The sequence below is a fragment of the Conger conger genome, chromosome 13 (assembly GCF_963514075.1).
Source record: "Conger conger chromosome 13, fConCon1.1, whole genome shotgun sequence".
Taxonomy (NCBI): domain Eukaryota; kingdom Metazoa; phylum Chordata; class Actinopteri; order Anguilliformes; family Congridae; genus Conger; species Conger conger.
The window spans coordinates 25711591-25999948 of record NC_083772.1 but is presented as its reverse complement, the minus strand read 5'-3'; the positions used below and the strand labels follow the sequence as shown (position 1 = coordinate 25999948).

At 44.7% G+C, this 288358-nt stretch overlaps 6 protein-coding genes and 1 long non-coding RNA gene across 23 annotated transcripts; 6 read left to right on the top strand and 1 right to left on the bottom strand.

The window, feature by feature from the left end:
* Window positions 1-9561: 9561 nt before the first annotated feature.
* On the top strand, window positions 9562-14837 carry LOC133108604 (uncharacterized). 2 transcript variants are annotated; one of them, XR_009704680.1, is made up of 4 exons: window positions 9562-9649; window positions 12596-12665; window positions 13038-14361; window positions 14472-14837. It is a non-coding gene; the product is annotated as an uncharacterized LOC133108604 (long non-coding RNA). The 2 variants fall into 2 exon arrangements; XR_009704679.1 differs by having other exon boundaries at window positions 13038-14837.
* Window positions 14838-24788: 9951 nt separating this feature from the next.
* Window positions 24789-71829, top strand: fam168a (family with sequence similarity 168 member A). 5 transcript variants are annotated; one of them, XM_061217622.1, is made up of 9 exons: window positions 24789-24988; window positions 41473-41581; window positions 47003-47094; window positions 60671-60751; window positions 64504-64626; window positions 67911-68053; window positions 68266-68440; window positions 68755-68884; window positions 69214-71829. In XM_061217622.1, the coding sequence occupies exons 2-8, from the start codon at window positions 41511-41513 to the stop codon at window positions 68865-68867; spliced, it is 798 nt and encodes a 265-aa protein (XP_061073606.1). In that variant the 5' UTR covers window positions 24789-24988; window positions 41473-41510; the 3' UTR covers window positions 68868-68884; window positions 69214-71829. The 5 variants fall into 5 exon arrangements, with proteins under 5 accessions (XP_061073606.1, XP_061073610.1, XP_061073611.1 ...); XM_061217623.1 differs by lacking the exon at window positions 24789-24988 and adding an exon at window positions 25211-25283; XM_061217625.1 differs by lacking the exon at window positions 24789-24988 and adding an exon at window positions 37429-37524.
* Window positions 71830-80928: 9099 nt separating this feature from the next.
* On the top strand, window positions 80929-94426 carry LOC133108697 (P2Y purinoceptor 3). Of its 6 annotated transcripts, none has more exons than XM_061218372.1 (2): window positions 80929-81123; window positions 90146-94426. In XM_061218372.1, the coding sequence occupies exon 2, from the start codon at window positions 90169-90171 to the stop codon at window positions 91156-91158; it is 990 nt and encodes a 329-aa protein (XP_061074356.1). In that variant the 5' UTR covers window positions 80929-81123; window positions 90146-90168; the 3' UTR covers window positions 91159-94426. The 6 variants fall into 6 exon arrangements, with proteins under 6 accessions (XP_061074356.1, XP_061074354.1, XP_061074353.1 ...); XM_061218370.1 differs by lacking the exon at window positions 80929-81123 and adding an exon at window positions 81132-81342; XM_061218369.1 differs by lacking the exon at window positions 80929-81123 and adding an exon at window positions 81132-81342 and having other exon boundaries at window positions 89407-94426.
* Window positions 94427-95799: 1373 nt separating this feature from the next.
* On the top strand, window positions 95800-175163 carry LOC133107479 (rho guanine nucleotide exchange factor 17-like). Its single transcript, XM_061216467.1, has 22 exons — window positions 95800-95993; window positions 97005-100167; window positions 151222-151299; window positions 154071-154253; window positions 158180-158296; window positions 159194-159286; window positions 160163-160339; window positions 160449-160499; window positions 160862-160971; window positions 161787-161872; window positions 162249-162367; window positions 162874-163081; window positions 163794-163867; window positions 164068-164255; window positions 164494-164735; window positions 165246-165486; window positions 166216-166302; window positions 166405-166472; window positions 167886-168034; window positions 169977-170151; window positions 170689-170961; window positions 171706-175163. The coding sequence occupies exons 1-22, from the start codon at window positions 95800-95802 to the stop codon at window positions 171912-171914; spliced, it is 6285 nt and encodes a 2094-aa protein (XP_061072451.1). The 3' UTR covers window positions 171915-175163.
* A 2028-nt stretch (window positions 175164-177191) lies between these two features.
* Window positions 177192-208672, top strand: relt (RELT TNF receptor). 4 transcript variants are annotated; one of them, XM_061218193.1, is made up of 13 exons: window positions 177192-177340; window positions 179408-179482; window positions 192131-192205; window positions 193447-193554; window positions 193984-194168; window positions 195052-195104; window positions 195490-195753; window positions 200203-200283; window positions 200633-200711; window positions 202976-203227; window positions 203629-203797; window positions 204129-204179; window positions 206384-208672. In XM_061218193.1, the coding sequence occupies exons 3-12, from the start codon at window positions 192161-192163 to the stop codon at window positions 204174-204176; spliced, it is 1284 nt and encodes a 427-aa protein (XP_061074177.1). In that variant the 5' UTR covers window positions 177192-177340; window positions 179408-179482; window positions 192131-192160; the 3' UTR covers window positions 204177-204179; window positions 206384-208672. The 4 variants fall into 4 exon arrangements, with proteins under 4 accessions (XP_061074177.1, XP_061074176.1, XP_061074179.1 ...); XM_061218192.1 differs by lacking the exon at window positions 179408-179482; XM_061218194.1 differs by lacking the exons at window positions 177192-177340; window positions 179408-179482 and adding an exon at window positions 179531-179558.
* A 2841-nt stretch (window positions 208673-211513) lies between these two features.
* Window positions 211514-212515, bottom strand: LOC133107478 (P2Y purinoceptor 2-like). The gene has a single exon (XM_061216466.1). The coding sequence runs from the start codon at window positions 212513-212515 to the stop codon at window positions 211514-211516; it is 1002 nt and encodes a 333-aa protein (XP_061072450.1).
* Window positions 212516-216586: 4071 nt separating this feature from the next.
* LOC133107831 (F-BAR and double SH3 domains protein 2-like) lies at window positions 216587-285164 on the top strand. 4 transcript variants are annotated; one of them, XM_061217044.1, is made up of 21 exons: window positions 216587-216795; window positions 219563-219660; window positions 232021-232066; window positions 254324-254400; window positions 255293-255437; window positions 255995-256128; window positions 257542-257596; window positions 258129-258257; window positions 264564-264686; window positions 266055-266150; window positions 267381-267455; window positions 271020-271136; window positions 272539-272643; window positions 275448-275609; window positions 279783-279917; window positions 280568-280651; window positions 282405-282582; window positions 283270-283490; window positions 283925-284099; window positions 284532-284623; window positions 284952-285164. In XM_061217044.1, the coding sequence occupies exons 1-21, from the start codon at window positions 216775-216777 to the stop codon at window positions 285033-285035; spliced, it is 2352 nt and encodes a 783-aa protein (XP_061073028.1). In that variant the 5' UTR covers window positions 216587-216774; the 3' UTR covers window positions 285036-285164. The 4 variants fall into 4 exon arrangements, with proteins under 4 accessions (XP_061073028.1, XP_061073027.1, XP_061073031.1 ...); XM_061217043.1 differs by having other exon boundaries at window positions 283922-284099; XM_061217047.1 differs by lacking the exon at window positions 267381-267455.
* Window positions 285165-288358: the final 3194 nt, after the last annotated feature.

The following is a 288358-nucleotide window of genomic DNA, read 5'->3' as shown; positions in this document are numbered from 1 at the left end:
GTCAGGAGTAGAATAATAACCAGACCATTTTCATTTTTCACCAACAATTACATGAAACATTTACTATTTAAGTACGCATTATGCATTTTGACTCCATTATTACCTGAGATTAATTTATTTTTAAAAGTTAATGTGAAAACTGAAAATACAGAGAGCAGTTTGAAAATGAATCAGAATTTTTTAAGCTGTAATGTTGCTCGTCCCTTCACCCTTTGAACCCTGTCTTCTAACTTCCTGTGTTTATAAGAGGAGCTAGATACTTGCATTACTTTCCAAAGTTACTTTGTAAGCCCTCAAGCTCAAGGTAATGCTATGATGTCACACACAATCCTTTCAGGACCTGGGGGATTGAGGGACTGAGGGATGGTAAAAAAGGACCATTCTAGAATGCTCATGAAACTCAGTCGGGGCTGCTGCCCTCACCTTGACTATAGAACATTGCAGCTACAGTAAGATTCTCACATTACCTCTGTGAATTGAAGTTTATGAGTTGGTAATCTGAATTATGACACCATTACCATTATGATTTGGTAGCCTAATAAATATGCAATGCATACTGTATGAATGCTGTGCTAAAATACATTAAAATTAGGCATTTGTGCAGCAAATTGTTACATTTTATTATCCTTTGTCCCAGCATATCTGATGTTCCTACCAGTTATATTGAAGTAATCCTAATTCAAAGATGAGGCTGAACATTTTAATTCACATTTCTGATATTTTGTTGGGTGATCTGAGCTGCTTAAGTTGTCTCGGGTGTCAAGAAATCTCTTCTCAGGAAATATGTATTTTAAAAGATATAAGTATGGATCAAATACTTTGGAAGCTGGTGGACATTGTTTTTCTGTCTTTACTACAGTATATCTCAAAATACATGTTGTGGGCCTGATAGTGATTGAATTTTTATAGGCTACCAGCACCCACCCGTCAAATCATTATCTAACCTGCTTATTCCTGGTCAGGGACACAGGGTGTTCTGGTCAGGAGCCTATCCCTGCATGCATTAGGTGAGATGCGGTCAGCAATCCATTGCAGGACACACACACCATTGAATCACACTCATACCTCGAGGCATACTAGAGGCTCACCATTAAACCTAACCTGCATGTCTTTGGACTGTGGGAGGAAACCTGAGTACCCGCAGGAACCCGTGCAGAAACGTGGAGAACACCCCTGATCTCATGGATCTCTCTGCAGTTCTCAACATGGCTGACTGCCAGCTCATGTTGTCTTCCATACATTAGAAATCATCAGCACAGGTCTTCACTAGTTTTCACTGTAGTTTGCATTGGGGGGTTGCAACTTCGTGGCTAAAGGATTCCTTTCCTTCCTTCTGTGCAGACAGTACACGGGATTCAGCTTTTTAGGTTTCTAATTCATGCAGTATTGTATTACCATGAAAACGTACCGTCAATATACGTATACGTAATGCGGTACTGCACATATGGCTGGGCATTTGAAATGGTGCAAGGCACTCAAGTTACAAAATCTATCAATCAATCTGCTAGTGCAACAATTGTCAACAGTATAACAAATGTTCTTCACAAAAAGCTGCACAAAAAGCTTTGTTGTACACAATAATACTAGACAAATCTGTTCAGCAAAAAAATGTTCATGCCACTATCTGAATAATGAGCAGATCATTAGTCACTACTGTCAGAATCTGGTTAGGAGCTTGAACATAGTGAGATTCAGAGAATGATCCGGAACGTGATCCAGCTGTGAAATGGATGGTGTGGGAAAATGTTTGCAGTTGACATCTGGCTGAATAAAGCTATGATTTAATATAATGAATGTGCTTTGGACATGGGAATTGCATGAAGGCATGGCTGTGCAGAGAGATAATGTAACTGGGCGTAATGGAGCACATTGTATGGGAATGGGCCCACATTGGTGGGGATCCTGGTTATTTGGCTTGGGGGACTATAACATTGCATGTTGGTTGTGGGCTTGCTCCCTTGTTTAAGCAACACTAATTCCTTTTTGAATGTAATTTTGTCTTCATGTGCATGTGTGCCTGAAGATTCAGGTGTTATGAAAGCATTATATCGTAGTAAACTTCACAGATAAATTGGAAAAGAGAAAAATTAGGAATTGGATGGAAGCTAAGCATTGGTTGAGGTGTCAATGTTTAAGCAGGATCCTCTGCCAAAATGCAAACACACTCAGGAGCACTAACATGCTCTCTTCCTCTCAATCTCTCACTTTCTCCCTTTTCTTTCGGTACATATTCTCTCTCTTTCTCTCACACACACATGCTCCCTCTCATTCACACACACAGGCATAATTTAATTTATCATTGTTTGTTTTCTTATATTTGCTGGCAGTACACTTTTTTAAATCCATGACTGTGTACAGACAGACATAAGGTAGGTGAGGGAATGTGTATATTGGACATTTCACATGCTCAGTCACAAATCCCTCTCTTGAAACTCAGCCATCATCACTCCCAGTCTGCCCCCAACATGAATGCGCGACCAACAAAAGCGCCCTGATTCACGAGTGATTGAACCCTTCCCTTCTCGCTGATGTGCGTCTGCCGCACACTTTCTCCTTCATCCCACCTGCCTGTCCCCTCCATGCGTTTCAGCTTGGGCTGCTATACCGTTTCACCATTCAGACATTTTTTTAATGTCTGCAACCACCGAGATTGAAGCTGACAAGCGAGGGAACAACTCAAGTGTGAAATTTGTTTGAAGCGTGCTGTGGGCATACATTTCCATCACTGTCCATTTGCAGGAGTGTGTATTTAAGAGGTGCTCAGTGTTGGCAGACTTAAGACTCTTGGCCTCTGTGGTTGTTTTGACTGTAGGCCAGATTAAATGGTACACCTGAATTATTTCATACACTGGCTTTTCATAAACTTTTCATAAAATTTCATAAACTTAATATGGAAAATGTGTCTTCTTCTTATATATTGAATGAATACTGTTAATTTACGCACAGGAAGAAAATATTTTCTTCTTCTTAATAGCCTTCTAACATACTGGAATTGTAGAGCAATGCATGTTTGATCAATAGATTAATACATGGTTATGATTGCTTTGTATTTCAAGGTGGTTGGGCCTGTTTCCTTTTATTACTGCACATGGATATCCTCTTTCATGGTGAGTGGTTAATTTTTGTTTTGCTTGCACACGTACACTCAGTGAGCACTTTATTGGGTATTTAGTAGACTTATTTTTACTTCTACTGTAGCCTATCCACTTAGAGGTTTGGCATGTTGTGTGTGCAGAGATGCTCTTCTGCGGAGATGCTCTTTAGTGCAAATGCAACAGTGGTTGTAATGTGTGGTTATTTGCGTTACTGTCACCTTCCTGTCAGCTTTGACGAGTCTGGCAATTCTCCTCTGACCTCTCTCCTTACCAACACATTTTTGCCTGTAGAACTGCTGCTCACTGGAGGTTTTTTGTTTTTCACACCATTCTCTGCAGGTTCTGAGATACTCAAACCACCCTGTCTGGCACCAACAATCATTCCACGGTCAAAGTCACTTCGATCACATTTCTTCCCTATCCTGACATTCGGTCTGAAAAACAGCTGAACCTCTTGAACATGTCTGAATGTTTGTACGCATTTAGTTGCTGCCACATGATTGGCTGATTAAATATTTGTTTGTTTGGTATATGGAATATCCATTTCCAGCTCTCCAGGTTGCAGTTAAGGCAACATGTTCACAGTACATAACACACACCCATGCACACGCGCACACACACACACACACCCACACACACACACACACACAGTGAAGCATATCTGCTTTGTGTCTCTTTCAACACTTTGATTTGTTTTTTTTCTCTCCCAATCTGTTCATCTGCTCCTTCTCCTTCTACCATTGCTGCGGACCATGGTCTTACTACAGGTTAAAATGAGTTGCTTTCTACAGAGGCTTGCATCACCATGTGAAATTCTCAATTCACAATTTTCACCATGTTGCCAGGACATGTCCTTGGTACTCTCCCACACAAGAACTCTCTCCCCCTCTGGACCACCGATCCATCAAACATGGCCAACAGCCTGATTTTTCCTTCTTTCAACTGGGGAAGGTTTACATCTCAGCTATCTCTCTGGAGAAGAAATTATATTACATATGTTAAAAAATGTAGGTGTGATTGATGTACGTTGAACGAGGACTGAATTATTCTCACCTGGAGTGACTGTCTGCTTTTTCATACTAGAAACCAGAGATTTTGTGGATAAATTTCCAGGGAGCGCCCTGCTAGAGTATGTTTGAACAAGGTATTTAACATGAATTGCTTCACTGAATATCCAGCTGTATAAATGAATAATGTGTTAGCAATTTATGTGCCAAGCAAACAAATGGAAATGAAATGATAATGTTTTTTGTGCCAGTTCTCTGTTGGATTTGCCAGTCTCCAATCAGGTGTACCGCGACAGAGCTCAAGAGCCTTTGAGCCAAAAGCCCGAAACAGACTGGGGTTTCAGCACTCTCAATTCACTGTCATAGGAATAGAACTAAACACGGTCCTAATTCCCCAAATCTCAACTTTGCTTATTTATTTCCAAGTTCCAAGTTCAGAATTCATTATTCTTGATCAGAAAGAATGTTTTATGAAGCCCACAGTCTATGTTCTGAAACGGTGATGCATGAGAATTCAAGCATTTAGGAGGAGACTGAAAATGAATATTCAAAGGGGATTTTGTGCACTTTGATATCAAACATGCCGCTCTCTATGCCACAGAGGACGTTCGTGAGAGTCATGTTCATAAATTTTGAGTGAGTTCAATACTCTGTAAGTTGACTATTTATTATTGAACAGGTAACCAAACAGCATTAGCTGACCGCAATATTGACCTTAAACTCTCTACCACCAAGTGTCATATAACTCTGACATGACTCTGACATGACACACGATCATAGTTTACACCACATTGAGGATATTTTCCTTCATCTCATCCATTTAACTAATAATACTAATTATTATTATTATTATACTGGAAATAAATAATACAAATATGCATTATAGAATGAAGAAACACATATATGTACATTAGCTGATGGTAGTTAGGTGGGTCACTGCTGGCCCTCAGCTTGCCAAATTTGCAATGCACCTCTCCTCTCCAAGGAGGATTTATAATGGTTTGGCATCAGATGGGGTTGGAATGCCTCGGTGTATAGATTTTCTGAAAGTGTAGCTCTGTTTCTGCTGGTTTTGGACTGCAGTACACTGGCAGGGCAACCTAGCTTACCTGTGGTCTCACACTAGGCTGTGGTCACCTGAGTCTTTTTTCATAATTTTTGTGTCAACTAGACTCTCCTCTCAGTTGAAATTGAGATTTTCCCAGCCTCCTGTTGGTTGTGCATATGTGAAGGGGGGAGGTACCATAGCTTGTGTTGTGTGACTTTAGGTGAAGAAGTTAGCTTTGATACAATCTTGCTATGTTTCTAAAAAGTCTTTTAAAGTTCATCAAAAGATTTGGCGTGTGTGAAACTGGCCTCCTTAAAAAACATTTGAATTCAGGTGGTTGAAACGGTGCAGAGGCTGAAAGAAACCTTTCAGAACTGCTTAGGAAATGAGAGGCTCTGAGGCAGGTTTTCTTGAGACTGAGATGTAAAGAGAAACCACGCTGCTTTGAATCTGAGGCATAAACATAACAGTCTTTACTTCAATGACTTTTCACATGTTCTGTCGAAACTTTCAGAAGTTCATATTTTTATTGTCCTTCCATTCAGGCACTACTGATCTGTGTTCTATGCATCTCTATGGTCACAAAGCTAATAGCATCAGTCTCTCAATTTAACCAGATATCACTAAATAAGCTGAATGTGAAAAATACATATTTACATCTGTATGATAATTATTATTTTAGCACATTTTCAGCACAGTAAATAGTACCCGTCTGCAGGTTGACATAAAAACACATTGCGATTGTGATGGGAGGCTGAAAGACAGTTTGCAGTCGATCTTAGCATCATCTGTCAGCAGCTGATTCCTTTTTACTTTATAGCACTTAATATAGTAGCTTTATCTTTGTAACCTTTGTGCATTTCATATAAAAACTCACCATTAAAAACTTGGGATAAACTTAGGACATATTCCCCTTTTATCAAACTTTTGTACTCTAACCCAATCTTCATTACTAAAGTAAACAGGAAGCACTCCAGGAACATTCACAATACAAATATGTATTCATAATATCACCAGATTAGATGTAATTAAAAGGGTAATCAGGTACAGATGGGAGATGCTTATTAGAATGATTAGTTATCCAAAATAAATAAAAGCAGGCTCAGGACAATTAGAATATTGAATTCCAAAATGGGTGGCTCCATCTTGTTTTGTCAACATCTGAATGAATCATCGGTTTTTGCCGTAGTTTTTGTTTTTTTGTTCATTTTAATTATTAACAGCTTTAGTGTTAGCCATTAAAGGAAGTCTCACACTCACACTCGGTGTTGACCATTTTTTACATACTGAATCTATACCACACACTGCAATCCATACAGCAGCTTTTAGTGTAAAATTGTAGTCTTAGCATAATTCCAGGCCCATGCCTATAAAGATATACCTGCAGCTATGTAGTTCATCCTGCTCGGACATTTGGCTCCAGAGTTTTGATGCCCTCTGTGGCCTCATATCAAATGCAGGCCATACCTGTGCTAAATATGCAGGCATCCCTGTCCTGTGGGTTTTCATTTCCTAATATCAATTATTTTAAAGTCTTCATATACCAATATTTGCCTACAGTACTATGAATATGAATTCATATTCAGTTACCCCGGACCACTCAGAATAATATTTGAGAAGCATTATTCAAATAACCTACCAATCTCAAGGGTTGGCAGAGAGAATTAGGAAGGGGTTGTGTGGACAATATGTACAACTTGAAAATTAAATTAATGGTCATGCTTTTGCATTAGATGTCCTGTTTATAAAGTGTGTGTGTTTACCTTTAAATATTTCAAAGATACGCCCTCCTTTCGAAAATTTGTCCTCTTAACAAGTGAGATTTTCACAATGATAATGCCATGAATTCTCCATGCTTCTGCTTCAGTCATTTTCAGAGTGACCTGTGTTCTGTGATCTGACTTTTCTTTGCATCCTTTCCTTTTTATTAAGATCTATTAATGAACAACTGCTTAATTGTTCAGGTGAAACTAATGAGCAGAAAAATGTGTGTCTCTGTAACAGACTTGTTCAAAATATGCATAGCGAACACCACTCACAATGATAACAACTGCCTGCATTTCTAAAGTGATTTCTTTACAAAGAGACTTCTTCTAAAAAAGGTGTCTGCCATGGCCCACACCACCCACTGCAAGTGTACACTGCCATCTCCAGGGGAAGAAAAGACTTGCATCTTTCTGGAGCAGCTGGCCCCAGGCCTCTCAGTCATCCCATCCCATGAGTCACACCTCATTCTGCAAAAGCTGGATCATTGGCTGGAACCAAACAGATACCAATATTGATGGATGTGCTAAAATAATGAACAGATGACGCATGGAATCACAATTTCTTGATACATTTCCATTGGTGTCTATTACGTGAGTTAGCCTTTTATTTTTTCAATATTTTTCTCTGTTTAGTCTCAGGTGTATTGAGTCCAGGCTTTGAACAGAAACTATAGAATAATGCTTACGGCAAGGGTAAAAAGAAGGGTTGGTACTCGATACACTACCTATTGATCATTGAATAAAAATACTTTTATCTTCATATCTTTATATCTTCAAAAATAGTTTCCTTCTAAACTCATGTGCTGGTCACAGTGAAACATGTTTTGGAGTCATTGTATGTGTATAATATTGCATGTTCTTCATGTGGCACATCATGCCTAGATCCAACTGAATAATTTCATAACCTGGTCAATTATCATGAATTGGTAGGAAAATCTTCTTTGGTGAGCTGAAAAGTGGTTAGTGTGTGCAAGGTGGTCCAAAAGATCATGAGAAGGACACCTTGAAGAACTTTATGAAGAGCTTTGGCATTTACCTTAGAAGCTGGGAAACCTTTGCCCAGAATCGACCCCCTTGGAGAAACAATGTCCAGGAGGGTGCAATTCCGTATGTAAGTTTCCAGTTCCATGAAGAAGAGACAGCAGCTCAAAGAAATATGCACACCAGATGTCCAGTCCTCCCATAACCTGTATAGAGTTCAAGGCCCAGACCAGTCTCTTCAGCCATCTGCACACCCACCAATACCCTCATCAAACATGATGGACGAACAAGAAGAACAACTTTATTTTTGTTCTATTTTTTACTATATTGCAATGCAAAATGTCACCTAGAGGAGTTGCATGCCAGAATTAACTGCAACAGAGGCACACCAATGCAAAGGCTTGCCAGGTTTCAGAAGCTTTTTCTTGTTTTAGTTCTGAAATGGTTGAGCGTGACTGTGTTCTCAAAGCCTGTGTCATCGGTTTGGTTTCTCTAATGCAAGTCATTGCACCGGTTTCTGAGCGGCTTTGGTTCAGAGTTTCTGCCATAATAAGCCCAGAGAAGAGATCCCCACAGTTCACTGATTTAAGGTGCTTTTCGGCACCGCATCGTAAAACTGCTGGCCCCAAAATAGAGAGGACGTTTACACCTCAAAGAGCAAATTACTTTTTTATTATTATTATTATCGCATCGCCAGTGCATTCCCTTCTACCCAGGTTCTTTTCTCCTGCTAATCTCAAAATAAAGCAAAGTTTCAGCCTTTTTAATACTCTACTTTTAAATCCTAAATAAATAAACATCGTGCAAAGAGAAGCAAATCCGTGTGCACTCTGCTTCATGCTGTCTCCTTCCCTGAATTCAGATCCATCTGTAAATCTCCTGGTAAAAAATCCTTTCTTTTAAGATTTAAAATCATTTTGGTCTCCAGACGTTTTATCTGGATACACAATTTTTCAAAAAGAAGTCCAGCAGAGCATTTTGTTGTTTTTAACAGGCTTTTAAATATTGAATATTAAATATTAAATAACCTTGATGTAACACGATACACCAAATTAGACTTACTAGAATCTCCATAATAGGATCATGTATCCAGTTTTGTATTGACAATACAGTGTAAGTGTGCCTTTCTCTCCATAGAATGTAAAAGTGAGTTTTACCCCTCAGAAAGAAAGAAGGCAATTAGATTTTTTAAACTGATGTCAGGCGTAGAGGGATCTGAAAGGATTTACTTTCACATGCTTTCCCAGCTTTTGTCCCAGCTCGCCCAAAAAGAAGGAAAGAGAAGGAAAGAGAGAGAGAAAGAAAAACAGAGGAACTCCACAGAAGTCCAGGATCTGCTGTAGTTATCGCCGGAAACTCCCTGAATACAAATGCAATGTCTCTGTGCATCAGGGAGCCCGGGGGACTGGTCCTCCATGGAGACTGTTTCAAAGCCAGATCAAACCGCACGCTCTGCCTCTCATTATCCCTTCTCCCTTTTGTGGACCGGAGAGGCAGGAGATGAGAGGCATAGGCAAATATTTCAGGATTTTAAAAAATCAACTGCTTACACATGTCCCGCACTTTGTTCTTCATCATCAGCTTCTTCTCCATAATTGTGAAACAGGAAGGACATGCTGTTGTGACAAGAACATCTACAGGAAATGGTGTGAGAAATGTGTACAGTTTCATTTTGGGCAAATGATTTTGCCCTTTATCGCTTTGTGCCGTCAGTGCTAAATATTGGAACTATAATGAAAGGCCATTTAAAATGTAAGTGTACCTCTTTATTAATTATTGAATGGCATTTATCATCAACAGGGTATTCATATAAGCTTCATATTTTACCAGGAGCGCATTGGTATTGGTGATATTGTGAACTGGGTCTACAGCTATCTGTGTCAACCTTTTCTTTATCACTGAAGTTCACCGGGAGGAATGTGGACAGCAGTACATCCTGTCATTACTGTGTTCACTTCGAAATTTGTTTGGAAATTCACCTCCTGGAGTGGACCAGAATTTCAATGCCTCCAATTTGCTTGTCTTTGAAATAAGTCTCAGTATTCATATTCTAAGTGCGAATAACATTTCAATGCTTATGGTATACGTGAAAGTGCTCCAAATGTACAATTTATTTTCCAGGGATAGGCTTGCTTTAACCTCCCAGCAAAATATATATATATCAAATGCATTTTATGTGTATAGAATCTATCACACAGGGAAATGTCACTCTTTTGGCTTCATTATTTATCTGGTCCTTGCACTTATGAATGTTAAACAAAACCAGTGCCCTTATCAAGTACCAAGTAGTAGTTGTAGTAGTAGTAGTTGAGCTGTAGTGCTAACTTGGCAGTATGTTCCGATGTTCCCCCATGACTCAGGTCTCAATGACCTTCTAGATGGTCATTGGGAGAGTGGGTACCCCTGCTTAATAAAGATGTATTCTTAACTCACTTCTGGTCCTAGAGAACCATAGACTCTGCTGGTTTTTTCTTTTCCTTAGGATCAGTGACCTATTCAGACCTAAGAATCCAGGTGACCTGAGTTAGCTGTGTAATCAACTGCTTTAATGACCAATTGCTGTGCTATTTGAGTTCTAAGTAGCAACAACAGCCAGCAGATTGGAGATCTTTGGGGATCCCTAGAGGATAACCATTGAAATACAAGTTTAAACCCTTGCAGGTCACATGGTAGAGACAAAGTAGTGATCCTACCCATAGCTCCTGACCCATGTGGTTTGGAATGGATCTTTTTTCCCAAAATTAATTTGCTCATGCCGAACAAAATTAATATTTCTGATTTAATTTATACCATTTTGAACTTTTTTTGCAAAACCTACTTTTATGAGCAAGTCTGGGCCCATTTGGCCGATCATCACCAAATTAGGCTTGAGGGAATCTCTGGAGCCCGAACCCAATTAGCGAAAAATGAACTTTCAAAAGAATATTGCCAATGACCTCTACTGACACACAACTATAGCACATGAATACTGAGTCCAATCCTCACCAAACTTGGTACTCAAGTGTACCATTCATCCAATATGTGTACTCACAGCTTCAAAATTCATAATTGGCAAATTCTACTTAGGCCCTGTTAATTCATAATAATAATAATAATAATAATAATAATAATAATTATTATTATTATTATTATTATTATTATTATACTAATACTACTACTAATAATAATAATAATTATTATTATTATTATTATTATTATTATTACTGTTATTATTAACGTTATTATTATTATTATTATTGTTGATATTATTTCTCATCAACTGTATGCATAAAAAACATCAAACTTGTTTTCTGCACCTTCCAATCAATTATAAAAATGGAGTGTTAAAAGGACAGAGGCATACCGGGAGCCAAAAGAACAAACAGTTGACTGAGCATCTTTCTCGCTCTCAATCTGTAGGATAATGTGATGCTAATGGGCTTTCAGACTGACTTCAGAAATTAGCTTATAACATGACCATGGTCCACTTGTTACTAAACTGCTGCTGTGCCAATCAGTGTCATTCTGAGAAGGGAAAGAAAAATGAAGAAGTGAAGAAAGATCATCACCTCACTTTCTGGTTTGGGCTCACTTCTTTATGCAGGCTGTTCACTCTGCCATGTAATATAAAATCATCCCAATTAAAAGACAGGAGCTGAATCACCAACAAAATGCATTTCATTTCTGTGAATCATCTTTCTAATTAGCCGAAGCTGAGAGCTGCAAAAGAGTTGCTACCCTGGCAACTGCCATCCTCAGCACTCCACCCCCAAAATGGCACGGAGCCCCCTTAAGGAGCTGCATGAAGTGAAGTAATGAGTAAGCGGCAGCCCTGAGTAACCTTAACTTTGATGTTGGCACACCTCATTGCACGACAACTCACAGAGGGAAACTGATTCACAGCGCCCCTCTTGACTCTGCCCTGCACCTCCAACAGGCCCTCCTCCGCTACTCCGATCTCCGCATCTCACGTTCAAAACCAGTCCCGTCAGGGCCACTGAGAGAGTGGGGTGTATGCTGGCCAAGCAAACACTTTACCTGGGGTTTATTTATTAACACAGAGCCTCAGATTCAGTTGCCCTCATCTTTCATTCCTAATTCAAAGTGAATCTTGACAAATCCGATCTGGTCATTTCAGCAATGACAAAAATGAACCTATTTTTGGCAAATTGTGTTTGTGTAGAAGCAGCACACGCCTTTTCACTTGTAAGTTAGATTTAAGAACAAATGTTGATTGAATCCAGGCCAGTATTGTCTTTTTCTCCAAAAGCTGCCAATTATCTTCAAAATCCAATTGGATATAGCCCACTTGAAATAAAAGTGGCTGGCTTTGTCACCTGAGCAGTCTTGAGTTTGTTCAGATTAGCATGTTTGTGTTAAGGACTTTCACACAACCACTTACAGTTAACACTTCAGAGTAGCATTCTAGTGAGTTGCCTAGAGACAGGAGTGGCAAAAAATAATCTTGTGGGTTCATTATGTTGCCTAGCAAATTGGTAAAGTTGTTTGGCTTTATTGTAATGCTAAGTGTCAGTTTGCTAATTGTGTGATTTTGAGGGTGATCTGCAATGTGAGATTGTGGACCAGTGCTAATATACATAACTATCTAGATAATGTTTAAGTCATATTTAGTATTTTTCACACATTGCTTTTTATCACCCTTGTTCTTTTGCTTGTTATATTGTTTGATTTGATATAACTGAAAGAACATTTTTGTAGGACTGTACTGCAGAAGTGCTGGTTTCAGAAACACGTCTAGTGCCCAGAGGAAAGAATGTTTGAATCTCAGGTATTTTCCCTTTTTCTAAAAATGTACAGTTGTGTCAATTAACAATGTGTTGAAAATGTAATCGCATGAAATAGTACTTGGCACTGATCACATTGCCATCATCCTTGTGCTTCCCTGGGTGCTAGTTTCCTTTCATTCCTTTTTTGTATTGGTGGAAATGTCTTACAAATAGCTAAATGGCTGTGTCATACAGTGCAGGGGACTTTGAGAAGTCAATGTGAGACCACCAGGCCTCTGGAGTCCACAAACGGCAGTGCTAAACCTCCAGTATTCCTCCTCAAAGTGCTCCCCTATCATCTCAAGAGGGGGCCAGAAGGTGAGAAAGAAGAAACAAAGGGAGAATCCAACCCATCCTTTTTCTTATCTCTACAGGATAGTATAAACAACAAAAAATGGATCAAAGGAAGCGGTGTGTCAAAAGAGAGGGCCAAGGAGGGTGCTCCTGGAGAAAATGATGAGATGGAAGGATGTGTCTTCTTTTAAAAATCTCTTTAATTCCTTTGCTTTTCTTTTTAAATGCAATGCTTCAGCTCCTGGGGAATGCTTCAAAAGTGTCACCACTGAGGAATTCAATAGTACATCTTCGTCAGATATGTAAAACCACTTTTATTTTTTTTATCTTCCTGACATTTGAGTCTTGTTTGACATCATTAATGTAGCGTTTACAAATTTGATATACAAGCGATTCACCTTGTTTCACCGCATTTATGTTGGGTGAGTACTGTCTGCTGTGGATACTCACATAAAATAGAGCAATAATGCACTTTCAGTGAAAACATTTTTAAGTTTAGACCAAAAACAAAGATGAGGAAAAAACAGCACTTTGTCTTATACACACATACACACATGTATGCATATAAACTCAGTGAGCACCTTATTAGGTATTTATTAGACTTATTTTTATTTATTAGACTTATTGGTCTTCTGCTGCTGTAGCCTATCCAAAGAGGTTTGACGTGTCATGTGTTCAGAGATGTTCTTCTGTATACCACTGTTGTAATGTGTGGTTATTTGCGTTACTGTCACCTTCCTGTCAGCTTTGACCAGTCTGGCTATTCTCCTCTGACCTCTCTCATTAATAAGGTGCTTCTGTCTGCAGAACAGCTGCTGACTAAATGTTTTTTGTTTCTCTGCAAACTCTAGAGACTGTTGTGTGTGAAAATCTCAGGAGATCAGTGGTTTCTGAGATATTCAAATCACTGTGACCAACAATCATCCAACATTGACACAGTCAAAGTCACTAAGACCACATTTCTTCCCCATTCTGACCTTTGGTCTGAAAAACAGCTGAACCTCTTGACCATGTCGGCATGTTTTTATGCATTTAGTTGCTGCCACATGATTGGCATATTTGCATTAACACGCTGGTGGACAGATCTACCTAATAAAGTGCTCAGTGAGTGTATCAACATTCAATCACATGCCGAGTCCATTTATAAATTACATATTAGGTGTATACTTGTTGTAATTTATTTTGAATTCATAAGCCTCAATATTTCATGTGAACCTCTGAACCATTGTTTTTGATTGTTCCTTCTTCAGGCCAATGCCATTCTAACAGTTTCCTCTCCAAGAAAGGGCTACAAATTTCAGCTTCTGGTCCTAGATAATATATGAAAAAAGTGAGAGTGTGTGAGAGAGAGAAGAACAAGAAGGAGACAAAGAGGAAGAGGAGTATGAGGAGACTGAGTGGGAGGTAGGGGGTGAAGACCCTACACTTTTCTGTACGCGACACAACAGTAATGAGGAGGACTCAACTTTCTACAACAGAATCTATTTTCTTCTTCTCTCTCCTGTCTTTCCCAGAGCTGTTTGCTGTTTGCGATGTTGGTGTGGCTAACCCCTGTGGTCCAGTCCAAGAAAATGTTTCATTACAACAAATTATCATGCAATTCAAATTGATTAGTTCTGTGTGTGTGTGTGTGTGTGTGTGTGTGTATGTGTGTGTGTGTGTGTGTGCTTGTGACATTCTGGAGGGTGAGTACAGCCGGGAGTAGTCGTAGAGATCACATTTCCCTTAACAAAAAGCTATTAAATCAAGCCTTGTACTTGTTCTTTGCTTAGCAAGCTATGTACTGTGGAAAAAGTGGACACATGAGTGGCACAGCACTGCACAGCACCCAGGTGCACTGGTTTATAAAATGATGTCCCTCTGGGAGTACAGTCTCATCACTCAGAGCTCACCTCAGTTTTCATTTCTGTAAATGGTCTACTGTAAGACAGGCACAACAACAGCAGTGATCTGTTGCTATAATTCAACAACAATGATTCCTTACTTTATCCTCCCCGCGAACAAAGTGCAAAGTAAAATTTATTCCAGTATTACAGAGGTACATCACCATCTAGTGGCTATTTTAGTGCAATAACATTCTCCTGCCTATAGTGTACCACAAGGATATGCTAAGACTTACAGAGGTGTACAAAAATGTGGGTGCCCCTGGTCAAAAAGCATTTTACAATTAATATCTAAGTGAACAGAAGCAAGCCTGACTTCTAAATGGTACAAAATTAAACATAACACATTTCTTCTTAATCATATTTTTAAAAAGCGAACAAGGAATAATCCAAAAGGGTTCCCAAACTTTTCCACAGGGCCCTTTTCCTTTTCTTATATCATTTATCAACAATAACTCCATTTAGAGTTCAGCTTTGCTTTCGATCACATACAGATTCATTATAACTGACATTTAAACCAACGGGTGCCAAAGTTTTGGCACCCCGCTGTATGTATCTACAGCACCAATTGCTTGTGTGCTTGCTTAAGGAAAGGGGTGATATATTGACAGAAACCTAGGCAAATAATATAAATGGTGTTTAATGCTTGGAGTGAGCACTGCTAAAGTTAGTATTGATTTTCATCCCAGCTCCTTTTGGTATAAATATAAACTCCAACATGCAGTGGGTAGTACCATATGTTGTACTCAGTGGAAAATTCCTGTAACTCCAAAAGTAAAAAAAAAGAACCAATCCATCTCTTAGTCACTGCTCTGGCTCCCACTAGAATCTGGATGATGATAGAAAATATGAACAGATCAGTGGGCACTTTAAATGTCAGTGCAATGCATCTGAGACAAAGAAGGGCAGAGGGTGTCCTGCATACACAAGATGCAACAATGATTACAAGATGTGATATTGTCCATTTCGTGTTATTCATTTATATAACTGGGTCATATTATTCACTGAAGTAATTCCATTTATTCTGTTGTCTTGTATCTTAAGTACCTTCAGATGCACCACAGCAGTGTTCTGTATTGAGCTACGGAAATGCAGCCCTCAGAATATAGCTCTATTTCCCACAACTAGAGAAAGCATGATAATATGTTTGGCAATATCACTGGACCATGTTTCAGTGATTGCATTTGGTTTAGCACTGTGCAGAGGATAGTGGGTATTGTCTCTATTCAGTCACTAATTGAAATATATTCAGTGAGCACTTTATTAGGTAGACCTGTACACCAGCTTGTTAATGCAAATATTTAATCAGCCATGTAGCAGCAACTATCCATCCATCCATCCATTATCTGAACCCGCTTATCCTGATCAGGGTCGCAGGGGGGCTGGAGCCTATCCCAGCATACATTGGGCGAAAGGCAGGAATACACCCTGGACAGGTCGCCAGTCCATCGCAGGGCACACGCACCATTCACTCACACACTCATGCCTACAGGCAATTTAGACTCTCCAATCGGCCTAACCTGCATGTCTTTGGACTGTGGGAGGAAACCGGAGTACCCGGAGGAAACCCACGCAGACACGGGGAGAACATGCAAACTCCACACAGAGAGGCCCTGGCCAACGGGGATTCGAACCCAGGACCTCCTTGCTGTGAGGCGGCAGTGCTACCCACTGCACCATCCATGCCGCCCTGTAGCAGCAACTAAATACATAAAATCATGCAGCCATGGTCAAGAGGTTCCGCTGTTTTTCAGACCAAATGTCAGAATGGGGAAGAAACTGTTTGCTTACCTTCTAATATATCATAGACCTTGACTTTTGCCATTGTTATGAGATAATCAACATTATATGATTCATCTGTGAGTGGTCATAATTCTTTGGCTCATTGACGTATGTATCAGAGAAAAAGCATCAAAGAAGTATTATCCATTCTTAAATATAACATATATTTGTTGCGGTGTCATAAACCTTCATATTTTGTCTCAGAGCAAAGGTGTTGTTTTGAACACCTGTGCTTGATGCATATTGAGAGTACTTGATTTCCATACTGTGTGCACACAAATTATACACTGAAGTGCCTAGAAAGGCTCACCAGGTGATGATCGCTAGTTTAGAAATGCAGCACAAGGATTTTTCTCAGTAATGTTGTCCTGTAGGCTGAAACCTTAAACCTGAAACCCCCTACAACAAGGGTGGTTAAAGAAATTTCAGCTTAACATTTCTGTATTTTTTCATAAAGGACAATTGATCATAATCAGAACATTTCATTGCTTCATAAAAATAGTTAACTGGAAAACAAACCAAATCCATGTATGAAATGACACTCAATGTTTCAATGTAGGGTGTCTTTCTGAAAGAGCAATGTTTGGTTTTAGCATATGTTGTCACCATGCACAAACCAGAACTTGAGAAACAGTACATTCTTTCCTTGATTTTTTTATCTCAAAGTGATCAAAGGCCTATGCACAAAAAGTTGATTTTTGACAGGCTTTGTTCTTCTCTGTTCATTGTGATGACAAAGCTCTAGCTGGTGGTGAGGCCAAAGTTCTTTCTGAACTTTTGGGAAAGTTTGAAAACATTCTCTAGTGCCTCTATTATCTCTGAACAGCGTCCAGATGACAGACAGACAAGAGAAACTTTTTTTTAGATGTCCACAAGGTATATCTAAGGATAATATGAAATTTTGGAAACAAAAAATCATAGCACTGGATTGCCACCTTTTTTTTCTTCTGGTTTGCAGGAAGCTTGGGAGGCTCACTGCCATTTCACAATAACTTGCGAGGGAGAGTGTGTCTGCACCCAACAGTATATCCAAAATTACCTCAAGTGCCTCATGATGCATCATGTCAGAAAAAAAACAATGATCCTCATAGATCAAAACAGAAGAAACAGGTAAAGGTTCTTAATCAACACATCTTTTATATTATGCTTCTTCTTCGACATTTAATCAATAAACTGATTAAAAATCCATTTTTAGAACTTCCGTAATAGGCTGGACCACAGCCAAAACAATAAAATAAAATGTAAGCACATTCTTTTCATATGTTACTGCACAACAGGGGCATCATTTTAGGAAAACACTTGATTTAATAAACAAAAAATGATTTTATGAATTTATGGTTGCACAAAAGACATATCTATAGCAATGTAAGATTTCCAAACTGCAAATACTTCGAAGGCATGACACTGACAAGGGGTGATTGTATGAAAATATCAACTCTAAACATCAATACCAATATATCCAGCAATAGGCTACTCGCTAAACAGCAGATATTGTAGCTATAGGAGACTACCTGAGGAATGGCATGGAACAACTTGGGCAGCCTGAAGATAGAGTTGCCTGCTAATATGTAACTTGGCACTTTTTCCAAAGTGAAGAAAAGTTGCGGGTTTGAGGTTTTCAGCTGGTTTTAAGAAATCGTCTTTATGGAACACTAACAAGCAACCCGTTTTTCCACATTTATGTCTAGTCTACTATTTTCTGCATTCAAATTTTACAATTGATTTAGGTATTCAACTCCTAGCCACGGTCCACAATGCTAAAATCATATCCAGTTGTTTGGGCTTGTTTTGATGGCAAGGTCCCTTATTTGTCTCGATAAAGCAATACCACTTGTCAAACTGAACTTGTCAAACACTTGAAGTATAATTTCTCATTGTAATTTTTCCTTTAAAATTCATCTCATGCTGTTTTTCATTTCATTTTGTAACAAATGTAATAAAAAATACCGTTTGTGGAAAAAGTAATGTTACCAAAAAGTCTAACAAATACCTAATAAAGCAGTCACTGAGTGTAGATTACTCATACAAGAGATGTGTGTAAACTGTTGCTGATATTTGGTTAATTGATAGGCCTTACTTTTTACATCATGAAAACACTGAGTAGACTCTATGGTGCAGAGCAACTTATATAATGTATGCAGTTAGATAGATACTTAAGCAATTTTGGTTATGTACTGTGTCCTGCACAAAGATACAACCACAACACTTGTTCAGGGAATTGAATTTACAAGACCACTTTCCTATCCATTAAACCGCACTGCTAACTATATTCATTAAGGACTTCTGAGCCAATGCATAATGTGACTTCATGTTGTATGGACAATTTAAATCAATCAACCAATCAATCAAATGTATTTATATAGCCTGTTATACAGAATGCTAAAAAAAAAGTTTCAGTTTTTTGCAAACTCTAGAGACTAGTGCGCGTGAAAATCCGAGGACATCAGCAGCTTCTGAGATACTCAAACCACCCTGTCTGCCACCAACAATCATTCCACAGTCAAAGTCACTTTGATCACATTTTGGTTGATGTGAACATTAACTGAAGCTCCTGACCTGGATGAATAAGTAGGTGTAATAAAGTACAAAATGTTCCTAATAAAGTGTACTGTATGTTCATTGCATTTACTCAAAATGACTTATCTTATCATATGTGTGGTTATTATAGTCACTTCCATCACTTATAGATAATTGTAATACTGGCTGTTGAATAATAATTAATTGTTCATAACTGGCTTTTTGTTGTTGTTTTTATTTTTCTTCCTCCCAAATAGCATATTTTATTGTTGCATTGCAACTGTATGTTTTTGCCACTAGGTGGCTACATGCTATCCTTGCTATCAGCAGTTTCCACACCTCCCAGTTTCAAGGGAGCAAATCATTAAAGGTGCATAGGCCCCCTCAAGGTTTTTCTTCATATATTTAAAAAAATATATAAGAAAAAATATTCAAGAAGACAATAATATCCATGCATCATTTAAACATTTTATCAGATCAAAGACAAGTCCCTCTGTGGAGACTGCAATTAGAGTCAGAGGCAACCCCCATCATGAAGAACAGAGGAGTAACTAAGATTAAAAAATAACTCATCTGGAAGCTAAGAAGGATAGCACATACATGGGTACATGAAATACAGCAGTTTGGAAAGTGTTGGAAGAAAATAAACCACTGGTTGACACTGTACCAGTTGGACAAGAAAGACAACTGCAGTTGATGACAGAAAGATCCTAAGAGCTGTGAGCCTAAAAGCTTAGAACAAGAGTGACTGATATCAACAGCAGGCTCCCAAAGGCAGGGGTGAAAATATCACAACCCACTATACACAGAAGACTTCAAGAGCAGAATAATACAGACTACAATGCAAGATGTAAACCTCTCATCTTCAGCAAGAATCAAAACCAAAATAAGAATTAGACGAATAAATACAAGTGACAAGGCAGAAGAGTTCTAAGTGCAATAACTGTTCTGGAACAAAGTTTTGTGGACAGACGAGACAAAAATAATCATTTTAACGGAAAGCTTTTAAGTGAAGAAAGGAAGGAACAGCCCATGATCCGATGCGATCCCTCCTCATGTGTGAAATATGGAAAAGGTAGTGTCATTGCTTGGGCATGTACGGCTGTTTCTGGAACAGACTCATTCATCTTGATTGATGATGTAATGGAGGACGGCAGCAGTAGGATGAATTGTGTACAAAGAAATTCCCCCAACCTCCCCCAAGGCCGGCGCTTCATCTTGCAGCAAGACAATGACTGCAAGTACACAACCTTGCACAACCAAATCATTCATCAGTGGAAAAAAGAACAACGTTTTGGACTGGCTGGTGGTACCCATGGGTCATATACAGTTATTGCACTTAGGGGCCATGCAACCAAATATTAGACTCTATTGCTTCAGACTTGTATTAGTTCATCCATTAACTTACTTTTGAAATATAGGCAGACTCACCACAGAAACAGCAGTTTCGCTCTCCGAAAAAAAGGTATGAAAAGTACATATAAAGTTACAAATACTTGTCACTGGATTGTGCAAGTACCCACAAGGTCCATTTTTACCATGGTGTGCTGCAGCAAATATTTACAAAATTTCACTGAAATGTGACAGGTTATCTGGATGGACAGATACTACTCTGATTAAGTGGAAACATAACTTAATTGCATTTTTGGGTGATCTGCCTACTATCCTACTATTCCCCTACTTTTGGAGGGCACTGTTAGAAAACCCATAACAGTGGCCACTGTGCAAACATATTTTGCTCAATATAACACTTATTTACACTGTTATAACCATTGCTTAATTTATCATCAAGTGGAATGTTTCCAGTGGACAAGTCAACAAAAAACAAAGCATGTATACATTTTCAGCTCAGAATGACTGAGAGATTGAAACGTCTCGGCAAGATTTTTTTTGCAACCATGATTTACGTAATATCAATGTGAAATCATGAATTGAAAAAAAACCTTGTTCAACCTTTTCCCACTTTGTTTTGGTCACTTGTTGCTGATGCTATATTGGCTAGATGTTCTTACAAAAGCACGATTGAAATTTAAATCATGACTCCTATCTGCTCTTAATTTACATTTCATTTATGACACCAGTTATGATTGTTGGTGGATATTTGGTGCAGGGGCCCCAAGTCGTTCATGTGTGTACTTATGTTTCATATTGTATTGAGTATATGAGATTGGATATGAGCCTGCACATTTTACAATTAATAATGGAAAAGATAAAATGTAAAATCAATTTTATTATTCCACCAAGTTGATGTAAATTTGATCACATAAACAGAAGTAATCATCCCCATTTTGTTCATTTTTTATTTATTTTTTGGACCACCATGCCATTAACATCCAACGTGAAAGCACACAAGCAATTACTAGTGTAATAGTGCCCTGAGGAAACAGCAATTACACCAGGCAAACAGTAACAATGAACTGCTGTGCCACAATTAAACTGAATGGACTATAAAAATGAATGCATACTCCAGGATCTGATTTATGCTGAATCTTTTTCAATTTAACCATTCAATAAATAATTCCAACAAAAAAAAAAACAATAGCACTTTCAGCATAAAACATTTCAACAGTATCACAATAAAGGACAATATTATAATCACATATGAAATTAGCCTCTAAAGTATGTTGGCTGGACATTTTATTATACACTTATTTAGCAAATGCCCCAATTCCCAGTGATTTGCAGAACTACTGTATCAAGGTTACATCAGAGAATACAAATAGCAAACAACTGTAAGCTGTATGCTATAAAGTATAACCAGTAGCATACAGCCACAAAGGAGACAACACAAAATCATATGCTCTCCACATACAGTCAGCTAATGCAAACCATGAACATTAAGCAATTATTGGATATAAGTATTACTGTGAAAGCACAAAGTGTTGCAGGTCATAGTTCAGCCAGCATATTAGGGAAGATATACATTTTGGGATCTGCTCTGTAGTCTGAAGGTGGTTCCCCAGGCAGTAGTGACATATAATGAGTAACTACCGTAAGCCTAAATCAGGTACCTCACACCTCTGGAGAGCTGTTACCAAATAATATTGTTGAGGTTGAGAACATAACCACAGAGGCGCAGGAATGCAGAGCAGAACTATGCCTACAGGGGGCAACAGTAGGCTGTTCATTCGGCAACGGGCTTTTTAAAATTAAATATAATTACAGTGCATCCGGAAAGTATTCACAGCGCTTCACTTTTCCCACATTTTGTTATGTTACAGCCTTATTCCAAAAAAAATAAATTCATTTTTTTCCTCAAAATTCTGCACACAACACCCCATAATGACAACATGAAATAAGTTTTTTTTGAAATTTTAGCAAATTTATTAAAAATAAAAAACTAAGAAATCACATGTACATAAGTATTCACAGCCTTTGCCATGAAGCTCAAAATTGAGCTCAGGTGCATCCTGTTTCCACTGATCAACCTTGAGATGTTTCTACAGCTTAATTGGAGTCCACCTGTGGTAAATTCAGTTGATTGGACATGATTTGGAAAGGCACACACCTGTCTGTATAAGGTCCCACAGTTGACAGTGCATGTCGGAGCACAAACCAAGCATGAAGTCAAAGGAATTGTCTGTAGACCGCCGACACAGGATTGTCTCGAAGCACAAATCTTGGGGAAGGGTACAGAAAAATTTCTGTGGACTCCATCATCCGTAAATGGAAGAAGTTCGGAACTACCAGGACTGCAGCAATCCACCAATCAGGCCTGTATGGTAGAGTGGCCAGACGGAAGCCACTCCTTAGTAAAAGGCACATGGCAGCCTGCCTGGAGTTTGCCAAAAGGCACCTGAAGGACTCTCAGACCATGAGAAACAAAATTCTCTGGTCTGATGAGACAAAGATTGAACTCTTTGGCGTGAATGCCAGGCGTCATGTTTGGAGGAAACCAAGCACCGCTCATCACCTGGCCAATACCATCCCTACAGTGAAGCATGGTGGTGGCAGCATCATGCTGTGGAGACTTGTCAGGATTGAGGGAAAGATGAATGCAGCAATGTACAGAGACATCCTGGATGAAAACCTGCTCCAGAGTGCTCTTGACCTCAGACTGGGGCGACGGTTCATCTTTCAGCAGGACAACGACCCTAAGCACACAGCCAAGATATCAAAGGAGTGGCTTCAGGACAACTCTGTGAATGTCCTTGAGTGGCCCAGCCAGAGCCCAGACTTGAATCCGATTGAACATCTCTGGAGAGATCTGAAAATGGCTGTGCACCGACGCTCCCCATCCAACCTGATGGAGCTTGAGAGGTGCTGCAAAGAGGAATGGGCGAAACTGCCCAAAGATAGGTGTGCCAAGCTTGTGGCATCATATTCAAAAAGACTTGAGGCTATAATTGCTGCCAAAGGTGCATCAACAAAGTATTGAGCAAAGGCTGTGAATACTTATGTACATGTGATTTCTTCGTTTTTTATTTTTAATAAATTTGCAAAAAAAAAAAAAAAACTTCTTTCATGTTGTCATTATGGGGTGTTGTGTGTAGAATTTTGAGGGAAAAAATGAATTTATTCCATTTTTGAATAAGGCTGTAGCATAACAAAATGTGGGAAAAGTGAAGCGCTGTGAATACTTTCCGGATGCACTGTATATTGGTTGACAGAATGGAGAATATGGGAGTGTGAGGAAAGACACATTCATACATTTGTGGAAAGGAGCCCCACCCCTCTCCCATGTTTCTAAGACCCAACCTGTTACTAGACTACTTTGTGTGTTACTCTTAGTCGTATTAGCTATAGTAAGAGCTAAAATAGTGGAATCCATATATTGGCTATATTGATGTAGCTTGTCGATAATATCCATAGAAACAAATAACACAGTGATTTGCATTACATAAAGTATTCTTTTAGGATCACTCATGACATTGCAACAGTTGACAGAATGAAGTTAAAATGGACACGATCAACTGTTAAAGAGTTGTGTAGAAATGCAAGGTTATAATGATGATGATGATGATGATTATTATTATTATTATTATTATTATTATTATTTTATTATTATTATTATTATTATTATTATTATTATTATTATTGTTGTTGTTATGTTATTACTATGTTCCACGTAACATGTTTAAGCCTTTATGGAACAGTTACAGTAGGAGCATATCATTTTGTACTGTCATAGTTATTTTGCTGTTCAGCCTGTTCTGTTGGCCAACCTTTCGTTACAGAAACATTCCTGGCTAAGTGGAAGCTAAAGTCATTTTGTTTCGTTATGCAGAAGACCTGAGAGTCAAAAATGATAGTATTGATTACGTGTTTTTAATCTGAAAGTAAACCAACAGTCGGCACAAAACCTAACTGATCAAGAACGTATGCCATTGTCATTGTCTGTCGATGTTTTCAACTGCACTACGTAAATCATTAAAGAGGGCAGTTGGAGAAGTGAGTAATGAGATGTATGAGACTTGGAGTTGCAAGTGGGCACGATCCCTTTTTTTAATGTCGATAGCTTAGTACAACAATAAAGGTATATATACTTATTGTTGGCTTTTCAGTGGACCTCTCCTGTCCGGTCCTGTTGCAGTCATGCTCGCCGAAAAGAGCGTAATTTCGCGTCAGAGAGAGAAGGTCCTCCCCCTGTGTATGCTAGCTGTGGCCCCTCTCTGTCCCCCCTCTCCCTCCCTCTCTGCCATCCCCATCCCCCACTCTGTATGTGTGTGCCTGTGTTACCAACGCCGCTTGCAAGCCTGAAATTGCTGGAGCAAAGCAAGCCGGAGGAGGAAACCGCCAGCGTTTACACAGAGAAAAGGACAATTCACTGAACGCAAGGAGAAGAGAGTGAGAGAAAGAGAGTCAGGGAAAATTAGGAATAATTAAAATAATTCAACTGGATAACACTGGTAAGTCTAACTACAAATTAGATCGCGTTTGTATGCTTCTGGTGCGTGCGTTTTTTGTGTTGTTTTTTTCATGCAATTGTCCGAACTGAAATTCCATTTTGTAGGCTGGAAAATATTACAGATGGTGAATATTAAAATGAAGGCAGTTCGCAGACTGAAACCAAAATAAGTACCGTGGTTGTTCTGCCCTCCTTCATCATCATGTTTGGATAAGCGGTAGCGAGTCAATTGCCAGCTAACTATCCTAATATACACCGACTGATTCGCAGGGATGGCAGTTGTTAAACGTGACAGGGTCTGTAACATTTGGTAGCTTACATGCTAAGGCCATGGAAATGTTTCTCATGCCTAGACCAATGTGAACGACAACTAGTACTTGTAGTTAGCTAATGTTAGCGAGCTATAACTTAAAATGTTTCATTCCAATAGAACATGCAGCGTTGTAGCTAAGAAGAGGTTTCTCAAAATGGTGTCGGTAGCTAGTTCGTATGCGACTGTGACCATTTTAAAACCAGTGAATTTTCAGTGTGCAGTTATTTGTAAATATGAACGTGCTTAGCTACGTTGGATAATAATACTAGTGACAAAACGTAATTTAGCTTGGATGTCCGTTAATATTATCCATGAATAGTAGCTAGCAAGTTATAGCTCTAACTTAGCTAGCTAGGTGGTAATAGATTGCGACAACGTTACATCTAGACTAAATTACTTCTGCTGCTAGTGAAATTTATTTCCCCATCTACAAAACTAGCTTAACACAATGTAGCTACATTATCCGCTAACTGATACATAGTTAGCCCAGCTAGCTATATGCAATTAACAGACTCACTCTAGCGACCCATTATTAACTACTCTGTTGGTGATTTAGAGCTGGCGACGAACATAACCGGGTAAACTAGCAAGATCGTATCTCAACAAGCTAACAGCTAGCTAATTTAGCCATAACGAGCTAACCGTTAAACCCATGGCTCTGCAGCAAACATGCTAGACTAACTTAGCTCTAGCTAACCTTGCCTGGCTGTTCCGTATGGGGCACTGTGGCTAGAATAGCTAGCTATATATCTCAAGCTAGCAAGCTTGACAATGTTGTGTAGCATTACTTTACCTCTAGGCTAATATAAACCCAAGATAAAATACCGTAGGTTATAATAATAATTACATGTATAACATTCAGTGACGCGTTAGCTAGATAAGTTTTCTTTGCTGACACTTAACCTAATGACTGTCCTATAACGTTAGTTAGCTATTTATTAGCACGCTTACGTTATAACTGAGTTATTCATTATAATTAATAACGAAATAATAAATTATTGTATCCAACTTGTTTTATTCGCATCAGCATTTGGCAATCTAAATAAAAGTAAAGTTAACGTTGCACAAGCTATAACTTAACTAACTTGTCGTGGTAACTTTAGCTAGCTAGCTACATAATTGACACGGAACGTTAACGATTTCTGTTGAAGCAATTAGCTAACCTTCTAGCCAGCAATAGCTACAGTCCGGTTTTATTGTCAACATAAAGTGAACATTTCAATGTTGCAATGCCGAATATGTGCTGAACGTGCTTTGTTTGAGCTGAATGTAACTGGCCGTTCTGATGTAACCATCACTTCGGTTAACTTACCGTTAGTTTTTTCTTATTGGTATTGTAGCTCACATTAGCTAGCTAAACCTTAAATGTGTTTAGCAGCACGAGCTTTAACCCTTGTGTGGTGTTTCGTATGTTTGTGGTTCTGGTGGACCCGCAACATTATTTATTTTTTTTTAAATCCAACCATAACCATTTATCTAAAAACACTAAACAGATGTTGACTCTCAATTACAAGAAATATTAACCATATATCCTGTCTGTATTTCTCATTTACCTCTGCTAGACCATTCGTTTTTTGTGATAACATTTTATTTTTGAAACTCAATTATAATAGTCATGGGTGGAATAAATCATGTTTATCCTGAACAAATTTAAATGAAATACGGTTTTCACCACTATTGATGTTTATTGCACTGACCTGAACAAATTGGAAAGACTAATTTTATGTACAATATTTAATGGCAATGATAAACAAGCCCTATTGGACACAATTTTACGCTGGTGTACACATCACATGAGGTACACAGAGTTTTACTGTGTGTGTGTTGCGAATGTATTTCCTGCACTTGGCACACACGTGTTCTGTGTTTTTCTGTCCTTCTTGGGTCAACACACATTGCAACGCTTGTTGTTGTTGCTACTGGCTGCAACCTAAAATGATGAAAACAATTTTACAAACACCTCTTTCTTTCCCACTATCTGACTGATGCTCCCATCCCCATGCAGCATAATCATGAGTACCACATTTTTGCCTTTCTTTGGCATGTAGGACACCAGGGAGGTGCCGACCATGAACACAAACTTAGATGTTCTGTGTACTCAACAGCTGAGGTGGGCGCTCTGGCCTGTTTTTTCATAGTGTTCCTGCTATCATCAGCTTCCTCTTGATTAGCTCCTGTCCCAGCTTGTGCAAAATTTAAAAGTTATCGCGTGTTATAGCCCCAGAGTACCTGCTGACGGGTTGGTCCGGGGGCAGGCTGAGGGTCAGTCTCATCCTGTTTATCAAACTCACTGTCAGACTCTTGAATTCAGAGAAATGATCCTCATGTTCAGAAAATTTGACAGTGGAAGGTGTTCCTTCACACTAGCTTCTCATTCTTCTAAAGTTATTTATGTGCTGGGTCCCTCTCCCAATTTGCAGCTGGGGTAGAGTGTGAGAAAATATTGTATGCTTAGAATGTTTTGAAATAACTGTGCAGGTTCTCACAAGACATTGTGAAGTTTCACACACTACAGAGGGTAAAGAGTGTGGGAGCAGACGGGTTCCTGGTGCTAACCTCACACACTCACACACACACAGGTAGGAGGAAGACAGAGTGAAAGAATGCAGCAAACGTTTCTGTTTCATTTTTACCATGTTTGTTTTCACCAACAATTTCCACACTTTTATTACTCTCAGGTCCAGTGGACCTAAACACTACATACAATGAGCACCAAAATTAATTGGACAGTGACACATCTGTATTCTAGTAATTGAGTTTGAAAGGATGCAATGAGGTTGAAGTGCACCTTTTGTACATGATCCCTCCATTTTAAGGTACTCCATGTATTTGTTGAATTGGCTTCACAGATGTGTTTTGTTTGGCCGGTGTATTAATTTGTGTTGTTTGATAACTGTTGATGTCTAGTCTTGATTCTAGACATTGCAGTTGTCTTTAGAGATTGTTGTTGGGGTGTGACAACATGAGGAAGACAGCAACATGTCGATGCAAATTAAGTTGACCATCATAGTGCTCAGAAACAAAATCAAACAATCAGGAACATTGCAGAAACGATGGGCATGCCCAAGTCAACAGTTTGGTTCATTATTAACAAGAAAAAAAATGACTGGTGAACTCAATTATGTGAAAAGGCCTGGTAGACTGAGGAAGACCACTGTAGTAGATGACCAAACAATAGCACCTCATCTGTGAAATATGGTGGAGAAGCTTGTATGGCTTGGGCCTGTATGGCTGCCACTGGAACGGGCTCACTTGTCTTCATTGATGTGACTGCTGACAGAAGTAGAACAATTCATTCTGTAGTCAACAGAAATATTTTATCTGCTCAGACAAAACCAATTGCCTCCAAACTTAGTGGATGGCACTTCATCATGCAACAAGACAATGACCCGAAACATACTGCAAGAGCAACAAATGGGTTTTTGACAAGAATAAATCCTTGACTTGAATAAATTGAATAAATCCTTGAGTCAGTCAATGGATCGGAATCCAATTGAACATGCATCTTCCACGCTGAAGAGGAGATTGAAGGCATAAAGTCCCCAAAACATTTCTGAAGATGGCTGCCGTACAGGCCAAGCCAAAAAAGGTCACAGTCTGTATATTTAAAAAACATATATATATATTAGTAGACATTGAAAATGGGTCCCACAGACTGGAACACCACACAAGGGTTAAAGAGAGCACACGAATGAGACCAAAGTGTAAAACAACGTGTTAGTTTAGTTATCTGGCCAGTTTCTTTACTGTTCTCTCAACATGGTTGGTCAAACAATGGGCTTTTAAGACTGATAGCAAGGGGAAAGACCAAGCTATTTCAAACAATGGCCCTTTCTGATAGCTTTCATTTTTTTATTGTGTATTAAATGATTGACTTGTAGGTGTAAAGTTAATCTATTACTGTAGTAATTTTGGCAATAATAAACACAGGAAAGAAGTGATGTGATCTGAGCGAGGCCAGGGCTTTTGGCTGTCTTTTTATACCTGTGATGTTCACATTGTACTCATGATTTGTTTGAGTTATACTAATTCAGTTGTAAGATTCTGCTAATCCATGTTATTTTTCTGAACCAAGATGACTAGGACAGTTAACACTTTTGGATATTAATTTATACAGCTTGAACTTGAAACCTTCTGTTTGACCATACTTGTGAATCAAGGGCAGATTGAATCTTGGGCTTTCTTGTCAGCTTCATTATTTTCACTATTCAGTGCCAGAGATTACAGCACACACATGCACAAGGTCCTCTAAGGTTTTCATTTTATTTATTTTATTAATGTTTTATTTTAGTTTATTCCATCTTTTCCAGTCGTGCCATTTATTTATTGGATATGTATTGGATGTGCTGTATTTTAGCATTAGGTAATTTGTTTTTCATTGTGTGTATGTGTGCTGCATGCATGCGTGTGTTGGTCATATTGTAGCTGTTGTATCCATAAAACAGCTTTGTAGATGTGGCCAGTTATCAGAGTAATGGAACAGAATAAAATAATACTACTGGCATTCTTTTCTGAATTTGTGCTAATTTCTAGCCCTATTCTTTTTAAACCACATTTTGTAACAGCAGACTTACTTTTGTCACAGAGCTAGCCCACATGACAGCGGTCTTTGATAAGATACAGCTTGTTCTGCACCATTACCAGGTACAGCTCTAGCCTTTTCTTTGTAACTGTCCTGGGCAGTAACTTTGCAGGTGTAGGTAGAGTAACAAACTGATCTGGTCCCAGAATCCATCCCTCAGTATCCTGGGCTGACAGAAACCTGTAGTAGGGAGGACAGTAATCTACAATTCTGTGACACTGAAATTGAAAGCATCCTTTAAGTTTCAATAATATTCTGCACTCCCTTTTTTCAGATGTATTTTTAGAAACTTAATTTTGAAGGTTACAGATCTAGTACATGCCTGGGAAAGCTCTCTGAATGCTAAGACTGACTGAAGCATATTACTGAAGAGTATTGTGGAAAGATGCGTATACCTCCAGGGAAGTCAGATGTTTTTATAGGACATCAAAATGGTATCAGTGCTTTATGTAGAATGTAGTAGCCTAATATGTAGTATCCTATCATTCTAAAGCTGCTTGATGGGATTGGGATTTTGGTTGATTCTTGAAATAAAATTCAGCATCACCGAATTTACAGTGAAGCTGTCCTCAGTTATGACAGGGTTGTTGCTGTGACATCACATGCAGAACCACAATGAACCCATTTGCGAAAGGAAAAAAACGGCAAGGAAACGGCAAGCTTTATTTTTTAAAAGAAACTACTTTGTCTGTGATTATTTTGCATGTTTATTTCCCCTGGCAGCCATTGTTTGTATTTTGGTGTAGATAGTGCTTTAGTTTATGGATCGCTGCAAGCCTTCCAGTCTCAGATGTAATTTTGCCCAAACTTGGGAGCTTGGATGCATGGAATTACAGGTACATTGCAATTTAGCTGAGCTACTGTGACAGAATTTTGGAATTTTTTCAGTTCAATTTTCCAAATTTGAACTTCAAACACAGATGGGGATGTTCTATAAAAGTATTACAGTGGACGGAGCCAGACGGAGTGACCGGTTGCCTGCATTTGTGGTCTGTTACTGTATAGCTAGTTACTGATTGTGACAAGAAGTGCTGTCAGTGAAGTACTGCGTTTGTTCAATCCAACTGGCTAACATTTTGAGGCTACAGAGAGATTTCAGTGTTCAAATTAGGCTGAGCCCATTGCTGTAGAATGAGCAGGAACATGCTGACCCTTCTGCCAATTTCCCACTTTATTTACAGCCCCAAAGAGTTCTCAAAAGAGGCAGTTGCATGCTGGGATTTGGAAGGCAGATGTGAATGGCTTAGATTCATTATTGATGAGCGTGTTATGCTGACATTTCTGTAGCCCACGGGTATTTCTCAGCAGATTGGAGACCTTCATCTTTGGCTAAAAATGGTAACATTTCAGGCCATTCACTAGTGAGATGCTTGACGTTGAGGATTGAGGATTGACATCTGAAGAATAAGGTGTGTTGTTAACCATAGAGGTAGCAGATCTGCTGATGTGCTGTTGTAATTTTATAGCCCTGTATGGGAAATATCACAAGAAATAGCGCAAACAAAAGATCTGTTGGCTCATATTTTATACTGTATTTCTAAAGCTTGATGTATTTTGGTAGCATCAACGAGAGGGGCTCAGTTTTTAGTATTTCTTTTTTTCATACATAAGCCAATTTCTTATTTATATTTGTATTGGCATGTTTGTTTTCCAAAGAGGCAGGAGAGGAACATGTTAAAGGGATTATTTTTAAGGAATGTTTGGACACGTTATTCTGTAAGATATTTCTTCATGGCAGAGTGGTGTAGAGAAGCTTGCGGTTTTCCACTCACTGGCTGGACCCTGGGCAAGGCTCTGGTACATGAATGAACAGGCCATATGTAAAGTCTGAGAGACATGCAGTGTCCCTGAAGAAGTCCATCTGCAGTAAATAACGGTTCGCATTAGAGCCATGTATCACCATAACGTGCAGCTTGGGGTCATGTGGGAACACAGGTGCAGATGAAGGATAAAGAGGTTGTGTTGTGTATTAATCTCCTGTTGAGGCAGTTCATCCTTCGCCTCGGGCAATTTCTCCCACTGCCCCTCCCCCGCCCTTCCTGTGTGCTCAGACTTGGCCTCTGGGCCTAATTCGATGATCACACGCCGCGAGCCATCGTGAAAGCGATATCAGAAAGACAATAAGGCAATAATGGACTGTCGGTAAAGATATGCTTTATCAACAGAAAGCAGAGTTGTTTAGCTCCACTGTTTGAGGCATGGGGGACGGAAGCTTGTGATCCACAGTGTGTCGTTTGTGGTGTGTGGGATCTGTGGGTTCAGCGGTTGCCTATTTTTGTCCTGTCCGGGCAGGTGGAAAGGCCTGCTCCTATGTAGGTCTGAATTTTGACCGTTACCTTTCCCTTTTCGGAAGTAGCCATATATACAGACGTGGAAGCACATACACGCACGGACACATACACACACACACACACACAAATGGGGTCCTACTGGGATGTTTTCGGCTGAACGTTGTCACAGAGGGCAGGTGTTACACACCCAAGCCCCTTGCCTGTATTGACACATGGGGAATAACGCGGGTGTCCTGGAAGCGAGGGATGCAGTAAGGCCTTAAAGAGCGAGCCCGTCGCACAGTGGGAACGGAGACTTGAGGGTTGGGCTCCAGTGGTGTGAAAGCCACACCATCCCCTTTTAAAGAAAGGTGGCACTCTGAAAGCAGAGAGCAGTGACACAAAAGGGCTAGCCCATGCCAGAGAATGTCTACTCATGGCGTTCTCAGGAATGCGAGGACCGGAGGCTGAATGCCATGTGAGGATTCGGGCTACGCACCGAAAGTTGGTTTTGCTCAATTGTTCGGGAGATAATGGCCTTTGCAAAACAGATGTAATGGTTGTCTGAATGCCAGCCATTTAATTAGAATAGGCTTTTTATAACTGTGGAAAAAGCACTCATTGCCTGGTTAATGCAATGACTTTTCTTTTTCAAGAGATAAGGACCCCCCCCCCCCCCCCCCCCCCACCCCACTATTAAACTCCTGTTGTGATACTGCATGTGTGGTTGATTAATTTCTGGTAGCATGCTAATGCATTTTTATTCTCTGGATATTTTGTGGGCTGAGTGTGTTTCCTTTGTTTTTGAATAGTGACCAGTTTACTCTTGCAGCTCTTAAGATGATTTTCGCCACAATTATAACCTTATGAGCACTCTCTTGTGCTTTCTCTCACTCTCTCCCTTCCTCATATCCCTGTGATTTGCGGTGTTATCTAATTCTGAATCTAATTGACTCATTTCATTTTTGTACATCAGAAGGGTATTAACTGAACAGTCTAGCTTTGTGTTGCGGTGCTAAAGAAACGCGCGTGCACGCAGCATATGCACTTTGCGTGCGCGCTCATCCACTTCATCGCTGGAATAGACTGATTTGATTTGAGGCAGCTGCGAAAGTTCACCAAGTGGCCACGGTTGTGGATACTCCCGTTGCCAACGGCACCCAGGCTAGGCAATCTCCTCATTTCCCCGGGCACTACTCTCACATCATTGCTGGCACTTTTGCTTTGCACCCTTTAAATTTGAGTTTTCCTCTACATCCTCCCCTGCTTTAGTGTACTCTTACTTGCTATTGCTGATGGTTTCTCCAGAGCTTTTAGGACCATGCAGACCACTGTCTCTCTCTCTCTCTCAGGTATCCAGTAGTGCTCAAACCCACCCCTACTGAGAATGTGTAATCTATTCATATATATATATGCATATATATTGGAACAAATCATTTTGCTTGCTTTGCTATAATGACGCAATTCAGAGGCAGTGTTATCTTAATTTTGTTTTGAAGCACTTCAGCTGCTGACTGCAGACTCACTGACATGGTTACTAGAGAAGGCAAACAAAGTAGTCCATGCTTACTTGCTAGCTAGCTTGCTAGCTGACACACAAATTTTCTTTTTTAGCCAAATGTTTTTGTTAACCCTACCCAAACATGCCCTAAACTCAACATGAAAAATCTTGCTGCCTACATTTAATAAATGAAGTGGGCCTGTGACTGATGAGAAAGACGTTGAAGGCAACGTTGATGATGAGGATAGTAATTACAATGACCAGTTGGTTCTTTCTTGCCCCAGGGCCTGGATTTGTGTGGCCTTTGTCTGGCTTTAGTGCTTTTGACACTAGAAGGGTCAGAGGTCATTAAGGGTCAGCACACGCACGAACAGAAGCAGGCTTCAGTTTCGCCTGCAGGTGCTCAGAGGTGGGAGAGCCTTGGGTAAAATGCTACCTTTGTGCTGCCACCATGACAGCTTACAATTGGCTACTCGGATTTGGCAAGTGGGTTTGTCCTGGGTGGTGAACTGGTAGGAATCACAGAAACACAACGGAACCGTAAGACCGCCTCAAAGTACATTGGGATTGTTCCATCTCATCTCCCGGAAGCTACTGGCTTCCCCCGAACCTGACATGCCTCTAACCACCCCTGGCTTTCCCTTGCGTTTCACACTTCAGCTGCTCCCTGTTCAGATCCCCGTAATACGATACCTGACACAGGGAAGGATTCCCGCTCGTGCCCGTGGGTGCTTCTACGACTCGGCCTGCCAGAGGTGATTTGATTAAAGGTGCATTTACTTGTCGGTTTTATTGAATTAGCGTTCAAACAATTAGGTTTTGCACGGGGCTCCATTTGTCAGGTGTGATTTTACCCGTCATCCCAGACACCTTTGAGGTGGAGGTGCTGTGTTTTGATTAAAAGAAGTAGCAAGAGGCGAGGCACTGACTGGATTTTTTTTTTTTTTTATATGAGTGAGAGCTCATTAGCATACTAAGTTGCAGTACAGTTGGAGTTTGGGAGGTTTGTTTGAGTCCAAACCCTTTAGAGTGACTTATGTACAGCGTATGCTAGATGCTTTCACTGGCTTATTTTTGTTCACTGTATGTCCTGCTCAGTGAGCTGTGATATATGGGACTGTAGCATAACTAATACCATTACAATCAGAATGTTCAGTATTGTTGATATTGGTCTTTCAGCTGAGCTGTACGTGGTATTGCATGTTAATGGTCGCCCTGTTGTGTTTATCGTTATTGGCCCCAGCCCCAGTGGACAGGTTGTATAGCAGTGTTGTGTGGTTGTCAGTTGTTGCACCCACAGTGCTCACTCAATGTCTCTGGCTCTCTGCAGCGTTCATCTATCTCTCTAACACACACACACACACAGCAAGACCCCTGTCTGGCTTTGATTCCATCTCCAGCAGACATCTACCACCCACCAACTTCTTCACACCTGAATAATTCAAAGGCCATGTCTCCATAGCAGGGCCCGGGTACAGGGGGAGTAACCAAAGAGACTGTGCTCCGTCAGAATGCCTTTCCCTGACACTGCTTTCCTATAACTCACCAAACGGACATCCTTGTTAGCATACATTGCAGACATTCGAAAGTAATATCAGCCACCTGAAAAGCATAATAAGCCTGATATATTTATAAGGAGAATAAACAAGAAAGGAACAATGGAGGTGCAATAGTTTCCATCATTGCCACCCTGTTCTGTCCATTTTGTCACCCCCATAATGCAGTGCACCATGCCCGCCCAGTCATAATGCTCTGCTCTTGCCACAGCCGTAGAGTGAGAAGAGGCCAGTAGGGGCTAGAGGCAGATCTGTTCAAAAAAGGCATCCCCTTCAAATCAGTCCTCACCTGAGGCATGACATCCTTCTCACTTGGTTAGGGATGGCATCATACATAGAGAGCTTTGATGATTCACACAGAGGATAATTCTAATCTTAGTTCATGTGGGTTCAAAAACTGATGCATGAAATGTGACATTTGCCGTGTATACATTTTTAAAGTTGTCCAAATTTTGTAAATAGACTTTTCCCTTTAAAAAGAAAAACGGAGAAGTAGGATGTACGGACAGATTGAGGGCAGTGTCCCCAACGGTGTGAAACTACAAGCAAAGGTCATAGACACTGACAATGGAAGGCCATTGCAAACAAGATTGCTGTGCTTCTGCAAATCACAGTGATGCCTGGTCCTGTCTCGCATTGTGGGGGATGTAAATCTTTGGCTTCTCTCTCCATTTTCTGTTGATATACTGTGCTGTGGGGTTACCGTATCTCACCTCAACCCTAATTGTATTTGTGGAGATCAGCTAGAAGGGACATCGCAGCCACGCATGAGACCCATTGAGTCTCTCCCTCATCTGCTCTTTATATCCGATCTCACAGCTGAAGCCTTCAAGACTACTGGCTCGTTCTCCTACCATCGTGCTCTTTGTCAGAATATCAGAATGAGTTTTTATTTTATTTTTATTCACAGTCCTGGGGCGCAGGCCTACACACAGGCGTGTGAGAGACGCGGATACGGTGTTCAGCAGCTGCGCATTCGTCTCTTTAACACAATAGGACGTTGTCTCTGAGGTTCCGACTCCTTGGCTGATCTTTATTCTGAAAGCAGGACCTGATTCATTGCACATTTAAGGTCATCATTTTACTTGGCATTGCCTCGACACCTTCTGTTAAGGGTGAATGCATGAGATTTATTTGTGTTGCTGCAGCTGTGGAGCCTCCGGGAGCTCTGTGTGGTGGATCGTGCCTGAGGACGTTTAGCTCACAGGGGAACGGAGTTTGTGTACCGTCCTCAGACCGTGTGGCGCATCTAAGCGGGAACATTACACCTGTTCACAGGAGCCCCGTGGCTCAAAGGAGACGGGAGAGCTCTGGTTTTGTCAGGAGCAAGACGTTTTGTTATGTTTGCTTTAGATATTGGCTGTTTTTGGACTCATCAGTGCAACACCAGATTGTTCCACAGTATTCTGTGTGCAGGCATTCATATTTGAGTTCATGCAGATGGGTTTCCCGTGGAAACCAAAGCATGTACAGGTCAGATTGGTATTGGCGAAGGATATTTGCACAACAGCTCCATGCTACTGTCTCTTCCCGCACCAGTAGGCGAGGCTCACAGGAGTCTGCTCAGCTGGTAGTTGAGGCCCTGCTCCAGTGGTTAGAGGATGTTGATTTTGAGTTCAGAGTTAGGACAAGCCTTACAGTAGCACATTTATTCTGCATTCTTAGTTTGGTTGAGACATTCAGACCTTGAGAATGGAGTGTGATATCATTAGGTAACTGAAGGTTGCTGGTTCAAATCCTGAGCTTGAGACTCAGAAAAAGCACTTCTTCAAATGTTTAATTTTAGGGGTTTTTTTCTTACATATTTTATTCATGACATGTGACTAAACCTTGTTAATGGAATACAGTAAGCCAGGCTTGGAGTATCAAACCCTTTTCCCATTTGTCGAGCTGGGCATTTGCAGAATCTGCTAGACTTCAGTACCACGGCAGCAGTGCCTCATCTGGAACCAAACACCTGCTCCATTGCCAACATAAGCCCACCTCCTAACCTTAAGGCCAGCCACCCGCAGCCAACGACAGCAGCGTCCACCTCTCGGTGGCATGTGGCGAGTTTCCTGGCTCAGGCTTTGGCCTGTACTGGTCCCCTGGAGGTGAACCCTCAATCAGCCAACCGGATGCCTCACTGAAGCGACTCGGCCAATCTGCGCGTGCTTCGAGTGGGCTTGGGTTCACCGGTGGGCCACCGCCATGCCAGGCGTGAGGACAGGGCCATGCCCCTGACCGCCAGCAACTCTGCCGTCTCATCAGCCATCTGCTCAGGACCAGCCAGGGACAGTAATGTGAGCCAGAGACACCCCAAGCGCAGTGTGAGTGTGTCTGTGTCTTTGTGTATTTAGAAAATAATTTAGCAGTATGTTTTTGTGTGGGTGTGCTTACATTGGATGTGTGTCCATGCGTGTGTTTGTGTGGGTAGAAACACGAATGGGGTGAGTGTGTGAGTGTGTGCGTGTGCGTGTATGGTAGTGCATCCCAGCCTGCTGTAGGCTCTCTGACCGTGCCCATTTAAACTGCGCTGTATAAACGGAGCGCGTTGCGTAACCACAGCGTAACCGCAGCGTGGCTGCTCTGTGGAGCCCAGCTCAAGGGCACTGCAGCATTGTTCTCCCCCGTGCTGCAGTACCGCACAAACAGAGGGAGGGAGGGAGGGAGGGAGGGAGGGAGGGAGGGATGGAGGGTGGGAGGGAGGGAGGGCAGCACGCAGGAGGAAAAGCTGTTCTTCTGTTCATCTGGGAGCCATGGCAATCAAACCCCCTTCTCCTCACATGCATGCACACGCACACCCATTGCACACTCGCATGCATGTTACAAAGATAAAATCGGCTCTTTCCAAAACCAGGCAAATTGTCTGTGGCATCTACAGCTATAGTTTTAGCATATCATTTAGGTATTAAATCTAATGAGCTATATTCACAGATAGCATGTTTTTGCAGAATCAATGCAAATATTTTCTTTTAGTTTTCTTTTTGTGGGAAGCAACCTCTAAAAGGCATCGATTGTGCCATCTTCATAAATCTAAACTGTTGGGCTAATTTTTTTTTTTTGTATTTTAGAATGCCATTGCATTCTAATTTGAATTGCATTACCGGTGAATTGAAACATTTTGCATGAACATTATGTCTGAAAATAGGCCTCATTCAAATTGACTAATCGTGCCCTGTTCACTTGACCTCATTCTCTGGGAGGAATCCCCATTGAGGGCTGCATGTGAGACCACTGCAACCTTGATTGTCCTTCCATTTCAAACAGAGGAAATCACGGCACTGCTGCTTCTGGTGGTGCCTACACTGAACGGCTCTCACAGGTCTTAGCCTCAGGATAGGTTATGTGAAAACAAGCTGTAGGTTACATTATGTGGTGGAGAAGGAAGCCTAGAAAAGCATGGTAAATATGGTTTCATGAAATGCATGTAGTATATTCCGTATTTATTTGGGAAATGTATTGTCATTATATAAATATATAATGTATTATCAGGAAAATACAGTACATTAGTTTAATATGTGGATAGGAAAAATGTAGATGAGTGGGAAGTTATAGGAGTCTTTACTTGCTCTAGTGTTATAACACTAGTAGGTAAAGTGCTGGTGTGTGAAAGGACCATTTGGAAATTGTTTGTGTTTCTGTGTTCAGTTCTATAGTAACAAACCTCTGTACACGTGCATAGTTACTTCTTGTGTGATGGCCTACAATGACATTACAATCAGAGTGTTCCATTTGCAGTCCCTTGCAGTATGCATACATATATATGTGCATGTTTTCTTTTGTTTAGGCTTCTAATGCCCAAAGAGAAGCCCCAGAATCGACTTGGTTCCTGCTTGTTCTTGCCATGGGAGCCATTTCACATCAAAGGAAACATTTAAGTGCTCCACTAAAGAATGTACAAGAGTTGACACAACCTCCTCTCTTGCTAAAACAGAGTGAAGTGTAGCCCTCAGTGTGAAACCGTAATTAATAGTACGCCTGCCAGGCTCTTGAACGTTACACAGGAGATATTCTTTGTCTGTGAGAACTCACATTTAGAACGGTTTGATATGTGAACGTTCTGTTGTTCCCAAGATCAGATATTCCGATGATCAAATCCTGCCTTTGTCCCCCCCCAAGCACAGTATGAAAATCTGTGTTCTCTTTCACTCTGTGGGAGGAAAACGAATGCTTCTGTATTGCGTACCTTCTGTTCCGTGTCATGCATTATCGGTTTAAAGTTCTCCTTCAAATAATATTGAGTATTGATGAGAGGGAACAGAGCTCCGTTTTTTATTCATTAGCCCTTACTAGAATTGTCAAATAAGCCAAATGAGTGACTAGTGACCTCATGTTTGAATAGCGTGTGGACGTTTCTTCCTTTGTCTTGCTTCTGTTTCTGTGCTCCACGTGATTTTCGGTGAGGGCTGGAGATTAGCGGTAGCGGAGTGTAAATTCCTGCTACCAGAGCAGCGTGGCTCTGTGTTGGGGGGCGACGGCCAATGAAGTCTATTTCCACGGCTTCTCAGAGGGTTTCCTGACCTCATTAAGTCCACTGATGTTTCTGCTTTCATTAGCGCTGAAGAAGCTACCAGTAACGGGAGCACTGATACGCAGCCATTTTCTTTTCAAAGCCAGTTGCATTCTGAGCCAAAGGAAAGCCTCGCACCGTGTGGCCATCTTGTCAAGATTGTATTTATTTTATTATTTATTTAATGTTAAAAGGGTAAAGGCTAAGATGAGAGCAAATACCAGCATTCATTTGAATGGATGTGACATTACTAATTGGCTGCTTCGCTTCTGAAAAATAAAGAAACAACTCATTATTTTCCTTTTATCTACTGATATTTTTCATCTTAATCTTATTCATCTTATTCATGAAAGAGCCTAGGAACCCCTGTATATCATATCTGGTCATTTGTTCATCTGATTTATGTTTTTTTTACTGTGGATCTCAATTACAATTACAATAGATATTGTTTATGAGAAAGATTATATTTTCATACTATGCTTGGGGGAGGCTTTTTCAATCGAAAAGCCGCATGAAAATAAAGAACAAAAGCTAGTGATGCTGGGGAAAAAGGGGAAAGCAAGTCTCAATGAGTCTTCAAAGGAATACATGTTTAATCTGGATGGAGGAGGGAGGGTATTCTGGGAGAGAATATGAGTCGAGCTAGCTGCTGTAGGCGTTGGTGTTGTGTGCTTTTTGAGACAGGTGGTTCATTTCCCATTAGACTGAACCTCATTGATCCTGGGTTGATGAACAGATACAGCAGTGCAGGGAAAACTGAATGTTTACATCCAACCTTTCCGTCCTGATGCGTTTGGCCTCCTCTCCTCCCTCACACCAATGCTGCTTTATAGTGTAGCAGATGCGTTCATGTTTACGTACTGATTCCATGGACATGTGAGGTGTTGTGACTTAAATACAGTTCACTGTGATTTTGACTAATAAAATTCAGCATAAACAAAAGGGCTGGAGAATGAAAAGGTGAGTATGAGGTTAAATTGAAGAGATTTTGCGGGTGTATATTTTGGAGAGGGGTACACACACACTGCATTGCCCAGACAAACAAAAACACTACAAAACATCAAATCTTCTGTTTTCCAGCAAAAATGTAATGCCCTTGAAAATTCACACTTTTATGCTCATTTTACCTCCTTGGGTGGGCAGAGCTTCTCTCTCTAATCATTTACTGCATGGAGCCTCAACCATTTCGTCCAGGTGTAGCTCTCTCTGGATGACTAGAGCCATTTGTTTCCATTGAATGAACAAGAAAATAGTGAGAATCCTGGAAATGCCATGTCCATGCTAAAGGGGCACAATGAATGAGAGAGAGAGGGGAGGACAGAGTGGGGGTGGGGGGTGAAGGGAAAGCGAGAGGGGGGGGGAGGGATTGGGCGAGAAAAAGCGAGGAAGTGAGGGAGGACAGACAGGTTTGTCCGCTAGCGAGAGCACAAGGTGATCCTGTCAGGTCTTGATTAATTGCCGTGAGACCACAGCACAGACCAAGCTTCAGAAGGCAGCCATTAAATTGCACACTCCTGCTTTCCCTTTCTCTCTCTCTCTCTCTCACACAGACGCATGCACGCCTGCGCACGCACACAGAAATTGGATGTTTTAAATCGTAAAACCATGGGGGAGTTCAGTACCTTATAATGTCACAATGTTAATGTATCCATCCACAGTGGCTGACGGTGGCTCTCTGCTATGCACTGCTTTTGTTAAGCTCAGCTTGTCTGCCTGCTTGCACTGCTCCCTGATGCCTGTTATAACAATGACCTCTTGCTGTATTTTTCAGATTGCATATCCATTCCCCTACATTAGCTTTTCCCAAGAATGGCAAGCGGGCATCCCACTGACAAATTCAGTTTCTTGTACCAACCCGAAAGCTGTCAAAACTTGAAGAGGTCAGTGTAGAAACTACTTGAATGTTTTTTTTTTTGTCCAGCCTTGTTTGTGAGGGGCCTGGGTTGATCTGAAGTTCAGGTGAGGCAGTACCGGGTTCCTCACCTGTGCACTCCACTCCCAGCCCCGAGCAACTGTGTTTACCAGGACACCCAAAATTTCAAGCTGAAATTCTTTTTTGTGTCTTGATTTGAACTGAACATGCCATTTTTGTCAATGTGAATTTGTCAATTTACTCCAAAAAAACGTGTTGGTACAGAATAAACTGAATCTTTTATCATTATTATTTTTTGATTATTCCTTTCTTTGTGGTTAGATTTTTCGCTGTCAATTTCTCTGTCCTGTGTTTATTTGTGCTGATTAAATGAGACCACTGCTTGGACATTTCTAACCTGCCATTCTTCCTTTCAGTTATCATGGATTATTCACTCTTGATAAATATTTTGTGTGTGTGTGTGCGTGTGTGCGTGCGTGCGTGCGTGCGTGCGTGCGTGCGTGCGTGTGTCTGTGTTAAAGTCTCTTTTTGTGTTTTATATGTAGTTTGTGCATGAGTAATTTTCTGTGTTTCTGTGAATGAATGAGGCATTGTATGGCTCAGATCTGTACATAGAAATGATTGGGAGAAAAAAGCCGTGTATTACATCTTGGCAAATTTTCTTTTAACTTGTTGGGGAAATGACATGCTGTGCATTTTAATAATCCAGGTCCTATATTTTACAATGTACTGATGGTAATGCCCGCTAAATGTCCTTCACAGACAATGTTGAAATGCTGTTCCGGTTTCTGATAAAGAAAACTCACAATGGGTGAACTTGTGAAGTGCTTCATCAGCCCTTACACTTCACTGTGTTTGTTTTGGCTTAGGGGAGTAGGTACAGAGTGTTCAAAAGCCAGACAAACTCCAACTGTGTTAGTCTCAGAAATCCTGACGCATAACTTTGTCAAAGCAGACATTTGACTTTTGTTTCCCAGTTTTATGATTTCCAGTCAGTGCAGAATAACAATTTCCCTTTTTATCTGCACTTTTACACTTCCAGTGGTTCTTAATAAAGGAAGCAAAAGAAAATTCAGACAAGAGCTGAGTCCTGAATTTCTCTAGGATTTTCTACAAGCCCACACTCTGGGGGACTTCTTCAGTGCTGTATCTCAGCTGATCGTCTGTGCTGAGAGGGGTTTGTTATTGATAAAGGCTTTGATGAGCTGAAAAGTGGAAGAAAGAAATGTTTGTGAGGCCCATCATTTATGGAATCATGTTTGCTCTTATGATAAGATGCGTGTTCTTGCAAAGCTCTTGTTATTACACTGCTAATATACAGGGAAGCACGTATGATGAAGTATAAGTATATGCAGTCTGCTTGGCGCTTGGCTTAACCATCCTGTCCTTAAGGGGGAAGCCGATTGGTTTAGGAGCTGATTGACAGGGCAGGCCTTTCTCTAGTCCTGGCACGGCTGTTGCCAAGTACGCCTCCTCAGGTGGGTCTTGGTAAAGACTCGCTAAAGACTACAGAACTCCAGTTGATCTGGAAAAGATTTCCTGAAATGTTTAACAGACCAAAAACTTTGGTTAGAATCATATGAAGTGTAGATCTGGGTAATGGACCGTGGTCACTCTCTGTTTGAATCCAGGGATAGTCTCTGCGTGGTTCTCCTCTCACCTGTACATGCATTATAGCTTACTCATCATACATTTGTATTATCTGGCCTGGTGTTTTAGGGCACCGTCTTCAATCTGTATCTGCTAACTTTACTCCGAGTTACTGTAATTGTCACCACCTGCTAATATCCGCCCAGATGCTCCACAACATCCACTGCTTCTCATTTCCCTGAGCTCCATTCCGAAGCCCGCTTACAGTCACCGTTTCTACATTTAATCCATGAATGAGCACGAGTCTGTCATCTTACACACGGTCTCCTCTTTCATCCGTGTGTATGCGTGTGTGTTCATGTGTACCACCATCTCATCTGCATGTTTCTGTGAAGCCCAGTAGGTTCTTCAGTGTTCACTGCCTCAAGAGAGCGGAATCCCTGTCCGCTGCAGTCAGGCAAGACATCTCTGCTGACCTTTAGTCGTATTTACACAGCAGTTGATGTTTTTTTCCTTTTTCTTTTTATTTATTATCTAGCACATCCCCAAAAGCTTTCCCAGCTGGAACATAGCCGCACAAGGCAGAGTTAGGGCACCCGTTACCATGGTAGCCCATTTAGACCATTCTAGGAGCACTGGCTGCTTCTGGAGAGGTCATTGCTCTTAAAGAAAAAAAAATTGTGTGTTGTACTCTGAATTGATAAATTCAGTTATTTTTTTCTCTGCAGCAAAGGAAATACTTTTGGCTTTAATGACAAAAGGTGAAAGGCAGGTTTAAGAGAGTTGGCACATTCATTCTTACTGTGGGGCTCCACATTTATAGGGTACTGCCTTGAACCATTTCAGCCATTTTAATTTTTTATGAAATATTGACAGTTCAAACTCCACCCTGTAAAATATTTTATACAAAAAAAGATTAAACTGTATTCTCAAACTGATTAAGTGATCCAGAACATTTCTCCAAGTCACGACGGTGCTGTTCATGGCGTCAAGGAGAGATGGAGCCCTCTTCTGTTTGAGGGTTATATAACTTGAAGTAGGTTAGGAAACCGCAGAAGTATTTTAAATTAACATGTGCTCATGAAATGTATAACGTGCTACATGGGCACTGTATCGGTTCTCACTAAGGATTGGAATGACGTATTATTAATTGTTTGATTTTATTTTAAATTGGGTTACATTGTACGTGTTTAATGGGGGAGAACCAGAAGGAAGACAGATGTGCTATAATAGCTCAGGACCGAGCATTGAAAATAGGACATGGGGCCATAGTGTAGGAACTCACAGCTGCCACAAGGCGGTCCTCAGACAGGAGAAGGTAGCGGGGTAGGGGGAAGAGGCATTTGCCATTTTTGTGATGTGCTTTTGGCGACGTTGTGTAAGACCAGCATTAAAGCGACAGACCAATCTATGGCTTATTTTATTGACAAACATTGCCCCTCATCATTTTGTGCCAGGAACATGGTCAGCCTCTGTAATTTAGTAAGCAGTAGTGAGTAAGTGGTTTCATATCTGTCCATTTCATGTTAATATTTGGCTGTTTTAAGTTAATATTTGGCAGGAGGGAAAGGAATGGGATCCAGGAAAAATGCTCCTAGGCGGCCTAATGATGGCTTTTTTGGTAGAAAAGACAAACCCAATTGCACTGTGTTCACATCTTCACAGGCCTGAGATGTGTGGCACTAGCTGTAGAGATGCGCTGTACATATGTCACAGTTTGATTTAGGCGTCTTGTTGACCTCCTGACCATAAATCATAGAGAGGCTCTCTGCATATCTGCATCTCTTAATTCGTAATATGACTCATTTCCTCATTACCTGGGCTGTGCGCCTTCATTCTACCATCCCATCTCCCTGTTAGACTGCAGAGCCTCACAGAGCGTTATTCTCAACTGTCACATTCTGCCATCACAGCAGGGTGCTGTGAGCTCTCCGCAGCTCTGTTAAGAGGGTCTGTCCCCATCTGCGATTATCTGTCTGTCGTACGTGTTTCTCCAAGAGCTTTTATGTGTGTGAATGTGTGCTGCTCTTAGCCATATCATTTTATTTATTTATTTTTCTCTCATAACCAATCTAGTTACATACTGGAATGGAGTCTGGAAACATCAGTGATATCAGGGAAAAATAAGTGACCAAACAACTGAGCCAGCACAAAATAGATTTAAAATGGATTTCAAGTCGGAAATTAACCAATTGAATCGTATAAAGAGGATTTATGTCTTTCAGAGAACTCTAAACTATTGTGAGGAGTCTATAATGCATTAAAAATGTTTTTTTATTTGATTACTATTTAAAGGGGTGAAAATGCGGCTACTTGTGTTTTCAAAAAAAAAAAAAAAAGGGTTTATAGAGGGTTTTGACAGTTTCATAAAAGTAATGTATAGCACAGGGATTTGTAACCCACAAAGAAGATCCATTTTGGTCACATCTTTGTGGCTGTTGCTTGTGTTCTCTATAGCTGTCTGACCCACTTTGGCTATATTTTCCAGCGCTGTGGCAGTCGGTGATGGAACATCACCTGTAATTGAAGTGACACTGCCTGTAGATCATCTTTAGAGTTAGCTTTTTTTTCTTAGCTACTGAATGCATCTACCTATATAACATTGGTTTGTAATTGTATGAGTCGGGTTGTTTGTGTGTTTGTGCAAAAGTTATAAATCATTATAGTGGGGCTGGTTTCAGGTAGACCACCACAGAAAATGTAAGTTCAGGACTTAAATTAAATGTGGATTTGTTTGTCTGGGTTTGGCGTTCCACGTGACACATTGCAGGCTTTAAATACTGATGATACAGCACCATGACCCCCCCCCCTCCCCCAATGAAGCAAAGCGGGCATTGGTAAAGACTGTTTCAAACATGTATATTACTGCTAACTCATAGCACACGATGAGGGTGCTGCCATGCCTGAATTAGAGGCAATTTTCCTTAAGAACAGCTGAAGGCAGCTTCACAGACAGGCTGCTGCAATGGGTTGCCTGTGGTCCCATGCTGTGACCTGAACAGGGCAAACAAAGAAGCAGGAGTGACGTTTCACAAAGTGTTTACCGACGCAAGTGACCACCCCCTTCCCTTCTTTCAACTTGCCACAAGCAACAAGCTTAAATAAATAAAACCACTCAAGTCACTGTTTGTACCTCAAGTTAATGTGGTGCCGTCTGCCCCCTGCACAGAGAACTACAGCTGGAACACATTTTTTAACTCCGTCACAAGCAGAGGCACTGTTTTCCACACTGCTGTGGCAAGAGATGTGTTCTCCCAAAGAAAGGCGTAACTCTCACTGATGACAGCTGGTATCCAGTGGGCGTCTGGCAGGGGGCTTGGTGGAACTAATGCACCATTAACCCCAGGAAGCCTGGCTGGCTAAAACCAACTGTCCCCCTGGCAGGATGGAGCAGGTCTGGTCCCACCATTAGTGACATAAGTTAATGACATATCCCAGGCTAAATTCTTTGACCAGGTGGAAGCTACTGTACCACCACCACCCTGGACCCAAGTTTTTTTAAATGATATGAAATGCATCATTATATTTTCCTGGGCACCTGCACGGTGGTGAGTGCAAAATGTTTACTGTGGATAATTGCTTGTTATGTCTTGTCTTTTTTAGATGTTTTGTCTGGTTGGTCATAGCAGAACTGTGTGTCCCTGTACAAATGTGTTTGTTTACAGATGAACTGTGGGTTCATTTCATGACCTTTGGTTGTATTGAACCTTCCATGACTTCAAGAAGTTGCTTTGTTTTTGGTGTAGACAGCATTTTAAATATGTTTTTGTTTCTCTCTCTCTGTTTTTCTCTTGCTTTCTCTCTCCCTCTCGGTTTTCCATTTCTCTCTCTCTTTCAGCAAGAGTAGACTGTCTTCCACCATGAACCCGGTTTATAGTCCCGTGCAGCCCGGGACTCCATACGGAAACCCCAAGAGCATGGCATACACAGGTGAGCCATCCACATACCTTCTGCACAGGACTGGGCGTGTGCACCTTCACACGCGTGAGGGGAGCTTAAACTTAAACAGTTCCCACTGATCCCATTGTTACCATACCAACCAGTCTCGGTGGTTGCCCAGTGGCAGATTCCGATATTCCAACACAAAACAAGATTCTGAGTATTGTATTGGTGTCCGTTTGTTTAGTGAAAAAAAGGATGGATAAAAGCAGTAGTTGGTGATTCAGTGGAATGTTTTATTGAAGTAAATATTTTTTTACCAATTTCACTGTTTTGGGAGCGAGACTAAAATTTGATTTTGGGTCAATATCAAGGGCGATGCCTTGTTTGTGTTCCATTTTATAATTTTATTAGTGTTTGTGCTTTTGTTGGTCTACCTTGTATTTCTTTTTCTTTTTACTGTGTTTCCTTTTTGAGATTTTCATTTTGTGTCTATGATCCTCTGTGTTATATGAATTCATCCAGACTTATTCTTGTCTTGTTTGTTCATGTGTTTTTATTATTTGAAGTCCCCTTTTTTGGTTGTTCCTTTTTCACTGCATTCTCTTCATCCCCCATGACTGTGCCGATAATTCTGATTAACAGTTGACTCTGCAAGTGTAGTGTCACTTTAGCGGTGCTCCCCCGCTGATACATGTACCAGAGTTCCAGGGTTCAGTTCTTTGTGTCCATCTGTTGTCCTGCAGAGAACTGAGCATGGCATGTGCTAGTCAGCCATTGTATTGACAGGGAGCCACTTTAGCTGCAGTATCCTCACTGTGGCAAAAACTGACTGTAGCTAAACAATCTAAAGATTATAAACCTAGAAAAACAGAATGTCTGTATACAGTATATTGCTGATGGAGTCAGGGCTGCTCTGGATGAGTAGGGTCATGTCTGCAGGCGCCTGTATGTAAAACAACCATTTCCCTTACAAGGGAAGCAAGGGAGCTTCATTCACGGAATTGCGCATGCATTTGGCATGTCTTTAGTGGCAGACTTCTGATTTTCCAAATTCGGTTTAGCATCGCCGTTGCGTGACTCCCACTGGATGTCACAGCATGACATGACTCAGAGTGACACCCCGCCTGTCAGAAATCAGCATGCATGAATATCCACACTGAGATTAGTGGCATTCTGGCTTATCGCTTTCCATCAAAGTCCAGACACCAACTTGTCAGCACAGGAAGGAGCTGAGCAGGTGTGTGTACGAGCGCGCACCTGCAGTGTCATTTGCAGCTGATTACACATTCTGATTTTGAGAGCTAGTGAATAAGTGAGTGAGATTACTACTGTAAACTATTTGTTTTTCTAGTGCAGTGCGTTCTTATGAATTGGGGCGAATCTTTCCTGCAGATGACAGGATTGCATTGTTCTGAAGCAGTCCTGATAGTGTGTCTGCACAGTCAGGATACATACTAGCATGCGGCTAAGCGCCTGGCCATTCAAATAGGGAATGCAGAAGCAGTGGCTAACAGGTGCTGCTGCTCTATGAGGCCTTGGGGGTACTACAGAGTACCCCCAAGCCCAAGCCTGCCCACGTCTCATCACAGAGCAGAGCCCAGGGCGACAGGGGAGTGGATGTGGAGCCAGTCGGAAATGGAGTGGAAGCACATTCCTGAAGCGTGTAGTCAAACACAATCGGGCCATGGACACGGGTCAGTGTGAACCCAGCCCCGCCTCCCCATTGGCTGTCCACTCGGCCATCCTCGTTCAGCTTTGAGCCACACGGGCGCGGCAGAGCCAGTTCTGGAACCAGACAGCTTCAGCTTTCATCATCATGGGATTTTATTGATTTGTCAGCAAGGAAGAGTAATTGATCTGCCTTTGGTCTAATTAGAGAATAATTAAATATTTAGTATCTTATACATTCCAGAACCTGAAGTTTGTATTACACTTTTTTTTTTCTATTACAAAAATAATGAAAATCATAAATTCTGAATTCATATGGAAATGTGTAAGCTCCCCCCAAAAAAAAGTATTTTTAGTTGAAAATATAGGCAAGCAAAAGGGCTCATCCTCGATTCCCCTGACAAAGGCCATGGTGTGAAAACAGTGTTTTTCAGTTCATGAAGTGAAATGTTCCTTTCACAACACAGTCCATAGCATTTATGTGAATCTGCTGAGAATGGGTGCTACATCATTCCCTGTGACATTTTCTCTTTTACCCAATACCTCAATACTGATGAGTGTGAGAGTGAAGCCTGGTGCCCATTCATCCAAAACCCTTTATTGGAAGCCCTCACATGCTAGTCACCTTAAGTGGATTACTGCGCTCGTGAAAATGTCATTACACTAACTTAATGCAGGTAAATTAATGGCTGGGTGGTCGGTTGAGGGTTTGGGTCAGCTGTGGGATAATGGAGTTGATGGAATATGTGCACTGCCAATCACAGCCATGGTGACCTTTTCTCTCTCGGCAGCTATCCCAGAATGCTCCAGCTCTGACCTCTGCCGCATACTCCTCAAAGATGTGAAATCCATCGCTCACAGTGAAGCGTATAAACATAAACCCATAAAAACATGGGCTTAATGTTGATGTAATGTTCTGCATCAGCATGGAGAGCTGGTTGCAGTAACAAATTGTCAAAAAGTCACTGAAACCGGTTGCCACCCAGTTCTCTCCCGATAAAACAAATAATTTTGATGAAGGCTTTTAAGGGCGTCTTGTCCTGCAGTCTGTACTTGGTCATTTTAACAATACATTGTCCAATTAAATGATAAGAGATTTGCCATCAGAATAATGCCATACTGTGTCCTCGGCAGAAATATGCCAGTCCATTATTCTTTACACTGACTTGTCATTGGCTTGGCTTTGCCTGGTTTATTTACAGCATTCGGCCAGTGTGGTGTGATTCTCATTAGCAGTCGAGTAGGAGGAGGCAGCAGTGCATTGGATAGTGATTTTTCAGTTGAACATTCGTTTTGTTCAGGTGAATTGGTTTCCTGCAGTTCCTCCCTATTGTGAGATATGAAGCAAAAGCATTAGATCTTCCAAGAGTAGAGTCATTGTCGTTTGCTGTGGGACCTTCACTTAATTCTCCTAGCACTTTAAAAAGAAAAGCTGGTCCTCCCTGGTGGTTCCTGCTGCTCCTGGACTTTTCGTCTGTAAGACACCTGAGGGGGGGTGGTTTATAACTCGCCGCCGATGGGAAGGGCATTTCTCACACACCCACCTGTGTATAAGCACAGCGACAGCCAGACGTTGTTAAGCAAACTAGAACTGGTGTCTCAGGGCACCTAATGTTTCGACAACATTCCTTTTTTTACTGCTGCTCTTGTCAGTGCTCATGGACGATTTAGGTGTGTTTTAATCGGTCTCCGGTTGCAGGTCCTTCAAGTGCCGTATATAGCCTTAGTAGTTTTGTTGGGTAAAGTCAAGTTAGGCGTCTTGTATATTTTGGTGAAGGTTGAGATGATAAAAATTATGATTTTGTGGCTCTCCGCTGTCACGGTGACAGTCTTAAGTGGATTTTGGGTTGGTTGCCATGACAGCAGAGGAGAGGACATATGGTCTACCTTCGTACAGACCGGTCTGTCTGTTTTGTCTGTCCACTCTCATCCACAACGACACAGTTTCTTCAGTGGAGTGACCTTGATGCCAGGCTCTCTGCTCTCATTCGCACCTTCTCTTTCTCTCTTATTCTCTCGTCCTTCTCTCTCTGCTTTTCCTCTGCGCACTCATTTTTATCTGATTTATCATTCTCTCCTTTCGTCATCTACTCGTCTTCTTTTCACTGCGTTCCCGCATATCGCTCGCTCGCTCTCTTTCTCCGTGCCGTTTTTCCTCGCTCTCCCTCTCCTTATTGTCTGTAGTTTTTCTGTCTGCGTCACCATTTCACCCCCCTCCCCTGCTCACACGGGTCTCAGACAGCAGCCCATGGAGGTAGAAACAGAGGCTGGGCTGGAATGTTAATGTACTGGAGGCCGTCAATGATTAATGAGCTCTGGGACTTCGAGAGAGGGAGAGAGCGAGGGAGGGGGGCGGAGGAGGGGAGTGAAAGGGAGCAAGACTTTCCCCTCCCTGCTCTTTTAGCACATACTTGTTCATTGATTTGCTCCACTCTTATGTAAAGCTTCTGGAAACATGTTGTCATTTCTCATTATTTTTCTAACTATTTGATATTGTTGTTTTGGACATGGGCTGCGCTGTTAGTCGGAACTGCTTTTTTATCGAGGCATTATGGTGAAGTCTGCGCTTATTTTCAGATCATTTATGTTAGTATTCATATATGGGAATGCTGCTTTTGGTTCAATACTTAATGAAAGTATTGAACCATATTGATTTTGTCTAATATTTGGCTGTGTAAATTCATAATGCGGGACAAATCAGATGATATCTTAAGTCAAGCTGTTAGGCATCTGCCAAGCTGATAAGCAAGCCTATTAATAAGTACAGTGAACACATTTTCAGCTTAGATTCAACCAAGAAACTTCTATCCGATTCCCAGATTCTGTCTACTGCTGCTCTAGTGCGTGTCCTGAGTACTTATGTACAGTGGTTTGGTCCACACCAGACTGAGCCGTGCTGATTTAGGGTTCCACCTGATTCCTTGCAGCCCCAGGGGTGTCTGGGTAATGATTTCTTCCTCACTCTTCCTGGCCCATTGTTCACATTGATCTCTCTCTCTCCTCTTACTCTGTCTTCCTGCGTTCACCTTTTGTTTCCCCGTGTGTCACACGGTTGAGTTGAGGAACCTGCTGCGTTTCCCTCTCTGTTGCTGAGTGACTGCAGCACAGCTCTAGCAGTGGTGGAGTAATTCGTTTTTCACATTTCCCTGGGCCCTGCGCAAGATAGTAATCTGATGAGCATGGCAGCCAATCAGCAGCTACCCAGCGAGCTGTCCGGCCAATCGGCATTCGCGCTGCTTCTCTATTGCCGGCCTCGTTGATGGTTCGTTAGGGTTCCGGTAGATTTTGTCACACGCCACTAGCGTGGCTCTCTGGCAGGCAGTCCTTCATCCACCCCTTTGTTAGAGCAGTCTGCGTCTGGCGTACATCGTGTTCGCCTGCTCCCATAAGGGCCTCTGTTAACCCATTCACACATTCAAGGTGCTGCTCATGAAAATCATTCATTGATATGGGTAAAAAGTCGCAATAGAAATGTGCGACGGCCCTCTACATTTCTGTTTTTCACTCTCTGTTGTTGCTGTGCTGTCAGAAAGCATATTTCATGTGACGAGCTTTGATGAGTTATATGGAGTCGGTAAAGGCAGTGTCACCATGGAAAAAACCTATTGTGTTGCAGGGTCTTAATGTGCCAGAAATGCTAGGCTGTTTGGTTTGTATGTATGCCAGTATGTACAGTTGGGTATTTAGTGTAGTCTTGTCTAATGTGTGCGTATGTGTGTTTGTAGCTGTGGATCACAGGCATGTCATGATATTCAGAGCCCCCTTACAATAGAACTAGAACCAAGATGGATGGGGTGATTTGCATTAGTGTTTTGACACAGGTTATATCAGCCTGCTAGCATTCTGCTATTGCTCAACTTGCAAGCCAGTGGGGGGAGATGGGGGACGCAAGCCTGCTGGCCAGGGCCCCCCCTGTTAAAAACCCAGGACATAAATGATAAGCCAAGGCATACTTGGCCATTATTTAGGCCTATTATTAATAAATGGCAGTTGTTTTTAAAAAGACATTAAGAGCAGAATGCAGGGCATCCACAGTGTTGAGTGGGATATTGTGCATACTGCAGATGGTAATCCCATAGGACAGCAGTCATGCTGCCTCAGGTCACACTGCTCTGCTTGCAGTTTGGGGCAGGGGAACACCCATGGGGACGGGGCACGTAATATCATAGAGATTCCCCCCCAAACATGTGACGCAGTCTAACTGAGGTGTTGTTCCTTCAGTTGAGTTTCAGTGCAATCTGTGATGCCTCCCCTGTGTCCGGCCTCCCCTTGTTTTGTACATTCTGTTTTGCTCAGTGCGATGTGCGTGTGTGTTGCAGTAAGCCTTGGCTTGTGCACCGATTGGGACAGTCTTGTTAGACTCGCAGGTATTCTGCTGGTATGGCTCCCCCTAGTGTCGAGCAGTACATCTGCAGGCGTGTCACAGCATTGTGCCTGCACATCCAGTCCCCAGAGCCCCTCTCCCAAGGCATTCTGGGAACAAGTGTATACCGATTTCGCCTTTGGTTCCCAGCAGGCCTTCATAAAGAGGGTCAAATGTGCGAGAACTTGTCATCTCGCGCCTGCTTCAGAAACACACACACTACTGGCCTGCATGAAAACCCAGCAGTGTACAAACACTAAAGGAATTTCTGAAAAGCCGTATTAATAATTCATATGCTTCTGTCGTTCGCTTTACGTTTCATGTTCGCCGCTCACAGTGAAGGCAGGGGGGGAATGTTTCCGCAGGCGAAACGACGCATAGAAGCCCTCCTGCTGATTAAGCGCCCTCTAAAAATGTACACAGTCCAGAAAATAGTCTCAGCTTGACTGAGAATCTCAGCCTTCTCGTGGGCTAAACTGAAGCAGTATGGTCATTTGTGAGCCTGCTGTCAAAGGATTTTATCCTCAAGCTCTTTTTACCTCTGCCATGATAATAAGTAATACATGTTGACACTGCTCCACTGAAGGGGAGGAATGGGGAAGATATAAGTCGAATCACGTTGTCTGATGCGCTTGCAGAAAAGCTGAAGGAGAACCCCTGTGATTAAGCTCTATTAAACTGCCTGATGCTGAGGCGTTATTTGTGTTTGCTGAGCAGATTTCTATGGTGTCTGCTTTGTAAATATGTACAAAGCCTGGATTGTCAACTCCGCTCTCCTTTGATGTAGTGCCAAATTTGTGTTTCTCTCCTGCAACATGCAAGCGGCAAATATACCCACGGGGACATGTAGTGTTCATGAAACACCTCACCGTTGCATTCTCTTAAATAATAAAGCAAACAACTGACGTTTGTCACAGTCTAAGCCTCTCCGTCCGTGGCCCGCACACCACCTAGCGGGTTGGGGGTTGGATGCGGCGGGGGAGCACAGGCAGAAGAGGGCCAGAGGAGAGCGGGGAAGAAAGGAGGAGAGGGAGAGGAGGGATTTCTCCCGCTCTGATTGTCGCGTTGCTGGAGGCGGTGGTGGTGATTAGCATTCCAGCGTGGAGCCATTGTTGCTGGCTCTCTGGCGCTGCGTATTGACGGAGCGCAGCGGATGCTACAGAATTAATTTGAAGGCGCTCCGGGCGACATTTTTCCATATTCTGGACTGAAGGGAAAAGGAGGGGAGATAAAGGGAGGGAGAGAGGTGGGAGGGGGAAGGAGCAATTGACAGAAATGTGAAATCTTGAATATGAGTGGATCCTGTGCAGTCTGACCGAGTGAAAAAGCTCTGTAATTTAGACCCAAGGGAAAATAATTTGGGTGGCTGGCAGGGAAGGTGACATGCCTTCTCTAAGGATATGTGAGACCATAAATCTCTGATAACGGGAGGTGCTGTTTCACTCTCTTCTCTTCTCCTATTGCTCTGTCTTTCTCTCAGTATAAATTCAGCTTTTCCCCTCAAGTGGTTTGTCACTCCGTTCTCTGAAGGAGATGAGAGCACTAGAACACAAATTGATGGCCATTTGTGTTGGGAAATGTTTTTTGTCTTGAGTGTTTTTGGTTTCATGCTGTTGTGTTTCAATCGACTCATCTTATATTCAAATAGAAGAGAAACACCTGGAAAGATGGTTATGACCGCTTTCAAAGCATTAAGAAAATGCCACAGTCCTAAATAATAATAAGTTATGTTGATGGCAGTGGAAGACTGTAAGCAGCGTGCAATGTCGTCTAAGAATACATTTAAATAAACCTCATTAAGAAATTTTAATCAAATTTTAATCAATGCCTGTATGTCATTTTCAGTGTCAGATGAAAAATTACACATTGTTATGTATTAGAGTAATACATCTTAAAATGATAGGGGTCTCCGTTCCGTGGCGAGGGCTGCATTGACCACAGGCCTACCGTTTGTGGAAGAGATTGGCGAGGAGTAATTGTAGATGACTGTAGATGAATTAAAAACATTTGCTCTCATTCGCCGCCTTTGTGTCACTTGCGCCCACTCTGCAGCACGACTCGTAGTGACAAGCGCTCGGAGACACGGGCGCTAATTAGCGGGGCGTGGGAGGCCAGATTGGTGTGGGCACGCTGTAATCCCCCTTAAGGAGGTCTCCACACGACCGCGGGAGAGGACACCGAGGGGTTGTTCCTCTTCAGGGGCTTATGAAGAGTGGCAGGAGTGCTTATCACAGACTTCCGCTCTCTAATATCTCACATGCAGCTGCTGTTGTGGTCATAAAGTACTTTCCCACTAGGTGGCGCTAACATTTGAAACCATAATGGTTTCTGTAAGCATTCGTAAGGTAATTCTCAGTCGAGAAGGCCGCACTAAGTACGATATTTGCCAAGAAAAGAATTGGCATGCTTGTGCGGGTACTATATGTCTGGAAATTACAAGGAAACGTCTCACAGGTTGCCTTCACTTTCCACTGAAGAAACGCACCCGAGCCCAGGTGAAGGTCAGCCTAAGCTGCCTGACTGTTTTTCATTCTCGTTTTCCTGCCTTTTTGGAAGCCCATCAGCCCTGCCCATAGCTCAATATCCCTGCTCCCTCATGACCCTGACCGGGAATGGCTTCTGGCTATGGAGGACACGGAGATGACCGCATATAGTTCATGACCTCTGACACAATTACTACCAGGCTGCAGGAAATACTGTAACAGAGCGGGGGACTAGAATCTTAAATAAAGGTGCACCACATCCCACCCCCCACTCAAAGAAGCACACCCCCACCAATTAATACAATCATTGCCTCGTGCACCGATAAATTTGTTTGTACTGCCAAAATTCGTAATGCAGTGAGAACGGATTGCTATGAAAGACAATACGACCTGTATTAGGATGTTGGCTCCGATCAGTCTCCATGGCAGCGTGTGTGTGGCGCGGTGTTCACCGCTCCCCTGTGTCTGCAGTGGAGATAATTCCATGTAACTGAGAGGCGGGTTATTACATCGCACTCTCAATTGCGTCTCACACAAGCTAATTAACAAGAAAAACCTGCCACTTTATCTTGGTTGCAGACGCCACTGTAATTCTCGACTAATTACTGTGGCAATCACGTTAAAAAGGCAGGCAAAGTTATACATGTATACGCATATGCATCCCATATGGGTAATTTGTGTTAAACACTTTTTAATGAAGATCGATTAAGTGCGGAAATGGAAATGAAACGTCTTGCCCCCCCCCTCCTCCCTCCCCACAGAAACTCCTTGAGTAAGGCTCTTAAATGTAATCATTTTCTTGTTCTTTAATTAAAAATCATGACAAATACACGCTACATATTGTTTTTTTCATGTAATTAATCTGTAAAATTAACTGTCCAAAATACATACCGAGACTCCTTTTAAGTGCCTTATTTTTGCCCTGGCGGCTCATACAGAATTGTAGAATAGAAAGGTCAACTATAGAGTGCAGTAGCTGTTGTTTGTTCTCAGTTCCATACACCACAATCTAGTAGGAGACAGCAGTTACCCCATAGTGCTTCTGCTCTGAAATGAGCTTCGGTCACTTCCTGTGTGTTGGAGGAAAACAATGTTTCCTCCACTTCTGTGAGTGGAATTTCCCCTTGGTCTGACATGTTAGGCTGGAGTGGCAGGAACCTGAATCAGTCGATGGTTTTATTAACAGTGAAACGATGCAAAGCATGCATAAGGGATGCAGGTCTATGTTTGCCTCTCTGTATTGAGTCGTGGGAGTTGGAGGCAGGACAGGTTGTCTCTGGGGGCAGACATTACCCACATTTCCTTGGGGTATTGAGGCCAGCTGACCGCAGATGGAGGACTCTATTCTGTGTCTGAGTGGCTTGGTCGCAGTGCTCCTTGTCGGTCATCGTAGTGCTACACAGAGAGCCAAGGCAGCTCCACTCATTCACAGAAAAGCCCCGCACGCGCTCAGTTCACACCTCCGCATCCTGGTCTGTTCAAGTTGCCCCCTACCACCTGTCACGAGTTTAACAGCACGTCAGCAACCAGCACTTCCTGGTGAAGGTCCTATTTAGTGTAACATCTACTGGTTTTGTGTATCTTCCTCAGTGGAATAACTTTCTAACTGTTTTTAGAGCCAAATCGGAACTTTACGCAAGAAGCCCTTCCTCTATTGACTGGAAACGGATCATATTGCCTCATCGTATCTGTTTTCTTCTTGTTTACAGAAGTGAATGTTTGATTGGGTATGCTTTCCGAAGAGAGACACTGTATGAATATTTAACCTGATGGGAAGGGAGTTGCAAGTCTCCGTGATGTATTCTGGTTGTGGCGATGTAGCCACCGTTACTGTTTATTAACAGTGAGAGACCGAAGGTACACTATTAACATATCAATCACCATTTTACACAGTTTCTTCACAATGACCTGAATTTCATCACCACTTCACAGAGGAAAAAATAATAACTGCCAGTGAGGAAAACATTCTGTGTTTGCTGCCGAGCAGTCTTGAGAGTAAGGTGGTCTGTCAGCTTAGGTCTGCTGAATATTGACCTGTGTTGCTGATTCACTCATGCCGTGTATGTGAGCCTTGGAAATAGTAGCCTGTTTTTTAAAGCTTGGTTCAAATCCTATACTTCCACTGAAGTTATGGGGACCCACAGTAGCTGACTGTGCTGAACACTCATCAGCCCAGCTCTTATTGTTCCCCTTACATTCCTTCTGAAAGCTTGCTGCACAAGACTCTCCCAAGCATATCTTTCTGCCACGGCTGGCCTCTGCTTCTCTCACACCTAGGTGCACTTGCCCCAGGCTCTACCTGTGCCCTGGCTTTAGAGCGCGCTCGCTCTTAAAGAACCAACTGTGTCTGAAACGGTTGGTTTGCTCTCCCCCTCTCCCTCTCCTGCAGCGCCACAGGCGTGCCGCGGGTTTACTGAAGTGTGTCTTACAGAGACAGACTATTTGTAATGAACACCATCTGTCCCTCCCTGATGCTGCTCTGTAATAAACCTCTATCCACCTGCTCTCTTTCCCCCTAATACATGTGCGTGTGAGCGTGCGTACGAGCGTGCGTAAAGACATGAATAACTAATGATCCTGCTCCATTATGGTTTGGAATCCATAATGTTACTGCTTACTTATTTCCAGCCTACCAATTCACCATAATGCAGAAATTCTTTAGGCTGTGTACCGTGTTGGTAGCTTGGTAGGATTTGACTAGAGCACTGGGTAAAGTGCAGTGCCATACCTGAGGGCTTTGCTGCTGGAGCTCTAACAGTAACCAGGCTGCTTCAGGCTCTTCTCAGGAGAAATGCCCTCAGTGACATGAGCCCTACACAAGCTGTCCTTTTGTTGTTTTCTCGGCCAGGGCTGCATCTGTGCGCCTTTGTGAGTGTTCTTTGTAAAGTTTCTTACCTCAAGAACAGGTGCATCTCTTCTCTCAGCTGAATCGCGAGCAGGTAATATTTGATTTCTGTTTTTATTTTCCCTAGTACTCAAGGCCGGGGCTCTACTGGAGTTGGTTTAAATGCGAATGTGTTACAGTGGCCCTTTTTGCAGCGTAATTAAACACGCTCCCCGTGGGCTCCATATTTTAATAAACCCGTTTCCCTCGCTCCCTTCTCTGTTCCGCCTCTCGTCACCTCTGGGAACACACTTAAATATTTTATGATGCTTGTAAGCAGGAGTGTCATCATTGTGTGGAAAATACTCTAGTTCTGGAATGGGAGTACACCGTGCCACAGGGGTAAGCAGGTGAAATGGGGAATACACCATGGTATTCCCCATGGTGATTTCAGTCATCTTCCTTATATTAACTGCCTGGCTGACACCATCACCGTTAAGGGTCAAGAGAGTGTTTCTAACGCTTACTTTTATTGCCTGTTACCCCTGGATTGTGACTACATCGCGAGGGTATTTCAGAGTACAGTTCAGAATTCAGATTAGCAGAGTTAAGAATGAAGGAATGAAGGGGAAAAAGATTCAAACGACTCAAAAGGCTGGTTCCCAGGATGAGACCTGTCCCCACTGCGCAGCTTCAGTTGATTGATTAACATGTCTGAAGGTCACCTGCTGGAGGACAGATCTCCTGTGGGGAAATCTCATTCAGGACGTGAGATCACAAATCCCCTCATGAATATCAATATTCTGTGGCTCCCAACATGTAATATTCAAAGTAAATGGCGATGTTTTTTTTCCTCTTTTTCCTCTTTTTTCCTCTAGTAGTCCTGCTAATCCCACTGTTTATCCCGCTTCTGTTACTAATGTCATGATAAAATTATTAATGACAGCCTACATTTATTGTGTCATTATTGTGAGTTAGCATATTATGCCAGAAGTAGTTATTTGTATTAGAATGCAGATTTTGAAGTGTGCTGCTTTCCATTGGCTGGCGCTACACTGGTGTGCGTGTGTATGCACATACACATTTCTGTAAGGATAATGCTGTTTTCAGAGATGAGGTCTGTTGACAGACTGCATATCCTGTCTCCAATCCTGTGACAGCAAAAAAACCCAGCATTGTGTAACCCTGTGCCAGCAGTGTGGAGCAGTGGTTAGGGAACCACTGGGCTCACAATAATGGTTAACAATAACTTTAGGTTAATACGTTCATAAAGAATACATTTTAGTCATAACATGCATTTACTCATGAGTATTTTCATTGGAATTTCACTGGACAGTCTTGAGCAGTGGGCATTGCAGTTGTCTTTTACAGGGATTCATACTTGCAGAGGTCTGGTCTGCAGATTTAGCCACATTTGTGCTGTCTAAGAAAAGAGAGTGGGGGAAGGGGAGCTGTCGTGAAGGACCAAAGCTCTCTGCAGATTAATAAGATTACCTTCCATTCAGTTTAGACAAAACTAAATCTAAATCATGACTTTTTATTATTTTTAAGCCTCTTAGAAGGCTCTTTTCTCCATAGAATTATCTTCTGTTTGAGGGCTCTGTCACAGAGATAGTTGATGAGTTACAGGGAACTCGGTGGTCAGGACCAGACCCACCTCTGTTACAGTTTTGTCAAATCAGGCACAGTTTAGGGCAGGCCGTTGAACTCGAATGTTGAGTAGGCATATTCAGGCCTGGCTCAGGCTACTAGAATCTGGAAGCTGGATGATGCCAGAAAAGGCAACATGAGAAATACTAGAACAAGATCTATTGTAGCCTATCAGATCTCACTATTGAGAGGATTAATTTCATGGGTTTTGAACTCCATTGCAGTAGTGATTTTTACCTCGGCATTGGAATTTCCGGTTATGAATATTGTAATCACATATTTGTGATCTTACAAGGTGTAAGAGTTACAGGAGTCCTGAGCTTCATGCTTTGTCTGTGGCCTGCCAATGGCATTCGTGGAGAAGTTAACCCTGACTGTGCAATTTACTCTGATACCCTATAGGCCAAATTCATTTCGCCAAATTCTTTCAGTTCTGATTCAGTTTGAAGGTCAGAAGGGTGAAGTGTAGAGAAATGGCACCTTTGGCGATATGACACTAATGTCTGATGGGTAGTTCCCCCTCCAGATCAATATGGGGATGACCATTGCGCCACATAGCTTCTAAACACAGCCCCTGGCTCCAAGGGTTCTCCAGGGCCCCTTTTTCTTAAAGTCTGTCTTCTCTTTTTCACTCAGGCTACCCCGGAGGTTATCCCACCACAGCACCTACCTACACACCCAACCTCTATCAGACCGGCAACCCAGCCTACCCACCAGGTAAGAGCCTCCTGTACCAAGCCCCGTCAGCACTGCACCTCCCTCTGTCCTCCATCTGCAGCTCTGACCATCTGCAGCTCTGACCATCTGCAGCTCTGACCATCTGCAGCTCTGTCCATCTGCAGTCCTGTCCATCTATGGTCCTGTTCGTCTACTTCTCCTGGACAGAGAGAACAGGGAGTACAGGCCAGCGGCAGGAGGAGCTTTAACAGGGAGATCTCTCTTGCTCTTTCTCGCTCTCTCTCTCCCTTTTTCTTTCTCTCCCAATTTTTCTCTCTCTCCTGTGTCGGCCGTCTTTATTCATTGATTTGTTTGGAGGAGAGCAGCAATGGAACGGTCCTCAATTCCCAAATTGGTCTCAGAAGACACTTCATTAGGTCAGCTCTGACAGAGAGTAATTGCAGGGGCTGCAAATGAGGGGTGTGTTCCTCTGGCAAGCCAACGAAGACCCAAACTCCCAATTTTGAGACAGTGTGTGGGGCAGAGGGCGGCACGTGAGTGTTCCAGCGTTGAAATTTCCCTCAGGGCCTGCATTTTGGCTGAAAACAGGGAAGGGTGGGGCGGGAAGTCATTACGATAACCATTAGTCACTGTCAGTGAAGCTCTGCCAGTAACACCACTCCTTGGTTCCATTCGCATAAACTACACCTGTATAGTTAACACTTACAACAGGAAAATATGCTGTTGTCTCTGATTGTTGTAGCAAGAAAAGGTGCACTAAATTTGGCTATTTTCAGTTTGCAAGTGCCAGAAAATGTAATATTCCATCTGCTTTTGGTTATGTAGAAATAAATAAATGAAATAAACTAATGCAACCCTGCTCTACTAAAAAACATATCTATCCAGAAAAACTGAGTGCAGTAGGTTGGACATGCTTGGTGTTTTTGTGTGTTTTTTCCTGGGCTGGTTTAGCTGGCAGTCTGCCTGGCTTCCCAGCAGCATTCACCGGCCTGCTAAATTCTTAGCTCCTCCCCCAGGTCTGCTGCTGAAGACACAATGGTGTCTTTTCCTCACAATTCTCCATTCCTCCTTTTCTAATACCGAGTCATGGATGTTTCTGTGGCTGTGAGCAGTCAGGAAAAGGTTACCATGTTTCTGTTCCTCGTCATTAAACTATTCATCCTCATCTTCACATAATGACTATGTTTGTACAGACTATAATCCAACCATTAAAGCAGATAAGGACCTTGCTGACCTACTCTGTCCAGTGGTTTGAAAATAGCCGAGTGGTCAGTTAGCGGTATGGCTGCCAGTCATTCCGGTTTCAAAGGCTCAAATGCAGGTGGTTGCAGTATAATTTGTGATCTGCGGTTAACTTAATTGTCAATAGATCATCTCATCAGGGCACCACACACCGTCCACGGTAGGGGTTTGGTTGTGTCCCTGGCATGATCTGTGTTCTGTGATATGTTTTGTGTGTTTGCAATTGAAGTCATTTCTGTTTTTCTTCATGTCCTCCCTGTTCATTTTTTATCACACTACAGTATGTCACAGCCAGCAGTTATGTAGGGGGTGCCCTCTTGTGGTGTGAATTGTGTATTGCTTAAGTGGAGGATTAGACGCATTGATGCTTGAAAACACAAAGGATAGAGATGGAGAAAAGAGTAAAATGCTGTCGGGGGCAAGAAAGTATGCATCATTTCTGCATGTTTGAAGATATGCAGTATATTGAATATTAGCTGCAAATGTATATTACAACTTAATATGTGAGATGTAAAAATAATGGTTTTGATCCTCAGTTGTGTCTGTTACATAGTTGTCAGTATAAATTAAAGTCACTTAAACTGTGGGATATTTACACTGCATGTAAGGAACAATAAAAACTGTTTTGGCGCATGCAGTATTTCAGTTTGAACAGGTCAGTTCTTGCATGGTAATGCATGCTGTAATGGTCTTGTGAATTTCCACTGACAGCTACATCCCAGTTGGTATTTATGCACATACAGTGTTTGTTGTGTATCAGTGGATGATAGGCAGTTTATCACAGTGTGAATTCAGCAGTGTCAATGTTGGCATGTTCTGATTCAGTTTGCCTGTGCCATGAATTCCGTCACACACTTATGAAGGAGCAGTCTGTGCATGAGTCTGGTGCCTCCACCGACAGTTTTCCACCCTACTGTCCTGTGTTATTATTTGGAGACAGCACGGTCTCTGCTTTTGATGACGCATCACAAATCACCAATGTTCAGCACTCGAGGTCTGTCTCAGGCTCTTTCCTCGAACACTGACCAGAAGTGTGGTCTTCAACCACCAAAGGAAAAGGGCCTCCTTCCTCAAGACCTGACATTACCCTGTGAAGTCACAATCCCCTTACCTATCATAAAGAAACTGTTCATGTGGAAAACCGAACCATTCGGTTGGCTCTATCCACGGTTCAATTCTCACACGCACGGTTTGTTTCGCTTGCTTCAAAAACCCTCTTTTGTCTTGCCATAAATAGGCACTCAGCTTTGTGCTTTTTATTCATTTTTTTTCATGTAAAGATTATATTTGCCATTTCTAACACAGAAAAACAATAGCCTATCGGCTAACTCATAAGTCAAAGTCGAATCAAGTCTGGTGCTGCTAATAGCTGCTTTTGTTCAGTTTGCAAAATGTCGTGAGATAAATCGCAGTCAGTGGATCACCGAACATTGTTTAAATCTGCTGTTAGGAAGCATTATGGATTTACCGTTAACATCAGTTGGGATGGGAAAATGGTGGTGGATAAAATGGCGCCTGTGTGCAAACACTATGTGCAGTGTATGCTAATGGAACCCGAGTCCCAACCTTATGTGTCGCACAAGAAACTCACATTTAAAAATTGCTGCTTTTCCTTTTGAAAGAGAACTGAAATTTCAAATGTGATTTATTTACTTAGATGTATACAATACTGCTTTTAAATTTTATGTGAAAAAACATATTCTTATAATAATTTACTCATTTTAATCTCAGATACAATTTGAAGCGTACTCTTTCTTGTTTTCTACCTAATCTAGTCCAGGTTGAGTTTATTCTGCATTGTATGTTGATGCTCTTGGCTTAGCTTATAATGTGGTTTTTGTTTTCTATTTGAAAATATTCTTGTTTTCAAGCTTGTGTTTTCATTACATTTTAATAACCATATTTTTTGTCAAATAAATGTACATTAGATTGGCACAGGCAGTCTTTCTCTGCTTTAAAAAACCGAGCCAAAACTGTGATCCAAACTGAAAATCGGGACTGTATAAAAAGGGTTGTAATTCCTACGTGTTTCACTGGATATGGATGTAAATACGCACAAATTAAAGCTGATGTATATATTAAGAATGCGCATGCATAATAAGTGTGTAGAGCTGGAACTTAGGCCAGTGGGAAAAGTGTTGACATGTTGGAAATGTGCAGGAGGCTTAAGGCTCGGAGGTACGGTACTGTTTGATGGTGACAGTAGTGTCTGACTGTGGAAGCATGCACTGTTACTGCTGGTCTGCTCGCTGTGTTTGGCTGTCAGGATATGGGAGCTAATGAGAACAGTGTCTGAAGTGGGGAGATGCTAGTGAGAGGATGAGCAAATCAGTAAGAACAATGTCAGGCTATTGAGAGTATCATCATCTTGTGGAAAGTTGTAAAAAGTGAAGGGCTAAGGACTTTAAAAATGTAGGTATGCCATAGCCAGTGGAGGAGTGTACTGTCCTGTGGTGTGTGTGTGTGCGTGCGTGCGTGCGTGCGTGCGTGCGTGGGTGTGGGTGTGTGTGTGTGTAACCCTCCCCTTCTTCTGTTGTGTGTTGGCACAGTGCTGCTGGTGAAGCAGGGCTGGGCACAGACCTCCACCTCAGGGCCCACTGAGGGTTCCTATGACCTGGCGGTGGACGCGGGCTCAGAGAGCAGATCTTACCAGGCCTCGTCTGCAGCATTCAGTAAATATGCCTCCTTTTCTCTGGATATTCACCCCATCACTGACCGAGGGGAGGGGGGCCAGGGGCACGCTTCTGTTTAGGATGTGGCGGCATTCGGCGAGGGACAGGGAGAACTCCTGGTGCCGGGAGGATTAGGGCAAAGCCGGGATAGGACAGGGCAACTGTAGAACAGGGTGACTGCTGGGAGTTGTAGGAAAGAAGGAATGTGGGGGATGATGGACAGAACTGTGCTTTTGTCCGCAGACGCCCACAGATTCTTTGACATGCATTTCAGTTTAATAATGGTACTTTTGTCACCTTGAAAAGCTATCCATTGTCTGAGGCAGGGCAAAAGTGTGATCTTCTGTAATATTTGTGGTGGTCAGTATGCACTTTACAGAGCTGTGTGTGTGTGAAGCTTTATGTGTGTGTTCTTTGGTAGTGAATGACATTTTGTTCTCTGGGTGGCCTTTGTCTGTGACTTATTTTTCTCTCCCTTGTAAAGCTGCCTAGTAGCTGGAGCTAGTTGCTCTCACCCCCAAAAAAACTGCCTACAAGGGAAGCTCTTGATGGACTTTCACTCAAATTGTTTTTTGTTTTTTCATTTTTGATGTCACTTTTGAAGCTGTGTGTATTGACACATTTAACCGCAGTTCATAAAGCAGAATTTGAATTACTATTTTGGTTAACAGTGTTGTTTCTGTGTATTCAAAGACAAGGTTGTGTCTGTGAAATACATTGCTTAGTAGTAACTGCAAAAAGTCAGTAGCTGATATATGAGAGCAGATATTATCATGTGGTAAATGGATAGGAAACTTCATCTGCTCTACTCCACCTCCTGTGTGACAAAGGGAGCTCTGAAAACTGAGGTAATGTGTGTATTCAGAACAATCCACAGTGGATGCGTTTCACCTGCCCAGTGCTCAGTTGGGTGTTTCTCTTCCTACTCAGTTTTTTAGCAGAATTAGTATGCTGACCTCAATTACTGTAGGCATACAGTCATCATCTGTCCGGTGACTGGTCCGAGAGGCCCTACCCCTGATTGCCGGCAGCGGTATGTAAAAACACGGGAATTAGTGTTGAGTAAGCCCTTTGAAGTGGTTTGTCTCCTCACGCTTCAGCAGGTTAGCGGGAGAGGCCGTTCTCTCTCAGCACGAACCAGCTCCTCTCCATACTGTATGTCTTGTTAAACAGTGTGATTTCTCACCGCAGAGCGCCGCAGTAATTCACTGGAAAGAAAACAAAATGACAGTGTGCCTCATAACGCAATCGATCTTATCCGCTCAGTAAGTCTGAACATAACAACAGTGGCCACATATCTGCACTGCATGTAATTTAGCTGGCAACAGATCGGTAAGAGGCAGTATAAAGGATAAAGCCACATGATGACTGATGAATCGACTTCATTGGAAAGGTGAAAGATGACACCGGGTATGATAGCTCACAACATGACGGTAAATTCGTCAAACCGCTAAGCTCCTCAAAACGTGTTCCAACCATAGGGTATAAATCGTTTCAAAGTATCTCCGAGCCAAACCTGTATTTGGAACGAAAAAAATACAACTTTTAGGCAACATCCTCGGATCGAAATTCTAGCAAGACCACCAAACTCCGGCGAAGCAAATGATGACTCATAACGACACAATACTTATTTCAGTAGCTGCACGTTATCTGACAGTGTCCCGATAAACAAAAACAAATTACTTGTGTGTCACTGTCGTCTGGTGTAACGTAAACTAGCAAGCTAGCTAACGTTAATGTAGTGTGGATACATTATTGCAATAGCGTTGCTTGGCTAAGGTTAGTGCAGTGCGGATACATTATTCTTACTACGTTAGCTAACGTTAGTTTGTTTTTATTCTTACATTTTATCAGCAAAATTGTTTAAGTTTAAAGGTGTGGTCGACCTTTCATCCCATTACGTTGTTCCCAGTGTCGTTTTCTCTCAGGCTCGCAACATTCTTCTGCTCTCTCATTTTTGTCCAACGCACAGCTTTTCAGGTAGCACACGGACTTGGTGTTCTTGCCGGAGGCCTATCCTATCAGACAAAACTTGATATTCTGGTACGTAGATGTACCCTCAACACGTCGGGGCAGGTGAAGACTTGTTGACCTTATTATCTAAACTTTTTTGATCAGCCAGGATATGAATAGGCCACATGGAGCACACACCGGTACTATCCAAAACTCCCTGCCCACACAAAAAGTAAAAAAACTTGTCAAGTACCAGCTTACTCATCCACAATCTTAACCCTTTAAGGTGGCTATAGATCCTGCATCACAGTTTGATATCAGAATATGTCTGTACTGAAACGAGCTAATTCTGGAAGGTGTGCTTATAACCTTAAAACGATGAACCGCAGAAGCCTAGGTTTTTCTCCGCCGTGATTAACTCATTGTTCTTGTTCACTTGTTTTTTGATTTGTAAATCTAATCCATTTGTCTGGATTTTATGCCAGTATAGTCATTTTATTCATAAAATTAAATTCTCTAAAGTGGTGTCGGGTAAAGAGATTTTGTTTCTGATGGAACATAAAGCTGTGGTGTGCACAGACTGCCACTAGAGGGAGTTGTATCACTTGCTGTATCCAAGCTACTGAATCATGGATTGCCATTTTTTCACAAAATACATCCGCATGTTGGCTGTACATAGCTCTTGAATAAATAATGACAAAATCAAGTAATCTTGTTATACTTTATTTGTCACTTCAGGTTAGATTTATGTGCTGTTATTACTTGTTGAGGATTACTTATGTCCTGCACTGCTGGAATGAATGAAATGTGAAAAATAACTGCAGTTAAATCAGACCATTGCTGTCGGAGCCAGGCCCGGTCATATGGGCTATGCAGACACGCTCACTTTGAGCTAGTTTTCACAATAGATATCTAACATTGTCATTTTTTCAAAACAAGTGGCAAAACCAAATACATTCTGGATGATAGCTTTGATATTTGTCCAAAGTAGCAAGGATGCATTGGACATTATGTAAAGTGTGTTGTGCTTTACTCAGTGCATTGGACATTATGTAAAGTGTGTTGTGCTTTACTCAGTGCATTGGACATTATGTGTAGTGTGTTGTGCTTTACTCAGACAGAAAGACCTGCATGTGCATTCTTACTGTTGGAGCTAGATGCAGTTGAAGCAGCAGCCCCCTTCAGTAGACAGGGGGCGCTAGAGAGTTCACAGACACGCTTTGATGACCCAATTCACTGCCTCCATGTCCAAACCCAGCGTCCTTTCCATCCTGTCTGAGAGAGAAACGTGCTCATGCCTCACACCCCAACTGTCTCTGCTCTCTCACCAGGATACACCGCTGGGACCCCTTACAAGGTGCCCCCCACTCAGACCAATGGAGCCCCCCCACCCTACTCCCCGTCCCCCAACCCCTACCAGACGGCCATGTACCCAATCAGAAGTGCCTACCCCCAGCAGAATCTCTATCCTCAGGTAAGTGCCTACCTCCCATCAGCTCCAAACACCTGAAATTCCCTCAAGACTAGTGACCCTACTGGCTCAGTAAAACTGGCTGTGTCGGTAAGTAGTAGTAGTGTGTGTATGATTTCATAAATAATCTCTCTCTAACTCTTATTCGTTCTCTCTCTCTCTCTCTCTCTCTCTCTCTCTCTCTCTCTCTCTCTCTCTCTCTCTCTCTCTCTCAGGGTGCGTATTACACACAGCCGGTGTATGCCGCGCAGCCTCATGTGATCCACCACACCACGGTGGTGCAGCCCAACAGCCTCCCCTCTGCCATATACCCAGCCCCGGTGCAGGCCCCGCGCTCCAACGGCGTGGCCATGGGCATGGTGGCAGGGACCACTATGGCCATGTCAGCAGGTACCTCCTCTTGTGTTTATGGCAGTCTATCTCCCCCTGTGTCACTCTATTGCTCCGGAAGTACGTGTCACACAAACTACATGTCTCACAAGCTGCGCAACAGTCGTTTCTCAATATTTTTCTGTGGCTTTTGTGCATACATTCGCATACAGGGCGGGAGTGGAGTGCCTTTCATTATATTGAAAGCAAATGGTCTCAATGGCCAGTGGGAATATGTCTGAAGTATGGTGTTTGTTAGTTTGGTAGATTGCCACCTTAAAGAATGAAGAAAAAATCTCTGATATTTTTAAATACGGATCTGCCTCTGCCCACAGGAACCTTGCTGACCACCCCACAGCACACTCCCATTGGAGCTCACCCCGTTACCGTGCCAACGTACAGGCCTCAAGGGACGCCTGGGTACAGCTATGTGCCTCCTCACTGGTAAACCATCAGCCAATTCATGTAAGTCACTCTGCTAACACCTTCCCCAGTTAGCTCTCTGCCCTAATAAGGGCCATGTTAACGTAGGCCCCAGCATGTGTGATGGCGAGTTTCAGTCAGTAATTATCTCTCCAAGTTTCCAGCTTGTCTTTGCCTCATTTCTTATTGTAATGTGAGTGATTGAACTATAGTTCCCCATGTTGTTCTTGTTTTGGTTGTGAGGCTTCACATTGAGATTGTCATTTCTGAAAATGAAGTGGAGTCTGTCAGCCTCTCTCACCAGCCAGGGCATACATTTAGGTCTGCTTTGTGTGTTTTGAGTAACAAAACCCTCTCTTTTCACTTTTCAGATCTGGAGTCAAACATTGTATGCAACTACTCAAGTCTTACATCGGTGCACTGTGGTCAACATCAGAGCACTGCGTCTGTTTGCAAGAACAAAAAAAAGTGCAAAGGTCACTTTATGCATTCTTTCGTGTTTTTGTAAAAGCTGCTTTTAAAACCTTTTTTTTTTTTTTTTTGTAAGTTTTTATTTTATTTTTTGCACCTCTCTGTTGTATTTTTATTTTATTTATCCACAGTTTCTTTCACAGGAACTCCAGAATGGCGCAGACCAAACGCAGTAGTTGAGGATTTTGTTTTTCGTGTTAACGCTGCTCACGTCTCCTGGCCGATTCCAGCTATAGGAATGTGCAGACTGCACCCTCATCGTTATCTTAGTCTTCATTATAACCATAATCATCTTATGCTGCCAAATTTTCTAAGGATTAGATGTTAGCACAGGGTCTTTTTTATGTTCTTTTCCCAGCTTCCTCTGGGAAGAGCTGACTGGAGATTGTTTAGTTTATTTTCCTTTCAGATATACTTTGGCCTTGGTTTCATCTTCCAGTCCAGAGAATAAGGGTCGTCTTCCAGCTTGTAGCAAATATTAGGTAGACGTGTTCTAAATATACCCACTGTATGACCATGTAAACGCGATAATCCCTTCGCTAGGAAAAAAATAATTCTGTAATCTTAGTTATACACTACGTAGAAGATATTTAAGTAAGTTGGTGGCATAATTAGCTTGTACGTCAAGATATACCGGTAGTAAGCAATCTTTTAAATATATAAGTATATTTTATAAGTATGTGCTTGTGTGTACTCGCACAAACACACATACACACACACAAACACACTCGTATAGTGCATAGGGTGTGCTGTATTGCACGTTGACCAGGATCTAGTTGCATCACTTTGCTCAGAATCCAGGCTCTGATGTGAATGAAAGTCATGTGCCAACATATGGGGGGAGGGGTTAGAGGCGGGACCCGGGTAATTCAGGAATTATTCAAGGATGTAAAGGGATTTAAAACCATTGATGTATTGTGCATTGGACAAACACCGCTAAGAAGATCAACTAAAATGAATTAAAAGTAGGCTGAAGGATAAAGAGTAGTTAAGAACCTGCCGGAAGCCCCACCCCCCCCCGACTCCAAACTGCTGCAGGTTTAGGTTTACACATAATGTCTTTAATTCATGACAGAAATAACTAGTTCTACCTTGTGCAACTGAATGGCATCTCATTGGTCATAATGCATGTGAAGAGGACTTAATAGTTCCTTTATACCTGCTGTCGTACCCTGGTGCAGTAGTACTTGGCAGGTAAGCGATTGGCAGTGGAAAGGGGTTTGATTCAGAGGAAGGAGGATAGGTCGCAGCGTTTGCTGCATCATGGGCGATAGGGAACACCTGGTGACCAATACTGGACCCTGACAATCAACACTGAGGTGTCAGTTACTTTAGCTTGTTTTTCTTTTCTTTACTTTTTTTTTGCCAAGCTCCCCCATTCATGTTGGCATGAACAATGGCAATGGTAACGGTACTGGTACTGGTCATGGTCGTGTCGTCATAGCGAGAGCGTCCTATTCTGGTTCCCTGTTTGGCCCCATGACTTGGTTGAGCGTGAGAAAGGAGGCTCAGTTGGTCACAGTGGTCACAGACGAGAAGAGAAGGCAAAGAGGAACGTTGAGTATTATTTTCCATTGACCGAAGTTCAGAAACCAAAATCACACCAATATTTTGCGTTGCACATTGCATTGCATTTCCCCACCTGATCCAGTGCTCTACCTCTGATCTGCACCCATGGGAACACGCCAACACATAGGCACATACACACACTGTCACCCACACGCTCTCACATACATACACACACACACACACACACACACCCACATAAACACACACACACATTTTTTTTCCTGACTTTTCCTTGTTTTGTTTTCTCAGTTTTCATGAGACGCTACCATTTGTAAACCAGGCTTCAGTTCTGTCTGTGTCCTCCCATGTTGTGACTGAAAGGTCAAAGTTTGTATGGTGTAGGAATGTCAGGTATCAGCTGGGGTAGTAGTTTTGTGCAGCCTTCTGTTTCCTCCTGCTCGGAACGCAGAGGTCCTGTGACCACATATCATCATCGCATTAATATGAGTGCACTGATAAGCATTGCACAAACATCTATGAATAATAATCTATGCTAAAAATAGGTACTCCACATGGGCTCTGAAAAGAAGAGCTACTTCTATTTTTTTCAAGTTCAATATGGTACCCTGTAGTTTGGTCATTTTAAAATTAATTGTTTGGAACAATATCACTTATCCTTTTTCTGCTGAGGTTTGTTAACCACTAATTCAGTTGCAAGTAAAGGAATGAGATCACATTTGGCAGCCTATTGCCCCAAGTAACTAGAACATTAAAAACATATTCACAGGTTTGATAGCATGTATGGTATGATTGAATGTGTTATATATGCATCACGCAGAATGGTGTTCTCGCTAAGCATGGTTGCATTACAAGAGCTGCAGGTGGAATGAACAGGTTTGGGTTTTGCATTTAACCCCCTCTGAATGACGATATTCCCTGCGTTTAAAGTTGTTTATAAAGCATTTAAAGTAAGGGCAGTTGTGCATTGGTAAAGGTTTGATGCAGGACCGTGCTGTCGTGTGGTTGCTTTTGCCATTGAAAGGGCACTCAGTGGACATGTGATTTAAGTTCCATCAGAGAATCCCAGTCAGCATCCTCATAAAATTGCCCCGTGCAGCATTTAAGTGAATCTGTTCTGAGTGAAAGCATTCGTCATGGTAAGCTGAACACAGCTCTGTGAAGACATTTTCAGGTCTTTGCTTTCAATGATGCCGATGACAACTGAAATTTCTGCCTGTTAAAAACCTGAAGTATTTAGGTTTTTCTTTGCCCAAACCCCTGTACATTTCATCCCAAATGATCACGCCGTTCCCTGCAATCGGTGATAACGTATCACGTGACCCTTTCTCGTTTTTTTTGTCAAAATTATGAACGTCTTGTGAACTTTTTGTTCATCTCTATGTTCCAAAAGTTCGGAAACTGCAAACGTATTCCTGCAATAGCTCCTAGGAATAGACCGCCAGTAACATTGCATAACATCAGCTGTTTAAGTGCTATTCAATTAGTTTTTCATGGTGCCTTTTAATTATACTTTAGGGTTTTGTTTTCTTGAACACATTCGCTATAGATTAGTGCAGTTTGCCACGAACACTGCAGTATCGGTCTGTGTTAGTGCACTCATAGGTCCAAATCCTGACATTTGTTAGAAGCTGTGGACTGCTGAAAAACCTTACCTCTGCCCTGCTCTCCCTTTCCTGCATAACATTTTACAAAAAAAGGTAGAAATAAAGAAGGAATTGTGATTTTATGACTTGGGTTTGGACCCCCAGAGCGAACAAACACCATTCTCTCAGTACCATAATGATTTTTTTTTTGTATGCCCTTGCTAAAAATCAAAGTAAGGCGAGACTTGAACAATGCGTATTAATAGTTATATTGGCCAAATTCAATGTGCGAGTAGAAATGAGGGTGGGTGTTTTTTGTTTGATTGGGTGGGCGGGTTGGGGGTGAAGTTTTACCTTCAAGATTCAACCATGTGTATGAGTATTGCCTCTGGTATTTTAAACTTAAAAAAAATAAATAACAAAAAAAAAATAACTTAGGTTTAAAAAATCAGTTCTGATTATGTAATTTAAGCGCTTTTTACCATAAGTGTTATTTAAGTTTTATTGATGATTGATGTTTATTATTCTTAAATAGAGGAACTTTATGGTTGAATTGAAGTGGGGTGCCTCTGTATTTGTCAGGGAGCATTTCAGAACACAAGTCTGAAGGAAGTGGTTTTCAGAGGAAAGCATTTTAAATGTTTTCGCTCCCTTGGGAAGGGGCAAAGTAGTGCTGGCACCTTGCGTAAAAAGCTGCAGTTGCGGCAAGATCTGGTACACGGAGCTACGCTTCCACTAACGGACAGGAAAAAAAGATTTGGCCTTCCGTCCCACTATGATCGATGTTGGCTGAATTTCCAAGTTGCAGTGCTCATCACGATCCAGTTCATTCACTTTTGATTGGATTCGTAGAACTTGTGACACCACCCCTCGAAAGGCGCATTCTTAAATGACGCCATTGAGTAAACGGTCATCCTATTAATATTTTGTCGTCTTTGGGTCCCATGTTTAATAAAGGGACAGGGGGAAGGGAAACTAACATCGTTAAACTGGCTGCAAGTCGTAACCCGAAAAAAGATACTTTCTGAACGTACATTGTTGGCAGTCAGGTGAAGCAGGTTGGACTGCCAGTCACAGCCTAGGTCATACTTTATCCCCAGAAATAACAAGGGCTTTTTCCACGTGGGTGACTGATGGCAGAAGGTTTTATTTCTGGAAGGATTCACGGGAAATGAAACCATACAGAAAGTGCCAGGGGCTGGAGTGGGTTGGCAGGGCGGCACTTCCTCCTTAGGGTTTCTTTGGCTCTTCAACCAGAAAGACACCTTTAAAATGCTTCATCCATCCACAGTCTTTGCGCAGCCCCTGAATCTGTTTATTTTGGAGAACACGTTTCTGTCACGTTGCCCCAACATGGTATCCTTGTCATAACTATGGAAAGGGTATTTGTTATGTGTCAGCCAATTGAAATAAATTTAAAACTTATAAAGATTCAGGACACAAAATGTCCTTTCAGAAAGGTTCTATGGTGGACTCTGCTTTCCAATATGGAAATCTAATATATGGACACATGTCTATATAAAAACAAGATAGACATGTATGATCCATACATTTGTTTTCCGCATGTGTTGCCTCCACTGTTCTCATTAATACAGCTTATTCAATTTAACATGCAATAGCCTTTTCCCCTTCAAATGTTATTGCCAGTGTTCACATTGAACAGCAGCCAATAGTAATTTGTGAGTTAATAAAGATAATTTTAAAAAGGTGTGCCCTCATTTGCATATTTGGTTTGCATACTAAACATTATTTTAATGTATAATCTGTCATTTTCACAGCCATTTTCAGTCAATTGGAAGATGTCCATCACAACAGACATCAGATAACAATGTGAAATCTGCAATAAGGTTTAAGGGAAGGCAAAGCATGATAATTGTAAGGGTGTCCTCTCCTTTAAAATGTCCATTTACTATCCATGTAGCTATACATATATGTAGATGTACAACAATATTCAAAATTACAGCCCCCCCCCCCCCCAGTGCTCCAGGTTCCGCCACTGTTGCTTCCAGTGTTCAGGGTTGAGAAGTTCCCCCCCAAAGGGTTACATTTGTCAAGGAATAGTTCAAATTCACATTTTTCTTTTCTTTTAACATAGCTTGAGATTTCCTCGAAATGTTTAAACTATGATTTGAACACCAATTGCAATGCAAAAAGTGGAAATTCCATGTCTTCCAAACGCCATTTTCCAGAGTGTGTGTGTAGGAGCAGCACCTGGAGGTTGAGTACCAGGCTGGCACGGAGCGTGCTCGCAGCATCTCTTTAATGCTTGGGCTGCAGCGCGACCTCGTCATGAGGTTAGGGCAACGGTGCGGGAACGCTTTGCTATGAGTTAGCTCGGGGTCCGGTGAAGCGGAGAGACCCACGTCAGGCTTGTGGATATGAAGTGTAAGTCTGTTTTATTATTTTTGTTTTCGTTGTTTTTTTGAAGATCAGTTAGTGATCTCAGTGACAGAATTAAGCCAAGTTTGTAATTGTATAATATTTACTGTAAGATGTAGAACATTCAATAACTATTAAAATCTTTCCCAAAAAAAACTCTTGGTCTTTCTGGTGTGGTCTATGTTTCTTCCTGTGGTGTGTGCTGGGTCTTGACTCCTGAAACAACAGTACTTGGAATGTATCTAGATGCTATTTTAATGTAGCCATAGTGGGACTACAGGCCAGATAATATGACCCATAAAAACTCCCAAAATGCTACTGGTCCTGGTCTATTGATCCCAGCTAAAGGCAAGCATGGCTACCAATGGGTTCTATTTTGGGGACTATAAAGGAAAACTACAAATGACAACACAAAATTTGGAGACTCCTTGACTTGCTTCTTGATGACAGGGAAATCTGTTACTTCAAACTTCAGAAAAGTATCTTTCACATGCACACAGACATTCCTGTTTCCACTGTTTCCCTATCCTTCCTGTGACTTAGGTGAGATGCTGTAAAACCTCTGTCATGTTATTCTGATCACGATGAGCATGAGATGCATCCGTTAATTATCCTGGACATCGGTAAACACCATTGAATATTGAATGAATATGTATCAGTAATGGCATCCCATAGTCATGCAATCGTTGTGGTCTAATTAGGATTGCCCTGTATAAGGCAGAGGAAAATATGCACTCTGAAGTCTGATCAGTTTTGTGTAATTCATCAAAATAAAAGCACAAGTAGACTGAACAGCTCATTCACTCAGCTTTGTGACCCATCAGTAGTTGAGATCCTCACCCTCTGTCCCTGCTCTCTATCCACAGGTGAGTGTTGAACCCCTGTCTGCTGCTTGAGAGACAATTGCACTAACCACAACACCAAATCTGCTGGGAGCCAGAGCTGCCTTTTCAGTATATGAGGCTGCTCTCCTTTTTAAACATTTTTTCCTGTGATTGATTGGCAAACATGCAGGTACGAGATTACCCTTTTGATGCGACCATCTGCCCCCAGGGTGCTATTAAGGGCAAAAATGTATCTAACTGTCCACTGGCTGTTTTGTCTCATCCTTTGAGCAGACTCTTCCATCCACTTGGGCGGCCTACTGTTCCTCACTTCTGATTGTCCTTGACCTCCATTTGACCCTATTGGCCATTGCATTCTTTGACCCTATTGGCCATTGTATGCAGCAGGAATCTATGGGACAGACCCTTTCCTGGATTTTGGACCACCTTGCTGAATGTTAATTCCAGGTTTCAACACCCCATACCCCAAAGTTCAAAATTGATTAGACTGAAATCATCTCCATCCTTACCAAGTCTTTCCCCAATGTGACCTCTCCCCTGGACTGGCCTCCCTGCTTCTGCTATCACGCCTCTGTAGCTCATCCGAAACGCTCCTACTCGCCTCATCTGTAACCTCGCAAAACACTCCCATGTTCATTACATTACATTACATTATTGGCATTTGGCAGACACTCATCCAGAGTGATGTACAGTTGATTAGACTAAGCAGGAGACAATTCTCCCCTGGAGCAATGCAGGGTTAAGGGCCTTGCTCAAGGGCCCAACGGCTGTGTGGATCTTATTGTGGCTACACCGGAATTAGAACCACCGACCTTGTGTGTCCCAGTCATTTACCTTAACCGCTACGCTACAGGCACTTTCGATGCACTTTTACCTTAATCTGTGCTTTTGTGTCTTCATTGTAAGTCGCTCTAGATAAGAGCATTTCCTAAATGCCAGTAAAATGATGTGCTGTCAAAATGATTAACTAAATTGTTCTGCGACGTGAAAATGTGGAGGGCACTTGAAATATACTGTCATATGTACACTAAAATATTATTAATTTGAGTCAACACAAGATGTGACCAATTTTGAACTAGTTTGTTTGAAATCCCACCAATTGAGAATGCTGATATGGGTCTTCCGGCACAGGATTTCTTGCAAAACCCTTTAGGTGCTGAAATTTCTTCTGCAGAAACAAATCAGCCCATGGCAGCAGTTTTCAGTTCCTTTTCCATACTTCCGGATTTGAAAAGGCAGACATGTAAACCGTCTAACCAACAGTCTCAGCCTGCCAAATGATATTGTATCTATGCCTTCTGTCAGAATGCAGTTTACCTGGCATGACAGCAGGGAGTGAGTCGATAGCTTGCATCACCAGTCTTCAGTGCAGATGCAGGAAACACATTGGCAAGACAAGCTAAATTATTTGGGGCCCTCTCCATCATAAATTATCTGGGCTGTCAACGCCTTGAGACAGATGGGGAAGTGTTGAAACGGGTGATGACGATAAATCTTTCCTGCATCAAAAAGTCAGGCATTCTAGTCATTGCAACAACAACAAAAAACGATGGAGAAACATCAGTCAGTAAAACACCTAATGTCAGCATTATTTTGAAAGATAAACAGTCCAACAATAATGCATCCATGAAATGATTATAAAACATACTAACAACTTTTACTAACTACCATACCTTCATCTGTATGAATTCTCTAACTTTTCTAAGTAATTCTCCATAAATTTAAGGCCAATATCAGTTGATGCCTTTCTTGACATTGGTCATAAGTGCTATGGGTCAAATGCCCATGTGATCAGGACTTTCAGACTGAAACACCATGGAAAAGCATTCATAGTCTTGATCTGTCAGATCCAGAAATATTCTGTTATACCTGACCACTCACCACCTGGTCTTTGTTGTTTCAGAGGCCTTGAAATCCAATTATTTTGGTTGACAAAGGGATAACTAAGTAGCACACTGATTAATTACGCAGGACTGCACTGAAGTCATGCCCAGGTGACTTCCTGGAATATTCTAGTAAATAGGAAGATTCATCCATCGTGTTAAATGCACACCTGTGCTTTGTCAGGCCAAGGCAAAACGAGTGATGTGCTCATTTTACAAGAAAGCAAGAAAACCTGCCATTTTGCATTTATCATCTACTCTCACGCAGACTGAATCAATGACTGAATCAACACACCTATTCCATACAGACCTGGGTGTGAGGAGCTGAACGAAAGAGGGAAGAAAACAGACAGCCTTGGACAGACTCTTGCATATGAGCACAATTCTACAGGATAATGCCATCAAATACATGCTGTGATGGACACAAATTTACAAACTAATAGCTAATCATGAAAAATGATCTCACTATGAAATCACATTTATTTGTAATATTTTACCTCACAAATAATGTGATTGCCAAATGACTGTTATGAATTTAATATGACTATTCCTGATTGTGTTATTGCTTATTGCGTTAATGGTTGCTACATTATTTGTTTTATACTGAAATGAACTGGTAAATGCCTTTATATGTATTGGACTCTGAGCACAGGTTACTGTCATAACAGTGTGCTTGTTTTCAGATGGAAGCACATGGAAATATGAGCCTGTTTAACAGAAATTGGGTGTTTGCTCTGTCAAGGTTTCATTGCTCAATAACATTGGAAGCAGCATTTGACACTGAACACCTGGAAATACCAGTACCATAGCAATGCATGCCTACAGTAGATAGCCTGAACCCCTGTGGCACCTTGACCATTTATCATTATTGAATTTAATTTAATAAACTGAATAACTGAGGGCTGAGATGGTGACAGACTATAGAACTTGGCCCATCCTGAGAATTGATATCATGTTTATGAAGATTGGTGTTCACACAAGGAATGCTGTTAGTTACAGGAATGGCTAAGGTCCCTCAGAGCATGTCTTAACAAGAACATGCCATTTTACTGAAACTGGCTTTCCTTGTTTTTTCTTCATGAGTATTCAATGTGCTGCATGAAGGCAATACACTACGGAGGCAGGGAAAATAAGAAATGCAACAGACTATATGGAGACAGGAAATCAAAGCATAGTCATTAAGCCAATGTTCCAGCATCTGTTCCTGCAGAGAAAAGACTCATTGAAATTCAATGGGCCAAAGCCAAGATTTCCGTCCGTTTAATGCACTTATCTATCAGAAAGTGCTGAGTTACATTGACTGCGGATTCTAACCTGGAATATCAACGTGTGATTAAAAATTAAAGGCACTTTGTTGCAGAGATTTACTTGCAATTATCAAAAGCTCTTTCCAAAAGTAAATTAAAACATGAACACCTCAGAATACAATACCACATTCATACAATTCATATATTTAAATATGTCCTATTTTATTTACTGCCACATAATTATATAATTTAATTTAATTATATTCAATTATATTCATTCAAAACTTTTAATGTGTGGGTATTTGGTGTACTATTATGCAAAATACAATGTTTATGAGATTGGAAATTATTTTTTCTTTATACACTCAGTGATCACTTTATTAGGTAGACATGTGCACCAGCTTGTTAATACAAATATTTCATCAGCCAATGAGGCAGCAACTAAATGCATACAAGCATACAGACATGGTCAAGAGGTTCAGCTGTTTTTCAGACCAAATGTCAGAATGGGGAAGAAATGTGATTTAAGTGACCTTGACCATGGAATTTTATTTATCATTAACCTTTATTTATACAGGGTCAGTTGACTGAGCATGAATGCTCTTTTGCAGAAACGCCCTGTTAATGCCTCCCAAGTAGCTTACCTGTGATTGTTGATTGCGGACAGGGTGGTTTGAGTATCTCAGAAACTGCTGATCTCCAGGGATTTTGACACAAAACTGAGTTTGCAGAAAATAGTGCAAAAAAACAAAAAAACAACCAGTAAGCAGTAGTTATGTGGGTCAAAACGCATTGATAATGAGAGTGGTCAGAGGAGAAGGGCCAGACTGGATTTGATAAGATCCTGGAAGAAAACATTGATAATTTTACAAGGAATTTGACCCAAATGTACACATTGCCACTACTAATTTCTTCTGAAGCCATTTAGTGATATATAGTATCTCACAGGATAAGAGGTTTTGAGATCATTTCTAAGACACAGTGAATGTGCTACAGAGTGTATTACATATTGTAGCACTTTCACAGATTTTTTCTCTTGGTTTTCTTATCAACTATTCATATTAGTTCCAGTCTCCAGGGCTAGGCCAATGTGGGGTCTTTTGCATACATTCCTTTTTTCACGGTGCAGTTTTCAATAATTATGGTAACAGGATATACCATTATATCCTGTACCTTACCGACAACAGTACCTTATTTTGTAACATGTGGGTGGCAAACTACAGTATAACTTCTGCTCAGCAAAGAACCCACTAGGTGCATGTCATTGAAGTGATGACTGAAAAGCATTTTAGATAATAACATTACACTTCCAATGGTGTATAGTTTGTTAGGCTTGCATAAGACACCACAGCATTTTTTTGCCTGCTTAACCAACCTAATATATTAGTATACAACATGTCACGATTGTACTTTTTTTTAATGATCTCCTCGACCTGTTGCTGTCTGAGGAGAGCCCACAGAGAGGGAGATGTAGGGGGAGGATGACAGGGGGGGAGAAATGCAAACACTTTTTTCATCATAAAAAGAGTGGTATAGTTCATTATGCAAAATGCTGTTTTTTCAACTCATTAGACCCATAATATCATTCAGTTTCCAAAAGTCATTTTAGAGTATCCAAATTCCATTTTAGGAAATTGCCTAGACAAAAAACTATGCAGCAGGCTCATTTTTGGTTATCCAATTTTAAAGGGAATTTGTCCAGTGTTGTGTCTGTGGCTCCACTGTGTTTCTAACCACATCAGCCTAATCCTAATATTTAGAGTAATTCTGACTCTTGGAAAACAAACCCCAAAGGGTTACTTTTCAAAGAGACCAGCATTATGCCTGTAGTATAAAGGCTTAGAATAGTAGCCATTTTATTTGGATATATCATTTTCAAGTTTGTGTCAAGAAAATGTCAATAGTTACAGGGTTAATGGTCGTTTAAGGCTTAAACCATGCTTTATGAAATGTGACTGTTTGTAGCAGTAGCAGTAGAAGACCAGACAAACCCCACACTCCTTCGATCCAGAACAGCTACAAGGACAGGCTATTGACATCTTAAATTAATGGTTTATGTCAAAGACGGTAGAAATATTTGTCAAATTATTCCAACTCCCGAGGGTTTTAACCCCCTCACATTAATCTTATCCTTCAATCTATTTCTCCCAGCCTGTCAGAAGTGTATGGTTTATGAGAACTATAAGGTTCATGCTATTCTATTCTCCGACTGTCGCTGACTGTCCATTAGGTGCGCGCGTGCTGGAGCACAGCAACGACCGGATTTCAGTGGAACAAAACCCACACAAAAAAAGAAGTGCAGTAGGTCATGGGTCTGGAAGACAAGCAGATGTTCACGAGAAGGTAATCACAGTAGGCTACAGGGGAATTCTCACCATTTGACTTCCCTGAATTCCTTATATATATAAATGTCCACAACGCATGGAGTTTGTTTTCAGCAAGTATTATAGGCTGGAAGGACACCTGCCTTTACTGAAGCAGCTTGTTGAGTGTGGAAAACACAGTGTTTGGGAAGCAGCAGCATTGGGACAGGGCGTCGATATTTTTAAATCGACCTTTGAGGTAAGCGATCTAATTTTATAATTTACTTAAGGGTGCCTGCAGCAGCGAATAGTCCCGTTTAACGTTGGCTAATGTGTAGGCTACGGGATTAACTGTGATAGAAAACTGAAAATACGCATTTTTTAAAAGTTAGGTAGTGATATATGACCACACTCTCATACCGTTGAGTACTTTAATTGAAAACGCTTTTCAAGGACGACCAGGGGTTGTTTTGCATTCCAGTCGCGGCACTCTACTTGTTTTAAACGACTGCAGCCCACACTATCCAGACCTATCTGACTGTTGTAAACGCATGTTATTCCGGTGTGTTTATGACGCGGGAGGTGTATCTTTTTATATAGTAGTTTTCTTTGTAGCTTGTAGCAGTTTGTTGCTGTCTTGGTCATGTCATATAGCTTTAAATTCACATTATAAACAAGTTACAGTGATGCTGAAATATGTTTTTGTCTTTGTCTCGACTCAGTCACTACACTATGAAACGTGTCATTCAGGTGAATAGTCTTACCATATAGATATATCTATTTTACTTTTGCAATTATGTATTTATCTTTTTTTAACGTAAAGTAATTGTATATGTTTATTATTATTATTATTATTATTATTATTATTATTATTATTATTATTATTATTATTATTTGCCAATGACATCTTTTCATTACCTGGCTTGAATCAAGCAGTGATAACTATGTAAACCTCCACTAAAGCTAGAATGTCCAGTGTAATGTGAACGTTATTCAGGTGCAACATGTGAGATGCACAGACAACAGATGCTTAGCTTTATCTGATTTAGAACGTTTTTAGCAAGATAGCAAGATGGTTCATGGGTTAAACATATCTATTTGTTGTGAAACTGTAAAGCTGGCAAAGCTTCAGTGTTTTCATTAAGGATTCCGCTGGATTAGTGACGGTTCTATACGCCCTTTCTGTGGTTGCAGTAAATTTGGCATTGCTTTGAGGGTCAAATTAACCAGGAATATACCATGTTTAACTCTTCCTAATGCAAAACACCACTATTACCAGACATGACAGAATATTAAGATATCATAACTGCTCCCCATAACCAGTAATTTATGTAATTCAATGAGTATTTGCTTTGCAAAAGTTTTACTAGGGTGACAGAAATAATTGGCATAATAGGGGAAACTGGGGATGGTTTAAACAGTGGGTTGTAACACCATCAGTTTGACCAATAAGTGGTCATGTAATCACTATTGTTTAGACCCATATTCCCCTCTGAGCTCACGGGAGAAGTTTGATGACTGTATTTGAAATATTGTGTGTTTTAAGCAAAATATAAAAAAAACTGATTTGGAGGTACACAAGTAATAATTCTCATCACATCTTTTTTTCTTCAACAGTCACAATATTGTAGGTAAAATGGTTTAACTCAATAAACAGTAATAAGGAGTTTCTCTTGTGAAATGTGATGCTTCAAATTCATGCTAGCTTTAAACCCACATGCCAAAATAGGTTTTACAGTAGGTTTCAATCATTCTGATTGAAATTGATTGTTTTTGGCATTTATTGATTTCTCAGCATGGCAAGGCAATGGAAGAGAAAAACAGACTAGTAGGTGTGTCCCAGTAGACACGCTAAAAGCACTCTTGTATGCACATGGATAGTCAGCTGACATATTCACTCACATGTGTGTATGCACACACACAAAGTTACAGTATATTGGTTTGAATCTTTTTTTTTTATAAAACACAAAATGTTTTACGTTTACAGACTGAAAAGTATTTGTTTAATTTGAAAAATATCATTTTGTGACATTATAAAAAAAGCATTTATATTTGGAAAATTGATCTTTTTCCCTAATGTTAATGATGTTCCAAATAGGCCACTTTATATCTTGCATCTCTTTGATTACATTTTTCAGAATGAACTATACCTATGAGCTTGGAAGATACCAGTGTTTTTCATCTACCATTACCCTTCAAAGTTGATTCATCAATGGTTACTGCTTCTGTAACAAATGAATGTATTCATTGAATAATTTATTTTCCATTATGAATGAGGCAACATTAAACTCACGTCTTTGCTGTAACCATACAGGCGTGTCAGGAAATACGATCATTGCCGGGTGTGGCAGCAAGCGGGGTGGGGCAGAGCAAGCACTTCTTTTCTTTGGCCATAGTCAGCTGTCGCCGTTGCCTACAGAGCCTTGAGTTCCTTCAGCACCTTGGAGAGTGAGGGCCGCACTTTCAGCCCCACACAGCTGAGGGTGTGGAGTAAACAGCCCAGGTGTTCTCATTACATTACATTAATGGCATTTTGGCAGATGCTCTTATCCAGAGCGACGTACAGTTGATTAGACTAAGCAGGAGACAGTCCTCCCCTGGGGCAATGCAGGGTTGAGGGCCTTGCTCAAGGGCCCAACAGCTGTGCGGATCTTATTGTGGCTACACCGGGGATCGAACCTCCGACCTTGTGGGTCCCAGTCATGTACCTTAACCACTACGCTACAGCCCGCTGTTTGCCATCACCTTTATGGTTTTTTATAAAAGCACAGCCAGCTGGTGTTCGGGACTGGAGTCTGTGTCAAGTAGTGTTTGTGTTGGCCCTTTGTGTGGGCTACGGATGGCTTGTGTCTTATATTCTGATCTGTAATATCTGATCTGGTCTGATGGAAAATTATAAGCCTGTTGTGCGTTTTTCAATGTGTGGTTTGTGCATGTTTCCATTGGTCCGAAGTTGAGTGGGAAGGTTTTTTCTTTTGCTAAATCCCACGCTCCTGAATTAATTTGTATGTTGACGTGTTTTCGTTGCCAAGGTTTGCTTTCATTATTTCATTCAGTATTTCATTTTTTTTCTCCCAAATTGGATATTCAAATTCTATTTGTAGGCTCTCCTCATTGCCGCAGTGTTATCTATGAATTTAGTACGCAGAGGAAAAATCCACAATCCACTACTGCAATCTTTGGGTACATCCACTGGAACACTGTATTTCCAGAAGAATGAAGAAACTGTACGCTGACACAAAAATGTTTTTCTTTTTTCTTGATTTGCTGAAGGCTGAGTTTATGACCAGGACACAGCTTTCAGGCCCAGGCAACCCAGGAGCGAGTTTGGCGTAATTAAGTATTGCCGTGTTTCCTATTTGTTTTTGCATGGAAGCAGAGTAAATTTGAATGTTAAACACTCAATGCATTTTGATGAGATTTGATTCATAGCACATGTGATTTAGAGGTGGCAGTGTCTAAAGCGGTTAACACCAGTTATCTTCATTAATATGATATACTGTAGAAGCTTAAAGCTCTATTAATAGACTCTGTTAGCAAGTAACATCTTATTTCGCATGGTCGCTGGGTCATCATGTTTCTGCAAAGTCACAGCCACTTGTACGACCCTACATTAGCTTAGCTATTTATGTACCCAGGGGCACATAGTCCTAGTGCTGGTGCAGGAGGGCCATGCAGGTTTGATTTTCACAACAGCTCCCTAGATCTAATTCCTCACAGCAGAAACCTATGAGCGAACTTATAGAGAGGGGATGTACAAAGTAGTATTTCCCGGACCGTTTGACTGAAGTACAAATAAACAAATAATAAATTCAGGCCTGAAATGTTTAGAATATTTAGAAGTTGTTTTTTGTTGAGGTATTCCGTCCCATAAATCACTGAAGTTAAGGGCATTCCAGTTAAGGGCTATTTAATTTAATCAGTCTGATTTATATACAGCATTTACTGGCCCTCACAAACCAGGCAGAGCTGCAACTACGTGCACTTTTACTCTTATGCGACAAAGCTGAATACAGTGCTTGGAATTATAACCATGCATTCTCTGATAAACAGGGAAACCTTTTTGGCTTTGGCATTGATTGAGAGATATTACACTCGAGGTTTAGTCAGTTAAATTCATAGAGGAAGGAAATGAGATGGGTTAAATGAGGAAGGGGTTACACTTGGGCTGATGTAGTTTCCGTTCCCATTTACACATCACTGTCTGCAAAGAGCAGAAACAGTCTTTAAAAAATTGGGTGGTATTGCTTGAGCCATAGCTGGCTACGCAGTTATTCACTCTGCTGGCCTCGAAGGATCTTGAACAGCACGTATGGCTCAGTGATACAAAGAAGATGAGTGTGTATTTAATTTAATGTAAGTTCATTATCATTTTGTGAAAAATGTGTTGCTATGTTTTCCAGGCCTTCAAAAATAATACATTTTATATAGTAATTCACAGCCTACCAAAAATGTAAGATTAAGTAATGCTTCGCCTAACTAAAGTGTCGCACTTGCACTGGACCATATTTAAGAAGTTTGTGTTTATCGAAATGCATAGTTCAAACAAAATGTTGTATTTGGTGACAAATTTGTTCAGCGTGATCTCAACAAATGAGCATTGTTCTTATCTGCTAATGACATCAATGTTTTTTGCAATCTGGCCAGCGATCAACAAAAACAATGCCTGATAGTCATAGCTAAAAAGAAATCATGTGAAAAACACCCTGTGGACAAATTGGCCACTGATCTTAGATCTTTTTTTTGAAGAAATATATATGAATCATGTACAAAAGATGCAAACATTGTGGGTGCACTCAAGTTCAAGTTTTGGCAAGTTCAAGTAGTGCTCCTAAGTGAAACCCCACCTGCAATTTGTAAAATAAGCAGAATATTTAAAATAAATATTTATTGGAATGAGAGACTCATCCTTCCATCTGTGAAGTTTCTCTTGTCCACCAAAAATTTTATAATTTAATAATTTGCCGTCTAACCTAAAGAAAACCTCATTGAGTTACGTATATATACTTTACTGGAGAGTTCTCATTTTCACATGCTGACTTGTTCCAATACTTAACAGATTGTTTAGACTGGCCAGTCTTGGGTCTGTTGAGTAGTAAAAAGGCAGTTCATCAGCTGCTGCAATATCCACATAGACACCCGAGAACTGGTTCACAGGGTCACAAAAGGAGTGGTGTAAATGGTGGTTAGAGCCAGTTGATGCGGATTCTCGGAAATCTCAGGGAGGTATAAATGGGAAAGGTTGGTTAAAATATCCATTACATTTACATTACATTAATAGCATTTGGCAGACGTTCTTATCCAGAGCGACGTACAACAAAGTGCATACCCATAACCAGGGATAAGTGTGCTGAAAGACCCTAGAGGGAAGTACAATTTCAACTGCTACCTGTACAACAATTATTTATTTTTTTAAACAAACAAATAAACAAACAACAAAGCAAAAGTGACCAAACTTAACTAGCCAAACACTGCTTACCTAGCCAATCTAAAAATACCGATACACAAAAAAGTAAATCACAGAAAGACAAGGTTCAAGGGACGGGGAGAGGTGCTGCTTGAAGAGGTGCGTCTTCAGTTTGCACTTGAAGGTGGGAAGAGATTCCACAGTTCGGACTTTAACGGGGAGTTTGTTTCACCACCGTGGAGCCAGAACAGACAGTAGTCGTAAATGGTAACGGGCTGAAACCTGTGTATCAGATGGTGGGAACAAGATGAAGAGTTGGGTGTCGTCTGCATAGCAGTGGTAGGATAGCCCATGTGCAGTGATCACAGGGCCAAGGGAACGAGTGTAAAGAGAAAAAAGAAGCGGGCCTAGGACTAAGCCCAGAGAACTTCTGGTTCACAGGGTCACAAAAGGAGTGGTGTAAATGGTGGTTAGAGCCAGTTGATGTGGATTCTCGGAAATCTCAGGGAGGCATAAATGGGAAAAGTTGATTAAAATATCCCTTCTTCCGAAAAGAGCTGGTTTGACTTCTAAATATAAAGGTCAAAATCTTTGGTGGCTGGCCAACATAAAATTCAAGCAAGTCTTTGAAGTAGCATCTGGAAAGGCTGAGTTGTTACCATTACCAAAGAATCTTGGTGTGACCTTAGACGACCAGCTGAGCTTCCGTGGACACACTGAAGCAGCCACCTGGTCCGGAAGATTCCCTCTGCACAATATCAGAGGAATTCACCCCTTCCTCGCTACACAGCTACCGACAAAAGCGCTTGTTATCTCATCTGGACACCTTCTCTGCCAGCACCTTTTCCATCAGGCCACTGCGAGTGGTCCAGAGTGCTACTGCCCACTTTCAGCCAAGATTCACACGTGCCACACCACTTCTCTGGCTTTTGCTGCCTGCCACATTCAGCCACATTCAGTTCAAACCTCTCACTGGCAGATCTACTGTATACCTACCCATACGTATTTTCATACCGTGATCACAGTGTACACTCTCTCAACCAGACCTCTGTGTTCATAATTCTCAGCTGGTTGTCCCATCACTTCGAGCTCCCTGCAGTCTCTCTTCAAAGCCCTGTTTCATCTCTTTCCTCAGCCCCTGATGGTGGAGTAACCTTCCCCAGTCAGTCAGGAAGGCAGATTCACTGGCTGTCTTCCACAAATGTCTCAGCCTGTTCAAATTACACCTCAGCGTGTTTAAAAAAACCCTTCCCTCCCTTTGTCTCCCTGGCCATCGTCTTACTTATTGATTGTAACTGTATCTCCAACTCGTATGGTGTTTGCTCGCCATGTGAAATGCACTTTGATAAGTTGCTCTGGCTAAAGCACCTGCTAAATGACTTATTTTTAAAACTATGTGAATGTTTTCTATGGATTTATTGATATTACATTACATTACATTACGTGGCATTCAGCAGACGCTCTTATCCAGAGCGACGTACAACGAAGTGCAAATCAAACACAAGTATAGGCGCGAAGAGGACCTGAGATAGAAACTGAGATTTTAATATTGAAAGAAATTGATTCTGCTGTGGAGCATCCTGGGGGGGATCAGGTTATATGGTTAATGGCTGTGGTGGCACATCTTGATAGAAAATAGTGGCTGATGGATACGATTATAGTTTCCTTAGTATTGCCCTCCTAGTACCACAATGTCTGGTAATGGAGAATGCCAAGTAACTTTCTTTGCTGCAGTTTGAAGGCAGTATAGCCATTGGGCTTGCACTCGGGCCACATTGAGTCTCCATACCCTACATGTGTGTGTGGTTGCGTATACTTCCTGTGGTGACTCAGAGCCTAGCTGAGGCTTGTCTTTTCGACACCAACACATATTCAAACTTGTCTGGACAAATGAAACTTGCCGGTGGAAAGTTCCACTTTGTCTTATACACATGTGCAGGTTTCAGTTTTCTTTTTTCTTGAATGATACAGGAGAAGGTGTGTCGTTTTGTGTGGAAGTTTGTGGTTTGGTTTGTTACGGATAGAAAGAGGGGAAACTCTCACATTTCTGCCCATATGGAGAATGATGAAACTCTCAGGGAGTGTGAGATGTGGGTGGTGACCATTATAACAGCAGTAATAAAGCTAATGAACCAAAAGAGCAGGGAGACTAAGGAGTCAGTTAGTCAATGGGTCTGACCTATGGAGAAACAGACAAGCCAGATATATCAGGGGCCAGGAAAAGGTAAATCAATTCTTCCTGTTTGTTTCCTAAGTGCATCCAACAACTGTTTCTTATGTATTAGATAATTATCTGTATTAATATAGGAGGTGGGGTGTTTTTTGCTCCACATTAATCCATATGGTAGTCTCTTGATATTTTCTTTTTGTTATTTTTCTTGTTGTTGATTATCATATATCATATATATATCAGATATTTTTTGAGATCAGTGCTAAATACCAGGGGTGAGTTCAGAAGTGCTGGGAGAAGTCGAGAGATTGTTTGGATTTACTGCACAACTTCAAACTGTGGACTACTGGCAACCACAAAGCCATGAACATTTTGTTGCTAGGTCAGAGGTGTCCAATCTTATCCAGAAAGGGCTGGTCTGTGTGCAGGTTGTTGTTTTAGCACAGGACTAAGACAGCTGATTCTACTCATCAAGGTCTTGATTAAAGACCACGATTAGTTAATTGGTATAATCAGGTGTCTTACTGCTGGGTTAAAACAAAAACCTGCACCCACGCCGGCCATTTTAGGATAAGATTGGACACCTCCGACCTAGCAACACAATGTTCATGGCTTTGTGGTTGCCAGTAGTTCTTATAGTCCACAGCTTGAAGTTGTGCAGTAAATCCAAACGATCTCTCGACTTCTCCCAGCACACAGCGATTCATTGCACAGCACTTACAGTAATTGTTTGGGCTCATACCCAGGTTATGGTCCGACTGCGCCTCCTGGTGGACATGGACAGGATTACAGAGAAGGAGAGGCGCAGGATGTTGTATTTCCGCTTTCAAACGCTGGTGGACCAAGTGCCTTTCTCCAGGCTTTGTGCAGCCAGGAACACTGTGGCTCTCTGCCAGGATTACTTCCTGCCCTGTGCTTTTGGAATCTGGACGGGAAGCAATAGCGTTTCTACACTTCCTGACACGCTTTGGCATTTCCTCACACGTGTTCTTGAGACTTATCGAGTTTCATCTTGTATGCTGCAATATTTGTCCTATACTCGACATGCAACTCCTATAGGATTTATTTTTGAAAACATTCAAGCTTGGCATAGTGAAATTAATGCTGAGCTAGAGACAGACTTAAGTGCAAGAAGCACTTAGAGTAAATGGCCTCACAGTTTAATAATATTTTCCATTTAAAGTTCGAGAGACTTGATTCATATAATGGCCTCTGAATGCTTGCCAAGTACACTTTGTGCCTGCCATCTTAAATTAAGGCTTCAGTCAGGTTGTATTAGCTGTGCCATGTTTTTCTAAAAGTGATGGTTCAGCATTTGGTAGCCTAGGATTGCAAAGTACAAAAATATCTACTCAGCAATGAAACTCACATAGGTCGATTGTTGTTTTTGAATATTTAATACGGACAGGCAAAAGTGGATGTTTCAGCATCTAGGCCTTCAAGTATGACAACAATTCATGGTGAAAATTGCTCTGTATTTTTCAGATTATGATGCTTTAAGGACCCAGATGGCCATGGTGAAAGATCTTTTCATGGTGAACAGCACGTCCAGCCTTCCGTCCTGCACCTACAGCGAGGACTTCAAGCGCTACCTCCTCCCGACCGTGTACAGCGCGGTCTTCATCATCGGACTCCCCCTCAACAGCACCGTCATCCTGCGCATCCTGCGGTCCGGCAAGGCCCTGACCCGCAACACCATCTACATGCTGAACCTGGCCGTGGCCGACTTCCTGTACGTCTGCTCCCTGCCGCTGCTCGTCTACAACTACGCCAGCCACGACTACTGGCCCTTCGGCGAGCTGGCCTGCAAGCTGGTGCGCTTCCAGTTCTACGGCAACCTGCACGGCAGCATCATGTTCCTCACCTGCATCAGCTTCCACCGCTACCTGGGCATCTGCCACCCGCTGGCCACCTGGCACAAGACCGGCGGCCGCAGGTTCGCCTGGAAGGTGTGCGTGGCGGTGTGGGCGGTGGTCTTCAGCCTCTGCGCGCCCACGTTCACCTTCGCCGCCACGGGGACGCAGCGGAACCGCACGGTGTGCTACGACCTGAGCGAGCCCAGCCTCTCGGAGAAGTACTTCCCCTACGGCATGGCGCTCACCTGCCTGGGCTTCCTGCTGCCTTTCCTGGGCATCGTGGCCTGCTACTGCCGCATGGCGTTCGTCCTGTGCCGCGGCGAGGGCGTGGCGGTGGCGGCGCAGAAGAAGAAGGACAAAGCGGCGCGTATGATCGTCATCGTGGTGGCGGTGTTCGCCGTCAGCTTCCTGCCCTTCCACCTGACCAAGACAGTGTACCTCCTGGTGCGCACCCTGCCGAGGGCGCCCTGCGGGGTGCGGAACATGTACTCCGTCATCTACAAGAGCACCCGGCCCTTCGCCAGCATGAACAGCGTGCTGGACCCCATCCTCTTCTACTTCACCCAGTCCAAGTTCCGCAGCAGCACCAGGTCACTGGTGCTCAGGGCCAGCACCTTCCGAGGCAAGGGTGCAAAATTGTGATTGTGTCTCTCTGAAGACTGACTCCCGGTAGAGGTGGGCGAGAGGAACTTGGCTGTTCTTTCCCTTTGAGGGTGTATCTATGTTGGTTGTAATTGTTTTTGTCATACGCTAGGTACCATTAATCACTTTGGAGCTTTAGCTGTTTCCATTCCTGCCTGGTCTAGCTAAGGTTTGTGGGTGGGTTAAGTTGAATGTATTTCTGGATGCATTGAGCAGCTAATGAGTTTTAGTGAAAGCGAGAGAATATTCAATATGTACATTGAACATTGTAGTTTCACATTTTGCTTCAATTGCATATATAGGATATACACTCACCGAGTACTTTATTAGGAACTTTTTTACTTTATTTCACCTACTTATTCATGCGATTATCTAATCAGCCAATTGTGCAGCAGCAGTGTAATGCATACAATCATGTAGATATTGGTCAGGAGCTTCAGTTAATGTTCATATCAACCATCAAAATGGGGAAAATTGATTGTTGGTGGCAGACAGAGTGGTTTGAGTCTCAGAAACTGCTGATCTCCTGGGATTTTCATGCACACTAATCTCTAGAGTTTGCAAAGAATGGTGCAAAAAAAAAAAAAAAAATCCCGTGAGCAGCAGTTCAGCAGACAGAAACGCCTTGTTAATGAGAGACGCCAGAGGAGAATGGACAAATTTGTCAAAGCTGACAGAACGTAACGCAAATAATGACACATTAAAACAGTGGTATGCAGAAGAGCATCTCTGAACACACAACGCATCATAACTCTAAGTGGGTAGGCTACAGCAGTAGAAGTCTAAAAAAAAGTCTAATGGATCCCTAATAAAGTACTTGGTGGGTGTATATTTATTTCGAAGAATAGATATTTGTTTACTTCACCAATTCATATAACATTATTCAGGCAGTTCAGCACCTTTTGGAGCAAATTCATAAATCCATTCTGAGAGCCACAAACTTGAGCAAGGACAGACTCAGCACCTCAGATCTCTGACAATAGTTTCAGTGATGTTCAGTTCTTGAGAAGGACAAGCACTGTAAGACTAAGATTACAATTATGTAATACCAACATAAAATGTAAATATCAATAGAAAATGTTTCATAGAAGGACATAAATCATGACTGTTATTTAATACACACACTTGTCTTGGAAGCTTCATATGAGTACAAAAGGAATGCATGTATTCATTTGTTTACAGTTATTCAAATATCTAGAGAATGAAAGCAACAAATTGTAAATGCTACAAGTCATTTGTTTTATATTTAATTGAAGTGATTTTTAATTTAAAATATGTTTTTATACACTCAGCATTTATTGAAGATGCTTCAGTTGTTTGACTCTCAGAATCAAGGATTTGGGTTTGTTTAGAAAAAGATTCTACAACAGTATCATTCTGTTGTGGTGGGGGGAAGCCATCCATCCATCCATTATCTGAACCCGCTTATCCTGATCAGGGTCACAGGGGGGCTGGAGCCTATCCCAGCATACATTGGGCGAACGGCAGGAATACACCCTCGCCAGTCTATCGCAGGGCACACACACCATTCACTCACACACTCATACCTACGGGCAATTTAGACTCTCCAATCAGCCTAACGTGCATGTCTTGGACTGTGGGAGGAAACCGGAGTACCCGGAGGAAACCCACGCAGACACGGGGAGAACATGCAAACTCCGCACAGAGAGGCCCCGGCCGACGGGGATTCGAACCCAGGACCTCCTTGCTGTGAGGCGGCAGTGCTACCCACTGCACCATCCGTGCCACCAGGGGAAGCCATGTTTTTTTTTTGTCATTCAAAATACTGACCAACAAGTGGCAGGTCTTGTAAACTGTATTGATGTCCTCAAATGCCTGCTATTTAAATAACCTTATACAGCTCACTAAAAAGAAGCTATGCATGCAGTTAGTGCAGCTGAGGTAACACTGTGATTTTTTTGATTGTATAACAAAAGCATGATTTAAATTCAATTATAAATCAGCTGTAAATAATAAATCAAAGCAGTAGAGGATGAATCACATAAAGTTCAGTTTTGCTGGAGAGCCAGCTTATCCTCAAAACACATCTCAATTCATTGAAAAAGGTCTATAATTTAATGAAGTATTTGGTAATGGCATGGTAGAGAGATGGTTGAATGCGTATCTCTATAATGTTCTTATCAATGATGAGTAAGTACACCGTTTTAAAAATAACAAATTTAAAAATGATTTCAAAAACACACAAAAAACAAACAGCTGTGAATTTTATGATTCTATCATTTTTGGGGAGCAAAACACAGTAGCAGGTCAAAGGTTAAATCCTAAATATGGCAGCACTGTTGTTGTAGACTGTGAATTGGTATTTATCTATTTGTAATCATGTGCTTGCACAAATTGCAGGACTATGTCTTATAAATGTATATAGATTATGGGCCTGATTTACTAAGACCTTTAGCACGTGCAAAAACTTAGCGCACGCAAAACCAATAACATGACAAATGAATGTTATGTTATTTGTTTTGCACCAATCATTGATTATTAAGTGTTATTATATTTGCATGTACTAAAAGGTTTTGCCTGTGCTAAAGGCCCTAGCACAGTAAATCAGGCCATATACAGAATGTATAGAATTGGCAGCGGTACATCATTTTAGAATTATATATGAATATTATATATCTTATATATTTTTCATATTGAACATATATTGTGTATATTTTCTACTTACTGTAAGCGGTATAACATTTATTAAAGATGAACTTAGGTGCAGATAGGTGAAAAAGAAAAATGAAAAATGTTCATTAGCTCTAACAACTGCTTTTCTGCCTAAAGTAGGCGACTCTTTATTGATTATAATCCATTTCTTGAAATGAAGTTGTATTATAATCTGAAAAATGCACTTAAACATACACATACACATACATACATAATGGAGATGTACATAACGAGCACTGTTGAGAGGGCATCCTCCGAATTCAAGTTTGTTTTCTCAAACACCTGCTGGGGTTTTTTTTCTTCCTGTGAAATGTTGGGATGTCACGCTCGTGCACACCCCGTGACTGTGTGTGTCTCTGGATCAGCTTACGAACCTAATATAAGGGTTACTGGCTAAAATAATGAAACCATAAATATTTGTGCTTTCTTCCTCACCCCGTGATGATATCAGGTTGAATACCCCGTGTATCAGTCAGTATTATTTTCTTCCAATTGTCGAAATTATCTTTATTTTTTTATTTTGTGATGTTTATATTTTCTTCTATGGTATTATAACATTTGTTTTATTGATACAATAAAATGAGCATCATACGTATTACCGTCTGGTATCTATTTGTTTTTCTTTTAAAGTATTCAATGTTACATTATAAGCCACTGAAAGTAACATATTTATGTGTTAATTATTGTTTGATTAATACAGTGAAAACAGCATCATAGGCTACGTATTATTATATGGTATTGTCTTATGTAGTAGATATGGTCCGTGACCTGTATTCGCTTATTTGCTTTTATTGTAGCCGACTGTAGCCTATTTAAAGTTAAACAGCGATCTGACTGTTATTAATTTACATGTTTATAATAATTAACCGAGATATCACATTATTTTTCTAAAATCCATATTATTATGTTTTAATATCATATATATATATATATATATATATATATGTATATATGTTCATATCGTGCTACAAAATACAGATTTTTACAATAAATGATAAGGGGAGAACTATGAAATGTTTCAGAGAAACAATTATATGTAAAGAGTAGCTGGAACTTCTACAATGTGTCCACTAGGGGGATGCAATACTGCGTTCCACGAGGCAGGGGACAGTGCAATATCCTGAGAACAAAGAGCTACTTAAAACCAGACTGTTAAAACGAAGTTACAAAAGAGTCATTGTTTGCACAAATTGAAAAAAAAAATGAAAAAAAAAGTTAGATCACTCAGAACTATTAAACATTCAATCACTGAATCAACGCAAGTAATATACACACATTGTGACTATTAGAATAAACGCCAAATAGAAACAATAACAGACACACAAATTATCTTCAAAAAAGAATTTATGTCGCTACTCAATCTAAAATGCTAGCCAAAACTATCTGGTCTGCGATATCCGCGTTCTCACATAAAAAAGAGAAATCTTTTTCCCATACCTAAAGGGCGACTAAGACTACCCTAACCATGTTAATCCCGCCCACACTGGAATACAGAATTTGCATGTAAAAACTTAAGTCACGGAAAATTTATTTGAGAATCAAATACACTAATTGGTCAAGATTACAGTATGAGAGAAGGGGTGAATTTGGAAGGTACCATACAGGACTGGAAATGGGAATTCGTTTGGAAAACAGACATTTTTCAAAAGTCGATGGTGAGGCTACAGAGTTGAACAAGCTGAGAGACAAGTTTGGCCAAACTGCATGGGTGAGAATCGAGCGGAATCGACGAGGGGAAAGTGCTGAAAGGTCAGAATGCAATGTTTTCTCGCTTGGATTAGCCTTTAATTCATCTGTTTTTGTGTAAACAATTTTGCCTCCGTCTTTATTTATTTTCACGCAATTCCTGCCAGCAAGTAACCTACTGGTAAATGGGGGGCTAAGGCAGCTTCTTGCATTACCACGGAAGAAAAACTGCCACTTTATCAATGAAATAAAAGGTAGAGAAACAAAAGAGGGGCATGCACAATGGCAGAGAGGGAGACGGAGAAGAAGGCAGCAGTGTACAGAAGCGTTTCTTTCAAAAAGCTCGAAAGCTGGAGTGCAAATAAAACTCAGTCTGGAACCGAGGATCAACAGCACGAATCAAAAGATTTGGAGAGGAGCGCCCTTCCCCCTCCAGCAACAGAAGCAGCAGAGAAAGCGCAGCTCTCGGCTGCGCGGTATGTTCGTGCTTCAAGAAAAGTTTCCAAAATTTCGGCAGCCAGACTGTCGACCGCAGAGCTAAAGAAAGGCACTCGCTCTGTCTCTCCCTCTATACGCCAGCTCTCAGAGAAGTTTCGTACTAACTCGGGGCGGGCGCACGCTTCGACTTCTGTCAATAGCGGGGTCTTGAAAAGTATTACTCAGGCAAGAAGTAAATTTAGAGATGAGGGGCTACCGTCACAGAGGCTGCTACTGGAAGACAGCGGTTATTTGCCTGCTCACGATAAGGATTTATTAGAGTCTTCCACAGATAAAACTGAGGACCAAAGTTTCTCAGTCTGTGGGTCCGTTTCAGACTCTGACACGGAGAAAAGTGAAGGACTCATAACCCGCGTAACTGCGGGTTCAGCTGCCACCAGTGCAGGTAAGAGACATTTTTCGCAAATCACTTCAGCTCATTCCGATTGCAATAAGGTTGTAACGGCCGATGATGAGGCTTTTGTTCCGGGGATTCCTGTTTGCAAGTCTCAGCGTGGCTATGCTACTGCCCATGGAGACTCTATTCATGTTGACTTAACAAACTGGCCGAGTGTCACTAAAATAAGAGAATTATTCGGCGACGGTAATAAAAAACAGGACAGATCAACTTCTGACGCTAACGACTTAAAATCTGCAAGTCATCAAGTTGCGAGAGTGAAAGAGACCGCTCGCACAGATAGAGGGGAAGGACACTCGCCCCTGCAGCCAGGAACTTGGCAAGATGTCAACAGTGCTGACCATGATATCAATGTGTTCTCTGTGGAGAGACAAGGGGCTATTCTGAGTAGCAACGAGAGTAGATACCAGGATATGGACATTGCTTTTAGCACTGAACAGTCAGATGAAACTGTATTAAGTGACAGCAGCAGGGAGCAGCTGCGCCATGCTTGCAGAGCACAGAGCCCCAGCAGCAGAGAGAGTGTTGAAAAGTGGACAGTGAAGTTAAACAGTGACCCCAAGCCCCCTCCCCCCGCACCCCCACCCCGCAGCAGCTCCATTGCTCTACCTCTCAGGACACACTCCTTTGCCTCTGGTCGGCAGCAGCAAAAACGAGAAGCAAGACAGCCATCAGATAGTTTACATTCCTGGCATAGCTCTTCCAGACCGCAGGCTGCCCCCTCTGCAGCACCAGCCAGTGCGAGACTCAGCTCCGGTGAGGAGGAGGACAGCACAGGAAGGCGCAGCAGGGGAGCCAGGAGCAGCCTCCCTTTAGTCCGTGGAGGCGCCTCTTTTTCTAGAAACAACAAGAATGGGTCCTGGGCCAAGCCGCCAGGGAGGTCGTCAGGCAGTGAAGAGGACAGCCCGGTGCCACTAGCCCACAGCCGCGAGAACGTGAGGCGCAGGTCCCTCAGGAAGAAAAAGAAGAGCAGCGCTGTTGTGGGGGTGAGCAGAGATGAAAGTGGGGATTCAGATGACAGCGACACCACACCTGTGATGGAGCAATTTGAGCGGCACCAACAGACCGGTGATGTGGAGCAGCCAGGCTGCAGACCAGAGGGCCCCAGATCCAGACCCTATTTCGGGGGCCAGCCCTGGGAGCGCGGTTATCCTCAGGGCTCCTTGGGACCGGATGGTTACAGGCGACATTACAGAGGGGCATCAGATGGTGTCATCGTCCCTTCTGGCTCCACCCCTGTCCCTGTGGTGTCCAGGGTGTCGAAGGTCAACATATCCTCATTCATTTCCAGCCCCTGTGGGTCGAGGAACAGCAGCAGGTACTCCAGCACAGAGACACTGAAGGAGGAGGACCAGCCGTCTCCTGCTAGCAGCTTGGCCGCTGCCGCCTCCTCTGTGATGAGTAAAACCTACCACGGCAACGCCACCATGTACCGCTCGCCCAGCTTTGGCCACGGAGACAACTTTTCCAGAGCCCCGGTCCGTGTCCGCCCAAGGCTGCCGTTTAACACTGGGTCCACCGAGGGATCAGGGCTTGACAGCAGGGTGTATCGCCGTTCCCTCAGCACCGAAAAGGACAAACACGGGATGTCCATGTCTAACCCAGACATCACATCAGAAACACTCACACTTCTCAGCTTCCTCAAAACAGACCTGTCCGAGCTCAGGGTTAGAAAGAAGGGGGGCACAGGGACAGATCAAAACGAAGACAGCTGCAGCTTGAACTCTGGTTACCATAGCGTACCAGGCACTTCCTCTGTGTACAGGATGGGATCCAGGTCCCAGGGCTACCCCCATGGGCGGCCATCGCTCAAGGACCTTACTGCCACTCTGAGACGTGCCAAGTCATTCACCTGCTCTGAAAAGCCACAGGGGCGGCGACACTCCTCCGGCAGTGGGGCAAAAAGGAGCTCCTCTGAGCTCCGCCTGGACCAGGCCAGGGATGGGGAGGTTCTGGTGCCTGAGAGAGAGGTGGAGAGCGATGACTGTCAGAGAGGCTATAGTTATGAGGAGCTGATGCCCACTCCCCTACAGGACCGGTATGTGCAGGAGGCCCAGCAGGTCATCAGGGACATCTGCCAGATGAGTGCACAGGACGACTCATTTGACATGGAATACGAAAAAGACAAAGGATGCAGAACAAAAGAGGATGAGAAAGCAGCAGGGGAGGAGGAAGAGGAAGAAGTACAAAATGAGAATAGGAGCAGTGGGCTGTCGCAGGAACTGATTGATGTTCCTTTTTCGGGTGAGGGGAGAGAAAGTGAAAAGTGTTTGAGGGAAGGTGAATGGGATGAAAATGTGTCTTATGATAAATCGGTGGACGAACTGTCTGGACATGAGTCCAGTTTGACAGATGAAGGAATAGTTACAGAACCAGAGAGCGGGTCATGTGGGGGGTCGTCAAACAAAGACATTTTAGGTCAAACGCTGACGGTGTGGAAGCAGTCTGGTCTGTATGAGGAGGAGGGGTTGGGTGCGGATCCAAAGAAAGGTTCTGTCCCGCCGGTCCTGGCTGTGAAGACTGAGTATGAGGGCGTTGCAATTGTGGGGGAGTCTGGTATTGGTAGTAAAAATATGAGCCAGGGGCCACTTGAAGCCCCCTCCACACCTAGTGCTATTCGACGACGGAGGAAGTTCTCCTCTACGGGAAACAATGGCTCGGACTCCAGCAACGGTAGTAATTGCGAATCTAACGGGGAGACATATCGCTCCCTCAGCGACCCGATGCCGCACTGTCGGCGCTCAATCACTGAGGATGCCAAGAGCTACTCTGTGGACAGCAACCTCCTGGGTTCCCTCTCCCTGAGCTCCAAGAGTGGCATCCCAGAGCCATCAGCTGCTGAGCTGTCTGAGTGCACGGGCAGCGCTGCCAGTGACCTGTCAGTGTGCAGCGATGGACTGAAGGACTACAGCACCGTCATCCAGAGCATTGTGCGGGAGCCCGGCACCATGGACAAACTCATCGACGAGAAGGCCAATGGCAAAGCTGTGAAGAAGAAGTCTTTCAGTGACCCCAGCCGGCGGGGGGAGTCATTGGATGGGCCCGGGTTCAAAGGCCCGAGCGAGCCTATTAGCGAGCTGGAGCAGCCCATCCCTCCCTCCAGCAGTGAGCCTATCCTGTCAGAGCAAAGGGATGAACTGGGGGAGCTGGAGGAGCGGCGTCGGCCTGGTGGGAAGCCCCGGTCGCAGTCGGAGCGTGCTCTCCCCTCACACCTGGAGCAGGAGGTGACGGAGGGGGCGCCGTGCTTCCCCTTTGACCCCAAGCTTGCGGAGGTCCTATCGCCTCGCGCAAGCCGCCGCAGCTCCAAGAAGCGCAGCAACCGGGCGACGCACCAGCAGCTGTCCGACCCGGAGCTGCAGGTGGAGCAGCCTGCAGAGATGCAGCAGCAGCCCCCACAGCACCTGCTCAGGCCCCGGCCCCGGCCCAAGCACGTGCGCCACGCCAGTGAGCCTGCCACCTTCCTACCCATCATGCCACCAGAGGGGCACCTGTCCCAGCGGCAGTCGGTGCCCGTCGGTGCCCAAGAGCCCTCACTCCCCGCTGGGCACAAGCCCTACCAGGCTGACCAGGCCCCCTCCCTAGAGGATGTCACCAAGCAGTACATACTGGCCCTGAATACCACCGATGCACCTGCTGCCATTGCCCCTGAGCCCCCCAGGTCTACCCCTGCCACCCCAACCACAGGGGAGCCCAGACTCCCAAGGAAGATCAATGAGGACCTGGTGCCTGCACCAACCAAGACCAAGCCTGTAGTGGTGAGTGAGACTACAGTTCTGTGTGTGTGTGTGTGTGTGTGTGTGTGTGTGTGTGCAACAGAAAGAACTACTTGGGAGTGGTTTGAATAGAACCAGGCATTTATGTCAGTTTGAGGTTTCTTTTTTAAGCAATGTGAATTCTGAAAACTGCTGGTGAAAATTCATGTATATGTAGTATGTCAGCTTTACCATTTGCTGTACAGTCAAAATTAGATTTTTATGAAACGTGGGAGAAACATGAGCTGTCTTAAATAAATAAACAAAACCAGGGCAAGATGTTTTTCAGCTTCATCTATGAATTCACAGGAATGCAGTTTTGGATTCCTGAGACCAGAATTTATTATTGAGATGTTTTGTTTTTGTCTTAAAGTTCACATGGTGGCAGGCTAGAGAACAAACTGTTTTTAGGGGTTCTCAGAAAATCAGCACTGCAATTTACACAGCAGTTGTTAGTCATTCAAGTCATATTTTGCTGTCTGTCTGTCCGTCTGTCTGTCTCCCTCTATTTCTGATGGTCTGTTTCTCGGATTTGTGCAAGCGAGAACAAGCAGGAAAATGTGTTCTGATACAGATGATAGACATTATGGTTGAATTTGCACAGTGGCATAATGTGTATGTCGTTTTGTGACACTATGAGGTTGTGCTTCCCAAAAGGGCTGCAGGCATAACGGCTGTTTTTGTGTGCAGCTGCATACATGGCTGGTTAGTCCTACTCACACACAGGCATGCACTAGCACAGACATGCATGCTCTCTTACAAACGCACACACATGTACACATAGACACAAATGCCTCTTCTGTTTGCAGTGTTGCCACAAATAAGGGCCTTTAACATCATGGCTGCTGCCATACTTGTGCCACATGTGTTCTGTTAACCCGTCTGAACTCCTCTTCTCTGGGTGGAGACATAACAACCTTTTCATTGTTTTGATTTATTTCCCCAAAAGAATAAATGGGGGAGCTGCCATTCCAAAACTCTTTCTGTGCCACTGTCCTGATGTGACCCTCATTAGAACTTGTGGAATGGGGGTGGGGTGGGGTGCACTAGGGTCACATGGTCCTCTGCACCCATTGGAAGGAGAAAATCCCCAGGAATGAAGTTCCCTCTTTTCAGTCCGGGGCTAGAAACAAAAGACTCCACATATGGGATTGTCAGGACTGCACTGCAGGAACGTTATAATGGCGCGGTGGTGACAGAGTGCTCAGGATTCATTTTTATGTCTGTGTGTGTGTGTGTGTGTGTGTGTGTGTGAGTGTGTGACTGTGTGTGTGTGTGTGTGTGTGTGTGTGTGTGTGTGTGTGAGTGTGAGTGTGTGAGTGTGTGACTGTTACTGTGTGTGTGTGTGTGAGTGTGTGAGTGTGTGAGTGTGTGAGTGTGTGTGTGAGTGTGTGAGTGTGTGAGTGTGTGAGTGTGTGAGTGTGTGAGTGTGTGTGAGTGTGAGTGTGAGTGTGAGTGTGAGTGTGAGTGTGAGTGTGAGTGTGAGAGAGAGAGAGAGTTTGCACAGTACTGAGGCATTACATTGACATTGGCGGCCGATTCTGTGGTAACTGCAGATAAGGATTGATGTGTACATAATGTGACTTACTTCTGTCAACAGAGTAAGAAAAACAGGTTGTTAATGGCATAATTCATTTTTTATCAATTGATATCACTTTTGCACTGACCTTTTTGTTAAATTAGAGTTTAGATGCTCAAAATAATTGTTGGTTATTACTGTTTGTGAGAATATTTATTATCTATAAATGTAGAAGTTGCTTGAATGGAGAGCGATTGGGATATAGTAGATGGCTTTAGATTAGACAGGCGTCATTTGTGAGTTAGGCCTGCTGTGGAGCCAGTCCAGTGATCCAAGGGGAACTGGATTGTAAGCTGAAATATTTTGGTCTTTTTTCATACATTTGAGCTGCTCAGCCATGACACCATTGTGTTTCACACTTGAGGCACGGCATCAAAGAAAAGTGTGAGAAACTCCCTATACTCTCACATTTTCTCTCGCTCTCGCTGCCTCTGACTCTTTCCGAAACAAAGTCAACTGCTCCTCTTGATACCTTTCTAATGTTGCGCTATCCTATTTCATTCCGTTTTGAGTGGTACCGTTTTTCCCACTGGCATGTGTGTATGTGTTAGGGGTTACGAGTAGCTGAAAGGCGTGAGGTGACGGGCCGTGTCACAAACGGCTTGCGTACGATACCCGGCATCCTGGCCGCAGCACGGATGCTTTGACAGGTCGCCGAATATTGAGACTATCCAGACAGGAAGTGGGCGTGCAGTGACAGGAAGTTGTTGTGGTTACAGTGCGCCTGATAATATCCAGCAACAGCATCCAATGTTTTCACGTCCGCACAAAATCAAAGTGCCAGATCCACACCGTGTGCCGTGCCATTTCTTTATTAGGCTGCTAATGCATTCCAGACTGCTCTGGCATCCCTTGTATATTTCTTTAAAAATGCTTTTCTGTTCCATGTGTTATTTCATTGTGGGGGGGGGGGGGGTGTATGTGTGTACAATAAACGTCTTCAAATCCCGCTCCAAATGTCCTTCCCGGTTTTTCTCTTTTCTGTTGAGAAGGTGCAGTGACGTTATCTGAAATATCAGGAGATCACATCCTTGTTCATCTACTCACATCCACTTAAGCAGCTGTAGACTGAGCTGACTAGAGGCTGCTAGACTTTCGGATCCTGGTCCAACCTGCCTGCTGTGATTGATCATGAATGAACGTGGACAGAAGCCCCCCCACCCCGCCCCCAGTTCTTCATGTAAAAGCCAACCTTGATCTAATTTAAGGGTGTGACGTGAGGACCTGGTGATACCTTAATCGCACCGCTCTAAAAATAGCGCTTTGAGGGCTTTATACTTGCACACTGAAAGGGGAAATCACAGGCACGTGGTTAGGTCCAATTCTAAATAAGATTTTAATTGTGCCTCATTATATAAATCTCTGTTCATTTTATTTTACACACTTAAATGAATTCCAGATGAAGTACCACTAGGATTGAGCATTCCACACTACCTCTTTCGTGAAGTAGAGGCCAGGCTTGGACAAAAGTTATTTACATGAGGCTGAATTTAATTATCCTGGGTTGTGAAAATGTGAAGGGATGAGTGTTTAGTTAGTTTGCCATATAGGGAAGACGGGATTCAGGAAAGTGGGGCTGTTAGCCCTGTTCTAGCTTGCCCTGGCCCTTGTACCATCATGAAGGACAATTTGTCTATGGGAATTTCCAGTCCTGGCTAGTAAGGGGCCATTAGGTTGCTGTGTGTAGGGCTTAGATGTGATGTAGGCCTCGAGGCTACAGGTTTGTGCTCTTGGTGAATATCTACTTGCAGATTAACTCTTGGTATGTATGTGTGTATGCAAATGCTTCTGTCTGTTCTTGTCTGTATGTATTTTTTGGTCAGTCTTGACTGTAGGTGTGAATTGGAGTTGTGTATCTGTGAATAAACAGAGTAATGGAGAGAAGTGTTGACATGAATAGGCAGGAGAGAGAATATGAGACCCAGTGTGAGGACTCTCAGGGTAGTCCTTTACAATAGCCCTGCAAGTGGGGATTTATCTGATCTAGCTCTCAGTGAGGTGAGAAGACTAGGGCTGACTCATTCCCAGTGTGGTTACAGTAGGTGGGGTTTGTCCAGACACTGATGTCATTCCTGAATATGGAACGTGCCAGGATTATTTTCCCTCGAAAAAGCTCCTTCCCATCCCTTTTGAGCTTTTCACCTTTCCATCCGAGGACTGTCAGGCCCCATGCTTTTGCCAGTTTTATCAAGTTTGCCCCTGTGTGTTTTTATGGGGTGTTAAATCTCAAGCAATTTTGAAGAATGTTCTGGAGGCTGTGCAGTATTTTCCAGCCTGTCCTCATATGGTGGGCATAGTATGTCGGCACATTCCCATTTCTTTGTAGCCGAGATAGCAGAAAAATAGGGCCTATATTTAAACCTATATTTTGCCAATGGTGATTATTTGTCTTTTGACTTCCAGGAAGAGGTAGATTTTTTTGGCAGTGGAGGCTTTATGGGATCAGGGTAAGGGGAGTGGTGGTAGAACGGTAAGAAGAAGGGCAGCTTACTTTGAAGTCATAATTTCATATGATTCCAAGTAAACTGAACTCAAGTCAGCCAGCCCTAGAGGGGTGAAGCTGAGAGACCGCAAAAAAAGAGAGGGAGCATTTCCTTTTGTGGACAGACGGCGCTTGGCGTCAATTGCCCAGTGACGTTTTCACTGTTGTAGCAGCGTGGTAATGTGGAGTAAGTCATTATGTTACATGCCTTTCGTCATGCCGTGCCTTCTCCCTTTCTCCCCCCCTCCCCTCCTCGTTGCAGACAGCTCTTAACGGGAAGCATAGCAGGGAGGTGAAGTCATCTCCTGCAGGCTCAATGAAAGGAGATTGAGCCTAGAGATCAGGTACACTATAGGTGGGGAGGTGGGGGCTTCAGTTTCTGCTGTTTTCACATAACTGGGCTGAAGGAATGTGGCCTACCTTCTCTTCCCTCGTTGCATAATGGCCCAGTACTCTGCTGTTCCAGGGGCGGGGGTGGGATGGGAGATTGGACGATGCGTGCGATGAGTGTGCTTCCTTTTTTAGTCCACTCCTGAGGGAAAAGTTCCTTTTTAAAACAGTATATGTGTATGAATTCCCTCTTATTCTCCTCTGGGTCACAGGACAGTTCTGGCGGTGACAGGTTGAAACGCAAAGCAAAGCGTGTTATCTCCTTGTGTAGTTTCTGGTTAACATTAGCTGTCTTGTTTCCCCCCCCCCTTCCTCTCTCCTCCTCTTAAGAACCTGACTCTGTTCTGTCTTGTTTTTTGAACGGAGGAATGATACGGCAGAAGGCACTGGTTTGTAGCAGTGTCGTTTGGCTTGCCCTCGTCCCTGTCCGGCTTGGTCCTGCATCTTTGTGCTTGCCAGCTCTCTGAGGAGGGCGAGAGGGTTGTGCTTGCGTGCGGTCCTCCCCTGTGGTCGTCCCGTGCTCTCTGATGCCCGAGTGCGTCTCTCTGATGCCCGAGTGTGTCTCTCCATCCTCTCCTCTCTCCTATCTCTCTGCTGCCTCACAGGTAAGCCTGCTGTAATGTTGTAGGGTAGCTTAGCCGGAAAATTGAGGGACAGTGTGTAGGGCCTATGAGCATGGACAACTGGTGTGGCTGTGAACCAGCTTGGCAGATCATGGTCGAGACTGAACTCCTGCTTGTGTCCACCAGCCTGTGTGTGCATGCCTTCAGCAGGGCCCCGAAGCAACGAGTGCCTGTATGTTTGTGACTCGGTATGTCTCTCTGACAAAGTAGAATAGTCATTATTTTTTACTTTAATGATAAAGGATAACAGCTTTGCTTTTATTAGTTGTTCTTTTAGCTATAAATGCTTCATGCAAGCTGTTTCTGTCTTAACTGTGTGCAGAAGTGATCATTCACTGTCAGTAGGCCAGGCTGTTGGCACTTGGAGCTGTTGTGTATTTTCTCTGTACGGTTTTCTTTTTTCCGCTGTGCTTATCCTTTCTTCCTTTCTGACAGATTTTTCCTTAACTGGTATTGGAATGTGTGCTTGTCAGTGAGCAGAAATAACAGGAGAATTCAGGAGGAAATATAACAGGAACTCACATCTCAGAGTTGGCTTGTGTAAATTTGTCACATTTTTCAGATTGATGTGACAGTCGCGCATTCATCCCTTTATTACCTCCTGCTAATTAACTTGCAAAGTCCTTCACCTTTTTTCATATTAGCAGTGAATTTCTGCACATTCTGCATGTGAGCCAAAAAGAAACAAACTGGGACATGGAGCCATTTGGGTGGAGGAATCAGAGAAGCTTAGATTTATCTGCTCTGGGTTTTTAGGAGCAGGACCCAGAGCTAACTTCCCCTTTCAGTCCTCTCATCAGAGAAAGTGCTTATTATGAAAATGTTGTTTTATGTGGTGGAGGAACCGCCAGCTGGACTCTGTGTCTATCATGGGTGTCGACCATGGGTGGTGCAATGTCATGGGTGATAGCGTGGGGAGGGTTCCTGGGTGGGAGGGAGTATTCACAGTTACTGAAGAGGGGGAGGGGAGGGTGGGGGTAAAGTCCTGACAAAGTGCTTAGGATCTGCACAAAGGCAGCAATGGAGGAGAGGGCTGCCTGGCTTACGGATGAGCAGATATATTATTTACGATTTTTCGGTCAGACCACCCACCTACAGTTGGATCTAACGGCCGTTTAAACTTTTTAAAATGTCTGGGATTTGAGACCTTTCACATGTCCCTTGATGTCCCTACAGCCTCTGTTTAAAGTGGCCTCTTTGTACTGTTGACTTCATGTCTGGTGCCACCTGGAGAAGACCTGGGGGGGGGCGGTTGGGCACCTGCAGTGTTGAAACGATCTGCCACCTCAGAAGTGTGGTCGTAGTTCTGAGCCGATGGCCATCAATCAGAAGTTGCTCAGATAGGCGGCCATTTCACAGACAGTACTGCTGTCAACGGTTGATTTGAACTGTGGCGGATCGTGTGGCTCTGAGATGGGCCCAAAGGCTGCGTTGGGTTGGGTTTGACTCCCTCCTACTGCTGTGGTCGCAGCCTTGAGCGTGGTACTGAACCCCATTTGCTTCAGTTAATATCCAGCTGTGTAAATGCATGATAGCGTAAAATGTACTCTCTGGAAGTCGTCCTTATAAAGAATAATAGAAGAGGACAAATTTTGACAGCTCAAGGAGAGGGAGAATATTTAATTAGTTTTTTTATCTTGGTATTTGGGGTACGTGCGTTCTTCAGGCTCTGTGCACGGATAACATAAATAGATGCCTGGAGACCGGTGTTATTCTTAGAACACCAGCCGCATCCTAACAAGCCCTTCCGGTGCCCGCGATAGCGCCATCAGCTGCCTGTGAGCTGACATACATCCCCCCCAAATGTGCTCACCTCCTGTGGCTCCTCCCTCAAGTCCCCCAACCAAATCTTCCCCAGGGCCCTCCCATAGCCAAAATATTCAGTTCCCCTCCAGTCCTGTATTGTAGCAAGACTCAAATATGTCTGAGTTTATATATTTACAATCTTTGATACCTGGTTTGATGTCTTTTTCAACATTTTTCCAGAATATTTTAGGAGTGTGCCAGCATGGAGCACATCTTCAAATGAATAACGCTCGGTTGGCTATAGATAGAAACCCCCTGGACAGACGGATGTTTTATGTTCATAGAGCAGTAATGTTTTGTACTCTGGGTGATAATAAAAGTGCTGGACGGGTGATCGTTAAAGGGACAGGGCGCAGTGGGAGGCCTCTGCTTTCTGTTCCATGCATGCATGTGCAGCTCGACAGGAGCTCCCTCTCCTCTCTGCGGGGTCCCAGTGCTCATGAGAACCAGGCTGAGGGGTGACACGGAGCAGGCAGGTTCATCGTTTCCCATGGTACCCCTGGCAGAGCTCCAGAGTGGGCTGGCTTGGGGAGGGGGGGGGGGGGGGTGCAGGATGTAGGGGAAGGGAAGAGGCAGAAGTTTTTAGAATGCCCCCTTCTCCAGCCTCCCAAACAAACATAAACTCTCTCTCGTATACAACAACACAAACACACACGCTTGCGCAAGAGCACGCTTGCAAATGCACGCACACACAGACACACACTTTAGTACATACACACTCACACATCACATGTACAGACGCACACTTGCACACAAACAAACTCGCAGACACACATGCACGCACACACAGTGTTCTGGTTTGAGGAGAGATTGAACACAAATTAGGGAGTGGAGGGCCTGCAATCACAGAGCATCACTCTATCCTTCATCTCTCCATTTCCTGACTAAAGGAAACACACACACACACTTACTGTAATCTTTCCAATGAACTGTTTGGTTGGCTGCTTCTTATAGCTCTTCCCACTTCCTCCCAGAGTCTGATAAAGAGAGAGACCACAGCCCATCACAGAACGCAGCAACAGAGCTAGCCCAGCTCCTTTCTCCAAACTATTATATTAATTGGCTATTAGGCCCTAGGAAAGTCACATTGAGAGTCACTTGTCAAGACTAGCTGCCTCAGAAAGAAGACAGGATTATTATTTTTGATAAACATGTTTTCTTTCTCGTTTGTGAAGATTATTTTTTGTTTGCAAATAAAAGATAATTTGGGTTGTAACTGATCAGTGGAGCCATAGCCTTCATCCATCAATACTCACGCAAAATGAACTGCGCTTACTGCAGGAGACTCAGTAACACAGAAAGGGCATTTCTCCAAACAATATCATTCCAATAATTTATTCATGGCTTCTTAAAACAAAAGAACAGTGCTGTGTTCCTTTCACATCATTAATTACTGAACGTTGTTTGCTGCTGGTACAATAACGAGAGTCACGGGTTGTGTGTCGGTTGCTGTATGTATTGGGGATAGGGGTGCGGTGCTGCTGTGGGTTTGATGTTGGCTTTAGCCCTCTGGATGGTCATAGTCTCCCTTAACATGTCCGCTTCTAAGACAAGGACCATAAATTCAGAGTGACTGGAAACGGAAGTAGATAAATGAGCCCTGCTTTTTCTCTCAACATATGACTGCTTTTCCTGCCTGGTTTATGTTCTGACTGTTCTGTCCCATCCGTTTGTGTGGCCAGAATCTATTAATGAACAGATGCTTTGATAGGGGTGTTCATCGAGCAAAAAAGTTTTCTAAGAGAACTGGCCATTTATTGAAATGTATGAGTCATTATGTTGGCCTCCGGGGAGTGCAAAGGATGGTGTACAGATGGAGCAAAATGTGATGTAGTTTTCAGACTGGCAAGCATCTTTATAGAGTATGCATTGCTTTTTTCTACCCCCCCCCCCCTCCATTCTGTAGTCATGGACTCATCCATGGGCAGCCACCAAAAACTCCTGCCGTTCTGGGTCATTGGAAAAGAGACCTTTTCGAGCATCGATAAGGGCCGCAGATCTCTGGATACCTTATCATTTCCTCATCCTGTGTAAGTGTACGTTCTCCTCCGCAGGCGTTCCTCCCCTCGGTCATTACGTTGGAAACCACCCCGCCTAATTACAGAGCAGCGCCCTTATGTAAGAGGACCCGCTCCCTCCACAGGCCCTCGCCGAGGCGTAGCTGTCAGAAGCCCGGTTGGGGAGGGCACGGGGATGGGTGTGTGCCGGGCCGGGGGAGGGGAGTCGTCTGCGCTATAGTGGTGACGTCCCTTTCGTTCTGTTAATCATAGCCTGTGGTCTTTCAGTTGTGGCGATGGGAGGCTTGGATTTTCCATTTTTTACAGCTTTGTAGAGTTGTGATGCTCATTATTTCAATGCTGAAAGGCTGGCTTGTCTTTTACTCTGTTCTTATTATTCTTTTGTTTCTCCGAGGTGAGAGCTTTGCCTCACCAGAAGAAGCTGAACGTGGTCGCTTCGGTCAAACCATCAAAAAATAGTTGATGACTATTGCAGTCCTGCTCGTACTGAGGTTCTGAACATGCAGTGGGCTGCACCTGTTAGAGGTCTCATGAAGGGTCCCATTGCGAAGGGCCCTTCCTGCCATTCGTATGCCATAAAATGTGCCTCAGAAGGCATCCGAGTCGCTTTGCATTCATGCACAAAGTCCTCTCTGTAGTCATCGATGGCATAGCTTGGAGTGCAGTGGGCCCAGCGTGGGTGGATTTGAGCAGGGCCTTCTGTGGGCGAGGGGGTTTAGCACTGAAGCGCTTGTTTGACGATCCTCAGATGCTTTGTCGTGCGGAAGACTGTCTCTCTGGTAGATGGAATCCCCTCTCTCCCATGGCCGAGCGAGAGGGGCCTTTCGGAAAGGGAGCTGCCCTTTTCGAATGAAGACCCGAGAGGATGTGCCTCAAGCAAAAGCCAGGGCAGGTTTTCAACCAGCATTTCGCTTATTTTTCCGTTTTTTCAGTTAGGAAGTTGGACGGTAGTATAATTGGACGTAGCCTTGTGTTGTCAGCAGGAATACTGCTGCTTTTGGTATTCCTGTGGGTTTTCTCCTGCACATGCTGCAGGTCCAGCACTGTGAAGTCTTACCTCACCTCCTGGCTGATCCTCTTAAAGTAGGGAATTGCTGCCACAAGCCGACCCAGACTTGTGATTGCGTTGTTGTTTCTCAAGCTGGTCTGAAGGCACTACTGGGTTTTGTTGCTTTTCTTATGCTTCGCCGGTATCCTTCTCTCTGATAATCTGTGTTGAGAAATGTTTTGCAATGCTTTCTGTACATGTTGAGTGGGAAATACAGACATACACTTATGACAGGTGGGAACTAATTTAGTGTAATGGTTTCAGTAACCACGTGGTTCCCACATAACAGACGTGTTGGGAAAATTGTGATTCATACTGTTACACCACAGTAGGCAGCCCAAAGGTGGAGACCGGCAGCTTTTCTTCTCTTTATGGATCAATAAGTACAAATGAATCCTTCAGACCCATGTCTTGGAATGCAGCTCAGTTCTGAGGGTGGGTCGACCTGGGGAATGTTCTCTAATGTTTTCCAGAAACGGATAGCTTCCTCATTGCACTGGATTACTTTTGTGCCCTCGTTCCTGGCAGGGTTCTTGTTATTGGGTAAAGACATGCAATCCTGTACACATTCATTGGGACCAAACTGACTGGCTAGATCACTTCTGGTTTGGCTCAAATAATGGGATTTGTCACAGTCTGTTTTAACCCTGTTTTAATAACCTTGTTTCCTGGAGTTTCTTGGACTCTACTGGTGTCAATAATGTGTACTTTGTGGAGTCTAAGCTGCCTTTTGCTCCCCAAAGGCTTAACCTAACTGCATTCATAAAATATCTTCATCTTGTTTTTAATAAAGATGATGGCTGAAGACTTAAACCTTTTACCAGGCTGCCTTCATCTGTGCCTTTCTTTCAGCAACCTTTATATACCTCACTAAAATGTCGCCAAAGTTTTCCCGTTTTTAAAAGGTGATGAACCGTGCACGGCCTTGTGCAAGAACTGTGGGCACTGGGCAGCAGGAAACAGGGCCAAGTACCTGTTGAGTGAACATTTAAAGGAACCGTTAAATGGCTTTCCAGAAGGTTCTCTGTTGGAACCGGTCAGGGGAGAGGCCACGCTGCCTGCGAACTGGCCTGTGAGCAGCTTGTGTGGAATTGATGCCCACACACTCCTCTCACCACTAGACTCCTCAGCGTATTTGCCAAGCGTGTTTGGCTTGACTTTTGGTGGCACAGCCGGTGCATGACTCCACTCAGCACTGATTAGAGTCCTAATGGCAACAATAAGTGGAACTGTGCCGGGTCCTGCAGGGACAAACGCTTTGGCTGTCATCAATCTGCGATGGTACTATGCTGCTACTGCTAACTCTACTTTTCACTGAAGTCCTGTCATTTACCTACCATCTTTGGGTGCTGTGTTCCTAGCCTTCTTCAGTCGCCAGAGAGCTTTGCGCTCATAAAACTGTGCTTGACAGTATTTTCTGTGGGTTATTTGAGAATTGTTTCATGATAAGGGGGGATATTCAGCTGTCTTTTGACATACTGTAAGTGTCCATGTTCCTGATAAGGTGCTTGTGCCTTGTGAGGTTTTGATCATATAGTTCAGCCCATCACTTTTCCCATTTGACAAGGTCCCTCTGTAACCAAATGGCCAAACTGAGAGTGTTTTACTGAGTGAGGCCCTCAGTTACGATTTACATCTCAGCTTTCAAAGAGAATTGCGGGTTTTGGGACTGACATTACATCACAATTTGCAAGGCAATTTGTGTGCTCTCCAAGCAGGTATAGCTGGCAGGCTGAGCCTGAATCTTCTGCATGCATGGTCATTAAGCACAGGTAACACTTGCTCAGTGATGATAACAGTGATCACACTGACAGTAGTAGTAATTATATTGTCACCAGACGATACCGAGGGGGTTAAGTTTGTATTTTTGGTTTTACAAGAAATGACCCGTGAGCGTTTTTTGCAGAGTAGGCTTCAGCGGTAAAGCATTCAAACTGATACTGTCTGGTTAGCCAAGGTCTAACACTCCCATCTTCTGCTCTTTGAATATTTTTAACTTCTCCCTTAAAACAAATGGCATCGCTGTTCTGTGTAGTTTTTAAAGTACCCCCACCCCTGCACATCTCTGCAGCTGCGCATGCTAGTGTTAGGTTGTACTCGTTGAGAAACAGATCCCCCCTGCTCTATAGCAAACCCCAGCATGGCTCCCTCTATGATACTTCCTCCCATGAGAGATCGCAACCTTCATCCTCTCCACACTTCCGAAACATGCTCTCTCCCTCCCTTTCACCACTTTTTTCCTCCCAGTACTCCTCACCATCTTTCCCTCACTTCCTGTGCCTTTCTTTCCCCCCTTTCTAGTCTCTCTTGCCCCCCCCCCCTTTCCCCAATTTATTTGTCTCCCTCCCACTACTTCTCACACATACGCAATCTTATCTCTTCCATGCTGGCTCTGTAAGGAGATGCCGAACAGTTCAGCAGAGTCCAGCTGGAACAACAAAGGATGTTGCGGGTTTGCTTTCTAAATGTTTTAGAATTCATGTGTTGAACCCAATAAGGGGGGTAGTTTATATTTGGATTCCCTGGTTTTATGGCTTATTCTTACTCGCTCACAGTGCACCCAATTACATGTTGCCTAAGAGCCATTGCAATAAGAACCCATAATTATAAGTATGGGAAAGATTTGTTCCTGGGGAGTGGCAGGAAGTGATCTGGGGAAGCAGATAAATGTTGCACAAGCCTCGGAAAATGCTGCAGAAGGTGATCATGAGGTTCTTATCAGGATTGATACCCTTGTGATGGTGGATCTAGCCATCCATTTGGAAGAACGCTTTCAAAATATTCGTTTTGCTGGAAACCTAAGGCCACTATTTTGACTGGCATGGCGTGCCGGGTAATATGACCGGCACAAATAGTTACAGAATGCCTCAGCAAAAAAACAATACCAGACAGCTGTCCTAGCACACTTCCTCACCATGGGCACAGCTGCTTTCATCCCCCCAGCCACTTGTGAACTACTGCTCTGAAGGGGGTTCCATGTGGGGCTCACACCGCACACATTAGCCAGAAAAAGAGGCACTTCATTCCCTCATGGGTCTGTTCCGTCACCTCTCCTGCTGTGCCCCAACTGTTAACAAGCCCTATGCTTCTTCGGCTGGTATTGGTGTATATCTGGGTTTGGAAATTTGGGGCAATTTGTGGCCTAGTTGTGCTGTTGTGCTGTGGTGGTGTACTGGAGAAGGCCTGGTGGTGTGGGGGCCTGTTGGTGGAGTATTGGGGAAGGCCTAGTGGTGGTGTATTGGAGAAGGCCTGGTGGTGAGGGGGCCTGGTGGTGGTGTATTGGGGAAGGCTTGGTGGTGCGGGGGCCTTGTGGTGGAGTACTGGGGAAGGCCTGGTGACACAGGAGCATGCACAGAACATCCGTATCTCTACTTACAGGTAACCACTGGAGCAGAATTGTGGTTATGATTGACAAGGGATTGAACACAGAAGACATGCTACAGCACAGCCAATCCAGAACCTGACAGAGAACGATGGCTTTCCAGACCTGGCCTTTCTACCCATTAATCACAGTTATTTTTATCCGCTCAATTCTTCTTTGTCTTGAACTTGACATCTGTTTCTCATTTGCTGGCACGGCATCCATTCCATAAAAGACAAAGTTGCACTTAGCAGGGGAAAGATCCACACTGTCAGTACAACCCCCCCCCCATTCGTGAGCTGAAGAGTGGGCCACTGTGCTGACTGTGAGACCGTTTTGCTTAGTGTGTGTGTGTGTGTGTGCACGTGTCCTCTGACAGAAAGTGTAATTGCAGAAGTAAATTGCTGAGAGAATGAAGTGTCTTCACCTTCCCACCTCTCCAGGCCCCTATGATGCCGATTGGGTGAAATCTCATTTCACCCCTGGCTGCCCTGATCATTTGGTTAAGACTCATGTCCCCATTAACGTCTGATTATCTCAAGTGAGATAGATGGTACCCTTGAAATGATGTCGGTTTGGTGTGTGTCTGTGGTTTGCATGGATTTTTATTACATTACATTACATTATTGGCATTTGGCAGACGCTCTTATCCAGAGCGACGTACAGTTGATGAGACTAAGCAGGAGACAATCCTCCCCTGGAGCAATGCAGGGTTAAGGGCCTTGCTCAAGGGCCCAACGGCTTTGTGGCTACACCGGGATTAGAACCACCAACCATGCGTGTCCCAGTCCTTTACCTTAACCACTACGCTACAGGCCGCCCTTTTATGTGAATGCGTCTGTGTGTTTATGTGTGATGCATGCATTTGCATTTATTTATGTGTGTGCGTGTGTGAAGTGAAGTGTCATGAAGCTTTTTTTAGGTGTTTGTTCTCGGTTTACGCAAGCATGCACAAGAACAGAGAAAATAAGCAAAATATTTAACTGCAGTATAAAATTAACATCTACAACTGAAACATCTGCCAGAGAAGATGACCATCTAAATATAAAACATTTGTTTTCCTGTACTTAATTTCTGTTACGAAGAAAGAAAAAGTAGCTCACTGACAAAGGCTTCTTTATTCACAGGTGTTTTGTTGGTCCTATATGTTGGACTATATTTATGGCTATGCCTAACAATTACATTATATGTTATTTATATACTTTTTTTGGCTAATGTGCATAATGTGATGCTTCAAGTCAGCATTTGACAGGAGAACAAGCCTGATGCTAGCTACTGAACATTGACACTTCACGGTGTTACCACTGTTGAACACAGCCTCTGATGGCACATCTATTCCATATATTTCTGTGCTCCAATAGCATTTGATTAAATAGGTGTACAAAAGCAGGCCTGTTCAGTGTAAGGTGAAAAGAAATGTGTGCAGCACATGCGGTAATTCCAATGGTGTCTGAAACACCTGACCTGACTCCATCACAAATGGCATATAGCCACATGATATATTCAGACCCTATAGTGCATAGAATTCAACTGGTGTGTGGAGTATAAATTATACATCACCCACCCTAACCTGACAGCATGGTCTATGTGAAGGCAAGGGTCATCCCGGCTGACATCTTTTTTATTCCAGAAATGCTCCAGGAATGCTAGGGTACACAATCCAAATTGTCTGATTTCCTGGATGTTCCTTGATTTTAAGTCAATTTGAGTCTTCAACTGCTATTAGTTATCTGGTAAAAAGGTAAATTGATCATTTAAACTTGTATCTTTATTTAAACTCTATGTTCATTTTATCAGCAAATGTTATTTTCTGTGACAGGGTATTGCCACTGGCTCCAGTTGTAGAGGTAGCAACAGGGCGGTGCTGTTGGGTCCAGTTGTATAGGTAGTAGCAGGGCAGTGCTGTTGGGTCCAGTTGTAGAGGTAGCAACAGGGCGGTGCTGTTGGGTCCAGTTGTAGAGGTAGTAGCAGGGCAGTGCTGTTGGGTCCAGTTGTAGAGGTAGTAGCAGGGCTGTGCTGTTGGGTCCATTTGTAGAGTTAGCAACAGGGCGACGCTGTTGGGTCCATTTGTAGAGGTAGTAGCTGGGCTGTGCTGTTGGTCCTTGTTGTTGAGGTAGCAGCAGAGTGGTGCTGTTGGGTCCATTTGTAGAGGTAGCAGCAGGGTGGTGCTGTTGGTCCTTGTTGTTGAGGTAGCAGCAGTGCATTGCTGTTCTGGGTCTCAGTGTGCTGCTGTTGTTCGCTGGAGCAGGAGAGCAGACAGAACACTGTTTACCTTTACCTCAGAAAGTAAAGCCTTAGGTCAATCCTGGTGTGACAGTCATACACACGTACACACACAAATGCACTCACACATAAACAAACAGGCAGATATGAAACACACACATGCACACACCCGATTGTATTAGATTTATTTCTCCCCCAGGGACTATGTGTTTAAATATATCCACATTTACGCGTGTTATACTGAGAATAGTGTTTAAATGCTAATGAGTTGGCTTGTTTGCTGGCAGTAGTAATGCCTCAGCTGTTGCACTAGTACTTCAAATGCTGATGTGAGCTCAAATTATTGCTATATATTTAATACTAATTTAGACAGCATTGAAAAGTGATTCACACATTTGCATGTGGTTCATCGCCAGTTGATTTCCTTTCCAGCTGATGACCTTTGAACCCCCCCCCTAACCTTCCCCACCCTTATTGTGCTATCGCAGGCAGCGACTCTGTTTATCACTAGGCAAAATTGATGAGCTGTGAGGTACACATGTCGATCTGAGCAAAGAAACCCACTGCCTTGTCTCCCTGGCTTTCAGTCTACAGTTTCCTCTCTGCTGGAGGACAGTCCTGTATTTTCACCCATGGTAAGAGTCGTGTTCAACACTGAAAGAGCACACATTGTTTGGCTGCCCGAAAGGACACAGAAGCACTGAAAAATGAGGTCTCCGAGAAAAGAGGTTCGCTGCGTGTGTAAGATTTTGTGATTCACTAGTACTTGGAAAATGGAATGTCACTGCAATTGTAAAATTGTATGGGGGCGATTATATATCCTGATTTTGGAAAGGCATGCTGGGAAAGGATGGCTGAGCAGGTTAAACAGTAATTTGACGAGAGAACTGAGATTTCAGCAGGCACTGGAGACTGGACCAAGGCCAGGGGCTAAAGGTTTTCTTTTTATGCCTTTTTAGTCATTTTAGATGGCTGAGTTTTATGCCTTTTTAGTCATGATTATAGGCGAGCATCCTTATGTTATGACTCCTTGGTCAGGCATTGAATTGATACTTGTCTTATTACTGGGTTTACTAGGTATTTTAAAATGTTACCCAGCACAGCCTTTTAAGGACAACATGAAACACGAAAGCAAATGTGTGGTACATATTCATATTTTTGCAATCTAAATTATGAATCTAAGGAAATAACAAAGAATACCTTTAAACTTTGAGAATAAAATGCAGTAAAAGACAGAAGAATATATTTAAATCCTCCATATTAATCATGTAATCATAAATAATGTTGTAATTCTGTACTTTTATTCTCCACATGCTCACAACTTGCGTGCGCGCACAGACACACATACACTCAACGAAAGTGGAAAAGCCAAACACTGGGTAATTTTCTGGCTGCGGTCAGGAGCCAGTGCCCACATCCTGCTTTAAGCAGTACTCTAATCAGGCCCTGTGATTGGAGGTCAGCGGGTTCATTGTTCGATGTCTCAGACCTTACTACAGCCTTTCAGTCTCCTCGTATTGACTTACTTGATTGTGATTACATTACCATTATTCATTGTTAGATAATTGTACTAGCCAAAGGGAAACTTACTACGGTTGACATTTTATAACTTGCTCAATTATGACATTGTTGATATGGATATGTCACATTCGGATGAATCTGTAATCCTTTGGTCAGGTACTCGTATCTGTGTAAGATGTTGTATTGGTATGGAGGCAGTGGGCCCTTCTGATTTACCACAGCTGAGACTGGCTGATACTCACCACCCTCACTATGTATAGCTGATGTTTAATCGGAGAGTTGACCCAAAAACCAACATAAAGGAAACCTTTTCCAAAGCAAGTCAGTTGCTGTACAAGGCAATGTCTTGGACTGAAATAGTTCTTCCAAGCAATATTGTATGGATTAAATGGATTGGAATAAAAATATTCTATACCTCCCAAAGAAAATCCTCAAGCAGGTCTTCTATAATGGTAAACTTCATCTCTTCTATTGTGCCTGATCAGCTAGTAAGCCAAGCTAGCTAGCAAAATATATTTGTATATCTCATTTTACAAACAGTTGTCCCAATATGCTTCAGAGTGGCTTGATGGCCCAGGCAGCTTTTTGATTGATATCCCAGTACTGTAAGTAAGCTAGCTTGCTAGGTACCCCAGACATGTCTTAGAAAATCCTGCAAATAACAAGCTCCTTGTGGCTTCGGTCTGCAACTAGATGTTGTTACTCTGCCACTTAGTGAATATTAGAGATATGGACCTTTGTGTTTGTAATGAGTCATGCATTCCACTGGTGAAAAAAACTGAAAATACACCTCTCTCTATAACTGCATGTTGGGTAACATCAGTGAGATGCAGTATGTTTCAGAAAAATCAGCATAAACAGTTGAAACAAACAGTCATCATGTACATTGGCAAATATGGTTTAATGCAGTTTGTCCTATGTAGCCTCCTAGGGCTTTTCTTGTTCAATAGGTTTGTTATAAACTACTCTCAGTGGTCACGTTATTAAGTAGACCTGTACACCAGCAAATATTTTATCAGCCAATCATGAGGTAGCAACTAAATGCATAAAAGCATGCAGATATGCTCAAGAGGTTCTGCTGTTTTTCTGACAAAATGTCAGAATGGGGAAGAAAATTAGATCTAAGTAACTTGGAATGATTGTTGGTGCCAGACAGGGTGGTTTGAGTATCTCAGAAACGGCTGATCTCATGGGATTTTCATGAACAGCAGTCTATGCAGAGAATGGTGCAAAAAACAAAAAACCTCCCGTGAGCAGCAGTTCTGCGGGCGGAAACGTGTTGTTAATGAGAGAGGTCAGGGAAGGGCCAGACTGGTCAAAGCTGACAGGAGGCTGACAGTAACCACACATTACAGCAGTGGTATGCAGAAGAGCATCTCTGAACCCACAACACGTCAAACCCCTAAGTGGATAGGCTACAGCAGAAGAAGCAGAAGAATAAATACCTAGGGGTGAGGTGGACATGCAGACCGCTATAGACCGGTTATTGCATCTTATTATGCAATATGTTTCAGAAAGCATCATGGAAAAAAACTATTATCCAAAGAGATATATTGGATATATTGGTTTGGTTAAGCTTATTGGTTTTTAGTTGGCAAGAAATTAGGGCCTCTTAGATAGAATTGATGATTTTCATGAAATGAGCAAAACAGAGCTTTAGTGGCTTCGTCTCATTTTAATGGGTTGTGGAAACGATGTCAGATCTACCAGGGAAAGCCTTTTCTTTGACTAACTTGGAGAACCACTAACAGAGGGTTTGTGTTTCCTTGCTTCCCATTTCTATTTATTTGGGATATTAGGCAGAGAAACGGGAGAGATGGCAGTGAGAATCATGAATGATAAAGCCAAATAGTTTGTGATTTATTACTGAGCTTACACTCTACGATTAACTGTACTTGAGTTGCAAAGCTGTACTTTGTGCAATCCTTATCCGGCCTGCTTGTTTCTGGAAGGTTCTGTCAGTCACCGGCTGCTTGTGAGACCTTCCTCCGGGGTGTTTTCCATATAAAGATATGGGTTGTGGTCTTCTCTTGTTTATTCCCCAGTAACCATAGTGAACAATGACCGAGGAATTTTGGAGGGAACGGCTTAATTTAGGAAAGCCTGTACATACGCTATAAATAGGAGGTAGAATTGTATGGCCATGGGAATTGTGCTTGGTCTGAAAAACAAACTACTCCCTCATTGAGCTTGTGAGAACTGCCCTGGAGAGCAGTCCAATGGTGGGCCATTTTGTCCTGAGAGCAGTTGACCATTTTTAGTAGGAGAGACACATGATTGTATTTATTTAGTTTTTTCTTGCCATCTGATTCTGTGATAGACATCCGACTTGCCTGTTCTCTTTTATTTTTCTTCTTGGTTTGTTTAGTTCAGACTTTCTATGCTACTTGGAGACATATGCACTCATGCGCACGAACACACCTTCACCAAAAAACTGCTGCAAGAGTACCTGTGCTTCTCTACCTGGCATGCTTGCGCATAGTCATTTCATTTTATAAATGCACTTCATAACAAAGTGAAGTACGGCATAGAATAGTGAGCTGCAGAAGACAGTGCCGTGAAAAATGTGTTGGAATTAGCTCAGGCTTCACTTCAAACAATGTCTTAAGATGCCCATTAAAGCCTTTCATCTTCATGTCAGCCCAGAACCAACCGTTCTGTCCCACTGCACTGGCACTGAGTCATCATTGCACCTGATTTCTGAATGCTCACACACTTAAAGCTCTCTCCCTTTCAGACTGCAAGCCCTCTCCACACAACCCCTCCCCCACCCCACCACCACTCCACATAAGGGTGTGAATTGTGTGTGATTGAAGCTTTCACTACCACCTGGATTTCTGCATTTCATTTCTTACCCTGGGATTCGGCCAAAACATTACAGAAAAACAGGCTCACAAGATTTTGGCTTCTCCTAAGTCTCCTTCCCTCAGCCAAGCCAATCTTTCGGAGATTTTCTTTGTTTTTCTCCCCCTCCTCTTCTGAGATTTGGTGTCTGCAAACGGAGCTGTGTGTGTGTAATCATCACCCGTTTCTCCTCCTCCTCACTTCTCCTGGTTTGGGGCTCGGGGTTCTGGGGTACGCTTGCTCCACGCCGGCTCCTGGCCCTATCTTGATGGGCGTCGATAAGGCCCGCTGACAGAGGGTGGGGGGAGGGGCGTGTGCAGGCTGTGATCTAATCATCTGGAGTGTGGAGTCGCTGGGCTGGGCCCGCATGACTGAGTGTGAGGGAGAAACCTTCCATATTTGGTGAAAGAGCAGGTTGGCAAGCCCTGTGGAGCAGCTCACTGAGAGCAGCCAAGCTCGGAGTGCACCTCCACAGTCCTCCTCTCCCAACTTCCTGTTGGCGTCGCCTTCCCTTAACTCCCCTCTCTGATGGCCTCCTCAGTGGTCATGACACTATTTTGGGATTTATCTGTAAATGTGCAGGGAAAGAAAAAAAGTAGGCACGATTAAACTTAACAGGAGCCTGCTGTTGTGAGATTTTTTTCATTATTTTGTTGTGCCAGGCTCAACTTGTGTGTGCAGTCATCACACACTGTCAGTCAATGTATCTAGGACATTGATTAAAGCTTTACATCCATTTGTTTTACCATCCATCTCATTTTCTCAGTTGTTATTGTCAATAGCCTGCTGCCAAGTGGAATATATTTAAACTATGCATTAGTCGTATATACACACTCAGTGAGCATTTTATTAGGTAGACCTGTCAGCCAATCATGTGGCAGCAACTAAATGCATAAAAGCATTTTTACACACATTGTTACCTGCCGTATGCATTTGATATAAAATAAGTTTATGTATGGGCTCTTGTTCCAAGAGTTGTTCATCAAATCACTTGACTAGAGCCAACATTACGTTGACTCGTAATATTGCTACCTGATTGCTATTTTCAGTTTGTGGTTTCTTTGCTTAAGTTAAACTGCTTGCTGGACATTGGAAATAGTTTCACAGACACTGATTAAACCTGGACTAAAACAAGTTTGCATGGGGGACAAGTATTAATCTGTGTCTGCTAAACCGGCCCTAAATGATTGTGTGCAAATTGGTGAGCGTAACTCACTGATTTCATTTTCTCCTCCAAATGGAGCCCCCTCCGTAGCCCGTTGCTGAATGTGGTCATTTCTTTCCCCTCTGACCGGCTAGGAACGCTTTCACTGTAATCCCATCAATTTCAATTACCTTCTGAGAAGCGCACTAACCCTCACGGGCACTTCACTGTGATTAACTTTACGGGGAATGCAGCTGAGGCACGCGCCCCTCTGCCAGAACGGGACCATGTTAAGACAAAACCTCCATCCCAATATAGCGCCGAGTGTTATTTATAGTTATTGCATTGATTACAGCTTTTACTGTGGAAATGTGGAAATACACTGAGTACAGCGTGTCTGTGGTGACATTGTAATATTAATTACAATCTCAGGAGTGTCATATAATAGTCAGTGTGGCATGACCTTGTTTCTTCTTGTGCATAGGCACTGGATCTCTCTCTGTCTCTCTCTCTCTATTCTGTAAGAAGTTATACAGTGATACAGTATAGGCCTTTCTGATTATTATAATGGAGTATTAAAGATTGTATGTTCCCTCTTCTTCACTCTCTCTCTTTTTCTACCTCTCTATATCTCTGCCTGTCTATGTTTGTCCCTGTTTGCACATTCTAGCTGTTAGAGCAGACAGCTCCAATATGAGATGGTATTTTAATGGGAGATGGCCAGGATTCTTCTTGGTGGAATGTGAGAGCTTCACTCCAGTTATGAAGGGGATCCAGTTTCCTCCAAGTATCTCAGGACTGAGAAAGAGAGTGATTACCTCTTTTAGCCTGCACTGCAGGAGCCATGCGTGTGGGCACTGTTCTCACTGCCCTTCTCTGTGTCATTCAGGGGAGAATCCTCAATGTGTCAGCCTCTCTGACACAGATGGAAGTTGTGGGCTGAACCATTTTTGAGGCATAATTAGTTTATGCAAAACGGTTATTTTCAGGTTGTGTCACCCTGCCAAAATATTAGGTGGTCAAGGCTTGTTCTTAGGTATCGTTTTGGAAAAACATGTTGGCACTGCATGGAGACATTTCAATGCAAAACGACACTGCATTTCTTTCAGTGTAACACTGAAGGGTATGAATTTGTCTTGGAACCTTGTCTTGGACAGTCACGTCTTCCACACCAGCCAGTGGAACTCAATTACTTTCTCATTGCATTAAATGGGCTTAAGGCCTCTTGTGTTGAAGGACACACGCGCCGGTTTCCGCTCCAGTCTTTTATGCCCACGTGCTTCTTGGGCTTCATTATGCAGCCGGTGCCTCCCTCTCAGGCGGTGCAACGTCCCACTCAGCATTCAAACATGCAGCTTTCTGAATGAGGCCGTCCCTCCCTCTCAACATTACACCTCTTTTAACCTCCTCTCAACCTGTTTCTCCCTCTCACAGCCTCTGGTCTGACTGCCCCATTTCACTACTAGCTGTCCTGTGGATGTTCTCATGGCTATTGACTGCCCCTGAGAGTTATGAACACTGGCATAACCGTCGGTCACCATTCTCCAGCCGTCTGTGGAAGGTGAAGCTCATGAATGGCGCAGTAATGGGTGTTGGTCCTGAGCTCAGACAGTCACACCACATGTTCCTGGCAGAGTCATTTTTCACTGGTGCTTTATAGCGGCAGTAGCAGACGACTAGGAGACAGTGATTGAGGTGTCGTGAGAAGGCGGCACGCGAGAGGCCTCGGGGCTAAGTTTGCTCAGGGGCTCCAGCCCCGTGTCCTCTTTCATCGCTGGCCTTTTACCGGCTGCTAGACAAACACACCCACGCCCTCAGGCACTCTGTGTGCTGGAGCTGCATTATGGGCCGTCCGCTGAGGAGGTGTGAACTGAAAAGGAAAATCAAACTCAAAATTTGTATTCCTGCGTAATAGTTTAAGCCCCATAAACTCCTCCACAGAATGACTTTTCCCCTGATGGTTTAACAGGCGTCACATAAGAACTCGAGTGTCCTTGTTCTGCACTGTTCTGTCACGGCCCGGGTCACCTTCCCTTGGAGGTCTTGCAGCAGCACAGCAGTGTACTGTAACTACAAATGAGCTTCCTCCCCTCTCCGGACCTGGGTGTGCGTGCTGGAGAAAGAGCGGAGCCGAGAGGGGCGTTCTGCTGTCAAGGCCCTACCATCCCCCGCTCCAGGGGGACATTATGTCATCCCTCTTGTATTCCTGCTTGTGAGAAGGCGAGGAATGCTTAGGGGAAGATGGACCACAGGCAGACCCTCCCCAGCCAACCCGTTCCACTTCACCCCCACCCCCACCCCCCAGCTATGGGGGGCCGGTGCTGTTTGGGTCGAGCACAGAGCCAAGCCCTACCTCTCGGAATGCATGTCAGTAGCTCAAAACGCAGAAATGATTTTCCATGGGATTACAGGGTCAGAGAACACAATCACATGGTTTTCTGGACTCTGTCCAGGTTTCTGTGTCATGGTTATTGCTGGATGTTTACTAATGTTTTTTCAGCGGACAGGATGCTCCCAGGCTTGGCGTTCTGTAACATTTTTTGTTGAAGAGATGAGTTAGTCTTTTTTTTTTTTTTTTTTTTTTTTTACATTTCTTTCCAGAAAAAGGATCTTAAAATGCAGTCCCTGTAGTTCCCTGGAAATGCAATGAAAGTGTTCTGGTGGATGTACAAACATTTATAAATCTGCCTTGAGGCCATTGAATTTGTTGTGTGTCTGGTCAGTCCAACTAAAGACGACCACCAATGAATCGTGGTACTTTTTTCCAATAAGACACATGACTCTTCTGGACTGTGCTCCAGGGGCGTGAGGGCCTGGGTGCACGCTCACTCCTCCGTACTGTGGCCTTGTTTGTTTACAATGGCTGCATTGTAGTCCCCTGGTCCCAGCCAGACGGACCTTTCCCAGTGGGATGAGGTTGACCGGGGAGGGGGGGGTCACAGAGAAGATTCAGGGACAAACGGTGTGTAGTCTGCAAGGGAGCCGTGGTGTCTGAGGTGTTGTGACCGTTCCCTGTCTGCACATCAACCTCATATCCCCCATCCTCCTCACTGTGCTGCCAAAGCACCCCAGACCACAGCAACAGGCAGGACGGTGCCGTCTGGACCAGGACCAGACGCATTGAGATTAATGACAATCCAGCGCAGACCAGGACTGGAGGGAAGCTGGGGAAACGATCTGAACTGACTGCTGGGTTCATAGCAGACCCTGACTGATACAAATCCCTAACCGCTTTATGTTAATCAAGGTTTTCTGGGTCATAACCAGACCCAGTTTTGACAATACAGGGTATGGTAACACAGGTTCTGGAATAGAGCCCTGTTGCTTGGGGTGCTATTTATTGGGGCTTTTTGTCCTAGCACTTAATTACCTAATTCGATCAATTACTGTATTCAAATTAGGGTACCTATTCAAGATACTGCAGTCCAGTAAGCTCTCCAGGACATCAGGACACAGGGAGCAGTGGTAATTGTACCATGACGACCTCCAGGACATGCCTGTGTTCATTCAGGAAGAGGCGGTCAAGCACACAGAAGGTTGTCTTAGGAATTATGGGATTGGACACAGGAAATGAGTGTGGGGAACTGACCGCTCAGTGCAGTGTAGGACTGTGAGGGCCATTCCTAAATAAAATGTATAATTTAGTGTTAGGAAGTGCTGTTGATAAATATTTATGCAGATGGAACAATTCAGTACCACAGCAGTGCACATGCTTGTTTGAATCCTTGTTTTAAGGTTATGCCTAGCCTAACTTGTAGCAACAGAGAGATTTTTCATTCTTATTGAAATAGAAATCCTGAGAGATTGCATTTCCTCTTGGCTGCACCCAGTAGTTGAGAGGGGAATTGGAGCAGACCTTAAAAGCGAAAAGGTAACGGCTCAACAACGTATGAACTGCTATCCCAGGTTCCCCCACTCCTGCCCGCATGGGTTACTAGCTGTGTGCAAAGTGTTTCGAGACCAGTTCCTGCTCGAGGGGCAGTCAAGCAAATATATTCCTCAGTATTACTGCGACCACAGTTACTATGCTGCATATGAAGTGAAGGGGGGGGGGGGGGGCACTACACTACAGTAAAGAAGAAACAGTTGAACCATTTAACTGTCAGCCATTACAGAGTCCAATGTGAATGGCTCAAAGGTCACACGCAGTTTTCATATGAACCCTACATGCAGCTGAAACCACTGCATTCATTCCCCCTCCGTCGCTCTCCTGCCAGGTAATCAGAAAATAATAGGCGCATTTTGCCCTCATTAGAACATGGGCTGCTTCCCGGTACACATTCCAAAGCCTCCTCGGCCACTGAGCGGGATTAAAGACTGCTGGGCCCCCGGCCCCGAGTTCATATGAGTTACAAATCACGACGTTACAATATCTTTAATCAGTTTGGAAACCTCCCCGGTGGGCGGGGGTTGCTTCAGCTCCCGCCGCACATTTTGAAGTTATTAAATTGAGGCGTCTCCCCCCCCCCATCTTCCCCGTGTAGCCTCGCCAGCATCTTACAACATACGGAGGAGTGCTGTACATAACGATAAGAATGCCACATATTTCTCTTTCTGTCTCAAGTGAGACCTGCGTGATAAATGTCAACTAAAATTAACTTCGCTCTTCGTGTAGTCTACTCTTTGTGCTGTGGAAATATAATCCAAGTACATTTCATTTGATCCCCGGTATAATGCTATTTTGACAGCTAGAGGGCTCAGTGGAGCTGTGGACAGTGGATAGTAAGGATTGATCGGGGATACAGTTTAACAGAAAGGACACATTATGAGAAATTGTGCAATACATGCATTTCTTGTAATGCATGGACACTTCCTGTGGTCTGTGGGTGTGGGGCAATGGCGAACAAATAGGATTTTACCATGTGGTCAGTTTAAGTTACTGTGAGGATTCCTTGGGTCTGTGTCTGCCAGTTTGGAATGGCCATGATTACAGGCTAGTCCCATTGCTGTGATTACCTCTGTGTATTCCACAGGGTGTGCAATTGCATGCGCTCCCTCTTGAATCGGCCACTGGTTTTTTTCCACCTGCAACGCACCAGCCAGACTCTTGCAGATATTATGTAAAATCACTGCTACTGGCATGCAGATAATGAATACACCAGATCTACACAGGACGGGGAAACGCTCTGCCAAGTGGAGCTTTCCCTCTCTGGCCAGCGCTGACGCCAGTTATAAGCTTCCTTATGGGACTCCTTGTCACATTTGGAGCTGACATGGACCAGATTCTGTTTTGGACCATGGTGCACATCACTTTACCCAGGCCTAGTGCTTTTGCTGACCTCACTGTCTGGCAGCCCCAATATGAGGATTTCTGCAAATTATCTGGCAACTTATGACTTACAGTTCAACTTTGTGTATCGTCATACACTGCCAGATCCCACCAAGTGTGAATTATGCTGTACATATTTTCTTTTTAATAGTAAAAAACACTTGTCTGGGGTTGTGCGACAATACAATCCAATGGACTCATTTTCTCCTGGATGCTAGAAGGTTCAGATTGATTACCTGGATGGATGGTTGATCTGAAACCCTCACTGGGATGGGCTGCAGACTGCCACACTTTGTTCTCTAGTTTTTTTGGTTGTTGTTCCTTTTTTTCTTTCATTAAACATCTCGGTGACCTTTTGGAGCCCTGTGAAGGCTCACAGCCCTCAGTGGAAAAGGAAGATCAGGAGGATCAAAGCTAAACTTTGTTCAAAGGTTTTGGGGGTGGGGAGGCACAAAAAATAACCTCAAAGAAAGGACATCGTTATTCTTAGCAAAAGGGGGGGGCAGTGAGACATTCGAGACATTCTGTTGACGTTATATAAATTGTACTGTCTTAAATGTCAGGAAAGCAATGGCTACATTGTGTACTTGTTGGTCTGTTCTTGGAACTGCATGACTTTTGGGGCTGAAGAGGACATTATCTTTGGAAGTCCTCTTCATTCCAAATAATTCCCAAATCAATTTTCTAGATGGTATAACGTGATGACCTGGTGTATTGTAGTTCTGCCATATAGGAGAACATACAGATTAAGATCAGTGAGCACCAGGTGGCAGAAACAGGGTCATTTGATAGGTGTGTCTCCTGTGTTTCTCACCCGTATCCACAGATGTTTCCACAGGATCCACCGATGTTTCCACAGCTTGCATTTTACATATGATCCATTGATGGAGCTGGCTCTTTACCAAAGCACTTGGAGATGTGACTTGCGGAAGGTCATAGCAGTGATCTTCTGCTTGGCAGCAGGCTTGGAGATGGCCTGCTCTGTCAAAACAGAGATGAGCATGGGAGAAATCCTCTCAAAGCAGAGGGGGAGCAGTGCGGGATCTCCTGTAAGCCTGAGGATATTGTGCTTTTGTGTTCGGTGTTTGTTTGGGTTTCCATCGCAGGTGCAGAGCTGCTCGGAGCTTCCTTGTTCCCTTTATTTCATCCCCCCCCCCTCCTCAAGCCCTCTCCTCTGTCAAGATCATCCATCGGCTTTAACAAAAACATTTGCGAGGCAAATAATTGTGACCGTTTATCAGGCTCTCGGTTTCTTTAAGGCAGTTTAAAAAATGAGCAAGCAGCTACACCGCAAAAAGCCTTTCAGGTGTGTTACTTTTAGTTGAGTCTTTTATACTCAACAAACAGCAAGTTGTTTAGAGGGGCCAGTGATCAACGGCTCTTTAAAGCTCTTCATTTATAGCACTGGACATTTGCGGTTTGGGGAAAAGTGGGCGCAGGCAGTTCTTTATTAGCTGCTAGTAGCTCAAATGTCAAGTAATGAAACAACCTAAAAGGCATGTAATGTCATTAGGTATCTTGTTTCTCTGTACACCGTAGTGCCGGCAGTGTGGGTTGGAAGTTGGAGTGGGGCCAACAGTTTTCTGGCCTGAGCTGGTCACCCCTTTTACAAAGAGAAACGGAGCACATTTGCCGCCTTGTCCCAGCGAAATGAAATGAACATCCCTTTCGATCCACTTGTTCCTTCTCCTCGTGCAACACAAGCGGCTCGAGTTCCAGGGGTCACAGCAGGGCCGGGGGTCACTGCGGTGGGGCTGTCCTGGACCCTAACAGATCCATTTAAATGGAATTGGGTGTGTGCCTATGAGATTACAAAGCCAAAGGTAAACATGTGTATGGTGGAGCCTGCCGTTTACTTTTAAATCAGCTTTTTTTAGGACTTTTTCTTCTTTGAAATTATTTTATATTTGTCTTTTTTATAGAGCCTCCTTTGACGTGGACCTTCAGCTCTTGAAAAAGTGCTTTGCTTTCCCGCTGCTAACTCCGGCTTACCCAGTCCTCAGAGAGCTAGAGGAACGAGGAGGAGCTCTCTCTTATTTCATTCATTCATCATCGTGCGTTTGATTAATTAAATTCCCGCCTACTGTAGAGGGTTGATGCGCGCATTTCTGGAGGGAAGTATAGCCCCCTCCCGTCTTAGTTTGCCTGAATTCCATTAAGATGTTTCTGTGGCAACCGGTGTCACATAGCAACCAGTCCTCCAATGGCTGGGCAGAGCCATGTTGGAACTGAGTGGAAGCATTGGCTTTGGAATGCAGGGAGGAGTGTGAGAAACAGAGCCAGTGAACCTTAACCCTAAGGGTGCTTTTTCCTTAAGTAATGGACTCATTCTGTTTCTCTTTTTTTAAACGATCCTTGGCCCTCTGTCCCCAACCCCACACAGAGACTGACTGTGGCTTTTAATAACATGAAAACAGTGCATCGGGAGGAGCCACCTAAATACAGTACTCCTCTGTCCCCCTCTACTCCTCTCTCTCACCCTCCATCTCACTCTCCTCCCATCTCTATGCTGCTTGTTAAAATAAATGACTCTGCAATTATTTGATTTGTGTGGGTGCCATTTTTGACCAGGGCTATGTAAGGTGAATTTTCTCTGCTATTTCATTACAGCCCTGGCCAAAATACTTTCATTTAATCTAATTGCCGATGGTTGCAGAGCCCAGTAGTAGAGGGATTCGCATTAGGATTTGCCAAATGGATTCTGTGAATGAAGGAGGTAGGTTAGGCTTGGAGGTTGGTTAGGCTTGGTGGTAAGTTAGGAAGAATCATTGCTCTGGTGAGTATCGGATGTCGTGTGGAAGAAGGGAACAGTGTATTCTCACCTAGAGCTGCCTTGCCAAAGAGTGAAGGAGGTGTGAGACACTGAAAGGGTCTGGGCATTGAACCGCAGGGCGGGTCTCAGCATTGTCGGGATGGTGGAGGCGTGGGGCACGGGCCACTTGGCAGGCAGTCATTACATTTCGTCTTCACTGGCTCATTTACTGTAAAATGTCATGTCATGCAATCTCTGTGTTTCACACCTGATTAAAACACCCATTCAGCACATCAAAGTTTTCCCCCCCATACCCATATTGTAACCAGGGTTTCTTTTGCCACTCTTTTGGAGTAGGCAAATAAAAAGTGTTTCCCCTTTTCTAACAATTTATATTTTCCATCCTTTGTGTATATACTGCTTGCACAATGATCCAGTTGAGGTGTTTTTTTTGGGGGGAAAGCGGGTCATGGATGACATCTTTCCTTCCTACCCCCCGTCAGGGTCCCAGGTGTGTTTTACTTCATTACCTCCATGCTGGAGTGGGGCTCCAGAGTGTAGCTGCTCAGGTGTGTTTTACTTCATAACCTCCGTGCTGGAGTGGGGCTCGACAGTGTAGCTGCTCAGGTGTGTTTTACTTAATAACCTTCGTGCTAGAGTGGGGCTCCAGAGTGTAGCTGCCCAGGTGTGTTTACTTCATTACCTCCATGTTGGAGTGGGACTCGACAGTGTAGCTGCCCAGGTGTGTTTTACTTCATAACCTTCGTGCTAGAGTGGGACTTCAGAGTGTAGCTGCCCAGGTGTGTTTTACTTAATAACCTCCATGCTAGAGTGGGGCTCCAGAGTGTAGCTGCCCAGGTGTGCGAGTCTTTGCCCCACCCTCCTCTCTCCAGCTCTCACCCAGATCTCCAAGGGGGCTGTGGAAGCTGTGTTCCTAAAACAAACACGGCAGGGTGATGGTAGTTTTAGATTTCTCCGGACCGCTGCTGCGCCTCCGCATTGATGCGCACCTCTCTCATAAAACGCCTTTGATCTCCCCCTCCAGACTAACTGAAATGCTTTCTGAAAAAAAGCCTTTATAAGGTCTTACTTTGTTCTGCAGCACTGCTGTGTCATAGGCTGATTTATCGATGTTGGTCCTATACACTCTTTGAAGAGGAATCATGACATTTCCCATTGGGGCCCTGTTTTGCAGAGTTAACAGACAGGTCTGAAGGTTGTCGTGTGACCGTAGCGGGTAGGATAGCACCGCAAACATTATTTAACCTGACAATTTAATGCACCACTGATGTGCTCTACCTGGCTATTTTGTGATGGTGACTTATTTTACTCGTAGCCTGCCCATGATTAGGCCAAGCGCTGTGCGTGAGGAACGGGTTTTCTGGGACTGCGAGCAGCGAGGCGCACGCCCTAGTCTCCTGATGGGATAGCTGCCGTCTGTGAATGGGCATGTGCTCTGAAATGAAGCACCACTTTTTTCCTATAAGTTTTTTTTTTTTTTTTTTTTGAAAGAATGAAAAACAGTCGCAGTTCTCTCTTGGCTAACTCAGAGGAATGCGCACTCCAGCATCTCTCTCCCACCTTGCCGTGCCAGCAGCCCCTTCCAGCTACGTTCGTGAATTAAGATCCGTTTAAGACTCTGAAATGGAATCAGTCACAGCCGGGTAATCCCTAATGATCCACCACCTCCGAACTCCGGAATGTGGGCTTGTGGTCTTCTTTTATTCCAAAACCGAGAAAGAAGCGCCTTTTGTTTTGGATACACCGCAAAACACAATCATTCGCCATCACTCTTGTCTGTTTTATGACCATGTCTGTCTCCTTCCCTCTCCGTTTTCCTTTTATTTAGGGTTCTCTACTTACAAGACCATAAAACCTTCTGAATGCTTTCGGTCTTACTGAGAGCCCATTGGTTATCAAGGTACTGCAGCAGGAAAAGTCATCTGGAATCATTTGTTGCTTTAATTGGTGACAGCCTATCAAATGTACTCTTGTCATAGGAGCTTGTGCAAGGCCTGGACAACTGGCCTGCATATGCTGACAAGCCGAGACTCTGCTGTTATGGTAACTGACTGATGTGGATGGTGGAATGGCAGCCGAACCACCTATCTAGTGGCTTTCATATGGTGCCTGATCGGTCGATCACCAGCCTGCTGGAGAATTATGGGTAATGTCCTGCCACCAGTAGGGGTGACTGGGTTTCATTAAGATTAGGCACGAGACAGCCATCCAGAATTTCACCTGCTCCCAGTAAATAAGGCGCATGAAAACGAGCCACATTTTCAGTCTACAGTTTAGAGCTGCGCAAATTCTCTTGCCGTTACGTTCAAAGATTTGGCCGTTTTAATTCCAAAAGCAAAGAGCGGCTGTTGGCAGAGCATTTGAGGGAATACAAGAGCGGAAGGGGAAAAAAAAAGTAGGTTTATTAGGGCTTATTAAAAGCCTACGAGTAGAGGCAATTAGTAAAACTCAGGATTGAACCTGTTTGTAATTTGGCGCTTAAGCTTTTAAACGCTTCAAGGAGATTTGTTAGTTGTTGGAGCACAAGCAGGATCTTTCAGGAGCTCCTCACTCTGTGGGCTCATTAGTGAAGAATTCAGTCCCTGATCTCTTCCGTTTGCTGCAGTCTGCAACGCGGCGTAAAGTGGGCGCGCATCAGGCTGAGTCATAGGGGACACATGAGGTGTGGGTTTATGTGGACTATAGCAAATGAAAAAGGAGGTGCTTCCTCCTCTGAGAAATGGAGACCCCCCCCCCCCCAGCAGCGTGTTTCTATGGGTATGTTATGAATGGACATCCGCCGGTTCTGAGCAGTGGGGTCTGAAGGGCATGTTGACGGACCCCGGTTGAAAGCAGGCGGGGGACACACTTGAAGCCTGTGACATAACTGACCGATTCCCAGAAATTGTTCTCCGCAGTAGCCCAACTTTTAAGTGCGTGTCCTGTGGAGGGAGGTTTATGTGTCTCTCTTTGCCTACAAAGGTTACAGCGATACCATGATTGCCACTGCACTCCAGGGAGAAAAGAAAAAGAAAAATGATGGGGGGAGCAACATTCCCTCTTGTGTTATTTGTACATTCCTAAAAATAGCCCACCATTTTTCATGAGGAGGAGAGAGAACCTCGGCTGGAATTTCCGCTCTGGAGTTTGCTTTTAAATCCAGGGTTAGCTGTTTTGCTAGCATTAACACCGATGAAAGTCTGTTTGGGGGCAGGCGGGTGGGGGCTTTGGGGGAGGGGTTAAGTGTTTGTCCTCACCTCTCAACCGCCTTGCTACTGAACACTTTGCGCACCTACCCGCTTGTCCTGTTGTGTGTGTTTTTTCAATCGCCTCATTTGTTTCTGTCTGATGCTAGACTGATTCTACCGCAGGCACTAATGTTGCTGTGTGTTCAGCAGAAGGATGTGCTCAAAAGCTGAGCAATAAATCAGTTTGATATTAATTGAGCAATAATTGTGCTGGATTTAGCCCTGGGCATTCTTCCTTCAGTCTCATCTAACTTCCAGCTCCAGTCCTGCAATGCGGTAGAGGTGGGTAGAGGTGTGCATTAGTTTGTAGTGCCTCTCTTTGAATCATGAGAAATGGGCTCCTGAAAAGTGGCACCCCCCCACCAGTACTGATCTGTCCTGCTTTTGTGAAATGTACTGGAGTGGATAAAGTCAGTTTCAGCTCCACTTGTTATTTCTGTAGGTGTATTGCCAGGTGTCTCGTTGCCACTCTGCATGAGAGTGTCTGGCCCTCCACCCGCTGCCTCTCACACCCCGGGTCAGGGAAGACAGACTAGGCACATGTGTTTCTTGTGCCGGGGAGTCCTGAGAAGGTTTCTCAGATAGGGTGTGGTCGGACCTGCCGGGATTTACTGCCCTGGGCTCCGCAGTACCAGGGTTCCCGGGAGATAATCCAGCTGGGGACCTCCTCCCTTCACTCCTCTTGGGCTCAGCTTTACCTGACTCTTTAACCCTGCGCTCCAGTGCTCTGTTGTTGCAGTCAGGAGTTATGGGGCAGTGGGCTTTTGAAGCACTTGCCCGTGCAGCAGATCTTTGGTGTGAGCGGTCTGCTTGCGTTTTCTTTTTCATGTAAAGATGTGCACAGCCCTGACAAAGTCCACCCAAATCATGTGTGGGGTCACTTATTGACATGAGATGTTGTGACATAATTGCAATAGTCATTCCAGTACTTGCTCTCTGCACTTACTAAACTGTGTTTGTGAAGGAGGAAAATGCTATTAAAAAGTTAGACAAGTAAAAAATGTTGATCGACTGCAGGCCTTCTGTCTCTGTCTCTGTCTCTGTCTCATCCGTTATGTTCCCAGGGGACTGGCAATGTCTTGGGATTCTCATACCCAGGCTCACAAGAGCCCCCTGGTGGTGAGGCTCTGCCATCATTCTGAGGTGATTTACATTTCTTTGGATCCAAAAAAGCCTGCCAGCTGGGGGCTGTGTATGTTTTGAAAAGCCTTCATTAAAATGGCCGTGAGCAGCAGTGTGTGGAGAGGCCCCACAACCTCAGGGTGCCGCAGAGATGCTGGCCTCAGCGCAGGGCTGAGTGGGTGCTGGCGTCCGGGGGAGACGTTGAGTGAAGTGTGCGGTACCCAGGGCAGTGGCATAGAACTGGCTGATGAAAATAAAATCCGCTGAAAACTGAGATGAAAATAAAATCTGCTGAGAACTGAACATTTATGAGTAAAGATGAGAGCCAGGAGGCAACAAACATTGATTCACATACTGCCATCTTTCTCTCTCTCTCTCTCTCTCACACACACACACACACACACACACACACACACACATACACACACGCACACACATACATACATACACACACACAAAGACACACACACACGTACACACACACACACACACACACACATACACGCCTCCAGCCTTTCCACTCTGCGGCTGCAGTTTGGGGACAGCACCAGGGAATGCGTCTCCTGCAGCAGAAGGGGAGTATTTTTGGAAAGCCCGTGGCCTGTGGCGCTGCTGTTTTGGTGGGGTTGTTTTCTTTAATTGTGCGAGAGAAGCCTTCCCATCGTCATGGCCACGGTGGAGCCGTCTGCGCACATGGGGAAAGCTGTCTGGGGGCTGGCGGGGACCAGAGGAAGGGAGTGTGTGAGAGAGAAAGGGCCATGGAGAGAAGATGGGGTTACGACCCGCATGTGATAGAGGGAAAGGAAAGATTACTGATAGAGGAACTTGGAGCACGTGAATGACAGGGGGAGGGAGTGAAGGGAGGAGGTAGATGTGTAGAGGGACGGAGTGGAAGAGTGAAGGGGGGCAGAGTGAGGGAATGTGGAAATGTGAAAGACAAGAAGAGGGAGAGTGTTTTAGCACTGTGTGATGAGACTTGCACTCATGAGATCTCCTTGAGAACATTTTTCTCTCGCACTTCTCTGCGTATGATTGCATGCACTTTGACATGGATCTCTTGAAAGCCTGAGCTTTAAGTGGTTTGAATAGTTTTTCAAATGCCACGGACCCAGGACCACTTCACGCTGCCTCGGGCCATCCCGCATCTTATTAGGGGAAGAATCCTCCCCCTTGCACCAGGGTAGCATTTCGGCCTGTTCCCCTTATTTGGTCTGTTGTTCTGCGGAGCCGGGTTTCATGTTTAATGTTTAATCACGGCACTCCTGGAGGCCTTTAGAGTAATTAAGTACCTCCCCCCTCGCTCTGTCTGTCTGTCTCTCTCCCTCCCTGAGAGGTTGAACCCTTAACCTTGACCTCACTTGTTCCAGTAGAACTGCAAGTGTGAAAATATGTAATATATAAATGTGTGGTCACGCATTATACACAATGTTTACACACTCTTTCTCACACACCTTCTCTCAGTACCGACTCGCAAACACGCTCTCTCTCTCTTTCTCTCTCTCTCCCGCTCTCTCCCCCCCTCTCTCTCTCTCCCTCCCTCTCCCTCTCCCCTTTGCTCTCTCAATCTTTCAATCAGTTCTTTTAGACCCCCCACATAGTATCACAGCTGGGGGTTGCCTCTCCTGGTGAAAGTTCTCGGAAACTCAATCATGGGGGTGACTATTACCGTAGGTAGTCTATATGCACCTGGCCTGGTGACGAGCGCACACACGTTCACACACACACACACACACACACACACAAATGTATACATGCACACACACTCGCCAGTCACATTCTCCTGTCATAGACAGAGGAATATATAGGTTGATTGACAGTGAGGAGAGAGGCCATTACAACCCAACATGCAGGTGTGCACAAACAGACCCAGACACAGCCTGACTGCAAGGCCCACTGATGTACTAACTGTCTTAGAGTGATTTGCATGTTAGACAGGCATGTACCGTACACCTGTGCAGAAAGCTGCACTCATAAAATAAATCTCTGAGCCTTCCACATGGGGCTTTAGGGGCTAAAGTGAACTGCAGGCCATCTAAACCCCAGCTGATCTCATACAGGCCTCTTTATATGGAAAAGGTTTATAAGCCGTGATACATATCTGGCCTGGGAGGAAATGTGAGGCTTTAAAAACCCTTCCAATAGCCATTCACTGCATTTTCATTTCTACCTTTAATGAGTTGCATTTGCCTTTAAAAAATGAACGTTGCAAATTGTGTGCCGTAAACATACCAATTATACTATTAGAAGGCAAGGTTCTTATGATCGCTTTGGTTCTAATGAGAATGGACTTATGACTCCTACTTTTCTGTACTCTTGCTGTTTTATTAGCACTGACTTGATTCTTTAAATCAGTGTACATATGTAATAAACCATGTTTACACACAGTGAGCACTTTATTAGGTATTTATTAGGCATATTTCTTAGATTTATTAAGTCTTCTGCTGCTGTAGCCTATCCACTTACAGGTTTGACTCGTGTTCAGAGATGCTCTTCTGCATACTACTGTCACCTTCCTGTCAGCTTTGACCAGTCTGGCCCTTCTCCTCTGACCTCTGATCTCATTAACGACGTGTTTTTGCCCGCAGAAGTGCTGTTTACTGGATGTTTTTTTGTTTTTTGCACCATTTCCTGCAAACTCTAGAGACTGTTGTGCATGAAAATCCCAGGAGATCAGCAGTTTCTGAGATATTCAAACCACCCTGCGCCAACAATCATTCCACAGTCAGTGCAATGATTAGTCACTTAGATCACATTTCTTCCCCATTCTGACATTTGGTCTGAAAAACAGCTAAACCTCTTGACCATGTCTGCATGCTTTTATGCATTTAGTTTCTGTCACGTGATTGGTTGATTAAATATTTGCATTAACAAGCTGGTGTAACGGTCTACCTAATAAAGTGGTCACTGAGTGTATGTGGAGTGAAGCTTTTCACATTTATTATCATTTTTTTTCATTTTTAGAGTAGAGTAGGCTATTGCTTTGATTCGCCATGTGAGTTTTGTTCATCTTTAGATTAGTAAAACTATTCCTTTGATTCGTCCGGTGAGGTTTCTTCATTCTTTCCCCGTTTCCTAAATCACTTTGCCTTCTGCAGCAGACTCTGACGGCTATAATTCAGTAGGTCACATAGTGCCATCAGAACATCCATACGGCAGAACGCATCCGCCCAGGGACAGCACAGTACAGTGCCAAATAGGCACTCCTGTGGTGTTGTTGCCATGCTGATAAATCTGGGTCAGGTATTGTCTGCAGGTGTGCGCAGCAGTGGCTGCCATTTTGCACCTGGCTGTTATCACCATTTCCTGAGATAGCCTCACCTCCCTCACCCCTGCTGCCAAGCAACCAGTTTGTATATCTGCCCTCTTTCTGACCAGAGGAAGCCGGTTGATAATTAACAGGAAGTGGAAAGTCTGGCTCCCTGTTCTGTTTGGTTGCCTAGAGATGGTTGGACTGTCAGTGGAGTCGGTTGGCGGGTTGGCTGGTAAGCCTACCTGTGAGAACAACAGGCTGGCTACTGGCTTCCTTCACAGGGTTGGGTTGAGAACTTTTTTTATTTGTTACATTTCTTGCATTTCCTAACACTATCTGTTAAGACAGATGGCCTGTTAAGGCTTTGTTCTATTCTGTTTTGTTTGTTCCCGGTCCATGGAATGATCTCTATGTGTCTTATTCTGCCAATCAAATCACACTACATTGGTTCTTTGTCCTGTGTACCTTCAGCTTTGCCTCAACATGCACACTCATCATAGATCGAGCCAAGCACTTTCTTCCAAATATCTTACAAAGCACAAAGTCTACGTTTTTTATCCTCGGAATAAATGCAAAATCCACATGATCCTGTTTATAAAATAACTTTCCTTCTCCTGTTTTGATGTCATCTTCCCCCCATATCCTCCTCTCTTTCTTCCCTACTTACCCCTCTCCTGCTGACCCCGTAAATCCCGCCGGCAGACAGCTGACGGCACTGCACCTTCTGATGAACACTTCCCCTGTCCTGACCCCAGTGATTTAGTGGCCCCCGGTAGGCCAGGCCAGCAGTGCATTGTCTCAGAGAGGTGAGAGAATGAAACGGAGAGAGGGAGGAGGAGGAGGAGGAGGAGGAGAAGGAGGGAGAGACAGAAAGAGACTGGTCCAGCTCACTGACCTGCCATCTAGAGACCATTTTAAAAGTGGGCTTTGATTTCCAGCCAGCTCCTCTTTAACACTTCTCTTCCCAGAGTGATGCTGGATGCTTTGATATGAATGGAGGACCAGGAACAGAGAGGAGCAGAGGTAGAAGGATGATTGTGTGGAAAGGCATGTGTAAGGATGTCTGTGTGTGGAGTGGAGTGGGGAAAGGACTGAGTGGAGTACAGACGGCCAGGTTCGTAGGGAGAGGGGAGAAGGATGAATGAGTTGGATAAAAGAGGATGAGAAAATGAAATGAGTGTGGTTCAGGGGTGAGACACGTGTGCCTTCACGAGCAATCTGCTGTGGTGTCTGAGACGTGTGTGCATACCAGAACACAAACCAAAGAGCCAGTGGTGTGTGAAGAGCCTTTCCTTTTATACAGAATGGCACACAGGAGAGAATCACTGAGATGCTCAGACATGTATTATTTTTAAAATATGTGCGTAGAAACTGAATTTTATAAACAATATCAATGCATCATACACTCAGTGACCACTTTATTAGGTAGACCTGTACACAAGTTTGTTAATGCAAATATTTAATCAGCCAATCATAAATGCATGGTCAAGAGGTTCAGCTGTTTTTCAGACCAAATGTCAGAATAGTGAAGAAACGTGATCTAAGTGACTTTGGGCATGGAATGATGATTTTTGGTGCCAGATGGGGTGGTTTGAGTATCTCAGAATTCACGCACAACAGTCTCTCGTGTTTGCAGAGAATGGTGCAAATAAAAATACATCCAGTGAATAGCAATTCTGTGGGCGGAAATGTGTTGTTAATGTCAGAGGTCATAGGAGAAGGGCCAGACAGGAGCCGGAGACCAATGAGTCTAAAAAATGAGTCTAGTAAATACTTAAAGTGTTCACTGAGTATCTAAACAGGCTTAAACAGAAAGGTGATCCACAATAAGTGTATCAATGGAACAGTTTCAAGGCCACCTTTTGACAAGGTCTATTTTATTGCCTCCTCAGAATAAATCACATCCTCATTTGTAGTGTGGTAATCTGGATACGGTATATCTAAGGAACATATAGATTAATATGTTGATTAAACGACAAGGGGTCCAAGGACAAGCTATGTGCAAGTGGCAAGGTCTGGTGCATGATGAAAATGAACAGAGGAATAACTGACAAGTTAATTACAAATAAAGTGGGAAGGAAGGGAATGATAACCTGTTCTGACCTTTCCTTTTTGTGATTGTCTGGCTTTGATGTAAATGTCGATGGGCCAGTCCAAAAACAATTAGCCTGCGGTTCTTTGAGGAAAAGGCGTTTTGATGGTTGTGTAAAAATGTGCGATGGATATGATTTGCGCTTGTCGGGAAATTTGCGATGGCTTTATCGTCTCTACACTTTCACCCTTTGATGTCGCGGCTGCAGGTGTCTTCCCTTTGATGTTGGTCGAAACGCCGCGTGAGGGCTCGGCTCGCGCTTATCCTGCGTCAGTGAGGGATGAAAGTGTCCTCTTTCTCTTCTCTGTCCTCTTTCTCTTCTCTGATCTTCCACTAGATTTAGGGGCAGATAATAGGAATGGCATCAGGAGAATGGATGTGTTTGACTGAGCTGGGGACAGTCCATGTCATGCTGAAATGTGCGTCTCAAACCCATGAGCTGGAGGTCTGAACCTGGAAAACCAGAGAAAATCGGAATTACATTACGATTGGACTGTGCGTTATATTGCAACCTTTATTGTAGCCCCACATATTTTGTAGCCTCACGTAATTATGGCGCCCAAGATTGCCATTTTAATCCATTCATTCCTGTGAGTGTGATATATGTAGGTGCTATATGAATAGCGGTCTGCCAGTGGTTTCTTTGAAAATTCCAAGTGCATGACAGCTAATGTTAGCAATTGTTGCTTGTTAAGGTTTTCTTTCAGGGATTGGCTGTGATAACCTTATATGGATCTGAGTTTTAAAAAGTTCTTGTCACACAAGTTAATCCCACTTTTTGGAATCCCTTCTCACACAAAACCACCCCACCATGGAAAAACAGAGGCGAGTGAGGTACTGTTCCGGATAAAATCTAAAATCAATTTAATTGGCTCGACTACCTCACAGCAAGCTGACTAGAGGGAACTCAATACGGTCCAATCTACCCCCCGTAACTCTGCAATTTCAATAAAACATTCCTTCAATTATATCAAGTTGAATGGGAGTTTCTCTCTGACCTACACTCAATGGGAGGTTTTCTCATTCAGGTGCCACAAGGTTGGCTTGCCTTCGTGTTTTCTGAATGGTTCACATAGCGGAGTGACTACTTCTAGAATGGAATAGAACTGAAACAAAAGAAAGGTTCATTTTTCTTTGATGTCTGTCTTGCGTTATCCTGTCCATTTTGCCAGGCGGAAACAGAGGAGACTTGGGTTCATTCTGAATGAGCAGGTTAATTCTGAATGACTGGCTCCATGGTGATAGCACCTACCTCTTGACTGACTGGAATAGCACACTCACGCTCAAGAAACTGAAATATTTTTCTTCAGGTTTTATCCTGGGACAAGACATGAATGCCCAACAGGAAACTCCTGAATAATACATACCTTCCTGTTTAATGGCTTTATGGTCTGGGCTTCTAAAAGGAAAAATGATAGAAAATGGAAATGTTACGCTCTATTTAGCAGTGCTTGTGCTGTTTTTGTCCCAAACCTGGTGATTCAGTGTTGTTTTTACCTAGCTACTGTTTCTGTTACTGTTACTGTTTCGCTAGCTACATGTTGTTTTGAACAGTAAAATGATAACGCACAGGGAACTCATACTTTCATATCTGGGGACATTTGGGGGAGAGGCCTAACTGACAATACTCAAGGAGACTGAAAATGCATGTGCTTTTTACTATGTTAGTGTGACTGTTGTTCAGTTCTGCTTTCACAGTAGATGTTCAGCATGAAAGCCACACCAACACCTTGTTAATAATGCATACCTGGTTTCTGGTTGATCATGGATTGACTGTGTAACATTACTTATCTGTAGGAAAGAGGAAGAAATGCTGATGTTGGTGTTCCTAACCACAGTAACATCCTAAACACTCACAGGATTCTGAGCAAACGTCCTGTCTCACCTAAATGGGATTTTACACTTCTGTAGGGTTCGTACTGTATTTACATGGACAACATTATGTTTATACTTTCAATACTTCTAGCATGGACAGAAAGTATTTCAAGGGCAGTCATATACTATATGTATGACTGCAGTGGCAGGTTGCATAAAGCAGAGGTAGTAACCTTATGCTGTTCAGTAGAACAGATGCGTTTTGCCTCTCTCTTACGGTCTGTGCCTCCCATAATGCAGTGTGGGCATCAGTCACCTGAGGTCTTTATAAAATGGATGTGATGGGCCAACTGTATTGTGGTGTTAATGAAACTGATTGGCTGAGCAGATGCTTACCGTGGGTCCTGTACTCAGATGTCCGCAAGGAGGTCCTCCCAGGGTTTGCTTGCTCTCTTTAGTTTAGGAGAGCTTCCTCTGCCTCTACCAGGACACAGGACCTCTCAGCCTCCCCTCTCCCTCCTGCTGCTTCCTGTAACTGCCCCTCCCCCGTCCACTGTGGAGGACTTCCCTCCACTGACAGAGCCTTTGCAATGGTATCTGCCACTGGTTTCGCTAGCTGTGGCCAGGCCTGTCTCCTCGCACTTGGCCCGGTTCTGCGGTGATGGAATTCTTCCAGGGTGCCATCCATTAAACTTGTTAAGAGAGAAGCTGCAGTAGTCTGGAGTGTTTGCATTTGCGTCTGTTCATTCTCAAAGGCCGGTGTGTGTTCTCTCAGCGTCTCTGAGAGCAGTCAGAACTCTTGGATCTTCCCGCCGCTCCGAGCTCGGCTGCTCTCCTCGGCCCACGCGTACGTCGAGCGAGCATGTGCTCAGCCCGCTGGCTCCGCGGAGGGGCGCCTCTCCGTTGCCGTGGAGACCCGCTCCCCCCCTCCTCTTCCCCCGGCCCCGCAGTGCAGTGCTGCTGTCGGCTGCCTGAGTGGCTCAGTCTGCCTGGGATCAGGATCTGCTATTGATTGGTGGAGTCTGGCAGGCTGGCTGTAGCCTCTTCCCCAGCTTGCTGCTTCTCATTACAGGCTGTGCACCAGTCGCTGCAGTACCTGGCGGAGACAGCACAGGCATCGGAGACCGCACGGGGGAACGCCTGGGGGGCTCAGAGAAAAGTGCGTTCACACCCCCAGACAGCCTCAGAGATTTGAGGTGGCCGGGGGGGTGGGGGTGGGGCGCTGACGAGCGGAACCGTTATTGGATTTGGCGGCGGCGGCGCTGGGGAGGGGGGGTTAACTGGGAGGGCTGGCTGGAGGACGGCAGGGGCTGATTTTCGGCGGGGACACGCGTGTCGGGCGACACACCGGGCGCGTCCCGCATGCTGCAGATGGTGCGGACGCTCGCTCAGTTCACCATCGCTCTGGAGGAGATGCAGGAGAACGGCGAGAGCGCAAGCGATGATGGGGGCGCGGGGGAGGAGCCTCAGGACCGGGGCGCTGCCGAGGCCAACGGAAACGGCAACCCCGCGACCGCAGGCCAGGTAGAGCGCGCTGTCCGCGCTTCATTCTGCCCTCTCTGCCCTCTCTGTCCTTTCCACCTGTCTCCGTCCCTCTACCCCTCCTCTCCCTCCACCGCTAACCCTCCTCTGTCCCCACCTCTAACCCTCCTCTCCCTCGTCACTCGGTCGCTGTAGTTCTGTGGTAGGACCCAGTCTTACAAATTTCTCTTGAGAAAGATATAGCTGTAAATCTAGCCGTGAGTGGCAAAATAACTATCACTGTGTCTGCATGTTGTTTCGGCTGTGATGTAAACAGACAGGCGTGTGACTGATGGAGGAGTGGATGGAAGGTGTGGGCATCGTTCTGCTTCCAAATTTGGCCCTCCAGAGATATGCACTGTAGCATGGTGAGCCTTGTGTACGGTCAGGGCTTTGAATCACAAGAAAGAGCTGCTCTCTTTCCCCTCCTCTCCTGGAGGCTCCGTAGAGTCTCTGACCACGGTGCCGGTTACCTCTGAATGGTCATGCCCTTAATTGAATTTGGCTGGGCGATACACGCCTGGAAACGCAATTACCATATTGCCTGCGGTCAGCCAGACCTTAAATACCTAATTCACGGCTGTGAATGTGTTCATTCATCTGCCATTCTCTTCCTCCTCCCCTCCCCACCACACAAACGCGCTCCGCGTCCTTCCATTTCTTGAAGCGGTCTCCTTAAACCGTGCGATGCACGGTTGTTAGGGAGACGTCTGAGAACCGTGTGCCCGCTCTGTGCGTGGAGAGAAGGTACACACAGAGCAGTCATCTTCTCAGCATTGCTGTGTAGATAGGTTGCGTGATTATATTTTTGTTGGTGGATGCTGACCACTGCTGCCACGGGCGACCGGTGGCCAAAGGGAGGCTGCTCGGGTGCAGTGTCCGAGCGTTGCTCAGCGTCAGCGTGACCCTAGACACAGACTCTAATCTCCGCTAATCTTTCCCTGTCTGCCGAGGAAGACGTGGAGATGAAGGGGGCAGGTCCCTGCTCTGTCAATAAGAGCATTAACTCTGAACAGGGCTGCGGGCGCTGATTACTGCTGTCTTCCTTCACACCCAGCAACAAGTGCACGTCTGCCTGGCGATCGGCAGAGCAGCAGGGTGGGGGGGGAGGGGGGGCGCGGTGACGATGCAGTGATTGTCACTGGCACTCTGAGACCGCACGCACAGTCTTTCCCCGTCTTCTTCTCTGCATGTTCTCTTCTAGTGCCAGGCATGTGTTTTTTCTCCCACCCAAATGAGTAAAATCCTGTCACTGTCAATTGGGAGGGGAGCAGTTTGTGAGAGATGCATTGTCGAGTGTTGTTTCTCTGCCTGTCTCAATGTCGGGGCATGTCATGATTCTGTAATCCATTTTGTTCTGAACGCTCTGAAATCGAAGTCAATTTTTAGAAATCAAAGTAAATTCGCTTTGGACCAATTGAGTGCTTGGCCTCTTTCTTCTCGGATCAGGTTCCGTCCGTCAGTGCTGTATCTCAATCAGAGTGCTTTTATTGTTACCAAAATTGTATTGGTCACCTCAGCCCCCAGCAGTAAAGGGACATCAAAACGCTGGATGTTGTTGCTTTGTTACGTTGTTATGTTGCTGAGTGACTGTGCAGCATATTATACATAACATATACAGAACTGGTGGAAATAGCACTTTCTCATGCCTTCATCTGGAATGCTTGGGGGATTTTCTGTTTGTTTTGGTCTCCTGAGAATCAGTCCGACATCGGGAAATCCAGGCATGCAAAGGAATGCAGGATGAAATAACAGGGATGCCCAATTCCGTTTGATATCGCCAGACGTGGTGGTCATCCGTGCATCCCCATGGGCATTAGGCAATCTGCCCATTTTCACCCAGCATGGCGTGCTACAGTGGATTGATCTCGTATGGCAGTGAAGGTGTGTGTGTGTGTGTGTGTGTGTGTGTGTGTGTGTGTGTGTGCATGTGTGGACATGAGTGTGTGGGCACACACAGTCCAATATTGATTGTCATTGCGTATCTGCTACAGTCTCTCTCACACACACACACACACACAAAGAACACTGTCTGCCCTCGCCTGTGGCACCGTTAGTCTTGCATAATCTTGACAGATGCCTATGGTGTAATGGCTGATCGTGTTTCCAACCACAGCCGCGAATCCCTCCTGCGGGGAGTCCGGAGTGAATCAGGCAACACAGCCGATTTCACTGCAGTGTGGGTGGGCTCCCAGGGAGAGGAGGAGGAGGAGGAGGGTGAAGGGGGGTGTTATGCGTACAGGCTCCGTTTCTGCAGTGCTGTTGTCAGGGCCTGTCACCGAAAAGAAGGTCTCTGGGGGCGGGGGCGGATGACAACACTGAGTAAAGGTGGGTGGAGGAACTCTCGGACCCAGGTGCTAGGCAACTAGCCTCCATATTCCTGATGGGTTTACCTTCTCTTCTCGACACTCGCCTGTCCTTCCTGTACTGCCAGGGCGTTGTTTTCTTCCCGAGGCAGTGCTAACGTTCCTGACAGTGTCACACTGCTCATGTTACACCCTGCATTTGCTGATGGTTTATCATCTGCTTTCTTGCTTTCAGGTTCTTTCTTTTTTTTAGAAATTGTGTTTCTATATTACCTGGATAAGTGTGTGATTGTAGTAATCTAATGGATCGATTCTGTAAATGGGGCCATGCTTTATCAGCTCAGAGACATTGACAGATTGATAGCTGTTGATGCATTTTGTTTCCAAATCCTGCCTGTCTGTAGGTATTGTAAACATCGGCAAGGTTTCAGCCAACATTCTGCATTTAGAGGGAAATTAGATCTGTCAGTCTCATAAAAGGGAGAATGATGGGATATGGTCTCACCCTCTCCCTCCCCTGCAGCCAAAACATTAAAAACAGAAAACCCCCATAGTGCATGCTTTGAATAACTTGTCATTTAGCCCTATTGGTGCAAACAATTGAGTCATATTTGAATAGGCCCGTGTCTGGGTGGCACCGACGATGGAACACTTCAGTTCTAGGTTGGTGGATCTGGTGGCTCTCACAGTGGGAAGACTATACAGAAAGCACAGTCTGTGTAGAGGTGAGCGCTGCTCTCTGGCTCAGAATTATGTTCAAGTTTAATTTATGGACACTGGCATTGAGCATGAAGTATAATATTGATTTTGAATAAGTATGAATCTGCTAAGAAGATTTGAACAGAGCGGGTTTATATAATGGGGTACAATGTGTGTGAGGTCCACTTCCTCAGCCACAATCTCTTGTATCTTAATGACCTAGGCCTTGCAGAGCCCAACAGGATAAGCACCAGCTTCAATGTACAGCCACAACACTTAAATGCTTCGCTCCAAGCCAAATCCATTTTTTGTGAAAAACACCAGCCCTAACCATTTAGCCATGCTTGTGATGTGCATGACCTTTCCTTTCAGTCTTGTATTTGTCAGTAGTGTTAACACGGTTACCATTCTCTACGCATAACCTCAGTCAAACATTCTTCCTGTTTCACCTCCTGTATGGGGACCTCTCTCAGAATAACCATAATCCAATATGAACTTACTGAAAAGACAAAAGAACCAGCATTCCTGTTTGGAAAAATGGCCTCTTTCATTAACTCGGGTAACATCCATCCTAAAAGTAGTACACTTTTAGGAATCAGTAAGGGAAGGTACACTGCAAAATCCAGTCAGCTCTGTGCTGCTGTATCGAGACCGGTTAGATGCTTACTGTACATTTTGTGAAGGAAAAAATTATAAACGTGCATACTTTTCTTAATTATCATCATTATTGTGTTCCACATGGGTTGGACAAGACCATGATTTGGAGAACAGTAAGCCACAGGTCATTCAAAAAATAAACATAAAAAAAATTGTGACTCATGTTTGAATTGTTCCAAGCTGCTTATACCTATGATTAATAACCTGTTGTTAGCCAGCTACCATGAATTTAGATAAATTGCTTTCATTGAATGGATCAATGAGTAATGGAAAGGTTTAATGGGATCTCAATGGCAGATGGATTTTTGTCTTTGTGGAGGAAGGCTTTTTTTGCATTACGTCTGTGATATGAAAAAGGCGCAGATATCACATTTTCTTGTAATATAAAGGCCCCAAAGTACCTGGCATCTAAAGAGAAAAGGTTTTCATTCTTATACAATGGCAATCTGTCTAGATAACTGGCTAACCAATGACAAATGTTACTTAATTACTGATGTTTAGAACATCCGATTTTGATAATCATCATTAGTGTTTTTAGATATAGAATTGTGTTGAACCGCAAAATGTATGTTAAGGCTTGTTAGCTAGCTAATCCACAAATGGTTTTATTATAAGGGTAATTGGATAAGAAATCGAACAGTTCAAACTGTTTACATGTTGAAAGTATCTTCCTAGAGCACAAACTGTTGACAGTAAGTGGGTGTGGACTCCATGGTCACATTTAGGACTGGGATGGTCTGAGGTGAGTTGCCCAGTCCTTAGAGTAAGGAACCACTCGATCAGGACAGTCTGACATTGTGTTGATTGACTCATTGGTTTAGCAGTGGTTAAAACAAAGAAAATACATGCTTTCTTAATTATTTCAAATGATAGATGTTCATACTTTGCCATTCTCAAGCTGCCTTCTTTACATTAAAAGACACTATTTTTACTTACTTGTGCATCTTAGGTAGTTGGTTAGGTTATGTGTGTTCGTGTTAAAGGGTAATCTGTGTGTTCAGGCAGAAAAAATATACTGTTTGTATTTGTGGCATACACATGCATTGTTAAATCTGCTGTGTGTGTGTGTGTGTGTGTGTGTGTGTGTGTGTGTGTGCCAGAGGTTGAATGTATGTGCTACAGTCCAAGCGTATAGCCCACAGTCTGTTTGCTGAATGTGTCAGACTGACCCTTCCATCTCTTTCTCTGCACCAAACTGCCACATTCCACTTTCACCTGGCAAGTTAGAACGGGGGGGAAATAATTTGTTCTGTACTTAAGCTGCTTGGCGTGGTGAATTTCGGTAATACCGGATAGGATAGGGCCTGCTCACCGCCGGCTGTGGTGGGCGAGTGTCTGTGGGGACAGGTGGGCATAGCAACAACTGACTATTGCTGGAATGTACTCTGAGTGGTCAGTAGTACTAGAGCGTAGGTGTCCATGTGTGCGTCATAAAAGTAATACTGAGCTACTAATACCGTGTAATGGCCAGCTACACGGATGTGTGCATGTATTGTACATTGTGTCACCAAGGTGATACTGCCGGTTACACAGGGTCATATCTGTGACATTGCTGAAGTATACAGAGACCTGCTCTAGAACATAAAGAATGTCTTCCTTTATTGCCACTTTCTGTGACACCACCCCTGTGCTCCTCTCTTGCGCTTCTCTTCTGTTTGTGACTCTGTGGCCCTCCTGTTTATTTGTTTTCCTGCTGTGGCCCAACTCTTTCCAGCAAACAGGAAGGAACTGAGCATACATCTTCTTGGTCTCACTAGGAAGGCTTCATGCGTGTTCTCCTTGGCACTATGGCCTTGTTTGAATAGTGTAAGGTTCCGGGCACATGAGATGGTATGATACACTCTGTAATTCAGTGGAAATATCAATTTTTGGACCACAGGCTGCATGTTTTTCCGGATTAGTCGGGTGGCATTCTCTGACCTCGTTTTTCTTAGAAAATGATACAGTCAGGCATAATATGATTATATTTGCATGATGTTCTATACACCTGTATTAGATTAGTGTTATGTATCATAAGTAATATAACTTCACAAAGCACGTCACTCAGTGATGCAAGCACTAGTACAGGAGTATTTTGTTTAGTTGACTGGGGTTTTGGTTGGATTCCATTCATCAAATTACATATGAATGTGTTTCTCCAGATATAATCCCCCTCTTCAGAAACAAAGCTATTTATTTGTATTTGAAGGTGCTATTGAGGTATTATGTCTGTAAAGGGTAAGACCATTGAAAATAATGTAATTAAATCATAAATGTTGGAATACTGACACATTTGGATTTGAAATAAACAATGAATATGACTGTAAAATGTAGTCAGCTTTTCAAGAACTCTCCTTTTAATGTGCTTTTTAGTTATAATAGTGTGGGGTTCTATTTATGGTTCTATTTATGTTCTATTTTAGACATGCCTATGTCTACATCGTGGAGAATTTTCTTGACCTGTTTAACAGTTGAAAGAGTTTTCTTGACAAAGTATTTGGCCAGCCACTACAGTTGTGTATCGAAGAATTGATTTAGACACACCCTATTGTTTTGGCTGTCTTGGAATGATTTATTCTGATTTCTCAGCCTCATGTTGGTCTGCATTACTCGCATTGACACTTATTTGGTCCTTGTGTTGAGAGACAACAGTAACAAGTCCAAATGCAAACCTGGCACCTAAAATCAACTCTAGACCTTTTGTTGGCTTTCTTGTGTTTGAAATAATAATGCAACAACACACATCTGTCCAGGAATACTTACGGACTGCACTGTAGGGTACTCCTGTCTCTCATCACCCAAGGCGGTGATGGTGATGCTTGGCTGCCAGCTCCCTCTCTCTCATTCTCTCTTTCTTCTTACTGTGGAGCTCTTGGGTGCTTAACGATGCATTCTGCATTCGACTGTGAATACAACATTGTTTTATTTAGTCACCACGAGAAGGAACAGAGAAATAGGACGTGGACGGACAAGTACTTCATGACCTCACATCTGAAATAAGAGCTTATTGTTTCCAAGGGCTGGTGGAATGCAGTGCACCTCTGCCTTATTGTTATAATAGTAGCCTTTTGTGGTACTCCTGGTGAATGGGTTTATGGGTATTGTAGTTCTGCCCTCTGCTGTATAGACAGCCATATCAGTCCAGATGGATGGATCCAGGAAAGGTGTGCTCCGCTGTCTGTTAGGATTTTTATAATTGTGTTAAACGTCATATCTACATATCTGAAAAGCTATTGGGTACATTTTCAAAACTTTTATTTTAAGGTGATGTCAGCTGCCAATGTTTCGTATACTAATTTGACTGCCAAATGACATTCAGCCATTCTTTACAAATTCTGTTAGCACTCTATACAAACAATAAAATTTGCTTTGGATCATAGACTTTTTTGATGTGCCAATCTACGGCCATTACTGTATAAACGTGCAGTTCTTTCAGACTGTCGAACAAGTCCTGGTCTGCAGCAGGCTGAGCAGTCTCGCAGCTAAAGATATGAGACCTTTAGTGTCCTGCATCGAGTGTGAAATTAACTCCCATAATCCAGCCTGGCACCAGGTCTCTTGAAGCTCCCCCATAAGATGAAAGTCTGTGGTTATCTGTGGTACATGCCCAACTGAACCTGATGTGTTTACTGACTGTGGAGGGCTTCAGAAGAATTCAGTAGCAGCAAAACGAGGAAAGTCAGGGAGGGAAATAGAGTTTACCCATGCTAGTGGTGCATTCCTACCCCCCTACCTACCCCAATAACTGCTCCTCTAGAGTGTTGTCAAATGTCTGTACCCACCCACTGAGACAGAGGGAAAGCAAGGCACCATTGCATTTGGTGTTCTGTCCTGGCATTTTTTGTGTTTGTTTGCTTTTCGGTCGTGGTGGTTTATTTTTAGTTGAAGTTTAGGAAGAATAAAAATGAAACTGCATTCCCTCTAAAAGAGAGCTATTTGTGATAATAGTGCGGAACTCTGCTAGTCAGAGCAGCGGGGGTGCTGGAGGACAGATGCCTTTTGCTGCAAGGACCTTTTGTGTTCCCCGTGCTATATAAATCAAAATCTTTATTGCGCTGCTCAGTCTCTAGCACAAACACACCGGCACCAATGAAATGCCTTCTCCAGGTAATAAACATTACTACACCCAAGACAACCTGAATCGCTAAGTGTTAGCGCATCGGCGTGCCTGGCAGGAACTGGGCTATGCGGAATATTTTGGGTTTGATTCCAGTGTTCATTTTAATCCTACATCGTTGTGCCTTTAGCTTGTTGTCTTTTGTAATGAGATTTTTTTTTTTAATAAGAGGACCTCGGGACTTTCCAGGGTGTAGACAGAGCTCTAAGCAGCTCTACAAAACACAACACAATACCTGAAGCTAAAGCACAATCAAATATTTAATGTTGTTGTTAACAGGTAATGAATGCATGTTATTATTTAACCTGACTAAACATGGTTTCATACAGTGAAACGCTTTGATCATTTGAATTGTCAGCCTGTGGCGCCACATTCTAATCTACTGTAAATGTATGTACAATGTGAAAATCCAATAACGGTAGCATTTGGACCAGTGTCATCCAAATGACGTGGCAACGCAGTGGGGCTGACTCCGCCCTGTTTCTCATAGCAACCAGCTCCGTGAATAGGGTCACCGGGAACAGAAGTGGAGAAATGTGCTCTGCGATACAGAGTGACCTCGTCAGACTGCCAATCTCACTGCGACGGGCAAATGGGCCAGGCCCGTGAACAGCCTGTTTCCAGGGGTCAGGGTTGAGACGGAGTGGCAGCGTGTTGCTCGCTGGTCCTCCGATGTTTTGGTGCGTCTCGGAGTCGCGGGAAACCTCCAAGCCAAGCGTGTCCGGCAGGATCTTGTGTTTCTGCCAAATGTTCTCCCCAAGCCGTCGTGTGTGCTGAACGAGTACAGCTTTGGTTCCATGTGCTGTAAACTTGATTTCATACCGTTTATGCTCCTGTACGGAGCTTAAAATTTATTTTTAAGGGCTGCTGCAGATGTTGTTTACATGATGGGAACGGCAGAATGGGCCAAGTCACATGGGTTTCCCCAGATTTCGGATTTTTCTGAAACATACTATATTTAGTTGGCTGAATTTGGAAATGCCAATATTGAATCTGAAAAAGATGCTCTTTTGATTTAAGACGAGTATAATACTAGACGCTGTGTGTGTGTGTGTTTATGTGTATGTGTTTGTCACGTTAGTATGTTTCTGCTGTTGTTCACTCTTTGTTTGTGTAATATGTGGGTCTAGATTGTTCTTATGCTTGCATATGTGCGCGGAGAGGCCTGACTGTTTTGTTTGTCCACTGCAGGATATGAGAAGACATGTGATGATGACCCTTCTCGACACAGAGCAGTCCTACGTGGAGTCCCTTCGCACTTTAATACAGGTGAGATGACCACCTGCCTTCCCGGGGGGCCAATAGTCCCTCACTCGTGGCCCTCTTTCAAAGATACCACAGATGTAGCTAGCCCCCGTAAAGCCCTTTTGAACTTCCGCAGAGAGGAAGTAGTGATCCCACCCAACCCTTACATTCCCCCTTCTTCTATTTCTTCTTCTTCTCCGCCTCACCCTTCCTCACCCACCCCAGCCTCTACAACACCTCCCAGCTCACAGATTGTCCAGATCGCAGATTGTTATTCCATGTTTCTGTAATGTATGGATGCAGAAATGCAGAATGGTAGAACAATATTTGGAAGGAAAATGATTAAATGCAGCTTAAATGCAATTTGAAGCTTGTGGTTTTGAAGTGGTTTGCTCTTATACATAAATTGTATATTTAATACATCTGTTGCTGTCCTTCCACACCCCACTTCCTGTTTAGGGACAAACTGATCCTTTCTCTTCCTCCTGGTCTTGACGCTTGCTGTTATGTAACGTCGCATTGTAAGTGAGAGTGAACACTCTTGATGCTCTGTGTCGAAAGGGTCCAGGGACACCATTGTGTCGTTAATCAGAAGAAGCAGGAGGAATCATAATAACCTGGTGGCTTTAGACTGCCTTAGAGCTTCCAGAGGACCCATTTCTCCCAGTTTTCATTTAGACTGTGCTGTGTTGGGGAGGTTGTCGTCGGGAGACACTCCATCAGGCACCGTGCCTTTTTATTTCGCGCTCCCTGAGTCATCCGCACATTACAGCAGTAGAGTGGCAGGCGCACTGTCGCCATGGCTACAAGGTGAGACTGGTTTGCAGCAAAGCAGCGTACAACAGACCGCTACCTTCACCTTATCAGGGGTGGTGTGAAATACAATTGAGGCTGGACAGTAGCACTAAACGGCTAAATCTCATCAGTCCGGAACACAGGCCGCCAGTTGCCACGGCACTCGCGACCCCGCATCCATCAACCAATTATTTTGGTGTTCAGAAAAGGGTCTTTGGGAATGGATTTGTCTGTTGAAATTTGTGTCTAACCCCGCATATCAAAGCGAATTCAAGTTATTTTCAGATCTTACGTAATGTCCATGGGTGACACATTAATACTGCGATGAGAGAGATGGCTTCAGGCATTTCACATTCTCCAAAGGTAGCGAGTGCTCCTGAGGTTAGCAGGGAATGGTGCACTCCCGGCCGTTCTGTGTGATCTCTTTTAGACGTGCGTATCCAACAGCCACCCTGCATAAGGACATGCCGGAGGTCATGAGGAAATTGCACAGGATCTCAGCTTGTACATATACCAAGTCCTTAAGTCCTATGCTTTGGCATGGTTAGTTAGCAAAACTGTTATCTTGTGCCTTTGTACCTGCGGCACAGAGTGATGAGTCTCCACTAGGGGGCGTCCCGTATGCCTGTACTGTGGGGCTGTTCAGTCCCCACACTTCAGGGGAGTCTGGCTCCTGGCAGGTTCTACCTCTTCTGCTGATCAGAAAATGGAGAGGCTGTTGGCAAAGGGGAGGTAGCTGCCATGGAAAGCTCTGAAGACAGCTTTTTTACTGTTTATGTTTCATTTGCCGCTTGCCCGAGGCCATTAGAGGGGGGAGGGGGGTTTTGAAGGGTGGGGTTGGGTCAGGCCAAGCGGACAGGTGGTTGCTGGTCCGTTGAATGGCTATGACTCAGCGCTTGTTCCGTCTCTCCTGAACTCCTGAAGGGTTTGTGGATGCTTTAACTGGAGCGTGGAGCTTTGTGGGGACTTATTTGGAAGCATGAGTCATGTGTGTTTGGAAACTGATAAAAGATGCGATGATGACAGTGTTTAATTCTGGCAGTAACCGGGGTTCATACTGTAGCACTGCTGCCCTGCGATATAGCCCTTCCTCATGGGAAAGCAGCGCTGCTTGTTTTGGTGTGCCTTATATGGATATATTCCAGGATGAACTCTGGGATAATATTAAGTTTCTCTAGCTTGTGACAGATTCCACACTGGCTTCCGGTTGCACTAGCCTGTGTGCGGGGAAGAAAGTGGAATTTTACAATAATATGTGTATATGTGTGTGTGTGTCCTTTTTTGTCACAGTTCTTTTCTTCTGTGTGTGTGTGTGTGTGTGTGGCACCCCTGTGCACCCACAGAGTCTGTGCATGCACGTTAACATTTTCATATGTGTATGTGTGTGTGTTCACGCACACAAGTTTGTATCTTGTGTGTCACAGAACTGTTCTAGGGCTGTTTTGATGAAAGGAAATTCCTCAATCCCTCATGGGGTTTTCAGAGAAACAGATCTGGACATTATGACTGCCGTCCACTGTGTTTTCAATTTCAAAGCAGAGGATATGAAACTAAGGGTGTGGCTACACTCCCGATGCCACGGAAACCCTTGGGGGTTCACCCTCAACCCCAACCTGGAAGAGGGAGACGGGCTTCAGCTAATGTTTCTGTCCCACACGTGGGAACCACTGCTACTGCAGAAAAATGATAGACATTTAATGAGCGCGGTCCTTTTCCTGTCATAAAAATGGTTTGTTCCTGCCTCTAAATCTCTCAAAATCTGTCAAGTGCAGGTCAGATTGGCCAAATTATCGGAAATACACTTTGTAACATTTGGTCCATTCTTCTCTTTTTCCTTTTTCTCTCATCCTCTTCCTTTTTCATTCTTTTGCCCCTTGTTCACTTCATCTCCCACTTCTCCCTCATCTCTTCCCTCTGATTTTCCTCCATTTCCTGTCGCCTCCTTCCATCTCTCACATTCTCTCCCTCTCTCTCTTTCTCTCTGTCTCTCTCTCTCTCAGAGTTACATGAAGCCTTTGAAGCACCCAGACAACTCCCCCCTGTGTGACCCCTCTCTGGTGGATGAGATGTTCTACCAGATCCCAGAGATCCTGGAGCACCACGAGCAGTTCTTGGAGCAGGTCCTTGTATGTGTCAACGACTGGCATGACCGGCAGACTGTCGGGCAGCTACTCATCGAATCGGTGAGTCATTCATCGTGCACAGAGCCAGCCCGGCAAATAGGGATGTCAGCTCCTAAACCTGCCATTGTAGTCAGCCGCAAAGTCTGGAATGTCACACGTAAATAAACACATTTTATTTCTGTATTTGATACTATACGATGGATGCCTTTTATTATTTTATTTTTTTATATATACTAACAGAGACCATCTGCTCTACTGGTTTCTCTAAGCAGTCTGGTTCCTTGATCACCTAGGTTGAACAGCATAGGAATCCCATTCCACAAGATAACCAATCAGCTTGTTCCTTTCCAGGCTTAATTATCCATAATATGGCTAATTGGCAGCAGTGTCTCCCAGACAGGGCAGGTCACTGAGGAGCTGGGGCTGGAGCCAGAGTGGGGTTGTGGCTGTCAGCACCTCTTAGCCTCGTGCCTCTTAACATGGCTCTTAACACGGCACTGCCAGAGGAGCCGTCTTCGGCCTGGTGAAAATAAGGTTCACCATAGTCATGGGTCCCCACGTTACAGAGGAGACACTGTCACATTCTGGCCTGTCTGTTGAGCTGCTGTGGTAGCCTACATCAACATCCCCTCCTCTCAAATGCAGCTCCCAGCTTTCTCCATTCCGTCAACACCTCCACCCGCCTATGCTATCTCTCTGCTTCGTCCTGTCATCAACACCCTACCCTCCTGTTAGTAGCTCCTCACGTCACACTAAAGAACCTCCCCACACCCCCAATTGTGGTTCCCTACTTCACACTCGCTTCAATGCTCACGACATGCGTTGCCCTCTTCATAGTCACCTCCTGTGCCCCATAACAGCTCCTCAGAGAATGTGGGTGCCAGAGAAAAAATGGCATGTCTGCTGGGTCTGTTATCAGTGCCACTTTGACCATGAAATAAAAAGGCCTCAACCAATGGCACCTTTTCTTTCAAGGCCAAAAAATGGTTGCTTCGCACTTTTCTGAAGAATGCACGGCAAAGGACAGTTCTGGCCTCAGGAGGCACCAGTAGCGTATTTGTTCAGTATTTTGTTTCCTTCTAAAAAATTGTGCAGTCAGGGGAGTGCCTTTGAGCTCTCATTAAAGTTTCTTTTCATGTGTTACATTACATTTTATTTGATTGAGATAGCTGGACTACCCATGAACCATATGCTTGGTCAGGTTCTGGAGCATCAGTTTTATTCTACCACGTGAAGGCATTTAACCCTGTAACCTTACAGAATTCCTCTCTGTCAACATAGTTCTGACTTTAGGAAACTCTAGTCTGTCCTACTTAACCAGAAGCAGTAGAGTACTGGTGCTACAGTGCTGGTTGAGTGCATGCAGTCTTTTGTTCCAGCCAGGCCTTTAAAAACCTGATTTAACTTATGTCCCCAATTGAACCAGCTCCACTTCCCTGCCTGACTCTGGGAGTGTTAGTGCTGGATCAGAGCTCTGCAGGGCTGGAGCCAGCCAGTCTTGCGTTATATCCGTGTTTACAATCCCACTGTTCTGGTAATTCTGAAATTCTAAGCCAGCCCCGTCATGTGCACCAGCCTTTGTGGGGACATTTTTCCGACCCAACAAGGCAGCCCGAGTGATCTGGCTTGCGAATTGATTTCCATTCGTGCAACTCAGTGGATATACGCCCATGAATAGATTTGAAGTCTACCTGAGACTCCAGGCTAGATGGATGACACGGTTCGTGCTGCCCAACGGCAGCGTCATTCCTTCTATAATCAGGCTGCTTGTGTAATGCTGGCTGTTGTGAAAGGCGCAACCACGGTGGCTGTAGAGCCCAGTTTTACAAGCCCAAGTATGTAATAGAAGGTCCTGTTCACTGCTATCATTCATCACATAACTGGCTTTTCAGTGGCTCATAACACACCATTTATCTTTGCTCATTACGTCCCAGAGATCCACCAGTGTTATAATGACAAGGAGATCGACAATAGACATAACACTACACCACAGCAACAATAACCTGAAAACCCATCCGAGCAAACCAAAGTGGGCAAAATAAGGCTTATTTACAGTTAAGTTGAAAGGGCATGAGAAAATATAAACATATGTATGGACACAGTTTGCATGATAACTCTAGGCAGGTAAGAAGGTGACAAACCCTCACCAATAAAGAAATCTCTCTTCCTTGGAAAAGCAAAAGTGAATTTGTCATGACATAACCTACATCTATTAAAGCATAACTGTTTTAAAACACTGGCTGTCGACTGCAACCTGCGAAACAATGAAACCCATTAATGACAAAAAAAATAGAAAGAGAGGTCAAGTAAAGGCTAACAAGTATAACAGCGATGAGACGTGATCTGGCTAGCAAGTCGCAGAGATGTTTTTTGTGCCGATGGAGGTGATCCGTTTTTTTATTTTGCCATTATTTAAACTGACTGCTCTGGAGTTCCACAGCATCTTCTAACTAGTTTGTCCAGTACCAAAACAAAATGCATGGCCGGGGAGAAGAAAGAAAACAGAGGAACGTATGGTTGCTTGCTGGATGTCATCAGTACAGTGGTGAAATGCTGCACTCTACTGCGCAGTAATGGATGTAGACCAGCAGAGAGGCAGCAGCATTGTCCCTGGAAACACTCCAGACAGGGGCGTTATTGTTGCTAATTATTTTAGACAGCTATTTAGATGAGTGAAAAATATATTGATGCAATTCACATTATATACCTTGCTTAAAAGAGCAACAGTGGTGTTTCACTGTGGGGGTTGAAGTTGAAGTCAAGATCTCTAACAGTTACACCACATTCCTCTCAGTGGCAACAGGGGTAATTACATAAATGTGGCTGTACCCCTCCACCATCACCTCCAAGGTTTCGGACCAGACGGATTTCACACCAAGCTGTCACTGCGTGCAGGGACGTCATCCTACAGGCTGGGGGCAAAGGTCACCACGCATCCAGGAACACTGTTCAAACACTAACCTGGGCACACCTCGAGACATGTTACTCCTGCTGTGTGCTTGTCCTTGACAAGCCTTTGTGTGCATCAAGTCATCTCTCTTTCTCTCCCATCTCTTTCTATCTTCCTCCATCTCCCATCCCTTCTTCCCTCTCCCTTCTTGTTCTATTTTCTCATTCCTGCTTTCTCGCTGTTTGCTCTTGCTCTGTCACATTGGAGGTCTCCTACCCTATGCTGTGCTCTGGGGAAAACAGGTCACTGTCAGGGACCCCTTCCTGTGAGCAGGATTGTGACATCACTACCTGCCCTTTTAAGTACCAATTGCGTTAGGATGTTGCATGACATTGTTTGTTTGCTCAAGTTGACCTACATGCACACACTGCCTGCCCTGTTCAGGAGGCTAAATGAAGAATGTGACTGTCAGATATCTGTCTTAGCGTGTTCAGTCTGAATCGGATCTCAGATACACTGTGGTCGGGGGGGGGCTGCAGAGAGGGGGAGACCATGGCTCCTGCTTGGTATGCACGGCTACACTGGTCTGTTCTAGGGTGGAAGTTAAAGAATGGAGAGAGACTGCAGTACTGAGGACCGTTCCATCCACAACCACAAGTCACACCGTGGTATTGACTGCTCATTTATCGACCCGCATCCAAGACACACTGGCACTTATCTCATTTCTCGACCCCCTGTTCATGTTTCACAGTGGTGCTGACCTCATTTATCTAACCCCTTGTGAGACACAATAATACTGACCTCTCTCCAACCCCAGCTGTTTTTGAGTAAGGGGCACATAATACTGTACACGTCTGTAACAGTATACATATGTAACACTTGTTGCTTTTTTATAGCTGACCTCAGGACGGGTTCTTTTGCCTCTCTCCCCCATAAGTACCTTCATATCACCCTTGGGATGTATGGAAAATGTACAGAACCAGTATTGCATAACCTGAACTTACCTGGTCTTTCTCCATTTCTCTCCTATCTCTCACTTCCCTTTCAAATCACTTTCAGTTTCAAGTGCTTGACAGACTCTCTGACATTCTTGCAGTTCTCCAAGGAGATTCTGGCGAATATTTATTCGGCATACATCGACAACTTCCTGAATGCGAAAGACGCAGTGCGGGTCGCCAAGGAGGCCAAGCCCGCCTTCTTGAAGTTCCTGGAGGTGAGGTGCTGCATCCCGCCTGTCAGGCCTCTTCCTGGTGGCCTTTCCCAAAAATTGTTAGGCTTTCTGAAAATGAGATTTCCACCTTCCACCTTCCTAACACACATAGGTGGTTTTCCCAGAAGCTGGCTCTGAAAGAGGTCTTTCACCTCGTTTAACAATGTGGGTCAAACACCTTGTGTTACGTGTGTTTTGCAACCAGCTGGCGTCTGCATGAGTGAGCAGATGGATCATTCCTGTAAAAGGGAGGATATTGAACCCTATCGAGTTTTGGGGAATCTTGTGTGTCTGAAATTTTGCTAATAATTTATTAGTGCAAAATTTGCTATTGGGTCTTTGTCACAGAAGTGTTTAGAAATACGCTACATTCGTAGTGGTTTCCACCAGACAGTGCAGACTCAAGACACAATGTCACATCTGTAGCTGCCGAGATACTCGGAACTACTCGAATGTGCGGCATAGTAAATGGATCACACTGAACCCCTCCAAAAACCGCAATGGCTGCTTTGCAGATAGTACAGTTCAGTTTGTCTCTGTTCCTTGTTTTTGAGGTACTGGCAGTACTGGTACAGTCAAGAGTTTTTGCAGGAACCGTTCTATGGGAAAGTATTTCTTTGATGCAGCTGTTGAGATGTTTCAGGCTATAGCATGTGTTGCAGCGCCACCTAGTGTCTTCATCCGCACTTAGTGTATAGTGTCTCACTGCTTGGCTGCAAGTAGGAATGCCATGTCTAGAGCTTGCCAGTTGGCACTTGAGTGGGTTTGTTGGGAAATGATCATAAACCAGATTTCCTCGTACTCTGTGGTTCCCTAAAAACCCCAAAGTTGACATCACATTACAGAGATCTGTCCTTTGCACTCAAATCACTCATTTTTGCTCCTTTCTCTCATCAACAGCAAAGCATGCGTGAGAACAAGGAGAAGCAGGCGCTGGCTGACCTCATGATCAAACCTGTACAGAGGATCCCACGATATGAGCTGCTGGTCAAGGTGAGTGCCCCCTTGTGGTGCTGGGATGCCGGTGCATCGGTTATCCAACCACTCTCCCTCCAAGTGGATTTCTGACACATTCTGGTGAATCATACGTCTTTGGAGTGGGGTTGAAGAGGCTGAGCTCTGTCAGCTCTTGCAGCCATTTTGTTTTTAAGTTGTCTAATTTCAGTGGGAGAGTAAACTTTTGCCCTTTGTCTGATTGGCTGATTGTCCATGTGTCAAAGAAGCAGATGTTACCAAAGAGAGGGAATCCAGGAGCAGGGCCGTTTAGTCTCTTCTCTCCTTGTCCCTGTTTACCCCCCTTCTCTGTTTCCCTCACTCCTTTCATTCCTCCCCTCCTTGTCTCCTGTGTTTGGCGGAGAGGGAAACGCACAACGTCACCAGTGGGAATGTCAGAAGGTTGTGTGTTGTGTTTGATAGCACGCTCGGCCATCTGTGAACCATTCAGCGAACACAGGGATTATGTCACAGAGAGCTGTACTGGCTGTGTGTAGCGGGCCCCGAAGTGCAATGATCGCACAGCGATATACAGTTACGGCTGCTGATGATTAACATGTGTGACCCATATCTGCTTCAAGTTCCTTTGCTCCGAGCAAAAACATTTGCTTCACTGGTAATGTGGGGGGTCACTTGTGGTGTAAGCTGAGAAGGTTTTTCGGATCCCTGATCTAAAACCTTTTTTGGATGTTTACCTTATTTTTTAATCCTCAAAAAAGAAGCTATTGGTTCCAGAAATTACAGCATGTTCAAAACATGTCCAGCCATTGTAGCCTCTCTAGGATGGTGATCTTTCCATTGGTCATTTTTTTACTGACATTGCTGACATTGTGTGCTTTGTCTATGTGTGTGTGTGTGTGTGTGTGTGTGTATTAGGACCTCCTGAAACACACACCTGAGGTCCACCCGGATCATGGTTTCCTGCTGGATGCGCAGAAGAACATTAAGCGTTTGGCGGAACGCATCAACAAGGGCCGTCGGAGTGCAGAGGAGGTGGAGAGGGAGACGCGCATCATGCAGGAGATCGAGGCCCATATCGAGGGCGTGGAGCACGTAAGACTCACATCACACCATGTCATAAACGCACGCATGATTTACACCTTGGTTTCTGCCCTGTTCTGTGTGATTCCATATGACTCCTGTTTTGTTTTGGATCCCGCAGATTCTTAACCCTCCGAGGAAGTTCCTGAGACAAGAGATGGTGGTGGAGGTGGTAAGAATGTTTACAAACATTTTGCAGGTTGTTCATTGGCTCATTTCTTATTTGGATAGTGGAGGGCAGAATAGTTTATGACATTAATATTTCAAAGCAGGCTATGCAATGGCACTTGCTTGTGCAACATTACATGAAGTTAGATACTTGGAAAACAAAAACATAAATAATATAAAATATTTTTAAAATTGAATCAGTCACAAACAGTTTCTATGCTTGTATTATTGAGCATTTTATCCATTGAAAACATAGGCTACTTTCAGTTTGAAGTTGGTAGTGCATCCCACCTCCAGGCAGCGGGTGCTTGGGTTGTGTCTCTGGAGCGGGTTGGTGTCTGAACGTTACTCAACCTCTCTGTGCAGAAAACGGTGGGGGGAAAGAAGGAGCGCTCGCTCTTCCTGTTCAGCGACCTGCTCATCTGCACCACTCTGAAGCGCAAGTCCGGTTCCCTGCGCCGAAGCTCCATGAGCCTGTGAGTCTTGGGGCTCCCCTGTCACCATCACTTCCTGCTCAAACTCTTTTTCTCAGGAGATTGCTGTGAGATTGACATTATTGACACTACAGCTAACATGCTGCTAATGGATGTTGGATTGAAAGAAAGAGCGTGAGTTGGTGCTCCATGTCTGATGGAGGTACACGTACCTGCTGTGTCCCCCCACTGTTCAGACCCCTGGCCTCAGCAGTGTCACATTGCCAAAATGTCCCAAACTTTCCAAAGGAGCAAGGTTGTATACAATACACTGTGTCTAATGAATATTTTAGGGGGTTGTTTGCAGTGACAGTGATGTAATGCAATGGTAAAGTAACAGTGGGAATGTGGAACAGTCCTTGGGGCTCTCTGCTCTGCTTCCCCCGTTCTGAATAAAATCAAAACATGCACAGCAGACTGACTGCGCCTCTTCCAAAAATGTGCACAAATATGTAACATTACTAAATATTTCTCCTATTTGAGGAGATGGAAACACATGGATCATGTCGGCCTGGTATGTGGATTGCAGTATGCCAGTCCCTCCAGCTTTTCCATTGCCTGACAAGCTCTGAAAATATTTTTGTTAGTTTACTCCACCCCATGACCCCCCCCCCAAGTTGTGAACTTGATAAAGAGTGTTTATCTTAAAATATGGGAGTTCCAAAAACAACTCTGCTACTCTGCCATTACATACTTGTATATTTTTAGATATATGTATGTGGTATTTCCAATAAAGGAAGGTGTTCTTCAACCTTATACTGCAGCTCCCTCCTGTGGACATGGCAAGTAATTGTCTCCTCCTCCCCTTCTTAATGCAGATACACAGCAGCCAGCGTTATTGACACCTCAAGTAAATACAAGTTCCTGTGGAAACTGCCCCTGGAAGAAGTGGAAATGGTTAAAGGTGAGGCCTGTCTTGAGCTGACGTAACACTCAGATGCACCTGTATTCTTGAATCAACATTTGTCAGAAGACACAATATTTTCAAATGTATCTGAAAGATCATAATAATCAGGCCTAAGCTCTGGGGTACACCACTAATTGTTCATTTTGATGTTGTTAGTGTATTTTCACCTTCAGACAGAGGGTACTTGGTTTATGTCTCGAGAGAGTGATGGTTTTTGACTGCTACACAAACTGAGTGGGCTTTGTGTGTGTGTGTGTGTGTGTGTGTGTGTGTGTGTGAGAGAGAGAGTGAGAAAGAGCGTGAGTGATTGTGTGTGTTTGTGTGAATAAGTGCATGTGGTTTAAGATGAAAGAACTCCTCCCCGTCCGCCCAGGTTCGTCTCAGGCTGCTAACCGTGAGAACATCCAGAAGACCATCGGCCGCTTGGACGAGGACCTAAGCACCCTGGGCCAGATCAGCAAGCTGTCCGAGACCCTCAGCTTCCCCCACCAGGTGAGACTGGCTGCACGCACACTTACACACACACCCGTGTGCCTTATCCGTGTGCTGTATCCTCAATGGAGGACTAACACCGAAATGAACACCTGCAAGCATGCATTCATCCACACATTCACATGTGTACAGTTGCATTTACACACATTGGAATGCACGTAAAAACAGTCATATGTATGTGCGGCTATCATGAGAACTGTGATTCATTGACTCTGAGCTAAAAAGAGAGGACAGAAAAGGATAGTGCACTATAGATGCACAGCTATTGTGCACTTTCTGCTCCACAATGTAACAAAGTTATGCCAGGCTGAAAGAGCAGTGAACTGGCAGGGTGTCCACTGAGGGGAATGAAAGTGACCTGAATGTGTCTGATCCCAGAGCAGTGAGGTGGCAGGGTGTCCAGAGAGGTGAATGAAAGTGACGTGAGTGTGTCTGACCCCAGAGCAGTGAACTGGCAGGGTGTCCAGTGAGGGGAATGAAAGTGACGTGAGTGTGTCTGACCCCAGAGCCTGGACGATGTGATTAAGGACCTGATGGCATCTGTGCACCGTGAGCTGGCGGAGAAGCAGTCCCTGGCCTTCAGCATGACGTTCCTGCCCACCAAGGTGGAGCTGACCACAGCCTCCGCCGAGAGCACGTTCATCTTCGAGTTCTCCAGCCCTGACGCCCGCAGCAACTTCGAGCAGGCCTTCGAGGACGCCAAGAAAAAACTCGGTAAAACCAGCACCTCAACCGGCGCCTCAACCCCAACGTTAAATCTCTGACACAGCACCTGCAAAATAATACTGTCACTCATGGCAGAGCCCCCTAAAGCCTGGGGCTTTCCACAGTGCGTCTGCTGACCATTGGGGCTCCGTCAGGTACTGTAGGGGGTCCCTGGTCAGACTTGATATGCAGAGACTCAGGATTTGTGAAAATATTTCCAAATATAAAAGCTTTTTTAAAATATAACCCTTATGATTCTTCGGAGCCTGGTTGGCGGTCCGTGGATCATTGAAGGCACTAATAAGAACCAATCCACCAAGAGTCTGAAAAGAACCTGTTCTGTTTGAATTTCTCCATGGGTGGGTGGGTGGGTGTCCTGTGTGAGGATTTACTTCATATTGAGTCACCCATCCCTTCCTCGAGCTACTGGCTAGTTTTGTATCAATCTTTGCTTTGCACAGTTCTGTCCCAAGGAAATGACAAGCTTACATTTTATATTTGCTGTGTTTACATGGCTTCATTTTTACTGAAAGCATTCAGTTTAAATAACAGGGCCCACCCAGGATTTGACCCTGCAACCTTGTGGTCACATTCCCAGTTCCTTACTCAGCATGGAACCCTGCCACTGGCTGAGCTGGTACGCCTGTTCCCTACTCTGTCCCCAGTGCTCTGTCTTTATAAGTGCATAGCTGGACACTTCTGCTTGTGCTTGTCCTCACAGCCATGAACAAAGACCACTGGGACCCTGAGTTCCTGAAAGCCATCCCTATCATGAAGACACGCAGCGGGATGCAGGTGAGAGAGTTTTGTACAGTCTCTCTCACTCTCTCACTTTCTAGCTCTCTCACTCTCTTTCTCTTTCTCTCTCTCTGTAAGCATGTAGTTGTTGTGTGTTTACTTTACCTTATTTTACCCTTGGTAATGCACCCCCGTGGGTCCTTGTTTGTGTAGTTATTTGCTGTATGTGTTTATAACTTTCTCCCTCCTCCCCCCAGTTCTCCTGCGCCTCCCCCAGCCACAGCTGCCCGGAGAACACGTATGAGGTGTGGGTTTGTAACAGCGATGGCTACGTGGGGCAGGTGTGCCTTCTGAACATCCGGGACGAGCCCACGGTGGAGGCCTGCATCGCCGTCTGCTCCGCCCGCATCATCTGCATCGCAGCCGTGCCCGGGCTGAAGGGCAGGTCAGCGTCCTCCCAGCATGCACCTCTAACCCTCTTTCTGTTTCATTGGAAAATATCTTCATCAATATTTTGTAGCCTGCGATATTACTGTGATGAATTGTGAGTGTTAACCTTACTAGCAGAAATGTATGGAGGCTTTAGTTGAAGTTGAAGTGATTTTCTGACTGTGGGCCCTGTCTGTGCTGATTGTGGGCCCTGTCTGTGCTGATTGTGGGCCCTGTCTGTGCTCATGTTGTAGGGAGCGTGTGGAGGCGGCTCTGAGCGCCCAGCCCGCTGACCCCGCCCCGACCCCTCCAGCCCAGCAGCAGCAGCTCCACATCTCCATATCTGGCTCTCTGGAGCCGGCCGAGCCCCAGGGGGGCGCCGGGCGCGAGCTCGTCCCCTTCGACAGCGACGACACGGACGATGAGGACTCCCCCAGCCCCTCCTCCACCCTGCAGAGTCAGACCAGCCACTCCACCATCTCCTCCAGCTTCGGCAGTGAGCCTCTACCTCATCTGACATTACATATTCACACACACACACACACACACACACACACACACACACACACACATGAACCTGTGAAACCCCACCTTTACCTCGCAGAGTAGTCCACTCATATACAAAAGGTCACCATGTGTTCCAGCCTGAGGGGCTCCCATTCAGGAAAATGTGCCCTAAAACCCACGTTTTACAGCTTTTGATTGGTGATGTTATTTTTAAGTTACAGACCTATATTTTACTCCATTTCCAAGCGATTTGGGAAGAGTGCTGGAAAGAAATCAGTAGTCACACACTACTTAGTACAAGGACACAGAATCCAAACATGTACTATTTCAGCTTCACTACTGTCACAAAGTGACATCAAAGTGTTCTTCCTGCCAACTTCCTACCAGTGACCCAGGAGTGTTTGACAGAGTTGAATAAGTGTGCCCTTCTTTGCTGAAGACACTGAGTTCAGTCACTCATGGGGGAGGTGAGCTCAGAGTCTCCGTGTGTCTGGTGCAGATGACGAGGCCGCCGGCTCCAAGGACATGGCGACGGAGACCACCAGCTCGGAGGAGGAGCAGGAGTTCCCCGTGTCCAGCTCCTACGGGCCCCCGCGGCTCAGCAGCGACAGCCCCATGGACGGCCGCGCCATGCGCAGGTCCAGCAGGGGCTCCTTCACCCGCGCCAGCCTGGAGGACCTGCTCAGCATCGACCCCGAGGCCTACCAGAGCTCCGTGTGGCTGGGCACTGAGGACGGCTGGTACGGCTCCCCCTGCTGGCCTCCCCCCGCCACTTCACTGACTCCTCTGACCCCTCACTCCAGCTTTCTCTTTTAGAGTCATTACATTACATGACATTAATGGCATTTGGCAGACGCTCTTATCCAGAGCGACGTACAGTTGATTAGACTAAGCAGGAGACAATCCTCCCCTGGAGCAATGCAGGGTTAAGGGCCTTGCTCATGGGCCCAACGGTTGTGTGGATCTTATTGTGGCTACACCGGGGATCATGTACCTGAACCACTACGTTACAGGCCGCCCTTCACTTATTCTTTCATTTTCTGCATAGCACGTGTTCACTGAGCCCCCTCTATGCATTACGTGTAACTACTAACAAGCTCTGTGATGTCATTAGGCCCTCTAACCGAGAAATATTGTCCAGTCCATCAGGACAAATCCTGTGTTGGTATTATTATTATTATTATGAAAATTGCTTCTTGGCTTGAGCTAAGCAGTTGCTTATTGATATACCTGTATATTATGTTCACTTTGATGTCACATTCTTGAAACCTGGTGTTTAGTTTGGTAATTCATATGTATTATTGGTCCGCAGCATGGCATAGTTTTAACAGAACCACAGGAAGTGGTTATAAAGGCTTATTTGGCTTATCGAGGCCCATGCCTCTGACCAAGGCGCTTAACTTGGAATTATTGTGTAAATATATCCCACTGTGTAAATAGACAAAAGTTTAAATCTATTTTTTTGGCAGCATCCATGTTTACCAGTCATCAGACAACATCCGGAACAGGAAGAACAGCATGAAGATGCAGCACTCGGCCTCCATTTTGTGCATCCTGTAAGTTCTAAGCCAGCCAGCCTTTCAATTGCAATTAGAAGCATGAAGGATATTCTCCTTTACAACACTCAGTCATTTCTTTCCTCTTCTCTTCCTTTCCAGATACCTTGACAACAAAGTGTTTGTGTCTCTGGCCAATGGTGAGGTCATCGTTTATCAAAGGGAAGCAGGTAAGCAGGATGTACTGTGCCTGTTTTCCACATTAAAACCCCACCCTGGGCCTTCTGGGTGGCTCACTTGGTAACACCACAGTCTTGGTACAAATTCGACCTGCGCCAGTGCTTCATGGCTTCATGTCGCCCAAGGAATGTGTGGGGATTGTGTCCGCAGTGTTCATTGCTCAAGTGACCTCTGTTGGTCGTCCAGGCGCCCATGGCTTGCTCTCGGCACTCTTGTGTGATTGGGTCTCTTCCACCCCCACTCTGCATGTGCGCAGTTTGTAGCTGTGGAAAGAAGTTGTCTTCACCCTCCTGAGCTAGCAGCAGAGTCAAACGTGAATATGTTTGTACATAGTTTGCAAATTGGACGCTCCAAAAATTGGAATGAAGATTTTTATTTTAAGATCAGTGGTGGATCAGGGGCAATTGTATTCAGTTTACTATTGTTTGGCGACTGAATAGACTTCTTTATTTGAAGCATATGACATTCATTTATTTATTTGTGTCATAAGGAATGAGGAACAGTGATTCCAATAGTGCAGTTACATTTACACAATTATATAATGCAGCCTTCACAAACTATAGCAACCACAACTCAATGACACAAGATAGCGGGTCCAGGAATAGGAATGTCAATGACCTGGGTATTAAACAGGCCAGACGAGTACAATGACCCAGTACAATGAAGTGAATCACAAGCTACACTAAGTACAGACTGTTGTCATTAGTCGAAGCTAAAGACCACATCGTTTTACAAAGATGGACAAAGCCAAGGACACACAGTCCATACACAAATCTAGCAAACCCCAGAAACACACAGCCCACACCTCTGGGCTATGTGTCCTGCACTTTGGCTATTTGTGTTTGGACTGTGTGCAAAAACTGGTGCTCGCACCACAAGCTGATGCTACTGAAACGCAATCCACCCCGATCCTTTTCAAAACACAAAAAACAAGCAGTGATAGTTCAATAATTCAAGGCACGGTGATAGTTCAACAAGTTATCCAATCCTATCCTGGACGAGGCCATCCCTTTAGATGTGTGCCTCAGTGTAAGGGAAAAGGCAAACAAATGTGTATGTGTATGTAGCAGGTTTGTTTATTTATTCATTGTTTTTTTTAATCGACTGGCATTGGTAAAATTGACAGCATCTGATTTTGTTCACATATGTATCCCACCAAAACATATTTTCAGAGCGAATTGTGTACTGTAATATAAAATAAATGGCAACTGGGGCAAAGCAGCTTTTCAAATCCAACCAATTATTATTATTTTTTTATGGGTTGACGGCACTTTATTTGTGTATAGAAAGAGAGAACTCTTGCAGAAGGACCAGAGATTCAGCCAATGAATCATCCTATGCCATGTACAGTGTATAGCACCACTCTGTCTCCGTTTGTGTCTCATTCTTTCTCTCGCCCATAGGCAGTTTCTGGGACCCCCAAAGCTCACAGACCTTGTGCCTGGGCACCCCCAGCAGTCCCGTGACAAAGATGGTGCCAGTTGCAGGAAAGCTCTGGTGTGGCTGTCAGAACCGGGTCCTGATCATTAACACCAACACTCTGGCACAAGAGGTACGGAGGAGCTCCAGAGGGCTGGGTGCACAGTCATGGGGATATTTTCCTGTGGGACTATACTGTATTTATTTGTTTTGTTTTACCTTGTCTATTCAAATAGGGAAAGTTATGGAGAACATTTTCAGTTTCTTAATAATGACCTAACCAAGAGTTGTGAGCCCTGGATGAGCGAGGCATTGGCAGACAGTATGACTTTTGCAGTATATAATATCACAATAAACATGATGATGATGATAAAACTGAGGATGAACCGATTCACTCACCATTGGCTGAATGTCAGCCATTAAAATCATGCATGCATTTAAATGCCTGATTACAGTTAAACACACTGGTGTTTCATGTCACTATTCTTCAGGTTTTAGAGTATAATTGAGCTAATTCTATGTGTTTTTATGATGGTTTACTGTTACTTTATGGGCTGTTTTATGATGGCTTATTGTTATGTTATGGAGTGTTTTATAGTGCCTTATTGTTACATCATGGACTGCTTTACGATGGTATTGGTATGTTATGGCCTATTTTATGATGGTACATATGCACGCTTGCTGTAAATAATCCTGAATGGTCCAATATGAAGCACTGTGATTGGATGTTGTGGTCACACAAGAGGTGGTTAAACTGGAAGTGCATCAGTCTTTGGTGATAGCAGTTCTCTCTGCACAATATGATTGCTGTGCACATGCCTTTACCTCATTGTACAATCAAAGAATGCAATGAATGCTTGACTCCTGTACTTTCACAGGGTAACCAGATCTGTAGAAAATATTTTATGCTATATATTAACACTATTGATACTGTAAGTAACACAGTCTGGACAAGACTTACAAGTTCTGTATTGCTGGATATACAATGGACTTTTATACAGTGGATAAATAATAAACTTTTTTATGTGAATTTGCATCATTGTGAGGTCAGGGGACTTTTCAATCAGCCTTTTGGTATGTTTACTGTACTGCTATTAGTTATGTAACATGTGTTCCATTTGCTTATGGTCTGCAGGTCTAGCCTATTGCTAATATTTGCCCAGACTTACCCTCACCCTGAACTCAGGGGTTTTTTGTTGTTATCATCAGCACTCTGCGAGGAGATTTTCTCCCTTTCAACTGCATCCATCACAGCACACTAATTAGCAGGCAAGGCACGGACATGAATTGATTGGGTTTGACAAATTAATAATGGATTGTTGAGTCAAGTTAAGGCTGCAATAGAGTGCTTTTCTTTTCAGCCAAACCACATACACATTAATTATAATCATTGCTGCAAATTGATCCTTTTAAATCGATTCAAAATGACTCATTGCATTGCATAGTGTTGTTAAACTGAACTTTATGCATCAATGCAAATTGAGTAATTGTTACATCGTACATGTATTAATATTTCTATCTGCTACCATACTGGATTGGATGTTGAATAGCTTTGAAATAATTCAGTGTAAAATGTGCTAGACTGTAGACTTACTTTACATACTGTACTGACATTTTGGCGCTATACATATTTCACTCTATTAATGGGATTATTGAATAATCCTATTAAAACACTTAAGCACTAAAAGTCACTAGAGGCAAGGTTGTCTGCAAAGGAACTTCATCTATCCATGCACCATGTTGACTGTTGCGGTGTAAAGTCTCTAAACATAACTTGAACATATATGCATACTATAGACATCAATGATATTTTCATTATGATTAAAAATGTGGTATGGAAAAGTAAAACTTTTATCTTATAACTGCACCTAAATCCAAGTTTATGAAACTCTTTGTGGTACTTTGGTTTATTTGTTATCATTTATCAGTTACAGAGTGTGAACTTTTTTAAATATTTGAATACCCACCAGTGCTGCAACAATGCCTATACATACATACATACATACATACATATAAATATTCATAAAATGGTATATACTGTATATTGCATTGACCCTCCCTGTCTCTGCCCCCAGCACTCGTTCCCAGTGGGCCAGGACAGCAGCCGGTGTGTGACCAGCATGGTGAGCTACGGTCTGGGCGTGTGGGTGGCTCTCCAGGGCAGTGCCCAGGTGCGTCTCTACCACGCCACCACCTTTGAGAGCCTCACCGAGGTGGACGTGGCCCCCGCTGTGCACAAGATGCTCGCAGGCAAGTTCTCCTCCGCGTGCCGCCATTTTACTTTTCCTGAGGAGGGGAAGGACTTTACTGTAGAATAAGTTAGCAAGCATGTCCCACACACTTAGTCACGCAAACATAATCAAAGTCTCTCAGCATAAATATGAATGCTTTTTGTTTTTTTGTTGATGTCTCGATTGTTTTCATTGTATTTTGCACATTGTAGCTGCTGTTTTAGCTGAGTGAAAGCCTTCATAAAAAAACCTATTGTGAATAAATTCACTGCAAAACAACATGTTTAGAGTGTTAAATTTGAGTATTTTTGTGCACACATACTTGTTCTGTGAAAGAAGCCTTATGGTCATAATTTTTAAAACATTTCACGATATCTAAATGTCTTATCTAACCTGTGGAAGAACCTAAAAGCGTCTGCCAAATGACTAAAATATAAAAAAGTAAATGCAAGGAATGGTGAAAAAGCCTTGATAAATTTGATCCACTTAAATATTCACCCTTCTACACTAGGGGGCACTGTATCACGTTGACGCTATCTTTCCGTCTGCGTTGTAGGTTCGGATGCCATCATCCGGCAGCACAAAGCGGCTTGTCTGCGCATCACAGCGCTGCTCGCCTGCAAGGACCTGCTGTGGATCGGTACCAGCGCCGGGGTGGTCCTGACCCTGTCCATCCCACCGGTCCTGGCCAGCACCAGCTCCGCGTCGCTGCGCGCCCCGCTCACCCCCATGGGCTCCGCGCATGGACACACCGGGCACGTGCGATTCCTCACCTCCATCGAGCTGCCCGAGGGCTTCAACGTCAACTTCCCCCTGCCCACAGAGACAGGTACGCTTCAGACGCCAGGCGACTTATCCACGCAGTTTTACCCCCGCGTGAGACCATGAACAACAGGATATAACCAAGTACGACATGTTCCTGGGGCGGCACGGATGGTGCAGTGGGTAGCACTGCCGCCTCACAGCAAGGAGGTCCTGGGTTCGAATCCCCGTCGGCCGGGGCCTCTCTGTGTGGAGTTTGCATGTTCTCCCTGGGTCTGCGTGGGTTTCCTCCGGGTATTCCGGTTTCCTCCCACAGTCCAAAGACATGCAGATTAGGCTGATTGGAGAGTCTAAATTGCCCATTGGCATGAGTGTGTGAGTGAATGGTGTGTGTGCCCTGCGATGGACCTGTCCAGGGTGTATTCCTGCCTTTCGCCCAATGTATGCTGGGATAGGCTCCAGCCCCCCTGCGACCCTGTTCAGGAGAAGCGGGTTAAGATAATGGTTGGATGGATGGATGGGACATGTTCCTGGGTCAACATCCCTTGTTGTTCATAAAAATATTGGTTTTTTTTTGGGGGGGGGGGTTTAAAGGGGGGTTTAAATACACAATTTGAAACAATGTTTTGGTTGTTTTGACCAAAACAGCTGAAAATGGGCCTGATATGACTTATTGTTAATATCTTTGAAGAAATGTGTCAGAAAGGCAGGTTGTTCTGAAATGGCTCTGGAGTGGGAGTGCGGTGATTGGTTAATAGGCATGTTGATCTAGGAGTAAATCACATCGTGCCTCACGCTGCCTGTTTCCCAGGTAACGCGGCCCCCAGTGGAGAGGCGGCCGGCTCTGCCCTGCAGAAGAGGGACTCGTCCCGCCGGCGCACCTCCACCATCCTCCCGCTCAAGTCCAACCTCCTGGTCATCAGCGGCGGGGATGGCTACGAGGACTTCCGGCTGACCAATAGCAGCGAGACGGTGGGGCGGGACGACAGCACCAATCACCTGCTCCTGTGGAGGGTTTGAGTCCCGCCCCCGCCCTCCCTGAGAGGCTCCCACAAACCCCAGCCCCTCTTTACTCTAAATGTCTTCTGCTCGGACTCTATGTGCATGGGTGTTACCTAACACAAAAAAGGGGTTGCTTCAAAACGTGTCTTCAGTTTAGTTTTCGTTTCATTCCAATTGGTCGTGTTGTTTCTGTTGAATTTATCCTCATTTGTTTTTGTTTTTGTTCATTTTTTTCATTTTGATTTTGTTTTGGTGTGAGAAGTGAACCTCCCTATGCTTGTGTTGTCCCCTGTTGCCTCTGTGTCATGGTCAGACTGTCTGGACTCTGAGCAGATGGAGAATCTGAGGAAGAGGAAAAGGAAACAGAAAGCTGAAAAGCAGCGTCTGAACTGTGTGGGGTATTGAACAGTGTATTCGCTGGGGTTGGCCTTCACTTTCCCCTCATCGGTATGTGGAGTCGGTTTTTCACTGGCCTCCTGCGCTCTTTTATGACCTGCCACTTCCACAGCGATAGGAGTTTGAGCCTCTGGAGGTTTGAAGAGTCGGTGATGGCCGAGAGAGTGAACAAGAGACTGGAAGAGAGTGGAAGAGGAGTTAGTATATCCAAGGGCATTGTGTGCAGGGCAGAATGGGAGGTGATTCACTGGGGGCAGCGAAACCCCAGGTGACTAATGCTTCACTTGAGCGATCAGCCTACTCTTTCCCATAAGCAGTTGACGGTGTGACTACTGCTGCTCTTATCACACTGTGTTTGAAATGAAAATGCTTTTTCTTTAGTCTCTTTGATTATTTCATTAAGGAGAGTGATAAGAAAGTAAAAAAAAAACAATGTGCAATATATGGCAAGGGTACCTACTATGACTATATTACACACACTACACTGCTTGTCTGCAAGAATACAGCTAGCCTTCCCATAATCCTCAGAATCACATTCAGGTCTATGATACCTTATCACTTTATGATTTTGTTACCATTTTTTAAAGAATGATATTAAACACCCCACTACTAAAAATATCTGTTTAGGTATGTATCAGTAATTCGTTTGTACAGTATTTATGTTTTAATTTGAGTTATCTTTTTACAGCACTTAATTTATATGTTTATGTTTTCCCCTTGCTGAGAGAGCATGACACTGCCAAAACGAGTTGAAGTGGGTGTGTAGGATGATGAGGTTTTCCTAGAGCTTAGGTTAAAGAAATCTCCCGTTGACAAATGGCAGCTGTCCACCGTTCTAATAGACTCTTTGTTTATTGTATTTCACACTATAAATCATCCCTCTAGTCACCTTCCTGGCATCGGATACATAGGCATTATTTTGGCCTGAGAGTGGTGTGTATGTGCTTTTGTTTATGTTTGTAAAGGTGTATGATAAAAAAGAATGTATATTTCTGTTGTTTGTGTGTATGCGTTTGTGCGTTGCATGCAGGTACGTATATGTACTTATGTGGGTGAATGTGAGAGTGTGTGTTTGTGCGTCTCTCTTAACGTGTGGCTCCGTGGCCAGATGGCTAGGCATTAGAGGCCTTCAGCTTGTTGTGTTTGAGGAAATGTCCTTAAGCCCTTAATGTTTTTGACCTGCAGCTGGTGTAGGTAAGCCTCCTACACAGTAGAGAAGACTCTGCCACAATGGTTTCCTTCTGTCAGATGGTCCCAACCTAACCAACCTTCCCCCAGGTCTTAGATCCTTTTATAAGTTGTGGGTTGATTTTTTTTATGGTTTCTAGGTAATGCTTCTGTGGGCATCACCAAAACCACCACTTGAGATCAGTACACACACACACACACACACACACGCATGCGCGCACATGTGTGCCCACACTTAGAAGTGATTTCATTACAGCATTACAAAGCTTTGACCCAGTGCCTTTTTGTTGGGTGGCCTAAAAGCAACTGATCACAAGTCATTTTAAACAAACATTATTTTGTGTTAGAGAGCAGCGCCAAGCAAGGCTAAAGTCAGGCAGCACCAGAAGAGATGGCACAGCAGGCTTTTATTCTGATCAGTCCATACTTTCTGCAAACTCGTGGCTCTGTGGATGTCGGGCAAGCAGCCTCCGTGTTGTGCTTTGGTATAGTCTTACAGTAGAGCGACAACTCTCGTCTTAGGTGTGAGATTGTTCAGGTTATCTTTGACTCAAGGTTATTTTGCTTCTTTGTACAACAGTTTTGGTGTGTGAATTCTGTGTGACGTTCAGAGAGGGACGAATCCTCATTCCCAGGGGGTCTTTTTGAAATGTTCTGCCTGGGACAGTGATGTGGATTTTCCCATCCTGCAGGGATGCCTGTAGCAGCATGGGGAAGAAGCACTCACTCCCTTTTCATCCAATTAACCTGCAGCATGCTCTTCACTTGTGTCAAAACAGCAGTCAGTCTTGAATTTCATGAAAAACCTTGTGAGTACACAAGGAAAATATATTTGTATATGTATTACGCTCCACGTGCTCAGTCTCACGTTGTATTTTCTTTCTGGAACTAGGAATTTTGACAGTATACTGACAACATCTTTGCAGTTTGCATTTTCAAACTGAATGCTTTTGAGTGACTATTTGTTAAGAAGACCACTTCAGGATTATTAATGAAGTTACTAATAAAGCATTGATATGCTATGCTTAACTGAGTGTCCCTGTGCCCATTGACTTGTACAGGGAAATAACAACTATTTAGGCCTTTGCCTCTTTCATAAGTTTAGTGCTTCAGTTTATAGAAGTAATGAATATATGCCCTCATGGAAAATTCTTGGCTTTAGCACCCTTACGGATTCAAAGTGTATTTCACAATGAATATGAAGTAAAATATTAGCTCAGTCTGAGTAATCTCTGAAAAAACACTTGTACTGTGTATTATAAGAACAGGCATTGACTCTATTAAAATGTATCAACCTAACCAATTCAAATCAAAGTCGGTAATCTATTACAAATAGTAATGTGTTCTTGTAAGTAGCCTTCATGCCCATCTGTGAAAGAAGTCCTCTCTGTGTGTATTGTAAATATTGGTATATATTGCCTTCTTTGTACATAGTGCTCCCCAGTCCTCAATTGTTGATATGAATCTAATGGCATATTTTTATATACTTGTTTAAGTTTTTTTTTCTTGGGTACAGCTGTGCCATCACATTTAAATTATAACTATTACAGTATTTTAAAGAAGAGAGAAAAACTTTTACGCTGAGATGCAGTTCATATTACAGACGTCATGATTATATCACATGCTTCCTGTTATGGTTCTTTTGTCACTGTGGGTTCTTTGTAATTAAAAAGTTCACTGGTGCCAGAGTGTGCAACTTCTTTCCCTTATTTCACTATATAGACAGGATGTGCTTGAGCGTGTGTGTGCGTGTGTGTGCGTGTGTGTGTGCGCATGCGTGTTACGATGTGGGCTAAAAATGAAATTTTCACAACATGGACCCATATGAAAGAACATGCAAAGTAGAGAAAATGCAAATCTCACTTTTTCTGTGCAATTCTACCCGTCAGGAGCAAAACAGAAAGCAACGTTTTAGGAACAAAAACATACAGGACTTTAGGGTTACAGTGCTATACAGTTTTTTTATTTATAATTTTTTCCTGTGCTGACTTTGTTGGCTATTTCTGTCAAGACAGACATCTGTAATGAAAGTTAAACTATCATTGGTACTAGTAAACTGGATGTATGGTCAGCATTTATGGAAATAATAAAATAACTCACATGTTGAGTTAGGACGCATGGTTGTGAGCGTATGAATGACACTGAATGAAGTACACAGGCTCTATCAATGGGCCTTTGTTGTTGTGTTTTTTGTACAATAAGATGTTGACATGTCACCAGCTTGGTGTTTTTCCTATACCACTTAAAGACACTTTTATTTTGCTTATTTTTTTTGTAATTGATTTAAAGACCATTGTTAACAGGTATACACCGTTCATAATTATGAGGCTGATACTAGTCAACGAGGTGATCCTGTAAAGGTGATCTCTTGTTTATTGTTGGATTAAAACTGCTAAAACATTAACAGAACCAAACTGGTTGATAGCATATGATATTGACACTGGAAATGTTATAATACTTGAAAATCTATTAATGTTTCCTTTTCATTTCATGAGCCGTCTTTCATAAATCCGCTCACTGAGAAATAATCTAGCCTTTTCTGTTTTCTCGTTCCTCTGCTGCACCTGAGGAAATGATGCAGAGAGATTATTTGTATTCTGAAGGGATGAAATGACATCAACACTGCACTTGTGTATAAATCTGGTCTGTCACCACATTATGTAGTATAGGCACATAGCTGTGTTTATTAGAATAATAAACTTTAGAGACATTTGAGGCAAAGGGTCAGATGTTCAAAATGTTAAAAAAAGATGTTAAAAATCACTTTTTTTTTTGGTTAATTAGAGAATCCCATAAATTGTGACATCACAGGTTTAAAGAGGTCATTAACACTCAAGTATTTTACAGAAATAATTTACACTGATGACCTGCTACTAGCATCAGGTTATCTTTACAGGAGGGGTTAGCAAATGTTACTGTACTTCTAATGCCATAAATAGGCGTGTGTAATGTTATTCTCCACCTGAATTATACCAGATACTTTTTGATATCCATTTTGCATAGTAAGTAGTCCTTGCACATTAAGATGGCTTGCTCATCAGAGGCCAGGGTCATGACCGCCTGCTGTTGATGGATTCCAGCTGGGATATGTGCGTACTCCCAAAGGAGCTTTCTCTCCTGGAGCCTCTCTGAGCTCCAGGCCTTCTGCTGTTTCCTTGGCTGGATCCTGCCCAAACGTCACTCTCTCAGCTATGAATTAACAGACAGGCTTTACAAGCCAGGTGGAGACTGCAGCTGCAGACTAACACTAATTCACTGTCCAAAGACGATAATACAACTGTCCCTCCCCCAAACACATACACCATGAACAAAGAAATGTACTGTGACGTTTGTTTTATTATGTTACTTGTAAAGCACAGACACGACAAATGCAATCGATTATCATAATTAATACACTGCTGAACTTTCACTTCAAATAAATGCCATATTGTCGTTACAGTTTTGAACAAGTTCCATGATTAATACGGTGCATGTGTGTGTAAATACAAAGCGCTTCTGTCACAGGGGTTTTCAGTGATGCCAGTCCTGATGTGGATGATTCCCCGGTCGCTGACGATGCGCGAATGCGCGTGTATTCCCCGCATTGACTCGTGAGGTAGGAGTCGATGTAGAATACAGGGGGAGGGGCCGTGAGCTGGTCGGGTTTCCGTCAATGACGTGACGCTCCAAGCTAACCATTCAATGTGCTGTATTCAAATTTTGGATGTCGAAGAGGGGAGCTCGCTAGCGTACTTCCTACCGGCGTTTCCTTTATTATGTATTGCTACAGCGATAGCTGGCAATAATTTTTTAAATAATTCTATGAATGCAAGGATGACTGTTATAGACCATTGAGTTCACTTTTAATACCGATTAATCAGGTACGTCTGAAACTTTTTACAGATATTTTAATAGCATCATTTTGTCTTAATAGCTCGGCTTTCCGCCTGGCTTTGACGTTAACTTAGGTTGAAAACTGGAATTCTATGAAATCCATTTAAGTTGGGCTTTGGTATTAACGCGCTAGCTATAATTATCTACTGTATAATTGCCATAACAAGCTGGCTAACTAGAAGATTATCTGGTTGTAACGTTAGAAGTTTAAGATCGAGCGTTATAACTGTCCTTAGTGAGCCAGCAAGGCAAGTTGTTGGAGGAAAAACGTGTTTACGTAAGCTAAGTTAACTAGCTAGTTAGCCGACTCTTATAAATAATATGAGCGTTTGTTTCATTTCTCTACACGAAGGCTTGCTAGTAGAGAAGTTAATTGTGTGTTAAGTAACATTAAGTTTGTGACATCCCAATTCACAGTGAAGTGATGGGTAGCTGGATAAGGTGATATTGTGTAAAGATTAGGTTTGGTTTGGGTTTTTGCCAGCTTGCGCTAGTTAACTTGGATCTGGTTTTGCTGTCGTTCACTTTCTGACATTTTTTGTGAACCTTAAGTGATCACTAAATTGAACCTGGGGGTAATATTGTATTCTGTTAAACTGTAATATGACTTGGATGTTAGCAGTTTAATCGAATTAATCGTATAAAGTTTATGATGAACATCACGCCATGTTTAAAACTGCAGCCCTATGCGGATTTTATGTCGTTTCGGCTACCCAATGTCAAATACTAGTCTACCGAGCGATCACGCGTTGAATGCGCATCCTTTGGCTTTCAACTTGACGAACGTCTACCATTGTGATACGGTCAAACAGTTTCCTAATATCAGCGAGATAAACGAATCAATTCTAAATTGTTTTCAAGTTGGCAATGACAACATTAATTTCAAGAATTTCTAATTCCTATTGCCATAGTCGCTCATAATATGACACACATGTATAACAATATATAGAAGTGCCGTTAGACTTAACACGACTTGATATCTAGCTGTTTAATCGAACAAGATAACCTTGTTATCGTTAGCTAAGAAATTATTTTGACTTGAATTCCTGAAAATTAATTTCTGAGGAATTGGACCACAGAAACGAACTATTAACTTACACATTTTTCATTTCTTCCGAAACAAAGTTCAGAGATCAAGTAACGCATGAATTACAAGATTACTTGTCCATTAACGTGACATGATTCTTCCCCCCAATCTGTTTTAAAAATGCTTCAAATTCATTGCGAAGTGCCATCTAGCGGAATGACTTCACTTTAGCTTCCATTTCCTTTTTTTTCTCTCCATTGTCTATTTAAAACGATGCTTAAATTAATAGACATTTTAAAACTTTTTGTAGACAGACACTGGTGTAGAATGGTTAATTCGACTCTCTTTTTCGTCTCACTGTATTGTACGAGGTAAATAGACTGCAGTTAGTTCAGTCTGGTCCCGCTTGGTGTAATTGTGTAGCAGTGCAGAAGATTGACTGGATCGTGTATTTTATTGTGATAAATATTTAGTTAAAACAAAGTAATGGTACGAATTTCAATTACTTGTGTCTAACCACTATCGGGGATTCAGCTAGTTGTGAGCTACTTCTACTAGTTTTGGGCATTTACCTTGGTGCGTTACAACTTCCCCCATTAAATGGCATCTAGAGCCCATCATTATTTTAATTACTTTTAAATGAACTGTTTTGTTCAATTTGCATGTTTATGTAACTAGCAATTTAAATTACAGCTTGGTAACAATTTTAAAGGGAATCTCGGTGTGATTGTTGACTTGGATATAGGCAAACAATAATGAATGAAGTGCTAGATACCATGTAATGCATTTTCTTAAGTGTGATTAGTTCTTCCACAGCCTTCCCAACTCTGGAATTATTATGATCATATATCTGCTCTATGGCATAATTTGCAGAGATGGGTCATGGCATTTTTTCCTCTCAAAACAGAAAATGACCTCTGTTCAGAATATTCACTTTGGTTTTCTGTCATGAAAAACACTTCTGAAAGAGCAGTTCCCTTATGTATACTTTACTCATTGATAACACCACACGCGTTGTGCCCTGCAGGTAAAACAAGGATGCGTTCCTGATAACTGCAGCAAACAGCTGCTCCAGAACGATAACATTCACTACCCAAACAAGGTGACTGATACCTTTTTGGTCTGTATGTCATTACCACAGGTGTAAAGCAGGGTGATGCTGTGATTATACTCTTTGTGTAAGTATTTTACATTCATGATGTAACCATAGCCACAGTCACAAGTGCGCTGTTTGTGCTGTTATTAGCAGTGAGGACATATTTTGAATGGGCGTCTGAACTGTTTTTGTGTGCTCGCACAGAGTTGGAATGGTGTAAATCTACAAATGAAGGCTTGGCCTATCCTGGCATTTCATAAACAGTGAGCAAGCCTTACCGCAGATGCTGCACAGTTGTGTGGTGCTAGTTCAGTTTCCTGATTGATATTTTTCAGCATGTGTGGGCAGGTCAACTGAGGCCAGTGCTCGATGCCCTAAAAGGGTATTTTCAGGACTACTTACTTCATGGTGTATTTTAATACTCTATAAACATGAACCCACAATGTGTATGTGCTGTATGATGCTAGCAGGGGGAAAAACAGCAAGAATCATCCCCACAGGGAGGAACACTACTGCCGGCTTTTTCTTTTTTTTTTCGGCGCACATAAGGCGTTTTCGACGCTGTGTAATAAAGAGCAGGGCCCTCCTTTGAAACAGCAGAGTGTGAATGCCTTCATTCGTCTCCATGCGCTCAACATTCTTGGCTGACTTTTCCAATTCCGCCGTGGAGGACCAAGTATTGTGGCGTTCTCACAAATCACAACCTGTTAACATTCACAACCCATTAACATTCACAAAAATAAATACATTCGTGGAAACAGGTTTTTATTCTGTCACGATGACTTCTCTGTTTCATGGCCAGTGATTTTGCAACTGGAACTTTGTTTTCATTTTGTGCAGCCTCATTTGATGTTGATTGCAGGCCCCTTCCATGATATTCTCAACAAAGAGACCCCATACCAGGAATACATATCTTCTCATTAGCCAGTTGAACCATCTATCTATATTATCAATGCTCTAATCTAGCTAATGTACGTTGTAATGCAGCATGTAATGTGTAAAAGCTCAAACCCAAGGGCCTTTGAAGCTCAAGTCTTTCTCTTAGAATATTCTTCTTCCCTCAAGCCTCCTGTCTGCATAACAGAGCCTTGGTTAATGTGCAGGTGAGAGCTGTGCCCCCTTTATTTCAGTCAGACTGTACTGTTTGATACTGTTATCCGTGCCATTCGAGCCTCCTGTCCACTGGCACGAGTGTAATGTGAAATCCGGCTGGTTATGTAAACACCTGGCACAGGACCGGTGTTTGTTTTATTCGGTACTGCAAATGATGGTCTTTGTGAGGTGTTTTTGTAGTGCATGCGTGTAGCCGGCGCAGGTGATGGTTATGGCCTTGTTCTCTCGCTTATTCTGAAACGCGACTTCCCAGCAATCTGTTTACGATCTTGTTTTCTCTTTACTTGCTGAATAAGTGTGGGTGTGCATGTGTGTGTTTGCGTGTGGGAATGGGCTTATTGACATGTAATATTACTCACACAGGAGTAGATGTTTATACATCCATACACACAACATGGCTGTTATTCCAAAACTGTGTATCAGAAGTGCAAGTGTGCATTTCTCTGAACACAAACTTCACGTTTTGTTGGCACTTAGCCTAACATACCACTGATGGACATTCAAGAAAGCTTGACTATTGTTTGACTATTTCAGTTAAACAGCATATTCTTGGGTATCAAGATGCCATAACGTTGTTTTTGTGCTGTCATGGACAACTTTTTACATTGATTCTGTTAATGGCAGACTGTTAAATCTGCCTCCTGAGCCACTGTTCACAGCACATCGTGAAAAATTCCTGTGCCCCCTTCCATGGCCCTGCCATTAGCCTTGAACTACTAGATAACGGATGCTGCTGTGGAAACTTGTAGGTGCAGTTTCTTGCAATTCTTTTTATAGCTATCGCCTGACACGTGGTCCAGAAACTTGTAGAATGTTAAATAATATGACTGCATGGCTTCTGTGCATGAGCCCATTGTATATCTGGTCTGTCAGTAGAAGTTTATTTGACGTTACATTTCCCGCTAATATTTACAAACCACTTTCCAGTGCACAGAGAGGCTACATTTTTACTTTGTCGTTTCAATGTTTGAAATGTGTGACCATTGAACATGGCTACAGTTACAAGAGGAACTTATGGTGGCCATCCTCCATTTTGTCTTGGATTCTTCCACATCCACAATAGTGATTAGGACTGGTTAGAGTTGATGGAAATTTGTACATTTCTTATGGAGTTTGTGGCTTTTGACTGGTTTTAAATGGCTCTCATTGTCGACCTAAGCTGCTCTTAGATTGCTGTGGCATTTCCTGTTGCACTCCCTGACCCAAGTGTGTAATGTGTAATTACAGAAGCTTCTGATACCTCTGCTTTAACGAAACTCCCTCTAATTGGAAACTGGCTCCGCGGTCTTCTCCGTGCATTTATTCATAACTGAGCCTGAAATGGAAGAAGGAATCATGATCACAGCCATGTTAACAAAAACCGCTGCTTTGTTGACGTTATTGAGTTTTTTTTATTGATCACGCAACTTCATTTTGAAGCTGTTATTTTAAGCAGCCTGGAAACTGCACCCTCTGCTTGACATCCCGAAGTACCAGGGATAACGGAACGTGAAAATCGGTTCATGTTAGGTCACTCTCCCCGGAGCATGATTTTTGGTTGTTTAACTGTAATTATCGCATTCTCTAGTCCTCAAAGGGCTGCATTTGAACCCTTGTTTTGAAGATGGACTCACTTGAACGTTTGTTTTGACAATACCATGGCACGGAGATTGAAAGAGTTGGGTTTTCTCAAAAAAGTCCAAGGCTTGACCGGGAGATTGACGGCTAAATTGCAATCCTGCCTTTCTCCATTTAGGCAGCAGGGCCTGAGTGTCCTGAGGTCCATCGTACCCGTTCAGTCTTCCCCAGGGAAACGTGTAAGAAGAGGAACGCATCTTAACTTAGTAAGGTGGGGTCCATCTCCTGGCCTGTTTGGTGGCCCTTCAGCTGATGTCACTGATCGGGGGTCTTGTTCTTTTGGGAATGAATTTCTCAAGCAGCGTTCATTCGTTTTTTTATGTCTATCATGTCTCTAAATGTGTCTCTAGACTATATCTGAATTACAGGGCTTGCTGCTGTGTTCATGCTGTCTTTGCATGAGGATGCAGAGTGGTTGGAGTCATTCTGCAGTGCAGTGTACCTCTGGGATCTGTGTGCCTTTGTGACGTTCAGGGCTGGCTGCCACCATTCACTTCATGCAGCGGGAGCCTCACTCATGGCGTCATGCTACTGAATGCGTTAAAGCCTTTAAAGTGTTTTACTGCAGGCCACACAGGCCAGGAATAGAAGAGGAGGATATTCCACTTCTGTCTCATCATGGCAGCAGGGCTCAATTGGGTTGCACTGGGGAGAATCTCTCCATCTCCTCCAGGTCGACGATCGATCCCCAAGAGCTGACGAATCATGTGACAGGGGCCTGCTGTCCGGGGCAACCGGCATTCATCAATTAGCGCAAAGCAGCGGGTAATTAAGCATTTCTTGCTGAGGATAATTACAGAGGACGCAGCAGAAGAACTGCGTGGCCATCCAGGAGAAGGTTGCACCCTTTGTGGCTCTTTGGCTCCTCTTGCTCCCTGTGAAATCTGAGCATTTGTATACGCGCATACATTGCTGCGATCTTTAGACAACATGTAATATTAGACAAAGGATTAACCCATATTCATTTCATTAACAACAGCCATATCACCCATATGAAAAAGTAATGCCCCCTGTAAACTTTAGCAGCAATAACTGCAGCCAAACACTTACTATAATTTCATATCAACTTTGTCTGAATTAAAGCAGTTCTGCAATGAAGAGTGGGCTCAGATTCCTCCAAATTGATGTGAGAGACTGATAGGAAATTATAGGGAGCAGTTAGTTGTAGTTAGTTGTTGCTGTCAATGGTGCATTCACGGGTAAGGTTTCTGTAGTTTCCTTGTTTCCCAGGTTGTAGTCCCCTGTGGGTTGTAATCGCCCCACAGCATTGTGAAGCATTTTCCATTGTCTTTTTGTGCCTTTTATTTACATTGCTGACCTAATTTCCCATTTCAAACAGACAAATTGATTTTTTCAAGTAATGTGTCAGTACGTTAAAACTTCACGTCTATGTAATGCAACAACCAATGGCTGAGATGAGGTTCAACCCGATGTAGTAAAGGGCTCCATTGTCCCTTTATTTGCAACATTGTGTCTTACCCTACATCTATTACTGGGACAGGTTGAGGCTGCCCTGCGGAGATGCAGTTGGACTGTTTTAATAAGGTCACAGGATCCACCGTTGCAGTGTCCAGTGGGCTCTTTATTCTTGCCTTTGACTCATGGTGCTTCTCCCAGCTGACCTCTCTCTGGTCTTATTGTTTGAGGACGGGTGATGTCACTGCACAGGCCTCTAACAGAAATGCACACCAATGACACCCTTTCACCCCGCATCTATTTGCACATATCTGGTTTAGCCGCGGCTCCATTACACCCGCAGATGGGTGCCTGCCTGAATGTTCCTATTCACCATTCAAAAGTCAAGAGCTCGGGAGTAAGATTTTGAGTGTTAATCCAATTCTGACCGTTTCTTTCAGTCCTGTGGTGATTATGTTAACTCTCTCAGAGTTGGTTTTACGGTTAACATTTTACTGTATGGTACCTACTTAAAACCACATGGTCTGCGGTTGAAGCCAATGCCATTACAGTATATATGAGGGAGGGAATCTTGATTTAGTATTCCTCCTTGGAGTGGTTTTACATAATTCAGTAGCTTTTTAAGCATGTTCAGTCCTGAATAGATGTGCACACAGGGCATTGGCCACTTGACTTTATTGCTAAGGAAAATTAAATGTACTTTTATTTATAACCCAATACATATATAACCACATGAGAGGAATCGCTATGTTAATGGTCTGTCATTGTCCAACTGTTGGGCCTACTGGAAGTGGGAGAGAGCGTTCAGCTGTGCACTCCCAGGGGTAAAGAAGGTTAAAATGGGTCAGGATTCCATCGGTCTCTGTGCCCGTTGCATGGTGTGGAGGGGCAGTGGGATCGGCGAGCTGAAGATTAACAACGCAGGAACAAAACCAGTGCAGCTGGGGAACAGACCAGCAGGGTTCGGCATGTTTCTCAAATGGACACAGGCAGCGGTGGGTTGCCATTGGAGGCACTTCTAATTACAGGAGTTTAGCAGGTCTACAATCAATCAATTTTACACATCTGAATATCCATACATATACACCCAGTGAGCAATCTATTTGGTAGACCTGTACACCAGCTTGTTAATGCAAATATTTAATCAGCCAAGCGTGTGGCAGCAACTGAATGCGTAAAAGCATGCAGATGTGGTCAAGAGGTTTGGCTGTTGTCCAGACCAGAAGTCAGAATGGGGAAGAAATGTGATCTAAGTGACTTTGACCGTGGAATGAGAGTTGGTGCCAGTGAGCAGCAGTCCTGCAGGAAAAAAATACAATGTTAATGAGAGGGGTCTGAGGAGATGGGTCAGACTGTTCGAAGCTGACAGGAAGGTGACCGCAATGCAAATAACCACACAGTGCAACAGTGGTATGCAGGAAAGCATCTCCGTACACACAGTGCATCAAACCTCTAAGCAGAAGACCAATGTCTAAAAAATAAGTCTAATAAATACCAAATAAAGTGCTCACTGAGTTTATATTCTGAAGTGATTCAGGTTTAAGTACCTGGTCAAGGATACAGCAGCAGTGTCCTACCAATGGATTGAATGCGTAACATTTAGGGTACAAACCCAGCTCTCTTCCCACTGAACTACATTGCAGTCGGGATAAGACAAGAGGCACCTGGTAGGTCAGTGAGAACCTGTCCACTGCTGTATGAAACTGCTGTTTTGCATTGGCAAGTAGGCTGAACCAGGTGAGAGTAGTATCCTTGTCTCACAGGAGATTCATGTAGTCGCATGCGGTTCTGTTTCAGGAGTTGGCCTACAGCCCCCATTCGATCCCGAGGCTTTAGCGTGTGTGCTGGAGAATGACATCAATGGCTCATCTTGGACCGTGTGGGATTAACTTTTTCTCTTTCACAGACCGCAGCAGGGCGATACACATGACATTAAATTGTTTTGCCGTCTGTCTTCTGGAGCCAGCGTGCAAACAGAACGCGAGTGACAAATAAGAAGAATCACTGCCCTTTTTTCCACTTGTCATTTCCTTGAGTCATAACTATGGCTTGGAGCTGCAAACACTAGCCCACGCAGATGACCAGACCCCCCCCCCCCCCCCCTTGATGTTTCATATAACTGCATACATTGTGGAACCATTTTCCATTTTCCACAAAACAATATGGAAATATTTTCCGAGTTTCCAAAACAAGGCCTTGTTTGCGCAGCGTTTTCTCAGGCGCTGGCACACTGTGCGTTCAGAGGGCCGGCCGGCGTGGGGAACGAGGCGGCCAGGAAAGACAAACTGCAGTTTCTGAGTTGTCATATCCAAAGAACAGGAAGTGAAAGGGGCGAGGCAGGCCAAAGTGTGGAGGAGGATAAGAAAGCGTCTGGCTGTTTTTAAGAGTGGCGCAGAAATGGCCCCGGTTGAAAGGCTAAGAGAGAGGCGATAAAACGGCACGTGCTCCCACTGTAACAGAGTCTAGGGCCACACGTGAAGCACTGGGGTTCAGCAGGGAGCACTTCTGTGGTTATGTTCTTATTCTACTGCTATGTAAACTGTGTGTTCCTTTTGCCTCTAATGGTGATTCATTAGCATTAGCCAGATCTATTAGGGTATTATTTCTAATGGTGGGTCATAGCATGAGCCAAACTGAATAGCCTATTCTTTCTAATGGTAGTTCCTTAATGTTGGACAAATCTATTAATCTATTCAAATCTATTCCTTTCCATTGCCTTGTCTTATAATTGGCTGTTCATCCACTCGTTCACGCAAGGCAAGCATGTCAGAAGATCAGCTGTGGAATCCAAACTCGGTCCTTATCGGTTCTTTTTAAACCTTTTTTTAAGCTTTTCTTGGGCATTCAGTAGTCTCATGCCCTACTGCTATGTCGTTCACCTGAAAATTGGACATACAGCCCACTAATCTGCCATCCCAACCACTAGACCCACTCCAGAATGGCTCTTCATGGAACTGTTCCATGAGGGCATTGGTAGAAAGTGCTTGCATTTTTAAATGTAAGTGTCTCTGCTGTTTACTGTGCAGTGTGACAGTGCGGTGGGGAATGTCTTGTTACCAGGTAGTCACTGTCGGAAAAAACAGCTAAGGGAGCTGAGAGTGAATTTTAGCCCAGCTGGCTGTGGATTTTACACGACTCGTACTCGTTCCTCAGCCTGACAGAAAACCTGCCTGCCCCCCTGGTGCCAGGGCCCAGCTGCGGACACGCCCGGACGAGGATGCCACGGCACCGCGGGTGTAGGCCTCAGTCCCTGTCTCAGTCCCGCTCACGCGCTAACCTTCAGGCAAGGGAAACTTCCAAAGTCCTGACGGAGTCTCCCCGGAGAGCCTGAACTTTCCCCGGCCACTTCCAAAACTTGGCCCAGTCCAATTAGTAATTTGACACTTCCCAAAGCGGAATCTGTAATTGTTGGTGATTTTATTGCTGTTGTTATTTGAGCCAAAACAAGGTAATAACTATGCTCTAAGAAACCCAATGAGCTGTAATTATATTTGCTTTTGGCTTTATGTGATTTTTCACAGGAGATAGTTGCTCATTTGTGCTAAATTTAAATCAATTTGGCACACAGCAAAAGCTGTTTTTTTGTGAGCAGAAAGACGAGTCCCGTTTCATTTTTTCCTTGTGGTGGTTGGGCCCTTTTATTTTCTCTTTCCCTGAAATTACTGAAGCTGCACTTTTATTTTTAAACGACCATTTTCTGTTCAGGGCTTGTATAGGTGCTACCAAAGACAAATACTTTTTCTTGAAGCCAAGATATTCAAGCTGACTTCATGTTGTCTCTTGCATGTAAAGCAACATGCATTACACAGTTGGTTCTGGTACTTTTCCGCTGTCTTTTGGAGAAGTGATATCTCCTCAATGCATGATGAAGTTCTGGAAATGACATTTATCCTCGCTGCACGCAGTATGCCTTTTTTAGAACGTTCGTGAGCAAGTTTGAGTGAGTGAGCAAGTTTGCCACAGAGGCTAACAGGGCTGTTCTGTTTAACCACAGTGGAAAAACATGTTGGTTGATTTTTCCAGCTGTCAAACACGTTCCTCTTTCTGAAGCATTGAGCAAAAGCAAGGGAGGTCATCACATCTTCTTTTAGTGTGACCTCACTGTGTGTTTTCTGCCAGGTTTTGAAGATGCTCATTATCTTTGTTGCAAGAAACTGTTACGGATAACAGTGGTCACAAGGTTTTGCCACTCTGACCATGATTTCTTGTTTGTATGTGTGTGTGTTCACACTTGTTTTTTTTTTCCTTGAAGTTCAACAGGAAAATTTCTCAGGAAAAACCATTCTTTTCGTATCTACTGCATATCTGGCAGCAGCACGGTGGTTTGAGGCTCATTTGATGCCTTGAACCCTTGGTGATTTGCAGTAAAGCCATTTAGCCTACAAATATGTTCTATACTGTATCAGCATAATTTACAGCTGCATCTAGTCCCACCCCCCAATTCCCATAGATATCATTCAAATGCAAAGAGTTTTAGTATCACTTGTAGGACAACCTGAAAATAAGATATCCAGACTCTGATGATGGTGATAGGCCACAGACATCAGGAGTATGGTCTGTGTATATGTACAAATGAGTATGTACTGTATGTGTGCGAATACCTTGTGCATTCATACCGGTGTGTGTGCATAAGTGTGCACGTCAGAGAGTCTCCAAGGGTTAAATATTTCATGTGGAATTGCATCTGAGATGTTGACTGGGCGGTGGAGAGTTTTACACCAACATGATGTGCACGTGAGCCCTCATTTTCTCCCCGGCCCTCGGAGCCGGTCCTGTAATGGCAGTGGGTGCCATGCGGGGCAGTGATGGGCGGAGGCTCCGGGCAGGGGCAGGGCTTGGTGGTGAGTGATGGTATAAGTGATGACAGCCCGTCTCTCACAGGTACAGAGCTTAGTCTTTGTCCCCTGATTGACTCACTCCTCCACTGCATCCTTCGCCACTGAGCGGGCCAGTGTAGTTCTGCAGTTCTGGGGTAAGTCTGGCTTTCGTACTGCACTGGAGTTCAGCTGCACCTAGATTAGAGGAAAGTCATTTTGCAGGACTTACTGTATTTAAAGTTGAAGGACAAACCTTTTCGTTGTGTACTAGTTATTTAATTTCATTTTTTGGTCGGAGGTTTCATTAACGTACGTACAGTGCGTTGGCAGTACGTGCCCCTGATCCGAGTTCTTTATTGGCTGTGGTACCTATGAACCCTATGATCTTTCGGCACATTGAAATATCAGGGCAGTTTTATAGGGCCACTGTGGTGGTAAGGCATTTTATTGGTTTTGTTGGTTTTATTGGCATGAGTCCATACATTTTGCCTTTTTGTTCGTCCGGGTGTCATTTGAAGTGCATTAGTACCTCGCTTTGCTTTTCTTGGTAGGAATAGTGTGAATGCTAGTATGGAAGTGCTGAAATATTTCAAATGAGCTTCTGTTGTGTGTAATTAAGTGCTGTTGGGTTGAGAAGTAAAATTCCACCCGGTCTTATTATCCCGAGGCAATCTAGTCAGGAAAACCAGTTCCAATTATAAGGGTTTTATTTCTGCAGAAAGAGCACGCCTGCTCATATCAAAGATGGAAGCAATGCTGATCAGGGCAGAACACCATTATATATATATATATTTAAAAACGAATATATAATATAATGATACGGTCAACAACATGTCAACCCTTAAAGACGATAGTCCTGACGGTAATAATAAATTCAGCCATAATAACCATTCTGTAATTTGTTTATTTATTTTCATGAACACATGTTGAGTCGTATCCAAATATGTTTTGGAGACCGGCTCTCCCCCTGGTATTATCCAGGTCTTCCTCTCTCGTTTGTGTGATTGGCACTGTGCAGGCCCACTTTGGGCTGGACTGGAGGTAATTACACTCATCAGAGCTCTGCCCTGATACCAGTACACAAGCAGCAGGCTTAACCGGCAGGAAGTGATTATCACCTGCAGGGTGTTTTTCCTCTGCTGTCACCTCAAACGGGCTGTGGGCCCTGGCCTCGGGGTCAGAGCGCACCTCGGGATGTTGTGGGCGGGGAACGAGGGATTTTCCGTGGAGGTGGAGAAGGGAGAAAACGATAGACGGAGAGGGAACAGCTCGACGGACGGTAGGCACTGCGGCGAGCCAGGCGACGAGGCTGAGCTCAGGTGTTCACATCTCGACGGGGGGCGATGGGCTTCAGGAAGTCAGAGGTGTTCCTGGGGGTTGCAGTAGGAATGGAGGCTTTGAGGGTGGTTGCAGTAGGAATGGAGGCTTTGAGGGTGGTTGCAGTAGGAATGGAGGCTTTGGGGGTGGTTGCAGTAGGAATGGAGGCTTTGAGGGTGGTTGCAGTAGGAATGGAGGCTTTGAGGGTGGTTGCAGTAGGAATGGAGGCTTTGAGGGTGGTTGCAGTAGGAATGGAGGCTTTGAGGGTGGTTGCAGTAGGAATGGAGGCTTTGAGGGTGGTTGCAGTAGGAATGGAGGCTTTGAGGGTGGTTGCAGTAGGAATGGAGGCTTTGGGGGTGGTTGCAGTAGGAATGGAGGCTTTGGGGGTGGTTGCAGTAGGAATGGAGGCTTTGGGGGTGGTTGCAGTAGGAATGGAGGCTTTGGGGGTGGTTGCAGTAGGAATGGAGGCTTTGGGGGGGGCGGGGGGCTTGCGGTAGGAATTTAGTCTTTGAGGGCGGTTGCGGTAGGAATGTAGGCTTTGGGGGGGGGGGCTTGCGGTAGGAGACCGGCAGACTTGGAGTCCTCTCCTCCCAAAGAGGAAGAGGGAGGTCTGCATCTCCCCAGCTCACTCTGAGTCAGAAAAAAAATCCTTTCGGAATTTACCCTAAATTTCCCTGTCATTTTGCTCCTCTTTTTCTCTCGATCAAGATTTTGTGGTATATGGTATTTTATTTTAAAATGAAAATATAGCATGTTCAAATAAGAACAACAAATTCATTGAAAAGCCTTGTAGTCACGTTTTGTCTAAAGTTAAAGTGGAAAAGTACAGGAAATGCAAACATTTTCAGGTTGTGGTCTGTTTTCCCAGCTGAGTGTCCATTCCCCTTTAGTATGAAATGGCTTTTCCCTCGCCCCCTGCCCTTTCCCACTGATGTGCTCCCCAGCTCCCCAGCTCCCCAGCTCCCCAAACCCACAAACCCACAAACCCACAGATTTCCAGACTAAAGCCATAGGAAGGCTGAAGGAATGTGTGATCTTACATGAGACCCTGTGCTCTGTGCTGCTGTAGTCCTCTAACACTGCTGAGCACCTTAGCATTGTGCTCTGTGCTGCTGTAGTCCTCTAACACTGCTGAGCACCTTAGCATTGTGCTCTGTGCTGCTGTTGTCTCCTAACACTGCTGAGCACCTTAGCATTGTGCTCTGTGCTGCTGTAGTCCCCTAACACTGCTGAGCACCTTAGCATTGTGCTCTGTGCTGCTGTAGTCCTCTAACACTGCTGAGCACCTTAGCATTGTGCTCTGTGCTGCTGTAGTCCTCTAACACTGCTGAGCACCTTAGCATTGTGCTCTGTGCTGCTGTAGTCCTCTAACACTGCTGAGCACCTTAGCATTGTGCTCTGTGCTGCTGTAGTCCTCTAACACTGCTGAGCACCTTAGCATTGTGCTCTGTGCTGCTGTAGTCCTCTAACACTGCTGAGCACCTTAGCACTGTGCTCTGTGCTGCTGTAGTCCCCTAACACCGCTGAGCATCTTAGCATTGTGCTCTATGCTGCTGTAGTCCCCTAACACTGCTGAGCACCTTAGCATTGTGCTCTGTGCTGCTGTAGTCCCCTAACACTGCTGAGCACCTTAGCATTGTGCTCTGACCCGCTTGGGCCATCTATGGCAAACCTCTAAAAATAGGTCATCGAATGAGCAAACAGAATACCGCAGAAACCAAGCCTCCATTTTTAGTAACTCCTGAGCATTTGTGTCATGCATTGACACTTGCAATTCGTGTAACAACGTGTGTTTATACAGCGCCGGGCTTTTTTGTAAATGCTATTTACCGATATTTGTTTTGTCCAAAGTTTTAAAAACAGTTCTTTGACGGGCGTGATTCAGAGGTGGCTGTTGCTACATGGCGCCTGGGTTATAGCTAATGAAGTGACGTAAGGAGTGCCCATGTGTGATGTGGTGAAGTAGTGGCCACTGCCAAATTCATTGTTTTCTCCAAGCTTGTTCCTAATGTGTTGCGTGTCTAAGTTCTGCGCTTGTATTTTTTGGCCGAGGTTTATGTGGAACTGAAACACCCAAAGCTACTGCTTTCAAGTTAATGAGGAAATGTATTATAAAAAAGAATGTATCATAAGAAATTATATAAAAAAGCATAAAGGCAACTCATACGTCAGTCCTCAATTTGTCTGATTTGACTGTACTTTTAATGGGTTAAAGGTTAAAGTTATTGAAGGGTCTTCTCTCATATAGAATTATCTCCTCTTTGACCTCTTTGCTCTGTTCAAAATTGGCAAACGGGTGAGTCCTCTTCATGGCAGTCCAGTTGCTCCCCTGCTAGCCGTGCTCTAACCTCTCCATGTCTTCTGTCTCTTTCAGATCATATGTTCATAGAAGATTATCTTGAAGATGATGAGGAACCACCTTCACTGCTCAGCTCTTGTCCTTCTCACCGTAAGCATGGTTTCCCTCTGCCGTGTGTGTGTGTGTGTGTGTGTGTGTCTACGTGTGCATGTGTGTTCTTTATTCTCTGAATGACATTTTTAGTTTAGTGTTTAATCTTATACACTTTCTGAATTGGTTGTTCATTGAAGATTTCTGATTAAATTAATATGGGCTGGTCTTAGACCTTGGTATTGAGGGCATTGATGGGACTGATGGGACTGGTGTCACTGGCAGTATTCTCCTGTGAGAGAATCATTCTGTTTACTCAGTCAGGCCTTGAACTAACATAAGAGCCATTTCCCTCCCCTTCTTCATATGTCACTGTTAAAATATACTCATGAATCTATGGCATGGCTGTTTTAGATGTGAAACTAATACATTCCTGTGAGTTTGTCTGGAGACAGACAAAACCGCTCTGACTGAACTGTCATGACTCAGTGTCCAGCGCATCGCTTTGTTATCGTCTACTGCCTGTGCTGTGATCTCTCACACTCATCCCAGAAACTGCCATTCTCACTGCGTCATTGGTTCACAAGTGATGAGCCATCTGCGTCTCATTGGTCCAGGAGGCTTTAGGTATCTGTGTCTGATCTCATTAGTCTGAAGTGTTTTGAGTTATCTGCATCTCACCATTTCATTGGTCCGGGAGGCTTGAGGTAACCGTGTCTGATCTAATTTGTCGAAAGTGCTTTGAGTTATCTCTGTCTCTCTGTCTCATTGGTTCAGGAGTATTTAGTTCTCTTTCAGTGGAACTCAGCTGATAGTGCTCAGACTCCAGGGTTCTGTTCACAGGACTGGTAGAGACCTAAACGCACCCAGCCAGGTCGCCCATATGGCATTTTCCCAGGGTGGCTTACGTAAATACTCGTAACTGACGCAATTGCAGTTCAGTATAGTATGAAAACAAAACAGTTTAAATACAAATAACCGTTTTCCAAGAGCAGGTACTCCCATTCAGAAATGCTGCTACACCTACACGATCAACATGCTCAGACTTGCGTGTCTGTCTGTGTGTGTGTGTGTGTGTGTGTGTTCTTGTGCATGTGTGTGTGTGTGTGTGTGTTTGTGTGTGTGTGTTCTTGTGCATTTGTGTATGTGTGTGTGTGTGTGTTCTTGTGCGTGTGTGTGTGTGCTTGTGTGTGTGTGTGTGTGTGTGTGTGTGTGTGTGTTCTTGTGCTTATGTGTGTGTGTGTGTGTGTGTGTGTGTGTGTGTTCTGTGATGCTCAGCGTACTGCGTGTGTTTTCTCCAGTTCCTTGGCCTGCAGGAGGCTCTGGAGACGCAGTGTGGATGGGGACAGGTCCTGACCAGCGAGGGGTGTGTCTGCCAGCAGTGCCCAGCCGGTCAGGAGCCCAGCCGGGTGAGAGAGAGAACCCCTCCCAGAATTCTGCTATTCCCTCATCCCCATCTCCCTCCACCTGAACTCTACCCATATCTACCCTTTCTCCCTCCTTCACTCTCATCTTTTCTCACTTCGTTCTCACTTTTCCTTCATCTGTACCTCCCGCTTGTTGGTTTCACCACTGTAGGATTCCCTCTTACACTCGATCTCCCTTACTTCGCCCTGTCCTCCATCTCTCACTCCCTGCTCTTTTCTTTCTCTTTCTGCTACCACTTGCATGAATCTTCAACATAGGAAGTTAAAACGGACGTTTTTCAATACGTTCCAAAAATCTGTCCTGTTTTATCATGTCATAAAACCCCAACGACTCTCAGCATGCATATAATTACTGTGCTGTCGTTTTCATACGGTAAATATGATAATTATTATGACCTTTCATGTCACCAGGCCTGTGGGAAAGCTGAGGGCCCAGACGTGGTGGTGCAGTGCCAGGTCTGCCCTGCAGGCACTTTCTCGGGCTCCTATGACTCAGAGCTGTGTAGGCCCCACACCTCCTGTCTGCGCCTCAGCCGGCAGCTGGTGAGCCCGGGCAGTGCGGAGAGGGAGGCCGTCTGCGGGGACTGCCTGACCGGGTAAGACCCGCCGTTTACTGTGACAAGCAGCGGCATGTAGGTACCCTCCCCAAAGGGGGGCTCAGTCATTTTCCCATCGTGATAGAGGAAGCCATATGGCCACAGGCATTTTATTTTAAACTCTCCTCTCCTCCCTCGTCAAGTGGCCCTGGTGTATTTTATACTGAATAGTGTTGCCAGGCAGGATCAGAAAGGGCGGTGGTGGGTGTCGTCTAGAAAGCTCCTGAGCTGTGTTTACGGTTGTATGTCCGGATCAGCCGTGGCGTCAATGCAGCAGAATCCTCAATGCGCAAGGGCTGCAGTGCTGCACTCCCTGAGCTGTGGGAACTGTTGTGATGACGTCAGTGAGCGTATTTACACTCGGCTGGTAAATTCAGGAAAGGATGAGCCACGTTTGCTGGTTCCCACAGCCCTTAGAAAAGTCCTTGGAAATATTTCTGCGTTATGAAAGAATGACCTTGTGCCCCACGCGAGTGGAATTCATTAATCTCGCCGATTCACTAGCTTGATCCATTAAGGCTAGCAGCGTCCGTGTGCTAAACAATTTGGCTTGCCGACTGCTGAAAGCATCCGCAAGCGTGTATTTCAAAAAGTATCCAACTTGTCCAAGTTGTCAGTAGAAATTGATGGTCCTTGAAATTATAGTAATCATCCTTGAAATATTTGAATCGCCATGCCATGCCGAATATAAATCTCACTTGAGTGAGACCTCTGGATTGAAGCTGGAACAGGATCTCCATAAATCAACTGCAGTACAGAAAAAGGCGCCGCGTTGTTTCACAGCTTTCCTGGTCAGTTGGCCGATTGCATTGGTTAAGTCGGTGTGTGTGAAGGAGAGCCGTGGTTTTTGTGGTGTAAAATGGAGTCTGTGTTTCTTCCACAGGTTCTACCCTGTTTCGGAGGAGCAGTCCTCTGGCCAGAGCTTGTGCGTGAGACGTGAGTGTGCCACCAAATGCTTCTTATTTTAATCTTAAGGCTGGTTTATACTCCATCAGGTCACTGTCATGTTGCATAAATTCAATATATTTTAAATTAAGCAACGACCATAGTCAATGTCGGGCTATATTAGAAAGTTCATGAACATCTGCTATTTAAAAAACCGTAATAACCAGCCTTCACAGCGTAGAGGCCAAGAGCTCATAGTCAGTACCCCCTGGCTCCTCCTTTAAATGGGTCTAACGAACACTGAGCTGGTATCTGGATCTAGTGTTAAACATTGGACATGATGTTTGATGTGGCATACGTTAGTGTAGTGCAGAGACGTGTTCTCCTTTGCCTTGACCGCTCGCCCTCTCTCTCTCATTGGCGGTTGCGGCGGCAGTGACCCCTGACCCTCTGGTGCGCATCCTGCGGAGCGCGGGGAAGGCCGAGTCCCTGGGGGCGGGCCGAGGCCTGGTCAACGCCACCAGCGCACGAGGCCCTGAGGAGAAGACCACGGAGTACGCCGTCTTCGCCCTGGTGCCCATCTTCTGCGTCATGGGCCTGCTGGGCATCCTCATCTGCAACCTCCTGAAGAAGAAGGGCTACCGCTGCTCCTCTGACCGGGAGGGCACGGACGAGGAGGCCGCCTCCCCGCAGAAAGAAGGTGAGCCGCGCGCCTAGCTTTTGCGTCCAGCGGGCTCACTGTGAGGCTTCATAAAGGGCCTCTCCAGCAGGCCCTACTGGAGACAATGCTGGATTCGTCACCTCACAGAGAGGTAGCTGATTTAGCATTTATTTGCCTGGTAACCGGCTCTCCGGCTTGACATTTTCCAGTTATGCAAGCAGACATTCAATGAAGCGGTGACTTGAATTAAGTAGCAGCTTCAATAGCGTGGCCTCCTGGGAAACGTGTCCTGTGCCCTCTCGTGTCCTTATGTTCCTGAACAATGGGGCCGCACAATACTCCCATCTCCACAGCAGAGCTAGGAGGTGGCCCCGTCAGGGGGTATATAGGAGAGGAGATGGGGCGGAGGGGAAAGTTTTGAGATCGGGTTACAGGTGCAAGCTTTGTCCCTGGATCTGCCCGCCTTGCTCTTTCTGGACAACTTGTTCCAGCGTCCTGACACACACACATGTGCCTTCAGGATAGAGCCAGACATCATTAATGCCTTTGTGGCTGAGAGAGAAATGTTCCGTCTAGAAAGACCTGTTCTTAGCCATGACACGTCACGGCTTTGTAATATGCCTGCTGTGCCTTCAATAACAACAAAGCATGTAAGTGCTGTTGCCTGCATACAATAGGATTACATAAATAAAGGACTGTAACATTAACTGGAAGGATAGAGGCCACAGTTTCACATAATATAGTCTGTTTACCAAACTTACATTTGCTGGAAATGGGGACTTTCACCACCAAGGCAATAAGCCACCAAACCTGGTCTTTGGAGAAAAACTATGTACACTTCTTACCATTTACCTTACGCCAGAGACGGCTTGTTTTGATTCTGAACGGATTCAGCAGTGGATGTATGAGACATGGGCCTCATTGACATGTCAGATTAATGGCCTCCCTCATAAATTACTGCGCTCTCACTAAAGGTTCATGTTACTACAGTTACCTCAGGGTATTTCACACTGCTCAGCCAAGACAATGCTGCCTCTTCCAGTCTACACTCATGCCAGTAAAACATGTAAATAAACAGAGATAAATTATTTTTTTATGAAATAAATATGAAATTGGTGTGAACTTCAGTGGTATTTGGTGTGCTGCAAATTAAAGGGGTATCTTGGAGGTGTGAATGTAGTACTTGAACAGGTGCTTAATATTTGGCCCATTTGCAAAGATATTTCCTCAACATCAAACTCAAAATGTGTCCGTGTCTGAGGCTGATCATTTCCTTGCTGGCAGTATATTTTGGGCTGTATGAAACTGCATATTGGGCCATGTGTGCAGATGATTGAGGTGGAATCTGTGAGACACGCTTGCAGGGCGCCGGTTTTGTTTTTATTCCGTCCTTGTCTTGCGTTTCCAGCGAGCCCCCGTCTCGAGTGACTGTTTGTTGTGGAATCGTTCTCCAGCAGCAGCTCGGCTTTCCAAAATCAATTATTCAATTAAGTCGCCTCGGGTCTCTGGCCAACCCCACATTTCCATCACCGGGTGACGTGTGCACAGACCTGGACATTGTGCTGTGAGCAGCAGTCTCTATGGTGGAGCCTGCTCAGCTCTGTGGTGGGGCCTGATGGTCTCTACGGTGGAGCCTGCTCAGCTCTGTGGTGGGGCCTGATGGTCTCTACGGTGGAGCCTGCTCAGCTCTGTGGTGGGGCCTGATGGTCTCTATGGTGGAGCCTGCTCAACTCTGTGGTGGGGCATGATGGGCTCCTGGGAGGCATGTCCAGCTAAAATGTATGTTTTTGGTGAAGTGAATGGTGATCTTGTATAAAAGGATTTGTATTTTTAAAGTAATATGTGTGTATCAGATGATGTTTGACAGTTGGAGTGAGGGCACACTGTGTGCTCACAGATGTATGCATCTTTCTTCACTTCCTGTGATCTGCTCTCTTGCATCATGGGAAGCCGTGGCTCACATTAGCCACAGAGTGAAAATAAGCCATGAAGGCCTGGTATATCCTGTTCCAGATGAATATGACCGTAACTATTTTTGTCTTAATTTCTGGGTAATATTTTAGTTTTTTTGGCAGATCTTTCATATTTAGTGAGGTGTCATCTAGGAGAATTTGGTAACTTAATATTTGTTAGGGAAACCCGGCCGAGACAGCTTCACATACCCTGGCTTCAGTGCCTTTGCTTGGAAAATAACTTCAATATTTAAATGTAAGGTTATGTAATATGAAAATAGTTAAAGACTGAGTTTCTAGTGTGGTCTGGGTGAGTTTGCATTGGGTTTTGGTTGCGGATTGGGCTTCAGAGCCTGGCCTGGGTTTGGTCTGGGTTTGGCCTGGGCATGGCCTTGTTTGTGAGGGCAAGATACTGCAGCATGTCTGTTCTGCAGAGGAACGCTGCAGTTGGGCTGAATATACTGTATGTACAGTATGAGAGAGGGAGAGAGAGAGGAGAGAGAGAGGTGGGTGCAGAGAGGGGGAAAAGATGGGAGACCGATAGACGGATGATGTGGTTGAATCTCCCATTCCTGTTTTTTCTCATGTATTGAGCTATTAATATGATGTGTGCACTTTAGTAGTGCAGGGCCTAGTGTTTATCATGATAATAAGAGTGATTTGAATGAGAATTTTCCTGGGAATGGGAGAGGAGTGGGGGCCCTGCCCAGACCGCAGGCCCTGTTCACACCCTGTATTTTACCGTTTACCACCTCTCCGCTCCCCAGGGATAGGGCCAACCCCCAGCCCTCTTCCCCCAAGGAGACGCTGTCAGACCCATCCATCCAAACTGCCTCAAATAACAATACAGCCGCTGACATTCACTCCACAGTCTGCGCTGCGATTGGTGGAGTGGTTCAGCAGGATGGGGCAGGGGATAGATCACTCTCTTCCCTGCGTCACCGGTTCCCTCCAGAAAGCAGCCCAGAGGCCTTCCCGTCGAGCACACTTACATAACTGCTCTTCTCTCTGCACAGTCAGACTCTGAGCTCTAAAGATGCCTATGTTCCCATAGAGATGGGGGTGGCCGTGTGCGGGGCGGTCAGGCCCGGTTCTGGCTGGTTTGGGGGCCAGCGGAGGAAGTGCCCGGGCTTGTCTCACACAGAGCTGCTGAGCTCCAGTCTCCTGAGAGACAGCGCTGGTGTGGTGTCTCATGGCAGGGTAATGGTGACGGAGCTGTGAAGTGGCCAGAGGCTGGAGCTCCTCTGTGGCTCTATGTAGGCGGCCATTTTGAAGCTACTCTGTCTGATTGAAATTGAAGAGAGACTTAACTTGCATTTGCTTTGTTTGTCCAGGTGACTGTTGCTGAGAACCCCTTTATTTATATTGTGTGTTGTATAGTGTGAGAGAGAGAGAGTGAGTGAGAGAGAGAGTGAGTGTTCGAGCGTGAGAGTGAGTGAGTGAGCATGCATGCATGCATGTGTTTTCATGCATATTTATGTGTGTTTGAGTGTTGGAGGGAGAGACTGGGAGAAATCGAATGATTAAGAGGAACAAAAGGTTTGAATTGATTAAAATAACAATTCAGAACACAAAAGTTAGCACTTTTAGTCAGGGAGGGGGAGGGCCCTGCTGAAGGCCTGAATAGAAGTTCCAGCTGAGTGAGCTGTTCTGCTCCCATCTGCTGTCCTCTGGAACTGTGGGAAGGCCCTGGTTGCCATGGAGACCCTGTTCTCATACACAAGGTCCTCCAGGTCTGCCCGCTCAGAATAGACTGACAGAACCTGTTCACAGAGCCAGTGCTGCTTCTCACATTGAGCTAGCATTGTTGTCCTCTGAATTACAAACTCATGGGGAATGTACGGCCAGTCTTCCCTGGGTCATCATTATAGTGTTTTCTGACTGAACTGTTTGGCCACAACAAACATGTTCCTGTGCTTAAATTACATCGAATACATTACATACATCATTACATAATGAATTCCAACACGTTTCTTTTTAAGCGATAATAAAGATAATGATTTTAGGTTGCTGTTGGAACTAGTGTGGAATATGAAATAGTACTAGGCTTGAAGGAAGTAGTTGAAGGGTAGAGCTTCACCTGGGGAAATTTACTTAATACAATTTAAGTAGAGTACCTAATGAGAAGTCTCACTATTAATTAGTTTGATGTGGCTTTTCACCCAAACGCTCATTATATTGAAGGTGCAATTACATGCAAGATTGATTTCATGTTCATCTGAAAGCTATAAGCACTCTTCTGAAAGCTTATAGCCTCCTGAGATCTGGCAGAAAATTAAGTATTTTCATTTTGTGTTCATCAAGTGTTGCACTACAAATATTTATGGTTCTTGAGATTAAGACCAGAGGTGTGTGTCACCTACAGGGGACAGAATAGAATTTCCTGGTCTTGGGAGAATATGGAATGGGACAGTAGACCGACACATCTGTCAAAGCAAGCCGAGTGATGACGTTGACATTATACTGACATTATCGCGTTCCTGCAGTGTTGTCAGAAAAGGGTTGGTTAACAAGCCTGGTTTTCTGTGTCTGGCAGGTAATACCGGTCCGTTCATTGTGGACGACTCCAATGAAGACACCATTAGCGTGCTGGTGCGTCTCATCACAGAGAAGAAAGGTACACTCAACCACCTGCACCTGCCATGAGCTTGCAGTAAAGCAACGAGCCCCAGGAACAGTGTCCCAAAAGCACTGACTGTGTGGATCCCTGTCTGCATTGTGCCTGTAAACCTTTCAGGAAATTTGGAACACTTTTTGTATTGCATCATATTTGCCACGTTTTAAAAATACCTGATTAGTCACAGAACGATTCAATATTGGCAGTAAACGGCTGATGATTCAGTCTTTCTAATCATGAATCCAATTCAGAAATAGCAAAATGGAGATGTCTGTGTGTTTTGTGTGTGTGTGTCTGTATGTTTTACAGTTTGTAGTGAACTGTGTGTTCTGTGTACTGTCTGTTTCAGAGAATGCCGCTGCTCTGGAACAGCTTCTCCTGGAGTATGAGAGCAAACAGATGTCCATCAGCAAAGCCTCATCAATCAAGTGAGAACCTTTCATTATCCACACTCACATGACCTACTTACGGGGTTCTTTCCCATCAACCTCTGCATTTTACCAGATACCAGCACAAACCACTTTATTCCTCATTGGCATGGGTTATGCCATTCCCCATTGATGTTACCATTTCGGTTCTCAAGCACCCCTAAGCACCAACCCCTTTTCCAGATGGGGCGCTGCCATCACTGCAGCGCCCATAGTTCCTGTGTCCAAGAAGCTTACTGAAAAAGATCCTTGTAAAGTGACTTCTACACGTCAGACAGTATTCACTGGGGTGACACATAGATGTGATTACTGCCTCTCCGAACTCACTGAGAGCAATGCCTCTCACATCATCGGCAGGAGGGAGGGCCTGCCCACTTGATGACCAATGAGACAACCTGAAAAGGGTAGGTGTGAAGTTACCACGGTAGCCGAGCTGAAGCAGGAAATGCCTGGTGGCGCCTCAGGGGAAAGTCATTCGCAGACAGCAGCGGAGGCTTTGACTCCACTGCAGTGCGGTAAAAACGCCGTCGCCCGCACGTAGCTCGGGAGACGGTGGGGGTCATCCCTCTGTGATCAGGCCGGCAGCCTCGTGTACACCATCCAGCCTTAAGCCGCGCTTCCTGTCCGTGTTATGATCTGGTGCCTCGAGGAAGGACATCCGAGGTTGGCGAGACACCGAGTGATTACAGCCATAATCAACCCGTCACATTCCTGTCCAATGAGGCACTGCTCCACTGGCAGCTGTCCCACAGTGGCAGAAACTAGCTTTGATCAGCGTCTATATGTACCAATGGATGGGATTGTCAATTAAATGGGCTGGAAAATCGATTCGTTTTGGTCCCGTCAGTGTATCTGTCACATCACGAAACGCTGATGATGGCAAATCCGGAAACGTGTTCAACTGTTTAAGAATGAAAGGCAGGAATAAAATGAGTGAGGTGAGAAAAATGGCTGGTGTGGAACTGTAGGCCGAGTGGGCCTGCGTTTCTTTAGATTCCAGCATGTTCCGGGGGATGGGACGGTGTCTCGGCTGTAGGGACATGATGGTGTCGTTGCCGTAGCGCCCTGCAGTGACAATGCTAAAAATAAACTAGTTAGTCGCTCATACGTTTCATTCCACGGTATGTGATCCTATTGGTGCATGGTGTTGCGCCTGATCCCCACCCCCCCCTCACACCCCTCACCTAAACCCTCCCATGAAATATCTGCTGAAAACCCGCCATGTCAGAGTGCTTGCATAATGGCTAGCCCATTGTCTCTTTGTGCAGGATAGACAAGGGCCGGAGTTGACCCCCGGATGGAAAATAACCGGCGTTAAAGCGTTTCTAGAACTGTGAAGCAGCGCGTGCAGCACGAGTGTGAAGCACAGAGCTCTTTTCACTCTCTGCGGCGAGCGTCGCGCTGGGGCTGAATGCCTTCCTGAAAATACCGGGGCATATACAGCCGCGGTTTTCTTCCTTAAGCTGACGAGGTTGCATTCTGCCAAACAAGCAACTGTGTTAGCTTGCTAATTTACGCATTTTTGTTCAGAAATATATTAGCATGCCAACATATTAATAGTCAAACCAGTGCGTATTCTGTTGACGATGAGACCTGCGTCTGAGAATACTCTCTTGGAAGGGACAGATGTTCGAGACAGGCACACATCGTTATCTCTGTCATTATACCTGTATAGCACTCATGAGCCCAAGTTACCCAACGCGCTTCAGTGTTAGCTGCCATATAGTAGCCTTTTTTTGTAATCACCTAACAACACTCAGTGTAAAGTCTGAGATAGAATGAACAAGGTTAGCGTCAGAGGTTAGTGGTGAGATCACGATCGCTGTGTGATACCGATAGTAATGTTAGGATTCATTGCTTTTTATGTTGTTATAAGCGTTCCACCTATATATTTTATTAAACAGTAATTTACCACATAATCTTTACAACTTTACAGTGTCATTTGGTTGCATAAAATAGCTCTGCGATTGACTGACTACACTCATTTCTCTTCATTGTGGCTGCCAGGAGAGCCACATGACTGTAAAGTCAGAGATGTATGCCATGAATTAGTTTGTCTAAAGGAAGTGTAATGTACATTTTGTATGCGGTTTTAGCATACAAATTCTGAGAAAATTGTAATTGTTTGGAAATGACTGTTCCTAATTATTTGTTTGCATTATCTTAAAAAAAAAAAAAAATTCAAACGAGCAACCGATGAACCAAATAACATCCCTACTCTAGACACTGCCTCACACTGCTGCCCCCTGCCCTTCCACCCGCAGGTTCCCGGTCCTGCCCCACCTGCCCCACCAGTTCCGCTCCCTGCCCCGTCTCTGCCCCCACCAGCACCACCTCCACACCATCAACGGACTGGCCTCCAGGGCGGGCAACTGCTGCTCCCGCTGCAGCCAGAAGAAGTGGCCCGAGCTACTACTGCCACCTGCGGAGGCCCAGAAGAGCACCGCGCCCAGCACCAAGACCCCCTGCACCAAGACCCCCCTGCCCGGGGAGGTCACCATCCTGTCTGTGGGCAGGTCAGAAACAGCCCCTCGCCTCATAGTCCTCCTCCTCCTCCTGTCCCGCGGGTCACCGCTCTGAGCGTGTGCATAGTGATGTCACCCCCAGTGTGGCCCCCGCTTTTGTAGAGAGCTGTAGACGCACTGAAACGTATTATCAAGAGATCATTTACCTCTATATTATGTCAGAAATATCCATCCAATGTCCTGTATTCGACTTCAATCGGTCAGATCAGTTCTCACAACGCCAGAACTTTTCTGTGCTGGTTTATCAAAAATGTGCCACATTTGAAAGTGTGAAATTCATCAGCAAAGCAAATGCGCCCCAATCCACATGGTCTTGTTTTGAGGGTAAGGGCTCGGTACTTTCGATGCCTCTTGTGTTGGCTCTGACAGCCGTGCCTCCGATTGGTGGACAGGTTCCAGGTGGCCCAGATCCCAGAGCAGAGGTCCTCGTCTCTGGAGCTGACCCCGCCAGAGTCCAGCGACACCGACTCGGTGGACACCTCCCACGCCGAGGCGGCGGAGGACCAGTCTCTCCTGGGGATCTCCTCCATCTCCTCCTCCTGGACCAAGAGCAAGCAGGAGGTGAGCATCACGTCCGCTCAAGCCCGGCCAAACAATCGCAGCAGGAACCGGGCTGCCCGTGAGGCCTGGAGCCCCAGCCGGCCCGCTAAAAGCCGTGGGCTTTTCCTGTTCCTCTGACCGGAAACTGTGTGAACTGAGCTTGAGGAAGTTCCTCAGCCATTCTCCACTGCTGTTCCTGTCAGAGTTACATTAGGACTCAGTGACCCACTAGTTCATTGACCCACAATGTGTAGGCTTGAATATTGACGCACACAATAGTGGTATTGTTCTTGAGGCTGGCCTAAAGGTTGTTCTGAAGCAGTTGTGCTGAAAAGCTTTTCGATTATTTCAGGACCGAAAGTTTGTCATAAGGCTGGGAGAAACCAATCTGGTCATCTGAAAGGTAACTGGCATTATGCTAATTCACTGGTGGTGGTTGGTGCTGGGTAGAGCTTAGATATACTATACACACTTTTTTCCCCTCTTTTCTTTCCAAAACAGCACTTAAATTGGTCTTGTATGTTCATACAAGGATATGTACCTGACATTTTAGGGTTGATTAAAAATATTTTGCTATGTATATTCCAACACATTATTATTATTATTATTATTATTATAATTATTATAATTATTATTATTATTATTATTATTATTATCATTATTATTATTATTATTATTATACTGCCATTTATCCTGTTTATTGTAGTAGTCTAGCCCTTCCATGTATTCTGGTGTTACTCTGAATGAGTGGAGCTATTCTGGGCCTTCTATTGCTGTGGTGTTGAGGGTCTGCCAGAGAACACTCGCTGTGTGTACACTCAGCTTTACAATCAAGCATTTCCACCAGAACGAACACTGCTGAGACTCAATGAAATATTAATGACCGCTCGCACTGCTTTTGTTTGCAGCACTGTTTCCTTTTTAAATAGATACATTGTCTAGGACACTGACACTGGATTGTGGAGTGCTGTTGTACATTTGTCTACCAGAGCGCAAGTGTAGATTGGTGTACCAGAGTGTACGTGTCGATTTGTTTACCAGAGTGTACATGTCCATTTGTGTACCAGAGTTTACGTGTCTATTTGTGTACCTTGGTGCAGGTGTAGGTTGGTGTACCAGAGTGCATTTTTAGTTTTGTCTACAGCAGTACAGTTGTTTTCTGTACACCAGTGTAGGGTGTAGTTTTGTGTTTGAGAGTGCGGTTGTAGTTTTGTCTACAGCAGTGCAGTTGTTTTGTGTACCCGAGTGTAGGGTGTAGTTTTGTGTTTGAGAGTGCAGTTGTAGTTTTGGCTACAGCAGTGCAGTTGTAGTTTTGTCTACAGCGGTGTGGGCATTACAGACAGCTGCATATTTTGGGTGAAGACTGCGGCTCGTCAAGTGCAAAACATTCTCTCGTGTCAAAATAGCTGTAGTATGGTTATATAAGCAAGGGCAAGTCTGTTATGTCCTCTCACCTCTCATACACTCCTCTCTGCTCTTTCTTCATCTCTGTAAATCCTCGTTCCCTTGCACCAACAGGACAAAAGAACTGCGCCAACGAGTGCCTCACACACACACACGCACACGCACACTGGTGATAAATGTCAGGAAAGGGATTACTTTACTCCCATCCAGGAGTAATTTCAGTTTGTTCCTGACCCCCATTGTATTTTCCCAGAACAGAACTTTTGCTCTCAGCACTTCCGTCGTCCTGGAAACCCTTCCAAAATGGAGGCATAATTTAGCCGTTCAATTTAAAATGCCAAATACCCCCCAGTCCCTGACAGGGGTTCGTTTATCAAGGTGTAACAGGGAAGGCCGGGTGCGTGACCCATGGGTGCTGACTCAGGAAAATGGCTCCCCTTTTAAAGGAATTTAAGGCATCAAGCAGCACACATTTACTCAGAAATTCAGACTAGTTTTATTTTTTGTTTTCTTCTTTTCTTGCTGCTTATCTGCTTCCTAATCAAAGCCTTGTTCACATAAGCATTTCTAGAGAACAATTTTAGTATGTTACTCTTTGCATTCAATAGCACCCATGAGCATTGTTCGTTGTAATGATGAAAGGCACGACTTCACTTTGAAAGCCGATTTCAGATGTTCAGCTCAGAATCCTAATTTGACAGTGACCTTTTTCTGCTCCAATCACTGGTCCGGGACTATCGGTTGCAGTCCAGTGTTCTGGCCAGAGGCGGTACTTCTCAACCCTGAAATAGGCCCGTTACAGACAGGCACTCAGAGGAATCAGGCAACTGCGTCACACAGACGGCAGTCCAATAAAAAGTAGTACATTTGCTTACAAATGGGAACAGTGATCATTTGCATCTCCTCGTTCCCTTCTGAACCCGACGGGTGGAAAGACGCCTTTATGGACAAGCACACCCGACAGCCCCATGGACCATTTTAGTATCGTTTAGCGCTGTGTAATGAGACATTAACCCACAGAGCCAGCTTCAGAAGAACCTACCACCCTGGGGATGTTTCCAGCACGGTGGAGAGCGACCCTTCAAAATGGCCGCCGGAAAGGAGGCGGGGGTTACCCTGCCTCCGCCCCCTCCAGGCCTATCACATCCGAGTAAGAGCTCCTTGCTGTTTGGCACTCACACGCCTTTCTCTCTTCCTCCGCAGGTCAACAGCTAATCGGGGAAAGAGATGACTGTCTCGCTGGGCAGCACGGGGAGCGGTGGGGGTGACAGAGCCGACCCCCGAAGGCTCCGGCCTGGACCCTGGGGGAGAGCTTCCCCCGGCAGCACCCTGAAGTCTGCTAATTGCATATTTATTACACTATAATTATGATAATAATAAGCAATGAGCTTCTAGTTCAGAAGCAGAGACAAGAAAATAAAAAAGCGATATTATTTGCTTTGTTAGTGCTTCCGAATGACGCTAGTCAGGGCTTTGACCTGTGGTAGTGAATTCTAAACTGCAATAGAAAAAAAATAAAAGGTCACTACAAACAGGAAACCCTGCATGCCAGCCAGCTCTCCCTAGTATTACAGAAAAAGAGCTGAAAACTGTCTTTCAATCATGGTTTTTAAAGAAATGAAGTTTTAGTCCACTTGAACTTTTTTTAATTCCGATCATGACCAGCAAAGTAATGGACCTTTTTCACAAAGTGGAATGTAATTTAGTACTGGTGAAGTACAGTTTCTGTTAACAAAAGACAAGCATCCACAGGTTTCATTTGAACAAACTGACATGGTGCAGGACCTAGTAGCATATAGCATCATTTGATTTTCCTTTCTTCACAAAGTATAGAATGGTGTTCATGTGAAAAAAAACTGCTTTACATTTTCATCAAGCATCAGACATCTCTGTTAGAAGCACAAGCTGTACTGTAATTTACTGTACGTATGTACAGAGGGTGGTGAAAGACCAGCTCCACTTTTTATTGAAACTGTGCTGTACATGGAGGAGAAATACAGGGTGCTTGTGCTTGCCATTAGTTTGCTGTGTCCCAGTGTTTCCAACCAGGTTGCTTTGGGTGTAGGATGACGGACGTTTTTGACTATGCTGTTGTTTGGCCTGGGACTTCCTCTTTTCATGTGTCTTCATCTCAGACTGTGATGTCACTTCCTGTCCTGTGGTGCCACAGAGTTGTCAGGGCGTTTTCTCACAGCCTTCAAAGCTTATGATTTCATATATGTACACCTCCCAAGTCTCATTTCTATCTACTTACTGATTTTAAAAACGTTCATAAAGAGGTATAGTATATGCTAGAAATCCAGGAATAAAAATGTTTATTTTAAAGATCACTTGTGTTGGTTGAATGCAATGTACTGTTAAAGCAACATAGTAGTTTATCAGAAATGGTAGATGAAACCTCTGGCCCAAGGTTCCGGTGACCCCCTACATGACGTTGCTATAGTATTAAATAGGGTTCATTGGTTCATGTGAAGTCAAGCATATTCCCCTGTCTGAGAGAGACTGTCGCTTTAGGCACAGTGGGTTGTTAAACATTTCTACGGGACATAAATTGCATTCAGAAGTTCGAAACATTAATGCTAGACTCATCTTTGAGGTCCCCAATACTGTATCTAGTCACGTGGGGTCGTGGTCACTAGTGTACCACGGTGGACTCTGGCATTATCTGGCTTCTGTTTAACCAATCACAGCCCTCAGTGTTGTGGATTAGGGGTTGTGTGTCCAAACCTACCTCCATTCTAGCTCGCAAAGTGTAGGCGTTTACCCAAGCAGAGTACTGTACAGTTACGCACATTTTAATGATAAATTGTCAGGACAGGAATAGCTGTATGTTAGCCCTACGCGCGGTTAACACATTTGTAATGGAGGCTAGTTTCCCTCGTTTGTAAATGCACACGCACAAAACATACCCACACACCCTTTTGATGTAAGCACACCAAGCCTTTCCACTAAGGACCCATGATTTTCTGGTACTTGGAGATATGTTACCTTCTGCACTCTTTACTAAAACTGAATGTGAAAATCACATTCTCATATAATTTACAATTATTGCAGTAGTATCTCCAGTAGTATTGGCTCAACTAGTCATCATATCTGACTGTTTGTCTCATTCTCCACACTGAAACACTCATCTGTTATCTCTTTTTTTATTATTATTTTGTTTCCTTTCTTATTACAGTACTTAAAGCAGAAAGGCGTCAAAAGACATTTCCACTTCACTGTGGCATCACTATTTTGTTATGATGGTTTACATTAACATTTTATATAGTGTCATTTTTGTATTTTGTATGTTTGCAATTCAGCTATGGAAGATTTTCAATTTGATCCTATTTATTGGTTGGACATTCCCATGTGTTTTCTCATTTCTTTTAAATGTTATGAATTGAAGTGTTGTTACAAAAATGAACTCATCTCTCCAACCTTATAGGTTCTTATTTATTATATTCCATTTAATTGAAATTTGTACTTAAATAAAGGAGCAATTTATTTTAATTTGTCTCAATTTATTTCTTACACTCTCAAGGGAAATCACCTTTTCTCACTTTTTAATAGATTAGTAAATCGAGAGCTTGCAGTTTAGGAATCTTCCTTGGTGATGAGACTAGTGAGTAGAATTGTAACCAGGGGTATATGGGACCATCTCCCTAATTATGCCCCTCTTGTGATGTACCAAACATGTCTAGGACATTTCTCTGATCCATCTTAGGAATGTACTGCACTGTGCACATAGATCAGCATACTCAATGTTATATTAAGAAGTAACCCTGGGCATAGAAAACCAATATGAAACTGCGTTGAAAGAGTTTTGTAAATTTGTGAGGTCCTGCTGCAGCCCCTCTTTGTAATTTTAAATGGTTCTCTATTGCTCCAGACATATTTAAAAGCCTCATGTTTATTCAGCAAAAGGGAGATTCCATACTCACTCCCAGCTCCCAACGTCAGGCAGCAAATGTTTTCAAGAGCCAACACTGAATGGCAAAATACTAAACTCATGTGAAGAAACCTTTAAAAGTCACGATGATACAGCAGATGATCTCGGCGAATTAGACGTGACCGCCCTCTGCTGAAACGCTTGCAGATTGCAACCACGCCACATCTGTTGCTTTAGACTGTTGCCTACATCCAGGTATCGTATTTTGATTTCTGTTTTCTTCTTTGCTACGTGTAACACTCGGTCGACGTCATTATGTTGTTTGTTTGATGAATTAAAACTAATACGAAGCTCGCTGCTAGTGCTTTGCCTTTTTTGTTCAGCTCTATCCCGTTCTTAATCTCAATTACAGGTGGTGTAAAAGAAATCCTTGAACTTTTCGCAATCCACCAATTAACGTACACCGCAAGTGAGGTGCGCTTAGAAGGCTAAGGCTTTGTACCTTAAGAAGATGCGAACTGGCGTCAATGTCTGACGCAAGCCCTCAACCTCAGCGAGTAATGTAGCCTACTGACAGTGTGTGGCTGCGCGCGATGTGCGACAACGGGTGACGAAGAAAGACATTTTAATTGATGCGTGACGCTCAGGGGAAAACGCAGACAAACAGTTGAAAAGTTTAGTGTCAAAGTGCCAATGGTTAAAATGCAAATGCTTTGTTTATTATTAGAATTACCTATGGATTTCCCCCCCAACACTTCGATTCAAACATTGTAGGCCTATTTTACACAATTCAGGAGGACTGGTTTTCCAAATACCAAACAATGCTATGATGATGCTATTATGATGATGACTTCATTCATTTGAGACGGTATGTTATTTATTGTGCAGTTCCTCTCCTTTGGAGAAATGTAGGCTGCTGTAGGCCTACCCAGTTCCCACCATGACCTTTTTGGATTGATATAAAAGTACAGCGCAATGTTTTTAAAAACAGAAGCAGGGAGAAATTTGTCGGCTAAGAAAGCAAAAATCTTTATAATTTTAAAATGTCATAACAAAAATAGAAGACAAACGGATTAACTTCCAAAAATCTAATGTAAAACAATATTAGAACAAAACAATATTTTATCGCAAAGCATTAAGAATGTCAGCTGGTCACATCTCAAGCTAACATCCACATACCTACAGTAGTAATAAATATTCTATTATTTACAAAACTAATAACATAGTAATAGATAATACCTATAGGCTCATCAGACCACTTTAGACCTGGGAATCTATCAAATATTATGCATTTTAAACCTGCTCATTTACAAAGGTGAATGTGTATAGGCCTACTACAAATTAAGATTAATTATCTTCTTCTGTAGTAGAAATTAGTAGCTTATCACAGACTATTTCTAATTTCTTTCAGTCTAATATTACTCATCATAATGGGAGGTTTTGTGTTCATTTCAGGGGCCTGACTGAAGAGGACATTAAGATTTTTTCAATGTAAAGTCAACATATTTCACCAGTTAAAAAGCATTCTGTGCCTTTTCACACACAGAGAAACTGATAAATGTCTCACCCACAGATATTTCCATTTAAAAGGACATTCAACACAAAACAGGCTGCCAAACTCAACATGTTTTCAGACATCAAATGAATATTTGTTTCTCTTAACAATATTTCTCAGCATATTTAATTATTCGTGCCATCCTTTTTCCTTCCCACATTTAAATTCCAAAAGTGAGGAACCAGTTTGAGCTTGCAGTGGCTAATTCGGCATTGCAGGAACTGGCATATGTTGAAATATTTCATATTTTTTACTTTGGTATATGTGTACTACAGTACATCCCAATCAACCAAGACTGTTTGTTTTCTGATGAGTCCAGGAGTATCCTGCCCATTGGAACCCATCCTCCCTGGGCAATGTTATGTTTATGGTCAGGATTAGATTCTAGACAGTGATTTCCCAAAGTGGTAGATTTTCATCATTTTAATCTAATCCCCCTACAGGCAAGTTGTCTCTCTTTCCATCCAAATATGAGTGAACACTGACACATTTTATATGGACCAGGAACAGAGAGCATAGACCACTGCCAGGCTCTCCCTGCCAACATTCACCTCGACCTGGACCCATCTCAGTATTCTATAGCCTGTGAATTATTAATCATGGTGGCTTTGAAATGCTTGTTAGGGTGCGTAGTTTTACTTTCCCCCAACAAATCTCACTTCATTGTGCAATCTCTTCCTAAGTTCACATTCTTGGTCTTTGTGGGCGCAGTCACAACACAGACACCCATATGAGGATAAAACACCGTTCACAACAAAGGAGACCTTTTGCCTCTTTGCTGTCTGTAAGTCTGTAACATTGTAACTTCTTGTTCTTCCTCATTGCACGTCTCACCACCTTTCCTACACTATGGTAAGCCCTAAGGTTCTTTTGGTGAGGGTCCAGGAGTTCATAATCCCTTCTCCCATCAGAGCTCGGTGGTGGCCGACTTCACAGTGCTGGCGTTACGCATCTGTTTGGTCTTTCTGGTGACGGTGAGGTTGCTGCGGAAGCCCTGCCCGGACAGGAAGTAGAGGATGGGATCCAGGCAGCTGTTGGCGCTGGCCAGCGGGCGAGTGACCTTGTAGGCCATGCTGGAGGCCTCCAGGAGGTCGCAGCTGATCTTCTCGTCCAGGTAGCGGAAGCTGTAGTACAGACTGCGCGTCAGGTGGAAGGGCAGAAAGCAGAGCATGAAGGCAGCCAGGACGATGACGATCATCTTCACGGACTTCTGCTTGGAACGCAGCGAGTGAGCCCCACCCGCGCTGGGCTCCAGAAGCTTCCGCACCATCAGCCCGTAGCACACCATCACCACCATGAAGGGCACGCAGAAGAAGAGCGCCGAAATGGCCGAGCTGTAGACCAGGAAGTCGTCGAAGAGCTCCTCGCTGGTGGTGTCGTAGCACGTCTTCTCCTCGCCGAACTCCCGCGTGCGCGAGAAGTAGAGGATGGGCGCTTGGAAGCCCAGCACCACCACCCAGACTCCCGCGGACACCAGCCGGGCCCAGCGCGCGCTGGCCCACTGTAGCGAGCGCATGGGGTAGCACACGCCCAGGAAGCGGTGCAGGCTGATGCAGGAGAGGAAGAGGATGCTGCCGTAGAGGTTGGCGTAGAACAGGAAGCGGATGAGCTTGCAGAAGGGCTCGCTGAAAGGCCAGTCGTTCTCGTCGGCGTAGTAGTAGATGAGGAAGGGCAGGGTGAGGATGTAGAGGGTGTCGCAGACCGTCAGGTTGAACATGTAGATGGTGCTGGACTTCCAGCGCTTGGTCCTGAAGAGGATGACGTACATGGCCAGGACGTTTAGCACCAGGCCCACCACGAACACCAGGCCATAGCTCACTGGCAGGAGGATGTACTTGAAGTCCTCGTCAAACGGGCAGCGGTAGCGGCTGCTCTCATTTGCCTCTCTGGTGGCATTCAGGCTGGCCATCTTGAATCATTCAGGCCTGAGAACATAAAGAAAATATATATTTTCGTCTTTGAACAGAACAGAGGTTTTACAGTCATTAATCAACAAGTCGAGGAAAGCTGGTGTCAGCCTGTGTCGTTTCCTTCCAAATCCTTTGTGCTGCTCTGACTCCTAACAGACAGTGGGCAGAAACCTCTTATTCATCTCCTCCAGGTGGTTTGCACATGCCGGGACATACGGCTTGTCCTCTGTACTGAAATTTTAATTGCACTTCCCGTCAGTGCTTGTTTTTATATCACTGGGGGAGTGACGCAGCATTGTCTACACTTGGGCTTTGAGTTGGCCATGCTCTGTGTAACAATGCATTTTTCTCTGGTGATGCTCTCTAAGTCATTCTCTGTTGAAAATCGAAATACCAAAGATGAGCAACAGTCCACAGGGTTGTAACTCTGCCTCAATGGACAGGATTTCATTACCTTGTGTTCTGTGAGAACCGCCAAAGAATCAGACAGAAATGCACGGCGACATCTCCATCTTCTGCCAAGGCTTTTTATGGAAACTGGTCACTTCCCTGGAAATGTCTCATTTTCTGTGCGCTTTTATCATGGAAACTAGAAAACAAACCCTCGGAAACCTGCGAATGGCCCCATGTGGGGAATGAAAGTGAGGAGGCACGCTCCCTCTGTGGAAATGTTTTTTCCAAACCTCGGGCAAGGCTGTGCATTACAGCGAAACGGCTGTTCTGGTCATTTCTGTCGTGCTGACCGCCTCTTACAGGAGACTAGAAAGAGGAACATAGCCCCAGGAAAAAGCAAACACCGAAAACGAAATGCTGAAAAAAGCCATTATTAGGATAAAAACGTGTTCGTCTCTGTTCTGTTTTGCTCAGATTGGAAACTTTAAAACAAAGAACAGCCGAGTCATAATTCAACAGTCCCTCTGATTTTTGTTCCATTGTAAAGTATTGCTGTAACTGATTTTTACTCACAGTTTCTATTGCTGGTGTGTTAATGCAGCATTCCCACACTGAGATAAACACTTCTTCCTCAGTGGTGTGCATCCCTGCTTCTATGACACCTAGCTATTCAACGGCTACTTAAGCAGTAGGCGTAGCTGCTCTCCTCGGCAAGTCACAGCCTGCAAACACATTCAAATTCCTTGTCACGCACTTGGACAGCTTTGAGTCAAACTTTGCAAAAAGGACTGAAAATCCCATTCCTATGAACGCGGAATGAAAAAAGATTTTCATGGCAGTTCAGTGACAGAACAAGGGTTTGGTTTTTGGTATTTACAGTATAAGGCAGCCTTCTACCAGCCATTCACTTTGCATGTGTTTGATATCCATCGCCTTGGGTGGTTGGGCAGAATGTCTTCTATGACATTCAATACCAGGCATACTCATGTGTCTACCTTAGTGGCCTGTTCTTAACTGTGTATGGTAAGGGTTCACTCTTTAGTTCTGCATTTGTTTAAAGTAATGAACAAAAGTATATTTTTAAGTAATGAAAAAAGCCACGGGTGTGGAATATTATTAGACAAAGTAATAGAAAAACTGCCATGGTGTGGGTTTGAATAGCTCCTTGCTTTTAAGCCCCAATTAGGCTGATTTTATTAATTACTATCATGAGACAAAGCACCAGAAATGCTTGAGAGATCAGCCTTTCAGGCCCTTTAGAAGTAACTCAATGATGAAACTGTAACAAGATGCACAGATATTAATTATGCTGTCAATGGTTTTTTGCCTCGGTTTAACACCCTTAAATTACAAGCTTAATATATTTCATTACAATTAATCCTTAGAAGCATGTGGCTTTATGATATTTTGACATTCACCAGAACCATAGCTTATTGTATAGATGTGGCCTCATACAGAAAAATTGGTTATGTTTTCCTAGAAATATAAGAAGAATTCCACTGCCTCTAGCACACATTATGTTTCACCGTTGCCCTGCTTATTATTGGATGGTTTTGGTTCAAAAGCAGGTTGAGTCTGGCAGACAAACCCCTTATCTTCCTCAGTTTTTCCAAACAGGAAGTATGGCATTCCCTTCCCTTCCACAACCACTGTCAAATATATGAATGCTGGCAATAGTCATCCTCATCATCATCCTCCTAATGTTATACGTGATTGACCAAGCCGGATAACATGCATTGGAGCAGGGATTTCAGAACTTTTTAAATGATGACCCTATGACTGCGGACCCCTTTATAACTACCGGCAACAGTACAGTGTTTTTATAATTTAGCACATGTAATCATGTCTAAATCTTCATGCCACCATATCGCACATCTACTGTATAGCAAACGTCTATCTATATAAGTAAAATGACAATGATCATAATATTGCCAGCGATATGTCATGTGTAGTTTATGAAAAATATAAGTATAAACAAAATATTAAGAGGGAAAATATTTTTAGACCTTCTAGGACTCCATTGGAAGGTCCATTGGAATCACCGGGATACCAATTAGTGACCCCATGCACTGGAGAGTAACACAGCTATGCAGGTTTACAGTACAAAATTCTAAATTCAGTGGAGATCAGCACCCAATACCCACACACCCATGTGTTCACTCCTAACATTCTTAGAGAGCACTGGGACAGAACCTGAGCCAATCACTGCAAAACAAGAAATCAAAACCGACTCACCTGAAAGTGCACAACAAAGACAAAAAAATTAACTGATTGAGTGGTGTCTCTAAAGCAACTGAGCCTTGAGAAAGTCAGCCATTTTCCTCGCCTTTGGGTTTCTGAGTTCGGTGAGAAGTGAAACTCTTTGATTAATGTCTTACTGGCTACATAAACACCCAAACATTAATGATTACATCTCTGGCAACTCTCTGCCATCAGTCACTGAATTAACTCTGACTTCCAATGACCCACCTGGTTGAATGAACAACCTCAAGGTATGGGGGAGAGAGGAGGGATCAGACTCTCACACTCTCACACTCGCGCTGCTACCACTGACTTACAAAGGATTCGTTCATGACAAAACACCATGCTGTCCGTGTGTATGTATAATATCTGATGAATTTCAGATTTTGAGGGGTTCATGAAAGCATTGTAATGGAGCTTCTGGCCAAGAGCAGATAATTTACTGGACGCCAAATTTATTTCTATAGACTCATTCAGTCAGTTTAATAACGTGAATGATATGAGACCCTGGAAGAACTTGAAAAACCAGACACCCCACAATTTCATGCTGCTAACTTCAAGAATTTGGGTGCCTTCATTTTCATTCCGTTTTACAGTTACAGTTCAGGAATAAAATTGCCTGGAGATATTGGCAGTTGGACAGATGTTATAACAAAAATAAGAAGCACAATAAAAATTGCAGCATATTAAATAGATATGTTCTCTTAATTAACTGTTTTTTAGAATAGTATAAATTACTATTATTTCAAATGCTGATATTTTGAGTGCAGCATGTTGATATACCATAACAACTGTACACCAAAACATTGTTATTATAATTATTATTATAATTATAATAATAATTATAATAATAATAATAATTATTATTATTATTATTATTATTATTATTATTATTATTATTATTATTATTAATAACATGTTACACTCCCATTATATTATAATCATTATCAGTAGCTTCATCATTAGTATTATCAGTGATAATATCATCTTTAAAAATCGTCCATGCTGTTGTCTTCTCGTTTGATAACGGGAAAGGAAATTGTTTCACAATGAAAAAAAAAAACATGCCCCAAAGGACAATAAGGGTGGAAAATCTATATCTCTGGGATTGACTGTCTTGCTGCTGTACTGCTTGGTTGTGATCGATTGTCTCCATATCGGCTGCAGTTCCTTGTTGCTGTGCAAGTCTGGAGACGCAGCGGTGAACAAAAATGTTTATGAAAAAAAGGGGAAGGTGATAATCCACCTTTCACCACAGGGCGGCGCCTTGCCACTGTGTTGCCAGCGTCGTATTCTGCTGTCCTAGACAAAATTTACTTGAATTTTCCAAAGCATTTCCTCGAGGTGTCGCCATTGAGCTGCATTTCAACCGGAAATCCCGCTGAATTTCCATTGCAATCTCGCCTATTATTTTGTCTTTGCTTGGCTCAGCTCTGCAGTATTCAGTAGGAGTCCGAGTGTGGAGTTGGTTTATCATGGCCGCCTGACCGATTCCAATTCAGATCGTACTGTTTTCCTCTAGCTTTTTCTCTACTAAGGGACCGCGAAACTCTAAAACGCTGCAGATTTTCTCATATTTTATTTAACTTCTTAAAGGATTTACCATTCATGTCAATGCTCAAATATGCAGCCTCCACCGAGAAAGGTAAGTTTTTTCTTTCCCCCTTTATCGCCCCAGCTAGTCGAAATTACACTAAAAACTAAAATTTATAATATTTTGTTTTGGAGAACATACGATCACCATGTTTCTTATTTGATGGCCCCCATGCAGCGTTGGGATGCATGTTTTTGGAGCTGTGTCTGGTTTGTGGAAAGGGATTGTTGGCTTTCTGGCTGGCTGGGGACATTGAAATAATTGCAAACATTACTGGAATGTATTTTCAGCCAGCCAGCAAACCCAGCTAAACGTTGCCCTGAGCTTCGGCGAACGATAATTAAATTGTAGCGGAACTGAACTTAACGGTGATGAAGTTAAAATGTTCTTGTCCAAATGCTAGCGAGCAAGCGGACAGATCAAGTGTTTATATTTCATACTATGATTCTCTATGGGCGCTGCAATTGTTGTTCCTTGTAATTGTAGCGATCCATTTTTGTTGACATCTTTTAAACATTTTGTGTACGTCGCTGACCTGTAGAAAGAATCCTAGCTGGCTAGCAAGCCACGCTAACTAAAAAAAACATAAAGATGTGGCAGTCTTTCCCAACTATTTCATCCAAATTAAATGATACGATCTCTCAATACGAGCTCAAAAGCATTTTGTAAGCAATGTAATACCACGACTGTAGCTGTACATTTCAGCATCTCTTCGGCACATGCACAAATTGAAATTCATGTTTAAATGATTTCACATTGTTTCCACTGGAAACGACTACGTTCTTCCTCTAATTACAGAAAGTGCTACTGATATACATTTTCTGCACCCATCCACAAAATAACCTTTTTGGGAGAAATCATATTTTGGGTAAAATTGTTTATAGTTTATTCAACGGTAAAGGCATTTGGCTAGACGCCACTAATTCCATTATGAAGACCAGCTGCATGTACATTATCACATGTGACAGTCGATTGTATCATCTTTTTACAAATTACTGTAATTTACAAATCGAGCGATGTGTGTGATTATTAGGATACTCTTGTCTCGATGAGCGTTGTGCAGCTAATTTTTTCCTGGACGTTGTTCCCACGCTCAAATTTACAATAATAATAATGGGCTCTTTGCGAGTAAACCAGTAAAATGTGGTCATTTATTTCTTACTATTTCAGTCTTTGTTTGAACAGTCCAGTGTGACGCGAATTGTACTGTCAGTTCTAGGTTGCCTCTGTTTTAGACGGCGCACTGAGATTACTTTATTGATTTATTATGCAGGATATAGATATCAGGTTCCGTGTAACCTCTCTGAATGAAAGGTTTAACAGATTTTTTTTTTCTGTTAAGCGATCAACGCTTGCCATAGACATTGCCATTGCCATTGAGACGGGTATATACAACCCTGACTAGCTTTATGCAAGTTCCTTCTGAGATAAATACGGTTTATAGAGCATTACTGGTAATGCAGTCGACCCAATACATGGAGAAGTACAATTGTGCTTCAATGTACGAAAACCAATGAACTTTCTCAACATGGTTCTCCGTTAATTACTGCTTGCTTTCCGCAAACAAGCTGGTGAGGTTATGGCTGTATCAAGGCCAGTCCTTTTATATTTCAATCGACTCTGAATCGTTCCTGTGGAGAATGGCATGGTGTGCCTCCCCTCTCCAGAAGCCATTAAGCGTGTGGATAAGGATCTCAGAATTAATGGCAAAGGCAGTGGCCTAACCCAGGCGGTAATGGGATCAAATCCCACTTTGTCCTGACTGGATCTTGTAATTTTGGTGTAAACATCCAAGACAAAAAGTGTTTTTCATAGTAAACGGTCAAAAGTAAATTGATATTTCGCTAATTTATATTTAAAATGAGAAATCTTGCATGAGAAGTCCTTACAGAGAAGCATTATACCAGAAGTATTGGTCAGTTGTTCACCCAGCCACCGACCAAATAAAACAAAACAAAGAAAAGCTGAAAAGAAGAACTGTCCCTAAATTGGCCTGTGACAGGGAAAGTGACTCAGTGGCTGGTTGAGCATGCTCAGAGCCAGAGGAAGGGGTGAACTCCGAACACAGTGTACAGTAACCCGCAGTGGAGAGCCACAGACGGCCCAGGGCCAGAAACGGGCCCTCTTCAGATCAGCATCAGACAGGGCTCTGCTGGGCTTCTGTGGGGGGCCAATACTTTCTCCCTGGCAGTCCCTCCAGCTGAAAATATGTGTAGACTGGTAAATATGGTAGTTTTAAGGCAGTTTGAGCCTGATTGATCAAATCTGGGGCATTTACAGATATTTTATTTTTAATCGGCTGATAAAGTGGGTGTGTCGAGCAGTGTTATCTTCAAAGACAGAAGACATGAAAGTAGATGTCACACAGGTGGAATTTTACAGAAAAAATACACTTTTAGATGCTCAATTTCCGAGTGTGTGTCAGTTTTGATAGTGTTACCAAAGCCAAACAAGCAAAACATAAATTGGTAACAGATAGTGAGATAGTTTTCGTTTTTGTAAAACTACAACCCTGTTTTCGTGTGTAATATGCCCCCCTGGGGCTTGCTGTGTAAAATAAGTTTGGTATCAAATCTGGGCCATCCCAGTTGCATACCCTGCCAGCAGCCCTGCAGGGTGAAGTGTAATTGGCTGTAATTTAAGTGTAAGAGAGCGTAGACTATCATGTGTTTCCTCAAAGTTGCTGCCGCACAAGGTCATTACATTACAGTTAATTTCAGTCATTTACCAGATGCTCTGTATGAGCAGTTGGGTGTGTTGCGGGGTTAACCGTGGTCTCTGAGTAACATGGCTCCTGTACGCTGTGTTGTAATTGCAGGTAAAAGTCACCCAGGAGCTGAAGAACACTCATGTTGAGCAGATGACCAGGCTCCACATCAAGCACCAGACAGAATGTGACTTACTGGAAGACATGAGGTAAACGGCAGTGTTGCGAAAGGTTGAAAGGGAACAGATGAGCAGGAATGGTGGGGGAGGGCAGAAATATCCGCGTTTATTGGAAGGAGGTCCAGATTACAGAACTCTGGGATGTGACGAAGGCATTTCCTCTGGGCTCCCTGCTGGTGTCCCAGGAGTGGACAGCTGGAAACTGTGACTGGAACGAATGCAGCGCAAATATTGTCCTTTTTTTCATTATGGAAGTGTGAGATGCATTCTGGGGTCTGGTGTTTTTGTGAGACTGTGTGTTGTTACGAGCAGTGGTGTGCAGGAGGGATTTGTGTGTGTGTGTGTGTGTGTGTGGGGAGAGGTAAGATGAGCTTTAGTGAGAAACAACAAGGATTTTCTAACCAAAACCTCATGAGGTGTGGAACACAGAGAGGGAGAGCAGAAGGAACCCCCCCCCCCCGTGTTTCACATGATCGTTCCAGCACTTCACACTCTGCGTCTGCTGTGTATTTAAAGCAGGTATTTTCTCACTCTTTCTCGTGCGTGTCTCTGTGGGCTCCAACCGCAAAGAACAGCGAGTGAATCCCTGTGGAACATGCACCGGCACTGTTTGTTTTAATACGCCTCGTGAGCATTGTTGCTATGATAACTATCGACCGCTGCCTCTACACTGTACTTACTAGTGCTGAACAGACCTGGCTCAAGGCTTAACCCTTCAGATACCAGTCAAATTTTCACAGTTGGCAACCTTTTTAAAATATGATTTTTTTTCACCAGTGCTGAGAATAGAAACATGTGATTTCATATGACATTTTCTTTGTGTTGAAAATTTTGACCGGTAGTTATAGAAATGAATTATGAAAAATGCGTATGTGGCGCAGGTTTGGTGCAGAGCAGTGATGGTGAACTCATGGTGCTCAGTGCAGGCCCTACTTTAAGGCCACTGTGGCCCGCTCTCTGAAATGATTTGCCCTGACTTACTTGCATCTTGATATGTGTATCACAGTGGGGCTAGAAGTAAGGTAGCGTAACTTGAGTAAGATTAGCGCATGTTCCTCCACGTAACACGGAAGTTCATGTCACCTACATGCCAGGGCTGTGTGTTACGTGCCACTCACTGCCTGAGGCCCAATCAGGGCCCCGGTTGCTCCTCCTCTTCCCAGCCAAGTGGCTCACAGTACTGGGGAGGATGCTCTCTGATGGCCCCGACCAGCCCTCTTGGGTATGGAGGGACTGTTTTTAACGGAAGCGAGGGATGGAGACGGAGAGAGAGGTGAGACTAAGGGAGAGGGAGAAGCAGAAAGAGCAGTGGCACATTTTGGATAGGATGGCCTGTCTATTGCAGTCTTGTACAGCCGGATGTGGGCCTGTACCCTGCTTTGGCAGAAACAACCCAGCAGTTTCGAGCTCATAGTTGGGTATTTTGCTGAACAGATATAGTGCAGAATAATGTTCCCTTTATAAGCCCAGAATTAATTGTGTTTTCCGATGAAGGGTTGTTTAGTAATTACTTGTCTAATATACTTGGATTATATGGGGTGTATATTATGAATTTTATGCCCTTTAAATTGGGCATTGTAAATGTGGCCATGTTGTTATTCTCCAGGCAGTGAGAACAAACCTGTTAGCAACCTGCTTTCCAAACATGTAGCCTGTAAATCCACAAAGCTGCCCCTTAGTCATTAACCTCAACATATCCCTGGCCTTCGCTTCATTAGGAGGGGTGTCTGCCAGCTGGGGCTCTCTCCACCCAAGGGAGCACTCTGTCAGGATCTCATGTTTTCCAAAAAAGCCTTAGTTGCCAAAACGTCCTCTGCGCACGTTTTTTTCTCTGCACTTTCAGGCAGAGGTTCGATGGTTTTGGCTCCTGTGCTCTTACCCCAGTTCGGGATATGGTCAACACTTGGGTTTGGAACCAAGCGGTGACACCAGTGTGTGGTAGTAGAGTCGGCCAATCTTCAGAGGAGACGGGCCGGAAAGGCGGGGTTTCCTCAGCTGCAGCAGGCAGGGAATGGCGGCCAGGGGACTTGGCACCTGCGTCCGTTTCAGCTTAATGCTCTGTCAGAGAAACTATGCAAACAACTGTGCAGACAAGTGGAAAAGGTCCACGGGCGACACCTTACAGGTTATAATCACAGCGGAGAGAAAGGAAAGGGTAAAAGGGAAAGACTCAACAAAGTCAAGAAATATAATAGAAATAGAAAGATAATAATCTTGCAATAATCTTACGTGCTTAGACTGTTATTACGGCATTACTTCCTGTTTGCATAGAAGTCGGATTCTAGAATCTACTGCCTGTGGTTTGCCAGCACGTTGTAAAATGTGCTCTCGTGCCCATTGGTCCAAAAGCGCAGTGTCCCTGTCACACTGGCAAAACGTGCTCTGTTGGGACGGCGGTTCGGTAGATTACGGAAGGCTCAAGTTGACCTCCCCCGGTGACATCCTACGCTCGGCCAAGACCTGGCAGAGGAATTGGGGCTCACTGCGTGCGTCCGCTAAGCGTCTGTGAGCCTGCCAAACCTGCAGTTACCTTATCGCCGACACAGAAAAGCCACACGCAGCCCAACGATGAGGGTTTCACATAGCCAGGGGCTCAAAGACTGGGTCCTTATGAGAGCTGTGTGACGGGCTTAACTCCGGCCTAGCGGTTTACGCCCCGGGCCCAAACCAGGCCCAATGGGCAAGCGGAGAGCAAAACCCCTCAGGTTTCTGTGGTGAATGTCCACCCAGGTCCGTGCAAGGGGAACTATCTTCACATAAATGGCTGTTGCTCGGTGGAGCTTGTAGCGATTTGTGCCGTGTCACATCCGAGCCGCTACGAGGCACAGAGTGAGGTGCTCAGGTCCTCATAGTTGACTCCCACTGTTTCATCGGCCGTATTGGGGCGCCACTTCTGTATCCATTTGGGACTGCACAGGGTTACGGCTGTTCAGGTGCCAGTCTCTATTTGGGCACAGTGCTGTGGTCACTATGCAGGGACTGCTCTTTGGTCCCGTGATACTCTTTATATTTGGAAGCTTTCCATCGTGGTGTTTGGATGACTGGTGTCTGGGGCTGCCTAACCATCAGGCCTTGCTGTCTGAAAGAGGATCTAGCACAGAGAAGAGCTTGTTTTGTTGAAATCCCACGCTGCCAGTATACAAACACACTGTCTCAAGCATCACTTCTTCTATTTTGGGCTGGCTGTTGTCTCTCTCTCTCTCACACACACACACACTCAGACACATACACATCACAGTAATGGGTGGCGAATGGGCTTAATAAAGCTTTTGACTTCGACTTGGTGGCTGAAGGCAGCAGAAATAGAACTCATAACTAGCGTTGTGTCTAAGAGGTGAGGGTGCCAAAGATGTTGCATAACATCATGCTCAGCCTGGCACAGGCTCAAGTTCCAGAATAGCAGGAGGATCATGGGAAATGGCAGAAATACCAGAAATGGCCAGCATGGAGGACTGCTTGCTGCAGGACTTTTCTAAGGATTTCCTGTGTGGTGTCCATTCCAACCTTTAATGATGTGACCCCTATAACCATTCTAAGCCCCTCCCTTTCCCTTTTATGGTCATTTTTAGCCCTCAGTAGGTTTCCTTTCACCTGCCTGTATGAGGAATCAGACCGCTGACATCATCGCCCAGGAACGGTTGGAGGATGTGAGAGAGGGTGTGGCTGATGTCATTATGGGCGTGCTATAATTAGCCCCCATGTCTCAGATGGTGTTTTGGTGTGAATTCCCCCAAACACTCCGCTCCTCCTCGCGTTTCAGGCGGTTTATTTAGACTGCGTAGTGCAGCTGAGGCAGACTGCTTTCCTGAGTCACAGAATGCACACAGGCACAGGAGCGGTCTGGGAAAAGTCTCTCTCTGTTTCCTCTGTTCTGAGAAGCCCCTGTTCTAACAGCGGTCTTTTAGTTTTTTCTGAGAACGCACAGGTTTACGCCCCGTCACTGTGGGTGTTGTTCGTTTCGTTTCTTCGTTGCACGTGTGCGTTTCTTTGAAGTGAGAGAAGACACGGTTGGGGTGGGGAGAGTAGAGCGCCGTTTCAGAAACACCCAGTGCTGCAATTGACCCACACCTCGCAAACCATTAAAGCTTCTGTTCTCTTTGCTACTCTGGTACCCCAAGGTAATGTCTACTGAGGGCAAAAATCCCTGAGACACTTTTACACACTCAGTTTGTGGAGGACCGGCCCATTAGTCCAGGTCGAAGTGCCGTGTGTGTGATTTGGACATGGGCTGCTAAGAGTCCCGTTTTGGGATCTCCTCAGACCTCCGCTCCTTGCAGGGGAGAGAGGGAGTGAGAAGCAGGGATTTGGTAGACAGAACTCCGAGGGGCAAGATGAAAGGCAAGTTTGTTTTATGTCCCACATCACCAGAAAGAAAATAGGATGAAATGAGCAAAGAAGAAAAGGCCGTGTTGTGAAGGGATCGTGTTGTTCTTCAAAATCCTCCCTGTGTTGTTTATTTATAAATTTAATCAATTCCGCCGTGCGTATCCTGGCCTGGGCCTCCCGGATTCTCCCACATCTGCAGGGTGGGACAGGACAGCCCAGTGCAGACACACACACAAACTCACAGATATACAAACTAACAGAATAAGAAATTGACACACACAATGCACACTTATGTGACAAACACTAAAACAAAATGGACAGACAAACCGTCACTGTCCCACAAGCTCCCTGACTCCTGTTACAGTCTAAAACATTTTAATTCTTTCCTGGCACTCCAAATTTGGACACACACGCACACACACAGACAGAGACACACACAGAGGCAGAGACACACACACATACCCACACGCACAGACACACTTCTGCTCTTATCCATTGGATCTCCCATTGGCTGCAGGGCTCTGAAGGTCTTTTGCATCCACTTGACCCCTGGCCAGATAGGGCCACAGAGGTCAGGACTTTAAAGAGCAGAGAGCAGAGGAGCCTCACTCACTCACCCTGCTGAGCACCAGGGTCCTGAGCACCAGGGTCCGGAGCCTGTGCAGAGTCAGGCTAATGTTACTGAAGCAGTGTGCGGTGGATACTGTGTTATTCTCAGTCCATGTTGACTATAAGTACAGGACGCTAGTTTAACTTCGGGGTTTAATGTACAATCTATGATGCACTCATTCAGTGTCATTCGGTGTGCAGATATGGAGCGCGTTATTCTGGTCAGTGATTGGAGAAGCAGGATGGTACAGTAGGTCTAGTCTTACACTGAGTATCCGTGGCTCTGTTGGGGTCAGTGTTGAGTGTGCAGGTGTTGAGCGCAGGGGCCAGACACCGCATTGGGGTTTGTGTCGAGAGGTGCTCCTCGCCGGCAGGGTGATGTCACGCGCCCAGCAGCGCCCCCGATCCTTTCCGCTCAGATAAACTCCGGAGCAGAGAGCTCACACGGTATCCGGGCCTTCAAAGCCGTCCAGACGCTCTGTCCGCCTGCATTCCATCTCCATCTCCATCTCCAATCTTATCGCATCTCCAAAGCTCGGGAGCGCAAACAAACCGGAGGAATGCAGCCAGGAGCCGTCGGCGGCGTGCGTCTCTGCGTTCCTGTGGAAAGTAATCAGCAGGCGCCGTGCACAGAGGGACATTTATTGTGTGTCGCTGCGTCTGTGTGATGATACTGCACTGCCACCGCTATCAGTCATGTTTGCATGGAAATGCTATGGCTTGGCACGGCGTGCAGTCTTGTCTTGTGGTTTTAAAGGGTTTGTCTGGTAGATGCCTTTTGACAAAGATCTCTATAATGACATCCCATAATGCCTCTGCACCTGCCCTGGTTTTTGTTGTTTTGTTTTGCTTTTTTTGAGGGGAGTATTGACAATGTGAATACAGTATTTCAGCAAGCTAACATCATGGCTTGTTCTCTTCCTGTAGTAAAAATGTAATAATATGCGATAACTGATAAACTGATACTGCTTTCTCTCCTATACACTGAGTTAGCCCCATCTGAATATTATATACCAGCTACAGTCTTCCAAATCCACTCTAGCAGGAACACTACCCAGTATACTCTAGCAGGGACAGACACCACTTAGGGACACTACCCTGTATACTCTAGTAGGGACACAGTAGTAGGGACACTAGCTGGGACACAGTAGTATGGACGCTCTAGCAGGGACACTCTTGTAGGAACGCTCTTGTAGGGACACTCTAGCAGGGACGCTCTTGTAGGGACACTCTAGCAGGGACACTTTTGTAGGGACACTAGCAGGGACACAGTAGTATGGACGCTCGAGCAGGGACACTCTAGCAGGGACACAGTAGTATGGACGCTCTAGCAGGGATGCTCTTGTAGGGACACTCTAGCTGGGACACTCTAGCAGGGACGCTCTTGTAGGGACACTCTAGCTGGGACACTCTAGCTGGGACACTCTAGCTAGGACACTCTAGTAGGGACGCTCTTGTAGGGACACAGTAGTAGGGACACTCTAGCAGGGACGCTCTTGTAGGGACGTTCTTGTAGGGACACAGTAGCAGGTGCCGTCCTGCCCCATTCCTCTGCTGAGATGTAAGAATAGCGGTCCACGTGGTTTCCATGGTGATGAGATGGAAAGTGGCCAGCAGCAGCACCAGCAGCCTCCTGGCTAATTTCATTGGGAAGGAATTTGGATAAACGGCACTTAATTTTCTGGTCTGGCACCCATCCAGATAGGAGCTGCACTGCAGGCACAGAGCATGGAGGAGGTAGGAATCAGAGCGCTCCTAGTGGACAGATAATGCTCTGTGTTGTGAACAAAATAACTGGCAAATCCCTGAAGTCGGTCATGAAATCAATTTCTAATGTGCCACCAAGGTTACTTCATGAAGTTCAAGTGATCCTTGATCTACTTGTTACTTGAGGTTTACATTGGCTTTGAACCTTGAAATTGTTTTGTTCAAAGTTTTTACAAAATGTGTTTAGCAAATGAGTCATTTACCAAGTGTTTGGCTGGATGCACAAAGATGACTAACAAAAGTTGAGTTTATAAATGCTTAGTAGAAGGGTTTTTTGCATTTTAAGTCCTCAAGAAGATACACTTGTAAATGAATAAAAAATAAAAAATAAAATTAAAATGGGAAATTGTTCTGCCTGCTTGGGACTTGGGGGTGTTTTATGTCATTTATAATGGGTGTATTTTTTATTTATTTATTTCAAGCACTGTACCCTGCCGTTACATTCTGATTATAGCAAATCCTCCCTGATTTCACACAGCTTCCTTACTGTTTACTGAGGCTGTGGAAAACATGTACAGGTAAATGGAAACGGATGAAGATGATCTAAATCATCAGAGGATTACTGATGTGCTTGTTTACCTATGCTGCTGAAACCTTGGCTGTGTAACCTGGCAGCGAGAGGCCCAGGCATGTCAGAAGATGCCTGGAGTTGATGGGAGTGTGAACACGGCTGAAAGACTACTATGTGTGCTTGTCTGCATACGTGTGTGCGTGTGTGCGTGCGCGTGTGTGCATGTGTGTGCATGCGCGACAGTTTTGTATATCTATATATATGTATATACGTATATGAATGTGAATGCTGTTAATTGGTATCCATCCCACTGAACTTACATGTCCCCACAAAATGAATCTGAGTGACATCACTTCCTCCACCCTCCATTGTTCAGCATATTGCCTCAGCACCCCACCCCTGCATTTTTGCGGTAGTTGTAATGAGGTTGTGATAAATGAGGATTGCTTATAATGGCTTCATGAGCTCTGTCATCTTCACACGCCGCCTCCAAGCACACATGCAGGTACAGGTGCGGTGTTAGAGGAAGCCTGGATGAATGTAGCTGTAATGGCTCTGAGCCGAAGCAGGCAGCGGGATAGATCGGATGTATTTCTGTACAAACACGAGCAGGCCCACTCAGTGGTTTGAACTGCTCAGGATGTGTGATGTCACCTCCTCTGTAACCCTGCTTTCAGTCTCTCGCTCTCTCTCGCTCTCTCAATCTCTTTCTTCATCAGTTATCAGATTGAGACAGTTGAACATGTTACGTATACACTTCACCCACATGTTCTGTAGACCGCTTTAAATCACTGTGTGAAATGACCCTCCCGGCCTGCCCTACACCTCTGGCGCGTCTATGGAGAGAACCCCGTCCTCCAGTCCCTGACCTCCCTTCCTGTAGTTCCCTGGATAGCAACTCCATTCGGGCTCCTCTGTTCTATTACACCTGACCCCTGCTAGTGCTCCAGCCACCCTGTCCACACCAGGTCAGTTCAGCCAGTCCTCGAAGAACGACAGTTCTGATTCAGACTGAGGTAAAGCAAGTTGCGGTTTGTCCCCAGAATAAAAAAGGAAAGTTTAATTTAGGTTTTTCCTGTTATGTTGGCAAATGTCTGGTTTGTAACGCGGGGAAGTGTATAATTATTGGGTTTCCAGTGTCATCTCCCTGCCTCCCTGCCTAGCGAGCGGGTTTTTTTTTGCCACAGACGCCCCCTCCAGTGGCTCAGGGCAGCAGGGGCTCAGGGCAGCAGGGGCTGTGGTTTGTCTGTGTGGGACCCTTTCTCCGCCGCTTCATACCGCCAGTTTCTTCGTAACCACCGCCTCATTCACAAATACCACCCGCTCCATGGGAAAGCGTTTCAGTGTTTGCGCGCGCGTGTGTGTGTGTGTGTGTGTGTGTGTGTGTGTGTGTGTGTGTGTGTGTGAGACGATCGGAAGAAGAGCAGCAGCAGGACTGCTGTGGAATCTGAGCGGGCTCGCCCTCTTGACACTTGACCTCTGGCCTCCTGACCTTTTGCGGTTGCCGCTTCCTGCGAAGTGGGCTTGTGGGAATGTAGTGGGGGGGGGGGTGCCCAGAAAAGCACACAGGAGAGCTTGCACGTCATGGCCTGTCTGAGCACTGTAAAACTCAACGACCTTCATTAGACGGCTTATAAAGCAGGAAACTTCCATAACGGAGACTCCCCTCCACTCTCCCACAGCTGCAAACCAGCGCCATGCTAGAACAGTGCTCTGCCTTCCTCTTATCTCAGAACTGTAAAAACACACTCCCCTTTCATAGGGAGGATACAGGCCTATTCCCCTAAACTGTGTAAAACTCAGTGCCAGCCCGTTACAGTGCCCGCTGTAGAAGGGTAGATGTAAGCCGTCATCCTACGCTTGTAAAAATTACAGTTCCTCACTAAGGCCCACCAGAACGGCCCAGGAGACCACATGGGGTGTGGGATCCCTCTCATTACAGAGAGAAACACGCCCATGGGAATCCACTGACATGGTGATTTTCATTCTGTGGTAAGAGGTTTTCACAAAGCCAGGCAGACGTGAGAATGAGCGACCTTCAGCTCTTGGACTTGCAGAAAGGCAATGTACACGGAGCGGGATGAGAAATGAAACGGGACGTGGCAGTGAGGGGTTTTTTTTTGTGACTCTTTAAAGTTCCCCTTTAAAGGAAGTGCTTATCAGAGGATAAGCGCACTTTGCAGGGCTTCTTCACATAAACGGTTGTTCTTCTGCTCTTAGTCTTCTTCTTTTCTGATGTGGGAAATCCTGAGGATGCAGCTGCCTTACACACCTGTGTGTCTGCGTGGCCTCTACAGTGGCCTTTCGATGTGTGTGTGTGTGTGTGTGTGTGTGTGTGTGTGTGAGGAGAGAGAGAGTGAAAGATGAGAGAAACGGAAGCTCAAATGTACCGTGACCAGGAAACCTCAGTATCAAGTCATTTGTCATGTCTTGGATTCTTTTTCCCAGCCATTTGTGAATTTGTTAAATTTTTTTTATTTTACAGCATACTTTAACGTAGAACACTGGAACTTCACAAATGTCTATCCCTGGTAAACATTATAGAAAATTTAAATGCTTTTCTATATTTTTATGAAAGCAGGCTATGTATGGATTCTGGTGTTGTTTTGAAGAGGTAAATGTTGATGAATAAGATTTAACTGGAGAATACTTTTCAGTATATGTGAGGAAAGAGCAAATTTTTTGGGTGTGACTGCATGCTTCCCACCCACCGATAGTAACAGCACCCTGCTCTCTGATAAAGCTCTGTGCTCACAGAAATATGTTGACAAGAATAGATATCCTTTTAAATACCTGTGTAGGTATGCAAAGCCTCACCATTATCAAGTCATTATCACCATTATCTTATCGGAGCCTTTTGCGCAAATTCAGCCTCCCTTTTTAGCCTGGGATTGATTTGAGGCGGACCTGGTTTCCTGTTGATATGATGCTCAATTGAGTACAGCTTCGCTAATGGATGGAGGACTTGCATTGGCAGGGCTTTGCCCTTCTCATCCTGCATTACTGACTGTCTCCGTCTAGCAGGCGCCTGTGTAACCCCGTCTGGTGTATGAAGCACAGTCCTCTGGGCTGCAAAGAGGAAAGAAGAGCCCACAACAGTATAAAGGGACTACAAATATGTCTGGACATGAAAGGCGAGAAGAGGCTGTTCGCAGGAACGAAACCTGCCAGGAAAGCTTTACCTCATGGCAATTGCAAAATGGAGTTGACAGATCAGATTAGGCTGGTCAAAATTAAACCGTCGTCCTTGTTTCTGTATTTTAAAGCACCGAGGTGGTATGCCTTGTCTACCGTTATTTTACGCTTAATTAAAGTTTATAGCTAATATATAAACCACTTGGGGAACTACCCTGGGAAAGATTTTTCTGTCCTTATTAATACCAGCCTCAATCTGGGCAGATGAGCAGAACATCTTCACTGCAAGTAGAGATGGAATTTTTAACCTTGAACAGTAATATTGGTTCCATAAAGCACAGGGACTTTCTTATTACACCGTCCCATTATTTTGTTTGCACATTTTAATTTTATTTGCTTGCTTCCCAAGATATTGCATGAAGGACATCAAAAGCACATTTACTAGTAAAGAGCATAGTCTCTATTTCTAAAGCAGTTGTGACTCTGGAATGTAATATATCTAAACCATATCTATGTTCTCATAAGACAGGGTAGTTTCATGCTAATCTGACTGAACTTTGACTGATATAGTAATTCCTTGCCTATGTTTAGAATTGCCGTGGCTGATAAGGGTGTTCTTTGACTCTTGCCATTTCCTCTCCATAAGGCCATTTTGAAGGTTACAGTCTGCCAATGCTTCTCTTGCGTAAAACATAAACTTTATTGTGTGTGTTCCTGCATGTACATATGTGGGAGAATATCCCCAGACCCAGAGCCTCTACTACATACACAGCCCTTTCAAAAAGCTGATTTGCATGGAGCTGGTATCTGATGGTACATTTGGACAATGTGTCCCCATGACACGACCAGGTTTTGAATGTTCTAACCTCCTAAACCATTGGTTTTACAAACATTAGAGTTCTACTTCTGAGTTGTTGACCTCATAGCGAAAAGCTTTGTCCTTACGTATATTATATGGCCTTATTTGTTTGTTTATTCTTTTGTTATAATCTCCTGACTTGTGGTCAGGCGATGGTCAACAACCATTCTTCTGTGCCTTTCCCATGGTAGTAGTTGACGCACGGCTTTTGCATGCATGTTGCCTCGGTGAAACAGGAAGCTGTGGAAGGCCACAATATAAGTTCAAGTTATTTAAGACTGAGATGAAGAAGATAATGCAAATAAATATTTGTTGCATAGATTTAAAATATTTTTTAGGGGTGTGAACAATTGTGCTGCACATCCTTTTGGAAAAAAGTATTGCTTCTTAAACTAATGTATTTGCTCTGACCACTTGTATTAGTATAAAAGGATATAATTTCATGAGCATTCAGTATAGCCACAGGACACTGTAATATCTATGTAGAATCGCCAGAACCTGGTCCATTGCACACTGACTTAGGTTTGAAACACTGCTCCCTGTCTTTTCATAAGAGCAACACAGGCCCCCAGACAGATCAGAGTACGCTTGGTTTGCTGGTGTGTGTGACTCGATGTAGGCTAAATGAACTCCCTTTCACAGCTCCTCTGTTTCCCGCGCTTGGCCTCACAGTGAGAACACAAATGCAGCGTGTACTGGAAAAATGTGAACAAAACGCACAACAAAGTGCCAGCAAGGCTCTGCCGCCATACCCCTGGAGGGCCAAGCGGCGTGTGTCATTGTGATGTCGTCGTTGCCGTGGAGAGAGGAGACGACCCCAGGCCTCTCCCGGAGATCAGAGAAAAGCTTGTTTATCTTTTTAAAGTTGCATTTATTAGAAATTACTTGATTAAAATTGAACTGACTAATATTGCCTGCTGAACGGGCAAAATGTTCACTTGTGTCCCAGTTGCCTAGTATTCTCACAATATGGCAGCTTAATTTCTGTCACAGAACAAGTGAATTCTTTCCACATACTTTCTGACATAACTGCCCAGCTCTTGCTGCAATGTGGCAATTCCTTTCAGTAAGTGGAAGTTTCTTAGTGGTTCTGCTTTGAGTCTGTGTGTCCATAGTTCTCCATCGTACTTTATGTGGTAAATTCCTAAGGTCTGAATCCTGTTTTCTCCTCTCTCTCTTGCAGGACTTACAGTCAGAAGAAGGCAGCCATAGAAAAGGACTGTGCGCAGGTATGTGCTGTTCTGCTGTTCCTTGGTGAAGTGCTTCAGTCTATTCGCTCAGTGAGTGGTGGGGTTCTGGCAGTATCATGTGGCCCAGGACTGGGTCATCTTTATTGTTTTTATGCAGCAGAGTATAAATGACTATAAATGACATCATCCTCTCCACTTTTAGCCTGGCAGGAATTGTGATGACTTTCTCAGAATTGTGTCATCTCATTGTTTGACTCATCAGTGTTGTCTGATTGTGTTTTTTCTCACTACAGACCATACATATTATGTACCGAGTTGTGGAACAGTACTCCCCTTGTCATGTGCAATGCACTTGGTTACATCACTGATCATTTTGAAATCAAGAGGCTCACATTGTGTCATCTTTGGTGGTTCTTAACAAATAGAAAGCAGAATCGAGGACAGCTGTGTTCTGTGATTACATTTACATTGTGCTATGAGACCATTCACACTGCAGTATGCTATGAGCAGTGCTGAATCTGGGCCAGGACCTTTCAGTTTTGGACTGGCTACAACTTTTTTGTGGCTTTGACAACTCTGAATGGGAAGGAATAAGAAAATAAAAATAAAGTAAAATCTATGTGTGTCCATGATGGTAAATGGCGGACTCTGGTCTTCACCTGCTTTAGCACTGCTTCACCTGCTTTAGCGCTGCTTCACCCCACTTCACCTGCTTTAGCACTGCTTCACCCCCCTTCACCTGCTTTAGCACTGCTTCACCCCCCTTCACCTGCTTTAGCACTGCTTCACCTGCTTTAGCACTGCTTCACCTGCTTTAGCGCTGCTTCACCCCCCTTCACCTGCTTTAGCACTGCTTCACCCCCCTTCACCTGCTTTAGCACTGCTTCACCTGCTTTAGCACTGCTTTACCTGCTTTAGCACTGCTTCACCTGCTTGCCTCTTTTTTTTGTATTCTGGGACCTTTGTGACACATCGCTCACCTCTCTCACACAGGCACTTTCTGTTCCAGCACCTCCTGTTTACAAATGAAGGCCTGGCAAGGAGAGATGAAAACTGTCGTTTGCTGTGGAGACGGGTTTAGATTGGTGTTGAGATTGCTGTGAGACAAACGTGTAAATTGCGTATATTGTGAAAGTAATGTTTGTATCTTGGTATTCTGCACAAGTTATTGGGATCACTGTGTGCTGTGTTGGTCTTATTGAGATCAGTGTGCTGTGTGAGGGTTTTTGAGATCAGCGTGCGTTATTGAGTGCACAGTGTGCTGTGTTATTAGCACAGAGGACATGGAGACTTATTAAGATTACATTTTATTATGTGTGACAAACATTTGGCATGAAAAATACTGCATGCTTGGTGACTGTATTTTGGCTGGGTGAGTCACGGTCTATGTTCCCTGAGACAGGCCTGTTATTGGAGGCTGGGCCGCCTCTGCTTGTTGCGATGGAGAACCCACACTGTCGTGTCGTCATCACACGCAGATTAATTTACTATTTGCCAGGAGAGTTGCTGTCACTGATTTAATACCTGCCCTCTCTGATGAACAGGCTAGCCCTCGTTAGGTTTAATTTGTCAAAACAGACCACCATAAATATTCCCCCACCAGTCACTTTTTATCTTCTTTTTAATTGTAACAGGAACAAATTGTTTTCGAAGTATATAACTGAATGGCGCAAACATCATTGAACAAGACTGAGAAAGTGATGTCCAGTATTAATTATTAAGGACACACACACATGAAGCTGAGTTGAGGTGACCCGGGAAATTAACATCTGTCTGAAGGTTACCTGGGGTAACTTATGGGAGACAAAGCTGGCTCTCAGCGACCAGAGGTAAAAGCAGGAAATAGCAGGTGGCTGGACCTGCTCCAGTGCTGGACAGACACCAGGGTCTGGCCCTCTGGTCCTGCCCACTTCCTGTCATTCATGCTGCATTATGTTACTCCGGAATGTACCGGGCAGCCCTGCTGCGGTGGAGTATTTTTACATTGTATGAGTCGGTCACCTATTTATTTAAGAACAGAATGAACCCTAGTGTGATTGCGTAAGAATCCATTCTTATAACATTTCCGAAGTTGTTCTAAATTAATCGGGGCCTGCTCATAATTTTTAACTGATGGGCGAGATTACTCTTGGGTTTTGACGCTTACGAGGAAGTGGTTCAGGTCTGTTTTTTCCTGGCAAGGCTACCTGTCGGTACAAAGTGCCCACTTTGCTGGTTTAAGCCGTTCCTACTGAGTCCCCAAAATGAACTGGGGTGTGACCCAGTGTGAAAGGCATGCAGTCTCCCACAGGTTAGCTAGCTGCTTCAGTGCTACACTGCCCCAGCCGTCAGATCTGAAGGCCATGTACAGATCTGTACTGCGTACTCTTTATTCAGATGCTCTTTCGAAAAGGAAGACGTGCTTGTGGAAGGTGATTGTTCAGAGTGAAGACCCGCTTGTGGAAGATGGTTGTTCAGAGTTAAGAATTCCATAAAAAGTGAAAGTCCCATAAGCAGGTCTTCACTCTGAACAATCTCCTTCCACAAGCAGGTTTTCACTACGAATGATCACTGTCCACCAGCAGGTCTTTCTTCTGAATGAGGATCTTAATAAAGGCATTAATCCCCCCCCATCACTGGCCTGTGTGTATGCTCGTTCCTGTATTTCTGTGTCGCCCAGGCAGGAAAGCCGCCTCCACTAGGAGCTCTGTTTCCCTGCTTCAGATAACATGAATTATTATGACTGTAATGGACTTTTAAACAGGTGGAGTATATTTCTGCTGCATTGTATGGTGATGCCGAGCCACAGTACATCAAACCAGCGTGAAAGAGAAAAGACATGATAAGTAATGGGTCTGGGACGGGTGAGATGGGATGGCAAACGCTTCTCTCTGATACGTGTCTCTCTGGCAGGGAGCTGCAGGCAGCTGCAGTCTCATTTCCATGTGCAAATTTATTTAAAACGCGGAGAACAGTCACTCGTTCAGCGCTCGGAAAGCTTCTAATTCCTCCCTCTCCCTCCCCATCCCTGTCCTTCACATGATAGCTCATTCACTCTCCTTGCTTCTTTCTCTCTCATTTCTCCTCTCACCGTTCTCTCTAATTCAAATGAGCTTCATTGGCTTGACAAAGAAAAGGCATCACGTTTCTAGAGGGCATGAGTAATGAAAGCACACCCCTGATAATTGACAGTTTTAAAAACAATAATAATGATAATCAAAAGAATAATAACAGTTTGTGTAATGCCCTCTGATTCCTATTGGCTGTCCCTTTGGCTGTGCATGTGGCCCCAACAGTACTAGGTTTCCCTCCAGAATGCTGGTGATTTAATTTACTTTAATCGGGCACGATGACTTAATCAAAAGTAGGAGGATTTTTTTGGATAAAAACACCTGCCACAATAAATAAATGTAATGTGCTGTAATGATTTTTCATGTGAAGAAAGAAGTGCCTCTCTATAGCACGCTGTCTCCACCTACTGCTCAACCTCTCAGCCTACCTCTTTGTAACCTTTGCTCTCTCATTTCTTCCCTTGGTCCCTCTCCCCATCAAAGTCCACTTTATTCCACATTTCCTCTCCATTCTTTCTCTTCTTTGTCTTCCTATTTACGCTTTTCTCTCTCCCACCTTCACGGCAGCCAGCCTTCATTGTGCCAGGCCAGCAGCAGGAACCAGGGTGAATAGACCCTCTGCCCTTGGCCCACCTTGGTGTTGCTTTCCAGACGTTAATGTCTCTAAAGGGACTCCATGTCATGTACACACACGCACACACACCTTTCTCTCTCTGTCTCTGCTACTCCCTCTTGCTCTTTCTCTGGCTCTTTTCTGTTCTCCATCTCCTGATGTGCAGTCAGCCAGTCGTTTGTTGAATGACAGGCAACATTGCACCAGACTCACAATATCAGGAATAAATGGTCTACGCATGCCAACACAGTGTGGTTCTTCATTGTGTTGTATTTTTGTGTAGTGTTGTGTAGTGTCCTGCCATGTTGTATTGTGTTGTGCTTAGGCCTAATGAGTGATGCTTAATCCTGGCTCTGACTCACACTCTTGGCTCAGGCTGCTCAGCACACATGGCCCCTCTGCCAAATCAAAACATCAGATGGAACCTTAAAGGAATCGCATTTCCCATCTGTGGCCAACAGTTTGGTGGATTTGGGAAGCGTTGAGTGTGATGGTGTTTCGGCATCTGTTTCGTTTATTTGAGAGAAGATAACCACTGTGCCAAATATGCAGAGACCAAAAAGAGTCCCAGATAATTCTGACCTGATAGGTCATGACCTGCCTTTCTGATGGAGGATCATATGTTTGGACTTATCTGGGGGCTGTCTAAACCCCTCTTCCCCCTGTCTTCCTTCTGTCTCTTCTCCCTTCCTCCCTTTCTACCCTCACACGTGCACTCTCTCCCCCCTTTTCCTTTCATCTATCCTCCTCCCCCATTCTTTCTGTGGTCTACACAGCTGTTTGTGATCAGGATCATATCAACTGGCCGTCAGCGTCACACAGTGTCCGTAGTCTTCCTCCACTGCCGCGTTCTCCACGTTTAACACGCTGTTTACCGTCACACCGCGGTGAAGTTTCACCAGGCCCTCCTGCTGGCTCATGGCAGGAACCGCATCCTGCTTTCGCGGTTTCCCTGCGAGTGGGGCCTGTCACACACAGGCGCAATGCTTCTCTGAGTCGGTGGGTGTGTCTTGGCAGCACGATGTGCCCTGCTCCCTCCTTAAGCATTACTGAAGTTCTCTAAGAAAAAACCATGGAAACACACAGAGCTGCCCTTCTCAGGGCTGCGAACTTGTAACGTTTAGCGGGCATTGTCAAGCTTGCTTTAGCTGCGGTGTCTTCAGCTGCAGAAGGCCATGTTTGTTTGGCAGCCCTCACCCTCAAAACATCCCCCCCCCTTCCCTGAAAGTAGAGGGGCTTCTGTGCTGTTTTGCCTTTTTGCCCGTTTTAAGATCTTTTATCTTACTTGGCATGGCCATGCGGTCTCTCGCACATGAGCTCAGTACGATGCAGCTGTCCACACAAATAAACATTGTTTCTGGGCGTCTCGGTGAACAGAGCCGGTCTTGTTCCTGCGGAGGGCCGCAGGCTCCGGACCCTCGCCGGGGGCCAGGGAGAGCCCTGTTTGTTCAGCCGGGGGGCCCGCGCCGGCCCTCTGGCCAGCAGTAAAAAGCGCCCGCCGTCAATCACAGAGGCGAGCGTGCGACGCGGCCGCCCGTCTCCTCGTGGTGCTACCCGCGTGAGCTCCACCAACGCTGGGAGGAGAGAAGAGAGGCGGCAGAGTGAATGAAGGAGCGTTAAAATAGCTGGAGTACACTCCCCTGAAGTTAAACAATCCTGTCTTACTGAAACCGTTATTTAAATAATACTTTTCAGGAAAAATGTCTGTGATTCTTAGTGTCTTACAATGCATTTGAGATGCATTAATTTTATTTTTACGCTTTTTCTATTACACTTGGTGAGTGACTAGTTGTCCCCCGGCTGGTGTCAGCCCACCCTGGCCTGGCGGAACAGGTATAGGGTTCAGCTTGGGCTTTTGACAAGGGACTTACATGAGCACTTCAACCCCCCCACAAATTCTACGTTTCCTTCAGATTTTTATCTTCGATATTCAGAGGTTCCTTTGTCTGAATAATTTCACAGCCAGACCTTTCACTTAGACAAGAGGATAAATGCGATGATACCACCTGAGGCCTGAGTCTGGGTTTTCCTCATGACTGTGCGCTTGCCTGTTTCTGGGCAGCCGTTGTTGGGCCATGTGTGGTTTCTCTCCATTTACAAGCTTCTGGACCATGCCAGTGATTGAGAGAAATCTTTATTTCGCCATTCTTCTCTCTCTAAGAGTGCCAGTGTGGTCGCCTTGCCTCTCCATCAGTAATGGATTTCACTTAATGAAAAGTGTTACGCAAGGACATGGCTCGACTACGGCGCTGCCAAAAGTACTGGCCGTTCAGGCTTCGGATGAGTCTGGATGAAATTAAGTCCAATTTGCAATAAACGCTTCCAGATTTACAGAGGAATCGTGAGGATGGTGAGAATTCCTGTTGGCAGCTTGTGGATCTTTTGTTGAAAAACCTTTATTTACCAAGCCCATTGCCTAGTGTGACAATCTATTGTACTCGCTGAATTGCATAGACCACATTTACACTCTCCATTGTAGTCATTAAATTGCCAGGACATGTTGAGACATGTTTGCTTACATCTGTGTCTTGCTTCAGTACATTAAATCCTTGTACGTGCATGTGTGTTTGTGTGTGTGTTTGTCTGTCTGTGTTCTGCGCACTGTCTGGGTCGGGAATGTTTTGGTGTTTTTTTAATTGTTGTTTTTCTCCTCCAGCTCTAAGAAGGTGAAGGGTTAAAGCCCGGATAGATGGATTTGTAATTGATGGCCTGATGGTCGAGGTGGAGGCCTCTAGATACTGAGGGATTAGGGTGGCCAGGCTTGGGCCTGTGAAATCTGTCTGGAGCCACTGGAGGATCTGCAGCAGTACCGTGCTGCACCCACCCCCCTTCCCCCCAAAAAACTACCCCCCCGTTCTGTCCTCCAACAGCCTCACGCCTGTACTGCTGCTAAAGAACAGCGGAGAAGAGCGCAGGACAGAAGGAAAACAGCAGGAGGGAAAGAGGGACAGAGCAGAAGGGTGTGGGGGCTGAGAGAGGGAAGGATGGAGAAAAGGTGTAGTAGAAACAGCAGAGAGTTGTGTTGAAAATGAAGGGGTGTTTGTGGTATAGGGAGGTGTAAAAGGGAAAATTTAAGACGAGAGTGGCAGAATGAGGAGGAGAACAGCAGCACAAGGAGAGGGAAAAAGGAGAGAATGTGGAGATGTTAGAGACTGTGGCATCGCAGTTTATTGTAATCGTTGTTCTCATCTTTATTATTACCGTTTTATTTATTTAATTAGAACTCCCCCTCGTTATTATTGTTATTTATTATGCTCTTCTCGCTATTGATGTGTTTTGGCACCTTGCATTTGTCATGCCAATAAAGCTGATTTGTAGTTAATGGCTTCTGCTGCTTTCTCATTCTCCGACTCCTACACTTGTCAGTACAGCATTTGCAGCCTGTGTAATTAGATGACGGAATCGCAGCATGGGTGAGTTATGAATGTTTTCTTAGAGATGTTTATCATGAGGCTGAAGGGCCAGTCACTGAGAAGTCGGGGGGAAAGGCTGGCAGCAGAGGGAGGTGGACCCACTGGTATTGACACAGTTCAGCTTGAATAGTTGTGACCTTTGACCTCTCCTGTGTCCAGGCCATGTTTGTGGGGTAGTTAGTCCAAGCTGTCAGTTTGTTGGTATGACTTTCAAACTATGTTGTGCATTGGTGCAGCGTGAGACGGTGAAGGAGGATTGCTCTGTGACTCACTCGTTGAATACGTGGGCTTTGAGTGCTGCAGTCATTCCCCCGTCACTTGTTGGTTTGTTAAATGGTTGGGAATTGGGAGCTCGGTTTCTATTATCAGTCATTAAGTTACAATTTAGCCCATTTTCTCTCCTGCAGTGCCAGTGTTTTTGCAGCTTGGGTCACTGATGCGAATAGGGACACGGGGAAATCAAGGCTAAATACACACACCCTGTTTCCTTCTCAAACACCCACACACGACATGCTCTCTTACTCATAGAAAAACCCTGCACACTAATTTTGCACTCATACAAATGCCACTGAAGCGCTCTCTCTCTCCCGTAAGCAAACACAGACACAGACACACGCGCACACACACACACACACACACACACACACACACACACACACAAACACGCACACATACACACACACACAGTATCCAGCAGTCTCAGCTTTGCCACACCAGGCCCGGCCCCGCACGCCTCCTCCATGTTTACAGGCAGAGAGAAGGAGAGCATGATTGTTTCGAGATCATTGGACAAGGTGATGATCCCGGCTTTAGCTAAAGGAGATTGAGTGGGGGCCCCCAGAATGCACAGCACCAGCTGTCAAAGCCGTGGCCAGGAGAACACGCCATTAATGACGGCTTCTGCTGCCGCTGCCTCTGACGCAGAGCTGGGCACCGGGGTCACCGCGAGGGGGGGGGCGGGCATCTTCTAAAAGCCTGCGGTGCGCTGCCTCTCATTACGAGCTGACTGCCGCCCTTTTAAAATCCCTTAAACACAGCCGAAGTGAGGACGTTTCTCTCTCTGAGGTCTGCGTGTCTGTCACGCGCCGGATACAGAGAGGCTGTGATGCAGAGGTGTGAGCGCTGCCTGCTTTGGTTGAGCATGACTCTCTGCAGGTCGTGTGGTTCATCCTCTCCTGGCTCTGAGCTTCAGCCTGCTGTGTTAATAACCCTGCTGATGACAGGGGTTTTTGTTTATAAGTGCAGCCTTCCTGACACCACAAATGGTGTGATACCTGACACGGGCGTGCATACATGAAAGTGTGAGTGTATGTGCATTTGTATTTTTATGTGCTTGCAAATGTGTGTTTTTATTTTTGTAATTATTTGTGTGCTTGTATTCGCTTGTTTGTTCATTGTACGTGTGTCTGTTTTTCCACTGTGGCTGTTTGTAGCGTATCTTCTTGGATGTTTGTTCATGTTGCGTGTGTGTCTATGTGTCTGTGTGTCTGTGTGTCTGTGTGTCTGTGTGTCTGTCTGCTCAACACCATCCTGCAGTAACCTCCATCGCTGGGAAGCCCGAGAGGAACAGACAGTCAGTGTTTTGGGCTGGCGTGCCGGTGGGTGGGGGGTATCCCTCCTTCCGTCTCTCAGCCTTGCCACGCCGGTGTGGAATGTGCTCGCTGTCTGTGAGCAATAATGCGACAGGGGCCGCTGGCCACAGCCTCCCACGCTGGCTGGCCCCTCTGCTGACCTCGTTAAGAGCGAAACCGGGGGCTTTAACTGGAGGAGGTTTCGCAACGCTGCAGGGGGGCTCGTCCCGGATGGAGACGCCTGTTTCCTGGGGTGAGCTCGACCTTATCCGTGGTGCCTCATTCACACAGACACCTGGTGATGATAGGTCAGTCTGGCCCCAGAAAAAGTGGCGGGGTGTGGTGTGTGGGGTGGGTGTGGGGGTTCAGGACTGTCAGAGAAGATGAAGATAGGGTGTCAGTTTTGATTTCAGCGGGTGCCGCTGTGCTAAATTTGCAGCCCTTCTTGGAACGGACTTCTCGTCTTGTGGCCTTCCATTTCCCACGGTGCCAGCAACGATCTGTCAATGTTCCAGTCCGTGCTGCTGCAAACTGAATGGAGGAGTGTCCCAGTCTTTCAGAGGCTGTCTTAAATGAGCCCTGCATTGCCGGACAGTGCCACAGCACAGGCTGAGCTCTCTGCAGACACCTGCAGTGCTCCACTGGAAGCCCTTCTCAACTATCCGAGAAAGATGTAATCTTCAAAATGTTATGAAAGGAGAAGCTTTGACAGCCGTGCCTGTACTGTACATCGCTTATAAAATCCCTGTGTTAGGAAGAATGTGTTTAGTCATTATGTGATCAAATTTGAATAGGCTGAGTAATAGGAATTTGATTGCGTGGAGGCAGGGATGCTGAATGATTCTCCCGGGTCCTTGGAGGCTCTAGCACACCGAGCTTGTTACGAGGGGAGACGGAGATTAATTAAGTGAGCCGTCCGATTCTTTCACGATGCCAGCCAAGTAAAGCCGTGAGACTTGGTCAGAGTCTGTCTCCGTGAGGCTAAATGGTCTGAATAGTTCCCCTCATTCAAACTGCCCAAGTGACTCGCGTTTCTCAGATAGGCTGCTATACCAAAAAAGGCAAAGCGTCTGATTTTTTCCCACCGCTGATACCCTGATCTCAGCGAGCCAGGGCCATTCCACACGTGACTTCACCGGGCTTTCACAGAGACGGCTCGCAGATCTTTCACAGTCCGTGAAGCACCGGGACTGGAATCGTGGAGTGACTCTGCAACGATACTGCATTTACAGGTCCATGAACACATATATGAAGTACAGTATGCGCAGGAGCACATGAGTCTGTGAGCGTACATGCATATGTGCTTGCAATACATGAATGTGTCTGGTTCTTTGAGTTATTTTATAGTAGTATAAATACTAATTATAATATGTTTGTTTGTACAGCACATGTTCGTACATTGAATTGTTGCCCAAGGTGCTTCGCAGTGAAAACACACTGAAATCCATGTTTACCCTTGAACTCTCAGCCCACTTGAGCTGTAACTCCAGCTGAATTGTTTCAGTGAATAACACGTTTGGATGAATGGGCTACAGGTCCTATTGTTTGCAGTGCAAATACCTTCCTTACAAAGGTGCCTGCAGTTATTATATGATGTAATGTAATGTAATACTGTTCTCAGTCAGTCTGCTGGGTGCTTGCATAAATGCGAGGGTGTGTGTTTGCCAAAGTACATGCATGTCTGTATGTGTGTCCTTGTCGCCGTTTACTGTATGCGTGTGTCTGTGCGTGTGTGTACGCATGCGTGTGTGTGTCAGTGTGGGTGTGCAGGTGTGTGTGCAGGTGTGTGTGCGTACGCACGTGGGTGTGCGTGTGCGCAGGTGTGTATGCGTACGCACGCACGTGTGTGTGCGCGTGTGCGTGTGCATGAAGCTAGAAGAAGCAAGCTCTTCCTCAGTCCTGCAGAGGCAGTGTACAGGGGCTGCTTGCAGAGATGCTGATTTGACCTTTCGCAAGGCAACGGCGTCCTGAAGCAACAGTCTGCACCCCTCTGTTTGTGCTCCCCTCCCTCCCTCCCTCCCTCCCTCCCGCTCTCTTTGCTCTTCCCCACTCCACGGGTCGTTCCCGCTCCCCTTCCTGGGAAAGTCTCGGGGAAAAGCCCACATTTGCATAATCGTCTTTAGTGCTATTGTGGGCGGGATTTTTGTGAGGCGGCCGCCAGTGGCTGCCTGGCCACCTGTCCAGAACAAATCAAGCAGCCCTTTGTGGGGCTGAGGAGCTCCTCCTCGCTCTCTGTTAGGCCCGCTGTAATGAATAAATTGATTAAATATGATAAAAAAGGGAATATCCATCACTCAATTAATGTGAGAATGCTACAATATTGTAATGCCCAGACAGACTCACAGACCGACACACGCACACACACACACACACATGTCTGGCTTAGTCCTACTTCTTGTGTTCTTCTTTTGTGTCTGCGTGTGCCGCTTCAGTTGTCTTAGGGCCATTTCTTGGCTCCCTCATTATTTTTCTGGATGCAGATTTTTGGTTGTGGCCTTCTTGTGTGTGTGTGTGTGTGTGTGTGTGCGTGTGTGTGTGTGTGTGTGCATACAAGTGTGTTCTGTAATTGCCCCCTCCTAACATCTTTGTACTGTAAGTCTGTCTCTGTGTGCCAGTGTTTTTGTGCCTGCTCGTGTCTGTGGATGTAAGAGGGTGTGTGTGTGTGCTGTATTTCTGGCTCTCGCTTACATAGCCCTATACTGCCTTTTGTGTCTCATGGTGCTCATGAATATTAAAAAGACTGGAGTGTGGGAATGAAAAATACAGGAGTCAAATTTGGATAGAGAGTGAGCGTGAGAGAGCGGGAGAGCATGAGGGAGGGAGATCATCGCACTGGACTCCAGTCCACACACTGGCCTCCACACACTGGCCTCCACACACTGACCTCCACACACTGACCTCCACACACTGACCTCCATACACTGGACTCCAGTCCACACACTGACCTCCACACACTGGCCTCCACACACTGGCCTCCACACACTGGCCTCCACACACTGGCCTCCACACACTGGACTCCACACACTGGCCTCCACACACTGGACTCCAGTCCACACACTGGACTCCACACACTGGACTCCACACACTGGACTCCACACACTGGACTCCACACACTGACCTCCACTCACTGACCTCCACTCACTGGACTCCAGTCCACACACTGGACTCCACACACTGGACTCCACACACTGGACTCCACACACTGACCTCCACTCACTGACCTCCACTCACTGGACTCTACACGGCCCAGTCTGGCCTGCCTGCCTGGCCTCACACATCCTTCAGTCACAGTCCCTGGTCTGCACTAACCCTCCAGCTGAGACCCCCAGAGACAGCGGTCATGAGGGAAAAGCGCTAATATGGTGTAATCTGCACAGTGGCTTATCCGGATCTATCTGCTCCCTGCATCCCCGGACAGAATTCTTGGAAATCTAGAGGGGATAGCAGTTCCCTCTGATCCACTTCCGGAGGTTTCCGCGAAATGATTCTTTTAAACCCAGTACAGAGGAGCAGGGCATCAAATTCAGCATGGGGGTGGCACTCATAACCTTTGGAGGTGCTTGTTTTACAGGGGCATAAATAATAATTATAATACTGTAATAATGTATTTTTATAGCACATTTTCATAGTGAATTACAGCCTGGGCTGCTTAACACACTAAGAGGAAATGCACAATAAAAGCCTTGTTTACCCTTGAACTCTCAGCCCAGTTGAGTTCCCCCACTGAACTGTAACTCCAGCTGAATTGTTTCAGTGAATAACACGTTTGGATGAATGGAAGGTCCCATTGCTTGCAGTGCAAATACCTCCCTGTACAAAAGTGCCTGCAGTTATTATATGATGTAATGTAATGCAATACTGTCATCAGCCAGCCTGCTCTGTGCTTTCTGACGGTTTCCAGCCATGCATACGGTTACAGCATCAAGCAAGGACAGGCAGTCCCATTTAAAACTCCGCCCCCTGACCCTCTGTGTGACCAATGAAGAGTCGGCTCTTGAAACATCTGTTGAACGATTAATGAACGTACAGTAAACCCACCACAGCTGGCAGGACAGGGGGAGACTCTCTGTGCTCTGTGCTCTCTGGCCCAGGGTCAGGGGCAGGCCGACTGGCTCCTCCGCAGAGGAGCTCTGGGTTGGGTCAGAGCTGCCGCTGGGCCGGTCCTCTGGGGAGTCCGGGCCGCACTGGCGCCGGTCCCGGTACTTTTACGATCTGAGGTCATCACGGGCGTAACCAGCCCACCAAGCTGCAGAGGAATCCCATGCCCACTGATGGACTGTGGGTCCAATGGTGCACAGGGAAACCTTTGCCTGCAGGATGTTGACGCCCTGAGAGGCCCTGGGTTTATTAGCGTGTCAGCCACTCTGTCACCGCAGGGACACCGCTCCTATCTTCTCATCAGAGGTGGAAAGTCCAGGGGTCTCAAAGTGCCTGTAAAAGTCCTGCCATGAGTTTCCTCCACCCATGAACTCCAGCCAGCTGATTTCACTGATTAGTTCTACCTCCTGAGTGAAGAATGGCACTAATTAGCAAATCCAGCTGACTGGAACAAAAGACTGGAGGGGACTTTTACTTTCTGATCCTGGATTTTCCACCTCTGTATTTCCACCTCATTTTCATACAGGAGGACACAGGGAAGTAGAGGAATAGACAGTTGTGGGAAAGCGCTCGTATGCAGCTGGGAGAAATGAGCAGTGCTGTCACACAGAGGACAGGGGCCGTGTCCCGACCCCCACAGGACAGCCACGTGGAGACCAACACGGCAGGAGCCCCCTCTCTCATCTTCCCTTCCCTCGCTCAGTGGGGGTGGAGCTCAGAAGAGGCGGCACCCCTTGCCCAGGTCGGGGATCCCATGGGAGGGGGGGATTGGTTCTTTGTCATAGTGTCGGGTCACTGACCTCCCGCTCCTCATTGGAGCATGTGATCAGAGCACGTTCAGGAAGACTCTTATTGGGGGTGGGTCCAGCTGGAGTCCTGGAAGATGGGTGGGGGAGAGGTGGAAGCGTTGCCGTGGAATTAGTGGTGTCGTATCGGGGGTGAGTGGTGGGCTGGTAACTAGGACTTTTGCCAGGATGGATTTGGAATCAGAGTGCCGGAGATTGAGGGGACCAAGTGGTGAGAAGGTGGTGTTTTTGGAAGAGAGGAAGATCATCTTGAGGCCACATTAAAAGCAGCAGAATGTTTTAAAAGAATGATGCAACATCACTCTGGCCAGACCTGCTGGAACCTTCTGGAGTGTTTGTGAAAAATGGTCCCTTTGTGATGGATGAGGTCATTTTGTTTCCTGTTGCATTGTGTCCTAGACTCCAGCTGTGCGTGAAGCATTTCCGACATCACTTATTTTGTCGTTGTCTTCAGTGTTTGATGCTGAAGAAATGCTGAAAAAACGCTGTAATAGTCAGACTGACAGAATGAATGGCTGTAGTATTGATTTTGTGCTACACAATAGGTCCTTCCTTCCAGCACTGTTTTTTTTTTTATGGCTGCTGCAACAACGGCAGGGACTACATCCTCATACGGAATGTACCAGAATGTTCTGAAGGAATTTGGTCCGAGAGGAATTTTCTCCATTCTGTGTCACCAGAGGTTATGATACTACATCTTCAGTGATCTGCATGTGCATCCCTCAGTGACCTCCCCAGTCAGCATTATGCAGAGTCGCCTCCCATTCTCCCATAACCCCCTGCCACTTCACAAAAACAGACCGTTTTCATAAAGTGCCTTTGAGCAAGTCACTAACTGACATTACAATTACAGGATATTTGCGCGGTGAAGTCCAATACAGTTACATAATGGAGACTAATATACTGTATGCCTTTATAATCATCAGGAGCAAATAACCCTCTCAGTCTCTGTTATGTAGCTGCATTGGACCGTGCCGATATCCTGCGTTTGTAAGTTATCACGGACTTGGCCTTCCGCAGGAAGGCAGAGGGTAGCAATAGTAACCCAGAGTGTTAACTCCATATCTGCCCCCAGGCTGCTCCAGAGGCAGATTGAGATGGCAGTTCTACTCCGTCTACCCACCACCCCACCCACCGCGGGGTCACTTGGCACCCCTCTGGAGGAGGCAGGGGCGCCGTGTGTGTGGGCCGAGGGCTTAAAGGCCCGGGTTGGGAAGAATGGAGTCCGCCAGGCAGGGCCCAAACAGAGCCACGGTGACCGTGTGGGGTTCCCGCGGCTGTAATTAGAGGAGATGAATCGGGGACTCTGCCACCAGCGTCCCCTGAATCTCCAGCCCTGCGGACACAGGCAACATGTGAGCAGAAAGAACGGCATGTGTCACACAGATGGGGACAAACCCCCCTCCAGTACCTCTCCTCTCAAAAATATAAACAGGGCAGCCCTCTGTGGGATGGGACGGAGCCTGCACCAGTGCTGAACTGAAAACAAAACGGAGCAGAACCTCCTGTACCACACTTCCAGGCTGAGAGTTTTGGAAGAATTCGATCCCTTTCTCTTTTTTCCCCCCGCTCTGTCTGCTGAAGTCTGGCCGGCAGGAGCCGGGATAATGGCTCCCAGTCACAGAGTTAACGCACTCCAGACCTGAGCGTAATGCAGCACTGCCGTGACTCGGTCCTCGGACACGCTGAACTTTCCTGCACACGCAGCGCGACCGGATCATTTCCGACTCCCGGTGACAGCTCGTGACCTTGGAATTTGTTTTGTCTGCATTCTTATATTGAGCTTCAAAGATTGCAAAGTGAATGGGCTCCAAGCAGATTTTGCATTTGTCCTTCCTTGCATTTGTCCTAACCTTATTTTTAAAACTTCACACCTTTATTTATATTGCATTACATCATTGGTATTTGGCAGACGTACAGTTGATTAGACAGTCCTCCCCTGGAGCAATGCAGGGTTAAGGGCCTTGCTCACGGGCCCAAAGGCTGTGGCGGATCTTACTGTGGCTACACCGGGGATCGAACCACCGACCTTGCGGGTCCCAGTCATGTACCTTAACCACTACTCTACAGGCCGCCCTCGTCCATATATTTAGTGCCATATAACCGATTTATGACACATTTTTTGTCCTTCTTGAATGTAGAGGAGAGTAGCTGCAGGCAGAATCCCCTCTCAGCTGAAGCTGTTTGCGATGCGCGTATGCGTGTTCTGCGTATGGACGAGGACACTGCGCCACGGCCATGCCGTCGTTTAGGCTGACGGGAGGAATGATGGCGCATCTCTCCGTGACCTCTGCCCTCCAGCCTGCCCTGCGCTGCCCTCCCGCGCACTGGCATCGCGGTCGCCACCCCCCCCCCCCCCCTCGCCGCGATCTGCGGGTGTTTCTGAGAGAGAGGGCGAGCTGTGCTCTGGAACCCTCATTACGCTGAATGTGGTCATTATGCCCGGGGCAGCGCTGGCCTGGGCCGGAAGGTTCTGGAAATTGAGCCACCACGCAAAGAGCACAATGAGGGCCCTGTGCAGGCAGTGGAGCGGCCGTGGTGACCGCTGACCACTGCTGGCATACTGCTATCGCACTCCTACTTGGTCTCTCTCCTCCCTCCACCTGTCTGTCTGTGTTTGTTTATTGTGTGGGGTTTTTGTTCCTGCCACTTGTGCTTGCTGGCTGAATAGCCTTGTCATTTTGTAGCACATTCATTGTCATTATCTTTAGAAATCCGGTGACATGCACCAGGAATCGTTCATTGAGTAATGGCCGTGAGTAGGCAATGCTGTTGTGAGACACTGGCCACTTCTCGCTGTTGTACCGAAAAGTCCTCACATTGCACAAAAAAAAGCGTGATATTTCTCCCCCAGCGCTGCTGAACCTCGGCTAGCAGGGCACATAGCCACACTCGAGTGCTCCCCCAGGAGAAAGTGTGCCGAGTCACCGGTGGGCTCAGGTTTCCTGCTGGTAAATAAACCACGGACGGTTCTGGAAGGACGCGGTCAGGATGGAGGAGTGGGCAGTCGGGGGGGGCACTGACAGCCTCTGCTCTGATCTGGGCCTGTGGCTGCTGAGCCTTCCACACTGCCGAGTCGGCACATTTAAGGTCCGCTCCGTCTCCTCATTACGGTGGCGGGAAACTCCGGGATTGTGGCCGGATTCTGTAGCCGGGACAGAATGTAGCCGGGAAATGGGCGAGGGACGGAGAGAGAGAGAGAGAGCGTTATGTCATGGGGGAGGGGAGAGAGCGGGAGAGACATCCAGAAATGTGGCGACTAATTTGAAACAGAGCCGTTGTTTCTTTATTGTTGTCGCTTTTGTTTTTTTCTGAAGGCCGGCAGAATATTTCCAGCCCCGAGTTGGCGGCTGATAAGAGGGCATAGCACGCTGCTTTCATTGTGGGAAACGGCCTCTTGTTATGAGTGCGTGCCTCTGCCACATAATCCATTTAACTCAGAGATGGGAGAGAGGGAGAGAGAGCGAGAGAGTGAGATTAGCTTGTTGGACACCCTTGTCACTATGTCTGTCAGTAACTTCTTCAGCAGAACAGCATTGTACTTCGCTACCTTCGAGGCTGTTATTATTTTCGCACTGAAAACACTTTAAATGGTTAAATGGCTTCTCCTTGGCTGAGACTGTTGCTTAAAAAAGACATGGACACACGTACACACACGTACACACACACACAACATACGCACGCACGCACACATGCATACATACACACACACGCACACACACACATACACCCGCACGCACACCCGCACACACACACACACATACACACTCACACGTACACACACACACACACACACACACACACACACACACACATACACCCGCACGCACACCCGCACACACACACACATACACACTCACACGTACACACACACACATACACACACACACACACACACTCTCGTGTGGTCTGTGGTGCTTTCGCCCTGAGGGCAGCAGCCGTAACCTTGTATTGTCTCTGAGAATGTCAGAAATCTCACTGAAGAGGAACGGGAGTGATGCATGAGCCTCTGTCCTTTCTCTCTGCCTTGATCTCTCTTTATTTCTTTCTTTTTCCTGTACTTCCTGCCCTCCTTTTCTCCCCTAGCTTTGTCATTGCCACCTTCCCCCTCTCCTCTATTATCCCCCCCTCTGCTCTGTCTGTCTGTTGCTGCCTACCTCTTTCCTTCTGCTCCTCTCTCCCTCCTTGCTTTTCTCACTCTCCCTCTGCCGCTCTCTCTTGCTCTCTCCTTCTGTCCCTCTCTCCCTCTGTCCCTCTGTCCCTCTGTCCCTCCACCTCTCCATCAGGTGGGGTCGATGCATTTTTGGGCAGGCCGGTCTGCTCAGGATATCCTGCAGTTCAGCGCCTCGGTCTGCTGGCCGACAACAACAGGAAGTGGCGGAGCACCCAGACGAGCCTCCCCTGGCACCGCACGGAAGTGCTGACCGCCACCTTTCCTGTTTATTCTGCCTCACACGCCCGCACCACAGCACACCGCACCCTCGCTGCAGTCTGCTGATGTCATCATCTCAGCAGAATCCAGCACAGTAGTTTACACGCAACTACTTTACTTGGATCATATGGTTGTGTCATTCTTCATTCTTAGTATAATGATCTTAAATAAGAGGTTCTGCCATCTTGAGCCTTTCATTCTTAATGTGTTCATTTTTAGGTTTCCTTTCTGTCATTTGCTAACCCCAAAAGTGGGGGAGGGGCCTGTAAGGTCCATAGGTGACCTCACTTCCTGTGAGACAGACACACACTGCCCCTGCCGTCAGACTTAAAAGTAGGTTTGGGTGCAGTGATACAGGCCTGCCTTCCAGGGCTGTGTGTACAGGGCTGGTGCTAGACACAGGCCATCTGTCCAGGGCCAAATGGGTCCACAATCGCTATCTCTGCTGAGGAAATTCTCACCTCCCACCTGTGGGGTCTCCAATGAAGAATGGAACATCAGCAAACGTGTTCCAGGGTTGCGACATTCTGTTGTGACAAGTGGGCGACTGATTGTGTGATGGGAACTGAAACCAATAAAACAAACCAAAAAACCCACATGCAAAGGCCCACCTTTTACGCAATCAAAACACATTGAGGACACCCAGGCCTTTTGCCTGAGCGTCAGCTAATGGAGATCCTAAATAACCAATGAGCATTGAGGAGTTAAAACAATGACATATTTGAAGAACCTTAGACATTCCGACGCTTGTCTGTGACTCTTCTGACAGAGTTTGTAGCTTCGGCTGCAGTTCTCCTGAAAACCAGCGTCTGGACGCTGGCCACGTGGAAGAGGGCCATCTGTGCGTGTCCTCCGCTCTGAGTGGCGAAGCCCACAGGTCTGAGCGAGAGCCCAGCCTGCTCGCAAACACCAGAGACACGCTCATTTTTGGGTTTTGTTACTGCCTTAGAGGAGGGCAGATTCTCTCTCGCTCCTCTTTTGCGAGCAAAAGCTTGGTTGAAGGTTTACCTAGACCACACAGGAAGAAGCCGCCAGTTGCTTCTTCTTTGGGTGGTTACCAAGATGAGAACTGTCTGTTTCCTGTCACCGTAATGCTGAGCTGCGTGTTTATGTCAATGAGGCAACAGCTAGACTGGAGGAAGACCGCTGTGATGGGGTGGGGGCGGGGGTACAGAGGGGGTCCTACAGCCAGCCGAGTGAATCGCAGCAGAGGAGGGGGGGGGGTTCTCTTAGGCCACAGAATAGACTCGTTGGAACGCCACACGGCGCTGTCACACAGGAGACCAGAGCGCCGTTTGGGGGAGAGTGGGGCACATTGATGGTGTCACTGACTGAGGAAGGGTACAAGTGGAGCCAGTTCCAAAAACTTAAGGGCCAAGTTTGCTCTGCAGTCCCCATTGAGCACTTGAATGTTTGGCAGCGCTTTTGTTTATTGTGTGTGTGTGTGTGTGAGAGAGAGCAGTGTGACTGACGTCGAGAACTGACGTCCTGTTCTAAGAGCAATGATCCTTTGAGACCCCTCATAAAAAAGCAGAAGTTATTTAATTTTGTATTTATTGTACTGGTGGCGTTGTCAGACTGCGTTTGCAAGCGTTTTCCGTGGGAACGACATCTTTCTCTTTTTACTCACCAGCTCGTTTGTCACTGTCAGTCTTCCACCATTCTCTCACGTGTGTCTGTCTCTGCAAACATCTTTGTCCCTCTTCCATGCAGATCATTTCTGACTCGGTCCTCTCAAGCACCAAGTTTCTTTTTTGTTGGTTTTTTTTTTTTAATGCAGTTTTTTAGGAAAATTACCATAGTGTACAAGCTCTCAAACTGACCAGTAATAAAGCATTTGGATTGTCAGTAATGGGGCTTTTTGTAGCCCTCCAGTTCATAATAACTGTGGTAGCACTATCATGATTTTGGCAGTGAGATAAATTTGTGACCTTGTAAAACTCACAGATGGAAATATGGTTTGTGACCACAGCTGAAGCTGATGGAACAGATGTCGTTTTCTCAGGTTAAGAGGTTAGCTTATATCTGGACACAAGACACTACTGCATGGGTGAATTTTATTTTCGAGTTGCCCCAGACACCTCTCCGGCCTGCCTTTAGTTGTCTCCTTTCTTACTGCGTGAGCGGTGCTCTGCATGTTCACTGAATTCTGGGAGAGTTGATAGCTCTAGCTCTGCTCCAGTCCTCCTGTGAGAATTCCGACATTATCCCAGTTCAGCTGCCTGACCTATAGAGAAAATACTTTTATCAGTGGTCTCAAAACCTGTTTACTGCCTCAGGTGAGTTTCAAGATGGCTTTATAAGCTGGCTGAAGAGGCATATTGTACAGTAAAACATGCATACTCTGCCACAGCCTCAGTGCTGATGCGGCATTAACAGAATGGCCCTGTGGTTTGGGAGTTAAGGGGGGTGATTATGGTGCCCTGCTTGCAGCCCTCATGCTTAAGAGGAGCTGGTCATATGACAGGGGCGTGGGGGAGGAGCTAAGTTGAGACTGTGTGCTAATTGTTAAATGACGGCCCAGTCTGCAGGTCGGGCTGAGCTCCTGGAGAAGGAGAAGCAGTCAGACAGACAGGCCTGCGGGCGGAACTTCCTTCCTGCTCAGGAGCAGGAGACTGGGGGCAGGGCCGTGGAGGTCTGGGAGTTATTTTAAGGTTTCCGAGGGGAGGAAAGTAAATAAAAGGTGGAACGTCAGCTGATGAAAGGGATCCAGGTCTAGGCTGAATGGCTTCCTCAGAAGCTTTGCCCCTCCCCGACCTTTACCTTGTAATGCAGGTATGAGGCTGGCTCAGCACCCTGCTTCTGCTGGCTCTTCATACACACAGCTTCAGTCCGCCCGCCCTGCTTATTTTCCTGATGATTTTTCAGAAAGTAAATAGTATTTCCTTCTGTCTCTCTGGTGAGGAAGGCTCAGTTGACTGATATATATTTGTCCTGATCGATCGTCTTCAAAATATGTGACACCAGTCGATAGCTGCACTAAGACAGAATACAAAGTGCGCAGTAATGCGAGGTTGGCCGACACGCCGTCGCGGCCCCCATTGGTGGACGATGTCGTCACATGACCCCTCCAGCTCCCATTGCACGCGCACTGGCTCCCAGGCCCTGTGGCAGCTGAGCTCAGGCAAGACACACGGCTGAGAATCCAGCTTGGTGTCACTGCCTTAACCAGTGGTCTTCTCCCAGTGCAACCTCCTCACGCGTTTTCATCGCTTTCTCCCAGCATTGAAATTAAAGATCCATCATTGATAAATATCCCTATTGTAGCTTAATCATATGAAGTCCTTTTATTAACTCAGGCAGCGTTCAAAGTGCTTTTTGTCTGCTCTAGATGAAAGAAAATGAGCAAACTGCCATTTCCTGTTAGCTCTATGAGACTGATTCCCCAAAGTATTAGTGCCTGTGCCTGTGTGGTGCTCTAGTAAAACACTTTAGTGAGAATGTGGCAGCTGAGGAAATCAAGTCACGCTACAGCCATCATCCAGCACGTTCTGTACTCGACCCTGGAGTGGGGCCGGAAACCAACAGGGGGCGCACTTTGATTTTCTCCTTCATGCAGGGGGCCATGTGAAATCGGTGTGTGGGCTCCTTTTCCACAGAAGTTAATTTCACCTTTTTAACAGCTGACCTGTCAACCTGAGTCTCTGCTGCTGTTCAGTGTGACGGCACTCTCCTTTTGGCTCTTGTCCATTTTCTCCTGCTGTCATTATTTGAACCACTTTCTCACAAATACTTGTCTAATAGTTTGGCAGAAAAGATGCATCTATTAAACCCTGTGTTTTGAAGGCTTGCAGGGGGATGTGAGGGGCTGTTCATTACCTCCAGCTAAACACTCTCTGTGGGTTCATTTTAATTTTCAATTCATCACACCCCCTCCACAAAATATGAATGGACCCCTGACCGTTCTGTCATTCCGTGTCATTCTGTTTCATCGTATGTTCTGGCCCGGTCTCACAGCCCGGTCTGTCAGGCTGGACCAATCAGAGGGCCCGGGTAGTCAGAGTGTGGGTTCTGCTCTGTGCCCTCAATTCATGTTTGCCTTGTTCAGATCCTGGCTTTGAGCTCTGAACGCGCTCCAAAAACGCAGCCCTCCCTGCAGCAAGCATATGGTGCGGTGTGCAACTGTGAGTCTGTATGGGGCTGTCTGCCGGCTTTATTATTTAATGATGGTTTAATTAACGGTCGTTCACAGCTGAGGTCATGAGAACGCACACACACGGTCGCCGGCTCAGCGGGACTGCAGCGCTCCCCTTTAAGAGGAGTACAGTAGCTGTGCATTGTTCCTCATTAATTCTGTTCTGTTGTCTTTTCAGGCCCTGCAGAAGTTGGCGAGTCAGTACTTAAAGCGGGACTGGCCTGGCGTCATCGCCGATGAGAGAACTGATTATAGGTACAGTAATATCTCTTCTAATGGGGAATCGTACTGTTCGAGTGCATGTATGGGGATCACGGTTTTGTATTCGATCCAGGCCGCTGTTTTGTCCGGTTGCACCCAGGGTTTGAAAGGCCTAAGTTGGATGAGACAACAGCATCTCCCCCCACCACTGGTTGATTGGGCATCTGTAGGTTTGCCTATTGGGCTGCACATGAAGGGTCTTTACCCCACTCATGTCTGGGCTCTGCCTGATGTGTGAACTGTGGGAAGATGACAAGCAACTGGTGATGTCACATTCTGTACAGGAGAGCACATACTGGACTGGACTCCCAAGTCTTTGATCCCCCAAGTTCACAATGACAATGAGGTTGCAATGTGAAACGGATTGAGCATTGCAAAATGGGGAGGACAATGTCTCATGAAGGTTTAATTCACTTCTTTATTTGTATATTTGTATTTTAAATGCTTTACTTTTTGTGATTTATTTGTAAGTGAGGATATGCATTGTTTATATATGAGAATATAATTTGGAATTCAAGCTGATACAGGTTCTCTCTGTGTAGTGCTCTGGGATAATTCATTTGTTAAGGTCACAGGATGGCTTCATGTCTTATGCATGGAAACTTTGAGGCCCTTGATTGACATTCAGTGACTCATTCAGTCTTTTCCCCAGCAACATCAGTGTGGAACGGTGCTGACTCATCTAAGAGCCAATATCACGGACTAGGCCGCACAAATGGCTGTGCTGTTGCCTGTTATCTGCTGTAGAAAGCTTATTCTCCTGTCTCCTGGCACTGTGCTGCTTGTTGCTGCTTGAAAGGCTATTCCCATGTTCTCTGACTGAGTACTGTGCGGACATTGTGCCTGTTGCTGGTTGTGAGGGTACTCTCCTGTCTCCTTCCTGTAGGAATGTTTATGCTGTGTGGAAGGCCTACCTGGAGGGCACTGTGCAGGTGACCCAGTCTCGCATCAACGTCTGTGAAAACTACAGGAATGAGATTTCAGACCCGGCCAAGACCGTCAAGCTCTACAAGGAGCAGCAGCTGAAGAAGGTAGTGACAGTGTCTCGGGCCCAGACTGTCTTTAGATGCATTGTCTCTGCCTCTATACTGTATTTATTTGGTTCATACAGTAGATGGTTCCAAGAAGCAATTCAGGTTACTTATCCTACAGTCACAAATAAATTAATTAAGGATCAGGCAGATGTCAGCATTAACTCTTGTCAACCTCCCCTCACACACACACACACACACCTATGGCCTCAAACATAATCATCTTTCATAAATCCACAAATCCAAGATTTCTCTTTATGCTGTCATTGGAGATCACCTGCTGTGAAAATATATATTCTATATGAGCATAGATGAGTATCACTGCTAGATAAGCATAATGAACAGCTTAGTTGACCTCCCCTCCTTAGACTGATATTTCACCCCCTCACGACCATAACTAGGGCTGCAGCCGTGATGCCGTGATGCCGTGTCCGCGGGTCAGAGCAGGAGGGGCACGTCTGCTGCATTAGGGTAACCAGGGAGATGAGGGCTCCTTAATAACATTGCTGATTCTTCCCTCTCTCCTTCCCTCCCTCTGCTCCTCTCTCCATGCCCAGTGTATCGACCAGCTGACCCGGATCCAGATGGAGCTCCAGGACACGGTGAAGGATCTGGCCAAGTCCAAGAAAAAGTACTTGGAGATGGAGCAGATGGCTCAGGCTGTGAGAGAGAAGGCTGATATCGAGTCCAAGTAGGTGCATGGTTACCAAGAGACGGCGTGGTCTTTATTTGACCTCAATACGGGGGCATCCTGTACTGTACCGTTATTAATAACCTGAATGAAGTATTCACCCACCGCTGCGGTTAACCTGCGTGCACTATTCACACAATGCATCTATAACAGCCTGCAATCCAAGTTCATTAACAGCTGAAATGCAGAAGCATCATGTATTATTATTATTAGTAAGCAGCAAACAAGCTGATAACTCTTTCAGGGGTCACTTGCATATAACCTATATTCTACATCATTTACTGAAGCAATTGAATTTCATATAGTTCCCTGTCATGGCTAGAAGTCCAGCATTCTGAACATTGCTAATGTGTGAGCTTATATCCATTCATTCACTGTCCCACAAACTCGGGCCCCACTGGTGTTCTGTGTGATCCGTTCTGCGGGCCCCGGGGCCCCGGGTCTGTTCCAGAGTGAGGCCGGGCCAGGGCGAGCCGGTGGGGCAGGTTTCTGGATGCCCGCCGTGTTTCTGTGTCAGTTTCCTGGCAGCTCCAGCGGTGCTTGGCTGCTCTGCCACAGGAGCCCTGAGCCCAGGCGAGAGAGAGCGGAGGGGTGGTGGGGCCCGGGCCGGGCAGAAATGCCACTTCTAGAATAGTGCCATTGTCTGCTCACAGACACCAAGAAACACTCCAGCATGTTTTAAGACGACACGGGGGTTACGCGGCTAACCTTTCCCTGGGGGAACCTTTCCTTGGGTACAGGGCGAACGACACAGACGGAGCTGAGGCCCTGCCAGCTCCGCTCTGAGGTGGGCGGCGGTGGGAAGGGTTTATTACAGGAACGCAGAATTTGTTAAACATGCGCCGTCTATTCACACCCCCCCTATAACGGCCGTTAGAGGGGCCTGCCAAGCCGTTGAAAGGGGGGGTGGTCTCCCCAGCTGGCTCAGGGAGGCTTTATTGATTGGCCAGTCTGGATCGCTTTGCATTTTATTACTCAACGTAAATGTGCAGGAACTGCCATACCCTGCTTGTGGGGGGAAAGCCCCGACTTTTCATTAAAACCAGTGGGCCGGCGGCCATTTGTCATCGTCACTACCAAGCCACTTGCCTGCTCTCTGGGAGCCCCAAGCCAAATTCACCTTGAGCCGTTATTAGGCTGTGTTATGTGAACGCGGGGCCTTGCCCGTGGTTCTGGGCAGTAGTGCAATACCTCAGTGGAGTCTGGGAGGAGAATGTGACGCAGTTGTTGTAACGAACACGTCCGCACACACAGGCACACGCTCGCTCTTTGGATGCCTCACTCAATTGTAAACATCACTCCTGTAATGTTGTTTTAATGATGGGGCGTACTGTTCTGTGACAAACCTGTCGTGTCCCCGGCTCTCGAGCGGGAAGGCGGAATTTGGGCTGTGATTTATGTCTCTCTTCCCAGGTCCAAGCTGAGCCTGTTTCAGTCCCGGATAAGTTTACAGAAAGCTAGCGTGAAGGTAAGCCGCTCCTCTGTAATGTCACAGACAATAATTAAACTGACTTCTCAACACTGTCCACCACGCCGAGCAAGAAACGTCCTGCATGCATTGATTTTCCTTCCTCCATGAAGCGTCTGTTAGCACGAGGTGGCCTGAGGCTTCATCAGAAATAATATACACCACTGAACAGTGGAGAAGAACAGCATCTCATAAAATGCTCTCAGTTTAGTGAAATGATGAGCCTCGATGGGCCGAACGGCCGGTTCTTTTCATTATGTATTCTTACGTTCTTATGTTTTATGTAAGAGAGCGAGATATTTTTGATTTAACGGCTTGCTGTTATTGAATATTACATGAAGCCAGCAGATTCCTCATGCAGCGTTACACTGATGGGAGTAGATGCGTCTTACTGAGAATGTTGAGCCTATTAGAAGGTGGCGCTAGCGCATTAGCATGTGTCATCAGCGGTGCAGGAAAAGCGATTGATGGGCTGCCATCTGCAGAAATGCTCTTGCCCTACTCTGAGATGGTCGTCTGTCTCTCATTCCAGTTAAAAGCCAAGAGGAACGACTGCAACTCGAAAGCCACCCATGCCAGAAACGACTACCTTCTCACACTAGCTGCAGCCAACGCACACCAAGACCGGTACTATCAGACTGACCTGATCAACTGTATCAAGGTGAGGCTTGTAATGGAGTCTGGTGGATTTCTTATCTGAGCTGACTATCACCTAGTCTGGTACCCTCTAGCTTGCATTGAAGTTGTTAAGGAATTGAACCCACAATCTTCCGGTCAGAGTACAACAGTGCTCCTTCTGTTCTGTACTACTGGGCAGGGCAGTATAAGACCCCTCTGTCTTACTGTGCTGGTTGTCTTGATCATAGCCCCCTTTCTCTATGGTTAATCACGCTTTCTCCCTCACAGGTAGTCTGTATTGGCCTTTATGATAGAGCATTATCTCAACTCACTGCTGAAGTCAGTGCACACCCAGGAGCACACATGCGCACACACTCTCACACGCATGCGCACACACACAGACTGCGGCTTGCTGCAGTAACTGAGATCCCTCAGTGGTCCCTCTGTCCCTTCTCTCTCTGACATCTTTTATTGTTAGTTGACAGGAAAGGGGTGGAATATAAAAAGTCAGGGCGGATCATTAAGACTGCGGGATTGCGTATTTCAGGCTGGGTTGCGGTATTGATTTGGGTTATGCATTAAAAGACGGTCACGTTTTTTTTCCCACACAGCGCAGCGCTGTTCAAGCCGCTGCCTGCCTGAACTATCCCTGGTATGAGAGGCATGCGGGTCTCCGCAGGGTCAGTCCTGTGTCTGGGCTCTCAGGGGATCAATGAAAAACAGCCTTTTCTCTTTTTTTGCCTGAGCGCTTCTGAGGAAGGCCGCAGTCGTGAATCCTTTAGCGGTTCTGACGGCGTTTAAGACCGCGGCGCTACCGTCCTGCGGCGCGTCGCAGGTGAGCGTGACCGCGCCGTTAACCTTCTCAGTGCGTGGGCGGCGCGGGCCGGCGTCGTGGGAATCGCCGTCTCCGAATTAATGATCCTTTTTACTGCAGCCCTGAAATGTCACCAGAGGCCTGGTAATTTCCCACAGTCCATAACCCCCCCCCTTCCGCACACACGCCTCCCACAGCGCCCAGTCAGGACACGACACCACTATCACCATTATCTCTATCGGCTCTGTGGTTCACCTGGTTATTCATCCTGTGGTCAAGTTCCTACACAATGGGAGATTCTGCTCTTGTCATGTATAGTGTATTCTCATATACAGTATATTTTAGGATTGAAAGGGCCTTGCAGTAAGAAATTGATGTGGTGTGTATATGTATACGGACAGATGTCATGGTAAACCTGGGGTGCTTTGTTGGCTCAGCTGAAAATGTTTTCATATAGTCCTGCTGACAAAACATTTGAAAAAAAGCTTCAATTCTGCTGCGCTCGCAATGCACTGGCAGCACAAAACAATATGTTTCAATTCAGAGATGTCCGTTCATTTGTAGAAGCCATAGCTTATAATATTGAACTCTGTCATGTCCAATCTACACTGCCTGCTTTTTACGCTGTACTGTAATACACCGGTGTGTATAAGTCCTCTGCAGAGCTGCAGTGTGCTTGTTTGTGTTTGTGTTTGTGTGTGTGTGTGTGTGTGTGTGTGGGTGCGCTCTCATGACTCAGTCATGTTACTGAGAGACTGCAACTGTTTAATAACCTTCTGTAGCATTACCTTCATGTTACTGCTATGTTGTGTACTTTTCCTCTGTATTCTCAATTTAGCATGTATGTATACAGAATCCCACATAACCTACAGTAGCCAACATAGTTGTGTGTGTTTGCATGTCTGTGTGTGTGTGTGTGTGTGTGTGTTTGTGCATGTGTGTGCGTGTGTCTGTCTGTGTCTGTGTGTGTGTGTGTGCATGTCTGTGTGTGACTGTGTGTGTGTGTGTGTGTTCGTGCATGTGTGTGTGTGTGTGTGTGTGTGTGTGTGTGTGTGCGCGCGCGCTTGTGTGTTTATTTATCTCACTGTAGCTGTTCTGCTGCTGCAGTACTGTACAGTGACACAGGGTGCAGTTGGCTATAATCAGTAGTCACCAGATCTCTGCCTCCCCCAGCCTGTTATTAGGTTACAAATCACAAGACAGTACGGAGCAGGGCCCCACTGCGCTGATGCTGTTACCCAGAGAAGCCCATAAACAGGCTCCCATCACCCCGACAGTCCTTCGCCCTGCGGCCTGAGACTGGAAGTGCCTTTCGCCCCGAGTCGCTGGGGCCGTGCCTCTTCCGGCTGGAGCCCTCGCTCTTTCATTACCCATGCTTGCTGCATGACAGGACTCATTTTGGGTAATGGAGCCTGCCTGAGTTCGCCTCCCTCCAGTGCCTCTCTTCGGCGCGGGGTGCAGTATCTCATTTCTTGTACTTAAACAGGCTGAAAGCTGTTCCTGGAGAGCGCAGGGCGTGCGGTTGCCAGAGAGACTGCGGTCCGGATCCTGGTGTCTGACCACCCCGGCCGCATTTGCATACAGTTCCCCCGGGCGCTGGCGCCGTTTACAGCGCCTTACGACTGGAAGCCTTCAGCCTCCTGGCTACGAGCTGGCTGCAGTGCGCTGGGCTCTTTGGGACAAAAAGGCTCAGAAAAAATAGCTGTTGTCAAAGGTAAAGTGGTTCTGAAGAGAGCCGACAGAAAAGATTCAATCAGACACAAGAGCCAATCGGGCATGAAGTACGGTGTGAAAAGAGCCAGTCGGACTTAGAAGAGAGCGAATCTGACATTTGTTACGGTCTAACGAGAAGTCAGCTAGACTTGAACGATGGCGTTAAGAGAGCCGTACGGGTGCGGGCGCTGGTCTCGAGAGACCAATCACACACAATGGGTGAGAACGCTCAGCGATGTTGCGGAAGGTGAGAAAAACAACACCGGGTCTGGCGGCAGCCGACACTTCTGAAGTTTGAGATGCGTAGGGGGGGTGCAATTGAACCGGCTCCCGCTTAAGAAATGGGATGGTTGTCGTGTTGCTCCGTGCATGTGCCCAAACAGCGTCTGGTGCCTCTTAGCGATGGCTAATACTGAACATTAAAACTGCATTAGTACGGTAGGCAGGGGGTGGCTTGTGCCCCTGTTGAAGGGCCAATTAGCACGGGAGTTTGTTGTGATTGAAAGGGAAGGGGCCATTGCTCCTCGCGTTGTATGCTCCTCCGCCCCCCCGCTGGGCGGACAGAACCACGCGCCCGCTTTTCTTTTCTCAGGGACTCTTAGTTGTCGGCAGTGGGAATGGAAATGTAAATTGTGAGGGAAAGAGGGCTTTTAGGTGTGAATAATTGATCAGCGGCCCCCGGTGACAAAGCCCCGTGCTTCAGGGCAGCAGGCTGTCGCTGGTGTGTGAGGAGCGCTCCGCGGTCCTTTCTGTGTCCCGCCGACTTCTCAAACAAATTTCCCCTCGCCTTTTCTCTGTCCCTGTTTCCGCTTTTCACTCTCCTTTTCTCTGTCCCTGTTTCTGGTTTTCTCTCTCTATCTCTTTATCTCCCTCCCTCTCCCTTGCTGTATCCTGGGAATTGCAGTATCTGAGTCAACAGAACCCTTGGGGAGTGACTAGTGGTGCCCCCTTCTGTCGAATGAGGGTTAGTGTCGGTTAGTTTTTTCAGGAGGCGTTTCAGATCACATGTAATTTGTCATAATGTTGTAGCCAGATCAGCGTACAGTTGAAAAAGCTCTGTGAAATCCAGCATGGATGCTCCATGCATTTCAGAGCTGTAGCTGCAGCTCCTCTTGGTTGCCCCTCCCGTGTGTCTACCTATGTTGCAGACTGAAACGTACAGTACGCACTCTCCGCTGACATGTTTTGGCCGCTGAGAGCCTAAAGACCTGGCTCTGTCTGTCCCAAGGCTGTCTTTTCTGCATGTGGTCATTTAGCCTCCCATGGCTCAAGGGCCTGCTTTGACTCTACACATATAATTATTATTTTTAATTCTACACCTGAAGGGGCCATCCTGCCAGCTGCAGAGACTCCTGTAACAGCTGTGGAGCAGCGCCTCCTTCAGTCGACAGGAGGGAGGAACCACAGCCTGATGCATTCACAGCCACACCTTTGAGTGCTTTTTATTTACTACATCCAGCTCTATTCGGTGCACACCCTATCAGTGCTGCTTGTTGTCCCAAATTTTGGTAGTATATAATTTGGTCAGCCCAGTATTACCTGGTTTTGGTGGGGGTCCACAGCAACCAGGTGATACTTACTCTACAGACTCTCTGTTCACCTAACCTGACCAGCACTGGGTGGCTGTACAAAAACACTTTGCAGTTTGAATGCATAATTATGTAAAAGGCTGCCTTAGACTGGAATAGCCAGACCATAATGCCACTTTTTAAAAATAATATCTTTCGGTATCTTGTAGCTTTTTTTAAAGGTGTATTTCAGCAAAGATTCAAAACTGGGTCAAGTGTGTTTGGTTTTTGCTGGTTTGCTGGCTGTCCTAGTTGTGGTGAAAGTCTTAATCCCTCTTTCAGAACCACCTTTCTGTACAAATGTTGCCATGACTGGATAATTGCTGAAAGCGGAAAGGATTGGGTGAGGTTGAGTTTAATTTAGGACCAAAACCTCAGAGCACAGAGGTGCTAATGCAGAGGTAGCATTCGGGCATGTGTGAATTTGTGTGCTTTTGAGCACTTATTCTCGGGGTCTGTACATTACAGGCATGCACATGTGTGTAGTGTAGATAAGTGTGCCTGAATATCTGTGCTCATTGAGTGTGTGTGTATGCGTGTGTAAGTGAGAGTGAGATATGGCCCATGTCTATATATTGTGTGTGTTTATGTATGTCTTTTTGTGTGTTCTTGTGTGCTTGGCAGTGCGTGTTTGTATTTTCAGGTTCACTCTGAGTCAGCAGGATGCATCCAGTTCCTCCTGCCACTTTGCAGGCTGGTCTCAGTGTAACTGGATCCGTGTGTGTAGTACAGTGTGTGCAGTGCAGTGTGTGCTGTGTTTTTATAAAAGGCTGACATTTGCTTCTCCCTCTTCACACCCCACCACACCACACTACCCACCGCACCGTGGGCACACACTCCTCAGGGAGTGTGGGAGTATAGGGGGGGTGGGGGTGTGAGGAGCTACAGTCGAGTGCGTTCTCCTGAAGACGGTCCCAAAATCTGTGCCTCAGAGAGTGTGAGTCAGGGAGAGTGAATGTGAGTTCTGGTGCGTTCTCACACAGTTGTCTGTAAATGACTGTTTTCTGCTTTGTTGTTGATGACTTCACCGTCCACAGAGAGGGTTACACAAGAACACTGTAATACATCTGTGCGGTCGTGGTCTTAGGGGATGTGGCCTGTGCGTGTGTGTGTGTGTGTGTGTGTGTGTGTGCATGCGTGCATGCATGCATGCATGCATGCATTTATGTGTGTGCTGGTGTGTGCCTGGTAATCTCATGAACAAAGGTGAAGCTGGTTGACTAGCATTAACTGGTGTGTGGAATGAGGTTCAATTGGAAGCCAGTGTCTTTGCCAGTCACGTTTACCACAGTCCAGCCGGCCCTCAGCTCGAGACAAAACCAGGAAGCAAAGGTTCTCCCCCTCCTGGCTCACAAATCACTCAGTGAGCCAGGAAGCCCTCCCCTCTCCCCATACTCATGAAGAATGGGTTTTTGGGAAGGGGTGGAGGGAGGCTTGGGGGTGTGGGAGTGTAGGAATTGTTACGAGCCTGTCAACGGGAAGCAATGTATTTTGCTGAGTCACATACCCTTCCATTCCAGGAAATGACACAGATGTAAGCAAACCTTACTTCTAGAAACCCTCCTGCTCCGCTGCCCCCCTCCCTCCTGGTTGAATGACTTAAGAGCTAGCTAGAAATTAATCAGAACTGACATTGAAAAGAGTTCAACAAGTTTAGCTGTGTAGAATCTTATCATAGCCCCACAACATGTCCGGTGTTCCTGATAACTGTGCTCCTTTATTGCATTGGGTCTGTACTCCCGAATGTGTACTCACATTCTATGAAACAGTGCTTTTCAGTTGAGCCAACTCACAGATTACCTGCTCCACAGCTTGTGAATTATTTGTGTGTGTGCATATACAGGCATGTGTGTTTGTGCGCTTGTTTGTGGGGTCTGTCTCCTCAACATGCATGCACATGTGTGTAATGTGTGTAAAGTATTTCTGAATATCTGTGCTCATTGTGTGTGTGTGTGTATGTGTTTCTGGGCCTTGGAATCTGAACTCGGCAACCTTTTTCCAGCAGCTGCTCTCTGAACATTCCTGACTGATCCGAGAAATAGAGTAGCAAAATAAACCCTGTTCCCTTGTACTTTTTTGTGGAGCTCTGAAGCCACAAAGCTCCCCTCATGACGTCACTCCTTTTGTCTCTCTGTGTTCATGTCTCCTCTCTCTCTCTCCCTCAACATCTGCCTCTTTCTCACTCTCTCCATCTCTCTCTCCATCTCGCTCTCGTTCTCACAAAAGTGTTTTGTTTCTTTTTCCTGCCCCCCAGGCCCTGGATGGAAGCATCTACGATCATGTGAAGGATTATTTGATATCGTTGTGCCGGACAGAACTGGAGGCATTCCAGGCCATCCACAATACGTTCCAGTTCCTCCTGGAGAAGTCCAGCAGAGTGAGTCACCCTCCTCCTGGAGCTCTCTTCCCACAATCCCTCACACCTCTCCTCAGTTCACCTTTGCTTTGGAGGCCTTTGCTTCTCTCTCAGAACACACCCCTGGAGAGGTGGGGAAGCCACTTCGTGTGGACAAAGGAGTGTCTGACTCAGGTTTACAGTGGCAGTACTGAGTCTGTCCAAGCCCAACACAGAGGCTGTACTGTGCGGTCGGTTCCACCTGTGACTCTGCGGTCCATTGCTTAAGTGTGCTGACAGTTGAAATATCACAGAGAATGGCGTTTTATAATATAAGCACACATATACAAATACATTGCTCCACAAAAACACATATTTACCTTCTGGCATGGTGGATGATGAATTGCGTATTAATATGCTTTAGTCCAGCTAAGCATGTACAAACAGATGCATTTCATACAGGTTTGCTTTTGTCCTTCCATGAACTTTTGCAGTGCTGCAATCCTGCTACACTATAAGGAATATCTACCGATTAATGTGCAATTTTTCCCATCTTCTATTTATTCATTTACTAGCGCCTGGAAATAGTTTTTTCTTGTGACCTGTATGCATTGTTAATGAAGTACACAAACCTATTCTGCTGAAAATTCAGTTTGGCTGATAGACGACTTTCCAATACAGACCAATATGCTGACCAATTAATAATCAAATTCTCAGCTTGTGCAATTGTTTACACTTTGTCTGTAAGCATATTTCTTCTTTTTGTAATCAAGTGTCCTTGTTTTTCTTTGCCAGTAATGCCTGAATCCAGTGGTTTGGCATAAAAACTTAAACATTATGATTCAGTCCAAATATTAATATGATAAATATTAATGCAAGCCATTCCTTCACAAAGAAAGCTTGCCACATTTGCACAGATGGTATAATAAATTCAATTAGCAAATACATTTTCTTGGATTTTTTTAGCTTTTAAAATGATATGCGTTTTAAATATTTGTCACATAACATGAAATGGAAAACATCATAACAAAATAAAACATTGGAAAAGTAAACCATTTGAACTACAGGCATAGTCCTGCTATCACAAGCCACAATCCACCCAGTCAGGATAGGATAGACTAACCCACATCCATGTGACATGCCTGGGTCCCAAGTGGTGCTGGGTAATTTTTCCTCATCTCCAGGTGGCGGGCAGTTAAAGCACATCTGGTTCATTTCAGGTATAGATGTCTTACTGTCATGGGCGATCATTGGAAATACTGTTCCGCGTTTCTGGGTTAGCGGTCTGTTTAGATGCGTCTCTTACTATATTTCTGACAATACATCTTCGTCTCTTCTGCCTTCTGCCTCCCGTTTCCTCTTCTTTATTACTCCTCACTGTTGCCCTCTCTCTCTGTCTCTTTCTCCTAGGTGATGCAGGACTTTAATCAGCAGCTGTTCATGCAGGAGAATCCCATCTTTCATAAAGCACAGTCCTTCCAGTTTCAGCCCAGTGACAGTGACACGGTAGGTCCCTCAGCCCAGGAACCCCCTCCCTTCAGTGGGCCTAGAGGCCTGCATTTCACCCACATAGCACTGGACTGATCTTCATCCAGGCAGCAAACACACACAGGGGACTGCTGGCGGTTTAATCATGTAGAGAGTATTCTGAATTGGAGATGGGATTTTTTTTTATGTTTTACTTGAGTGCTCATTAAAAATAACCATACCTTAAAGTTAAAACTCTATATTCGACCTTCCTTGATGTTTCTCATTTGTGTGGAGAAACGATTGCAAACCAGTCTACAAATGGCATCTTTAACCACTCAACTTTTTTTCAAATATCCTTTTGTTGTATTACCATGAAGTAAATTGCATTTCGCCGTTGACTCATTCTTTTATAGATGCCGTGATATAGGAATGCAAATCGTTCCAAGCGAAAATACTGATTTGCATCAAAACCATATGCTGTCCCAGTCTTGACTTCACCATCAGCGGTGTTTATGTGGTGTATAAATCCGCGTATCCGTTCCTGTTTTCGCCTCTTTTTTAACATGCCAGATGTGGAGTCCTGTTAACATGGAGGGGTGGGAGTGGTCTATGAAGAGTCCTGTTAACATGGAGGGGTGGGGGTGGTCTATGAAGAGTCCTGTTAACATGGAGGGGCGGGGGTGGTCTATGAATTCCCCACTCCCACACATCAATGTGTGCCATGCTGTGACATGCACTCTTGTGTAAGGTGTGGGTTCAGATGGCAACATTGATAGAGGAGGAGCAAAGTTCCCTTCCTTAAACTTTAGACCCAGGGCTCTATGCCTAATGCAATATGACCAAATCTCTGAATGGTGAGGCTTTTAGCAATAAGCGCATTCCTTGTATGTGTGTCTGTGCGTGCGCATGTGCGTGCGTGTGTTTGTTTTTATCTCCGCACACATCCTATATAATCTTGCCGCTTGTTTTCCGACTCAAAGCTCAAGCTCCACTGCTCTTTGCCTTCAGGTTTCCAGGTTGAGTTTCTATGACAACCGGGGAGGTTGCCTCAGTCCCTGTCACTCACCGGCGTGTACACCAGACCACGCACCTCGCTGGTCTGGAAACAAATGACATGCCTGAGGACATGCACTAACCCCCCCTCTCTCTTTCCTGCGATTCATTAACCACTAATCTTGGCCTGTCTGCTCTTTCCAACTGTCTCTCTGTCTCTGCGTGCGCTCTATCGGTCTGTGTGTCTGTCTGTCTGTCTGTCTGTCTGCTCAGAGCTTAAGCGGCATCCAGCAGCTGGTGGACATCGAGCCCTCAGCCGTCAGTGCCATGAAAATGACCTTGGCACAGGTATAGCCCAGCCGCGCTGTCGGCCGGTACCTCCGCCCATCTCCAGCGGTCGCTCGCATGTTCCGGGGCGCAGCAGGGGGACCCCCGTCTGCCTCCACTCCAAACCCCCGGCCACACTGCCTTTCTGCATGTGCTGTCCCTATCTTTTCATTGGCCCTGCCTGTGGTGTACTTCCCCCTTATTGGGCCTCAGGTCTGGCCTCAGTTCTGTTCAGGCTGCTAATGTACAACTGAGGCTGGCTTTAAACACAGGGACTATAGCGCATGTCTCTCTGTTCCATCCCTGAGCAGAACTAAGGGTCCTTCAAGTTGGCCCTTCTCATCACTTGAAGGGTACCATTTGGAAGGTGGTCAGAGCACATGCAGAAAGCCTTTCTCAACCAGTGCCGTGAGGGGGCTGAGAGTGGAGAAGCGCAATGCATGATGGTCCTCTGCCTGCTGCCGTACAACAAGAGGCTGCTGAGAATTGTGGGATACGCACAGAACTGTCTGGGTGTGTGGGGATGTGAGAATTCTGCCTTTTATTATTCCTTCTGTTTCTTTTCCTGCTGGATAGTTTCCTATTACATGTAGTATTTGTTTTATGCTTTCTGTCTTTTTTTAATAAATACAGTGGCAAATACACTCCTACACAAGCCTACATGCACACTATCTTCCAGGGCCACTGCTTTTCCATTACCCATAATGCACTACAGTAGAAGCACATGGCTGTGATTACACTCCAGTAGATGGATTCCACACACGAGGGAAGCCCTGAAGACAATCATGTGTTTTCAATACACCATTTCTACAGATCGGCCAAGCCGGTTGCTTTTAGGATTCGCTGCATTGTCTGCCAATGTACTGTTATTTTGTGCTATTACGAAACCATTAGCTTAAGTAAGAAATTGAATGTAATTAAGAAGCCCTCATTGAAGTTCTTGCATTTTTAAGGGGTTTTATGCATTTTCTCTATGGAATTTTGATGAATCTGGGGCAGAGTTCTGTTGGAAGTTTTTTGACATCTTAATGAGAAAATCACTGTACAAGTCTCCACAAAATGCATCAAAGGGCCTTTATAATTGGCTTTCATTTTTGCGCAGAGAAAAAGGAGAATCTCTCCGAGCATCCTCAGAGGCTGGTGGTATATAAAAGCTTTTCTTTGGGGAGTTTTCTGCAAATCAGATAATCACCCCCTGATTTCGCACACTTGATGCAATCTTCACTGCGATGCCCAGAATGCACTTCTAGCAGTCGGTCACTACCAGTAGCTGTCTGAATGACTGAGAGAGAGGAAGAGCGGGTGGTGGAGTAAGTAGTGAGTGAGATTGAGTTTGTGAGTGATCTTAACAGAGAGAAATGAGAAGCAGGGGAGCAGGAGGCGAGAGAGAGGGAGAGCTTGAGACCCTGTTGAGTTCCATACCGCCATCTTCTTTCAAACCCCAGGGAGGGTGTCATCGGCTCAGAAGAAAGAAACGGTCTAAACAACAGGCAGCAGGAAAGTCAAATAAATCCCAGATTTCGCATTAGGAGCGTGACTGCCTCTGCTAGCAGCGGCTGCTACCTGCGCCAACCGCCCCCGTCCAATAGTGCTGTGGGGTGAAGGGTATGGGCGGGGGTCTTGCCACCAGACCCATCATCCAGCCTCAGGAATGGGAGGCTAGCTCTGCTGCACAGCTCCACCCACCCCTCACCTTCCGCCCCATACAGCCCTGTGCAGACTATACCATTTAAGTTCCCTTCTAGGGAATCAAACAAGCAGACGTCTGTTTCTAATAAAATATTAGCGATTCTGTATGCGCCCGTGGATATACGGGGGCGGGGAAGGTGCTGGGGAAAGGGCCTGGGAAGAGGGGTGGTGTTGAAGGGGGCTGTGTGCTGGCGTGCAGCTAGGCAGCTCATGAAAAGGTTGCATTGTGAGGGCCTCCATCATGGTGCCCCCCCCCCCCCCCCCCCACACACATTAAATGTCACCACAGCCTCCCCACTCACTCTTACAGTGTTACAGAAACAGAATCTTTCTTTTTTTCTTTTCTCCTTCCTAATTTATGATCTTTAGACACAGCCCGGAAGAAAAGTCTTGCCTGTTATGTAATCTACCTACTACTTTTTAAAATGAGAAAAACATTTAATCTATTGCGGAAAGGCCTTAAGCTTATTACCTTCCGTCTCCTAGCGTAGGTTGTTTTAGACCCTTGGGCCATATTGAATATTCATAACACTGTACTTCAGCATTTTAGAATGGCAACTTTGGGGGCTGTTGACCTTTGAACCCCTCCTAGAATTCTGTGCGTATCCCGTAAAGACAGTCTGTTCTCATTGTGGAAGTGCGTCATCTGTGGTTGAAACTCACTCGTCCTGTGAAGCATGTTTAAGAAATCACGCTTCCCAGAAACACTGCCAGGTCTACAAGCCATCCGGCACGGCAGTCTTGGCCATGTTCAGAGTTCATCCTTGTGCAACGTCAGTGCTGAACGAGGAGAGCCTGGCGCTGTTCATTCAGGTCTGGTTGTGTGTCGGGAAGCTCAGTTGAAGCTCCTGAGATTTGGAAGCTGCTTGTTTTTCAAGCGAGGGCTGGGCTTGTGGGACTTAGGCCAACAGGGATTGCTGTGTTGGACTAGTTCTAAAAAGCTGCATAACAGCATAATAGTTTTCTGACACCTTACGAGGCACACGGCACCTTTTAATGGAGCCGTATTTATCTGTCTAGTTCAATAATATTTGCTATATGTTCAAGAACGATCCTATGCTTCTATGTAATATTTAGACCAATGGGAGATTCTGTTTAGAAGTGTTATTGCTGATGTCAGCCCTGGTGCAAAATCCAGCTGTGACCAGCTTGAAATTACCAGCTACCAGCTGTTTCAAAACATAAGCAAATAGGTCTAACCATGTTGACTATCGAGCTGGTCTGAACTGGTCAACCAACTGCCAGCTGTTTCAAAACCTAGCCTGAGGGAGTTTACACAGGTAGTTCTAACGGCATTGTTTAACAGAATTAGGATACATCTTTCAGTCATCTACAGTGGCAGTAGCTGGAGGCAAATACAAAAAAAATATCCATCGTCACTCATATTTGTCAGTGGTATTACCTGTGGTTTAGATATCCTTCAACTGTGTTAATTCCTTTAGCTACTGCAATTATTTACATTTTCAGAGAGAACAGTCATTATACAATGGCCGTCATTGGGTTCGCTTTCAGGCCAGTTCTTTTTGCAGTATTTTGACGGAAAGCTATACAGTCCATCTTCATACCCAGATATGGACCAAATCAGTAGCATTAGAATGATGGGGCACCTCCTCCCCCCCAAATCTAGCTCCCATCTATCCAAGATTCTTCTCATTGTGTCTTTCTCCATCATAAAGGAAAATCAGATGGGAATGGGATGGGTTGTGTGCCAAACCATGTTATTATCATCTCAGTGTCATCATCTCTGCCCAAAACTCCCTGGCGACACACACACACACGTACAGACACACATGCATGTACAGACACACACACACATACACACACACACACAGACATAGACACATACAGGTGCCCTCGTGCCATTCTTTCTCAGTGAGCAGTGCCTTTGTGTTCCAGAGCGGGAAGTTGGAGTCGGAGACGGGCACCACAGAGGAGCACAGCCTGAACAAAGAGGCCCGCAAGTGGGCGACCCGCATGGCCAGAGAGCACAAGAACATCATCCACAACCAGAGGGTGAGTCCTGGCCTGTTCTCCCCGCAGCGGGCCTCCTGCCTGTTCACCGTGATCACGGTGTTCATAGATCAGAACCACAAGTCCGCGGGAGCTGCTTTATACCATGATAACCCAAAGTAAAAGTCAGAGATGCACTATTGACCTGCTGGCTTTGTTGATATGTACCAGACTTCGCTAGTTTCCAGCTGACCTGGTAACTAGCTGGAACCATACTGACCATCAAACATTGGTGATATTTCCAAATTTGCATGATTGTTCTTGTTGCCTTTTAGGGCATCCTCACAGCCCTGTCATTACTGACCCAGTATATATGTTCACCTACTGGTTGATGACTCATAAGGGCTGCAAGAAGCTTGCAGTTTACTGTTTACTTGTGATTCCAGCTTGTGATTCAGAGGGCTATTGTTAGAACTCTGGCATCTTTGCTGTCGTGTCAGCTGCCACAAGCAATATGTGACAGGTGAAAGGATGTGAATTTCCTGGAAGAGAGTAAAGGTTAGAGCAGCTCTGTGCTATCTCAGAGTACACACGCTTATCAGACCAGCTTTCTCCAGCTTCCTCTACCACGTGGACAGAAAAGGCAGAGATCACCACCAATCAGTGCCTCTGAAAAAGCCACATAATCCAGGATGTATGGAACTGCCAGCTTGTCTTTTATCAGCTTTACTTGTGATGAAATAGAAGCGGTCACAGGGGTGAAAATTAATGTTCAGATGGAAAGCAGGGCATTATGGGTTTACTGTGGTGGCTGCTTATGTAACCAATGCTGGGTATTGTTGAATTCACAGGTTGGGGTGTGTGAGGGTGTATTACTGTTTGCCTTTGTCACTGGATAAACACTAAAACCGCACACTTTATTTTAAACATTTTGTATATGCCCTTAGAAATATGTCCTATTGTAAAACAATTAATGTGCACATAAAAGTCATATTTCCTCCCATTACAGGGTTTGGCTAGCCAAACTAAATCAAAATGTTGATTTATGACTTTATCCAGGAACGAGCCATTGGAAAAAGTCCCTTGGGAACTTGTGTATTCAATAGTATAGCCATGTAATAAAAAAATAGATCATAAAATATATCATAATTGTGTGATCTGTCTATTATGTGTGTAGTCACATATTACGTATTTGCTTAGCACACACCCTTATCTGGACTAAATCACACTTTATATAATAATATCCAGATATACAGCTGTATTTGTACTAGGGCATAGTTGAGTAACTTTAGAAGGGTTGAGTAACAGTTACTTTCTCAAAAGTGGAAAGTAGCCTTATGGTTACTCCAGTTCCCTAAGCACTGCAACATGTTGTCATCTCATATACATTACCATGTACCATGTACCATGTCATCCCATATACTTATACATACATTTGTTTGAATGGTTGTTTCTTTCACATTAGACACTGGAAGAGTGTGAGACTCATGGGGTCCTGCCTTCAGAGCAGAGTCGCAATGAACTGGAGCTGAAGATTGAGGAGGCCAAGGAGAGTATCCGAAAAGCAGAGGTTAGCTTGTGTGTGCCTCTATGTGTCCGTGTATACCTGTGGGATGCTGCGTGTGTTTGTGCGCTTGGTCGCAAGGTCTGTCTGCTCTACATGCATGCATGTGTGTGTGTGTGTGTGTGTGTGTGTGTGTGTGTGTGTGTGCGCGCGTGCGCGTGTGCGTGAGCTTTGTGTTTGTGTGTGTTTGTGTGTGTGTGCGTGAGCTTTGTGTTTGTGTGCGTGCTTGAGCTTTGTGTTTGTGTGCCTGTGTGAGCTTTGTGTGTGTGTGTGTGTGTGTGCGTGAGCTTTGTTTGTGTGTGTGTGTGAGCTTTGTGTTTGTGTGTGTGTGTGTGTGTGTGTGTGTGTGTGTGTGCGTGAGCTTTGTGTGTGTGTGTGTGTGTGTGTGTGCATGCGTGAGCTTTGTGTTTGCGTGTGTGTGCGTGTGTGTGAGTATGTGTGTGGGTTTGTGTGTGCATGTGTGAGCTTTGTGTTTGTGTGTGTGTGTGTGTGCGTGAGTATGTGTGTGGGTTTGTGTGTGTGTATGTGTGAGTGAGTGAGCTTTGCGTGCTTGTTTAAGGGAAACATTATAACTTTGGCCAGGGCAGTTGTGCTCTGTCTGTGATGAATACATTAACCTTCTGGAGATGCGCTGTCCCCTGTGTTTTATTTCCCTCAATCGATCTTTTGAGAGCCCAGCCTGCCAGTCTCAGCCTGTGATCAAATCTAAAAAGGCCTGCCTGCTTTTAGAGGTGTCTGGTGCCCCCAGCTGGACAGCTGATAAATATTCTATGTGATGGTCGTAGAAGCTGTGAAATCGTATCATCTTAATCAGTAAATAACTGAAGAATAAGGCCGTGTCATTTAAGGCATGAATGTGCTTAACTGGTCTGAAAACTAAACAAATAAAACATATGATTGATTTCCTTCTTTCCCCGTAGGCAGTGTTCAAATCCCATTAGTTTAATAAGTTGTATAAATATTTAATTACCCATTAAGTGCTAATGGACTAAAAAAGTATACATTTGAGAATCATCATCTTTTATTTTGAGTGTCGTGCAAAACAGGATGCAGCAGACAAAACAGCCCAATAGCCTACAGAAGGTGTACTTAACATCAAATATTTAAAAGCCGGGCACCATGTTAATTATCAGTTCTACTTAAATCTCTTTTTTGTTTTTTTTTGTTGGGAAAACAAAAGAGAAGTGCTGAAAGGGTCTGTCGTGTGTGGAGACCGTGTGGGTCCATTTAGGTGTTGTCTGTACAGTCATTTATTTAACAAGGACGTATTGAATTCGTGTGACTGTGGCTTTAATCGCATGCACGCAATGCAACGGCGGGGGCCGTGCTGATGTTTCTGGCTCGGGGGCATTGGGGCGTCGAGCCAATGTGGATGTGCTGAGCAGCCATAGGCACTTTGATGACTACAGGCTGATCCAGGAGGCTGGGTCGAGTGCGTCGATTGGACGGATCGTCACGGCAGCAGTTCCTGTCAGTCAGGGAAGCGGCCGCACTTTCGCTCATGCCGGCATTCAGATTGAGCGCTTTTTCAGCGTTTCTGACATGGCCGACGTCTCGAGGAGGAACGGCCCACTCACCAGGACCGCTCACGGCAACAGAAGGGCCAATTATCCCAGGCCCTACACCTCTCACTCTCTGGCTCCTGATTGGTCCCTGAGGGATTACCTCTTGTCCAGTTGCACTGGACTTTGCAGAACCCCTGCTGCTTTCTCTGTGAGAGCCAGGGAGAAAGGCCCCTGTCCCAGAGTGCTTCTGCTTAGAACGCATACCACAGGATGCGCTAATCAGTCTTTACTCTCCTATTTCTGGAATCTGGGTTTGGAGATTTCAGGTACCCTTTCTCATCATAAGATTTGATTCGATTAGCCCCCAGAATTTCATTAGCTGGAGTGCTGCTGGGATATTAAAATGTAAAACCTTTCGTATGAAATGACAGTCTGGTGGATAGATGTGTCTGACTGCAAAGAGCTATTATTCGCCAGGAATCAGCATTTTTTATTTATTTAATTTTTATATGTCTGAGGTCAAATGAAATTGGACTCTGGCTGGGTTTGAAGAAAAGGTCACGATTGCTGCATGTAGCTCCCTAAAAATAGCTGTGGGAGGTAATTTCTTCCACGGTTGTCTAAAGAGGCAGAGAAAGGCCCATTTTTCCTATTGAACCTGAGCCCTATTGAAATGTTCCCCTGAGTGCTTCCACATCATATGTGTTTATCTTTACCTGTGTTTCTGTGTGTGCTCTGAGTGTGTGTGAGATGTGCTGGGTTAACTCTGCTCTGTGAGGTTGCTGTGTGTGACAGTGCTGGGTTGACTGTGCTCTGTGATGTTGCTGTATGAGATGTGTTGGGGTGGTGTGTGCTGGGTTGACTGCTCTGTGTGTATGAGATGTGTTGGGGTGGTGTGTGCTGGGTTGACTGTGCTCTGTGTGTGTGAGATGTGTTGGGGTGGTTTGCGCTGGGTTGACTGTGCTCTGTGATGTTGCTGTATGAGATGTGTTGGGGTGGTTTGCGCTGGGTTGACTGTGCTCTGTGATGTTGCTGTAAGAGATGTGTTGGGGTGGTGTGTGCTGGGTTGACTGTGCTCTGTGTGTGTGAGATGTGTTGGGGTGGTTTGCGCTGGGTTGACTGTGCTCTGTGATGTTGCTGTATGAGATGTGTTGGGGTGGTGTGTGCTGGGTTGACTGTGCTCTGTGATGTTGTTGTATGAGATGTGCTGGGTTGACTGTGCTCTGTGATGTTGCTGTATGAGATGTGCTGGTGGTTTGTGCTGGGTTGACTGCAGTTCTGACCGCTGACACGGCGCTCTTTCAGACGGTGAAGCTGAAGGCTGAGGCTCGGCTGGACCTGCTCAGACAGGTGGGCGTGTCTGTGGACACCTGGCTGAAGAGCGCCATGAACCAGGTGATGGAGGAGCTGGAGAACGAGCGCTGGGCCACCCTGCCCTCGCTGACTACCCACGATCCTTCACTCTCGGTGAGCCCCACTGCCCGCCCACCCCAGTTATCCTCCATCCCTGACCTTTAGTGCAGATCTTCACGATGCAGCCTTGCATTTATGCCTTATACTACACAATCTGTCCAAACAACACTACCCATAATCCCTCACTACCAGAGAGCATGGGGTGTGTATTATTAGACTATTTGAAACCGCTTTCTTGCTTCTAAAGCCACTTTCACATGATCAGCGTCAAAACACTGGACACTGCATCAAGCCATTAAATTCCTATGGAGGCAGTGTTGAAGCCTGGCGTAGCGCACAGCTCAAAATAAAGGCAAGTTGAACACCTTCACCTTTGTTTAAAACTTTGACCTTGTTTGAAGCTAACTTTTCCTAGTGTGTCCAATCACATCACAGCTTTGTATGAAGCAGGCAGATGTAGTAGACTAGTTAAGTCCCCCCACATGCACATACACTGGATTATACACAATTACCATTTTAAACACTTTCCCTCACTCAGTATATGCTTTCTAGATCTAAGGCCAATGTGTATATCTGTTGGCCCTCTTAAAGCTAGTGTAGTTTTAGGAAGCATGTAGCTACATCATTGGCACACAGTCTCCATTGGCAAACAGTGTTATTAGCGTGAGCCATACCCCCCTCACCGCAGAGTGAAAAAATGCAGCTTTTCACACCGGACATGGCACGTTTCCCAACACAAACACCGCCCGCCCTGTTCGCGTCACAAAAAAAACACCCGCATGCTTTCCTTTCTGGTGCCGTCATCATCATTGTGCAAAAGACAAAACGGGTGCCAGCCACATCCCGCCTGCCCCCCCCCCCCCCACCCGCTTCCAGATGGCTGAGGGAGGCGTGCTGACGTCTGATATCAGCCCGTAGGGGCGGGTGGGGGAGTGGAGTAGTCAGACCATCTTCCCTTCGCATAGGTAGCCTTCTCAGGTCCCCACCCCCCCCGGTCAGACCTCTTTACCAGAAAGAGCCGCTGTCCTTGGAGCAGCTCTCAGATGTATGGTGCAGACGGCTAGGCTAGCCTTCAGCTGTCGTCAGGCGGATCCCTGCACCAGCTCTTGGCGGGGATCGTTTAACCGCGCGTTCCCCTGGCCCGCGGTGATGCATCGCGGCTCCCGGGAACGCTCTGTTTGCTGCGAATAAACGGAGCGTGTTTGTCTCCCTCCTCCACCTCGTCTGTGGTGATTCATGGCGAGGGGGGAACGGGGGGGTGCACTGCGCTGGGTATAATTAAATACGGGAGTATTTTTCTCAGGTTGACACCGAGGTAAATGGACTTGCCCTAAATGAAGTGGTTCAGTGAGTCCCCGCTCCACAGGGGAGGCCAGCAGCTTCTCTGTCAGGATCATCGTCCTGATTGTCCTAATCATCACTCGTGTCCTGCCTGCTGCACGGAGTTTACATCTCTTTCAGTGCGTCGTTACGTCTTAAAACATCTGCAAGCCCCTCATCTCCGCAAACATGTCAAAACTGCCGTTTTATTCACCGTCAAAGGGTTGGGAAAGGGTTTCCTTGAATAGACTGTATTCACGCATAATGGGGAACTCTGCTTTCTTCAATGTCATTTTCTCTGTCCATCAAATCGCACAAAAATTCTGTAGGAGAATCCAGGGGTGTTGTCAGAGGTGGTAACCGAATGCATTATTAGCACAAATCCTCCTCTTTCCCAGCCGCTTCCGTCTAAGAAGTGAAAGCGTTCAATTCCCCTGTCAGGACAGACTCCATTAACGCCGTATTATGATCATTTGAGGGAAGGAAATGACTGACGGTGCCGTAGCTTTAAACTTACATGGTGGAAGTTCATTCATATGCAAATTTGGATTCCTGCAATATTATCAAGGTTGGAGGGGGGGGGCACCGTTATATCACAGAAAGATTTGGTGGGTATTTATGCACCCTCCAGTAATTACCATCATCATTATATAATGGCAGCATAATATTTTCCTAACCAGGAAGAAGATTGCAGATTCCATTTGGGGGCCATTTTACACTTCAGTAGGGTTCTGAACCTGAGTTCCTTCAGTAAATGTACATGTGTGTATACTAATAATATGTACGGAATATGAGCTGTGTACATCACTCTGAATAGAAGTGTGGGTATGGGTCTTTCTGCAGATATTCTAGTAGTAAAATCTACACTGATGTGGTGAAGTCTAAGCCAATAACTGCTCCATAGACCCAGTTCCCTGTTATAAATTGGCCATGTGTTCTAAATGAATATTCCAATCAATGAATCTGTCAGTGCAATTGTGAATAATTTAGTGCCTCTCATAAATGGGTAGTTAAATAGCGGATACAGAGACGCATCTGCTTTGTCTACCTCACGCCATATGTTTAACCTCATACCATCTTAACCTGGACATGCGTATATAATGTACTGTTCCTGCTAGTCTTCTGCCTCTCAGGCATGCTTCCAAAACTGATCCATATCTGCTGGATATAACTCATATATGACTGTCAGCCATCTAAACTTTAGCTCAATGGTTCTGGGTCATAACCCATCCACCTGAAGATTATATGACTCACCACGAAGAGCTCCATGATTACCATTCAAACAGGCTGTGATCAGTGCCAAGGTGCTGTAAAGGTATCATTGGCAAAGAAAGGGAAAGCATTCAATGGAAATGTTTTCCTTGCGAGTATATTTCTTGTATGAATGTCACACTGTAAGGATGTTTTCTATGGTGTGCTAGCAGGGGTTATGTTGGGAGAAAATGTTGCAATTGTAGAACAGCAAGTAAAACCGTTTTTACGTAGCAAGGTCACTACATGATGTGATGGTAAAGGAATCTTTATATATATTTTATTCACTGTCTTTCTCCTCACAAAACAGCAAGTAGATTCATTACACAAACATGTAGATGACAGAATCAGAACTGACTCAGGACAGTATCTACTTTCATTGTATACGTGTTGTTTTTAATCTGGACGCAGCACACTCCCGTAGACTAAGCACACACCCTTTGTTGAGAAGTTTGACCTCCCAACACGGTGGGCGCATGCAGGCAGAGATGATGGTGATGGGAGAGGCCAGGTTTTAGCTCAGTGGCTACACCCTGGTTTCCTGCGGGGGTCTGACCGGGACAGGCCCCGTTTAACAGGCCCTCCGCTGCATTAATCATTCCTCTCACATCACACTGCAGAGCGAGAGGAGGGAGGGACAAGGGAGGGAGAGCTTTGTCTCGAGATGTTCCCTAAAGAGCGCTTCTCAAACCATTTAAAACCTGTGCCCTTCCTTGGCTATCACATTTCAGGATGCCGGAGTCGATGTCTAATTACATGCTGCGCTGCCCACGGTGCGTCCCCCAAAATAGTTTGTGATCTGAAGGGATGAGAAGCCAAACTTTTATCAGTCTTCCCAGGATGTCAGCAAGCGCAGATCCTTAGGAACTAAACAAGGCATTGATGCACGTGTGTGATGTAAGCATCTGTCCTTAGAGAGTGATCAAGCAGGAGCTACTATTTATTTATTATCTCATGGACACACAGAGGTCACACTGCATCTGTCCTAACTACTATTATGTGTTTGTCTGTCTCTCATAACCTCCCCATGCATACACATGCGCATTGATATCAAGCACACAGGTAGCTTTGAAGCGCTAAGCTTCTCACTGTGTGGAGACACAGTAGTCAATGTACTAGTGTTACACTCCTTTTTAGGGCAGTATCCCAGGAAAATGAGAACCATGACTCCTTTTAAACAGGCTTGAAATGGCCTGACCGAGTTAAGATTTGAGGTTACACCCAGTTATGTACAGAAGGAACAGGATCATATGTCTTCACTCTTTTAAACAAATAAAAGGTGGGAGTTTACTGTGTCAGATCTGGAGCGAGTGAGACTCCTCGGTTGTTTCTGCTGTCGGGGCATTGTTGTGCCCGGGTCAGGTTGCCTTTACCTGTCCCTAGGGGGGCGGGCCTAGGCTCCAGGTGGCATACCTGATCCACTAGCCCCAGTGAGATTCCCACAGGTAGCGCAGGAAGGGAGGAGCCTAATCACATAATCACCGGGATCAGGTGACTGGAAACCACACCCCTCCCCCAGTGCTCCTCCTCCCCCCGTCTGTCCGGCCGCTGCAGTCCGAGCGTCGACCGTGAGACCGCGTGCGATCTCTCCTCTGGGACCCGCCGTGCTGAAAGGTACGCTGCTTCGACCTCTGACCTCTGGCCTTGTGTCGGCAGGCAACGGCTGATTTCGAGAGGGAGGAAGGCGAGGAGTTTGAGGACAACATGGAGGTGTTCGATGACAGCAGCTCCAGTCCGTCTGGCACTCTCCGCAACTACCCCCTCACCTGCAAGGTGCTCTACTCCTATAAGGTAATGGACGACACCCACACATCAGCAAGGCCTACTGCTCCTGTGAACTAATGGAAAACACACACCGGTGAGGTGCTTTAGTGTTGAAACTTAGAGGAAGATAAACAGACACAGCTCTGAAGTTCTCAAACTCTGGCAAGGTCATACACTCACAATTGTTTACAGACGCGTATATGCAAACAAAGCCACAAAGTTTTGTGTTCCTATCGTGAATCACAAAACATTTTCTTTCTCTTCATATCTTTCTCTTCCACCCATACCCAAACAGGAAAATTAAATAAACGTCTTTGGCCGCCCATTTCTTCCACAAGCTTTCTTCCACATGAAGGTCATGTGTGTTTAGTTAAAACAGCTCTGATAGGGGCGGAGTTGAGCTCTTTCCGTTCAGTCAAGCTCTCAATGTCACTCTCAGCCATCTCTTCCAAATCGCGTCACACCTGATACGGAAGGTGATAATCTCAGCTACACGCAAACACCACCAGGTGTTCTGCGTAGGCACACTCACACACACACATACGCGTGCAGAGTCGCCCTCTAATCTGCGGTGTGCGCTGCTCTGTGCACCAAGAGGAGGCAGAGTTAGCCACGCAGAACTGTTTTTGGGACCAGTCGCTAATGTCCGTCTGTTTGTCTGTCTGTCTGTCTCTCAGGCTTCCCAGCCAGATGAGCTGACTATCGAGGAGCAGGAAGTGCTGGAAGTCATTGAGGATGGGGACATGGAGGATTGGGTGAAGGTACGAGACGCTTATCTCGATAACGACTTATCCTTTGTGGACTTTTTTGATGGACTTTTGTCCAAAATACTCTGTGCCCAGTATGTATGCTGTATATTTGGAGATCATCCATTTTGGTCCTTTCAGCTGTGTAAGTTAAGGCCACTTGAAGCAGTTCTGCCATGTAATTAACCCAAATTGCATAGATCCCCAATGAATACTTGTAAATTAATATTTGTACATACATATAGTACAGTAACTGTGGAACCCACCCCACATATGGGTTTTAGCCAAGGGGGCCACCTCTCCAGCTATTTGCTTAGCCAATTGATATGAGGTCGCCCCCTAGTGATACCTATATTTTTCCTCAAAAAGCCTATTTTTCCATTGGACTGCATTTATATTTGGCTAATTAAAAATATTTTCTCTCATATACTGATGTTCAATCTATACTTCGTTTTTTTTTTTTTCCCGCAGATTTTTATTTCCAAAAATTTGCTGTGACGTAAAATGTTTGCGTCTTTGTTTGGCATCTGCCCAAGCCTTTTTCATTGGTTCATCCACCAAGGCACGTCATTTACACTGCGTTTTCTTAGTTGTGCACGTGACCAAGGACACAAATGAGAAATGAGCATGTGCGAAACTGCTGCCCTGTGCGGCGGGAGTTTTCCCCCACAGAGCTGCAGTTTTTTTATTGCCGTTGCCGTCTCTATATATATTATATACTTGGAAGGTTTAGCCAAGCAAATAAATAATGATAATGATAATAACCGCACTGATTAAAATAATGCCTTCTGTCAACATACAGAACATATGGTCATGCTCGAGTCCTGTTATATATGTTGCTGTAGCCCGCCCAGGCACGAATCGCGAAATGACTCACTATCTTTTGACTCACTTTGGTGCAGTGCATCAGCTGTGCACATGTTCACCTTACAAAGTGCACAGCGGTTAGGCAAGTAGTTCGGACAGCGTTCATGAGAGATGGAGAACAACTCTGCAGAGAGAGATGGATTTATGGATCGATTTCTAGGAGGAGAGGATGATAGTTTGATAGATAGGTGGTTCAGTAGATGAATGGCTTAATAGACTCGTTAGACGTGTTGTCCATGTCTATGAAGTAGTGCATCCTAACCTCCGCTCCTGTCCTGTGAGGCGTGTGATCATAGTATCTGTTCGACGCTGGCATACTCTAGTCTCTATGTAAGGCAGCTGTGTTTGCTTGTGTGAAGTGCCTGAATATGGTATCTACCTAGAGTTTAGTGCAGAATTATGGTGTGCCCCAGCTGTGCTTTAATGCCTTACATAACACACATAAACCTTTGTCGTCTTCCCCTGGACTAAGAGGGGGTGGTGCTAACGGCCTCCATTTTGTGTTTGAGAGCCTGGCGGTCTGTTGAAGCGCTGTGACTGCAGAGCGTCTTCCTTTACACTTCCTCCTCCGCCTAATTCTCACTTCAGCGACGAGGGTGGGGCTCTGTTTCCCCAGCAACACCCTGTCATACTGCTGTTTAGCATAGGCTGTTCTCCCAGCATTCCTCTGGCAGATGTTTCAACACAGGAAAAACCAACCGTATTTGAAACGGGGAGCGCATATACTCAGCCCTGATTAAAGCTGACCTTTGGCCCCGCCCTGACCCATCTGTTCAGCATGCAGGAAAAGCCCTCCGTTCGTATTGACTTTTTAAAAAATCCGACATGCAGCAGTAAAGTTCATTCCGTGTAATATGACCGTGCGTTTGATGTTCACACTGCCCGGGGCTCTGCGTTTCAGGCCAGGAATAAGACGGGCCACGTGGGCTACGTTCCAGAGAAGTACCTGCAGTTCCCCACCTCCAACAGCCTCCTCAGCATGCTGCAGTCACTGGCCACCCTCGACGCTCGATCCCACACCTCCAGCAACTCCACCGAGCCTGAGCTGGCCTCAGGCAGCATGAACGGAGACGCCAACTGTGAGTGAGGCATACTTACTGCACTGTACACGTGTGGTATACACATCGTGCTTAATAATCCACAATCCAGTTTAGATGGATGTAGGCGAGCAATGCATCTCATTTGTCGTGTTAATATGATGTCATACAGACGTCTCATAGTCATACATAGTCTCTGTATTAAATAGTCCCGGGACAGTATTTTGTGTAGAAAGACAACATGTCCTGATTATGAAAGAAAACATTGAGGTTTGTGTAATAAAAATGAAAATGAAATGCTCCCATCTAGTGGACAGGGAAGGCAATTGAGGATTGTGTGTCATTTATTTTACTGTACGATGCAAATGTTGTACATTATGTTTTAAAAAAAGGCTGAAGAGTAATTGGTTTACTGTATTATGTTTTGGCCATCTTTTATTCAGGATTGTGTGAAAGAGGGATTGTGACTGATATTCAGATAAAGGTATTTGCGATGTGTGTTTGTCAGTGAGTGCTACTGACACAGGTGTTCGTAGTTGGTACTGATACTGGCATCGTTCTCACATCATCCCTCCTGCCTCTCGGTCCTTCTCTTACCCCATCTGTTCTCCCTCCCTCTTTCCCTCTCTCCCCCTTTCTCCCTCTCTCTATCCCTCCCTCCCTCCCTCCCTCTCCCTCTCTCCCTCTCTCCCTTTCTCCCTCCCTCCCTCTCTCCCTCTCCCTCCACAGTGAGCTTTGTGAAGGCCATGTATGACTACGAGGGCCAGACGGATGATGAGCTGTCCTTCCCTGAGGGAGCCATAATCCGCATCCTCAACAAGGACAACCAGGAGGACGACGGCTTCTGGGAGGGCGAGTTCAACGGCCGCGTGGGCGTCTTCCCTTCTGTCCTGGTGGAGGACCTGACCGCCTCAGAAAATGGAGACACACCGTGGTGCCCTGACACGCAGGTACTGCGCGCACACGTAAACACACGCACACGCGTGCACACTGCGTGAAAGAATGCACGCAGACACATACCGTATGTATATGTATATTATCAATGCAAAACTCACACATTATACATTATCTTGTGTAAATAATATCACAGCCGCTGAACAGGCACCAGGCTCGGAGACTGAATGCGAGACAGCTCATTTCCTGTGCTGTCAGTGCTCTGTACTGGGTAATCTGATCTGATACTGTGCTTCTGAAGTCCTGATTGAAGCAGGAGGGGCTGTATCCTTCCTGCAATTAAGCTGTTTACAAGACGGCTCTTTATCAAAGGGCCCCAAAAGCCAGGGAGGGTTCTGTGGTCATTACCCACAAGCCTGTGCGGCAGTTGGAATGCCAGTGAGCAGTGTGGCAGGGACCGGCCGTGATCAGTACCCGCTCTCTCCAGCAGGTGTCTCCCTCCCAGCAGCCTCACCCCTCTCTGCCCCCGCTGCCCCTGTACGACCAGCCGCCGTGCAGCCCCTACACCAGCCCCGAGGGCGGCCATGCCCCCGCCTTCCCCCGCTCGCCCTCCGTCAACGGAGACCACAAGCTGACGCCCACGTCGCACAAGCCTCCCCCCCACAGTAAGACCCTGCGAATGACCTTGGAATTATGATACATAATTGAACATTTGAAATGATACATTTCAGCATTTTTCATACTTTAATACATTCACTTTTAAACAGGTTTTTTTTTTAAACTTCACACGCATATTTAGTGCCCTATAAACAACATATTGATGACTTTTGTCAAAGATGTCAGTTAGAAGCTTATACTTCTCGTCTGAGACCCGTCTCTCCCAGTGACTTACAGTGAGAGTAGAATATGACTATTTCCTTTTGTTCCCTGTCACTGTTTTTCTCTTCGATTACATTTGCGCTTAATTGTCCTGCTGTTACAATGTGCAGTACCAGGTTAAAGCAGCAGTACGAGTGACTGTGAGAGAGTTTGGGATGTCTCGCTTGCGGTGTCTGACTGTAGTTCTCCCCCTCGTTCCTCCTCTTGCTCACTCGCAGATCACAGCAGCAGTCTGAGCTCGGACTCCACAGGTTTCTCCCAGCAGCCCCTGCGGTTCACCCCCGATGGAGGACCCGGGAAGCTACGGCCTGTGAGTGCTCCTCTCCCCCTCCCCCTGTTACTGTGCCACTTCTAATGGAGGCTTTATACTGCCAAACCCTCTGAATGTGGAGATAAACCAAGTGTGTCGTAGACCAAATGTCCACGTCCACATCGCACAGGTCCGGTTCTGTTTTACTCTCCCGGAAACTTGCCTGAGATTGGTACACAGCCACCTGTGTACACAGAGGGCAGAAGTCCATGGGTGGAGGCGGGCGATGATTTCCGAAGCCGAAACTGAAATCATGCATGCGCTTTAGAGCTTGTATCATCAGTGTTGGTGGCTCACGTGTTTCCGCCTTTCCTCCTCCCCCTGGCAGGTGCGCGCGGCACCTCCTCCCCCGAAACAGCATCCCCGCAGGCAGGTGGAGAAGACGGAGGAGGTGGAGATCACTTTGGTGTGAGAGGCTTCGCCCACGGAGTGGACCGCACCCGGACCCCGCCCCCTCGCTCCTCACTGCAGGAGGCGCGGGGGGTCTCACGCCACAGGCAACACCTCCCCCCAGAGCAGAGGGGGAGCTGAGCTCCCCTCCCCTCACCGGCAGAGTGGAGCAGAGGGAGAACACACACTCCTCACAGCCGCTAATGTCTGGTGCCTTTCTTGCACATTTTTATTCAGTGGACCTGTGAGGTGTTCGACTGGAGCCTGAGGAGGGGGGGGATAAGGGACTGGGGGGGGGGGGCAGGGGGGGGGGGGGCGTATATCTGGGAAATTCTGGAGTTCCCCGGGCCTGGCTATATGTAGTCATATCATACGTATTTAATGTGCATTAGTACAGTACATTACTGTTGTCATAGGAATGTTTAAAAATTCACGCAACATTTTGTCATTTAGCATTACGATGTCAATACCGTGTGTGATATGGAGTAGATGGTATTGACTCCTTTGGGCAAAAGGGAATTGTATAAGGAGGCAAGGAAAGAGAGCGGAGGCTGGTTCCTCCTGCTCGTATCCCCTTCCCCGACCCCTGGCAGGAAAGAAGCGTCGCTCTTTATCTCATAGATAAGGAAAATGTGGCAATTTCAAACTATACTAATTACACAAATATAACTCTTTTCAGCTTTTATTATGAAGACAAGGATCTGTATTACTAATATTTAGTCCTCAAAAGAAAAAAATGCAATACAGATTAGATGATGTACGTTTCTGAAGTGTGATCAGCAAACGTCAGGTTAATCTTTTGTGTAGCCCTGCGGTATTCTTCACTTTCTGTATCATTGCCTGACTTTATTGTTTATATATGCGAATCAATATCTGAACCAGTAGTTGAAGTGCATTATTTTTACATTAATATCTATCGTGTAACACTGTTGAAGACTGAATGGGATGTTTTTGTGATTCAAGAAACAGTATTTAACGAATTGGAACACTTAGGTAGTGTCGACTCGCAGATTTCCTCTGACTGGAACAAGGTGAAAATGAGAAAGGGAGGGTTTGGTCTCTTAGGAAAACATTTTATCAGAGTTGTGATATGAAAATGTCCCTTTTTTTGTGTCTTTACTTTCTTTCCCCTCCTTGCGGGGCAGCCGTTTCCTTCACACTTCAAACGCCTGGTTTGTTGTTTTTCCTTTGTTTTTCCTTGCTGAAGTTGAGCTTTCTTGCATTGTGGAAAGGGAGTGCTTCTCACAGGCGATTCTGACATGTGACTTCATTGCTACAGAATTACAATAGACCCGGCTAATATTTGTGCTAGCATAGCATGGTACACCTCATGCACCCTTGAAAGTCCATTGTTACAAGATTTTCTAAACATTGTCCAAGCTGACTGTTGAAAAGATTATTTTAAGAGTGATTATTTTAATAATGCAATACTGATCAGCAGCTGTGTGTTTGAAAGGACTTCACTGATTGGCACTTGGAGCTGGTGTGCTCGTATGTACCGGATACTATTTTTAACTGGCACTGTAGCTTGATTTCAAGAACAAGCATCCAGCGCAATTTTAGTTCACTGCCTTTTTAAGAAATCTGTAATTACAGGTGTTGCAGGAGGAAAGTTGATTTCATGCCCAAAACATACATGTCCTGAATGAATAGAGCTATGTACTATAACAATATTGTAAAAAATATTGTATTATAATATCCATTTATTTGGGCTTAGCAAGTGTCCGTGCACAGTATATACTGATTGTAATTCTCAGCCGTTGTGTGTGTGCGATTTATATATGCATATATATATATCTCTTTACTGTGAACAAGGAAGTCCAGCATAACTTTTAAAGACATTCAGAATTTGACAATGTTAAAACAAAATGTTCATAGCCGAGTTTGACCTCTTGCATCCTGTGTGTAAGCAAATCTATCAAAATATTGACCGTAACCCATTGAAATGAAAGATATTCCAGCACTTTTTTTTCTTCTTTTTCCCCGTTTAAACCCAGCAGTATTGCTCTCAACGGTTGCCCCCTCGTTGGTGTGTTGCCACCCGAACTCGTGTGCTTTGAGTTTGGTGTGTCTTCCCCACATGTACTTCTTGTGGTTCTGCAGACCAGATCTGCTATTGACTGAGTTGCTCTTGAAACAGCAGAGGGAGAGCTTGTCCTTTCTGGAAGGTGTGATGCTTTTGCGTGGTATTATCAAAGATTAACTGATTGTTGGGAATGAGAAAATAAAATTTAAATGGTTAAAATGTTGTGGAGAGAATGTGGATTTCAACGTGAAATAAATCGGTCTAGATTTTGAAGGTAGTTGATCAGAGGGGAAGATATACAAATATCTGTGCTCTGTCTGTTTTCTCTCTCTTCTTGTTGATCTCATTGAGATCTTTTTAATGTTATCAAACTTGTTTTGAAGTTTATGGTTTACAGCTATCCCATCATTTAAGAAAGCTGTTCTCACCCACAAACCACATTTTCCTTAGTAATCTCTCTGGCCAGTCATATTCTTATTCCCTCAAAAATACAGCCACACTTGCCTATTGATTACTTTGGTGTTTTAAATATTTGATTTGAAGAGGTTTAAGAGCTGCTATAAGATCAAATACAACAACCGGCCTTTTCCTTCAGACTATTGCCGCGGTGACAATATCAGAGAGCAGTGGTGCAAAATTCTTTCTGCATTTTATTGGCTGTAAAAAGTTTGTATTTATTGTGTACAAATGTTAAATAAAAAAACAAATGGAAAAATGTATATTTGTGTTTGCTGTCTCACTTTCACACAAATGGACATATACAGTGGTTTCGGAAAGTATTACACCCCTTCAATTCCCTGCACACTTTGTGTTGTAGATTTTGTGAATAAAATTGCCCATCAGTTTACACTCTAACCCATAATGATAAAGTGAAAACATGTTTTTATACATTTTATCAAATTGATTGAAAAATCAAAAACTAATCTCTCATTGACATAAGTATTCAGACCTTTTGCTGTGCCACTCCAAATGGTACAGCCTGAACCCAACGGTCACTAACACAGCTTTGGAAGTCATCTGCAGAGCTGGGAGAACCTAGCAAAAGGACGACCATCTCAGCAGCATTCCATCAATCAAGCCTTTGAGACGGAAGCCACTCTTGAGTAAAAGGCATAGGACAGCCCACTTGGAGTTTGCCAAACCGCATTTAAAGGACATTTAAAGGAGAGCATGGTCTGAAGAGACAAAAATTTAACTCTTTGGGCAAAGCTCCAAGCACTATGTCTGGTGAACACCATCCTTATGGTGAAGCATGTTGGTGGGGCATCATGGTATGGGGGTGCTTCTCGGTGGCAGGGACAGGGAGACTGGTCAGAAGG

Excerpts from the sequence above, each read along its gene's own strand:
- relt (XM_061218192.1), top strand. The coding sequence starts at position 192,161 with ATGATGAGGAACCACCTTCACTGCTCAGCTCTTGTCCTTCTCACC. Across the intron at positions 192,206-193,446 it reads CAGCTCTTGTCCTTCTCACC|TTCCTTGGCCTGCAGGAGGC; the intron begins GTAAGCATGGTT and ends TGTTTTCTCCAG. Across the intron at positions 195,754-200,202 it reads CGCCTCCCCGCAGAAAGAAG|GTAATACCGGTCCGTTCATT; the intron begins GTGAGCCGCGCG and ends TGTGTCTGGCAG.
- LOC133107831 (XM_061217043.1), top strand. The coding sequence starts at position 216,775 with ATGCAGCCTCCACCGAGAAAG. Across the intron at positions 255,438-255,994 it reads AGGAGCAGCAGCTGAAGAAG|TGTATCGACCAGCTGACCCG; the intron begins GTAGTGACAGTG and ends CTCCATGCCCAG. Across the intron at positions 264,687-266,054 it reads TCCTGGAGAAGTCCAGCAGA|GTGATGCAGGACTTTAATCA; the intron begins GTGAGTCACCCT and ends TCTTTCTCCTAG.
- fam168a (XM_061217622.1), top strand. The coding sequence starts at position 41,511 with ATGGCAAGCGGGCATCCCACTGACAAATTCAGTTTCTTGTACCAACCC. Across the intron at positions 41,582-47,002 it reads AGCTGTCAAAACTTGAAGAG|CAAGAGTAGACTGTCTTCCA; the intron begins GTCAGTGTAGAA and ends TCTCTCTTTCAG. Across the intron at positions 68,054-68,265 it reads AGCAGAATCTCTATCCTCAG|GGTGCGTATTACACACAGCC; the intron begins GTAAGTGCCTAC and ends TCTCTCTCTCAG.
- LOC133108697 (XM_061218367.1), top strand. The coding sequence starts at position 88,672 with ATGGAGAAACAGACAAGCCAGATATATCAGGGGCCAGGAAAAG. Across the intron at positions 88,715-90,145 it reads ATATCAGGGGCCAGGAAAAG|ATTATGATGCTTTAAGGACC; the intron begins GTAAATCAATTC and ends TGTATTTTTCAG.
- LOC133107478 (XM_061216466.1), bottom strand. The coding sequence starts at position 212,515 with ATGGCCAGCCTGAATGCCACCAGAGAGGCAAATGAGAGCAGCCGCTAC.
- LOC133107479 (XM_061216467.1), top strand. The coding sequence starts at position 95,800 with ATGGCAGAGAGGGAGACGGAGAAGAAGGCAGCAGTGTACAGAAGCGTT. Across the intron at positions 151,300-154,070 it reads CCCTTCGCACTTTAATACAG|AGTTACATGAAGCCTTTGAA; the intron begins GTGAGATGACCA and ends TCTCTCTCTCAG. Across the intron at positions 159,287-160,162 it reads GATATGAGCTGCTGGTCAAG|GACCTCCTGAAACACACACC; the intron begins GTGAGTGCCCCC and ends TGTGTGTATTAG.